Raw genomic sequence first — 259,304 nt, 5'->3', positions numbered from 1 at the left:
TCCCTGCCCCATGGGACACGGCCGCTGTTCGGCCCCATTGAGGTCGTGAGAAAAACTGAAGTGATTTACTCAGGTGAATTGATCAGCTGTTAGCAAGCTGGGAAATGGAAATGTGGGGCAGGATGGAGGAGAAGAGCATCCTTTAAAAACACCGTGGGGAGTCGGAGTTGGTTTAACCCGGGAGGTTGAGCGAAGTTTTTCTGCCCGTGCTTCTCTCCGATGGCTGCCGTGGTCCCACCGTGCCGGGGCGGCACATTTGAAATCCCCTTTGCACAATGAAACGCTTGGCCCCGAGGCCAAACGTACCGTCACCGAGGAGAAATGGAAACGCTTGCCTTCACCATTTTGTTTTCCTACTAAACGCTACAATGGAAATGGTGAATTTATTCCTCCCCATCCTTTTTTTTTTTTTTTTTTTTTTTTATTCCTTAAATCCTGGTTACAAGCTGTTGACTCGTTGTGGGAGGGTGATTCACAGAAGCTGACATTATAAATATTACAATAATTTAATGCATAAAATGTCCCCAATAAGCCTTAAATGTTGTTTAAAAGCCCATGTTACCTACAAGTCAGGCGAATTTCCATGTTTGCACTTAATTGCACCATTACTTCGGTTTTGGCTTCAAAGGTCACAGTTAAGTCGTGCTACGTGTTTTATTGGAGTGACCCCAGTGTGAGCTCAGGGAACAAAAAAAAAAGGAATTCACTGAAACTTTTGTTGTTGTTGTTTTTTAAAAATAAAAAATGTTTTAAAAAAAAAAACTAAAAAAAAAAAAACCAAACCTGGGACACTTCTGCAACCGGTTAAACCCATCACTAAACAAAAAAACCTTGCAATTGTCAAACCAATCAGTCAAATAATTTTGTGGATGCCAAAGAATATTTTGACAGTCAAGCAGCACAGCCAGAAACCGGAAACTTGTCATTATGAAAAAATTGGAAGTTATTTAGCAACAAAGGACTAAAGACACACTCATAACACACTGCTGCGGCGTTAGGTTCCAAGCTTGCTCCGAGGGATGCTGCTGCTCCGAGACCGCATCCTGCCGTTTTGATTTCCGATGCTTTTTGCTCATTTCACTGTGAGCTTTCTTTTGAAACTCTGAGACTCCTTCAATTGATGTTTTAGAGTAGATCATCTTTATCAGCCTTTCAAAGTCCTTATTAGTGATAAAATTGCAGCAAAGATAAGCGATGACAGCCTAGCTCATCCCAGGCATGGCGAGCGGCGGGGGCTTCGGGTCGGATGCTGAGCGCCTGCACCCAGCCCTGGCTAAGCCCAACACTAACCCGGCTGAGACTGACCGTGCCTGGGGAGGAATCTTCCTCAGATGGGAAAAATGTTACACAAGTTATTAGCAGGAAAAAAAAAGAAAAAACAAAACCAGAAAATCAACAAAAGGGGAACCACCTTTGTTATAAATTAGCATAATCCACTGAGGTTGGAAATGAAAATCTGCTCATTAATTAAGGCTCAGTATGTTCAGATAATGTTAAATACAGTAAATAGGACTTAGTTTATCTTATCAGGCTTGCTAGCTTTAGCTACAGTATCCTAGTATAAGAGTCATAACAATAATCAATATGCTGCCTTTTAATGAATCTTGCTTCCGTGTGCTTCACTCAATTATGGTTAAAAAAAAAAAAGCAATCCACAAATTTCACTGTACACAGCTCCATTCATCAGCTTCTGCACTACTTGTCTTCTCAGTACAGGAAAGCAAAAAGGGGGAGACTTTAAAGAACAACCAACCCGGCGCCGCCAGCACCAGGCAATAAAACAGTTTGAAACACTCCCAGAACATCAGGCATCGTCTTTTGCCTTCGGGAGCCGGCGTTTAGGTGGGGAAAGCTAAAGGGGGCTGGTGGGGCACGTCAAACCCGGGGAGAACGGGGTGGGGGGAATAGAGAGGAGAAAAGGGGCTCTCGTGAGCCGCGGGGCTGAGCGAGGGCTGGCAGGGCTGGACCGCAGCAGGACGGCTGCGGCCACCCCGGTGCATCCCCTGCCCGGTGCATCCTCGCTGCTGCCTCGGAGCAGGGGAGCCTGGCATTCAGGAGAGAAAATGCACAAGGAAAATATTTTTGATGTTACTGTAAATGTATTTTGAAATGAATAGAAAGAAAAAAATAAAAGGGTTTATTTTAGTAGAGAAATGTTGTCTTTTAAGATGTATAAACTGCAGGAATCGACATTTGCACTGTAAGAGCACCCGTTTCCTTGGAGAAGCAGCAGCCGTTGAGATGAGGATGCAAACAGCATCATGCCCTGGTCATGGAGCACAGCCCCAACATCAACCCCAGCCCCGATAGCTGCGGGAGTTTCCCAAGGACAGCTCCGATTCCCCACACCCATTTTCCCCACACCCATTTTTTCCACACCCATTTTTTAAATTTTTTTTTTCTTTTTTTTTTTCGCTTGCACCTATTTTATGGGGTTTGGATGCCTGCTGTCCCACGGAGCTCGCCCCAGGGTGGGGTGCAGAACGGAGCCGGGAGGTGAGAGCGGGATGCGGGAGCAGCCGGCAGCGGGAAGCTGCTGCTGCAGGGCGAGGTGTGAGGTTTGGTTGTTCTTTAAGGAAATCCCCCCGCAGTTTGCGCCATTCCATATACAAAACAGACCCACTTCACATCAGTTACAGGAAACGATATGAATGTCGCAGGAGGAGAAACCCTTCTGTTTTCTTTGTTTCAAAGAACGTGATGTGCCATTTGTTAATATAAAAGAGAAATATTGAAAATATATTGAAAAGAGCAATTTTAAATTATTTTTGGCTTATGTTGCAATATTTATTTTCTTGTATTAGAAATTCCTTTGTAGAGAAAAAATGTATTTTTCATTAATGCAAAAACCTAATTCTCCTTTTTGTACATTTTCCATGTTAGTTAATCCTTAAAGCAATATAATGTTATCAAACTCGTTCTGTGTGAGACTGTATTATGCATGCTATTTGTGTTGCCTTGGAATAGCTCTGTCTGCCATTATTTTCATCCTGTTTAGATACAGTGTATGCTTTAATACACATTGGGACCATGGCCCATTGCTTATGGAAAAAAACCCTTTGCATTCCTCAGTGTGTTGGCAAATGCAGTCAATAAAGCAGTGTTTTCTGTGTACCTCTGTGTCGGTGTAGTGAGCAAGGGCACACAGAGCAAATTTACCCGGGGACCAGAGGGCCCGTCGGAGCATCCCAGGGGACGCAGCTCTCTGCGTGGCGATGTGGAGCTGGTCCGGCCCTGCTGATGCAGCCGCTGTCTGCCCGTGAATAGCGAATTTCTGAATTTCCATTGCATTTCCACTTCCATTTCCATTGCCAGACCTCAGCGAGCCCTTGGGGAGCGTGGCTGGAGACATTTGTCACAGCCGGAGGGGAGAGCCCAAGCAAGAGGGTAGTGCCCGAAAGTTTCTGTAATTCAAGGTAACCACCTTTCTCGGGGAGATTTAAATCTTGTTTTGCAGACTCGGAGCAAAACACGCAGGGGAAGCCCTGCTGCGAGACGGGAGGTTCAGAGGAGCAGCCTCTTGGACCAGGAGCCGGCGTAACAGGCGGGGAAACACGCTGTTCTATTTGCTATTCACGGGAGCGAAAGCAAGCTGTGAAATCCAAAATACTACGGCAACGTGTTGCTGTTTGTAATACGCTGCTTGTTATCCTGCTGACATGGGTTGCAGGCAGGCGGGCGCCGGGGCTGACCCTCCATCGCACCTCTACCTGCCGAGCGTGGTGGGAGAGGCAGGGCGCATCCAGACTGCTTTAAAAACTGTCGCTTGAATGGGATCCACATCTCCCTGTGCGTTCACGGCTGGCTTGGAGGCCATGGGCAAGGGTGTTACCTTGCTTCAGCACATACTCGAGCTGGGCGGTGAGGCTGGGTGCCAGGAACCCCCCCGCGCGTGGGGGACCCGTTAGCGTGTGGCCGCTTCGTCTGGGCAGGCAGTTAATCGTCAAGGAATGGCTGGCCGGCGGCTCTTTTCTTTTAACTTTTTGGCATTTCCTGGCACTTTTTTTTTTTTCCCTGTAAAATTGACCAAGTGCCCAAGCTGCTGAAGGAAAATGAGTTATTTAATAGACATGCTTTGTTCAATTTATTACCAAAGTGATTAATCAGGGAAATCACGGTGCACAGTGAAGACGGTGCTAAACCCATCAATCTGAGATGGGTCTTCTGGGGGTGGGGGGGAAGAAGAGAAGGAAATCCACCTTTAAACTACCGTGGCCTTACATTTCGCTCCTAAATGAAAAGGCAAAGGATCAGTTTATTGCAAACTAAGGATTTTATTACTGGGCTGTGTTATTGCTCGCAGCTCTCGAGGCACCCCAGTGATGAACTCGAACTCCTGGCTGAACTCGAGCCCCATGGTGCAGGCGCGGTGCCTGCAGCATCATGCATGAACCTGTCTGTCCAAAGCCGATTCAAGAGTCATCTTCCATAATAAGTTTTTCACCTGTTGTAGGCAGGGAGATGTTAAAGAGTTCGATTTCATAAAGCAGGGAGCGAGGCCAGCCTGCCGTGCTCCTGGTTTGAGAAAACCCCTTGGGTTTGACTCCCCTAATTTACCCCTCAAGCCCTGGTGATGTCCCTGGCCCTGCGATACTCCCAAAATGTCCGAGGTGGGATGATGCACAGCCCAGCCAGGCATCGGACATCTGATGCTGAGGAACATGGGGCAATGGCCTTACAAACTGGCAAGGATTTTGCCTCCAAAATATCTGAGCCTCATGGAAGATCTTATCTTAAGCCAAGGACTTTCCAGTTTCCCATGCTCTGCCAGCAAGCAGGTGGGCAAGAAGCTGGGAGGGAGCAGAGCCGGGGCAGCTGACCTGAACTAGCCAAAGGGATATTCCATACCATGGAACGTCATGCCCAGTATATAAACTGGGGGGAGTTGGCCGGGAGGGGCGGATCACGGTTCGGGAACTAACTGGGCATCGGTCAGCGGGTGGTGAGCAATTGCATTGTGCATCACTGTTTTTTTTTCCTTCCCCCCCTTCCTTTTTTTTTGTTGCATTCCTTTTCATTACTATTATTATTATATTTCATTATTACTATTGTTAGTATTATATTTTACTTTAGTTATTAAACTGTTCTTATCTCAACCCACGAGTTTTACTTTTTTTTCCTTTGCTTTCCTCCTCCTCACCCCACTGGGAGGGGGAGGGGGAAACGGCTGCGTGGTGCTGAGTTGCTGACTGGGGTTAAACCACGACAGAGAGCTAGCCAAATTCTTGGGAAGAAGCATCCCTGCCTCTGACACCTGTATTAGACCAGAGATGGCTGGGATGGTCTGGCTAGATGTATCGTGGGAATGGGCAAGGGAAATGGAATCAAAATGCCTGAAAGTAAAGGAAGAGAGAAGAAAATTTTGAGCAGGTGAAAGAACTACATCTCCTCTGTACGTGCCCTCCTTTCCCAGAGAGCCCATTTTGCAGGAGAGACAATAACCGAGGTGACAACGAAACCAACCCACCAAGAATAGCTCGGCTCCTTATTTCTGGCATCCTTCTGTTTAGGCAAACACCTTCTAAACCACCAGCTGGCTCTCGCGGGGGCAAGGTGCAGCAGGGGAGCTCCACGAGGCCAGGACCCAAACCCTGGGTACCCAAACCCGGGCAGCACCCTCGCTGCCCATCACCAGGCGAGAGTCACCAGGACTGGTCCCTGAGCCACCAGCCACGAGGGTCGCTGCTGTTTTTCCAGGCACCCAACGGAGCAGGGACAGCCAGCTCTGGGGCACCGGGGTTCCACCAGCAGCACCACATCATTCTTCTCCTACAGCCCAGCCTGAGAAATACTTCCCCAATAAAGTTACAGAAAGCCATTCTTATTAAAAAATATATATTTATAGGCACTTATGGGGTTTCCCTGTGTTGTTTGCTTGGGGTTTGCCTATAGTACCCTTGTCACAGATAGTGCTGAATGCCTCGATCTGGAGTGAGCAGGCGAAGAATCATTTCAGTTTAATTGCAAAAGAAATGTTAGGCTGTCCCCTATATATTTTGCATAAGGATAGCAAGTGCCACCATAAATACTAATGGTGCAAATATGCCTCAGTGTCAGTAAGTCATCAGCAATGGATGTGAAAATGAATTAGTTTCCCTTCAACTGATCCTGAAAGAATTGCAGTAAGATCTTGTTTTATTGTGTTTGATTAAGTGCTAGTGGTATAACATAATTTCCCCTAACCATTAAAAACGCTGGTGCTGTACTTCTGGATAAACGCCTCCGATGCGATGAGAGTGTATTTAATATTTACTCTTCCAAAGTTAATACATTTAGGGGAGACATTTTGTGTGCTAAAAATAGTTCCTTGGTCTTGGATTTCCATGTAGGGCTGTGAAATGATGTGTCTGCTGTGATTGCAACAGATGAATAAGAAAAAAAAACCTCTAAAAAAATAAACAAACTTATGACTAACCCACAAAACAAGGGAAAAATCCCGCTCCAGCCAAGGCCGAACCCTGGCTGAACCAGCTGGGTTTCACAAGCGCTGCCTCTGCCTTGACGTCTTGCCCATCCCAAACTCCACTTGACAAACTCATTCCCGGTTCATTTAATGCACGAGTTAAAAATAGACTCGTGGGTGTGACGTGGAGGGTTTAACCAGGCACTTTTTTTCGTGGAGGATTAGCGTGGGGAAGTAGGAGTGATGAGATGGGGCTGGTTTTGCTTGCGGGCAGCTCTTTCTGCTCCTGTGATGGCCCCATACGCCGGAGACCATACACGGAGTCGTGGTGGGGAGGTGCTCAGCCCCCAGCCTTGAGGGTTTTGCGGCACAGGGTGAGCCCACGGCTTTGCCCGTATCCGTCCCTCATCCATGAGAGGGTGCTGCGGGCGCTGATCCTGGACCTTGTCTGCCCAGGGGTATAAATCATGCAGATGGCAACCAATTGATAAGGGAATTAGAAGGAGGTGGGAGGAATATAGCACCCTTCCAAAGTCAGGAGCCGGGTGCTGGGGGTGTTGTTCATGCTGTGGCTGCCCTGAGGGGTGTCCGTGAGCTCTGCTGATGTGTGCAGCGGTGGGATGGAGTTCCCAAAGTGGTGGGACGGCATTTCCCAAAGTGGTGGGACGGCATTTCCCAGCCAAACCCACTCTGCTGAGTATCAGACGCAGTGTTTTTGCTCGGGGGTAGCTGCTATACATTCAGATGTAATAAAGATTAAAATAATTGACTGCCTGTGCTTATATTTTAAGTGGTACTTTATAATGCTGACACTGAACACTAGGAGAAAACGCAGAGGTTAAAATGTTGCTGTTATGGCTTGGTCATCAGCAGCCCTGCAATGAGCTTGAAATGGTCTGATCAATGAAATGGAGTTTTTCTTGGGAGGCAGGCAGGTCAAAGAGCAAAATAACACATCTGCAGCCGTAACTCCCAGGAAAATGATTCTCAGGAGGGAGGTGCTGTGTTTGTTTAGGACGCTGCTGCCATCAGAGCGGGACACCGGCCATCCACACGGGTCTGGACCTGCCATGTGCTCTGCCTCCATCCAGGCATATCCTGTGCAGGCTGGAGTGCTACGAGCAGCTCCAGGCACCCTGCAAGTGAGAGAATTCCCTGTGGAAAACAAGGTACTGAAACTCCTTCCAAGAATGCTCAGCTAAAAATAGGTGTTTATTGTATGGGATACCACAAATAACACTCACGCTGCGCAGAGGGACCGGCAGGCGGGGGATAAATTCCTGCCCTTAATAAGCAAGCAGAATCAATAAAGCATTTCTAAAAGAGGGAAATCACCAATTTTTGCAGCTCCAGCTTTAAAATTTCTAAGTTTGGCGGATAAAGCATAGCAGCAAGGATGCCAGTCCTTCTGCCACACATTCCCAAAGACAGCTTGAGCCAGGCGCCATCCTGGGGGACGCAGGAGTCCCTGACACCCAGAGAGACCAGCACACAGACCTGGGGTGGGCTGGGCCCCCCTGAAGGGCTGCTTCTGGAGACCCGTGGGGAATGAGCTGGTTCCAATCAGCTTTTTAAATCCACCATACAGAGGGCACCCTCCGGAGCAGCGCAGAGCCAAGCAGCATGGCTGCATGGCCAGAGGCAGGTCGGGGACATGCATCCCCTGTGCGCCGAGCATCGCCTCCTCGGCACCAGCTCTTCTCTAGCAGCAAAAGGCACCCATGGCTGATTTTTTAGGCTTTCTGAGGCGCGGGGATGCCGAGGCACGGTCAGCCACAGGGCAGCAGTGCTGCCATTTATCGGCATGGCAAGAGCCAGATGCGTGCCGAGCCGTGAGGACTTTGGTCACTTCTCCAGTCTGAAGCCTGCAAGCGTCTCCCCAGTCCTCTGCTTGTGCTAGACAACAGCTATAAAACTGGCTCGCATAAATACACCAGGAGGAAGAAGCACTATAAATAGCCGAGCTCCGGGAGCGAGGGCTGGGAGCGGCGTGGGCATGGCACAGCATCGGCACAGCCGGAGCCAAGAGTGTGCCGAGAGCGGCCGTGCCTCCCCCGCGCCAACAGCAACCACAGCCACCTCTCGACATCCCACCAGCCCACCTGCCAGGCGTGTGCAGTATTTTCCACCCCAAGTATTAGAAAATAGTCGGTGATGATGAAGTGACTGCCCCACCTGACACCAAGGGAGATGTCACTGCCGCCTCCAGCCCACAGCTGTCTTCTACGGCTGGAAAACATGACCTAAACTTTGAAACTCAGCAAATCTGGTCCTCCCAGTCCTACAAGGGGGAGGAGCTCTGGTGGGAAATACCCTGCAAAGGTATTTCCATCCAGCTCCCTTCCATCCAGCAAAGGCGAAGCTGGATGGAAGGGAGCAGGGACGTGGCTGGTTTGGGAGCAACCAGCCACCAGCACGTGTTACAGGGGTAACTAAATATAATTATCACTTGAAGACACCCTCAAGCTGGGAAAAGACTTAACTGCAGTGCTGATATAGATTATTCTCAGCATCGGTGAGTGGTTGCAGGTAAACCGAAAATCTCTTTGGAGCATGAAGTGTTCCCGCGGTGCCTAGCAAGAGCCGAGGAGGAGGTGGCTGCTCGGGCCATCACCTTCTCCGAGGAAGAGGAGGGAGATCCTTCAGGAGGGTGTTGGGGAAAAGCCCCCGAGCAGCGTGGGCAGCAGCAACCAGAGCTGCCCGGGTGCTTGGCATGGCACCGACAGCTCGGCGTGGCAGGCGGCATCCCCCTGGAAAGCCCAGCTACGGTGCGGACCTGACCCATCGCATGGTCCCTCAACGGGGATTGCAAACGTCTGACGAGTAACTTTCCTATAAAGTCATTTATTGAGCCTGTCCCTTGCAAACCTCCTTTGCTGAACAGCTCACCAAACTCTGCTGGGAGCAAAGCAAGGAGCAGAGATCAGCTCTAAACCTCAGAGGGATGATCTTCTCTCCAAGCCTGGTTGGGCTGAGCCCTACGTCCTTTCCAGCACAGTTCAAAAGACAATTAAATTAGTTTATCTATCTCAGGCCATTCAAAGTTTCCCAGGTTGAGTGGGGATGCGAACCCCGCAGGTACTGTACACTGTGTTGTTCTTGTTCTTGCAGATTTTGTTGTCTTTTACCTAATATTTAGATGTTGAGTGATTCCTTATTTAACCACACCATCTTATCTGTGCGATACAAATCTGCAGCTGTGACATTTCAGGGTTATTGCCTTTGCAGCATCTGTAATAACAGAAGGATGAAAAATGTCAACATGCGTATGGGACAAGGCAAATATGCACTGAGTATTCGGGGTTGTTCTACATGGAGAGAAAAGATAACGGATTGTTTCCCATGTGACGAGTATAGCAGCTGCAAGGGAAAAAAAAGGTTGGCTCTGCGTGTTTTTATTGCTCTAGCCCTCCCTGCCTACCTCCCCTCTGGGTCTCGGCAGCATCTCAGCAGGAAAGCTGGGAAGAAGCCCGTTAAATGCAGGGCACAATATGCCAAACCACCAGGAAACCCAGCAAAGTCTGTGTCAAAATGTCCCTTTTGCAGTTCTGCTTGCAAGGTTGCATTTGGGTTTGGTGGTAAATAACGGGAGAGTAAAGGTAAACTGCTCAGCTTTCATGGTGGTTTTCTCTGAACTTCTTCAAAGAGAAGGCAAATTTTGGCCAAGGTGCCTTAAGAGCAAAATTAAATGTACTTTTGAAGGCTGTAAACTTCACCAAGAGGATTGTTTCGGACTGGAACAGGGTGTGCAGCGGCACGGAAGCTCAGGGATAGGATGGGTGCATTTGCAGCTCCTGGGGGAAACGCCTAATGCCCCGATAGTCAGCAAAACTAAAACAGAGTCTGTACAAGACGCTGAAAAATGTTTGTTCCTTCATTTTGGGGGAAATGGCCTGGATAAATCAATAGATTATTTTTTTCCCCCTGTCTTTCCTCTCTGGTTGTTTTTGTTCACCACCGACGATGCCAATTTCTGCCAGCGCCTCTGCTTTCCCTTCTGGGTGCAGAAGGAAGAGGCCAACGCACCCAACGGGAGAACATGTCACCTTCAGGATAGTTCATCACCGACGAACAACCCCATCGGCACCGTAAGCCAAGCCCGGCTCCTCCGGGACCATGCACAAACGAAGATGGAGGGGTGCAGCGCTGGTGCCTGTTGTATTAATTGCAGTTGGGACTCTGATTTTTTCCAAACTCCTGGCGCCTGGGGACTGCTCGTCTGCGGGGAGTACCTTGGGCCTGGCTGCTTTTATGGACTGCATAGAGTAAGAGTAGATTTATTGCCCGAATGAAATATCAACCTCAGTGTAACTCTCTGCTTTCTAATGGAGGGACACAGGATGCCATTTACCGGCTTATGAGACTGCTCACTGCCTTTTTTTTATACTTTCATAAAATCTTTGGCATAGCTAAGGATTCCCATCTCCTCACAATTAAGTGGACAACACCGTCTGCTTGAGCAAACAGAATTACCTTGCACTAATGAACGTGTGGCCGAGCGAGCCCAAGGGCAGCGCTGCCTGCTAGCCAGAAGGAAACGTGCCTGGACCCTCGCAAAAATCACATTTCGGCTGATTTCCCAGTCTGAAGGTAGTGTTTGCTGGCTGCTGAAGAAGAGATGGGATGCCGGGGGCTGGCAGCAGTGAACTCATCATGCATTTACAAACTAATTTTGCATTTTTGGCTTCCGTATGTATCAATGAAAGGGATTTGTTGGAAATGAGGGAATCGGGGCGCAGAGAAAGGTTTGCTGACTGGGGCTGGCATGGATCTGAAAGGCTGTGCCGCTGGGGTAAATAAGCAAGGAATTAGCTCATTACTGAATGCAGGAAAGAACCAGGAGTCAGTTCCCAGCAGCGACTGAAACATCTCCCAGACTCAGCCGTCGACTAAACCCAGCTCGAACGAGCTTTTGCAGCTCTCTGAAGGTAAGCGGCGGGAGCAGAGGTCTCACTGACAAAACATCTCCATCCCCTTTGCTTCGCTTTGTGCCTCTTTGCCTTTCCCGGGAGGGCGCGTGGGGCCGGGGCTGTGTCCCCTCCATGGGACATGGCACTCGGTGCAGGGCTGTCCCCCCCCGAGGATGCTCCCTTGAGCTGGTACAAGCGGAAACCCTGCCGCAGGCAGCAGTTTCGTCTACATTTTGCTCTGAGATTTTGACTCATCCCAACCTGAAAGTCAGAACGAAACTCACAGCAGGGGGGGGACGACAGACCTGAAATACTGAAACCTGAGGGAGGCTTGCACCCACAGCCGGGAGCAGAAGGCAGCGGGGAGGCTGCAGAGGGCTGACACTGGCTCACTGCCTGCGACCTCCGACTGTCAGTCCCCTCTGTTCCCAAGCTTTGCCTCTTGCGGATGCTGCAGCCCCTTTTAGGATGCTCTTGGACCCGATCCGAGCAAGAGGACTGGCGGGCTCCGCTCCTCCACGGAGGAATTTGGTTTTCAGCCTGTGACACCGTCAAATGTAAACCTAAAGGAAAATCCCGGACTGAAACACTGCTGTGGCCGACCCAGCGCCAGCTCTGCTCCTCTAATGACTGGCCCAAATTCCCCAGCCCGCATGCTGGCTTTGCCCCACAAAGCTGAGCCTTGCCACAGCTTGGTGCAGCAGCACGGGGGGATGCCCGGCTCCCACTCCGGCATGTGCAATTATGACCCCAAATTATCAAGGCAGGGAACATGACATCTCCTTCATAACCGAGACGAGGAGCCCGCGGCGCTGCCTGTCCCCGTCAGGGCTCAGCCCCTGCCTTTCCCTTCCCCAGGGCCATCGTCTCCCCTCAGTGCAGTTTTGGCACCTTCACCTGAGGAAGGGGAGGGAGGGGAAAGCATCGCTCGGTGACACCGAGAGCATCATCTTCCCCGCGAAATGCATGAGTCATCTCCGCAACACGCAGCCGGTGTCAGCCCGAGACACAGGATCCCAGCGCTCTGCCCACACGCTGCTGAAGAGAGCCAGCCAAAATGAGCGCGTTTGGCTTCCCGGCAGTGCCCGGCCCCCTCCTTCCTTCCTTCCCCCGCCGCCACTTTCAACAACCACCAGCTCTGCTCGAAAAGATGCTGCTTTTCAGAAGGCTTTTTTTTTTTTTTTTTTGCGGTCGGTCTGGGCCAGCTGGCTTCAGAAAGAAAAACCGAGGCTTATCTCCCCCCCTTCCCGAGTTACACGCAGCTCTCCAAGCAGTTTGTGTTGGGTCTGATGCGGTGGAGAGGGGGCTTTGCTCCAAGAGAGCTTCCCCTCGCCGCTGCACACACACTCTGCGCTGGCAGCACAGCCCTGCCGAGCACCTTCCAACCCCAGCAGTGGGGACAGGGACAAGGACGGGGATGGGGACAGGGACAGGGATGGGGACAGGGACCCCCGAGGCACACCAGGATGCTCAGCATCGCCGCAGCCTGAGGACCGTCAGCTTCCCCATGCTCTGTGCGTGCAGCGCTCTTTGCTTAATGATGAAAACAGTGTGAAGATGTTACCGCAATAATTTTACGGCTTCTCAAGTCTAATTTGATGGCAAAGTGGCACTCCAGCCCTGCAGGCAGGCAATCGCGCTGCAGAGCGTGCCGGAGCCATCGCTGCTCCTCCAAATGACACTGGATTGTCCCCATGCGTCCGTCCTGGTGGCTCACCACCCGGCAAGCCAGTGGGTGGGAGCTAGGCTGGACCTGGCAAATTAAATCCATAAATAAATAAAACCCTCAGAAAAAGCAACACTCAGCCTGCTGCAGGTAGCCTTTGCCCCAGCCCACTCCAGCTCGCCCAGCCCACTCCAGCTCGTCCAGCCACCCCCAGGACGGATGCGAGCAGGAGTGACCCAGAGGGATGCGGGGCTGTGCCCGGAGGAGTGCAGAGAGGAGCGCCTTCCATGGTAGCAGCACGTGGGAATTGCTCTTTTCTGCAGGAATATGAGGCCCCAGCACGGTCACTGGCAAAGATCCTGATGAACACCCCACTGGTGCATGCTCCAGCCTCGGCACTGCCGCCTCCAAACAGATGTCCCAGCACCGGGGAAAGAATTTTTGGGAAGCGCAGTGCCACTGGGCTGGTTTGAAGCTGCCATAGGGATCACACCGAGTGCCTGCAGAGTGGCTTCATTCCCCTGGGATAGCCTAGGAGCCACTGAAGAAACCATCCCACCACCCACTGTGGTGCCTGCTGCGCACGTGGAGGAGCAGCTCCCCGGCAGCTCCCAGCTCCGGCACTTTTATTGAGTGCCACATTAACAATTATTTCAGCAAACGATGCAGCAAACCACAGGGGAAGGGTGGGGAGACACTGAAATTTGTGGGCTCTTGTTAGGTACAAATGCTGCTTAGCTGCATGGCAGTTACTTACCCATGTGGTTTATGCAGAGAAATTGTGCAAATAAATATAAAGCAGCACTTGCTGTAGAGACTGAGCATAACCCGCCTGATGGAAGAAAGAGCATCCCATTTCGGCTGCCCGGCAGCCGCCGCATCCCCCGGCTCAGAGTCATGCAGCTCGAAAAGCACTTTGAGATCTTTTTTGGATGAAAGCCGTGGACAGCTCGAGCCAGAGGGAAATGGGTGCCTTCAAACAGAGGCTGAACTTCTTCTGGAAGTAATTGCAGGCACTCAGCGCGTTGGAGCGGCAGGCACAGATGGAGGCTGGGAATAACACGGTAATAGCCCAAGCCTGAGCAGAAGGGGTTTCTATTAAGCGCGATGCTTAAACTGTAAATTTCCCACAATAACCTGCAATACCTCTCTTTGGCTTTCCTTACGCAGATGTGAACCGCAATGTGAAATGCCTTTAAAACACAAACACGGCGTAACACCTGTTCTAACGTTTCCTACGCCGCTCTTGCTGAGAGAAAAACAATCAAACCAGGCCGGATGGCATCAACAACCACCAAAAAGCAAAACTATGGCGAAGTTGCCGGATTAAAGAGCATCTCCTTACGCAGCTCCCACTGGCGGGTGCAGAAGCTTCTCAGGCATTACGGCTGAGCATCCCACCAGTGCCAGCATCCACATTTACCTGAAATGAAAAGGTTTTTTAGCCTTATAAGAGTATCTTACAGGCACAACTGTATTGAATATCTTATAGGAAAAACTATATTCATAGGATTTAAGGTTGAAAAATCCAATTCCACGTGGGAAGAGAGGCAGGCCTTGGTTCATGTTCTTTACAGTCACAACGTGTGGCATCAGCCATCGCCAAGGCTCAGCCTTGGGGCGCTCACAGCACGGTGGGGTCCCTGCACCCCTGTGGCACGTGCTCATCCTGGACAGGGACCATCCTCTGAACTCTACTTCCAAGGAAATATGATTTTGGAGGGCTACCAAGAAGCTGGGGTATACATCGGTGGTTTGAATAGCGGCTTTTTGCAAGCATTTTTGCTTTTTGCTGGTATTCCTGGGTACTGGGAGCCCTCCTGCTGGGTGCTCGGGACCAGCGAGGGTGATGGAGGCTGAGGGTTTCCCCACCTTCCCACCTCAGGCCAGGCAGGACCGCAGCGAGCCCGGCTCCGAGGACAGCCACCGCCTGCACAGCGACACCCCTGCGTCCTGCACAAATCTGCATTTTATGCTACCGCGGATGAAGAACCACTGTTCTCGCAGCCATCCGACACGAAAATTATTCCTTGGGAATTTCCTAGAGCAGGGAAGAGAAAAAGCCACCCAAACCCAGGCAGAACACCACAGAAGCCCAGTCGCCCACGCAGCCCCCACCACCCAGGCAGGACCCCTCTCCCCGATCCCCATTTCTCCCCGGGATGCCAGCACTCACTCGCATCCCGCATGCTAGTGGTTTCTAACCAAAGGCCACTGCAAACTAGACCGAGATCACCAGCTCATTTTATGTTCGACAGTAAACAGACATAAGATGATCACTTCAACTTAATTATATCATAATTAAGCCCTCATATTCCTGTCAACTGCAACTGTCAATGGCAGTCTAAGCGGAGCTGCTGCTCCTCTGGAAGAGCCGTCACTCATCTCCGCTAGCTTCTGAGAGGTGTCAAAATAGGGGTAATTTTGCCTGCAATGCCAGCTAACGGCTGTAAACAAGAGATCGTGCTTCACTTTAGAGCTCTGCCATGGAGCAGGGGCCGTGGGGATGGAGAGGTCCCGCTCGCCAGCAGCATGGGATAACGCCCCAGGGCAGAGCAGGGAGCGCGGCAGCCTCGGTTCCCGGCACAGGGTCCCCACGTCCCAGCGGTGGCACCGGCATTGCACCCTCATCAAGTGAAATCACCTCCTTGCCTTGTGCGAGCAAGCTGTGTAAAACATATGTATTTAAGCATGGTACTAGGAAAAGTTAAATACAAATCGCACATACTTTTCCCTACAGGATCAGAAAATGAAGGCTGAGGATGGAAATATGGCTTCGTTTACGGTTCACCCAGAAGAAGATATGATTCCCCGAGGTGCAGCTGAGCACGGAATCCACTCCGGCACGTGCGGAGAGCTGGACAGGCTCCCTCTCTGCCAGAGGAGACAGCGAGGAGACCACGTCCTCTCGCAGCTCCTCTGCTCACCAGGCCTGATCCTGCTCCCTCGCTGCATCTTCCGTGGCTGAACAAAACATGCTGTATTGTCCCCCCTCTCCTGGGAGGGCCGACAGCCCCAGGAGGTCCCTACATAAACCCAGGCTTTCTCCTTCCCCTTTGGCTGCCTCCCCTCCTGGCCAAGTCGCAGAGCTCCCCGTGCATACACGCACTATTGTAACCACCGTTTTATTATTATTATTTAATTTTCACAAGCACCGTGCACAGCTTGCAAGGTTTCATTTAGGATTGCTCTGCCGCCTGTCAAAAATCATGCCACCTTTGTGGTGTCCGAGCGAGTCATCACCATTGCTCCAGCGACACCCCGTCAGCTAACAGGCAGGTGGAAAAGAATATCTTATTCAATTAAAGCAATGATTAATTTTTGCAGGAGAAGTATAATGACTTATACGGAGGGTTTCCCTCACTCTTGGCCGGTGCTGCTCGTGCGCAGCAGCATGCCCTCGCCACCTGAGCTTTTCTTTCTCACCCATGGCCCAGCCATGCTTTAACAAATTCCTGATTAATCAGCCTGGGAGGTGGCCGGGACTCATTGCCTCCTCCAAACAAGTGCCTTCCTCACCCTGCCTCGCAAGGAGCCCGCTGACCTCTCAGCCCTGCCTGCAGCTGACGCACCTTTTGGCTGGTCCTTGTCAACACAGTCTGACTTGTTTGGGTGAGCCTGGCACGGCACGCAGGAAAATAAAAGGCAAACTGGAGAGAAAGAGTCACCGTAGCACGCTCAGCATGTGGCACCATGCTCCCCGGGACGTGCCGAGCGGTGCTGGCAGGGACCTGCAACCTAAAACTACTGTAAGTAGAGATACCTTGATGCTGACCTTCATCCTTTATCTGCTCCATCCTCAGAAGGGGATTTGGGATGGAGAGGCTGGAGGAGGGCTGGCTAATGGCACTGCCAGGCCTGGGGCAGCCACGGTGTGATGCTGCTGGAGGTGGAGGCACCGTGACGGAGATCCCCAGTACCAGAGATCCTGAGCACCCCTTGCAGCTGGGGTTATCACCACCATGGAGCAGATCGTAGTCCGTGTGCTGCTGGAGCATGGCCATGTTGGAACCAACCACGTTGGCTGCTCAGCCAACCCTGCTCCGAGTTGTCCCCGTGTCCCCGCCGTGCTGAGCCTGCTCACTTGGTGATGCCACCCGAGGCTGACTCAGACAGCAGCGGGGCATCACCACGGGGGAGGCAAGAGAGATCCCCAAATGCAGGCAGAGACATACAGAAAACACAAAAGCAAATTTGAGGAAAGCGGCTTAAATCTGCATCACAAACGCGACTTTTTGCATCCACGCGCTTTTGCAAGGGAAATCTGTTAACCACGTTATTTTTCCTGGGTAACTTACCAGACAAAATCGCTGCTCCTTGCAAGGGTGTGTTGGCCCGAAATAGGTGCTCATCCGCCCTTTCTTACCCCCGAGTTTGACCTTCTGCTATTTGTCTTCATAGAGCAATTCAGCGAACAGCTGCAAAGGATGTTTTGTTCCTTGGAAATAATTCATTCCCCTTTTACACCAGCTCCATTCACCAAAGTTCTGGACATCATTGCACAACTCCCTGAGCTCCTAAAAAAACATCAACGTTGAGAGGTTAAAGATTTTAAAGCCTGCTGCCACCTATGGATGGAAAGCAGTGAGAGCAGGAAAGCAGGGAGGGGGCACGGCCCGCTGAAATGAAGACTTGAACCCTGAATAAAAGCCATTGGTAGTGGGGAGATGCCAGCAGCCCTGGGCAGGACCCGAGTTTTCTCCTTCTTCAGACAAACTCAACAAGGTGCAGGACACAGAGGGCTGAGGGAGGTTATCGGGAAATTCACTACCCACCATGTGAATACATGTAGTACAAGAAAGGAAATAAGCCTTTTTTTGGCTTGCTGGATTAATCTGATTATGGTGTTTTTATTGACAGACCGTAGCTTGCCCTCCCCTTTACCTAATTGTTCTGATTTAATTAAATCCTTAAAAAGAATTGTACGTATTTGCATTCAGATTGCTAAGGTGAGAATTTCTGCAATAAAACTCTACAGAATACCTAAAATGGACATTTGTGGGGCCACAGAAACTACAGGGTGGCATATTCCACCCTCACTGGAGGAAACAGGGTTATCTGTAACAAAGAGGACACGTTATTTGTATAGCATCTTACCTAGCAGAGCTTCTAGTTCATGGAAGAGGCTATTTGGTTCATGGCAGAGTAAGGGGAGAGGTCAGGCAGTATTTTCTGCAGACGTGGGACAGGAACTCCAGGCACATACGAGCACGCACGGACCGAGACAGCTCCCACTCGGAGAGCATCCCGCCTGCGAGCCGGACCGCGTGGGGAGCCGTGCTGCCCTCCGCTCAGTGGGACCAGCCGTTTACCTTAAATCGGACAGAGAAAAGAGGATAGGGAGGATGATGCAGACAAATGACTGCAATCCAATGTTATATGAGATGCTGTTATATACATCATATTGAATGCTCATACGCACGGTATTCATCTTTTTTTTGCTCTGGTTATCTGCATGCGCACTCCGAAAGCGGAAAGCTAACTGAAAGCAGGCACGATCTAATCCGCTGGTCTCAGGCATCCACCACAACCACTGCCTTACACTTTAGAAAAAGATGTAGTACTTTCAACACAGGGTTAAAGATATCCTATTATTTTATTCCTTTTTGTAATTTCATCAGCTTCAGCTTCTTGAAAAACCTGTTTTTCTTTTATCCTGAGTCATTTCGCATGAAGAAACTATTGTTCTAAACTGTGACTCATCAGTTTGCATCACCACTTTCCAAATCCCTCGGGGGCACGCGGGCTTCGGAGCAGGCCATGGCAGCCAGCCTTTATTTACCAATAAATAGGCACTTCATCGCATCATTGACTCATCGCTATTTAAGCCTCATTTTGTTCCTACTTCCCAACCGTGAACCCGGAGTGATCATTCTGTTTGCTTGTGTGATCGTCTTTTATGAAGAGCGTTCACACGAACCACGTCTTACTGACAGTCTGTCTGCTGTTTAAATACAAATATAAAAATTTGTAAGGAGAGACAAGTATCTAAATGCTAGCGCTGAAATACCTGGAAATATCAAGTTTCCAGAAACCAGCCTGCCATGAGGCAGAAAACACAACTGCTCGTTACTGAGACATACCTCATATACTAGAATTTATGAGGGAAAGGAGGCCACCATCCAAATTATCCACTTCGTTGAAGCTCTTTTACACAGATCATAACTATCTTTTTGAAATCCAAGTCAAAAGGAGCTCTTTTGGAGCCAGGCTCCCCTCCACCACCCAGAAATACATCACCCCTGCCCAGCAAATGCAGCGCCAGCAGTAGCATGCGAGGGATGAGCACATTTTGCATGAGCAAAACTGAGCCTTTAGAGTTTAAAGGTGCAAAATGAAAGGCTCGGTCCTGCTTTTCTTATGCACCTAGACCTCAGTAATTCTCCTTGTGTACTTCTGCTGCTGAATAAGTATCAATAAAGCAAAAGAAACTAAGGAGTTTGGATGCGTTATTTCTTCTAAATCCCACAGTTGTCAAGACCGAATGATACTCAGCACCTTACCCTAAATATATGATGCTGCACTTTCTTGTGGGACGTAAATCACGGCTCAAACCTCCTGCAGCCGTAGTGCCGACTGGAGTCAGAGGGAGCTGTGTTTGCGGAGAGCCCGCTGCAAGCTCAGGCAGCGCGCTGCTCCAGCAAACTCTTGCCATGGTTCGGTTGGGTTGAGATTCATCTCAATGGCAGGAGGATTGCACAAGGCACACAGCAGCCTTAACGCTAACAGTCGTGTCTGAGGCAGAGAAAAGTGCAAGAACATCACTTGAGAACCAGTGGGAAGAATAAAAGAACATCCAGACCTACGACTACGATGATTTCTGTTAAGTACCCCAAAAGCAGGTTGCACACCATGATAAGCTTAAACTGGGGCATAAATTCCTGGTTTTCTTTAACAGCAAGTAGCCTATTGATGTGAAATTTTAACACAGTTTAATTTTTCTTGCCTTCCTACTCTTCTATGCTGTCCTTTGTACACCTTTACAAGGCTAATAGGAAAACTATTTGAAAGTCATCTCCAGTCAAAATTTCCACAGCCATCACCAACACCTCACTGCTGGCAGAGCTGCCCAGCCACGCAGCATGGGGCACAAACACATTTTCATGGGGGAGCGAGCTGAATTTGGGGCTTGGGGTTTTCTTTGGCTCAGTGACATGCCAGCCTGGGCTCCTGACTGAAACCTCCTCATCTGGCATAGCTTTCCACCAACAGCCTCTCCTGTACCGCAGAGGGCTTTGCAGGGGGATGCTGCTCCTTCCACTTCACCTCATTTTTTAGTCAGCACAAAAACCCACAAACTTCCCGGAGACTGGCACTGAGAGCAGATTCATCCCTAGGGAGATATAGAAATATAGGCTAAACGGAGCAGGCGCAGGGTTGCAACGCGTGCCCTATAGGCTACATTACGCAGGAGACAGATGAAGGCACATGCCGCTCCAGGAGGTTTGGGGATGTTGTGTGTGAATGGAGGGCCACCATCTGTTTTTGAAAGGACTGTCTGCTCAGGCACTTGCTGCAACGAGGCGGGAGTTCGATTGCCTCTTCTGTGAAATGAGAAAACCAGGAACGAAGTAAATCCAGGAGCCCACTGGTCTTTTTTTTTCTCCTCCATGTTTTTTTGCTCTCCCTCTTTGCACGACTTTTTCACCCAGTCCCCAGGATAAGCTCTGGTTTTCCTCCTACCTGCCAACACGCACCTGCCTGCACAGGCAGGCAGGCAGGCAGGCAGCTGCTTGTCCCAACGAGCTCCTGCCCGGTGCAACCCAGCGCACAGCCCACTCCCTGCCTGCTCACCCTGCCCGCTCTGGCGACGGGCTCTGAATCCCAAGGAGGCTGCCTGAGCCTCCCTGCAGCAGCAAGCTACACAGAATACGGGTGCCGGACGAGGAGACGCTACGCTAGGGCAGACCTGCGGTAGCTCTTGAGTATCGAGGGAGGAATTAAGCATCTGGGGTGGGGAACATCACTGACCTTTGCACCTGGGATGCAGGCTCAGTGCTGGAGCTGATGCAGAGCAGAGGTGCCAGGGATGGTCCCAGCGAGGGCCGGTGGGACACGTCTCCTGGAGAGGAGCAGCAGCAGCAGGGGAGGGCACGGCCGAGGCAGGCTCCAGCAGAGGACTCGGGACAGGACCAGCTCCCTCCCCACCGCAGCCTTGTACCGTGCAGGTCACCGTCAGTACCACCTAAGGACTGCCAAAGCAAAGCATGAATGGCCCATTTCGCCCACATACTTTTTCCCTTCTTTTGCAGTCTTGAGACACACTTTTTCTTTTGATTTTATTTGCAGAAGGATCCAAGTCTCAGCCACACATCTGTTTTAAGAAGAATTTATTTCAAATCTGGACTGTACAAAAGAAAACACGGCTTTTTTGGTGATTTTTTTTCTTAGATGCTGTCTTTGTGAAGCGCTCTTATGTCCACAAGGTGTGTAAGATATTATTACAGAAACTCACAGCACCTTCTCTCTTACCTGGTAACATACCGGGTGGTTTCTTTGCTTTATTGCTTGACCTACTTCCCTTTCAATAAACATCTTCCAACAGCACGATGTTCTGCAATAAGTTCAAATTCACTTTGTACTCCCAGAGAGGTACAAGTCCAATGATAGTTGACCAGGTCAGACAAGGACTTCACCAGCACCATCTCCATGGTGTGCATTTCATAATTTCATGTTTACAGAGACATAAATAGACTCCATCCCACAGTCACATGCGTGAGGATCTGTTACACATTCTTTGCTGCAGCCAGACTTGCAGCAGTTCTGTGAGCTTCAACTAGCCCTGGTGACCGTAACTTTTTTGGTTTTCCTCGTTTCTCCCAAAATAATAATGGCAAACAACACGCATAAATCTTTTACTGATTCTCTCCTGCATTCCGCCTGACAACAGCTCTGAAAACACAAGCAGAATTTCTTCTTTGATAGAGGGCCCCCTTACAAATTTCTTCCCCAGGATTTTAAACATCAAACTGTTGAAGAAAGGCTCTCCTCAAAACAGCCTGGGAAAAAAAAAAGTCATATTGTTTTTTAAACTTAGGAGGCAATTCAAATTACAGACTAGGAAACAAAAGGATATTACAAAAGTGGTAACAGCAGATCGGAGGACTAGAGGAGAACTAAAAAAAAAAAAAAAGACTATAAATCAAAGAAAAGTTCTCTTCATAGACAAATTTTCAGGTACAAATGTCAAATCAACATAACCTTTTGGAGATGCTCATCGGAGCTCTTCAGAGCCAGCTGTCACAGAGAGCAGTGAGTAGGAGCAAGCGGATGCGACATGTTTTCTCAAAAATGCTCGAGTCAACATCTTATTTTGTAGGAACACCCATACTTCTTTACACCAATGCTAAAGTGTCCCTGATGCCAGTAACAAAGCATAAGCTCTAAAAAAAGGCAACCTATATTATTAGCTCTGCCTCCTTCTGTTCTGCCTAAACACTGCTTCTCCAGGCAGCACCCAGAACTCCAGCTGCTCTCCCTACTGTAGCTGCACATCTGAATTTCTCCCACAGTATCTCCTGTAATTATTTATTCACCAGTAAAGCAAAAGCTTTTAATTTTCTCTACTGCAAACTCCTCCTGATTTTTTTAGCCTTTAAAACCTACGAGTGCAGACTTCCACTAAATGTCCTCTGCAATTTCATCCTAATGCATCTCAGTAACAATATTTTGAACAGATTTATTTCAAACCTCTTGTTTATACATATGCATACATATATATTTACATATTTTATATATATTACTTACATATATACACACACACACGGGGCAAGGAATAGAAAAGTTAAGTTGCACATGCAGGAGTCTTCCTTTTACAATTCCAATTTATTTGAACCTAAACCAAAATCCTGCTCTAAGAAAGCAGGGAGAAAATGCCATTCGGGCACTGGGGCTGGAACCAATAGCCTGAGCTGAACTCAAAATCCAGCTCCGAGTGCCAACAGGCATGAGAGAGCTTAAAATATGGTTTTAAGTTTTGCAGCTCATGCTTATCTCTGGTCAGAAGTCAAGTGCATTAAACAAGCGACCTCAGCTTTGTCCTTGGGGAACAGTCGACCAAGGACCAGCAGCTTTCAGTGACTTAGCAAAAACCAGCTTAATTGTAGGATACTGGACAGGTTTCAAAATAACCTGACAAACGCTGGCACTACCATAGCATGCACAGACTGATTGAAATACAGCTCCTATCACTAGCTAATTTCTCTCTCTCCCCTTTGCTTTCACAAGCACCAGCATCTCCAAATACCAGCCCCGGGGTCAGCCCACAAACAAGCTGCGGCAGAGCAGCGTTAGGAGCCCTGTTCGTAATTGTTCTCCCTCTTACCTCGCCGGCAAAAGGACATTTTTCAACCCAATTAATTTTTCCCCTTCCTCCATTGCACAGCCGGGAACTTGGTCAAGTATTTCCCAGAGATGCTCGCACAACCCACAGGGCAGCCCCCGCGCCCCGGTCCCCAGCGCTGACCCCCTCCTCCAGCCTGCTCATTGCCCGGTTTCCTGCCGCTAGCAAAGCTTTTAGGTTTCAACAAACCTTTAACAAAGGTTTTAACAAACTCTAACTTAAAACAAATTCCAACCTTCCTCTCAAGAGCCACATTCTCACTGACAAACAGCTTCCTTTTTGCTCAGAAGCCCCGTGCGCTACAAAACCTGAACCACTTCAGATCCTCTCGACAGGGTAAGATCAGGTTCCCCTCATTAGCTCAGCTTCCCCATCTGCACACGCTATTGCAAGCGCCAGTCCCATCCCTTCCCAGAGCAGCAGCTTGTCACAGTACACCCCTTGTCAACAAACCAGCTATACCCACTCCCGGGTTTGGGTACTCAAATATCATTAAATTGCTAAGATCAGGTCTCCAACAGCCCATCTCTGCCCCATGCTACTGCCAAGGGTTTGCTTCAGCTAGTGCTGCTCCTGGGAGTTAATCAAACCACTCTGACAGTAAAGCACCACCTTTGTGGGAGCAAAATCTAACCAAACAATATAAATTCTTATTTGCCTGTGACCAAAAACCAGGCATGTGGACCCAGTACTGAAAGTATGCCTTTAAATTCTCCTTTTACAAGGATAGCGTTTATTTACATCGCACATTTAGGAAAGAGAATTAAAAATTACAAGTAGATCCAAGCTTCACACCCACTCTACACATAACAAGTTAAAAGAACAGCACAAAAACTTGCAATCTACTAAATATTGTCATAGTCGGGTGCAACACAGTTGACAGTGAACGGTACACGCTTAAAGCAGCTTTTTTGCTATGAACGCAGAGGAGGTGACCCAAAATGCCATTGATTCACACATGGTTTGTACAGTATCTTCAGTAGCTTGCATGTGATGAAGGCTTCTGTTATCACTCTAGGACATGAGCAAATGGTGCCCAGGTTAAGGGCGGCATTACTTCATGCGATGTTGCTGGTGGTTGCTGTGAGAGCTCTTCTTACTCAGGCAGTGACCAAGTACAGCCTAATCCCTCCGGACCTCACCTTTCTCACACGTTAAACAAGGACAAGAAGAGCCCTCTGCCGCACAAGGATGTTGAGGCAGCATTAGCAGGTAGAAAGCTTCGAGATCCTGGAATGAAAGGCATCAAAGGCTCCAAAATACTATCATAAATTTCTTACTGTGATGGGACACGTGCCATAAGAAATGGGGTCATAAGAAAAACAAGGCATACATTTTTTTTTAATGATTACTTTAACGTAACTGCTCACCACCAAACAAATTCCTACTTCTAGTTCAAAAGCAGTCAAGAAGAAATAATTTGAAAAATGTAAACTAAGGAGAACATATACTTTGGATTAGAAAATAGTTCTCTATCACAGTAGGTGAGCAGGCTTTCCCATGCGCTGTGTCAAACAGGGTTGAGTGGACTCAGTGTGATAAGCACCGAAACTCAGTGGCAATCCCCACTCAGTACAGTCCCACCAACAGTGCAAATCCTCGAGGGCAGCTGGATTCTAAGGCAGTATCATTTGCCTGTAAGATCGGATCCTTCCATCTCATTTTAAAATTGCATGGGGAAAAAAAACCAAAATGTTTCCTTTGTTGCTCAAAGAGTTTTCCCCGAGTAGAGGATTTGCTTCCATGCACACATGAACAGAAACCCTAGCAAAGGGACTAAATTATTATTATACCCAGCTGAAAAAACCCAAACTCAGTATTAGACCATGTACTAAGTCAGCACACTTTTTCCCTGGTTTTGATAACTTGACAAGAACTACCTGTTTAAAACTCCTTTTCTTCAAATTCCAAGTCAGAATATTATTTTCTATTCCCGATACTTAAATTTCAAGCATGGGATGGGATGACATAGTAACAAACACCACATTAAGAACATGTTTAAGAACACTTTCATCTTTAGCTTTTCTTCTGCAGTTTATTATATAAATTATGCTTTTAAACATTTAGAGCACTCACATTTCAAAACAGAAAATGTTTAGTTCCACACTGAGATACTAGTGCAAAGAGTGGTTTATCTAAGTGCAAATAAGTCGCATGTCCCCACTGACAGCCAGTGGATTAGGCTGTTTTTAATATAACTCCTAAGTCCATAACTAACAATTATGTTACCTACACTACATCTGAGCATGTTGTAGTCAACAGAAATATTGGACTTCGGTTGGTAACAACCAAACATTCTGACAGTACAAACAAGAAAAGAACAATTCGACTTCAAGCAGACCTGTGAACTCACTGGGATCGGAGACCACCACCACCATTTTCCTGACCTAATTTTAGTTATAAATAAGTGGATGCCAAATGTTCTATTTGATGTTCAATTCCAATTATTAAAATACAATAAAGCTCACATGCACGCAGGTATCGTATTCCAGTGACTGCCATAGGTCATCTTTGGCACATCAGACAGTACCTGAACACTCAATACAGAAATATTAATGAAATAATCTTGATCTGGCAAGAGGATAAGTGAGAAAGCTCAAAGATCCTTCCCATCTCCAATGCAAATAATTGTTGCTGAAAAATTTATTAAACCAAGACTGAAATACAGCAATGCCTCTCAGTTACACAATACATACTAAACCCCAAGTTTTATTAAATCCAAGCAAAATAAATCTTATTCAATCCATAGATGCTAGCGTATGGGGTCACTGCAATGAAATACAGGCCACTTTGTCAGAAGTAGTTATTAGTATCTTAGAAATCTGCATTCATTTCTCTTCAAGAACTGTTACAATGTAAAAACAAAATGAGACACTTCGTAAATAACATCTTTATTAATGAGTTTTCTTTTTCACATTCTTTAAAGTGATGTTTAATTGAAACCTGCATAGTCAAGAGTGCAAAAAAAAAAGTTCATGGAAGTCGGACCCAAATGTGAATGTTGCTTTTTTTTAAGTTAAGTACGACTGGTCACAATCATAGGAATAAACAACCTCCAGAAATAAATGACCGGGGAGATGTGGAGGGGGTGGGGATGAAAACCACCAGAAAACCTCTCATCAGTATATTTGTCTATTAATGAAGTCTTCCCACAAGACACACAACAGCCATTCAATTCATGTGCACAACAGAACGTGAACTACAGAAGAAAGATACTTCCTCTACTGAATGAAATGAAACAGCAAGATCATTTGTATATTTAACTGAGTGTTGATCAGCTATTCCCACAACAGGAACCATTACAATACCCAGGTGGATAAACACAAGGTCCAGACTTCTTCATGCCCTTATTACAACCACATTTAAACTAGCATCCTATAGTAGGAAACATGAAGTCTGAGTATTTCCATAATACTAAGAATTACTCTTAACACACACTTTTAAAGCAGTATCACCTCCCTTCTTTTTTAACTCTTAATACTATCATCCCTTTCCTGACTGCTCATGTTATTCACAGTTGGTTGGAAGAGCAGGTGAAGAGGACCTCTCAGTGCCCACATAATGGCTCAGCCTGTGGAAGTGGTCTGCAGCAGAACACCTCCAGCTTCATTTCCATAAGCACAGGCAACACAGTCCCAAGTCTCCCACATCAACACAATGTGACTCTGCAAGTAGTATTTTTAATATTTACACCATCCACTGATTTAGCTGTTGTTCTCTGCGTTATAACCATCATCAGAAAAATCTAAAGGAAAAAAAAACCAGGCACGTCCCCTACATAACGGCTGTAGGTAGTAAAGACTCACATATTGTCCACACGCTGGTGAGAAGCCATTTCTTACCTCCAGTTTTGATTTATGCAACAGAGACACTACTCTACAGCTGAGCACTAGCTTAAATGCAGAATGCTCTTATGTTGGTCATTTGGAAAAGCTATCTGATACCGTCATTCTGAACTTCACCACGCACAAACTAGGCTTAACACTTTGCATACGATTGTGCAGTAAATAAACTTCAGTTACAATTTACATTAGTTAGGTTCTGAATTATTCATCTTATTCAGATGCACAGTCTAGGACTGTGGGAAACTGATCATCAATATTCAATTATACAAGTTCAGATCTGGGCAAGGAATAAGTCTCATTTATTTGCTATGAGCCTATAGGCTTTAAATCTGAGATTAAAGCCCAGCAGGTCAAGAAAGTTATTTATGAAATCAAACCAGTCAGAAATACATTTGCTGCCATGGATATTGGAAACATAAGGCCTAAAGTATTTTGGAGAAGACCTACAACAGTGAGTAACAGGGATTCAGTAAAAACACTTGCAGCAGTTTGTTTTCCCCTTGTACAAGTACAAACTACACAGCAAAACTCAAACCCATCACAGTGAAATGGTGACTCCAGGGCTGAAACCCTACCTTCATTTGACAGATTAGAGTAAACATCCCCAGCACATGGAAGCACCAACCACAGCTCCACGGCAGTGTCAGCCAGCATCAATAAGATGTTGACAGACGTGTGCTTCAACACCCTTTCTTCAAAAATAAACTGCTTTCTCCTCAGGCAACTAATGCACTCGAAGATGGGGAAAAACAGTCAGAAGTTTGGAAACAAGGACTGCAGATAACCAAATTCTACCCCAGAAATAAGCCACCTGGGCAGCCAGCAGCTGCCACAGTGGCTAGGGTTCAGGGCAAAACCACAGAAAACATCTTGTCCCAGTTCGAAACACCAACAATAAAACTGGCGCATTGGGTGTGGGCTGATAAATTTTCACAAGCAGCAATACCAACATTTTTTTTTTTCCCCTGGCAATTTCACAGGCAGATCTTCTGGCAGACCCCAAATCTAATTAAATTAGGAACAGAATATTTAGTGCAATGGTATTCTTAATGTCTTCAGAAAAAACCTGTATTTCTTGTGCCGCTTCAGGGGTTTAATTCAAGAGACCAGTAGAGTAAGACCACTTTTGACATGAATTCAATATTTACATTGGCACAGCTGATTTACATTATTTGTATTTTTTAAAGGTGGTGGTTATAAGGGCATCGGATTAGATTTTTCTTTTACTAATGCAAAATCCTAAAATAAACGCAATTTGGTAGTCTGAAAAAACCACCTTACTCTAACATACAATGAAACTACTTTGTGGCCTTCTGTGTTTCAGGAAAATATCCCACATACTCAGATCATCAGGCAGCCTCACTAGTTAAGACACATTAAAATGAAACATTTTCCATTAAAGTTGCCAAAAACTGGATTTAAATTTATTGCATGACGTTGCATAAGAAAGTATATTATTGAAAACCGTAAGGCATCATGCAATTATCCATCAGCTAATTATTTATTATTCCTTGAAAGATGGTTATATACTCTAAAGTTATAAAACCAGTTTCAAAAAAGTACATAAAAAAATTTAACATAAGCATTAAATATTTTTCACATGTTCGTAGTTTTTAGCTGTTAAAAAGTGCATTCAAACATACTGTACTGGAAAGTTGCTCTGACCAAAAATGGTGCCGGAGACTTGTTAAATTAAAAGCTGCAAAAGAATGTTGCATGGGATTAGAAAGCTCACAGGTTGTGGTACTTAAACTTACAAACTTGCTTGAAATAATTTTTCAATCCTCACACTTACAGTTTAGCATACATGATATAATTAGCTAAAAATGGGTATTTTTATAACTAAACAGTCAAATGAATTCAAGTTACGTACACTGAGTGATCAAACAAGGAGCAGACTTAATATTCAGACATGAAACAGAAGGTACTGATGCAATTTTGGCATTAATCAATGTACTGTGCCATCCAGCGGAAGCCTTCTCCATAGCCTTGTTTCTTTAGCACGCTGCACATAAACACTTCTAGCGGCCTTGCGTTCAATTCTTTCAATGGTATACTGCCCTGCAGAGAGACATAAGTACTCCAAGTTACAGTATCATTATAAAAAGACAGCTACTTTACATGGACATTTGTTTCTATGGAATGCCATTATTTAACTTGTGTTGGATACTGCAATTTTAGAAAATTAATCAATCTAAAACATGTACATGTTACTAAGATTAGGGTCCCTTGAGAAATACACGAAGCATACTTTCATGCGCATCCCCATTTGGAGAGGGTGAAGTACACGAAACCAGAACGCAACAGCAAGCACGTGCACAGGGAATTTGAGAGCTTATACTTGGTTGTCAGTCGCAGTTCCCCGCTCTGTTTCTAATAGCTTTCCAACCAGATAAAAAGAGCATTTGCTACCAATTGTAGGACTGACCCTGGCAAGCAAGCAATTTGCACTCTTGCTAAGATCCGCACAGTGCAATAAAGCTGTTGCTCAACTGGAGATCCACAATGGTATTTATACTTCATAGACTGCGTGCAGTGTTGTAAAAAACAGGGCAAGATAAAAAAAATAGTAAGAGTCAGTAGTAACTGTTTGTAGCCCATTACACCTAATCTGCGCAATTCTCCTTCACACCGAAAACAAGAAGGTAAAGGTTTGTTCCTGCTCAGCCTAAACTCTGACTGGCACTGAACTTTAAGGGAAGCATCTAAGAGTGAATAAGCAAAGTGGAATTACAAGACCAGGTGCCCTCCTCAGCAGAACCACACTTCTGGTCACCTAACAGGAGCTGGGACAGAAGCCACACTGGAACGGCTTTGTCAGCTGCAGAGAGGTGTCTTTCCAAGGGCAAAGGACAGAGCAACTTGTTTCTAGTGCCCTGTATCCAAATGTCTCCTACAAGTAGTACACTGTATTTACTTTAAATTAAGAAGGGTTGAAGTATCACAAAGATCCACAATAGAAATCTGTGTTGTTGCTACAGATGCCAGTAGGAACTTTTTTTCTCTCACAACCTACAAACTCAGACTTCTGCAATGCTGTAAATCTATTTCTAAGCTTCAGGTAACCACGTTAAGTAACAAGTTGTACTAAGTCTGCACTTTAAATGAGAAAAGTCACTTAGTGAAAGACTTCATCCAGTTTTCTCTTATAGTTCTCACTAGAACTATAGCCTCTGAAGACTTGCTCATCATTTAAAAATACTGCATAGGAAAGCTGAGGTATTAAAAATTATCCTAAGTACAATTAAGTTTTCTCTGAAAAAATGTGGCATTGAATATGATGTAAAAAAGTGGTAGCAGAGATGCATCTGATGTCCACACACAAAAAGAGACTTCAGAATTCATTCCATATACGGTTATTATGTACTAAGTACTTTATAAATTAAAAGCCATTTATTTTGTGTAGCTGGAGTGAACTGGAGTCAACACACAAATAAGGCAAACAAACTCCCTAACAAAAAAAAAACCCGAACAAAAACAACACAAAACCATTAAGAAAAAAAAAGAAAAAAGAGCATTACCTTTCCTGTTGTCTGGCCATACAGACCAAACATCTCTCGTAACCTCTCTTCGCTGACTGCTTCAGGTCTGTCAATCTTGTTACCAAGAATTAGGATAGGCACATTAGCAATAGTTTCATCTGTCATTAGTGACTACAAAGGAAAGGAGGAAAGAAGAGAGATTAATTTTGAATATAGAAGGTCAAATCGCTACTACTCATGTCCAGGTGGCAGCAGAGCTCTGTTGGATACTGGGAATTTGAGCTTATTTCTTAGAAGTTAAAGTTAAAACTTTCAAAAACTTATTTAAACTTACATCAAGTTCTTCTTTTGATTCAAGCAATCTTTCGTGATCTGCACAGTCCACCAAGAACACAATGCCATTAATCGCAGGCAGATAGTTTTTCCACACTCTGCGAGCTACAGGGAAGATGTGAATTAAAAACAAAAGGAAATTATCCCAAAATTCAGAGCTAGGCACATCAGTAATTAAGAAGCAACAGGGTTTTTCTGAAGTCTTAGCTTATGTTGCCAGCCTTCAGGACACAATTTCATGTTTTACAAAGCTTGGAATAATGGAGCAGAAGTATCATTCCCTTTACTGTTATCACCACTCTATCCCACATACACACTGATGTACTGGAAACATTTAATGTTTCCGTAAGAATTATGTTAACAAAGGTAAGTTTGAAGCATAAAGCTTAAAGGTAAATGTAAACAATTCGAAGTATAGAATCATCTTCAAATACAGATATCAGTCAAAAATTTCTGCTCTGCTGCAGCTCTTGCCACATTGTATTTGGGATTTGTGATAAGTGGTGGAGACGGACAAAAGAGCAGCGTATGTTTTTTATGCTGTCAAAGAGAGCGTGGGAAGTCAATCTATGAAGCATGGTCGTATTTCTGATCCGAAACAAATGGGCTGTAGACAACTCTAACTCAATTCAGTGAAGTGAGGCAATGTATTCTTTTACCTTGAGCATGTCCACCCAGATCGAAGGTAGTGAAAGTCATGCCAGCAATTGTCAGCTCTTCTGAAGCTAGAAACACACAGAATTACGTTCTCTGTGAAGATTATGCAGCGCATTGGAACAGTCTAACCTTCTAGCATATAGATTTTACTTTCTCTCTTGTTCTTTTCAGTATTTTGTTATTCAAGAAGCAAATTGGAGTAATACATTTCTCTCTCAAAATCAGTGACACATTTGTTTAACAACAAAATGTTATTAACCATTAAAACACGTGTGAAATATCTACAATGCTAAGAATAGCAGAGGATATTCGTACATCATTTATCCCTACACATTACACAAACAACAGTTGGCTCTGGCACCTGGTTTGCTACCAAGATGGCATTTCATGTACAATACTGTTCAAGGTTTCTCCTCTTCACATCCTTTCCCAATTTCTCACCTCCTTACTGGACTTCACCAATCCACATTTTTAACTTGTGTTCAACTTTTTCTCCTGTGAGACTACCAGGATAACAATTACACAGCAACCTCTGAGCCAAAAAAAATAAAAACAGCATACATAAATGCTAATTTTCCAGCTACACAGAGAAGCTGCTCCCAAACACTGCAAGTCCCAATTTCCCACAGCTTCTGTAATCTAGACTCTCAGGTCCATCATTCTGCTTGTTACTCACCTCTTAATTTTAAATATACCACATTGAACTATCCTACACACATTTTTTTGAATATTACTTGAACTATCTACAGATTGCAATCGCAGAAATTCCTTTGTTTCTCCCCAATTACACTGTTGGTCTTACGATGTATAATCAGATCCTGCTTTTCTTGCAACACTTTAAATACTTTCTAGCTATGGAACCAGCAGTATTAACTTACTGGGGTGTAATGTGGGGACGTGTTGTCCCAGTCTGTCATCTTTGAGCATGTGCAGCAGTGTAGTTTTTCCAGCATTGTCCAGTCCAAGAAACACTAGTTTGCCTGATTTCTTGTACAGTCCTAGAACAAAGAAAGACCTAGTGAATAATCAGTTAAATCAGTGGGAGTTCATTTCTAGCACTAGAGATGATTTTGCTCCCAGGAACAAAGTGTTACAGTCATGGTACAAAATACAGACCAGCCAAGCTCCACCGCGCACTTTATCAATGCCCTTTATCCATGCTCTCCTACTCGTACAAACTACATTCACACTTGCCCACGTGCCTGCTGCACTATGCGTACCACGTGCAGCTTACCGGATGCTTAGTGGGAGGGGGAGAGGCACACAATTGATGTAAACGTGTCACTCATGTAAATGCATTTACATTATCTTAGGAAAACCACAGCAGAACAGGACTAAATTTTGCCAGTGTAGCTCACTCTGCCCCAGCAAAAGGACAGTTTTGCTCACAGGCAGCGGAGAGGGGGGCGTGCGGGTACAGCGCTAACAGCGGGCTCTAAAATACGGACCATCCTGGACCTGAACAGAGGGTGTTTTGTTCAGCTGCCTCCAATTATGCCAAACACTTGTTTGAGGCAAAAAAAGTTCAGACCTCAATCAGTATATTACAGAGACATTGGTTTCAACATCAATAGTTGTAATTAGTATATGTATGAATTCTTTTCTGTTGGTTCATATATTATTTTGACAAAAAGTAACATTCACCCATACCCCCAGCTAAATTGTATGGATATATCCTGAATGGCATCGTCAGGGCAATTCTGACACACGTGCTGTCATGTGATAATGCTTTCAATAACAGGAACAAGAAACTTTATTTTCACTGATTGTCATCTTTATAAAAATGCCTTTTCCCCTTTTTTTCCTCCTCTACTTGTAACTCCAGTAAACGCAACAGTTGCTGTGAAGGAGAGGAAGGATGTTTAAAACACAAACACCATATTTTCTTAAGTTTGAGATTTATCAAAGGGCAATTCTCTTATAACTTGCCAACACTATATCTCATGCCAGGATTATTTTTCACTGCTTCAAACTGATCGACATTCTAAGTAAAACATTTTTAAGACAAATTAAATTAAAAAAAAAAAAAATCATGTTCTGTACTGAACAAAATACCGAAGTAAGAGCCTCTTAACTTTGCCTTTTTTAAGCAGAAAATCTTCCCTTATTCCCTCTTCAAAGACCTGTGGCTGGATACTACACACTGCACATCTCCTTAGGAACCACTACTGACCCCACAGCCTTCACGAGTGCTGAAGAGGGCAGAACACTTAAAACAGAGGGTGAGGAAGTATATATACGTCTATGCTGAAATTACATTTCTTCAAAAGCAAAACTGAGCTATGTTCCTAACAGAATTCTCTCTTCTGTGTAAAAAGAATTGCAAAATACAGCCAAATATTGCAATGTGGGAGGTTTTTACATCACCAGGATCTTTTACTATACGATGTCATAGTATTACGGTACTTTGCACTATGCTGAAGAAAAGTTTATTTTACCACCACTGCGACGATACAGAAACATTTTGTGAAGTACACAGTCAGATTTTACTGTTAAAGCTCAACCGTCTCATCGCTGCAGTCCCTACACTTCTTCTCCTGCAAGCGCAACCAAGACTGCAAACTACGCACCAGCATCCTGCGCCGTGCCTCAGGGCCGCAGGAAGAGGCCGGTAGCCGTCCAAAGGACACGTTAACGGCTGGCCTGGCTCTCCCTACACGAGGAGGGTAGTGGGCAGAGTGAGCCAGTAACACCAGTTTCTGGAGCCCTCATTTTTTTTTCTTCTTATCTAATGTGTTATCCTCATACGTGGTTTTATTTGGTGGGATTTTAAGCGATGCTGTTGCACAGGCGGCTGCTCGGGACAGCCCCGTTGATGTCGCAGCATTACAGGGGCATACGTGCCTGTGCCTGGCCGACCTTTACACCGCTGCTGTTTGCTCACCTCTCCCTCTGTCTTTAAGCTAATCTCTGGGATCGCATTCCAGCAGGACATGTTTCGTAACTTGCAGGAATGAATAATATTTCATATTCCTCAGCTTATTTCATTAATGATTTTTATTACTACAGGCGCTGCAGAGTGTCTTCACACTTCTTTCAAATACAACTCCTACTTCTGAAACTCACCTTGTCACATGCCCAAACATATATTAAACTACAGAGTAGAGGAGAAAGTATTAATATTTACAGAGAAAGAAGGAGGGGACAAACATTTTAATACATTAACTTATGTCACAGGAGAAACTCCAGTTCAAACCTACCTTATGAGTTAAACAAAATTCTACTAAGCCATAGTAAAACAACAATATTTTTGCCATTTTCAGCCTGGACATCCAGCAGCCTTTGCTCCCGAATTAGGTGCCACTGCTTTCTCTGAAAGATTTCACGCTTCCCAAGTGTCTTTCATCGAAACGCAAGACAAACAAGCAGCAATATTTCAGCTATTAGTTACACCAAGACCAGAGTTTATGTATCTAAAAAAAGAGATTCTTCGTGCATTCTAAAAGTATGTGTGTGCAAAGATGTACTTCATAAAGTGATCTTATCAGCCTGCTGACAGGACAGCACAGGGAACTGCGGGGAGTTTCCTAAACGTTATAATCAGCCTTCTTCAACTGCAAATGTAAATGAGAATGAAAAGAGAAAGTGTTTCTTCTGGAATAAGAAGGACATATTGAAAGTAATTCTCCTTCCTACTTCAAGCGCCAGTATCTTTCACCAGAATTAGACTTTGCATGCACAGGAATGGGAAAGCGGGCTAGCGTGCAGTAATCACTGCTTGGCTAAGTGAGAGGAGATAAGAAAGATTAGTCAACTTAGTTAAAATTTCACTGGCTAATATTTTGATAGTAGGCCAAGGGTCTAACATTCAGCAAAAAAGTTTAACTTTCAACTGATAAAAGGCAGGTGGCACAGCTTGCCATGATTCCTTAATCTCAAATGCTTCTATCCACTTCAATAAAATCCTTCGAACTTGTAAATTGTGCCTTTTACCTATGTGATCTGCAAATTCTGTTCCTTTTTTTAGTATCTTAACATTCCTTTTCCTCCTGGTTTTTTTTTTTCCCCCTTGTGTTGCCCCCCCCCCCCCCCCCGTTTTACACAAGCTAGTATTTCACCTTGGATTGACATGGATTGCAGACTCTTGTCCAGGGAATACTCTCCTGAGGTTCTTCAGCAGATACCAGTGAAGTTTCACACTGATTTCAGTGACACTAGTCACAGAATAACGCACTGCTGAACATGAGCAAGGGCTTCAATATCTGGCACTAATTTTTTGTAGACAGTTCCTCATATTTGCATTCTCAAGTGATATCCTCATGTGCAAAAGAACTGAACTAAAATAACTGAGTTCAGTTCTTTACAGCAGAGAAAAATCAGGAGAAACTCCTGATTTTTTCAACTGAATTACACCAGCTTAAATGTAGTACGATTAGAAAAGTCAAAGCTATTATGTTCATGAAAGAAAATGTAATTTTTTCAGGAGGTTAAAGGAGTAACATAAGATTGAGTGGAGAGCACGCTCTGGCAATACTCAGCATTGATAAGTGAAACTTTTGTTTGAGTGTGACTGAATATACACCAAAACAAACATTATTATTTAACCCACGGCTATGTTTGAAGATAACAGAGGTGAACAGACATTTCATACAAGAACAGCAGAAAGAAAAAACCCCAAACAATAAAAACTTACCTAAAAACTGTAATACGCTACTGAAACCACTGTAAATCCAATCAAATATGAAGGACATATCTGAATCTTATAGTCTGAAATAAACAGAAAATATGATGCATTTAAGATCTGTCAGAACAGCACATTAAATATTGTATGGTATTTGTAGATAACAAAAGTAATTCAAAGACCTGGGTTAAAAATAAAAAACAATTTAGTTTTGGTAAACTGTATCATGGACCAACTAAGTGACCCCACAATGCGTTAAAAAATTAGTGTAGAAATGGAAAACAGAATCCAGACCTTGTGATTCAACAGCAAAGACTTTTTCCTCCCCTTGGAAAACGCTACGTGGACAGAAGTCTTTGCAAGAAAAATAATTTTCTTAAGTACGGTTTGGTGGAGGTGTGCGACGTTCCACCGAAGACTTCAAATGGGATCTTCATATACATTTTTCAACTGGGAAAAAGCGGCACTTTTGAGAGGGCAGAGGGGGATGTCAGTGCAGTCAGTACTCCAGCTGCCCTTGGGAGCTGCTGGGGTTTGAAGCAGAGGCGGTAAGAGGTGAAGAAGTTTTGTGAAGTTGAATCCAGAGGAGTTTGATACGAAATAAATCCCTACTGTCTGCACAGAACCTGTCTGTTTGGCTTGTAATGGGAAACCACTACTTAGCACAAAGCACTGGAATTGCCATTCAAAGACCGTGACCTCCTGTACTGTCCTGCACAGGCTGCCACAATTTAAACCTTAAAAGCAAAACTTACGGTTAAAAAAGGACTCTAGAACACCATGTTTCCCACCAAATTCCTTCAGCTTAGATTCAAGAAGAAAGGTCAAGCTGAGAGCAGCCAGGATGACTATAACCAACGCTCTAGTTGTGCCATACAACTGTCAGCCAACTTCAGCTGACCATCACAGGCAGGACACCCCTTGCTACCAGGATGAAGATCTGCTACTCCACAAACACCCCTTCTTTGTGGTATGGTTAAAAAATATAAGGCTGCTATGCTCGTCCCTGGGAAAGACACAAGTGGCCAGGATGGATTGCACAGACTGACGAATTCAGCTGTTCCTGCCCCAGAAAAAACCCTCTGCCACCGAAGGCAGGGCTGCTTCCGAACAAGCGGCCACAGAGGAGGTGCTGGGGGAGCTTTGGCACACCTTGAGTGCCCAGGAAGACAGGGAACACAGAGAAACCACCACCGCTACTGCCAAAGCGATGCTTTGGGGCGCAAGAATAAAGCCATCACTAGGTTCACTGCACAGCCATGAGCAATTAATTTCTAAGCTTTCATCTTAATTTCCTCATTATCTAAAGTGAGGATAATCACACTGAAAGCACTAGTTTGACACAGTGAATCAGTATCTAGCGTGAAAATGTCTTGAAAGACTAAAGGGCAACATCCTTAGAAGCATGTAGCCAGCTAATTCCTACTGGACCACGTAACCCCTGCTAACGTCAGGGGATGTTGGAGTCTGACTGTCCTCGAGAAACGGGACTGCACTGCTAAGTGCAGCTGGCAGAGACATCCATGCGCTGCAGGCTGTCCTGCCGCACTCATTTTGACGCTGCAGCGGTGCCTTGGGGCATCACAAGATGACTTTGGTGCAGCTGTGACCGTGGAGCACAGCACACCATAGTCAAAACACAGGTCAGAATCAGATCAGAATCCAGGCATCTGTCATAGCAATTACACTCGTGACAATGAACAGAACTTCTCCACTATGTAACAACAGGTATATCATAGAAAGATAATATTAAAAAAAATATTTTCTCTTTAATATGTTTGCTTGCACTGGAACAAAATTGTTCAGATGAAGAAGCACTAGGAGTCTTGGTTTCTCCACGACTAACCCTGCAACCCTTACCCCATCCTACGTTACTGTGAACAACTGATCAGTTGCAACAGGCACAGATTTTAAGAACACAAATCAAATACACTTGTCAATGCATAAACACCCAGTTACACAATGTCATGACTGAAACTGTCCCTTGCATGGCTAAAAAGCAAAGGTCAAGAATAAGCAAACACAGCAGAACGTACACGTCAGCAGATTTATTTATTGCTTGAGCAAAATACCGATTGAGAAAAGCCTCTATGGGGCTTAGAAAAACGATCGACTCAAATAACCTGCAAATCAGGGCAAACAGCGTGATGTAAGAGAAGTGCTCAGATTACTGAGGTGAGAATAACTTCACAGTGTTTAGTTGTATTAGCCTTTTCCATCTAGTAAACTCATGGAAAAACAACAACAACAAAAATCTTTATGCATTACAGAAAAGACTTTAAGGGCAACATTCAAATTATTAAAGTGAGAACAGAATTACTCTGCAAACACAGCTGAAGTGGCATTAATATAGGTTAAATTTCCATCACCACAAGAAAAGTGGTGGTTACAAACCGAGCTATCCAAATACAACAACCTCCGTATCAGCTGGCAGCGCTTAAAGGAAAATACTTTAAATGGGGAAAAAATGGACAGCTAATTGTAAAGCACACTGGTAATATTTGAATAGAGATATTAAATCTACTCTTATCACACAGGAAAAGTAACTACATAATCCACAGCAGTGTCAAATCAAAGCATTAAAAAGCCATAGTGGCTGTGTATCAATATCAAGAGTTGTTACACTGCTAACACGTCCAAGTCACAGAGCTGCACTGAACTAAGGGGAGAGCCGAGGCTGCTCAATATACACAGACTCAAACTCTCAGGCTCGTGTTAAAGATACCATCAAAGCAGAACAATGAAAACTCTGGCAATCACTGTTCACAAGCCACGATGAAGACAAAAAATACTATTTTAAGGTTATTTCAAGGGTTCCCTTGAAAATAATCAGTTGCAAGCAGCCATAAGCTTTTAATGAAAAATTGCACTGGACACAAGACAATCTTTTGATACCAACTATTTTTACAGACATCACCAACTTACTCATGCCTCCTTAACAAAAATATGAAAGTTAACTTTCTAGCATCACATCAACAACAGATGGCTATCACTTCAAAATGCCTCCAACAAACCTGGCTAACGTTATTTCATCAGCAAAGTATCATTCGGTTACTCCCATGGAGCCCTGTAAGCCACTCTATAGACCAAGGAGATGGGTTTGCTTCCTGGAGACCACTTCTGACCGTGGGGATGCGGAATTCCCACCCAGTGGCTTTGGTAACATCTTGAGCCAGCCTCCTGAAGGGAACATCGCTGACAGCAAGGACTAGCAAGCAAACTTACTCACACTTATTGCTTTTATGTTCTGAAAGACAGGAAATTTTTTCCCCTACTCTCGACCTGCGTTTTTCTAGCTAAAAATTCATCGTTTCACTTCTGAACCAATTAGACTAGTGCTTACTTCCAAAGCCTGTGAAACTTTAGATAAGAGAGGATATCAGGCTTTTAAAGACATTTTTAAATCCCTTTATGGAATAATTAGGAAACAGAAACCAGCGGCACCCAAGCTGAACAGCTCTGGCAGTAACTGGAAACACACTGTGCTGCGCCTGGGTGGGTACTGTCAGCAAGAACTAGGAAAGAAACCTCTGTCCACCCTAACTGCACCAACCCTGCACCCCAGCCACAGTGAAGTCTGAAAACACAACTCGCAAGCGAGAGCTTAAAGTCTACTCTTAAGGGTGTATTTGCAGTTTTTCAAGCAGGATCTAAACATGATCACTTAACATTACAATTTCACATATGATCATTTTAACATTGTAAATGTTACCACGGACAACAAAAATAAAAATCCCCAAGAAAGTGAATAAACTGACATCTGCCTTCTACAGTATAGTTCACTCTATGGTATGAAACTGCACTTTGATGTAGTATTTTAAGAGTTGAGGAAAGGGACAGTCTGAAAATGAGGTAACAGCATAGATTTTCTTTGGGTATTTTAATCAGTTTTTTGACAGCAAGTCATCTTTGAGATTTAAGAAAGAATAATCATCATACTGGTCCATTACTAATTGGGTTGAAAACCAGAAAGATTAGCTATTGTATAGCAGAAGACTTCAATGTAGTTATATCGCATCTTTTACTCTAAGACAGCCTATCTGCATTTAGCAAAGATCTTAAGCACCTCTGAAACAGCAAACAGTTTATCTGTGAAGACGGCACTGCAATACGCACGCTAGTTCCTAAGGGCACCTAATGCAGGGGTTCAGCTGCAGCCTGGCTCACAAAAAAACAGTTGTCAGAGCACATTCTCAACGTAAGGCCTGCCGCAGCAGTTTACTTACTTGTAAAAAAAAAAAAGAAGAAAAAAATTAATCTTACAAATCGTAATTTGTGAAGAAATAATAATACTCAGAGTAAACCTTGACAGGTCGGTACAACGTGACAGCCAGCCGCACAAGAAGGTTATGGGGTAATACTTACGACGCACTCCTCAACATCACAGACCCCCAGGTGAGGGGCAGCCACGGCTACAAGGAACTGCCCAATACCCACGGACGGTTCACCTACCGGGCGGCAGCACACGGGCCCCCAGCCCCGGCGGCCCGACGAGCCCCGAGGGCTCTCCCCGGGGCGAGCGAGAAGAGGGAACGGAAAGGAGCGCCCGCCGCCACCTCCCGCCCCCCCCTCACAGCGCGCTGCCCACGGACCCACGCAGGCCGCGGCCTCCCCGGGCGCGCAGGGACCCCAGGCCAGGCCCAGCCGCGGCGCCGCAGGCCGGAGGTCGCTCCCGGCAGGACACGGGGCGGCCCGGCGCCCTGCGGCCCCTCCGCCGGCCACCGAGGGCGAGGCCGGGGCGGTCAGCGCCCCTCACCGCCCCCCCGCACCCCGCGCTCACCCGCCGCCGCCGCCGAGCCTCAGGTGCGGGCGCTCCGCTCCGCCGGCACCGACACCCGCTCCGCCCCTGCGCGGCTCCTTCCCTTCCGGGCCCGGCCGGCCGCGCCGCACGCACCACGGCTGAGGTTCCGCGCAGCGCTCCGCCCGGCCCACGGCCGCGGGGCCCTCCCGGCGCCGCCTTCTACCCTACGCCGCCGCGGGCCCACCCGCAGCCCGGCCTGCCCCTGCCCCCTTAAGGCGCCAGGCTCCGCCCACTGCCGCAGCGCGCCGCTCCCGGAAGTGCCACGTGTACGCAGTGCGCCTGCGTACGCCGCCCGGTAGTTCCGGTGTGGGGCCGTCTCTCCCCTCCTCCCCTGAGCTGGGCCGGGCGCCGCCAGACGGGCGGCACCGCCGAGCCGAGCCGAGCCCGCCGCCATGGCCCAGCCCGCCAGGCCCCCCGCCGGCTACCCCAGCCAGAACGGTGCTGGCCAGCAGCCCTACAGCAACGGTGAGTGCGGTGCCGGGCCGCCTCGGTGGCGGTAGAGGGCCGCAGGGCCCCGGCCGCGGGGAGGGGGCCTGGTGGGGGGCGACTCCCGCCCCGCGGCGCTTCCCCCGGTCCCGGGCTGCCCTGCGGCCGTTCTCCCCGGTGCTGCGGGGGCAGCGGGGCAGGCCTCGGCCCGCGGCGCGGGAGAGGGGGCCGGTGCCCGCGGGCAGAGCGGCGGGGAAGAGGCGTTCCGGGTGACGGGAGCGGGGGAGCCGGCGGCCGCGGGGGCTCCCGGTGCGTTAGCTGCTCGGTTCGCTGAGTTACAGCCCGTAGGAGCGGGTGGGGTCCCCGGCGGCCCCGGGGACAGGTCTGTGTCCGGCTCTGGCGGCGCCCTCGCCGCATCCCGGACACCCGGTGTCCCGAGGGGAAGCGCAGCGCGGGGGGGGGGTGAGAAAAAAGTGGGTAGCGGTGACTGAGTCCTTCTGTCACCCCCCGGGGAGCGTCACCCGGTGTGTGCGAGGACACGGGTGCCGCCCCGGGCGGGGGGTCTGGGGGCGGCTGGCTCCCTGGCTGGGAAATAAAAGGCACTGGGGATTGCCGGACGGGGGAGCCGTGGGGAGCCGCTGGTGGGAGCGTGTCCTGCCGAAAGCGTTACTGAGAAAAACGCAGAGCTGCTTATCAGGCAAACTAAATCGTCATTCTAATCTCTTTTTCGTGACAAAAGTATCCCCGAGTATATTTTTGCGCGCGTCTCGGCTTATAAATTGACAAAAGTGCCTTTCAGAAAACCTGCGTTGACGCCGCAAAGGGAAAATGTACGGCCTGAGCCGCGCTGGATGTGACTTCAGCCCGTCTCCCTGATGGTGAGACGGCCGAGGCGGCGGGCTGAGCCTCTGACCCTTTGGAACGGAGCTGTACATGTGGCAGTGTGGTTATCGCTGGCGGGGGGGGCACCTGGCTGAGCGCGGGCTGCAGCGCAATGGGATTTTTTTTTTATCTTGTCGTTCACGTAAAACCGATACTGTCTTGCTCACTGTGCTATGACTGGGGAACGTCTTGATGACTTTCTTCCCCTCAAAATACATCTTTTTTTAAAACAAGGTATTAAAGATGAAACTGAATAACTTACTGGCCAGCCTTTTAAGCTAGGGAGAAAGAAATACAAGGCAACTCTTGTCTCTGTATCTGTTTTCTTTGCATGTGTGGAAATCTGTGCTGTTGGAAGTATTTCCTGATTTTGCATATACAGGCAGCATCCTCTGTACTTGGTTCCTTAATTATACACTTCTGTGTTTCAGTAGTTGTGCTGCATCATAAGCAATTCAGTTATAATGAGATCTTTTGATTTTTCTGCTTTATGTATGAGTAATTAAATGGTTTGACTTGTCTTCCCCCTCCTCCTTCACAGCACGCTTATTGCTTTTTCTCAAAGTCATCTGCCTTTTACAAACAACTGTATAGTTGCTTATAGGGTCAAGAAAGTGGGAAGCATATGAGTACAGTCTGAAGAGCGAGCCTCTATTCGGGAGAGCTTACGGTCTAAGCAGAGAATGTACAAAGAGAACGTTAGCTAATGGAGTAATTGAGTGGGATGATTTACAGACCGGCGTCGCTTTATGTTTGCTGATTTCCCTGTTGTCAGATTAAGCACATAATGGAAGTTCTGGAGAGGCAGTCGCGGGAGGAGGAATTTCAGGCTACCCGGCTGTCAGGTGTATAAAAAATAAAGAACTGAAATTTAGAATTACGCAAATACAAGGTAATAAAATTGAACAGTTGTTATGGTATGTTAGAGATAAGGTTTGGGTTGCTGGCCTTTTGAATAAATTAAATTATTCAAGTGTGGACTGTTCTTAGCGTTGTTTAAAATATATGTTGAGAAGGTGCTTGCGATCCTTGACCTTTACAGGAAAAACAAAGCTTTTCAAAACAGTCTAGAGGGTACTGAGAGTACTATTGTGGTACTTATAGTGGTCTATGAGGAAAGCAAGCTGTCAACAGAATGATAAATTGTTATGTAGCTGTCAGCTCTTCCTCTCAACTTGTTGCTTGCTTTACTGTTTGCAGGTAACTCCCCAAGCTCGCGTGTGCATGAAGGCAGTAAATTGTCACAGCAGCACCATGTGCTGACCGGGAAGTTGTTTAGCACGGAGCATCAAGTTGCTTAGCATCAACCTTCCTCTACTTCATTTGTGTTTGCCTTTTAATAGGACCAGCATTCTGTATTCATTTAACTGCAGGTTACTAATTTGCTTTCCAGTTAATAGATCTGAAGTGCAAACAAGGAGAAACAATTCTTTTAGAACTGTTTTGTTCTCCTCATGTGATCTCCTAGCGTGGCACTTTGAGGTCATGAGGTGCTTCAGAAGCTGTTGGGTTTGGGAACCAGTGGCTCAAAGTCAGCTGAAGTGGGCACTGGTGGTGACCGATCCCATGGCAGTTCGGTTGGGATGCAGCTTTTCAGTGTGTTTATCCCTGCATCTCCCTGGAGGTTGGAGAGGTGGCAGCTGGGGACAGTGATGTACTAAATAACTGGCTTGGAGTAGGTGACAGTGAAATTTTGTATGGCAGAAAATATGAGTTGAATCCTAGCCTCCCGTGCTAGTATTTTGACCCCTCATTTTATAAAACCATCGGGCAACCTTCATATATGTTCTGGTGCCATTCCTGATCTCTTAGAAATGTTAAATGACCTGTGTTCCTGTAGAGGTGTCTTTTGCTGTTAAGTAGGTGGCCTTGCTTGTATCACTAACTCATCTCTGGGGTTTCTGAGAGTCGGTTGTTTTGCTGCCGTGCAGGTGATCTAGCTCTTCGGTCTGCGCTGAATTCCTTGTTGGTTCTTGGCTTCACAGAACAGTGCAGAAAACCAGCAGCAGCGTTTGGGGAAAGCTGGAGAGCCTATATGCTGACAGGCCTCAGTAAAGAGGTCAGGTCAAGACGGGTACCTGGCAGCAGCAATACAGCAAGTCCTGAGAAGTTTTTGTGCACTGTGAAGCCCTTTGGAAAGGGTTTGCACCCCTCAGTGCTGTTGTTTTAGTTTTGTTCGCAGCTTTATGCAGGCTTGTTTTGGAAACATGAACTATGTGTAGGCTATCAAGACTTTTCGTTGTGCTTCTGACTTCAAAAATAAAAATTGAAATTTGGAACATTGTGCTGTGGTGAATTCGATTTTTTTTTTTTTTTTTTTTTTTTTTTTAAAGAAGCAAAGTGCCATACAAAAGATCAGGTCAGTCGGTTTTGGGTTTCACCTCACTTCCATTGCTTTATCCTAAAACTTATCCCTCAAGCAGGGAAAACAGTGCGTAAGAGAGCAATCCAAGCACTCTTGATTCCTGCCTAGGCTACAGAGTCATGCTCTAAGGTGAATAATCAAGTTATGAAATTAATTTGTATTTGTTCTGTTATTTTTCATACAGTTTATAGTAATGTTGTTATATCAGTGTACACGCTGATGCAGTCAGGAGGCCTGGCATCACATAAGAATTCTTCATCATTCTTAGAGTTAGCAAGTTTAATTTACAATGGATTTTGTAAGTCAATTGTTGAAAACCTGTCTGATACACTGCAGGGTAATTTTTGAAGGTGAGTCATAATTGTTAGAATTTTCATCTTTGCAAACTTTCTGTTTAGATACCATTGATTTTAGAGAATTATTAATTACTGAGATTTATGAGCAGCATTGTAAGGACAGTAGGGTATAACTGGATTTCCTAACTGAACAATAAGTAGCATATTGAGATTAATGGGTGGAGAATAATATGGTATGTACTTTTTATGCACAAATAACAGAGGCAGTGAGGATGAGATCACTGGCACTGTAGTACTGCCTTGGCTATGTAGTTAGCGTGGATATGTATGATATTCAGTGAAGTAACAGCTGTCTGTGAACCGTAGCCTAAGGCTTTCTAGGGAATGAGGAGCTGAATGATCGGTGCAGTATTTGTCCTAACTAAGTATTTCAATGTATTCTGCATTTAGCTTAATTTATTGTGAGAAAGGCCCGAGTTCAAAGCTATTTTAACTTGGAAATGTGAACTTCCTCACCTTTTGAAATTTAACTAGAATGTTTCGATAGGAAACCAGCTGTCTTTGTTTTAATGTGAAATGAAATTCTGTGACTTCATTCTGGTGGCAGCTGTTTCCAGTACTTGTATGGTAAATATATATCCACTCTCCAAGCTAATCTCTCTGGCATGTTTTTGAAAATTTAAGTGTTGAATCCTGCAGGCATTTCTGATCTGGAAAACTAAGTGCTTTTGTTTATCTAGGTTCAAAAAAGATTTTTCAAATCTTAACTAATTCTGGAAATCTGGAAAATAGTACAGGGTTGCAAAGAAAAGAATCTTAACTCTAAACCATGAAGCGGATCTTTTCTGCTTTCAGATGTTTAACTGTGTATGTGGAATGTCTCCAGTATTCAAACTGTGTGTTTAGGGGGGTGGGGGGAGCCACAATGTTCTTATCGCACTGGAAATCTCACGGTGTTCTGTCTATTTGTGTTCCTGTGTAAAGCAGAAATCTGATGATGCTCTTGCCAGCTTGTTTACTGTTTGGAGAGTTATTAACTTTTTTAAATTTTTTTTTCTTCAAATGAGTAAAACTTAGTTCAGCTATACCAACCAACAAATACATAAAAAGCACCATTAACCTATCAAGTTTTATTTTCCTGATTGGTGAATTATTTTATGATAAAATTACCCTTCATTCTGTGTTCGTGACCAGTTGGCCGCTCACATGAGCGGTATGTATATGAATAGTTCTCTTACTAAAATTAACTGCAGAAACTTTCATCGATTACCTCTGTCACTTAAGAAATAGCATGGTGACCTATGCTGAAGCTGGCTGTTCCTGTCTTTGCCGTAAGCTAAAGTTTAAGTTGGTGTCAGTCGTCAAGTGAAACTGAGTTATTACGTAATGGATGCTTCCACTTTCGGTCTGCTCGCTTGTACTACTGCCAGCTGTGTGGGAGAGCACTCCTCTTTGGTCGGCTTGCTTTTGCGTGTTTCTGAAGATGGAAATAGTATTGTGTGTGAATTTCAGTCCGGGAGGATAGATTGCGCTCAGGCACTGGAATGCTTAGTGGTTGCGAGGCTACTGTAAAACAAAACAAAGATCTAAGTGTTGATAGCAAAATACCACCAAATTCATGTCCCCTGCAGCAGTACTTCTGTCACATACACCTGATTGTTCTAAAAAAAAAAAAAAAGATTACTTTTATGACTTGGAGACTAATAAAATCCTAAGGAAAGAGATTCCCAGGAACATCTTTTATTTTCAGAAGTGATATGCAACACTGACTTTCTAAAGGGTTTGTTGTTTTTTTTTCTTCCAGGTCCTGTTCAAAATCAGCTGATGCATCCATCAGATGGCCAGGGATATAGCCCTTCAGTTCCAGGATCGTATTCGCATCAGACGCCAGCGAAGGTTCCTCCCCATCAGTCTTCTAGACAGTACAACTATAGTGGCTCTCAGAATGTTTCTCAATTAAACAATTATCAAGGACCTGGGCAGACTCTCAATAGACCACCAGCAGCACCTTTCTCTGGGTCACCAGTACAACAGACAGGTCCTGTTCCACAAGTACTGCTGCCTGCATTGCAAAACTCAGCTGCTATATCATCTGCTGGTAGCTTTCCTCCTGGAGCTAGCCCACCAGTGCTTTCAAACTGGCAGTACAGCCAGACTCCTGTGAGTCAGCCAGTTGGGTCTCAAACAAGCCATTTGGCTCACGTGACGGGGACAGGGTCAGCTCAGCCACCGTCATCATTATCAGGAAATACAAATCCTCCAGGAAATTATCAATATGCTGCTTCTCCGGGAGGTCCTCCGCTTCAGAACAGCTATATGAAGCCAGGTAACCGTAACTTTTTGGTATTTTACCGATGTCTGTTTCTCAGTGTCCTTTTTAAGAAAAGAATATAGAATTGACTCTGCAGCGGCATTTTGCTTGTGGAACGAGGTTGTCAAAGGAGATATTTTGAGAAAATGCACATCAGAAATACTGGGGTGGTTTCTTTGGATTAGAAATGGAAGTTCTGTGTGCGGGTCGGGCATTTCAGTTGGCTGAAGCAGGTAGCTCCTGAATGGTGTCTCATTGTTTTGGGAAGCTGTATGAGTGTGACCTTCACCGTTCCTTGGGGTGGCTGTTGGAGCATTGGCATGCTTCAGTCAGGTGGGGACTTCGGGACTTCATGGTTGAAAACTGTAGTCCTGTTTAGTGAGTGTGGTCTTTTGCAGTTGAAAACTTGTTAGCCTTTCTGTTAGTCACTCGATTCAGGTAGTTCTCTGAACAGCCTCAGGTTGATGCAAACAACTTGAGCACAGCCTGGAAAGAAAACTGAAAAGCATTCTGTGCCATTGAAATAGAGGCCAGTTGAATGGAAAGCTTCCTTCCTCCAAACTTATAATTTTCACTATCTAATAATAATTGTCAGTCTTTAGAAAGTACTCTGAAAGCATGAGACTTCTGTTCCTGCTGCTTGTGTGCTGGTATATGCAGTGGTGAAAAGCTTTTCTAAGACTAAATAGCTCTCTTATATAACTTGTGATTATTATGGAAACAAAGTTAATACTCAAGTTTCTCTTTGCCAAACTGCCGTTCGTTGTTAGAGAGGTTTTTCTAACTGAGCGTGCTAATGGGAGTTACATACAGAAATATTTTAAATGTTAAAGCAATTATTTTTTTTCTTGTGAAATGCTTTTAGACTCATTAGATATTTTTCTTGTTGCTAGTTTTTTGTTATATGCCTGACTGATTTTGTTAGGATATTCAAACTGTCTTAAGCTCACAGAATTTATGAAACTATTTCTGGCAGTTTCTTGGAATAAACAATTATTACTTTGCAGTTCGGGAGGAAAATGCTGAGAAATTTTGGAAGTGGCATATAAAATGAGCGAGTGTCTGGAATAAGAGAATTCTTATATCCATTCAATGGTGAATCCTCCTGAGCAATTTCCCTGGTAGTTTTTTGTAGAACAATGATCACTTTTAAAATTAATTTAGCTCATTTTGCTGATCATACTCATTCTTAGAACAAAGCTCTGCCAGCTGCCTGCCTGCATGACCAACTTTGGACAGCCTCTCAGACACAGAATCTCTTCCAAGTTCTGTGATAGTGTTGCTTGCATATAGCAATTATTAATTAGCTTTGCAGTACCAAACATTAAGTGAACAAACAGATAACTTCACTGGATGTGATTATTTTTCTTTTTTCTTCCTTTTTTTCTTTCCCACCTTCCTTAAATGTGACCATACTGTGCATGCTCATGAAGTTGCATATTTTGTGTGGTGGGGAATTCGTCAGTATACTTTCGTGTATGGCTTACAGGCTTCTGCACTGTGTTGAGACCTTATGATGCTGGACAATTTGGCCTTATCTTTTTAAAGGCTTTTATATTAAAACACATTGGTGTCTCCTAGAGTTAAAGGGCAGTTATACTGGCCTCTGGAATAATAGGGAACAAAGGGGTGGAAGTGCTCTTAGGATTTGGCATTATTTGAAGGGAAGAAAAGCAATTGGGTTTCTAAATGTCTTGGCTTGAGAAAGTCCTAGAATTTTAAAACAGAAGCAATTAAAAACTTTCCTGTGACTTTTAACAAGGAGGGTTAAACATTTCAGAGCAAAACACCTCACACTCGCACAGCAAGTTTATTCAAACTGCACATTGCTAATGCCTTCCCAAGTGAAATCTTTTTCCCAAGTAATTTTAGTAGCTATAGAAACTGTACGTTGCTGTTTTGCATCAGATTATTGAAGTGGAAGATGAGCATCCTGTCAAAAGGAATTTGTTTAGACTCTTACTAGTTCATTCATATGGGGTTGTACTATAACTTTATAAAGTCCAGACTTAGTAACTGAAGTTGGGATGCTTTCTGTACCTCTTGAAATTCTTACCAACAATAGCAACAAAAAGCTGAAAGAGATCGTGGATAATAGCTACAGGAACCCAGTATGAGAAAAGCATGACAGAAACAATCTGAAGTTGTGAAACCTTCTACACGCATGTTAGGATTTATGTATCTCATGCTGTTTATGATTTGAGTAAGAGGAGTATTTAGAGTTCCATCTGTGTGTTTTCATAACAAAACTTTTGTGACTTTTTCAGCTGGGTTAAACTCCTAAAAATTATTCTCTTTACAGGATCTGCACCTCCACCAGTGACTCAGCCTTTAACTCCACTCCACCCCCCTCCAAGGCCACCTTTAGGACCTCCGCCAGTTGGTGGTCCACCTTTAATTAGGCCATCAACACTGACAGCAGGACCACCTAATGCACAGTCTCTGCTAAATTCAGCTGCAAATCGAGAAGGTAAGAAATAATTTGCTCTTTTTGTTGAATTTGAACATTACAACTTGCTCTAATATGCAACCTTTAAAGTCAAGTATGCTGTTCTATTAGACACTCAAATAGTAAAATTGATACTAATGCAGCATAATTTTATGTGAAAGGAGCAGGTAAGGACCTAGATGGAAGTAAAATATTTCCTGTTGACAGTTGTTACTAAAATAAAAACAATTAACACTTTGAAATAGATTTCTAAGTGCTGTTTGACATGTCCATGTCTCCGATAGTTGCCATCTCTTTTTTTTATTTTTAGTGTTCTAAAATAATACTGAAATTCTGATTTCTCTGCATCCTTGACTGCTGTGGGGGACATAATCTGTGTATAACTTCCTGTATTGTTTTATTCTGCAGGGAAAGCTAAAATGTGGACCCTGCAATTCCTTGCCTGTTTACGTAGCTGTACCTTATTCTTCCTTTCTGTGTAAAATCACTGAAACGCATATCTTGGATTTGTTAATTTTCTGAAGGTTGTAACTAGAGGCTGTTAAGCATCAGCTGTTGAAGACAGATATCTGACTTCCTCTGTCTCCTGTGGGCCCGGCACAAATATGCCATTGTTTAAAAACTCATCAGGGCTCTGTATCAAACAGACCTGCAGTTGTATTGCATTTAGTGCCCATGCTGGATGGGGCCATGTGGTAGTTGGCAGTTTTATTTTTACGTATATAGTTTGTTCTGTCAAAGCTGTTGGTTCCTTGCACGTTCAGATTGACAGTTTCTTGTATGTGGTAGGTGTGTGAGTACAAGAATAGTATATTCAGATTTAGCTTAGTTTTGAACATACAAAATGCATTAGAAACTGCTTTTGCTTAGAAAGTCTTTTCTTCATAATGAAGAGAAACATTTCCAGGGCCCTGGAGGGATAGAAATGTTTAGTCTGTGAAGTAGGTTGACTGCTGCGTACTAGCAAGATTCAGCGTATAATGCAAGTTCCTTTTATTGGGTCATCTTTGAAGATTTTAATGATAATAAAAAGTAAATTGAGTACCTACTTCTCCTTAGCAATAGATAATTGGTTTTGTATATTTAGACATAGTTAGCTTACAAAAAACTGTCCTTTGGGAGCACTCTCTCAATTTCAAGGTTTTTCTTATCTCAGCTGGAATTCATATCTTGACTGGTATGTGACCATATCAGAACTGTTGGTGTTTGGTGAGCCGTACTGGACTAAGTGTGTAAGTGAAGGGAATTTGGTGTTTCCGTGAATTATCAGTGGAAAAAGTTCTTCAGGGAACTCAGTACCTAAAGTCCAAGGTGCTTTGAAAACTGCAGCTAGCCTACAGACACTTCTTCTGATGAGGAGGAAGTGTCCCCTAGCACTTTACTGCATATCAGCTTGGAAGTTATGGCAAATAAAGTACTCTTAAAAGATCATTCAACCAGAAGTGTAGGGACTTTTGTTTTCCTTGAAAAAAGACTGTGGGGTTTTATGAATGTCCTTTGTTGAGGTCACGTCAGCAGGGGAGGTGTGTTTGAGAAAGAGGCCAAGATGCGTATTTAATTCAGTTTTGTCCTGGGACAGAAACAAAGTAGATCCAAACTATGCTCATCTTAATACTCATCCAGCAAGTAGGATTTCTTTGCAGTTACCTCATTACAACTTCTTAGTAACTTGTGAAAATTTTTACTGGGACTGTCTTTCTTAATAGGCGATGCTACGTCTGCTGCCAGTGATGGGTCTGTGGTGCAAAACAGCTATGATGCAATCGAAGGTGGTGGCCTCATGGGTAAGGCTTTGAAATTAAAAATGTTTACTATTACATAACTTTTTTTAAGAGTCTGAGGAAGACATAAGTTTAGGCATTTATGTACAAACATATATACTTGGTTTGATGTCTGTCTTGAAACTAAATATGAAATCTGAAGCATTGACAATAGGCATGTCTTTGCCTGTAAGTGTGGTAAAGCAGTTAAGAGCATTTTGCAAAATTGACTGCAGTTGTCAGTTGTTTACACGTAGAAACTAAGCAACAACAAAAAGCCCTCCTGCTGTATTAATGCATCGAGCAAGCTGCTGTTCTTCAGCAATTAAGTATTTGTCTTCTCTGCTTTTAGCAACTCCACATCCTTCTCCAGCACCCCCAAATCTTAAGATGAATAGAAGTGTTGGGTATTCTTACCCTACCTTACCTCCAGGCTACCAAAATACTTCTCCACCTGGAGCACCAGGAATGCAAGCATCTGCTTTGCAATATCCAGATGGATCAAAACATTTCCACCAGGTAAAGACTGTCTGGTTTTTATCTCAGTACTACTCGTGGTGTGTGTGGGTAAAGAAGAGCAAGGATTGGTGTGTGGTGTGCATCTATAGCGTGCTGCTTCTATGGTTCACTGGTGTGCCATTTGTTCAATATGGTAGACATAGTTTGAAACTAATGCTTTTCCTGATGCCTTGGTACCAGTTTGGAAAAGCTGTGCACCAAGCTCTTTCTGAAGTGTTCTGTCCTTGAATCTGTTCAGAATATTTCTCTTAAAACTTTCAGCTGCTTTTGGCATGTTTTTCTTCCCTCGGATTGCTATTTTTAGCTGAAGTATTTGGTTTTTTCCCCTGAAACTTCAAAGCAAACTGACCAACATTTTTGCCAGCTGAGCCTCTGTATTTCAAGAGCTTTGTAGCAAATGTATGCTAATTTTTACCTCTACTATGTTACATGCCTAAGTCCAAGTTTATGTAACAAGTTGTATTTCTAAATATATCATTGTAATACAGTGGCAGTTAATACACAAACAAAACAAAAAAAATTGAAAGGGAAATATGTTTGCTTTTTAAATGAACTGTGGGTTTCATCCAAATAATTGGTGTTAATTTCTGAAATTTTATTGGACTCTAGCCTGCCCTGGGCACTAATCACTTAACTGCATCTATGGGTGGCCTGAGTCTACAGCAAGAAGGATTAAGACCTGTGAATCTTCTTCAAGAAAGAAATATTCTTCCTACGACCCTCTTGAAGGCTCCTGTCCCAAACTTGCATGAAGACATCCAGAAGCTCAATTGTAACCCTGAGTAAGATTATCCATTTGCTATACTTTATCAAAATAAATAGAAGTATAAATTCCTACTTGTAAACATAACTCTTCACAAAATATTTCCTTAATTTTGTGACTAGAAAACATTGAAAACAGGCTTCACTGTGTTACGATAAAGGCGGTAAGTGGTTTAAACTTTGAAGTGAGGAAAATTATCTGTGTAGAAAGTATGAGGAAAAATATGTTGCTTGCAAGGCAGCTGTAGATAGGTACAATGCAAAAACTTTACAATGTAGCTGGCAATGGGTATGATTGAGAAAAGATATAAAATAGGAGTTAACTCACTTGAGTGAAGTCCACCAAAAAGATTGTGAATGCAGAAACGTGAGTGACCTCTGTACTGAAGTAACCCTTTAAAACGACTGAGTAAACGGAATGTCAAACAAGAGGCTGGGACTTGGTTATTCATCTCATCTCTCTGAGGAGACCAACCAAACTGTGTATAACCAGGTACTCCTGCTTTGCAAGTCGTTTGTGATAGATAAAGGAAATAACAGCATCTTTGTGAAGCTGGTCATACAAACAAGCTGGACTGGATTTGCAAAAGTACTGTGCACATCTGCACTTTGTGGAAACCACTGAGTTCTGAAGTCCCTGAAATGACTGTGGAGTTGTTTATAGTTATTTTTGTGTAGTTTTAAGACAACTCTTTAAACTTTGCTGGTTCAGATTTGTATGTAAGTCCACCTCAAAATGGTATTCCAAAATAACACTAAGTGTATAAAGATTTGGTGCAACTTTGAACACTGTTAGGCTTAACTTTGACTTGAGTGACTACAGTGACACAGTTCTGTTTAAAGAGCATGTGTATAAAATAACGTAAGAACTCAAAGTATGTACTGTGGGTCAAGTTCAGACTAAAACAGAATGATTTGACAGAGTTGGAGAAGATCCTTTATCTGGAAACGGAAATTCACCATCACCAGCTCTAGAAAAATATAAAGGATGGTCTGTACTACTGAAATCATCATTTTATTATCTGAAAGCCTCTGAAAATAACCCTTTGTCCTCCATGTAGGTTGTTCCGCTGTACCCTGACTAACATTCCTCAAACTCAGGCCTTACTGAATAAAGCCAAACTTCCTTTGGGGCTCCTGCTTCATCCTTTCAAAGACTTATCGGTATGACAAATATTCAAAACTTTAAATGCTGAAATATCAACTATGCCTGTATTAAAGTCCAGAGCTGGACAATGAATTATAAAAGAAGGGCAAGTACGTTGGCTAATCTTGGCCCAGAAAAATTACCTGGTAACTGACATTTCCCTGTTCCATACAGATCATTGTAATTTTTCTGAAATTTTTCTCCCTGCCATTTTTAAACTTTCAAGCCTCACTTCTTAATTAAAAAAACCACCTCCCAAACCTTAAAAACCCAGAAGCTTAGAGGCAGCATAGCACTTGGACTGTGACAGAAGGCAACACATCTAAATTCCAGTATTGCTTAGATAGCTTTATCTTGTCACATATCAGTTGTAGTTATTGATTTCCTATACCAAACCTAGTACTAATTCTTAACTTAATTAAGAATTAACAAAGTTAAAGGGGTTTGGATATCCTCAGATAGCCAGGAGACTTTGTGAATTTAGCAGTGCAGCTTTTAAGCATTGTTATTTTTCACAATTTAAGTAATTTTTCAAAGATGTGGGGTTTTTCCTGATTTTTGATCTGTATTGGGTGTAGGACTTGATCTTAAACCATCAGTGTAAAATTCAAGACTTTAGAGGCTTGAAAAGGGAACCTACACAGTCAAATAGATTAGAGCTCAGTTCTGACCAGTCGCCTTATTAAGGAATTGTAGGGGTGCTGCAAGGATGCAGAAATACTTCTTCCTTCCACAAGTATGCTTTGACTAGCTAACCAGGAAGCACGGTGTAATGTTGTTATCGTAGATGAATAGCTGTAGTGTGGTGATGCTTTAAAACAGGAAGCTTTTCTTTTCCAGCAATTGCCAGTGGTCACTTCAAGTACTATTGTGAGATGCCGTTCCTGCCGGACATACATTAACCCTTTTGTCAGCTTTCTAGACCAAAGGAGATGGAAATGCAATTTGTGCTATAGAGTGAATGATGGTAAGTTTTAAATGTGCCTATTGCTTTAAACTGTTCAGGTTAACCTTTCCCACCTTGGCCTTTTGAGACTGTAGTATTGTTGGCCATATCAGTACTAGGGATTGTCATCGGTCATGCTGGGGCTGTGAGACATGAGAAATGTTTCCCATGGGCGAAGACAGTGGTGTCACTAATGAAGCACAGGAAGTCTGATGTTGTCTCCCAAGGTACCCTAGCAGGTGACAAAGTAGCTGCCCTACCTAGTGTAGTTCTCCAAAAAGCGTTGCCCAGCAGGCACAAAAGAGTTGAAGTATTTGTTTTTAAAATGCAGCACAGCTAATACTAGTGTGAAGTAATAATATATAAACTTCTCTGCATAGTTCCTGAAGAATTCATGTATAATCCTGTGACAAGAGTTTATGGAGAGCCTCATAAAAGACCTGAAGTCCAGAATGCTACTATTGAGTTTATGGCTCCATCTGAATACATGGTAAGGTTTTATTTCCTTTTAGTTATTCTCTCCCTTTGTTTTATTTCCAGAGGGAAGTCAGAAAATCCTTGTTATAGAGGATGCTTTCCAGCTCAGTAGAACAGTTGCTGCCTCAAGGAGTGTATCTGAGAACTCTTAGGAAGAACTTCAGATAGTTACTTATTTCTAAACATTTATGGTATCAAAGTTCTGTATTTAGAATACGTAGGTGTTTGTAGGTCTTCTCGAAGAAAACTATAGTTCTAGAATTACCCAATAAGAGACAATGCATTCAGAAGTTTTAGCTATCATCTGTGTGCTGTTTATTAGAGTTTAAACTTGCAGTGGAATGTATAAACCTAATCTAATAAATGTCATTTTGAAAATTAAAGGTAATCTTTTCTTTGCTCAGCTACGTCCACCTCAACCACCTGTGTACCTCTTTGTGTTTGATGTCTCTCATAATGCAATAGAGACAGGATACTTGAATACAGTCTGCCAGACCTTGTTAGACAATCTTGACTTGTAAGTACCTTTTTCTTAGAATCTCCTATTTTTGTTCCTCTTATGAAACTTGTGATAGACATCAACATGCCAGTACTTCCTGTCTAGAAGAGAAATTTCCTAGCGTTGGCTAGCAATGGCCAATGCTGCATTAAAATGCAGCGTAAAGCTTTTTCCCATCACAGCTGCACCAGTATCAGAGGTAATTTTGAGGCTTATTTCTCAGTCTGGCTCTTTCCTATCTGCTTCATTAATTCCCAAAGGGAATAAACATTATGTTTATGATGTCTTTTGAACTGTATTTTTTAAAAGCTGAAATTTAGATAAGTATTTGCTGAAAGGAATGCATACATCTAATAGACTTTTCATAAAATACATGCTGCTTGAACTTACATAAATGCTGCTTGGTATTTTGCAGCTTGTTTCTTCCATTTCTTCCATTTCTTATTACCCTCTTAAAAAATTTCTTGAGTGTCTGCTAGGTGACTTTACTATAAGCACCTTTTTTGTTTTTTGTTTTTTTTCTCCAAAATGACTTAGTCAAGCTATTGCGGTGTAGCTGTTAAGCTAACTACTTGGTAACAACCTTAGACAGGTGCAGTGGATGTTTAAAAAAAAAAAAAAAGCCAAAAAAAAAAAAAAGCCAGCAGAAATGAAATTTCATCTTGCTGAACACCATATGTCTCATTTTTAGGCTTCCTGGGAACACTAGAACAAAAATAGGCTTCATAACATTTGACAGCACAATCCATTTCTACAGTCTTCAGGAAGGTCTCTCTCAGCCTCAGATGCTTATAGTTTCAGATATTGAAGGTATGTAGAAATAAATTCTGTGATTAGTATCTACTAATGACTGCTGCTTTTGACAGCCTTTTTAAAAAATGTATCTGGTGGGAGTTTCTAGATCAGATCATTAGTCTCTCTAGCAATGGCTTTAGAAGTAGCATGTGTCTGTGTTCATTTATGAAGCCCCTGATGTCTGAGCAATGCTGTGGCTGTTCATGACTTAAAACACGAAGACAGCCTTCCTAACTTCTAGTTTAATTTGTACAATTATCTAGATTCCTCTTATGATCCCAAATACTGATGCTTGGTAAATTGCTGTGGATTCTGTGGTGACTGATGCTTAGTGCTTGTTCTTCTGCCTTTAGTTTCAAGTCACCTTTCACTGTGTGTTATAGGGCAGGGCAGAATGAATGCTAGAAAATCTTCGCTATGCGTTTTTACTTAATAGTCTTGATTATCCTTCAACCCTGTCAATTGCTACTCTAAACATGGCATTCTAGCCACAGGTATGCTTATGAGAAAAAAAATCCACATAATTATGTTTAAATGGGTTTACACACTGATACTGTATTCTTTTTTTCAATAGGTATAATGGTTGGCAAATACAATTGGGGGAAGCTTGATGTGTTTTTAAGCAATAACTTAAATACTTTTTTTTCCTTCCAGATGTATTTATACCAATGCCAGAAAACTTACTAGTAAATTTAAATGAAAATAAAGAGGTAAGAACTACCTTAAATAACTAGGGATGTTCACATCGTTTGGGATATGCTTGATAATTTCTGGATTACTTAATGCTCTTTAACATCTACAGTTTAAATGCCAAGTTTGAGGTGGAAAAAAGAGGTCTTTTAATTTATCTATGTGACTGTAAACTTTTGCCAACCTGAAACAAGACAGTACTTGACTTTTGCTAGGGCTTTTTCTTTACTACCTTAATATTAGAAGTGTTAATACATGTTTATGTATGTTCAGCTATCAGCTCTATAAAGAAGAAAACTCCGAAGACTCCTAGTCTTAATACATTTGTTTTCTCAACTGTAGCTAATTCAAGATCTGTTGAGGACCTTGCCACAGATGTTTACCAAATCCCTGGAAACTCAGAGTGCTCTGGGGCCTGCGTTACAGGCTGCCTTTAAACTGATGTCCCCCACTGGAGGAAGAATCTCTGTCTTCCAGACACAGCTTCCGTCGGTGGGAATGGGAGCACTAAAGTCACGAGAAGAGCCAAACCAAAGAGCAGCCGCAAAGGTTAGAAAAGCAAAAAGGTTGAGAGAACTGACTGCCCTGTTCTGTACATGTAGGTGGTTCTGGAATTGCCTGTTCTGGGTTAATTTTGTGGTTCTCTTGTTGAGCTAACCTTCCTTTGTTGAAGTAGTAGAAAGAACAAAAAAAAAAACCCCAAGCACTATAAACAGATTAATGATCTGATTTTTTTTTTTAAGATATCACTTTAATCAGTGATGGAGAACCAATTATTAGTGTCCCTGAAAACAGGCAATAAATGTGTTAATCTGTTTGAATTTCCTTTGTATTTTGTAATACTCCATTGTATTAATAGGACATACATCTGACACCATCGACTGATTTTTACAAGAAGTTAGCCTTGGACTGCTCAGGGCAACAGGTTGCAGTGGATTTATTTCTTCTTAGTGGACAATATGCTGACTTGGCTTCTCTAGGTAAGTCATATTAAGCTGTTTTGGGGTGTATAACTCTTGTACTTTTGGCAAATACATAGAATCTACATGAACATTTAGTATATGAACCTGATAGAATGAATCTGGTATGTCAAGATGCAAATTCATCCTTGATGAGCAGTGACAGTGAATAGAATGTAATCTTTCAGTCTTTCCTGATTTAACCTAGTTATTTTCATGTTCTCCCTTAGTGAGTCAGGATTCTTGTGATCCTGGTATAAGTGGCTGAAATACTTTCCTTCTTTTATGCCTTTTAACCATCAGTGTAAAAATATTTAGAGTAAGCTTTATTAGCATTTTAATTATTTTTTTTCTCCGTTTAACCAAACTTCAAGTGACAAAGTACCTGTAATTTCAGGCCAACAGAAAATTATTTCACATCTGAAACTACATACATACTTGAACATCTAGTTGTGTTACATCTGTGTGTGTATGCAGGTCTATAACTGTGTAACAGAGCTATGTGCAGGTGTGAACAGTTTAATACTTAAAGGGAATATTGCATTCAACTGGTGTATTTAAAGACCGCAGCAGCAACTGTCTGCACTCTGCCAATGTATGTTGGTTTTGTTTCAGGTTGTATATCAAGGTATTCTGCAGGTAGTGTCTATTACTACCAGTCTTACCATCATAAACACAACCCTGTCCAGGTGGAGAAATTGCAAAAGGAACTGAAACGATACTTAACTAGAAAGATTGGGTTTGAGGCTGTCATGAGGATAAGATGCACCAAAGGTGTGAACACTTTTTTTTTTTTTTTTTTTTTTTAAAATTGAGGGAGGGGAGTGGAGGGGAAGCGGGTGTTTGCTGTTATTTGGGAATGTTTTGATTGGTGTCTTGGCTGTTATGTAAGCTTAAATGGTTAAAAGACAAAGATTAGAAGAGTGAAATTCAGTACCAGAAATTGGACCATTTATTAAAGACTGTATTTGCAGTATCTTTACTGGCATCCAAGTTCCATTTTACAATGGTTAAAACCGGAAATTTTGTTGGACTGCTATTTCAACAAGGGACTGTTTTTATAGTCTAGAGACTTACTACTATTCTGCATTGATTTGACTTCCAGATTCCTGCTTTCTGCTAGGCTTTGTGGATTCTGTGGATTAGTTGTCTGTCTGGGATATTTACCTTTCCTGAAGATACTTTATTTCATTGAGAAGGATCTTAACGTTCTGATACAGAGCCATCTAACAGTGATGGCAGATGTGTAAACGGTGTCTGTGCTTCACGACTACAAAAATAAAATTGATTTGATGCAATGCTTATCTTGTAGGTCTTTCCATTCATACTTTCCATGGGAACTTCTTCGTACGATCTACAGACTTGTTGTCGTTACCCAACGTAAACCCAGATGCAGGATACGCTGTGCAAATGTCAGTAGAAGAGAGTCTTACTGATATGCAAGTTGTTTCTTTTCAGTCAGCTCTCCTGTACACATCCAGCAAAGGTAAGACACACAGGTAGTGTTAGCTGCATTAACAGTACAGTATTCAGATGAGTCTTTTTGTGTCCATTTATCAGCTGCAATTCAGTTGCAGTAACTTACACTATTTTATCTAATATCAAGATCACAGCTGTGAGGTGTTACTGCATGTTGTTGATGTTGTTGCTTCTTCCAGACTAAGAAGTTTCTTGCAAAACTTAGTTCTGGTCTGAAAATAGGTAGACTTAACCCAGAAACTGAGAACTAACCGTTTTTAAAAGCTACTGGAAATGGCCTGATTCACCACTTGTATGATAAATTAGATTAAATCTTAATTTTTTTTGCTGTTGAGTAAACAGTGGCATTTCTTGTATTGTTTCATAAAACAAAAGTTATGTTTGGAGACTACAGTTTTCTTTTCTTACAGGTGAAAGACGAATTCGTGTCCACACTATGTGCTTGCCTGTTGTAACGACACTGAGCGATGTCTACCTAGGGGCAGATGTACAAGCCATCACTGGGCTGTTAGCCAATATGGGTAAGCATGATAAGAGCTTGTTTGGGTATGTATGGATGATAGCCCTAAAGCTCTGAGCAGTAGTCCCCTGGGAAGTAACATTAGAAGAAAAGATTCTCTCTTTCTAAGAGTGCTTTCTAAGTTGCAAACCTAAGAGTTTGGGGTTTTTTTTAATGCTTGGCTTAGGTAAAGTATCAGCATAGTTGTATGTAAGTCACCTGGACTTAGTTCGGTGCATCATCATGGGCCCCTGGCTTTTTTTTTCTCAATCACTTGTCTTGACTTCCTCTATAGTGTAGTAAAAGCTTATTAAGATGCATGGAAGTATATGTGAAAATGAGAAAAGTTAACATATGTGACTGTATTCCTACCAAGGGAAGAAAAGCCTCTTATTTGAGCTTTGTACTCTATTTTTAGCGGTGGATCGATCAGTTTCTGCTACCTTGAGTGATGCTCGGGATGCCTTGGTCAATGCAGTGATAGATTCTTTATCTGCTTACCGTTCATCAGTCCTAAGCATTCAACAACCTGGTCTCATGGCCCCCCACTCACTACGGCTCTTTCCACTTTATGTACTGGCACTCTTAAAACAGGTGAGAGTTAAAAGGAAGCCGTGCAAGAGGATGATTGTCTGTTTGGCATGTTAACCTCAAGTAAAAGGACATTTCTTTGATGTACAAAATTGCATCTATCGTCTCTTTCAGTATTTTGCTAGGACTCAAAATTGAGAGTTGCTTGATTTAGATCGTTTAATAAAACCAGCCTTCCTGCAATTTGCCATTAGAGTACTGAGATATTTTACAGATTTGAGAACAGTCCTTCTTGTACACATAAAGTTCTCTCAAGATAACGGTTCCATTTCTCTGCACCCCAGAATTGGATGACTTGAAAGGTCAATGTAGAACAAAGCCTTATGTAATTGTTTCTCAGGCCTGGGTAGATAACATATGATTTTACAGGTGGTGAATATGTGTTTTTGGAGTCTGTTATGTTATGAAAAATGGAGGGATTTGGAGAATTTTATGGAGCAAATGTATCAGGGTAACGGACAGGCCTTCTGCTCTTGCCTGCAGAGGAGAGCAATAGGGGATAGAGAAGATGTTTAAAGAATATCACTATGGAGGACGATCTAGTTGAGAAGCGGGAGTTCAGAAGTGTGTATAAAAACAAAAGTATAAATGTTTTAAGCAAGGGAACAGGAAAATATTCAAGACACTGACTAGTCTAGAGAATGTGGCAGGGTACTGGTAGAGTGTTTTTGCAGGAATCTTATTTTTGTGCATTTCTGGAAATGTAGATCTACACAGCAGTTCAGTGTGGATTAAAAGAGAGCTAGCTGGCTGGCAAAGAGGTAGCTGGCTGGCTGTTCATGGAAAAGGTTTAAAGCATTTCACAATATTTTTTAATTGGATTTCCCTGAACTGATACTAGAAGTCATTTTAAGTGTTGGACAAGCTGCCTTTCTGTTCTAGAGAGAATTTTCTGATTCATACCTCTTGATAAGGAATTAACCAGCATGTTGCTACTAGCATGTTCATACTGACATTTGAGCTTTTCATGTAGAAGACTTTATAAGCATTTGACCCAGTCAAGTGGGAGGAGCAAGCCCTGGTTTCGGTTATAGTTGGGTTTTTTTGTCCCAACAAGCCAAGACTATATCTTTATTGTAAATCCATAATTACCTAAGATTCTGTACATTGAAGCCAATCGTAAACTGCTCCAATATTTATTCTTTTAAATTCCATCAAGTAGCTTTTTTGAGGTGTATGTTAGAAGAGACATATTTCAAGATGCTTTCATCTCTGCTGTAGTGCTCACTAGAAAGGATTGACGGTGCAAGGTCACGGTTAATTCTAGAACCCAGAAATGGGAATAAGGAGACTTGTATGATTTATATGTGAAACACTGAAGAGAACTATGGAGAAGTAAAGTAGCAGTGGTAAAATACCCTACCATGAGAAAACACTTATGGCTCATCTCTAAGACTTAAGTTAGAAATAAACGATAGATGGTGTGCTAAATTCAGCTTATCTCACTTTGCTTTAACGGTCAAATTAAATGCCTGATCATTTGCAGAAAGCATTTCAAACTGGGACGAACGCACGTTTAGATGAACGCATTTTTACCATGTGTCAAGTGAAAAACCAGCCCCTTGTTTACCTCATGCTTATGACACATCCCAGTCTGTACAGAGTCGATAATCTCACAGATGAGGTGAGTATTTGCATTGCTACATGGTCTGTTTGTCTGATCCCAAAGATTTGTATGATGTGAAAATAAATTTGTGTTAAAAAATCTCACAAGTTTTCCACATTAAAGCTGCGTAGCTAAAATTTATTGTTTTGTATTTTCCCATTCGTTGCATTTATGCATTTGTTATTTGGGACTGGATTGATGAATTCTGGAGAGAAGCTGTGCTCCGGCTATGGACGGATAGGGAAGGTTTTTTCTAACTTATTTCACTTTTTGCCTTGTGTCATTATTTTGCACTATAAATCACATGTACATAAAGACAGTATAACATATGCTTTAACTTTTTGTCCCTCTGTAACTTCCTTTATTTTAAAATGTCAAAGTAGTTCTGTGAACAGTCAGAGAATGTTTATGTAAGAGCCTGAATAATTTTAGGAATCGCATCTTTTGTACATAACAAATCTGATATTCCAGTTCTAGAACTAATTAACTAAGATTAAGTTGATGAAGTACACTCTCTCTAAGTAAAACACTGAGATTTATTAGTGAATTATGCACTTGAAGTATGACTGGAACTAAACTGATAAAAAGGGTCCAACTTCAGTATTCAGTGTAATACATCCCATTCTTATTAAACCTTCTGTTCTTGGGCCTGTTGCAGTGCATCAAGATGTGAATCACTGTTTTTCTTTTTGCTTTTTCCTTTAGGGGGCTCTTAACATAAATGATAGAACTATACCTCAGCCACCCGTTCTCCAGCTGTCAGTGGAGAAGTTGAGTAGGGATGGTGCTTACCTTATGGATGCTGGCTCTGTAAGTTGTGTAGCGGTGGTAATTTTTAGAAGAATCCAAATTTACTTGATGCGTTCTTTCTGAGAACTCAAAATGTGTAGGAGACTGCTGAGGTGTGGTTTTGCGTTGGATTAACGTTGTTATTGCTGGGTATCTTTCAGGTAATGTTTCTGTGGATTGGGAAGAACTGTGGGCAGAGCTTTATCAGCCAAGTCCTTGGAGTTCCAAATTATGGCTCAATACCGCAGAATATGGTACGTGCTTGCTTTGCTGTACACCAGTTGTACAGTGTCGCCAGAATATTATTTTCATGAGAACTAAAACACTACTATTCAAATATTAGGCCTCTAGTTATTATTCACTATAAATCCAGATTCAGGGAAAGAAATAATTTCAGTTACCTCTCGTGGAGTTTCTCCAGGCTAAAACTTCATAGATCTTCCCATGAAAGCACAGTAAGAAGAGGCTGGCAATGGTTAAGTTTCTCAGAACTGTGGGAGCAGACTGAGAATACTTGCGAATAGCAAGCACAGTGGGTTAGTGGGAAATCCTTCGGTTTCTGCAATAAAACAGGTATTGATGACAGCTGCATCATCACTGTTGTGATAAGCAATTGCTGATACCAGTTTAGTGCACTTGACTGTTTCAAGCCCTTTCAAAGGAGACTAGACTAAAACTATACATCACAACTTATCTGTCTGAGTTTCCTTTATACCTGATTCGGACAGAGTTAGGCTATTTTAAGTGTTCCTTTTACTGTTTTTCTGAAAAATATCATGTATGTATTAATGATACCCTTTGCCTCTTAGACACATCTCCCAGAACTTGAAACTGCAGAATCCATCAGAACAATAGCTTTCATTTCTTGGCTGAGAGAACAGAGACCTTTCTTTCCTATACTATATATAATAAAGTAAGTGATTTTTAACAGTCTTTGTGCTTCTTTAGGGACCTCTTAACAATACATATTTGGATATCATATACTGAACTTTCTTAATGGAAGTTTTAACAATGGCGCATGCTGTGCCTAACAGATTTGACAGCGGATATAACTTGTTATGAGTTGTCTCCAATTAGAATGTCCACAGACTAAAAAAGACTAAATGTCACTGAACAATCTATAGTTAATATCAAATAAATGAAATAAATGCTGGTAAGTGCACTTGTTAGGATTAATCACACGGGCTATTTGAGATCCTCTTTTCATATGTCCTTAAGCTCTTGAAATATCTTGCCACTTGACCTGCAACTTTATTAATGCATTGCACTGTAGATCTTGGCGAATGTTTATTTCACTCAAACACTTATATTTTCATTTTTAAGGGACGACAGTCCATTGAAATCAAGTTTTCTGCAAAATATGATTGAAGACAGAACAGAATCAGCCTTATCATACTATGAATTCCTCCTTCATATACAGCAGCAAGTGAATAAATGAAACACTAGCCTTTGGCTCACTTTAAGGAAAGATTTTGCAGTAAAGAACGATTGTGCTTGTAATATCTTCATTAAATCTGTGGCCTGAGGCAGTTGATGAGAAGTTCTCACTGTGATTTCAACGAACTAGAGCAAATAAAGGACCACATCTGAGAATCAAATGTGCAACTACATAATATTGTACCTTAAAAAAAAAAAAAAAATCAAACTGTTGGAACTGGTTGAGCACCTTTAATTTGCTGCAAATCATGTTTTTACTGTAAGTAGTTGCAGCATGAAGTACATTTACAAAGGCAATACTGAAAAGGTGAAATACATTTTGTAAAATAAAGAGTTCTTTGTTGTTCAAAATGTATATTTCTGTAACTCTTTGCATTTTTTTTTTTTTTTTGCTGCTAGATATAAAACCTCACAATACTGATCATGATTTGCAGGGAAATTCTTTCTAAGTGCATCCAGTGATTACAGACAGAGCATCTCAATGTTCAACTTAATGCTTAAAGTAGCAATGAAACAACTGTTCATTGAGAAATGAACAAATACTTACAAAGTGTAGAATCCAGTGCTTGGATTGGATTATGTCTTAACCAAGCTTAAGGTAAGCTTAACCTGGACAAGATGGCTGAATTTGTTAAAGCTTTTAATAAGTCAGTATTCTAATTAAAAAATAGTGGGGACGAGCGGGCCTTATATGAGACACATTTTAAAATGTGAGTGGCTGAGTCAGCAGCAGAAGTAGACTTAGGTAGATGGCAGGCTTTTTTTTTCTTCAGTAAAAGGAATAGTTTTAATTTCAGTTTATAAATGGTGTGGGAGGGGAAGGGCAAGGAAAGTTATCTCAGATTTTTTGGTTTACGTTCAGTAGACTTTTGGCTGTTGTTTACATTAACTGAACGTTAGGCCCCTAAAATCTAGTGTGTTTCTGAAGCGAGTTTGTGTGACAGCACTTCAAACCTAATGTTTCGAGACAACATTGAATATTCTGACGTTAAAATTGGAGAGATTATTTTTCCAAAGACAAAAATATTATATTGCATTTGAAGATTTGTTTATGGTTTGAGACTTGCTTGAAGTTTTCAAAAAAAAATTTTTTACTGCAGCTGTGTAATGAGCCTAGGTCCAAAGCCAGTGTGCACCAAATAAAAGCTTTAACTATACTCTCAGATCCCTGCCAGAGCTACAGATGGAAGTTGACATTGGACTTGAAGTGAAAATTGATATACAAAAATATTTAAATAATTTTATAAAAGTATTGATAAGTGTTCTGTTTTGGAGATTAAGTTATCATTGATAGCTACCAATGTAAAGAGTATTTAAGTTACTGTATCCCTATGCCCGTGGAAGTGTTTCATATGGAAAAATCTTGGTTTGCTTTTTTTTAATAGTGGTAAACTTAAAGGTCTTGCAAAAACTACTTCCTGGGGCAAGTAACTTGAACAGGTAAAACACTTATAAATGGTCAAACATGTACTGTGATTAGGCTAGTTAACTTACATTTTGTGATACAAGTGTCAAAGGACATCATAGGGTAATCATCTGCTACCATTTCAGGCTGTAGCTGCACGTGATTGTCAGGAGTTGCCTTACTTCAGGGGAGGAGTTTCTTTGGGGAAATTGTTCTTGTCGCTTCAGCACAAGAAGCTAAAGTTCAGAACAATGTCTAAAATAGCATGAAAAGACTATTATAGAACCAATTTAAGCTTCCCTGTCTGCTGTCTCCATAGCAAACAGGAGTATATTTACTTGAACAGCTTTTCAGAGAATTGCACGATTTCCAGTCATAGTGAAGAGGTTTTTTAAGTTTTGACAGTCTGATTTTTTTTCCGGGGGGAAGGGGTCTCTTCATTTAAATCATAAGTGGAAGCTATGCACTTGCATAGGTTATGACTTAAAACTTGTGGTTTGGGTATATTATCACTCAGATGTTGAAAATCATCCTTGTATCTAATAGCCCACCCAAAGTCTGTTTCTTACTATGACTGTATTTTGCTACTATATCCCTTATTTTTTTAAAAACATAAATGTTGGAGGTGGCTTCATTGCTTCATGTGCACCAGACTAATGGCTAAAGATGTCAGTCTTTGTGGCAATTAACAACTTTGAATTGGAGTCCTTAAGTTTTACAGAGCAAAACATTATGAACAAGAATCAGATGAACCCTCTTGGAGTTCTCTTCACTTTGGAAGAAATTCTATATTCAACTTTGTTAGTTTATTCCCTCGCAGTGGGAAAGGCCTGCTGGTTCACCTTGTATTGCTGTAAGGGCAGTACAGGACAGATGAACACACAAACTACCTATGATGTGTCATTTTTACCTACAACTGAAAAATGAGGACACTGAAGACGAACTGCAAAAACAGGCAAGAGTGGCTCTGGTACTTAGATCTCAGCACGACAACTCTACCACTGCAAATGTACTCTATTTTTCTAGTTGAAGACTTTTTTTTTTTTAAACTATTTCTGTATTTGACACATTAGTGTTCAGCCAACATTGTTACCATCCATTTTACTTTGCTTTCATTATCGTTTTTAATTTAATATACTTGAGTCTAAGTCCACATAGACTGTGTTGCAATAACTAGAATGATTCACTTTTATTTAGAATTAATTTCTTAACAGAGTTTAATCAAAGATGCAGAATGGCTGTTAAGTAAGGGACCATTAAATGTGATTTTAAGGTTCTGTTTACTATTATGGATGTAATCCTTATAGTAAATCTAATTTTGTAAAGTAGTGTATAATATTGTAATATTAAGTCTTTGTTTTCTGAACTCAAACATTTGATCTTCAGTATGAAGTTATAAATCTTCCCCCTTCTGAATTTGAGACAGGATTTACTTGTCCTCCTTTTTACAGTTTGTAATTTTCACTGTTTTATTCCTGTAAAAAGTCATTTGTAACACATGCAAATGCTTATTTTATCTGTGCTAATTTATCAGATTTGGCTACTCAATAAAATTAATTGAAAGAACTCATGCAAGTCCATCAGTCCTTTCTTAGAAATAAAAATAGAATAATGTATTTGATCAATCAAGATAAATACCACGTACCAACAAGTGATAAATTCTTTTAGCTAAAACGTAGTATTTAGGCGATACAAACTGAGAGGGAATTTGAGAAAATTAGTTCCAGCTGACTCAAACTTTTCTTCTGTCACTGGCATTTTTTGTCCCTCCAGAGCATCTCTGTCAGTCAGCATTGTTATCCAGTCCTACCTTGGGGTTTGTTCTTCCAGTAAGCCCGCAGCGGTGCTGTACCTCACCGTGTGGTACCCTGCCAGTCTGGCTGGAAGCTGGTCTCAAGAGCCAGCTGACATTGATGGTTGGAATTTAGCCTTCAGCAGAGTTCCCAAGATGGTGATCAATTTTATTGTAGGTAATCCTATATCTTCATTTAACATCCTATTCTTTCAACACCTTTTTGTAAAAGTCATTCCATCTTATGCTTGCCAGTTTTTTTATGAGCTGTCATCACTGCTGCTTCTGGTTCATCACACATAATTTAATGTATGAGCTTGGTACTTTGACCTCTGTGTTTAACAGTTTTTGAATTCTATCATTCTCTAAATCACTTAGTATCGTAGAAATATTAATTGGACTTGTCAGCACAAAGTTTTTGCCCAATACATGTAACAATCTGTCCTGCTGCTGCTGAATTTCACCACTCTGGCTGTGGCTTGCCATTCAACAGGCAGCCATCCTAGCACTGGTCTTTGGAATTCCAAGTACAGGATCTTGAAGTCAAGTCCTGCTTCTAATTGAAGTGCCTGTGGCGCAGTCTGTGAGTTAAGGAGTGCAAGTCGTTCAGTGTCAAGGATGTTGAAGGTAATTAGTTTGAAGTATTGATGGAAAGCATCCACGTCACTGTCTTCATTTGGTTTGGCTTTCAGGTACTTTTGCTATGCGTGTTAGCTATGTGAATGTTCAGCTAAGGGAAGAATACTGTGGCCCAGTTTTATCACTTTTTGTCACGCAAGCAGAGGTGTGATGGACATTTTATTGTACATAAAAATGAATGTTATGCCAACTGTATCTTGCTAGAAAGAACGGAAGATGTTCCCTGTTTTATAATGTTAAGTAATTCTGGAATCCTTGAGAGGTCCTTGTTCCCTTGTTTTTTTTCCTCAGTATGCATAGTCAATCCCTTCAGCTGCTTACTCTATTGACACTACACTGGGAATATGATTTGGGAAGCTGACCTGTGCTGCCTAACAGTCCCCCAGAAGGCATTTCCGTATGTTGTGTATCCCTTTCACGTACATGTAAAAACGTCTGTTTGCTGGCACTCCAATAAACAGCATATTCTCTTCCCTCGTTTGGAGTGTGCCCAGAGATGAGATGACAAATTACCTTCCTAAATTCAGCTGCACAGCAGCACTCAAAGCTTTTCCAACAGAAAATCTCAAAACCCAGCACCGCGCTCCCCCTCAGCGCGCTCATCTGTTCTGCCTGAGGAGCACAACGGGGGCTTGCACTTTGTAGTTTAAACATCGTGTGCTGCAAATTAAACAGCTCTGTGAACTTAGCCTTGTGAATACCTCTGATGTTCTGCTGCTTTTGTATGGTCACAATTTTAACTGTTGTTTTTCTAGTTACAGAGTGTTAGGTAAATACTACTTTGGTTAGACACATGAATGTTCACTTATACTTTAAGTTCCTATACAGAACACTGCTTTCATCTCTCCGTACGGTAAGGAAAATGTTACCATCCTGTACTAGTTTATATTGTATTGTTAAGCAGATTTTCCTCACCGAACGCAAGGTGGATTTGCCAGGTTTACTGAAACCAGAATTTTCAGCAAGCTAAGGAAGGAGCTGGCCCCCGCTAGCGCTCAGAGCATGAAGTCACGTCACTGCTGGTTTGCTTTTCCTATAGGCATGCAAAAACCCTTACCCTGAAGCTGTCAGTCAGGTTTCCCTCAGCGCGGCGTCTCCCCGGCTGCCGCCTCAGCCCCGCTGGGCCGGCGCCGCCCCGCGGCCATCGCCCCCTCTCTCCCTTCCCGCCCCCTCACTGCACTGACATCATCGCATCTCGCGCCGTGATGTCACTTCCGAGGCCGGAGCGGCCATCTTCAGTGCGGGCGCCGTACCGTCAGAGAGCGCGGCGCGCGAACGGCTCTCCGTGCGTCCCCCTGTTCTCCTGCCCTTACGCGAGATGGCGGCGCTTGCTTCAGCGGCTGGAGGCGGGCGGTGCTGGCGCCTGCGCGCTGAGGCGGGGCGGCCCCATTGTGCGGCGCTGAGGTAGCGCCGCGGCCTTTTCTGCCGGGGATGGAGGACGGCGGCGGGGCGGGAGCGGCGCCCGCGACCCCGGGGGTCCCCGCCGGCCTCTCGGCCTCCCAGCGCCGAGCCGAGCTGCGGCGGAGAAAGCTGCTGATGAACTCGGAGGAGCGGATCAACCGCATCATGGGCTTCCACCGGCCCGCGGCGGGCAAGGGTGAGCTCTGTGGCGGGTGGCGGCGGGGCTGCGGCGGCGGTGTGAGGGCTGCCGGCCCGGTGTAAGGTCCGGCTGCGGCCTCCTCCTGCCGTAACCGTTCCCTGCAGTCTCCTCATGGGACAGGAGTGGCTGGCTCCCAGCGGCTGTCGTTTGGCCCCTCAGTGCGATCTTTCGTTTCAGTGATGCTTTAAGTGAAGCACGAACCTTCTCTGGTCCTCGGGAGACCCGCGGATGAAATATGTGTGACCTCAGAAATGTGCCGAGATGGGGTTTTGGGCCTGTTACTGTTCTTACATCGCGAGCAGACAAGCTGTCATTTCACTTCAAATAGTTTTTCTTAGTTGAAGAAACGATGAGCCTCCCCCACGTTTTCATTCAGTAACTGCTTGCTTTCATAGCTGTGTTTTTATATCAAAGTTTTCTCGCATCTGGATAATAACCAGTCACTGGATGTTTGTGGTTGGCATGCAGAATTTTCTTGCAGATTCATAGGTAGGTCATTTATATTTCTGTACATACTTCGAGGAGGCTGGCTGTCTTGTCGGGAAAGAGCTCTCAGATTTCAGTTCACAAGGGTGCCCATAAGCCATGAATCAGTCTGCTTTAATACTGAAAAATACTCTAAGCATTGGTTCTTCTCTCTGGTAGGACCAGACCTGTTCTGCATGCCTCTCGGTTTGGTTTTTGTTCTCTGGCATCACCTCTTTTGCTGTAAGATGGGGTCTTCAGGTTTGATACAGAGCAGATTAACACTGCTTTGCCTCTGACAATAGAGAAGAACAAGTCAAAGTACAGTTCTTCTATTGCCTGCTCATTTGTCAGTCTTTAATGCTCCTTCTGTGCGATTCACTTTCTCTAAGTGTTTGTCTTTTTTTACGTTGCTCCATGTATTTTCCTCTTGTGTGTGCAGTGTTGTTGCTTAAGGAAGTCCAATGTTTTAATTTCTCCATTGCTGACTGACAGCTTCAACTTCCAACCTGCATTGCACAGCTTTCTGTCTCGTGTCTGCGCCATTTCCGAAGAGTGCCCTGCAATGCAAAGTATGTGGCACATGTAGGGTTCTTTGTAGGCTGGTGGAGGGGAGCCAGGAGTGTGCCGAGTCCAGTTGTGTAAAAATATAATTTTGGTGAAGCTGCTGAGCGTTTTCAGTCTGGTCCATGCTGTGCTCTTCCCTTTTCGTTATCATCGTCTGTGGTGTAACCCAAATCTGAGTGTAAACCTTTCCTTTGATACACAAGCAGGTCGTGTATCAGCTGAGCCCATTTCTTTTTAAAATGGGATTGCTTGTATTCAGGTATGTCAAATGGCTTTGTGATTAATAATTAGCACATTTATTAATCATAAATCTGTCTTTTCACTTTGGAAGCGGAGACATCAACCCAGGACCCCAGTCCAGTATGGCTAAAGTGTTGTTCCATGTACCCGGTGTGCATAACTCTGTATTTTTGTTTCTCTTCTTTAGATGATGAAAGTCACACAGAATCAAGGCTTCAGCACGAACAAGATAAATCAAACTCCCTTCCCATTCCTTCAGTTTCCAAGCGAATTGTGCTTGGTGATTCTGTCTGTAATATGGCAGGCACAGCTGACCATGCAGGCAGCATGGTAGACCTCAAAGGGGATAAAGACTTGTTTGGTAAAGCTCCAGAGCTTGTCAATGAGGGTACAAGTGAGCTCCGTCACCGTAATAGAGGGGAACTGCCATCTGAAGCTGCACCACGGCCACCTAGACATGGATTAGACCAGTACTTATCCAGATTTGATGAAGCTCTGAAGCTGAGGAACCAGCTGATGAATGAGAAGCCAAGCCAAGAGAATGGGAATGCAGTGGAGGAGTTTGACTCTTTCCGCATTTTTAGATTGGTGGGATGTGCTCTGCTTGCCATCGCAGTCAGGGCTTTTGTGTGCAAGTACTTGGTGAGTTCAGGGAAACAAATAATCCTATTCTGTGTTGCTAGTTTACTGCAAACTTACTGTGAAATACCCTTTATCTAGGGCTGAAGTCTATCAGTAGTGACTGAGTTGGGAACTTCAGGCACTCTTTACATTTCCAACAACTGTATAAAACCTAAAAAAATGTCTAAATTCTTTGAGATGAATCTGTGTTAGGCAGGTAACACAGCCACTGTATAACAGCTGAGAGTAGCACATGTTTGGTCCGTTGGGTTTGAGGAGCAGAAGCACTGGAATAGTTGTTGCAGCTTAAGTCCCCTGCAAGTTTATTCCCACCTTGGTGAGCATGAGTCAACTGCTCTTCTAGTTTGGAGTCTACCAAAGAATAATAGAGTAAGAACAACAATAGTTGTCCCAAGATAAGCAGATCCTACTCATTTATCAGTCTTCTGAGAAAAGCAGTTCCTCAGTATTCCAGGTGTCTGCCAGTACATCGTACAGAGGTGTGTGGCCGGTACGGCCTGCCACCTCCTGGATCATGGCTCATTTTTACACGCTGCTGTACGCTTCTGCGATTTCAGGGTTTTAGGCTCAAAGAAAATAAGGCAGAACCTCATTTTTGACATGTAACTTGTCTACTCAGGTTTGTAGTATTCAAGAATACTGTTGTTATTGTCCACAAATTTTTTTTTTACTTATCTAATTTTCTTTTATGACTTGGGAGGCATTAAATTTCTGTGTTTTCTTACTATTACTTCTGACCAAGTTAATTTTTGTATATTCTTTTCTGTTCCTTCAGTCAATATTTGCACCGTTTCTTACTCTACAACTTGCTTACATGGGACTGTCCAAGTACTTTCCAAAGGTAAAATATTTTTTTCAGAATTAGATTAATTTGAAATGTTTTAAATTTAAACTTGTGCTTAGATTGTATTGTTTTAGGACCAATGCATGTGAAGTATTCTTCCCTTGTTTTAAACTGTAGAATTGAGAGTTACCAAATGCCGATAGTTTATACTAGTTTTTAATCTTCCCAGATTTAGTCCAAATCTTTTTTAAAGTTGCTGTGAAAATGTGGACTAGCAACCTGTTTAGGTGTAGCCTAATTAAAAGCATCTGACCAGGAAAGTCAGGTAGTTCTTTCACGTTTTTAGGAAACTTTTGCTTTTCTCCTAGACCATGCTCTTCTGTGGTTACTGTTTGCTCTGTCAGCAGCTGTTTTGCATGTGATACCTGGACGAAATTTGGGAGGGTGTTCGTTAAAAAATGAGACAGTCCTTGGGTTTTAAGGGCTCTGCATTCCATTGCTAGTATCCGTTTGAATGGCAACTTGAAATGAGACATTTATTTGTGTGTGAAACTTGCTGCTTATTGGCACGATTTGCTCTATCACTTGCTTTATGTATTTACACCAGTTAATTGTGCTGAAGTATTTGTTTGGTTGATGATTTCATCAGGTCTACACTGCAAAGCGGGACTGAATGATGCTCAATCCATAGTTGAAAGGGAAAATTTGCATTTTAAAAAGAATAATAGATTACCTGTCGAAAATCAGAATGAATCAGCAGTTCTTTTGTAGTTAAGTATATCATTGAAAACTAAACTTCATAGTAGTCATACTAAACTGACGTTTCACAACACAAAACAGTAGAATTAGCCTTAGATTTGCACTAGCTCATCTGCTAGATCTTTTTGATCTTGTTTCTGCCGTCTTTAAAATCAGCTCTTCAGTTTCAGAATTTAAAGAGGTGGTTCCTTTCCACAACTTGCTTTTACTGCACTTATACCCAGATGAGGTCAATCAGCTTGTTATCCTTCATTTTTCTCTCATGAAACCTAGAAAGATTCTTGAAAGCTTAATTTAGATTGGATTAAATTAAGATACCCAGCAAGTATCATCAAATTACCAACATTTTCAGCCACTATCACCTTTTCCTGCCTGTCAGACTTTGCATCCCTGCGATTCCTCATCTTAAGGACAGAAGAATGCCTTTCAAAAGGGCTTTTGGGCATTTCAGAGTTCAGAGGATAAAGTTGCCAAATGGAGTCAGACTAAAATAGAAAGAAACAGTTGGTTTTCAATTCTAAATCATTTTTCTGTGTTAGCAAAGTAAGCATTTTTTTGCCAAGTAGTGTGAAGAGATTGATCCTGTTCCAGCAGTGGAGATGCCTGGCTTGGCTTCTTACACCCAGGCTGCCCTTGTCTGGGACTCTTCCCACTCATGCAGAAGCTGCTGCACAGCCCCACTTTACAGCCTGCTTGGAATGCCAGCGTGAAGTAGGCATAGTATCTGTGATGAATTTTATCTGCTGTTAACCAGCTTCTCACACAGCTCCATTGCATCCATCACAGCACGAATCTGTAGCTAGGATAAGTGTTGTGAATCCTGGAGTGTGACTGGAAAGAATCAATCCAAACCTGCTACTCTTACGGATGAATTTGGAATGTGCCTGGCTGCGCGTGAAATTGGCACAACATTCGTGACATGTAAAGCAGAATTGGATTATAACAGAAGAATTAACATAATACTGGTTGTTTTGTTTTTTTTTTTTCTTTTAGTGTGAGAAGAAGGTGAAAACGACAGTATTAACTGCTGCTCTTTTACTGTCTGGAATCCCTGCAGAAGTGATTAGTCGCTCCATGGACACCTACAGCAAAATGGGAGATGTTTTCACAGACCTTTGTGTCTACTTCTTTACTTTTATCTTTTGCCATGAACTTATTCTGCTTTTTGGTTCTGAAGTACCATGATGGCTGTAGAATTCAATGCAGTAGTTACACTAAAGCTTTCTGGACTGTATTCCTTTAACGTCTGACTGTGCAGACAGGTTTAAACCTTCATTAAAATTCTTACCTGTTCGAATGCTTGAAGGGAGCCTTAAATCCAGTCATTTTGGGAAAGGAAGAGCAGGGTTGCAGAGTGCCAGTTGTATTGGTTCAGTTTATTTAAATACTGTGTCTGCCTATTACAAATGTGAAGAATAGGATGCAAGTGTCAGTGGATGATTTATTTGGTTTAGATGATGCCCTTCTCAGCCTCCTTCATAAACATTTACAAAGCTGCCTTTGTTCTTTTCAGTGAGAACAAAGAGAAGAGAATTCCTTCAGCAGAACCATCTCTCTCTCTCTCTCCAGTATGACTATAGCTAACAAGAACTGCTCATTTTGTGGTGTTCCCATTTTTTTAAGACAGCTCTAAATAAAAGAAATCCCTGTATTCTGTTGTTCAAATTCAGAATGTTGAACCAAGTAGCTGCTTCTGGAGAATGTTGGTGAAACATGCCACTTTGTTGTCCTAATCCTTGCCTTGCTATACATTATTTGTTGTGATTGTGATTAATTTCTTTTTATGATTATAGTGCAAAACAGCTAAGCAAAACCAACAACAAAAAAGTCCTGTTGCTTACAAATGTCATTAATCAAAAAGTAGGAAGAAACGAAATTGTTCATCTCACCTGTTTGTGAGCTTCCAGCAGCCTAATCCTAGTGTAGCTCAGACATGTGCTTTCATTCTGATGCCTTTTTGTTATTTTAACGGTTCATCTCATGAGGGGAAAGTTGTATATATTGGCAACCAACCTGCAGTATCCAATGTTTGCTCTAGTATATGTAAAACTTACAAAGGAACTATTTGTTTTTCTAGCTCCTTGCAGGATTGCGTAAGACAACTTTTAATATGACATTAATTTCTGCAGCTTGTCTCTGTTTATTACCAGACATTTGCATGTAAACGGGATCTTAATTGCGGAGGAGTTCTGCTCCTGCTGCGTAATACTACAACCCAACAGTATACAGTCTTTGATTCAGCAGAGCTATTTATGTTAACTTTTTTGGTGTGTTTCTGAAATTGCCCCAGTGAAATCACAGTAACCATTCCTGTTTAAATCCTATATACTACAAGTGACAGTGAAATAAAAAATAGTGCTTTGAGCTGACTCCCACATGAAGATCTATGTATGAAGGGACAATAGCATTTTGTGTTTTTTTCTGTGGATGTCCAGCCACATAGGTGAAAGGAAGACAAATACAAATGAATCCTGTCACTGGATAAAGTAGCAAGCCAACAAACGCTCTTGTTTTCAATCCCATATGAATTTTGCACAGTGAAAGGAAAGAAGTGTCATTCCAAATAGTCAACTTAAATGCTGATGATCTGTAAAAATTTGTATTGAAGCTAAATTTGGTAATATTTTCAACCTGTAGTTTTCTGTTTAGAATCTGGACTTTCAGGTAATCTAGGCCAATGCCTTTTTTTAGCATAGGGGAACACCTATTTGTCTTGGTATTTGTCTGCAGAAATTTTTTTAGGGAGCAGCAGTGTTTGATTATGCCTCCTTAAAGTAAATGGCCCTGCTTTCTGCTTATTCTTTTCTGTTAAAGCTTCCTGCTATAATTTTAGCGCTGCATTTCTGACTCCTAAATTAGATATATGTATGTTTGTGACATGAAAAGAAGCTTGTGTTTTGATTTGACAATTTTTGGGTTTTTTTACTGATTATTTTACAGTGAGTATTATGTTACGGGTATCCAGGGCTGGGCTGCAAAAGATTCTGACTTAGGTCTATTAGCACAAATATTTATTCAGAAGCTTTAAATTTGTTTATATTAGACAGGATTTTCAGCAAATTGAAATAGCTGTCATTTAAATTAAGGTTGAGATATGTAAATAATGAGTTTGCTCACAAGTTAACTTGTTCTGACTCTCTTTATGTGCCCAAACATAATACAAATAAATTGCAAAAATACCGTGTACTAACATCTGCAAAAAGCAATGAATTTTTAATCCTCAGCATAAGAATTTTAATCCTCATCAGCTAAAGACTAAGAAAAGAGCTGACCCACCTGCCGTGTATGTTCACTCAACCCCTTGCACCGTCCTTACATGCAAGGAGAGATGAAGCGGGTTTTCTTCTCAAGCAGTGAAGGAAATCTTGCTGCGAGACCTAACCTGGAACTTTTCAGCCCGCGAACACTTGTTCTTGTCCGATAGCTTCAGGGTGGGCTGGAGGGCTGGAGGAAGCCTCCCTGCCCTTGGGTGAACGGGCATGGCGCCAGGAGGGGCTTGCGCTAAATGACGCCGCTTCACCTTTGGTCGAGACATGAATCCCTCTTATTCCTTTTTTAACTTATCTCTGTTCATGTACATAATTCTATTTAATGTTTATTGCCAAACCGATTGTTTTCTATTAAAAGTATATTTGTTACCCCCTTCCTTGGCGGTTTGTCCTGGCTCGGGAAGAGGGGTTGTGGTGCACGGCGGACACCTTGCACCGGGAATCCCGCCTGGTCTGGGCAGCGAGGACAAGGCTGAGGCCTGTGCCCGGGCGGTTGCGATGAGCGGGACGGCGGGCAGCTGCCTGTTGCTGCCCGTTTCGGGGCGCTGCCCGTTTTGCTGCCCCCGTCCTCCCCGGCGCTGCGCCCTCCGGCCGCCAGAGGGCGCCGCAGCGAGGCGGCGGGCAGGAAGAGGGGGGGGCGGCAGCTTCCCGCCGCGCCTCTCGTCGTCCCGGGCGCTGGGGCGCGGAATGGCCGCCGCCGTCTAGCGCAGGGACCGCGCCGCCGCCGCCGCCGCCATGGGCCGGGAGTCCAGGTGAGGGCAGCGGGAGCGCCGCGGCCGGCCTGGCCTGCGCCGGGGCTCGCGGCTCCCTCGGGCGGCGACGCGGTGCGGGTGGCTGCGTAGGGGGGAACAAAGGGCGGCAGCGGGCCGCCACGGTAGGCCCCGGGGCCGGGCCCGGCGCGGGAGCGAGGAGCTCGATGTGAGGGCAGGGCTGGGTGGCTCGGGGCTCTGGGCCGGGCTTCAGGGCCCCGTCGGGCGGCGCGGCCGAGGCGCTGCGCGGAGGCTCCGCGCTCCCCTGGGAGCTGCCCGGCTCCCCTCCGCCGCTCTGAGGAGCCGGCGCGGGTCGTGGCCGCGTGTGCGGGCCCGGAGGCGCGTTAGGGCTCTGCGCGGGGGGCCGCGGGGTACCCGCGCCTGGTTGCGGTGCGTGGCGTTGGGTCCGAGGTGCCGGGGCTAACGGGCACGAACCCCCGAGCCTCTCTGAGCCCACCTGGCCTTTGCTAGCTTGTTTGACAATAATAGCAACGGCGTAATTAGCCAAGGAGGCTTTTTTAGCTGGATTAGACGTTTTTGCTTGTTTTTTTTTAAGTTTATGCAAGATCACACGTCTTTTGTCCTCTCGCAGCTGGTATAAACACCTTATTAGGTGTTGTAACCAACTCAGCAGTAATGTGATCGTGTACTTTGTGTGTTTCGAGTCAAGCCCGTGCTGCTAGATGATTTGGAGCTGCTCACACCTATCAGGCTTTAAACCAACTCCATAATTTGCAACTGCTGTTGTGGCATATATCTCTGTCTCCTAGTTTAATCTAACCATCAGATTTTAACACTAAAACGGTGACACAATAGTCCCGCATGCAGTTGTCCCTAGACTATAACAGCTTCCTAGATCCATAACTGAGATTTATATTGAGAGAGGCAGATGAGTTGAAATTTTAACAACCGGCTTGGATTCAAATTAGTGATTCAGTGAAGAGCTGGGTACTCCCATGTCTAAATTAGTTTCAGACTAGCTAGGGCAGCACTTGTTGCCAACAGGACACCGTTAGAGACTCAGGCTGCAAAATCTCCTGGGAACTGAATGCCAAACTGCTGACACTCAAGCTAGCAGGACTCCCTTGATTATCACAGTACAGCTTCTCTTCTGATAATGACGAGTTTTTTCTGTTTGGGCTAAAAAGAATGTAAAAAATGGGTTTAAACTTGTACTAGTTTTCTATTTTAATACCTACAAAAAGTTTTAAAAGTGAAGAAATGGTAAGAGGGTGAGAGTGAATGGTGGGTGGAGATGGGTGGGGTGGGCTGCATGTGCTGGAGTTGATGTAAAGAAACGTTCATCAGACTAGGGCTTTTGAAACCTGAAATCATATACTCAGCTTTATTGCACACTGTAGAGGAAAACTAAAAAAAAATCTTTAGTTTTCTAAAACTAAAAGATTAGAAAGGGGGAAGTATGGAGCAGATCCCGTGGCGTTTTGTGGCAGAGAAGGGAAAGAAATTAGAGATATCTAACGCTGACAGATGTTCTTTGCATTCAGTTATACTGCTGATAGGCAGTATATGGATATCATACTGCTACTGTACTGATTCCAAATGTACATGGTACCTAAATATACCGAAGTGCTGAAATAAACTATATTATTTTTAGTGCAGATACTGCTGTAATACAACCCTGCGTGGCAGTGACGGAAGGGAAAGAAGGAGGTGGGGGGCTTGAGGTCTTGCCTTCTCTGCTTCTTCCTGCTTCCCAAGCCTGGCTACTAGGCTTGTCGGGATGGTCACAATCGAGGTCCCTCTGTGACTTGTACACTCAGCTGAAGAGTTTCCTAGAGAATTCCTAGCCCTACTCTCTCCCACAGTGTGGTTGGGATAAGAGAGCATTAATGAGGGGAGAAAAAGAGACTCCCATCTCCGTCACATACCCTTCAAACCTTGCTAACTTCTTAAAGCTTCTGTTGTGATGTTTGATGATGTTGCAGAATTTCTTTTGATGTCAGCATTGTAAAGGCATTGACTATTGCTGTGTCGCATATGCTCAGGGTTTTATGTTTCTTTAATTGCAGTTTGACAGCTTTTCCAGTGAGCAGAGGTATAATTTACCTAGCTTACCTGGATAAAAAGCATATATCGTATAAAAAGCAACAACGAACAGTTTTATTTGTTCGACAAATTTTGAGATAGCTTCAAGGAGTCTTCATCTTTTCCTATGTATAATGGAAATCAGTGTTCTTGATGTTCTAGATAAAGGAAATTGTCCCTGATGTTCTAGTGTTCTCATGATGTGCTTATAGTAGTACTCTAAAACCAGAACAAAAATATGACCAAGTAATCCCTCTAATTTCAGCATCATTAGGAGTATACGTATATTAATCAGTTTCGCAAGGTGATTACAAATTAAGATAAATAATTCTTTTTGGCCTGTCTGCAAATATCCTTTAAATTGTTCTAATGCTCATGTTCATCTTTTTTTGTGAATTTGCAATGCAGGCATTATCGGAAGCGCTCTGCGTCACGTGGACGCTCCGGTAGCCGTTCTAGAAGTCGTTCTCCATCTGACAAAAGAGGAAAACGTGGAGAAGACAGACGCTCTAGAAGTAGAGATCGAGAACGTAGACGTGAGAGGTCACGCAGTAGGGACAAGAGAAGGTCTCGATCGCGTGACAGAAAGCGTCAAAGGTATGACTTATCAGTTCCAATCAAAGTAGATAAAAATGCCTGTCATCTGAATATTGATGTTCTTCCACTATAATTAGTTACTTTGCTGTTGTTCATGATAGATTTTAGTATGCTTAACGTTTTTGCTTATTAAATGGTTCCTGGCTGCTGGTGCTGGAGTTTGTAAGCTCTTAGTAGTCTTGATGATTGTTGGATTCCTTTTACAACCTGTTCCTCAATAGCAGGCTAAAATTATACAATGATCACGTGCTAAATAAATACAGTTTTGTTCTGTGGCAGACGTTCCAGAAGTAGAGAAAGGGAACGGAGCCGAGAGAGAAGAAGATCCCGGAGCCGAGAGAGGAGGCGCTCTAGAAGCAGAAGCAGAGGTAGACGGTCTCGATCCTCCAGTCCAAGCAAGAACAGGAAAACAGAAAACAGGTATTTGTGTTCTCTAATTACAATCAATGTCACAGTGACAAAATTTCATAAAACTACTGGTAGCATGGAGGGAATCATCAGGCAAAGCTATGCAAAGCTTTGGTTTGTAGAACAAGGAGAATATTATGTGAGTGTACTGTTGTGATCTTTGCCCATTGCTTAACGTGTCTAACGCAGTTTGTTGTAAGAATGTTTCTGTAAAAGAAAAAGATCCAAGTTGTGGCAGCTAAAAAAAGCAGTTAACTTTAAAGTTAAGACTGAATTTCATTCTGAAAGTTTGTAGTGCTTCATTGTTATCTCAGGTTCCAGTATCAACAAGTAATGTTTTGTGTCCCAGCATGTATGCCCCAATTAATAAAGTACAGGTGCTCTCTAGCACAGGCATTACATGGAAGTATAACATTCTTTAAACTTGTAAATTACTGGAGAATAGTAAGTTTTAGTTACCAGATTTGCTCCAGCGCAGTGTTCTCAGTGATGCGCTGTATCATTTTCTTTCTCAGATAAAGCACTTTATTTCTTTGGAAACATACAGGGCTTTTAAAAAATGCAGGTAGGGTAGCAGCAGGGGATCTATAAACAGCATTGTGGTGACATCTATAACAGGAATTTCTAAACTATTAATAAGTGCCACTGATTGTACCTGAGCTCAATGTTTCATCCATTCTTTACACAAGAGGTGTTCTAAAGAATGTAAGCCAATAAAGTTTGGAATCTGCTTTTTTTAATTATATTTGTGCAAAAGAATAAAGTATATAGTGTAACACTTCAGAGAAGCTCGAGAAGTCTGCTTTGGTAAAGCCACCACCTGTTTATCTGCTGTTTGTTGAATTCTGTGGGTGTGCTTAGTTCTGCAATCAATATGGATTTGACAAGTACCAGTCTTAGGGGTTTACAATTGAATAAACTATCTAGTAAATAGACTTAGTAAAGAGGTGAGGGTTGAACTCTTTTTAGACGTTGACTTCAGAAATGTGTAAAAATTTACTACAGGTCATGTTCTTTTAAATATATTTTAATGGAGTTTTCAGATATAATTACAAACAGCATATAATCATGCTATACTGTAAAATGAGCAGGAAGTCCCTAAGTTGTAACAGCAGTCTGTATACAGAATAAGCAGATTGATGACAATCTAGAAATTGTGAGAAGCTGGAATCACAAAGTCTCTTGGAATAAGCGTATGGTTTGTATTAGAATAGCCCAATGAAAAAGGCTTAATGAGATTTAATTGGCTAAAGTTAATTTTACATTTAGTATCATGAGTTAGCACATGTTTGGTTTGGATGCTTTTTTTTTGCCCTTTTTTTTTTTTAATTGGAAGCAAATAAGGATAATAAAATCTGTGATAAATGGGTTTGGTATTAAATGCAAGTCTGCACGTTACATTTGAGTTACGCAAGTAGCTTTTCGCAGGGAGAGGTGTTTTCATGTCTTTCAGCCAGTACTGTATGCTCAGGGGGACATTCAAACTTCTGTGGCAAGATGCTAGATCACTTTACCTTTCTCTAGAAATTCAACAAACAGGAAACTTTTAGTATCTCTTTTCTAAGTGCTGTCTTCAAGGAGGTGTAAAATAAACTGCAGAGCCACTAGCGTATCAATTGTAAGTGTTCTGGAAATGAAGTCTGCAACTTCCCCCTGTAAAGAAATGAGAAGAACAGAACCAAAGCATGTGAATCAGTGGATTGCAATAGATTCTACATTTCTGGTAGTTAAACGGAGTATTTCCATGACATGGAAAGATTCTCTGGGAGGCAGTGTGCTTTGTAAGGTATTTGAAAACATAAACCTGTACAGGGTGTTCATAGTTCTGTTTTTATCCAGCACATGTGTATCCCCACCCTGAGAAAAGCTGTAACGTTCTAAGAAATCTTTGATCTAACCTTTCAGATCAAGATCTAAAGAAAAGACAGAAGGTGTGGAAGTTTCCAAAGAAAAGAAAAAAGACAAAGAAGACAAAGAAGAAGAGAAGGATAAAGATGCTACCACAAATACTGTGGCCACTGAGGTAGAAGCTTTTAACACTTATAAATTTAAAAGATAAGAATAAGAATTTAAACCAGGAATTAAGTTAGCCATAGATTACTGCATTAACAAAAGAAAACCTGTTCTTAGAGCTGGGCAAAATCCCCACTGAATGAGAGAGTATTCTCTTCAGTAACACAGGCTCCTGTCACGGGCTATGCTTCCAGTTCTTGGCATAAGAAACATTCTTCTCAATTCAAGATTTCAAATTGCTTAGACTGAGAACCACAGACAAGCGTGAAGGAGCTCTCATTTTTCACGTATTAGATGTCAACAGAGGAGGTGAAAATTTTTTTGGCCTCTGGACCCAGGCAGGAATCAAAGAACAAAGGGAGAGGGAAGCTCACTTTGCCTTGTTCCACATCATGAAAAGGTGCACCTCAATGAAGAATTCCCAAACTAGCAGTTTTAGCTAACTCTTCTAAACCAGCACGTTGTTACTAACTCTCCTTTGTTAACAGCGGCTGCGCTGTCAGGGCTCCCCAGGCGTAAACCATTCACAGGTTTTTGTACTAGAAGGACTTTTGGAAGTAGAGGGTGACATGATAATTCTTTAGTCTTTTATGGATCAATGGCTAAAATGAGTTGAAACTCACTGGTGTGAGTTACAATATTTTTTCCTAGTAAACAAAGGAAAGTTTAATTCGCTATTATCTTAAAAATTATATACCAGCTACTATAATGAAAAATAAAATAGTAACTGCATTTTTTACTTGAAAATATTATAGTTGATGTTAGTATTTTTCATTTACTTCTGTTGTGATAAGTTTGTGGATGTCCAGTCTTCTACAGCGTGCTCACACAACGGTTATATTTGTTTGAAGAAGCATAGGCTAAAGCCAGTGGCCATTTATTTTCACTATTTGGTTGGTTTTTTATCATAGAATTTTGATCAGAACAAACTAGAAGAAGAAATGAGAAAACGAAAAGAAAGAGTGGAGAAATGGAGGGAAGAACAACGCAAGAAGGCTATGGAAAACATAGGAGAACTGAAAAAAGAAATCGAGGAGATGAAACAGGGGAAAAAATGGAGTTTAGAAGATGATGATGGTACTTAACTTTTTATATATAACAGTTAAAACACTTCTGTTCCTAATAACATTTTTATTACATTAAAACTTTTAATTACTTTTCAGAATGTGAACTATAAAGTAACAAAGCCTAAATCTGGTCATGGCTTCAAATGGTTTAAGATACCATTGAGATTAACAAACTGGAGAGATTTGTATGAGGAATAATTATATAGTAATAAAAGTGGACTGTAATTATTTGGGTAGACTAATAATTTAACACTGTGAGCACTTCTCTCTTTCCCTGTCTGTTTTATTCCCCATCTTTCTTGCTCATATTAGATGATGAAGAGGAAACTGCAGAAGGAGAAAAAGAAGGCAATGAGGTTGAAGATGAAGAGTTAGATCCTTTGGATGCTTATATGGAAGAAGTAAAAGAAGAGGTCAAGAAGTTCAATATGAGAAGTGTGAAAGGTGGAGGTGGGAGTGAAAAGGTAAAATCACTTACTAAGATCTCTTATCTTTGTCTTTTAAAAATAGCTTTGTGTTTTAATGTCAGAATGGCTTTCAAAAAAAAAAAGGGGGGAAAGTGCAAAAAAGCAAGAAGTAAGTTAGATGCACTTAATGCCTGTTTGCCTTAACTTTAATTTCCTGGTGTTTTTATCAAGCTGTTTTATCAAGCATTATTCTCATAAAACTTCACTGAAGGAAGTGGAAAAAAAACCCCAGCATAATGCATTCAGAAGTACAAATATTCTATATATTTTATACAGTATGGTTTTTGTTTTATATGATAGCACAATAATTTTTCTTAACTGTTTTTGTAGAAAACTGGACCAACTGTTACCAAAGTGGTAACCGTGGTGACAACCAAAAAGGCAGCTGCAGAGTCAGAAAAGAAGAAAGGGGAGCTCATGGAGAATGACCAAGATGCAATGGAGGTAATGGAAGTGTCTTATATTTCTACTATGAAAATGCAATATGCCTCTTACAAGAGGCATGAGAACGAGGGTAGTCCTGGGATTTTTCCATCTCCTAGGAGATAAACATTTAGTTATTTAATTTGCAGAACCATGGTCACAAGATTTTTGATCTTACGCAGTTTCTTGTTACTTGTACTGTTTTTTTCAGAAATCGCCATTGCAGCTTTATTGTTCAGAGGCAGTGTTATACAGATGAGAACTGAATGAGTGCATCAGGTTGTCTGGCTTTGTACTTGTTCTTAACATGACTGGGCTGGTGTACGTCACATGTAGTGTGTGTTCAGTTCATGCGTTCATGTAACTGAAATTGGGCAGGCAGTCGTGGTGGTCCCGTGTGTGAATGACCCACGAGCTGGTACAGAGTGTTTACGTATGCAGCTGCTCGGTCTGCTCATTCAGTCGCATGTATCTAATCTGAAAAAAATGGGGTTTGTGTGTTACATTTCTGCTGAATTTCTTTGTAAGTATAAATATATTAATTTCCAAAACACCTGTAAGTTATGGATCTCAGAACACTTCATAAATCATAATGAGACATCTCTTTTAGCACAAATGAGAAGTAGATGTTCTCATTTTACAGTTTAGGAAACAGTAGAAAGGAGTTTGATTCTGCCTAGGGCTACAAAATGCTGTGCCAAGTCATGTGTTCTAGTAGACAGCACCCTACCCCAAATATATAAGCATTTTCTGTTACACTGGCTGCAAATGTGTTTTAGTAGGAATAGGTGATACAAGTAGATAAATGTAAGCTGCCCTCTCTGGATGTGGGTTCGATGAACTGGTAGATCTCCCCCTAGTCTTTACAGTGTGCATTTTTTTGCGTGTTGAGCAGTGGCAGATCAGCACGAATATTGAATTTTAACAGAACAGTGCTCTGGATTCTCATAGAGCCATCTTGCTCAGGGATTGGGCCTGAACTTCTCAGAATTACTCATCTGTGTCCAAGCTGCCTTCATAAAATGCTTTCAGGAGAATAGGAATATTGAGTACTTAATGTGGTTGTGCGTGGTGCTGTAGGCCTGAATAGTTGTTAAGGGTATGGGTACGTTGCTGTCTGGGGTGGGGGGGTGCTTAGAGAGACAGCCTCGCCCAAGTCGTAGACTAGATACCCTGCTAGCACTGTAGCTCAACTAGGTCATGCTAAGCTCTGTGTTGCTGCAGTTCCAGTGTTAGTAGTACTCGACTAGTTTAAAGCTGAGTTGGGTGCATGTCAGAACTGTGACTGCAGTGGGACACAAATCAGTGGTATGCTGGCTGGATTTTTTTCCTCAGTATTTTCCTCTTGCTATTTCTGTTGTATGGCAGTGATTATTTCTGAATGAAAAGGCTGGTAGTTAGTATTCATAAAGTCATGAAAGTGATATGGAACGCGGTAAAAGTTAAGGTTTGGGAGAAACGTGAAAGAAATAGATGAAAGAACAATTGGGACTCTTCTTAAACTGAGAGCGGGTTTTCAGTATCTGGCCTAATAGGGTAAGGAGTAACTGTTGTTTCTAAGTAAAGTTCCTCTATAAATGAAAAACCAGAGCCTCTCAGAATACCATTCGTACTGATTTACACATGAATTATAATCTATACAGTATTCCTCAGAAGAGGAGGAAGTTGATCTTCAGACTGCCCTGACTGGCTATCAGACCAAGCAGAGAAAGCTGCTAGAACCAGTGGATCATGGAAAGATAGAATATGAACCTTTCAGGAAAAACTTCTATGTTGAAGTACCAGAACTAGCTAAAATGACTCAAGAAGGTAAGGACAAATACAACCAGAATACCTTGGGTACTCTTAAAGAAAAGAGGGATGGATTTTGATGTGCAAAGAAACAGCAAATTCTTTTGGAATATAAAAAGCATTTGGAGCAACTTGGTATAGAAAAACACTGAATCAGTTAGGTCACTGTTATTGATAACTTCATATAATTATCTGTGAGGCTTTGATTGAAAAATTTACCTGAATCCTTTCCACCTACCTCCTGTATTTATGTGTAACAAGCTAAAAGCTGTTTTTCTGGTGGTGATAAAAGTAGTATTTCATGTTCAGGGACAGATCAAGAATATTTTGATCAAGGTAGTAGAGAAATGTCAAGTTTGACTCTGTTGTAATGCAAACTCTATTTCAGAGGTGAATGTGTACAGGCTGGAGTTGGAGGGAATTACAGTCAAGGGAAAAGGCTGCCCGAAACCAATAAAAACCTGGGTACAGTGTGGTATTTCCATGAAGATTCTCACTGCCCTCAAAAAGTAAGCAAACACTTTATGAACTAGATCATGCTTGATTTTGCTCACTGTGTTCTATCGTACGTTTATGAGAAAAACCTTTTTTCTTCATTGCATAATGCAACATGCCCATGTTTGTAGATGTTAACATATACAGTCATCAGAGTGTTTATCTCTCAGTACTGAACTATTGTTATGAACTATTCCTTCTGCCATTTCCATCGTGCTTTTGCTGCTCATTTTTAAGCTGTATTTTTTGAATGGCACTGATATGTATATGTAAATATGAACACACAAATTTTTTTAGCATGACTTTGTGATTCACATCTGTCAAATCCTATTTTGTTCTTAAAATACCTTTTTTTCCTTTCTTTAAGACATGGCTATGAAAAGCCCACTCCCATTCAAACCCAGGCTATCCCAGCAATTATGAATGGACGTGATTTGATTGGCATTGCTAAAACAGGAAGCGGAAAAACTATTGCATTTCTGTTGCCCATGTTCAGACACATTATGGATCAGAGAGCGTTAGAAGAAGGAGAAGGTCCCATAGGTACAAAGCTTTTATTTTCAAAATCGCTATTTAAATAAATAAAAACTCAAGCATACGCTTTAGAAAGGTCTTCAGTTCTTCTCTTGGTTATAGGGAGGAATGCTTACTTACTAATGTTCATTAGTGAGTGGCTTTTTTTTTATTTACTTAATGATCACTGTGCTGTCTAATGTTGTTTCAAGAGTGCTTGCCATGTCCGTATATCTGGAGGGAGACCTTACTCCTTTGATTTTGAAACTTTGACCAGATTTCCACCCAATCCTCATTTTTCTTGAAATTACATTTTTAAAAATACATATAAGTAAATTGCTGTAAACATCATTACAAAAGATTAATTTTTATTGTGTAAGTAACAACATCTCTTATATTACAATGTATGATGAAAATACTTCGCTTTTCAGCTGTCATCATGACACCTACTCGTGAGTTGGCTTTGCAGATTACCAAGGAGTGTAAGAAATTCTCAAAGACACTTGGGCTTCGAGTTGTCTGTGTTTATGGAGGAACGGGAATCAGTGAACAGGTATGCAAAAGACATACCTTAGTTGTCAAATAACTCCTGAACTTTATTAGTTAATATTACTTTTGCACTTTCTCTTTCCTATAAATCCAGTACATTTGCAGCCTTCATTATGGATTTTCTCTGTATGAATGGTAGTAATGCAAAAGCTTAAGCGTTTGCACATAACTTAGCCTTAAACATACTGATCTTGAAAATTCTCAAGTATGGTCCTTAAAAGTTTCAGACTGTTTCTTTATGTACTGAGCATGGCAGTAATTAAACTATTAGTGGGATGTGATAGTTTGAAAGTTATTGAGAAGCTGTATTTTTATGAGAGTTCCCCTCAAGATAACAAAAGCCAGAAAATGTTAGCTTTGGTTTATTGCATTATCAAATATTGCATGTTAGAGTAATTTAGAGATTAATTTTAAGGGGTGTCGTGTCCCCCCCCGGTTTATGGAAACAACAGGAGTGGCCGTCTGTGATGGAACATGGTTTATTTAGTAGCAGTTGTCCCTGATATAACATGTGACATTTCTTATAGGCCCTTAACTGTATGGAGGTCATATCGCCATTATAACTACTTCAAGTGGTAGTAACTTAGGTTGTCAGAGGTTATTCCTTTGGAAAGCAAAGTTTTCCAAAGACTTAAAGAAATTGCTAAGTAAAATCTTTACGTAAACAATTCACGTTAGTAGAACGGCTGTATTACCGTGTATGTTGTTTTCTTTTTTGCGAGGTGACACATGTTTTTTTTTTTAAAAAAAAGGCAAAAAACTACTCTAATAGTTTGGTTACTATGTTTTAAAATCAGATAGCTGAACTCAAAAGAGGTGCTGAAATTATTGTTTGCACACCTGGACGTATGATTGACATGTTAGCAGCTAACAATGGTGAGTAGAAAACCTTTTCCTACGGAGAATTTTTTATATTTGTTGTGTAATTCTAACAAATTCAAAAGATCATGTATTTTGATAAATGGTCTTATGGAATTTTCTTATATCTCTTCAGGCTGCACTATCTAGCTATTGAGAATATATAGCACTAATAATAGGTTTAATCATATATTGGTTTGACTTTTTTGGGGAGGACAGGAAATACTACATTCTTGAAGAGTTTCTGAGAATGTTTATCATTGTTAAACTTAAAATGTGCTGGTCCAAATTTTTTAACTTCAAGTCATTTAGATAAAGGTTATATAACAGTTGCTTATTTTGTCTGCCCGTTGATCCTTTATTATTGTTAGTGTAGCTCAGCAATTACCCACTTTTACATAAGAGTGTCTGACTCTGCCTTTATCTGTTGGTTTAAAAAAACAGACAAAGAAGCCCTCCCTAAGTAACTGTTCAAAAGTAAAAGAACTGACCTTACATCAAATACTCAGATTGATTAAACTGAGCCACTGCAGCTTTAAGAGGTTTTGTCCTAGTGTAACCATTGCATGCTTATTAGATAAAGTTTTATTATTAAATTATTCCACATCAAAACCTCTACTAAACTGTTGACATTATTTAACTTCTGTGGAAAAAGTACCTTCAAGACATATAGAACTGGGCTTCCAAGACTTAAATCGTCAAAGGTAGGTACATTAATGCTGTTCCCAAGTAATTTTACAAAGTTATTATTTGGGGATGAAAGTGTTAAGATGTTAAATAGATATGTAGATTTTAAGAAGTATTTATTTTGTTCCTTAAGTATGAATTCTGTATCTTAAAAAAATGCAGCGCTAAATCTCTGAAAAATAATTTGAGGATTCAGCTACAATTTGCTGAAGCTGAAAGGACCAAATTCTAATGTAGTTTGATAGGCACAAGTCTGAGCGATAGTTGTAGGAAATGTGAAAAATCTGTTCCATTCTGAGAGCATTTGACAGTGTCACTCCACAGTTGTTTGGAACTGAATGTGTTCACGTGTTTAGATTGTTTGAGAATATGATTCTTAAATCCTTGAGTTAAATCCTTCTCATGAAAGGGAATCTCTTAGCTATTTGTTTGGGAAGGGTGCTAATTATCCTGGTCGTCATAATTTCAAAATGTTCACAGATATACAATTTGCTTATTTTGTTTCCAGCTGTCCCAGAGTTTGGGGTGGTTCTTAATTTTAAATTTAGTAGAGTTACTGGGTAGGTTTTAATCTTTATATATTCATTTTGAAAAGACTGCTTACTCTGTTTTATGCGTATTATTAGGAGTTAATTAGAATTAGCATGATTATCCTCAAATAGTTATTTCTAGCTCCAAGGAAGCATTACAGATTATATGTATAAAAGCAATTTTTCTGAGGCTGCAACAGTTAGCACTGGACTTTGCCTTCCACACATGCGCTGTAATCTCTAATATGTTTTTTTCTAGGTGGCGCTGTCAGATAATGGCTGATGTGGCTCCTTGCTTCATCTCAGTCTTAGTTTTATGATGTGTTTTGGCGAGGGCAGTTTTCTGAATTTTACAGGTTCTTCTGGCCCTATGATGGTATGCAAGAGAAGAATTTGACAAAATAAAGGGCCTTGTGCATACTTACACATTTCCCAGAATGTATATGTGATTAAAATGAGAACATTAAAATTCACATTTAGTGAATTTTTTTAAAAATTAATTAATGTCTTTGTTAGAAGATAGTGAGACTATATAACATTTTTTAAAAATTATTCCTGAGGGAAACTAGATTTCCATTTGATTTTGTTTCCCATGTGTTTTTTCCTCTCCTTTCACAGGTCGGGTGACAAATCTCCGTAGAGTCACATATGTTGTACTTGATGAAGCAGACAGAATGTTTGACATGGGTTTTGAGCCTCAGGTAATTAATGACATGAGTGATATTGCCACAAGATGTTACTTTCCACTTAAAGGATTTTGCAACACGATGTTGTTGTTACACTGCCAATGAGTGTTCAAAAAGATGTGCTACATATGGACAACAGTTTAAACTGACTCTAATTTTTCAATTATCCTCACATGCTTTGTTTTCAATAAATTCCTATATAGCTTAGATTTTTCTCTAATATACTATTTTATTTTTTTTTACACACGTGTTTTGGATACTTGTGGCCATGTTGTAGCCCTATGTAATCCCTTGATGCAGGTGTCATTAGTAGTTGTAGCCTGCTTATAAAGTCTTTGACGTCTCCTGGCAATGTCGTGCAGGAGACAGGAACAAGATGTTGGAAATGTTGGTGACAAATTACTTGCTGACAGCTTTGGACATCCAGGACTCTTTCAGTTGTCATCAGGCTATATTGTCCTCCAAAACTAGGAAAGTTCCTTTATTTCATCTCTTCAGCTGTAGGGTTTCTGTTGCATGTTTTAAGATTTCTGCTGGGCTGTTGTCGGGTTGCATATTGCCACTCAACTTCCTTTCGAATCCAGCAAGTTTTGCCTGTCTTCCAATGCCAGCACCTAGGTCCGAAGAGGAAATCTGTAAAGAAATGTTCTGTACTCTGTGTAGTGCAGATACCACCTAACTTTAAAGATGACAGCTCTGTATGTGTATGAAGTTCAATTACAGCACTTGGGTATTAACAGGGAATGTTCTCTTAAACCAGGTTATGCGCATTGTAGACAACGTCAGGCCTGATCGTCAGACTGTCATGTTCTCTGCTACTTTTCCCAGAGCTATGGAGGCATTAGCTCGGAGAATCCTAAGTAAACCTATAGAAGTGCAGGTCGGAGGCAGAAGTGTTGTCTGTTCTGATGTGGAGCAACATGTTGTGAGTATCACACATCTGCCTCGCTTATCTTCTCATTTGCTTGCAAAAGATTATTTCCAGCAATCTTGAATGTAAACCAATATACCCACAGAACTTTTATTTTTAGAAGTTTAGTGACCTTACTAAACATGAACTCAGAATAAACTAACACCCTAATCTGCAAATACAATGTGATCACTTTTTTTTTTTAAATTTGGTTTTATACCGCTAAGCTGAACAGCAGTTTTGTCACTAGCTGTGGAAACAGCCTGAAAAAGTCATCTCCTGTTCCTGATTTTTATTTTTATGCACACTGAATGTGTTTAATGACTTAAGATACAATTTATACTCCTTCTACTTTGCTTTTATATGTCTTTTTCCAGATTGTCATAGAAGAGGAGAACAAGTTTTTGAAGTTACTGGAGCTACTGGGACACTATCAGGAGAAAGGATCGGTTATCATATTTGTAGATAAACAAGAACACGCTGACGGGTTGTTGAAAGATTTAATGAGAGCCTCTTATCCTTGCTTGTCTCTTCATGGAGGTAATCTGCAATCTTAAGGATCTATATTAACAACACCAAACTAGAATATTGGTATTGAATAGTTATAAAGAGAAGTTACTTAGTTCCTGTATAGTACCAATTATTATTTCTTCCTAAGCAGGTTTTGCGTTATAATTGGGAAAGATACTTGTCTCTTAATTTGAAATAGGCATGACAGTTTTCCGTAATTACTCTTTATTGTTCCCTGTGAGATGTCATCAGATGCCAAATCTTGTCTCCGTGCAACAGCATTGTTACTGAGAGTTAACACCTCTCAGGGAATATTACTAACTACTTGCTATGGTAGAGTAGTGAATGCCATTAGGGGAGTATTATATGATATTTTTATTTGAGATTCCACAATAATAGCAGCTGTTGTTTCACTTTTCTGCCATCAAGTAGTAATATAACGGAAGTAGTTTAGTAGCAAGAGGAGGAAATCTCTTTAGAATATTGTCCATCCCACAGTATTTTAAAACTTTCTATATATAATGCTCTTAAAAATACAGTAACCAGTAAGTACAAAACCACTGTTCATTTAGTGCAACAATGGAAGAGGGAAAAATGTTCTCATTCTTCTGAGATTTCTGTTGCCTTTAGAGAACAGACAAAGCCTCCCGATGAGGTCTCAATTGAATATAAGAAGTCAAATAGAAAATCACATTAAAGAAACTCTAAAGGATCTTGGTATGGGAAAACTTAGTGGAAAAACTAAAAGTTTTGTTATTCTGGATAATAGAGGAAGAGATTTATTATTCTGGCTAATGTATTTTGCCTGTAAAAGTGTGAATGTATCGGAATTTTATTTGCTTACGCTTTCGGTTGTCTGAAGTTGGAGGCTGTTTTGACCTGTGTACAAATTCTTGTGGCTCAAAGCAGAGCTTTGTAATTAACTGTTTTGTCTGGTTTCTTGCAGGTATTGATCAGTATGACAGGGACAGCATAATTAATGATTTCAAGAATGGAATTTGCAAACTTCTGGTGGCCACATCTGTCGCAGCAAGGGGCTTGGATGTAAAACAATTGATGCTGGTGGTCAATTATAGCTGTCCCAACCATTATGAAGATTATGTGCACCGAGCAGGCCGAACTGGGCGAGCCGGCAATAAAGTATGTATAATCAGTTGCCTGTTCTAGTTATTACTGAAGTTTTTTCCTTATTTATTGCTTGATCAAGGTGTTCCCAGGGGATAGCTACAGAGGGAGTAGTTTACGTTATTGGTGGGAAGAGGTTTTTCCTTTAGAGAGCTTCTAAGGTTTTTGAGTGATCATGTGTAAAATATATTCTGAATTTTAGCACTATGAAAGTTGGTATGTACATGTTCTTCTGATGTATGAAAGTTCTTTTAAATCCCATTTGTGGCTGAAAGTTTGGGTGTTTTTCACTGTTGGAAATGTGCCCTACTAAATTTATAAGATTTTATTTTCCAAACTTTTAACCATGATAAGATTGAAAGGAAAGACTTCAGTTTCTACCATCTGTGGTTGATTACCTCTGTATCAGCTTTCTGGGAAATCACATTATTCATTCTACATTCCCACTAAAAAAAGTTTATGCATGAATATCGTGGTTACTTTTATTGACCAGAACAGCAGCATCTATGCAAGGGTGCTTCAATAAATTTAGAGATAAAGTGTCTTCAGAGATTTTTCTTTATTATCTTTTAAATTAATTTTGACCAGGGGTATGCATATACATTCATTACTGAGGATCAGGCACGGTATGCTGGTGATATCATTAAGGCTTTGGAATTGTCCGGGAATCCAATTCCTACTGATTTGGAGAAGCTCTGGGCTGACTTCAAAGACCAACAGAAGGCTGTAAGTAATTCTTTCTTCTGTAGTGGGCTTTGGTCTGGGGTTAATGCGTATGCACGTGGGTCCAGTTGTACAGTATACATACATGAGTCATCTCACTGACTTCTTTGAGAACACATATGTATGCTTAGGTAAGTGTATAAGTGTTTTCAAGATTGGGATCTTGAATGTCATTTACAGGACTGTTCTCGAGAATTTAAATATTGTCATCTGGTATGTGATAGCGAAACGCCTACTGTACAAGGGGCGCTTTGGCTTTTAACAAAATTCACATAAAAGATAATGAAGTTCTTTCACAGAATTTGTATTATTATTTCTAGAGCTCTCGCCATCAGAGGATCTTGCTCATGCTGAGAAGAGCGACTTCGGGGGTTTTGTGATATAAAAACTGGAGGGATTGTTTTTACTTCATTTGAAAAGCATTTAAAATGTATACTTACAGAAAATCGCAATAGTGTATTATTTCTATCTGCTGAATTAACATAGCTTTTTTATTACACTTCATTGTAAAATACAGTTTTTAAATTTGAAGAGCTTTCTAAATGTGCTAGGATTTGCTTTTTAAAATAAGTAACTTCAAAATTATTTGTATAATTTTATAGTTATTTTATGACTATCGGAATTGGGATTTTAAACTTCTAAGTGTGAAAATACATGTTTTTGTTTTCAGGAGGGAAAGCTGATTAAAAAAAGCAGTGGATTCTCTGGCAAAGGTTTTAAATTCGATGAAACAGAACAGGCTTTGGCTAATGAAAGAAAGAAGCTACAAAAAGCAGCTCTTGGCTTGCAAGATTCAGATGATGAAGATACAGCTGTTGATGTAAGTACTTGAAAATAAGATTTACGTTGCTTAAGGATTTCCAATATATTTGTGTTTTTCCCCAATACGTTACATAACGTGTTGCAGAATGCATGGATTTTTGTTACTCCATGTCCTACACTACTTAGTTATATTCCATGAGTAGATCTGTATGTATTCTTCAGTATAAAAGATATATAGCTATGAAGATCAAGATCTATGAAGATCTTGAAAGTATCTTTCTGACTTACTGGTATTTTATACTTAATATATGTAGTTATGTAAATGTCACAGAAATTCTTTTCTTTGTAATATTAATCTTGCGTAAATGAAATAGAACAATTGCCCTCAATTACAAACATTTTTTTACTTTCAGTGTTTTAAAGAAACTCATAGCAGCCTTTTCTATTTCTAAATCCTTATTAGATTCCTTTCTTAATGTTTGTTAGACTCCTTTTCGTGACCTTGAAAGTAAACACTATGTTCAAACTTTTTCCTGATTATTAGATTATCTGTTCCTTTTGTTGAGTTGTAGTTCTGGGCAGGCTTCTACCGTTTATACGAGATATATTTCTTTAAAAGCATGTAAACTCAATGCCCTTTAGTGTTTTCTTTCTTTAGGATGATAAGATTATCTAATGGTAAATGCAGTGATCTAATAATTGTTATTTTCTTTAGATCGATGAACAAATTGAAAGCATGTTCAATTCAAAGAAAAGAGTAAAAGACATGGCAGCACCAGGAACATCAAACGCTCCTACACCATCAGCTGGGAATGCAGAAAAATTGGAAATTGCTAAAAGATTGGCTTTGAGAATCAATGCCCAGAAGAATCTTGGAGCGGAGGCACAAGTATTGGTCCCCTTCCACTTTAAGGTCAGGCTCTTTCCAGAGCAATTTTTTTTCTTTTTTTTTTTTTTTTTTTAATAATAAAGGTTGTTCAATTCTTTGTTCTGTAGCTACCATTTTATTTAGTGTTTCTGCACACTAATAACATACTGCATTATTTAGCTCATTTGTGCTGGTCTAACTCGTAGGATTTGTAATTGAGCTAATATGATAATCAGATTTAATACAGAACTGGAAATGCTTTGTCTGCCCTGGCAAAGAGTTAATTCATTACTGATAAAATGACACAATTAGGTTTTGTCAGCTTTAGCAGAGTTGCAGAACATCTTTCTCTGCTGAAGCATGTGATATACAATCCATTTAGATTTAGGTTAATGTGGTCTGAAATGTCCAAAGGTATTTTGCGCTGAAGATACAAAAGACCAGTAAGATCTTTTCTATGCAGGTGTGAGGGGAGTTATTGAGAGGAAGGAAAGAAGAGAAAGAGAAGTTTGGAGAATGTATTTGTTAGGTGGACAATTATATTACATAGAAGGCTTTAATGAAACCCTTGTTGGTTTATGTAGGGCTTCTTTTGGCTACCTTGTTTTCAATGTGGACCTATTTTTTTACAGGATGTGATGCAGCAGGCTACAAATGCTATCCTGAGAGGAGGCACAATTCAGGCTCCTACTGTATCTGCCAAAACCATTGCAGAGCAACTGGCTGAAAAAATCAATGCTAAGCTTAATTATGTACCCATAGAGAAGCAGGAGGAAGAGAAACAGGATGGAGGACAAAATGAATCCTTTAAGAGATATGAAGAAGAATTAGAGATCAATGACTTCCCCCAGGCAAGTAACCATTTTGCTATAATCAAGTGTAAATGACCGTTATTTAACAAAGGCTATCTTCATAGCTTAGACTATGATCATACCAATAAAATATTTTGTCTCTGTTTCTTATCATACCTAATTGAAATTACTACATTATCTGTGATTACTTCTCAGCTTATACATACACAATGCTTTGGACATATTCCAGAGAATATCAGAAAAACAAGCATTCCTTATCATACAAAAATATGTTCACCCTCTGCCACTGACTTCTCTGATATCCAAGTCTTTGACACTGTCTGGCATTCTATTTCAAAGGCCATACTACTATGACTGATACTGCTCTTTGCTTTTTTTATTACCTGAGTATTTTTGCCGTTCAGAATATTGCTGCTCTAGTCTACCTCATCTGTTATTTTGAGGATTTATAGTCCACAGTATCAAGCACAAATTCCTTGTATTTATCTTTGAAGTTCTGCCCAGGTTTGCCTTATTTTATCAAGTTGTTGTGTTATTAGTTTGTTACCCTTCCCTCTCAGAAATCCTCTTAATTCTTATCCTAAGCTGTTTCTCATTCATAGAAAATGTTCTAGATTTTATAATTTTGCTAAGGATCCTTCTAACCCTTTAAGGATACACTTGCTAGGTACAAAGCGTTGCCTGCTCATAATGGCTAGACAAGTAACGGTTCTGCTGTGGGTCTGCAAATAAATAAATTGTAGATCTTTAGATTTTTTTTTTTTTTTTGTAGAGCTGCACTAGAAAAAATAGCTCTTTCCTGATCTTCTTTTTGTTCTTCAGTATTTTGTAACATCTTCTCTGAAACACTGATGTATATATGGCAGTTCATCAGTGAGAATCATCACCGCTCGTTATGTCCCTGGAAAATCTGTATAAGGGAGAGAGACTCATCTTGTACTGTATACATGTATAATACTGAACACAGTGCAGATCTGAGATGACAGAGATAAAGTAAGATAAAATGATTGCCTAAAGCAAGAATGACAGCTGACTGTGTAAGCTGTTTTTTATAGAAGTACTATGCAACCATTCAGTACCATCACGTCAGATACGCGTAGGTTAGCCTTCCTGATGATGGGTGCAGTCATTTCTGAGAGTCAGATTCATGCTGATAAGGTACCTCTTGTAGAGAGAATATGTAACAGGCAAAGTTTTGATCCAGGGACATACAACTTGCCTTTAGAGGCTGTATTCCAAAGTTGGCTTCTGGAAAAGCAGTGGTTTAAGGTAGGATACGCGATATGTTTGCTCAGCCTGCCAGAACTGAGAAACCGAACAGGGCCTGGAGGGGATCGTTCTTCCTGTCAGAAATAGCTTTGCCTTCGCGCCAGGGCAGCGTGAGCTTCTCCAGTCTTGTCCTAAGTCCTCTCACTTTGCATGCCAGAGCTCACCACGACAAAAAAATTGTCTCAATCTACAAGTAACTTACAGCAATCTACTAGATACTTTCTAGTAATTTCATTGTCTAAATTAATGGGATGCATTTATCATAATGAAGTATTTTTGAGGATATTGTAGAGATTTGGGACAATTTTTACAGGGTTCTGAAAAACAACTGGCAGTGTTTATTCCTTAGGCTTTATTTATGGAGATTTTAAGGTTTACTTATTTTTGTCTTTAACCAAGGAACTGTGTAGAAATAAATAGCGTTTATTTTGTTAAAGGGAAGTACTTGCAGCCATTAACAGTATATGTTTGCCCTTGAAGTCTATTCCTGTACAGAAAGTGCTAAATAAAATACTTGAGTGCTGCTTCAGAAAATCACCAGAAAAAATTACAAGTTTTAAACTTTCAGTGTAGCAAAATGGAAGGTCTCTAGAGTTCTTGCTTCAATAGTACTATATGCATCCATTCTCTTTTCTCCTTCTTCCATAACTTTGTCTTGCTGACACAAGAGGCAGATTTTTTTAAATATACTTGCATAAAAATAAGTGGCTAAAATTTCAATCTACGTTTTTAAAGTAGAATGCCGTGACTGATTTTCACAGTGCAGTGTTCTTGTTGTTTGTCTAAAATGTCAGCTAACCTTTGGATTGCATTTTGTGTGATGCCTTTCTCCTTGTTGATCCTCCCATATCCTTTACCTTGCAGACTGCCAGATGGAAAGTTACCTCCAAAGAAGCGCTACAGAGAATCAGTGAATATTCTGAAGCTGCTATTACAATCAGAGGAACTTATTTCCCTCCAGGCAAAGAACCCAAGGAAGGAGAACGAAAGATTTATTTGGCTATAGAAAGTAAGTATTCTTTTTATAAACGTTTCAATTAAAGATATGAGTCTGGTTTTGTAATTAGACATGGAATCTCTGTAGTCACAGTGTTTGGATGCTCAGTTACAGACCCACTGTAGTTACTTTGCATTTACTAAAGAAATACTTATTTATCTTAATACACTTTGTCAGATGATCCATGGGGATAAGAGAGATAGATGCTTGTCCTCAGAAGACTGACCTGCCACAGAACAACAGCAAACATGTATGGCATCAGTTTGGAGGAGAGGGAAAGAAAAGAGAAAAAAAAAAAAAAGAATAAGCACAAAGATGTCTGTGCCAGTGTGACATAAGGAAGGAAATGGAATTGTGTGGGTTTTGGCTGTTAAAGGTGTAAGAAATTACATCAACTACTACAACAAAAACTTTGCAAATCTCATGATGGTTGAGTAGAGTTTTTCTTAAAGAAACCTCTAATCCTAGGTATTTCTGAATAGTGTAATTTATGGCTGGCTGTTTTAAGTATCTTGCTTAAAACAGAACACAGTCTAGCTGTGGCAGTCTATACAATACTAGAGTGTTCTTCAGCAAATAGTTGAGGATATTCAGCAAGTTTTACAATCTTTCTGAAAATAGCCAGCAGTGTTTATTCTGTAGGCTTCACATACGGGAAATGTTTTAAGGTGGTAAATTTTTTTTGTCTTCAGGTGCCAATGAACTGGCTGTACAGAAAGCAAAGGCAGAAATCACACGACTTATAAAAGAGGAGCTCATCAGATTGGTGAGTGAAATATCCACAATGCAGAGGGAAAGGGTCTTAATTTACGCTTTATGAGATTGATTTCTACAAACGTTGACACTCTGGCATACATTTTTATTAATATCAGGGACTGGGACCTATAGATCTCAAAAACACTGTTTCATTGAACAGCCTAGAAAATATATTACTGTGTTCAATCAGCCAGACATACGGCTATTATCCAGCCAGCAGATGGAGATAACACATTAACAGAGCTTTTTGAATGAAGACCCCTTAAAGAGTTAGGTGCCAATAGATTTCCTAATTTCAGCACCATCAGGCAGGGGAGAGGAGAATTATTCCCCTCATTTTAATACTTTATATGTGTTGAGAGATTTGTTTTGCCGTAGCTTTACAGCATACTCAGCTAATAATCAGCTGTGTTCAACATACCCTGTTTTCAAATAAGATACTGTCTTGAGAAATCGTATTTTGAGTTCTCTGGTTGAAAAAAACTCGGCTTTCTCTAGAATAACCTTCAGTGATACTACATTAGACTTGACAGTGTCTTTGGCTTTTTCTCTTAAGTAGCCTTTCAAATCAGCAGTCAATTCCAGTGGTCCTGCTGAGCCATTATTGATAGTTTTGTTTCTTTTTCAAAATTGTTGACCTCCCCATAAAAATGTTTTCCAAAGGAAGGAGATTGCTAAGGAACTGCTTATTCACGTGTAATGTGGATTTACTGTTAGTGGGGTTTTATTGCAATTCATTTATCCATGGTCACTTTTAACTGTGATTTTTCTCTCCTTTATTTGCAGCAAAATTCATACCAACCGACCAACAAAGGAAGATACAAAGTTCTATGAGTATTTGGAGTTATCTGTCTGCCAGTGGCTGGTGCGTGAAACTTTGTGGCTTCTGTTGTTTTTGCTGTTTACACTGCTTATTGTAAATTAAGATTTTTTTATTTTGTCTTGCGGACATTTTTTAACAGAAAATTGATACTTGCTGAAACATCTTAATTCTCTCCACTAAAGTTATCAGTCTTAAAGCAGACCAGTTTTGGCAGAGCATGATTTAATTTAAAAGTGCAGTTTATATACTTTTCATCCTAAAGAATATAAAATAAAACAGATTTTAATTTTTCTGACAGACTGTACTGTTAAGTAAATTAAACAATGTTGGGGTTTGTGTTGGAAATTGTTAGAATGTACCTGCTTCATATTGTGGGGATGGTTCACGCCATATCAGTTTATACTGGAAAAATGATAAAACACCAAAATAAAGGCAGGATTTTCTCCTGATCCATAGCATCTCTCTGGCTGGTTCCACACACATTCGTTCCCTGTACAAATGTCCCCCTAACGTCAGAGAGTCCTGCAGTGATCAGAGCAGAGAATTTTATCCAGAAATACTTGAGGTCTAGTTCTAAGATCTTCTTATCCTTTTCATGTCCCATTTTGTCTTTATCATCCAGGTAATAGAACAACTCTTTGGGGTTTTTGTAAAGTGAAATGTTTTGTAGTATGAAAATAGTTTTCCTGTTTTTTTCTAAACATCAGAATTTTAGGATTTGATTTTTTTTTCCCCCTCATTCTCTGACATAAGAATGAAAGCCTGTTTAGTTTAAAAATAAATTCTCAGAAGAAGAGAGAAACCTCTTTTGTAATGAAATACAACTTTGTCACTTTTTTATAGTGTTCTTATATATACATTTAATGTGATTTTTCCCCCAGGGTTGTCGTCTTTTATTACTGTTAGGACATGGCTTTAAGTAAAAATGAATAATGATATTTATGAGTGAATTCCACAAATATTGACTATCATTGCAGTCAATAAGCTACTGGGACAGGCAAGACCTTTCTTTTTGAGGTCTCATCCCCATAACCATTAGTATTCACGACAGACACTTACTACTCTTAAGCATTTAACTTTCCTGTCTACTGATCTGGAGCCTAAGCGGTAGCAATTTGAATCGTCTCATTCTAGCAGCTGCAAGACTTTCAAGATGATGACTTTTAAAAGGACTTTTGTAGAAAGCTTTTCTTACCTGACACACTGAGAAGAAATGTGTCATTTTAAAACACCTGTGTATATACTGCTTTAACCCTGGTGAAGACAAATCATACAACCTGCATCATGGCTGTATAAATTCACAACTTCTATTTCCCAACTTCAGGTAATTTAAATGACTATTTCTGTTTCCATACAACTGTCTGTTACTCTAATGTCAGTGTACCTCATTTGCAATACAGGAAAGGAAAGTAATTATTATACCAACTTACCAGTATACATTTAGGATAAGAACACCCAATACTTGCCAATATTAATACATTGAGTAGAACAAAGAGAAGTAGCACACGCAGTAACACTTCTCAAAATTTAAACCAGAAATCTCAAACTAAAGCCCTATGCTTCCCTTAAATACATCAGGTTTCCTTCCGTTAAGAACTGGGTTTTGATATGTTTCATACAACTTGTTTGTTGAATTGTCTAACTTTTTGACAGTGTCCCCCCAGAAGAGTGACAGATTTTGGTGTATTTAATGAAGAGCACTTTCAAGTTCGGACAGCCTGACACTTCTTTAAAAATCTTGTTTCAAAATGTTCATATATATATTGGTATCTCCTAAAAAGGGCATGATGGAGACATTTTTGTGATTTCCAGCTTTGCACTGTTGGATTTCAGAGATGCAACAATGTATAATCTTTAACTTCCTGGGGTTTTTAAATGCAATGTCAATATTCCTATGTTTTTTAAATTCCAGCAAAAATAAAAATAATTTCAATGTATATTTTTCAGAAACTCTCTTTCTGAATAGCTCATCTGTTTTGTGCACTTACATTGCTTCTGCGTTTTTTTCCTATGACAGTTAACCTCATACTTTTTGGAGTAGGATGTGTACAGTAACTAGTGCTTGTGTTTTTCTGCTTGAAATGCAAGGAGATGCAGCTCTGACTCAGTTAAGAAAGACACAGTGAAGGTATTTGGACACATGAAAACAGCAGCGAAATGCATATAAGCCAGAGGAGAAGAAACTCTCAAATTAACAAATACACAAGATAAAAATAATGGAAACAAGATGAGAATAAAAGTTTGGGTAAGACACAAGTAATGAAAAATGTTATATTTAGTTCTCTCCAAGTGTGTCCATGGATATAGCCAGGATCTTTATAAACATCCCAGTTTGGCTGCTTTCCAGGGAATCTGCCCTGGACAGATTCCTGTCACCAGTTGTTGGAAGAGCACAGGGATGCTGTGTTTCTTATTTTTTTTTAATACATGTAAGCAGAGCTTGTTCCGTTATCTGCCCAAGGTGATACGCTACCGGCTTTCTAGGTTGCCTTATGCTTTCAGTGCTTGAGTAAACAGTGGTATTTTGGGTGGATAAGTGATACAAGTATTTGATACTGGATCATGAATGAGTTTTTGCGTGCGTGTCACAGTAATGCAGTGTTGGCATCGTGCAGTGGTGGTGGTGAGGGGTGATACTCTGGGGGTGTTGCTGTTCTTGGGGAACAGGACACCGGCACTTTTAGGTGGCAGTGAAGTAGGAGAGAACTGCTGTGTCGGTGAAGGTTGGTGAATCTGGAAGAGATGGTGAACACTGGGAGCGGCTGGAGGCAGAGAAGGGGAGCCCTGTGCCGCCATTTTCCATGGCAACCTCCACCACAGCCTGAGGTCCGCATCAGTTAGAGGTTAGGGGAAGGAGAGAACAAGACTCTTGATGGCAGCCCTGCTGGCTCCCTTGTTGTCTGTGCAAGCGGCCCATCAAAGATTCAAACAGCAATATTCCTCACCGCATTGTGAAGGGTTAATAAGGACATGCTGTGTATCGCTGTGGTGGCCGTTTGTGTGCGAGGGTTGATGCAGCACGTCAAGCTACTCTCTGTACACACGTGAGTGGGCAGATGGGTGGAGGTTTTGCTCTGTGCCCTAGCTGGGAAAACAGGAGAGGAGAACTAAATCCAGTGTTCTGGGTGGGGGAAAAAAAAATCACAGCAAGATGAAAAATGTGTGCAATCACAGTTCAGAATTTTATACTACCCTAACTATATTGCACATCGTTGCCACCCTTTGTTTCATTAAATGGGCAGCTTAAAGCCTACTTTACATGTTAGTCTTTATGCTGTAAAAGTTGTAACCAAAATGTAATGAGTGTAGATCACAGCCCAGCATGTTCCGTAGCTGTTCCCTGTCCTGGCTGCTTGAGATTTTGCTTGTACAATTAAAGCAGTGCAGTCTATTTAACGTGCATTTGACTGCTAATTGAATAAAAGATTCTGAGGCTCAAAGTGCCATCTGTAGCAGCTTTTCTCACTCAAGTCTTCCAAGTGGAATACAAAAAAATAAAGATTTTTAAGCAAAGCTTTGCTAAAATTCTGCAATTGTAATAGCTGAATATAAAAGCAAACACCAAAGGCTGGATTTGGGATCTTCCTAAAATAAGAAAAAGAATGCCAGAGTCTTGGGGAGGGAGAGCGCACATTGGTATTTCAGTCCTTCAGACATGTTTACATTCGTAAGAAATGGCGGGTACTTCAGCGAAACTAGTGACAGGGTTAGAGAGACAGGTACGTGCATCTGTGAGAACGGAGCCTGTGCAGCTTGCCAGAATGACTTTTTAATTTTCTGCCGTGGACACGTACTGTCGATGGTGTGCTGCTGAACACCTCTCTTAAGAAAGCCTTTTCTAAATTTGCCTGAATGCCCTTAAATAGGCCGGTGAGGTGGTTCTGAGTGTGAACGTTGGTGTAAAACCAGCCCTTGCCACAAGCCTACTCGCAGCGAGTTACTCGTTCTGGCCTCCTCACGTGACGGTCAAGGAATGCACTTTCCTTTGATTATTTTTCTTGACCCAGATCTCTTCCAAATATGGTCTCAGCTTAAACAAGTTTGTGTTCTTAGAGCTCGGGCGTTTGCAAAAGAAATTCTGGCTTCCAGCTAACTGTGCCTGTATGGGGGGAGTGGAGGTGGAGAGCAACCTAAAAATGTAAAGATAAAAGGCGCACAGCTGGACTGAGATTCGTCCCAAAATGTACATTTTGTAAAGTGTTTATACAATGCTAGGCAGGAAGATTTGTTTTCATAATTTTAGTTACAGTGGAAACAATTGTTTTTAAATAAATGGCCATTAGTCTGAGTGATTGCCACCCAAACACTGCTTCTCTGAGACTTCTCATCTGAAACAGATTTAAATATTTTTCTTTAGTCAAACTGAGCGATACAAAAATGTCAAGCTGACCAGCATAAGCAGAGGTAAATTAATCTCTAGTACTAAGTAGTTCTAGTGAGCTAAGAAATTATTAATAACCTACTGTGGAGTGAGCATATGATTCTTAAGTTATTTTATACTTTGGCCATTCTAAGTACGAAGTTCATCATCACAAACATGTTTCTCAGAACAATAAATGCCACTGGGCAGCTGTTCTGAAACTAACTGCCGAGCAAGGAAAATGTTACGCTTAATGAAAATCCTTAATCTTAACTAAAACCTACATTTCCTCTGCCTGTGCATGTTAGCAAGCAAGTGAATTTGTAGAAATTATCAGCTCCAATAATTCATAGTTAAATAGACAGGAGGTCGTGGCAGTTACGGTACTGAATTCTCCCAGCTTGCTCAGCATGCTGCGTAGCTGAGGACCAGCAAGAAGCTCCTGCGTTGGCAGAAGGAGGAACTTGCGCTTTTAGGCCCTTCCTCTCCGTGAAAATTTGGATCCACCGGTGAGATCTCCAGTAAGGGAGGAGGAGAACGGGACTTTGCAGTCTGGATGTAGGAAGGGGCAGCATTTCATTGCATCTTTTACCTTACAGGTAATTAATGTAATCATTTGCTACTGCTAGCGAGAGCAGTCCTTTAGAGAAAGAAGAGGAGGAAGCAGATTTACAATCTGAGTAACGGCCGTGCTTCAGGCCCTGGGGAGCTTTCACAAAACAAGACAGTCGCAGACCAATTTATCTTTTGTTTGGTTCCTGTTTTTATTAGCACAGCGTGCAGATGAGGAAACCGGACCCTGTTGCTACCAGATGGATATTTGAGCGCTGGGGGCACCGGAGCTGGCTCATCTGGCGTGGGTTTGCACAATACAGAGCAGTCACACAGACCCAGCGCCCTCACGGAGGCACGTCCAGCTCCAAGGTCAAACATTTAGATCTCGCTCTCGCTCTGCCAGTCTGCCGGCGATAGCCTCAACAACAGCCCGATTCAGGTTTCACAGCTTCTTGGGATGGAACGTTTCACTGCTTCACGTTACAAGTTCACTCCTCTCTACTATCTGACCGCTTCTGCATGCTGTTGAGATCACGATTTCTGGATAAATCAGGAGCCTGAGCCCAGCATGACTTCCATCACCTTCCAGACTAAGATACGAAAAGGAAAATAACAGGATACCGAAGAGGTATCAAACTCTACCCCTTTTGATTGGTGGCAGCATTTCCAATAAGAGTTAAAAACAGCAGAAAGATGAGGTTCGTAAATAAAGTGAATCATTTGCTAAATTAAGCTAAATAAGTGCTGCTTTTCCCTGCTGCTTTCTTACATTGCAAGTGAGGATTCCTGCATGCATTAGGAAGCACTGGCAAAAAACCGAACCGTGGTCTTGGCAGGATGTTTCACAGCAATTTTCGGCCTGGAGAGCTCCAAGTATTGTAGAAATGGAATATCACAGGGTTGGAGTACAGCAGTCAGCTCCCCAAACAACAGCAGGAGAGGAAAATATTTAGAAAAAGAGAATTAGCCATTTGTAAAAGCTGCAGGTTCTTTTTTGCCTGGTTTTTCTTGCTTTTATTTTCGAAGACCTCATCTGAATAATGTACACCATCTTTCAGACTCTTTTGTATGTCAGTCATTTAAGGACTCACATGCTCATTTAGACCCTGTGATTTGACGGTGTATATGCTACTGTCTGTCAGTGGCCCAAGGGTGCTAACAGAGGGCAGGAAGGTTTGGATGAATATACAGTGGCATGGATGCTGTTACAGTCATTAACAAATGCGGATAAAAAAATCTATTGGTCATAGCCCTCCACAAAGTAGGCTGTCACATTGTTTTTCATTAAAACTGACCTTCACGACAAAAGGTTAGCTTGTGAAAAGTGCTGGGCACTTAAAATTCCTGTTTCTATGGGATCTCTTTGGAAATAGTTGAAGTTGCTGTTCCTGCTCAAAGGAATAAAGCCTTGTTTATAGTGAAGTGCCATTGCAATACTGAACTCTTTAGAACATAAATGGATGAAACAGGGCAAAATATTTAATAAGCAACAGTACTTCACTGCAGCTGGTGCTGTAAGATGCCAGTGGCTAATGGTACAGGGACTCAACCCCATATGAGTTACGTTGGAAATGGCTGCCCTCTTCATTGCAAAGTCAGCAGTGAAAGAGAACTAACCCAATACATTATTTTAATAGAGTCCTAAAGCTTGACTATTCTATAACAGATTGCAACGTGTGTGCTTTTGGGACAGAAAATACCACACTCCTTCGTCCAAACGAAAGTAATGGAAACACCAGGAATCTTGACTCAGCTTTCATGAATGTGCTTAACCATTTAAATATTTTAAATACACAGGACACGTTCTATGATCTACCATACAATAAATCAGTGACTTATCCTTAGGAGCCAGATGCAAAGACGCATGTGAATAATGCTATTCATGTGGTGGAGAAGAACAGGCACGAAGGCTCAGTGCAAGCGCTCCCCTCCCCTGCCACAGAGGCCCCAGGCGATGGGGATCGCTCGCCTGCGCTCAAGGCCGCTGCACGCCGTCCCAGCTGCCCTCCTTGCCTGCCCGGCGGCCCTGCCTCATCCTCTGTGGGAAAGCGAGGTGCCGGCAGAGAGCCCGGCCGCCCCTCGCATCTCCGTGCGCGCCTCGCACCTCAGCCGCCCGCCCGCCACCTTCCCGCCCGCAGGACAAAATGGCGGCGGGTCCCCGACACTGAGCGCCTCAGAGGCGGGAGGAGCTCCCCGCCGGCCCCGCCCCGCGCCCGCTCGCCGCGCGCCCCCGCGGCGCGGCCCCGCTCGGGAGCGCGCCCCGCCCTCCCGCCCGCGCCCGCCGCAGCGCCGCTCCCTGCAGCTGCCCGGCGGGGTGTGGGGGAGGCGGCCGCTCGCTCCCGCCCGCCCGCCCTCCCGCCCGTCCACCCGCCGCCCCGCAGGCCGCCCCGATCCCCTCAGGTAGGTGCGGGCCGGGCCTGCGTCCCCCGGCCCCTTCTCTGCGCGGTGGGAGGCGGCGGGCGGGCAAGATGGAGACGCGGCCGGCGGGGGAGGGGAGCGGAGCGGAGCTCTGCTCCTCTCCGCTCCCCTCCCCCGCCGGCCGCCTCCAGCCCCGCCGCTGAGGGGGGTCCCCCGGTCTCCTCACGGGGGGCCCCGCCTGCGCGCCGTTCTGGGGTGCGGGAGCCCGGCGCCGCAGGGCCGTGGGAGGGGAGCTGCGCCATCGCCGCCCCGTCCCGCTGTCCCCCCCGCCCGGGCGGGAGGGAGCCGGGCCGTGCCCTGGGCCGGGGGTAGGAGGCCGCACCGTGGGCTGAGGGGGGGCTTGGGCCGGGCCCTGTTTCTTGCTACCCACGCAGGACAGGTGACACGCGAGGCGAAGCCCCCCCCCCCCCCCCCCAGTGATCCCAAGCGCGGTGCCCGCCGGCTGCAGTGGCAGCTGAGGCGGCGGGCCGGGGCAGGAGGGAGCTGTGCCGCCCCTTTGTCCCCTCAGCTGGCCCTTGGCCTCTTCAGGTGGAGCTGGGGCCTCCTGCTGCGTCCCAGCCTGGCCTCTCCGCTGTGCTCAGGAATTATTAATTCCCTTCAGAACCCACAGCTCTCGTGCGTGGGGATCGTGCATATGCAGTGCTTTTTACTTAGAACATGTTTTCATTAGTGTGTGGGATCTTGATGCATGCATACAGTCCATGGATGTATTTCCTTGACATACCTAAGTAGTGCATGCCTTCGTTCACCTGCATGTCAGGGTATCTGGGTAGCTTCTGATATGTTCCTTCTGTGCCTCTTTGCGTTCTAGCATAACGCCTGTGACTGGTGTATATTCTTGTGGATAGTTACAGATAGTTTAGTGTATCCTTATTTGTGCATAGCCCTTCTGGGGTAATTAATCAGTGAATAGTTGCACCTTTAATTTGCATGCATTTCTCTCTGAATCTCTCTCTAAAGAAAGTAACAGTTATTTTGATCCACATGGTTTTTATTTTTGTAAAATGAAACAGTAGGAGGAACACTCGTTTAATGTATTTCTTAAATCATAGTTTATTTCTATTTCAGTCTTCAGATGCCACAGTTTCTCTTACAACTTTGTTTTTTGTCTGTATCCTTCAGGTTTTAGATGCAACCTGAAACAAAAAAAGTCCCACGTCTTTGTCCATTGACCATTGTTGAACAGATTCAACAAGTGGACTTTGTCTTTCTGCAGTCTAGCATAAGTGCGCTGCAGTGGCTGTGTTTGGGTGTGTTGACAGGTGTCCGGAGCCTTTCGCACTAGTCCTGTCGCAGAGAAACACGGTGGAAATGCACATCAGGAAGGAGATGTTTGATCCATCTCTTAAGCTTCAAAACCCTGTTGTGGGAGGAGGCTAGGGAAAGAGGAGAGGGTAGGTGAGAACACCCACTGAGATGAATGAGCACCTCTTACCTCTCTGAGCTATTGTTCTAGACTACAGCGAGGTCTCTTCCCTGGGGAGAAGAGCGGGTGGGCGAGAACACCCACGGAGATGAATAAGCATCTCCGGCTCCTCAAAGCCGTTGTTCTAGGCTATGGGGAGGTCTGCTCCTCTTTACCTGGGAATAGCTCCTTGAGGTGAATGGACAATTTCACAAACACTAATAATCCTTTCTTTATAAAGATCTACTTCTACCTGCTCTGTCATTCATATGCATATTTGGATTGCCTTGAAGTTTGGTAATTACAGAACCACAGAATAATCAGGGTGCAGTTTCACAACCTTACTCTTCTAAGCCAGTCTATCTGGCCTGATGGCTGCCTTGATTCTGCGCTGCCCCGTCCCCGGCTGTGGGGGTTTTTCCCCAACCTCCGTTCCCTGTGCTGTGTTTGGGAGTTGTCATACCCTTCGTTTGGGTCTTCTAAGTCCATTAAATTGTCAAAGTCATCTTTTTGAGGTCTGGTTAGTTTTTTAAGTAACTGGGACCACGGGGGAGTGGGTCAGTGGCACCCAGTGGGTACCGTGGCTTAGGCTGACCTGGGACCTCAGTCTGTCTCTGTGCTTCTAATGGAAATGTGTGTTTCTGTTCCTCTCTTGCCTCAATGCCAGCCAACTGTTGCTTTTGCTTGCTTGTTGGATTAGTTTTCACCTGGGTCAGATCGCTGGTGTTGGTTTGTCCTACTCTTGCACAATAGTTAGTGTTGGCACAAGGAGTGGGAATGTTGGAGAAGAGGAACTGGCAAGATTGTCCTGTTTAGAAAAAATGCGGATTCAGAGTGGTTTCTATTGATTATGAAATCAGACTGTCAATTTTGTCAGTGTAACTGGAGGTGCACAGTTAATTAAGTCATTGACATGATCTTCCTTCATTTTAGTGAAGCTGTCTTAACCCTCTTAAGTGTCCTGTTTCTCATCAGCACGTGGTTATATGATCTTAATTTTGGGGTGGGAAGAAGTCAGCTGACATTCTTGCTGATGTTAGCATCTAGTGAAACTCTGCCCTTAGATATGACTTATTTGTTTTTTAAGATTAGAAAGCCTAACAATTACTTGTTTGCCTGGTTTTGTAATCAAATAATGAATGATCCCTACAGGTTCACAGTTTACTTGACACTTAGCCTAGCTAGTGCCTGACAGTATCTAATCTTTGTGAGAGCAGCGCTGATCTCTGTCTTTAATACAAAGCTGGTGCTTAGGCTTTGGAGAGCACTGTTTCTCCAAGGGTGTCTGAGTCAAAAGACTTGAACTCCCGGAGGCACAGAGATGCATGCAGGTTGCAGCTCTCTAGTAAGGAGCAGGAGTCGCAGCCCCTTTGCAAGGGCAGGCTCCCCCTCCGCCTGGCACATCTGGGGAAGAGGAATTTGAAGGGGGTGGGTATGTCAGCTCCAAATAACTCTTCCCTTAACTTCCATTACGTAAAAAAATGACCCTGGGTCACCAGGGGAAGGACTGTACTTTTAAGTTCTTGTATTGCTTGGGGAACTCTTAATTTCTTAGTCTCTTTGCGCTAAGAATAATTGAGAAAGAAACTGTTTTCAAAATTATGTTGTCTCTTGAATTTGCAGTCTCATGTTGTCATGTAGTAGCTCTAGCGAGTCCCTGCTGTAAAGAAATTGGTTTTTATATTTTGGCTGTTTTTAATATATTTTACCTAGTGTCAAATGATGAGAAAAATTGTATTATAGAATCAACTGCAGAAAGTGCTTCGTAAGCACATTTTGGAGAAACTGGTTATCTGGCTTCAGCAGTAGATTAGATTTCAAATGTAGGTCCAGGTGTTACGGTGTATGTTGTGCTACTGATAGGATTTCATACTTAATATTTTTAAAATATTTACATTTATGGCAATACTCAAGGTGAGGTGCAACATTGTGAAAACAAGCAGTTACAGGTTTTTAAAAATTGGGTAAGGCCCTACTTTAGCAAGAGTTAATGTGTAGAAAAGGAACTGACAATAAAAGGGACACTTGAAAAACATTTAAATTGATATAATTCATTCTTTTAACTGAGTGATGAAAGTATTCCTCACACCCGCTATCCTGAGAGGGAAGAGCAGAACCAATACCATATCTCTGTTGCAATCCTGAAAGGGAAAATATTGCTGCTGCTGCTGCTGCTGCTGCTTAAACTCCCCCCCTGCAAAGAAAATGAGTCCTTTGGTATTCCCCAGGGCCTGCAGCCCCTGCGCTGTCGTACGTGGCATAGAGTGTTCTTTATGCAGAGATCTTGAACAGAGCTGGTCCTGTGCTCCACTTCAACGGTTTTAATTGGTAGAAGTGACGTTCAGAGTACTAGTGCAGAAATAATACTTGTAGCTGCTTGTGGTTTTAAGTAGTATGTCATATACTTTGTATATGTTGGATGATGATGAAAATGTACTGCTACAGCCTCCTACAGCTCCGTCAATACTGTTGAAACTATTGCAAGCTCAGCAGTGAAAAACTTCAGAAAACTGAGTGGGTTTTATATACTAACCCTCATTAAAAGCAGATTTGTCCCTGTTGGCGATAGGAGTTTACCTTTCCTGGTATTCGTCATTTGAAAAGCCGTAATATAGATGTGCTTCCAGTTTTCTTCAGTTTTGCTCTGATTCAAGCGTATTTTACCAGAAGTCAAAAGCACTTGCTGAGTCAGGTCTGTTCTGGTGCTAACCAGGCTGTAGTTACAGAAAGCAGGCTGGGGTGGGTGAGACCAGAGCAGTTGCGTGCTTCTTATGTTGGAACTGATTATTCTGCTTAATGCAGATAATGGGTCACAGGTCCAGTACTCAGTATAAAATATTTAATGAGCAAGTGCCTGTTCTGGGGGACTTGCGTACTTTCTCTGCTCAGCAAAGTTTTCATCTTGTTTACGCTGGCAGCTAAATTCTGCCCATGAAGAAGGCAAAGGGCGTGATGTGTGAAAGGTAAAGACAGCATCATGTCACAACCCAAGAAGGTGTTTTTAAGTAATGTGATTTGAGTAGCTTTGATCTTAAAATTTTATGTAGTGAACAAGACATGAATGGGGATTTTCTGCATAATTTCAAGCCTAGAGAGAGATGGGCCATACCAGTAACAGAAGCCTTAGCAGTTGTAAGCTAGAACTGTGCGGTATGTTAACCTGTATTTAGGGATACAAGGATGCACTCTCTCTGTCCAAAACCTGTAATATCACTGGAATTAGGTGAAATTTCTTAAGTTTCTTGCTGTGTCTGTGTTGCCTATAACATGGTTTCTGTTTCGTCTCCCAGCAGAAGAAAGCAAATAATATCAAGCTTGACTGTGAAATACAAAAAATTCTTAACGGCAGCCTCATACATTGTCTATTGACTGATCAGTAGCCTGGCTGTCATCTGAGCAAAACAAAACTTCAGACTCACCTTGCTGGTGTTAAAGCAGGTTAACTTTGCAGGATAGCAGCAGTGCAGCTGTACTTTAAAAGGAGGGGTCATTACCATGTTCAGAAATCCCCCCGCAGCAAAGCTTTGCAGGTCCCAGATGGATGGTCCTGTTTCTTTCTTTATTTCTAGCAGCAGTGGAGCTTCTGTGCTTTGTTGCACGGGAAGCTCTAATGCTGCCTCTCTTTTCCGAAAGCTAGTTTATCCAGTTGTCTCCTCTCTTCCCCAGCACTTGTCTAGAAATAAATTACCAGATAGAAAAGGATCCATACAGAAAATCCTCTACAGCCACTTTCCAGTAAAAATAGTTTTGAAATACGACTAAATTTCGTTACTACAATACCTCATCCTAACTATTTGTTTACACAGAGATATTCAACCAGTCAGCTGAATCAGTTTAAAAACAGGTTTAAGTAAATGTTGCAAATATCTTTTACGTGTCTATTTACAGGTTTAAAACAACTATTTCTCTGGAAACTTTTCTGGCCGGTTTTATTTAAGAATGCTTGCACACAAAGTTGTATGTGTTTGGCTATACAATTTAGCTAGAGTGTGATTTTTAAATTGGCATAGCTTTGCATTTTATACCAATTCTCATTTATACTGTATATCTCCCTGCCAAGAAACCTGCTTCCACTCTACAGATAGACTCACTACATTCTTTTATTCCCTGCTGTAATGTGAACAAAGTAAAATGAGGCTGGAGATGTCCATGTTAGGGTAATTAAGCTCAATTACAGATTTCCTTTTTAAAACTTTTCAAAAAAAGTCTTAAATCAAAAACCAGAGAATACGAACCTTGGCTACTACTTGAAATTTTCATGGTTTGATGAAAAATGGTGCGGGGGGGGGGGGGGAAGGCATTAAAAAAAAATCCCGTTGGCAGTCTTCCACCAAGATTGTGGGGTTTTTTTAAGCTTCCTCTTGTAAGAAATTTTAAATAGTTACTGATTTGTACATCTTTCTTCTTTCATCAATTACAGTGATACTGGCTGTTGCCAGATGGAAGGTAAACTAGCATCAGCCAGGTTTTGTATGTAAAGTTAGTGTTTGTCGAGAGCTCTCAGGGATATTACAGTAGACACAAAACACATACATATGGTGATGAAGCTCCAATGTTTGGCAGTTATAGCAGGATATATTCACTGTCTAGGAGTACCTGCAGTGGTTCTCCCCAGGAAAGATGGATGGTGTCTGTAGGAAAAATCCCCCTGACTGTAATGAGGAGAAAAAGCAGAGAATAAGAATGCAACATAGACAGGAACAAGTCTGAGTGGTGGTCGGTCTCCTGAGAAATACCAGGGGCCCCCACTTTATGCAGTGCTTTCTCCCTGCTACGGTCTGTTCCTCAGTTACTGGGCAGCTGAACTGATCCTTATTTGTGGCAGAGCTTGAGCGGCTTTTTGGGGCTGAAGCCAGTATTCCTGCATTTAAAGTTGAGTACCGAGACAAGAATGCTGCTAACCGCTCCAAGTGTCCTCTAGCGTATCAGCAAACAGATGAATAGCCTTTCAGAGCCGCTGGGCTTACTCTCTCGGCAGCAAAAGTACATTATCAGAACCCTTATGTTTGCAATTATGTATCACGAAAAATCTCAGGTATTTTTTGTGATATTGTGGGCCCTATTCTAGTGGGGTTAAAGGAAGGTAACTTTTTTTTCACTGCTAATTGTAGAAAACCTTAAGCTTCCTTTTTATTGCTGCACAGAAAAGTCTGTCTGGTCTCTTGACCTGTAGCTTACTTGTTCTTTGCTAAGCACAGGCTTGCTAATTATTCTTACTTGTTTTGTTTGCTAGTCACCACCTGCAATAACAGTGGTTTCACATTTGTTCCACTGCACCCCATTCAACACACCAGAATTGTAGCACTCAGATGACCTCTGCTAGAACCATCTAATATTTAAACTATATTACTATCATAATTTCACTATTTGACATAAACCCATATTCATATATTTGCACAAGAGTAATGCATACACTGTAATGCACATTTGGCAAGCCAAGGTAAACTGGGTGTTACAGCAGGGAATGTATCCATTGTAATCAGAAGAAAAGGGCGCGGGGATTTACTCCGGGTAAATAGACCGTCTCTGCTGTATGCTTTCTCTCTAGCTGGGAGGAGACATTCATAACTGCCAAATAAATTCAGTAATCAATGGTAGAGTTTAAATTGGGTTGCTGTAGGTGATATTCCAGAGCTACTGCCGGGAAAATACAATAGATCTTCCAGACCTTATCTACTAGAGAAATTTACCACAGGAAGAAATATTTGGTGTCCTAAGCATGACTGTAGGGCGCAGAAATACTCTGACGTGCCAGATACTGATTGGCTTAATCTTGTCTTCAGCATGGCTAAATATTGTTATCTTAAACTGAGTGTTTGCAGCTTATTTAAGTTGTAGAACCAATATAGTTGAATGGGTGAAAATATCATCATGTTGCTCCTTGAGTGGCTTGCTGGCTTCTTATGGTATTGCCACTATTAAGAAATCTGAGGCAGTATCTGTGCAGTTGGTATTTAGAAGCATTAATACTAAAAAAGTTTTAGAATACCAGTAATACTGTTAATTGTTGTGATTCTGCCCCAGTACATATGCTGCAGGGATTTGATCTGATGGATATAAGCATAACCAATTTACTTAGAAATAGTTGCTTGTAATTATGGCGGTGACCATACGTGGTTTCTAGCAGCTGGACATCAGTTTGTCCATTGGAACCGGGGTTAGCCTGCAGTAACACGCAGGTGAGAGTCACCCTTCTACCGTCCTGAGGATAGGGCTTTGATTCGTGTTTAAACAAGTAAACCTCTGTGTAAACAGACCACAGCTCAAGTTGGTTTTGTCTGACGAAAAGAGCAGGCTATATAAACCAGTTGTTGACCTCAATGGGCCACGTTTGTCTTCCAGAATATTTGGAGATGTATGACAACGTGCACGTCTGTAACAGGAGTTGTGGTGTTTTTCCCAAAGTTGTTATCTCGGAGTTGGCATTACCAGTGCTTTGTACCTGCTCTTCTAACTAGGACAGCAGCGGCATTTCTGCAATCTAGCATCCTGTACTTTGTAATAGATTCATTTCATACCTCTGCTTTCCCAACTATGGAACCATTGTCTTCACTGAATGCCTTACCAGTTTCTTTCTTCCACGTTGTGACAAGAAATTACAAAACTGATTAGTGTTTTATTAATTTGCTGCAGTTAGACAAAAAAAATCTTTAGGAGCCTATACGTACTAAAATCAAGAGAGTGATACCAGATTTTTCCTTGGCTTACAGGCGATAGGTTAATCTTACTACTAGAACGGCTAGAATTTAGATGAGATTCAGTTAAAAAGGTTTTGAAATCACGGTGGGTGAGCAGATGTTGTATATCTTGGTTGCTGAAGTGCTCTTGTTCGGTTCTTTACTGTACTTCTTCCCTAGTTATACCTATCTGAATAATACATGGTTTAAATTGTCATTTTTAACTATGTGTAAAGGTTACTGTGCAAAACCTCAAGTGAAAGCTTAATAAAACTCACTTTAAAAAGTAATTTACTGACATCAACACTGTTTACTAAACTACTACAAAAAAAGTAGTTTGGACTAATTTTAAGAAAGAGAGGTAGCTTTTGAAAGATTCTCACTTGTGGAACGCTGCAGTATTATTATATATTGATACATATTTGTCTCTCTTATTTTTGGTAGAAAATGATGCACCCTGTTGCCAGCAGTAATACAGCTTTCTGTGGGACCGGCAAGAGTTCTTGCCTTAACGAAGACAATGTGAGATCTGCCGATCAGTTTGACTTGTATGCCACGCAGCAAAGTAAATACAGCCATGCAGTCAGCCACAAACCAATTGCATGCCAGAGACAAGATGCATTGAACGAATCGCACTTGCAGACCACAAGTGGCAGGAATATAGAGACAAAAGACGAACTAAAGAAAAAGAAAAACCTCAACCGATCTGGTAAACGTGGAAGGCCATCAGGGACCACAAAATCAGCAGGGTACCGAACCAGCACAGGTCGACCCCTGGGGACCACCAAAGCAGCTGGATTTAAGACAAGTCCAGGCAGACCCTTGGGTACAACTAAAGCAGCAGGATACAAAGTCAGCCCAGGCAGACCTCCAGGTAGCATTAAAGCTCTATCACGGCTTGCAAATCTAAGTTATACTTGTGGCAGTGCAGCTTTTCCCTATCCTATGGTGCATAACAGAGGAGTACATGCTGCTGGTGAAACTAGTAGCAAAATCAAACAGCCTAATGAATGAAAGGAGGGAATTAGTAACGCCTTACTAATCCGCTTTACTCTGAATTTTGGCATGCTTCTTGCATTTTGTTGTAGTGTTTGCCTAAGTCTGAGTTTCTAGATTTTATTTTTATTCAAATAATGCCATAGCCTACAGGTGCAATTCAGTAACTTTTAAAGAAATGTTGAGAAGGCACTGGTTTAAAGGGTTTTTTGTTGGTTTAAAATCATAATTTTAAAAATTTTTAAATTTAAAATTTTTAATTATGATTTTTTTAAATCATAATTTAAAAATTATTAATTCATAATTTAAAAATAAGAAAGTCTGAAGTGGTGCATTATGCCTTGGTGTCAATACTTAACATGGTGTCCATGTTCCTAGTTTTACATTCAATTTCTGGTAAATCTAGTTGTGTGGTTATGCATTAAATAATTGAAATAAGGAGGACAGAATTAGCTGGCTGTTGCTTCATGATGTGGCCTATACCACAATAAGGAACTTAGCCAGATGAGTTCTTACTTGATAAGAAAAATTGATAAAGAAAGCAGCAAGCTACATTTTCCACTTCTGCAGGAGCTTCTACAGACCTCAAATAGATACTTAAAAACTTAAAAAACAAACAACCCAACCCAACCTTTTTTTAAAGTGCTGATTTCAGGTGGCTTTTGTTTCTGGAGTTGTAGCATGAAGTCAATTTCAATTAATGCTCCAAAAATATTTTTGAAAATATTAAAGAAAACTGCGCATTTGTACAGTGTGTTACAGCTTCACAGCGCCTTATTAATAGAAGCTAATTTGCCTTTAGGTGATAGCTGTTCTTTTAGTTATGCTGTTACAGGATTCTGCTGTGTAATTTTGAAATGCCTAATAGTACGTATACCAAACCACAAATAATTCTTGGAAATTTGAAATATTTTATAAGAAATTAAGTACTGTTCATTCTAGTTATGCACTTGGTTAATATTAAACAGTATGTTCTTAAATCTGTAAATAGCTGTTTACACTGTTTTTGCCTTTAAAATCTGTGCTTAGGTGGCGACAGTTTAATAGCTTTTAAAGTATTAATCTATAATGTTTACAAATTAAACTTTTTAAATAGACACTGTTGCCAAGTTTTCAGACTTAGTTTTGCCAGATATTCCTGGAAATACAGTTATTTCGTTGTTTGACACTTATACTATATTTAAGTTATGGAAGCTTATATATCTACCAAAGGACGCCATTTTCATGATTTATAAAAGCAAACTGTATAGCTGATGCAAACAGGATGCAGTTTACTGCACTGCTAGACCCCAGATATAAAGTAATTCATCTATGCATGCAAGCTGAAAAAAAATATTGTTGGTTAACTATAAATACCTTTCTTGACTCAAACTAAAACCTTCCCTCCTTCCAAAAGAAATGTTCCATTTTTCAACTGGGTGTGTTTAATTTTTTTTTAAGAGTGAGAGAGTGTGTGAGTGTGTGTGTGTGTAAAATACTTTAATCTAGACTTCAAAAAAATTAGTCCTCAATGTTGCATACTGTTTGTTCTAAATTTATTTTACTGGAATTCAAGCTTCCCCCCCCCCCCCCCCCCCCCATCTGGAAGAAAGTTGACGTTTAAGTTGTTTCACGTATAATATGACATTATGATAAATTTGTAGATTCAAATACCGGGGGAGGGGGAATATATATAGTTTGCAGATTTGGGGGAGCATAAAAATTTGGGTTAACTGAGCCTGTGCTGAATAAGTAATGATGCTGATAATTTTTGTTAACATAAATGCTATTCTGGCCTGCTGTCATTTTGATGAGAACTCTTGATTTCAGTGATGACAACTTAAGAAACAGATGTCATGTTTCATACCTTTTTTATCAGGAAAAAAGCAGCAAGCCTTCAGGTGTTCCAGTGATGCCTAACACATATTGAGCTGGACTTTATGCTGTACTTTACAATAGGTGTGTTGAATTGTTTTGGGGGAACTGTGTATGCACTGGCAACTAAGACAATGAACCTCAACTATACTGGATGGCTCCTTAGTCGATAGATGAACTAATGGCAGCTAAACTGCTACTAAAAAATAGTTTCTTCATGCTGAAGCTATGAAATCCAGTTATATGTTCTGTTCCTCAACAAACTCGCGAGTCTGAACTTTAGCAGTCTTTCTCAGAACGATGTAACTTCTGACACATGCAAAATGCTAACGTGAGTTAATTCACCCTCAGGATCTGTGTTGTATTGGCTGTTTTTAATCAGATGATTTTTCAACAAAAGACTGCTTTAAGTTCTTTGCTGAACTCAGCTGGGAAAGCAGTCCTCTTCAGCTGAATGTAGTAACTGCAGGAGTGTCACACCTCGCTGGCAAGGAACGTGTTGCATGTCACCACTGTACCTTGGAGAAACTCCACTTCTTACCTCCTCCTGTTTATCCTGTTTGCTCCTGTTCTGTTCCTCACTTGTGCATCTACTCAATGGTGCTGTGCTGTGTGTCAGGAGATAATGCAGATGTATTGCTGTTCTGCTAGTATAATGAATTTTGTATTCAAGTATGCTGATGAAATAATGAAATCATCTAAGCAATTTCTGTTCATTACAGTGGTTATTAATTATATCAGATGGAATATAATCCCAGTAAAAAACAATTAACGTTGTCAATTGTGAAATGAGGAGCATAAAGTAGAAAAGTGTTCAGAGAGTCTGTAATGGGCTGCTTGGCACTCTAGATTTAGCAAGGAGACCAGAAGTGCACTGCTGGGCATTTCCTAATTCTGGTTTATTTTATATCTGACTATAGTTTACTGGTGCCGAGCAGTGAGAGGAAGAAAAAGGAAGTTAAGAGATTCAAAGTGAACTAGAAATGGAATTTTCAAATACTTCTGCTTTTCCTATGTATAATCTGCAGAATACATTGTGCTTTTTTCAACACTTTTCTTTCCATGAGAAACACTGAAACAGCATGTTAATGCCTAAACTTTATTAGTACCAATGGGAAAACTGGCCTTTTCCCCCCATAGTATGAAAACATTACTTGTAAGGTAAATTGCTTATTTTATATTATATATCATAATTCAGCTATTCCTAAGCTAGGATCACTGTTGTGTGTTAACACTGTTGAGAAGATCTACATGTCAAGTTTGTTTTTTAATAATTTCTTTTAATTATCAAGTTTCTAACGTCTTATTTATACATAAATGAAATATATTAGCTTGCTATTATTCCTTAATGATGCTATACAAGTTCACCGTTTAATATACATATAGTAACTACTATTCAGTTTCTGATTAAATTTACTTAAACTTTAAAACCAAATAATTTTGCTACTATAAAGTCTTGCACTGGACATACTCAAGATGCTAGCACCATATTTTGGCAGAAGAAAATCAGATACCATCAGAAGTGGCTGACTGATATCAAAGGTAGTATTTTTAAAATCAGCAGTTAGCTTTGTCATTAAAGCAATGTTCTTTGTATCTTGGATTTAGTTTAAACTAATCAAAATAACTATATATCAAGAGCCATGAAAGATCTGTTTGAATGAATACATTTTCATTTTGTCTGAAAGATCTCAAGAGTTCAGTCAGGACAAAACCAAGCCTTGTCAGTGAAAAGTGATGTGTCTGTGAAAAGAATTACTTGGAACTACAATACACAGAGTAATTCAGATGAGAATTTAACTCCCTCCCCCATTTTTGAAGAGCTTTAAAAGGCAGAGCAATGTGAAGTCATTTGTCTGATGGTTTCATTAGCTGTGACTCTGCTATTCTTTGTTATATGTATAATAATGTTTCATGCTATCCTTAGAGTTGACAGTTAAAATAGTTGATAACAATCACAAATACTTTGAACTGCAGACTTCATTTCTGACCACAAAAGAAGTTTATTCTTCTCTATTTTAATGCATATATTTTAACACTGCTTAAATATATTTAAGACTTCAGTAGAGACTAGACCTTTTCTCCTTGTGATTTTTTTTTTTTTCCCAAATAGAAAAATCTGTATTCTGAAATTTGAACCACTTTCTGATACTTTAATCTTTCATCATTTGCTTTTCTACAGGTTTACTTTGGGGGAAACAGTAATCTGCTAAATAACTAGTATCAGCACCCCGTCCTCTGCTGTAAAAAGCCTGATTAGATACTGTGTATGTTTTTATGTCCATGAACTTGAGCTACTCGTGTGCAATTACGTGTATGGGAATGGAGTAGTGTTCATGATCTGTATTTACATCATCATATGGATGTATATTTATTAATAAAGTTAATACTTTACAACCTAACAATTTTTTCTCTGGGCTTTTTTTATTATCTTTTAAATTCTGGCTGAAGATGCCTATTGACAGCGTTACCAGACCAATAGCCTTAGCCCTTCTCTCTGGTAAATGGAAATGCTGTTTGTTCTCCTGACGTCTCAGTCATAGTTAAGTGACTCGAACTGGCACTGAAATGTTTTGGTACACCTTGTACAGATTTCACTTAAAATCCGGCGGCTTGTTGTGTTTGTCCCTTGCCTCCCTGAAGGTTAATTGAATCCGACTGCAGTAGACCGAGTGTGTTCATGCCTGTGTGGACTTCAGAATGCACCCAGGATTTGTGAGAGTTGGGAGGCCGCTGTATTGTGTGATTTTTAAATTGAATAAATAAGCCTACCCTTTCAGTATACTTTGCTTTCTGAATTTCAATGTGAGATGTGTATTGCTTGTTACAGGCGAGTCCCATATATTTGAATTAAGGCAAAAAGCCTGTATGAATTGCAAGGTGTTGGAAAATAGAGGAATGGTGCTTGTTTTTTAATGAATTGAAAATGCTGCTACAGTAATTTAATTGTTCTTATCCTTTCACTCAAATATAAGAAGAGGGGAGGAAAGGAGTTATAGCTATGTATGTATAAATAGTAAGCTGCTAACTTTTTTTTCCTCTGTTGCACATGGAAATCAATTTGAGAGTACTCGTAAACTAAACTTTTCATGGAATGGTGGTCATTATTCATTATTCTGTGATGAATAAGATGTATTTATCTCTCTATTCTAGCAATATTCCAATTTCTTTCTGTTGGTAAGGTGTGCTCTGCATACCACCCAACCCCTCTCTCTCTTTTTTTTTTTTTCCTTTCCTCCCCTTCCCCTCTACTGAAGTTTTTCCATAACTTTGGGGGAAGATGGGCAGTCCTACCTACCAGGAGCTGCAATCTAGACTGCTCGATCTGTGTTCTCCTCTTGCTCTCCAGCACCCTCTGTTTTCTCTTCCATGTACTTTCAAAGGCCCTGAATACATCTAGGGTTGAAACGTTTCAAATGTCAGTTGCAGTTATTTTGCAGACTTTTAAGTTGCTTTTACCTGAAAAAGACATCTGATGCTTTTTTGTTGTTGTTTTTTGGTTTTTTGTTTGCCATTCTGGTAATTCTAAATATTTGGCTTTCAGGGTGACTGGATATGTTCAGAACAGAGTTCGACTACAGTCTGCTATGTCCTGGTCTAAAAATCAGTTCCTGGATGTGATTCCTTGAGCAAAATGGATTATTTTCTTGGTTGTAATGAAACCTTAAGTATTAGATATTAAGTCAGTCATAAATTATATCGTACAAGAATACAGGCTTTTCAGCTGTGTTGGAAGTTGCTTGACAGCTTCCATGGCTGTTATGTTCTCTGCCATGTAACGAACTGAACGATAAAAGTTGCAACGCAGTCTGTTCCCTCGGTGCGCAGCTGGTGTGCGAGGCCAGGTGCCGTTTCTGATGACAAGACCAGTTTATAATTTATTCATGCTGACAGACTAGCAGTGTTGGGGTGTCGGCTGTGCAAGCCGGACATCTTGAAGGAGTCTTTAAGATGGTTCTATCTTTTAATAATGTCATTTATGTGTATGATGAGACATCAAGGCTTGCTTTGGGGCTGGACTGGCATTTTGATGCTTTGTACCTGCTCGGTGTGATCTCTTAAAATAGCACAAATAGTACAGTGTGAATTAGCGATATCGTACCTACTAAATATGCCGGCTCAACAGAGTGTGTTTTTGGACCAAGACAAATGAAGATTGTTCTTGACAGTTAATCATTTAAAGCTGTAATGCCTTAAAGGACTGACTCGCTGCCTTGCATTGCGTGCTATTTTTATCAGGGTTCTGCCTGTGGCTCTGTGTTTATTGTTTTAACATTTAAGAGAGAGGTGTGGCCTGACCATACAGAATTGGCAGCCCAAAAGCTACGGCGTTCTGGAGCTGGCTCTCGCCCAGGTTCCCTGCATGGCCTAGGGATGGCAATGTCTCCTTTTTCCCATCTGTAAAAACGCGGCAAAAATACCTGCTTATCTTGCAGGGTTGCTGGAAGGAATCATTAGTTAACAGCTTTTAACTACTTTGAAGAATGTTGTGGAATTCTTAAGTGTTGTTTAAATGATCTGAGGCAGATAAATCTTCCTGCCTTTCATGTCGTTTTCATACCACAAAAGCTTGTTCTAATTAGTGAAAAAATATCACAGTAACAATTAGCACAAGTCTGATTACTTAGAGTAGGCCTTTGAGATATACATACTACTAAAATGTGTATTTACTGCTTCAAGTGGTCATATTTTTAAATAATCAACTGCAGCCGCATTGAGAAAACAAAGATTACAAAGTCACACATCCCAAATTTTGGTGTAGGTTTAAGTTGCCCGTGCGACCTCAGCCAGTGCTCCTGACTTGAATGCTTGTCATGTTTTCTTCTACCTCATCTTTGCACTATTGAATACACCGAATGTCGTAGCTGTGAGGACGTCAGGATTATACGTGAGTGGAAACCCTGGTCTTGGTGAAGGTCCTGGTGTTGCCTCTTTGTCCCAGTCCGTGTCCTCTTTCGCTCCTTCTCTTGCCATGTTGCCCATGAAGGAGCTTGCCCAGTGTGACTGAAATCTGGGGGAGAGAAGTCCCGCTGCAGAAATCTAGGATGCACAAATGACCACCAAGTTGTGGTGTTTATTCATTTTATTATTATATTGATAATTGATTATTGTATCGTTATTATGGGTGCAACAAAAGACTCACATTTTACAAGTCTTCCTCTTTGCTAAATTTCAGATCATTCCCTAGCAAACAGAGCTTTCCTAATGTGTCCAAGATTTTTGAATAGATGCAAAACAATGTATTTTGTTACTAGATTTTTTCCCTGAAAACAGACATTTGGCATTAAAAATCATAAAAATGTAAGCCACTGAAAACAGTTTTGCAACAAAACTGGCAGGCATTGTAAGAAATGTGCCTCCTCTGTAATACGGAAGCACTGGGATAGTACATTTGTTGTGAGTTAGATATGATAAAGCCTGACTATTTCTAATTCTTGGGAGTTCATTGGTGTTCCATTAATAGATTACTTATTATAGTCACCATAAAAAAAGAATACAATTTTGCACAAACCTTTTGTGTTATGCTAGGAAGGATATTATGTTAGGATTAAATCCACAGAAGTGTCTCAGACGGAGGTATGCTGCCAGAAAGCTCTCTGTTATTTTAAAGGTTTGGAATATCATCGCCTGTGTTTGAGATCTGACACCATCCAGGGCTGCAGTAGGGGAGACGCTAGACCTTGGTGGCACAGAGCCGAGAGCTGGGAACCACATGCCGTCCTTGGCCAGAAGGAAAATTGTTTTCAAGTTGAAAATGCTGCTTTGTCCAAACTGAAAGATGAGGACAATTGGGAATGGGGCAGTTTTTTCCTGACTCGTCCGCACCAGCTTGGATTCCTGACTTGCTTTTGCTTTCAAGCTTGCTTGCTTGCTTGCTTGGTCTGTATCAGCTGGTGTAATTAAATATTCTCCTTCTATGTGCAAACCTCATGTTTTATATCTTTAGGCTATTATGTTCTCAATATTAATGCTTATGCAAATTGGACTTTGAAAGAAAACATTTCAAGCAAGAATATGTGTGCTGTAAGAAAGGAGAGAGTTGGAGAAGTGTGCCCTAGTTTAAAGACGGAAATCCCATTTATGTAATAAAGCCGACACCTATCTTCGTTTATATGCATGTACAGTGTTTTCCTTGCTTTTTTCCAGTGTGTGTGTGTGGCTCATACTCTCCTAGGTCGTAATTCTCACTCACTTTTTGACAGATGCAGAGTTTTGGCAAAATCTCATTGTGCAGTGCTGGCAGTTTTAAGAAACGCCGTAAAAAAGGGGGTATCAGGACTTGAAGTAGTATGTTCATTTTCAGAACACCCCAAATAGTCCTGAAGCTTCACTATTAAACTGAAAGCAAGTAAGAACTAATTCCGTGACAAGAGGAATATTGTCTTATTTCCTAAGAAGAAATACCGGAATATTTCTCTCGCCTTTCACCTTGGGAGCTTTGGTTGATGTGCTGATGGACAAGAGCTCATCTTTTCTTTTTAGCTTTAAAAAATATGCCTTTAGCTCACAGGCTTTTACTCTTACCCCAGCCTGGTTGTAGGTTAAAGTTTAGTTTTCATGTGAAAACACATCCCAAACTGAATCTGTGCTTCTCTGTAGTGGGTGGAAGCAGGCAAATCCTTCGGCAGGCAAATGTGGCAGCGAGGAAGTCCTGGTCACAGCAGGCCCTTAGGGCTGCGATACCGGGTTATAACAAAACATGCTTTTGGAATGAATTACAGGGTGCATTTGTGTGCCCTCTCAGTTACCCTTCAATCGTAACATCCTGTCAAGTCCTCAGGATAATGTTTCCCTCCTTGCAAGAATTTTCGACCTAAACTGATTTAAACCAACAGTGAAATGCCGGCTGACCTCCAGCAGCGTCACCAGACCGAAACTCAGCCTGTGCAGCGTGTCCCGTTACACCGTGTCGTACAGTCGCCGGTGGACTTGGCCCTGGGCTGCGAAGATGGCGTGAAGGAACGCGTGCCGCTGCCGTGCAGGGGGGTCAGCCAGGCTGATGAGAGAAAACTTGGTTAAAAACCAACCGATTTGTATTTAATGTTGGCAGGGACTGGGACCTGAGCTGAATTCTGCTTTGTTGTCTCGCACCGGTCTCTAGGCCCTAGCAGGCTGCTGTCCCCTCACGTGAAGATCTTTTGGAGCTCGCAGATGAACGCGGCTGTGGCGATCGTGTCCCCGCCGCTGCGGCCTGCGCTGTCCCTCTCCCCGCCGGGAGGCCTCTCTCCACAAACACGGCGAGCGGGTCGGAGCAGGAGGAGCGCACGCTGGGCGCACCTTGCCCTCCCGAGGGCAAACGCACACAGCCGGTCCCTGGCCGGAACCGCTGCCGCGGCCTCTACCGGCAGCGCGGCCCCCGCTGCCCGCCCCGAGCCACGACAAGATGGCGGCACGCCGCCCTCACGGCGCTACGCACGCACGCACAGCGGTGGCGCGCCGGAAGCGGAAGTGGGTCAGAGCTCCGGCGGAAGTGGCCGTTGTCCGGGGAGACGGAGCGCTGCGGAGGCGGCCGGGGCCGCGCTGAGGATGTGGCGGCTGCTGCTGGCGCTGGCCTGGCTCGGTAGGGTCCTTCCTGCAGGTGAGGCCGGTGGGCTTCGGCCCTGGCAGCCGCGGTGGGCTCTAGGGGCTGGGCGGCGTGTGCGGGGCCTCTCCGGGGGGGACGGTGCGCGGGGAGGCCGGGGCTCGGCCGCAGCGCGGAGCTGACATCTCCCTCCCGGCGCAGGGGCGGTGAGGGAGCAGAGCGCCGGCGGGCAGCCCCGCTCCCCCGGGGGCGGCTCCGCGCAGGGCGGCGGCGAGCCGGTGCGCTACCGGACTGCGGAGATGGCGGACGCGATGCTGGGCAGCGGGCTCCCCGCGCAGCAGGCCGTGGTGCTCTCGGTGGTGCCGGGGGAGGCGAGGGACGGCCAGGCGTCCGCCGTCGACAAGGGGGCTTGCGATGCGACGGCCGGAGGCGATGCGTGCGGCGGGGGAAGCAGCCCTGCGGCTCCCCTCGGGCAGGCGGGCAGCCAGGGCCGGGAGCAGGCCGTGCTGGAGACGGTGCTGCCCGCGCCCGCCGAGGAGTCGAATAGCAGCGACAGCACCAAAGCTCCCAAAGTGAACTGTGAGGAGAGGAACACTACTGGCGTCGACCGCTTCACGCTGCAGATCCTGAACGTCTCTCAGGTAAGCGGATCGCCCGGTTCACTGCTTGATGTTATTTTGAACACATGAGGATGGTGGAAGGTGCCCCGTCTGCACCGCGTGCGTGTTTCTGTCAGTGTGCGACTTTCTGAATTTCCTCGTGTAACATCCTCTGTGCTGTCGAAAAGAGGAAATGTCTGGGCAAGGCGGCTTTTCGTGTCATTCTGAGCAGAAAAAAAATGGAGATACAGCTCAGTCCACATGCCTGTGTCTCTCACCTGTGTGCCTGCAGTGAACTGTCAGCTTTCGTGCTGCATGGATTAGTGTCTCTCTCTAAAATTGTTAACGGCACTTATTGCCAGTGCCTATTTCTAGCTTCTTTCTTGTAATGGTTATATATATTTTTTTTTTTTTAAGTAATAAACTTTTAAAACAACCCTTAAAAAAGGTCAAATACAATTCTCCATCTGTTTTAAAAAGGTTAAACAAATGTGCAGCTACTTGAGACATATTGTCAAATATCTAATCAGTTGCTGAATGATGCATTCCGACATGGAATTTAACTCTGTTAAATATATAATTGTCCATGTTTGGTTTTCTTCTGCTTTCTCTAAGGACCTGATGGAGTTCCTAAACCCAAACAGCAGTGACTGTACGTTAGTCTTGTTCTACACGCCATGGTGCCGCTTTTCTGCCAGTCTGGCACCTCATTTTAATTCTTTACCTCGAGCATTTCCAACTCTTCGCTTCCTGGCACTGGATGCATCTCAGCACAGCAGGTAACTTACGCTTCCTGTGCTCTAGCATCAGTTTATTTCCATTAGCAAGTTTTGTGTTTTAAAAACAGGAGTGTTTTGGGTTTTTTTCTTATAAAGTGACAATTTAATTAGTAAAACTGATACTTCCCATCTCGTGACTATCTTTGTTTCTTCCTCCAGTGGATTTCTTTTCCTTCATACTTTGTATTTGCTTTATGTCCACCAGCTTATCAACTAGATTTGGAACTGTGGCTGTACCCAATATCCTCCTCTTCCAAGGTGCTAAACCTATGGCTAGATTTAATCATACAGACAGAACGCTGGAAACACTGAAAGACTTCATTTTTAATCAAACAGGTATGTAAATCAGCCCTGATGTGTCAGTAGGAAGAACAGGCTGGCTTTTAGCTCCAAACTGGGCTTTCCTCTCCCTGCTGTTTCTTCTTTAAAATGAATTTCATGAAGACCCTGAGAGGACCGGGCAGAGGTTTATATAACCAGTTGCTGTAGTGAGCTGGATTTCAGGGCGTGCTGAAAGCAGAAACTCAACTCCTTGGGCTGCTGTCACAGAGTAGGGGCAAACAGTGGGGTTTAACTAGAGAGGGTGCTAGAAGGATTGAGCGTATCTTCCTGCCCAAATATTTAATTTGGGAATAAAGGCAGATGAACCTTGGGATCATTGCCAGTGCCATGTAAGGCTGACAGCAGCTGGGGGATAAGATGGTTTCAGTTCTTGTGCTGGAGGAGACAAAAGGATTCCACTTTCCATGATCTGGTTGTCCACGTTGTGAGCTCAGCGCCAGCCAGCTCTCTGGTCCTTCTGTCCTTCTGTAAAGAAAAACAAAACCAAAACCATATATAGGCCTACGTGGGCCTTCATTAGAGGCCAGAAATTGTTAATTTGCTAATACAGCAGAAAGACTCAAATCCTCCACAAACAAAAGCCCCACAAACTTACAGGAGGCTGTGCTGTGAAAGGACAGAACGAGCCTTCTCCTATTATGAAAATACACATACACATCGATAGCCTTTTGTTTTTACATAAGTGAACTATATGCTAGACATACATTAAAAAATAAGGACTGTCTCACCAAAATTTAAGTCTAACGGTACGTACACCTTAGTCTGAGAAGAGGAACAAAGCTCCAAATAGAACCAACTTCTCTGTATTTAATGATTAGTACTGGTCTTGATCACGTGCTTGCTTTTTCAGGTATAGAAGCCAGAAGCGATGTGGCCGTGACCGAGGAGGACTGGGAAGGCCCCCTGCCTAGCGTTCTGACAAAAGGCATAGACTGGCTGCTTCTGTTTTCTTTGCTCTTCCTGGCTAGCTTTGTCATGTACGCTACCGTTCGCACGGAGAGCATTCGGTGGCTGATCCCGGGACAAGAGCACGAACATCAGGAATAATCCGAGATGCTGAAATAGGGACAGAATTTCCTGCTTATTGGTAAAGCGGAAATTTGTATGGACTAGTACGTACGAATGAACTGTTGAATTTGTTGATTGTAATTTATAATCTTGACTAAAAATCTGCTTTATTTATCAACCACTGAATCTGTAAAAAGCAAATTCGTGGCGATTAATGTGGTAAGTAAACAAATATGAAAACACATGAACTAAAAAAATATTTATTAAGCTGCTCTGATTGGCTTATTTTTCACGGACTTTAATGTAAATAGGTGGTACAGTTCTACTTTGCTCTTCTGAAGAGATCCCTGAACTTTGTAGATCAAGTAAGACTTTTACAGCACATTGGCCTGTACGCGTGGCTCTGCTTGGCACAGCAGCAGAGTTGCTTCCGCTCTGGTGGAATCTGGGGATCTTCTTTTACAGATCCTACAGACGTATGAACTAAAGCTTCTATGTGGACGATGTGGTAAACGCTATAGAATTAGGATGTGTTAGCCCACACAGATCATACTCAGTTTTTGGCTCATGTATTCCTGAAATGTAATGTTTTAAAGGAAAATGCTGGTGAACGATGATGTTGCTGAATTAGTTTGACTGTCAGTAAAATGAACTATGAAGAAAAAGGTGTTTTAAAAAATAGTGTACTTGAGTTATTCCGTTGTATACCAGCAAGAACAATTCAAAAGCGTGTTATACAGCTCTTGACAGGGTGACTATTTCCCACCGTTGGTGCTGGGGTTAGAGGCTGGTTTTCTTGCTCACTCTCTTCTATGAGTTTTGACTTAGTGGCAGTTCTTTATAAGATTTAAAATAACTTGCAAAGCTCACCTCATTGTGTGTATGTGTATACACAACGTATTTACCACATTCCTATAGAATTAAATTGCATTCATTGTCCTTACTCTATTTTAAATAAATCAGGTTTTTAGTGTAACCTTTTTAAGCCACTTTCTTACAGGACTAAAAACATGCAACTTCTGAAGTATGGATCACCGGCCTAAATTAGCAAGACCAGTCTTATTTAAATTTCTACTAGCATGTTTGCTGGTTGCACAGTCTACAGCTGAGGCTACATAAAGAATTGATACGGTTTTTAGTTATAATTAGTATGGAAGACTTTGAATAAGGTATGGACTGGTATGTTGTGTGGGGTTTTGGATTATTTGATTGCATAGCATTTATACATGGTGGAGGCTTGCCATAGTACCCTGATGGGAAGCTTTAGAGTGCGAATTAAGCTAAGAAGAAACAAAGACAGTCATAAGATTTATTGTTTGACAAAGAGCTCATATCCCTGCAACATAATTCTTCAGGTATTTTTCTGGTGGCCGTATCTTTCCCCTTTGGAAACCCGAGGTCCTGTATTTCTGTGTATGAAAAGGAAACTGCACTGATAAAACTTTGCTATTACTGAAGATAAAGCTAGGAAGTATTTTATTAACAAAGATTCAAGATTTTGAGCAATAAATTGGCGCGTTCTTGCCTCTACCATCCGGTTAGTCTGAGAGGCCCAGGGCTGGGTTCTCCCCAGTAATTTTCTCCGTACCTCTAAAGAAATAGCGGTATCTTTGAAAACACTGCCGCCTCTGCTCTGAAAAGTGTCGATGTCAGTGCTGCCCCATGGAACTGGAAATGAAATTTCAACAGAAGCCACCCGCGGTCGCAGGAGCGCCAGGGCTTCGGTCCGAGCGGGTGGCGGTGGCCAGTGTTGCGCAGAAGGCGCTCCGGCTCTCCCGTTCTCCTCCGGGCTAGCGGTCGTCCCGTCCCGGTGCCTCCTTCACCGTTACTACCCACCGCACCGGCTGTGGGGGGCGGGCAGCTCCCTCCCGCCATTCCTTCCCCGCTCCAGGCGCCCTCGGCTTCTCCTTGCCGCCTCGGTCCCCGCCGGCGGAGCCGGGCGGCGGCTCCTCCCGCTGCCCCGGAGGCGGAGCCGGGGCCGGCCGCCGCGGAGCCATGCCAGGCGGCGGGGCCGGCCTGCGGCTGGCGCTGCTGGGAGCGCGGCGGGCGGCGGGCGCGGCGCCTCGGGGAGCCGCCGGCGGGAGCCGCGCTGCCATGGTGAGGGGCGCGGCGGGGCGGGCGGCAGGGCAGCGGGCCGGCGGGACCGGGGCCTGCGGGACCGGGGCCTGCGGGCTGAGGGGAGCGCGGGCCGGGCCGGGCGCTGGGCAGGGAGGGGGCCGCCCACGGACCCGGCCACGGACCCGCGGGCTCGGGGCGCAGCCACCCGTCCCTCCTCCCCCGCTCCCCACGGCCATCCCGCCCCAGGACTGGTTATTTTTTTTTTACATGAAGCTAATAACTAATTGCACGCGCAGGTTTAGGCCCGCACCCCTAATTTCTTTTACGTAATTAATGATTCTTTTCCCCTGAGCTTTTTCCAAATGAGCGTTACCGATTTCCTAGGTTAAACCCGCCGTATGACAGCGCGTCGTCTGTGTGTCGCGGGTCAGGTGCAGTTGCCTTGTGTGCTAAGTCGGTATTTGCACGTCGGTGCCCACGCTGCGCTGGGCTCGCTGCACGTTTCTGCCTTTCTGGGGGGGGTCTGCGCTGTGCCCCGTGGCATGGAGCTGTGGGCGCGTGATTGTGAAAACGCAGATGGCATCTCCCACCTTCTCTTTTTCCTTTTACAAGCACGTTCCTGCTGCTTTCTGCTGCGTTTCTGAATGTAGTTGCGATGTGTTGGAGGGGCTAACTTGGGACGTGGCCTTTGCAACCTGTTCCTAAGCAAAGTGCTGTGATCGGTGTGCTCCAGGACCTGCATCAAATTCACGTCTCCATATTTCTGTTAAAAGCTGTGTGATGTAATTTCAAGTCACAGCATTGCCTCGTCGATGCCTGTGTGTCCAGGCGAGGCCTCAGGAAGGTAACTGCAATGTCCCTACAACTAACAGAGAACATCTCTGCTGCCAGCCAGAGGAATGAACTTTGTGCTGCCTCCTGGTCACAGTCCTGGACTTTGCTATCTCAAAAAAACCCACCCCCGTGATTTTTTGTCAATTAGCCTACTCATTTCATCTCGTGCCAGATAAAATAATACATTTCAAGACAGCCGTTAGCTTTGGTGATTTTTGTATATGCTTGGAAAAAGAAGAACGTGAGAAATTCATGCCTGCAACTGCGGTTATAGCAACAACAAATCCAGTGTTTGTATTCTTGCAAGTCCAAAGTTGTATTTGAAGCGTAAAGAGCCAAAATTAGTTCAGTCTGGGACCTGTAAAACCCACCTTTTGGACTGGATGTATCCCACTGAACACACGCAGTGGCAGTGATGCTGTTAGATTGATTTATGCTGTTGGGGAGTTTTTTTGTCCCTTATTATTGGTGAAAATGTTGCTCCTTGGCCGTCCTGCATCTTCAAGCCTCGCTCGGGTCGCATTAATTGCGTTAATTCCGGCTGTGCTCGGGCTCACAGCCCCATCTGGTGGCACTGGGGCTCCTGCCGGTCTCTGCAGCAGAGCTGCCAGCGCAGGCTGGCAAAGGCAAAAACCACCCTGAGGTGCCGAGCTGGCGGTGGGTACTCACAGACCTCCGATGCCTTAGTGAAGCTCTGGAGTAAAATTGCTCAGCCCCTTTCTGGAAGTTCTCACAGAGCTGTGCTAGCTGCTAATATAAAGACTAAAGCAATCTGAATTTTGCTCTACTGGGGAGAAAGGTTCTTCCCATTAAAGCGTTGCGTTTATAATATGAGTTTGAGGCCCACCTGTTAGAATATATTGTCTGAGTAATCACTCATGCTCTTAGTCTCTGCTTTTAGGAAAAATATCGAACCTCTTCCAAACGCCCCATAGAACTTTCCTCTGGCTCTGGCCTCGTGTGCGGTTCAGGCACTGATTCAGATATTTAAGCAGATAGTGTAATCTGTTACGGCTGTGCTGCCAGTGGCTTCAGCAGGGCTCCTTTTGCTTCAAATAAGACATATTTAAACATCGGTGCTTTGCAGAATCTAATGCTTACACCGGTAACTTGTAACTTCTCGTAATTGTGTCTGCGTTGTCAATTTTTTTTCTTTTCATTGTTGGTTGAAAAGCTCTTTGTTCCTTCTAGAACTCCACAGTGTGTGCTATCTTTAAATCCATTTCTGCTTTCTTAGGAATACTAAAATACAAGCTAGGTAGAATACAATCTCACGTTTGGCTTCCGTCCTTTAAAATAGATATTCCCCGATATCTCTTTTAGCCTTATAATTGTACATTTAGCATATAGTGTAAATAATGCTGTATTTATATGACAGAGTGGAATATTTGAAAATTAATTTAAGTGTTACAGCATCTGGATAATTCCGATGAACAAGGGATGGGTACAGGTGTGCTGGTGTCCGTATTCATTCCTGTGAAAGAGCCTGTTGCTTTTCGCTAACAAAAGCATGTAGCTGAACTTAATTGACTAAACAGAAACGGTGTTTCTTGGCTGTTTTAAGTTAAGCTGGTCTGTGAAATTATAAACAGTGAGAAGCTGTACAGTGAATTTTCCACCTCCTTACCTTTCTGCAATACATAACCACAATTTCATCGTGTGGTTTTCTTATTGTTGTATAAAAGAGAACCTCAGCCTCACTCGTGTCATGTTTTCTTTTTTTTCCTCAATAGTCTTCGCAGTCTCACTGGTTGACGACAGAGGAGAGGAACCAAGTTTTACTCGATCTCAAAGCTTCAGGCTGGTCTGAGTTAGGCGAAAGAGATGCCATCTACAAAGAGTTCAATTTCAAAAATTTTAACCAGGTAATTATTTTTATATACCACTTTTAATATAAAGGAAATGTAATTGCTTTAATTTCCATACGATCCTGATGGGAAAATGTTTACATTCAGAAATTTGGGAGTATCCTTGTGGAGCCAAACCCTCTCGGGTTTGCCTTGACAGATTGCTCTCTGATTCTGATCTCATTAGGTGGAGTAAATTAATTCCGTTTTGTAGTTGTTAAGTAGATTTGTTCTAATATTACAATTTCTTGATTATAATATTAGGGTCAAGGTCAGGGTCGGTACTGTGGGATTAGACAAGTCATATTTGATCCTGGCTTTTTTTTTTTCATTACTAGCACTCGTAAGTGAATGCTGGAAATATGTAACTGATGGACAGTGGGGTTCATTTTTGTTAGGGAAAAACTTGAGAAAAATGGGTAAATATAAGAACAGAAACTTTTGGCAAATAAGGTGGGGAAAATATGATACGTTTCACCTTCTTAGCAGGAAGACAGAGTTCTAGTATGTTCTTGAATGAATCGTAGTAGCTGATCTCGCAGTGTCTTCGGCACAGCAGACTGCTGGTTAGACCTCGTTGGGTTTTTATTTGGAGTCAGGATCCTGAGCCACATCTCAAACTCACAAGAACACAACTTGGACATCAGTTACAAACTTGCTTTAGAAATACTGACTTTATCTTGAGATCTGCGGTCGGCTGCATCCCCCTAAAAAATTGCCTTCTGAGGAATCATGACATTGCTTAGAAAAAAGTCACGTTCCAAGAGCGTGCATTTCCTTTCTGTTTTATTTCTGAAGGAGAGGTGAGCGCTGTCTCGGGGGGAGAGGAAACCCAGGGTTTTATTCGGGCGATGGCTCTCGCTGAGCTGGTCCTTTTCCTCGCTGCAGGAGGGACGCAGCGAGCTCCAGGCTTCGGGAAGCCACAGGTTTGTTGGTGTGTGTAGGGACCGGGAGCTGTGCTGTGAGCTGTTTATTTACATGGCTATGCCTAAACCCAGACCAAGATTTTTTAGGAAATCACAGTGAGCTAGATAAACAACAATTTGTAACGCCGGCTCTTTTTTTGCTGTTTCAGACAGTAGTTGTCATGGTAAGGAAAGCCCAGGCAGTAGCGAGAAGGTGGGTGAGGTGCTCCCGGCCTCTCAGAGCGGGCAAAAGCAAAAGAGAAAACAACTGCAGAAAAATCCAGCTCACGAGCAGGACAGTGCTGGTCCAGGGAGCACGTCTGGAGCCCCGAGTACATTTTTTTCCTGGATTGCACTTCAAACCTGAACGTTAATACAGAACAAATAGAACCGTATCAGATAATTCAGAGGGCAAAGAAGGAGGGAAGCCCGTGAGAGGGAGCTCACATGAAACCTTGGTGAGATATGCAGGCAGCTCAGAGCTGGAGCAACCAGGAGAGACCAGCACTTTTGATACCCATAAGATAGGAGTAACCCTTGGAAGAGTTGAGATTTTCAGCCTTTGTGCTTTGAATATTCATGAAACAGCATCTGCCGGGGCATGGTCAAAGTCTTTGTTGGTTCAGCACAACTAGAAATGCCTTTTTTTTTTTCCCCAAAGGTAACTAAAAAGTGGGTTTGCACACTGTAAATAAATAAGTCAATTTGATCAGATGGACTTAGGCAGTGTGCCAACAGACAGGTCGAGAGACAAATCAGTGTGCTGCACCAGCAGATATCTAGAAAACCCATTGCTTTGGCAAAAATTTACAAAGTTGTGCTTTTTTGACTGCATAGATTTATTTTACAACATAGGTACATATCCATATGTCTTCCTAAAGTGAAGATTGTTGAAACACATAGCAGTACAGGATGTTGAGTATTTTAAATATGCTCATTAGTAAATGATGAAGTACACATTTATACTTCTAGTACATGTGATCTTAGAAAGGGTACTCCAAAAAAATTGCCACTTGAATTGTTCGGGAGATACTGGTACAGTCTCTTTCATTCTTGGTTGCCCTTCATGGATGTCGAGTAAGGCAGAAATGGGAGCAGAGGCTGGGAATTGGCTTCAAAACCGAACTTTCCGCTCCCGGCCGGGAGAACAAGCTGGGCGGGTGGGTCCTCTGTGCAGCTCTGGTTGGATCAAGGTTATATGCGAATATCTGAAAGCAGAATTTCACCTGGTGATTTGTCGGAACTAGCTGCGGTGTCCCCATTTGCAGTTGCGGAGGGCAGAAGCCGTTCCTATTATCGTAGTCCAGGAAAGGGCTCAATGTGCAGATCCCGAGGGGATGTTCAGAGCTGGTGTTAGAGAGCAAGTATTTGCCTTTCGATCAGTTGAAGCTGAAAGTAAATTAAAATTATGCATGCATACTTATTGATGCTTATGTTTATAATAGCTATTAGTAAATACTGTATTTATTACGACCTAGGGAAGAAATGACAAAAGCGGAGCTATATACCTGCATTCTACTTTGGGAAAATTTAGTCCTGCAATGAAAAAAAATGAACTTGTAGGTACAACTTCTTTCATTTCACGTAATAAATATTCTGTTTACATTATTTAAAGTGCGAGTATTTAGTAAAAGTCAAAGGACTGAGAAATACCATTTCCTTGGTGATCGTCCTGCTGCCCTTTTACAGATGGCGTAAAATCAGGTGTGTAAAAAAAATAATAAAAAAAAAGAGTAGTTGAGCTGACATGAAAGGTATTTCAGATTTATGTTTTGCAGATGATATTGGTATGATTAATGTATTCGTTGCTTTTTTTATTGCTTCTCGCAGATAATGTTCATGATGCATGGAAAATTCTGTGGCTTTAAAATCTATGCCAGGTTTACAAAGTCTATGTATGTCAACAGATGTTAAGAATATAAACACAACTTTTATTATAAAGTCGTGCAAATGTGTAGACATGAGCTTGGTTTATGTATATTATTTTCAGCATGAGAATGAAATGAAACTTCTGTGAAACAAGAGTTATTTAGATTCCTGAAGCTTTCAGGCTGAGATTAGCTCGGTTAAAAGCGATCAGCAGCGGGCTGCCTTTGTAAGGCTGACAAGCTAACGACACTTCTGGCTTATGGAATTAGTTTGTAACCCCAAATTTGAAAGCGCTGGTGCTGTCTGTTATTCTGAAGATACATTTTCACGCAAACGGGCTTTGGAGGTTCAGTTCTCTGAAACAAGCTGGAAACCAGCCTGGGGTCCCGGCTGGAAGCCCTTTGTTAGTTACGTTGCTGTGGGTGCCCACCATGCACCAGTCGGGTGTACTGGACTGGGCTGCGTCGGTGCTGGGTGGTGGTTGCTGCGCCGTGTTCCCATTGCCTTTAGCGTGAGACAGGCTGCTGGTGGCTGGGTGTTCTGAATCTTGTATAAGATATAAAATACACCAATGGTGGGGGAAAAAAATGCAAACACAACTCAACTGTAGAGGCAAGCGCCTTGTCTAGACGAGCTGTGCTGATCGCACCGATGCATCCGTTCCTCCTTATGCCTTGCCATTGCCGCGTGCCGTTGCCACTGTTGAACAGCAGGTAGGCAGCGATGAGTTAAAATCGGAGTCTTTTACCTCCAGGACCCTTGCTCGGGTGGGCTCGCTCGGGGGCCCCCTGGTTGAGTCGCTTTTCCTGAGGAGCACGTGCTCGGCAGAAGCCTCTGGCTGGGAGCAAGGTCTTGGAGAGCGGGTGGGCTCGGACCACTGCATGGCAAGTCTCGAGCCCTGCCACGCGTCTGGGTGCTGGTGAGCCTCCATAAACCTCACAGCCACGTCAAGGAGCTTATTCAGGGCTTCTTTCCCTGTCTGGAGGGAAGAGAAAAGCAGCTAGCGAGGCTTTTGGGCCACTGTGTAGCATGGAGAAGGCACGCTATTGTCCGTTCATGTCTTTGTGCTACCGAAACAAAACATTTCTCTTCCAGCTGTGGAGCAAGCCCTCCGCTTCCAGTCTGCCCAAGCAAAATTTAGAATCGGGATAGAAAGTTAATTTATACCTCCAGACCATGCCGGTAACTTCTCCTAATTATCGTTCTGCAAACTCAGAAAAGAAGCTGCAGAAACGTTGGGACCACTGTGAAAGGCTGGTCATCGAGGGCGGGAAGGGGTGCTGAGGACCTTGACGTCCTGGCCTGTACCTCAGGAATTTCCTGGGATTTTCCTGGCATTTCAGGTCAGTACACCTCGGGAGGGGTGATCCTGCAAAGGGGCCAGACCTGGCTTAAAAATCTGAATTTCCCCCAGATTCGTCTGGAGCCCGGTCCCAGGCTGGGCAGGCGGCGGGCGGCTGCGAAGGGCTCCGGGTGGGGGGTGCTGAGCGCTCCGTTTGGGTGCCTTACCCAGCTGCTCATTTTCACCAAATTTGCAGGAACATCTTAACTCTGAGACTTCCATGTCTCTTGTCAAAGTTGGTTGGATTTGACCAGAGGGTTTAAGGGGCAACTGCCTGTGTGATTGCATTTCCTTAGGTAATCACGCAAAGGCAGAAAATGCAGTTAGGAAATTACAAAGGTGGGCATGTTTGCTGATGGTCAGGTTCAGCATTTACAGCTGCTTTCTTTTATAGGTTAAGTTTTTAATTAAGGTTGTTTTTGAAGAAAAAAGTTTCATATAGGAAGTCTCCATAAGACCTCTAACGTCATTTTATAAAATGACAGGAAATCAAATGCTCTAAGAGTTTTAAAAGCTATTTTAAATGCATTTTGTGTTTTGGGGCTACAGGACACAGGCGAAAGATGAGCCTGAGTGGAGGGGACAGTAAGGAAACGCTTTGGAGGACGGTGTGCAGCGAGAGTAGAAGCACATGTGTTTTCGTTGCAATTGTGGAGTCTTGGGTTTTGAGAACTTATTTAAAGATGTGCAAAAAATCTAGAACTATTAGATAAATTATTATTCTCACTTTGCATTTCCTTTCCAAACTTGCTAGCTCTCTTGCTTGAAATCCAGGGAAAAAAAAATCAGACAGAGCGTGGTACGGTAAATGCCTTTTTTTTCCCCCTCATTGAAATAGCAATTATTTTCCTTTAGCTGTAGGGAGACACGCTCAGATTTGCCCCTTTAAATTGATCATCCTTGTTGTAATATCACAGTTACACATCCGAAGGAATTTGGTAGGATATGCAATGAATACTCTTTATTTGTTTTGATGGCGGTACTTGGTGCCAGTCCCTGTAGTGTAATCTGTGTCGATACTTCCTTTTTCTACTCCCGGCACATTGCTTTGTCTTCTGCATTGATCAAAGATTGGAAAATTTGTTTTTATATATGTAGGCAGCGTATTTCATTGCCGCTTTATGTACTTAATCTTTTGCCTGTTTGGCTGAAATACGTCCACGCCTTTTACGTATTGAAAACATAATATCCTTTAAGCTACAATCTGCAGAGTTAAAATGAATTTTATGTTAAATATTCGGTTGTGGACCACATCTCCAGCTTTTTATATGCCACAGCGGTCTTGTGGTTTTTTTCTTCTCCATTGTCTGATAGTGAGGTCATTTTCAGTCCTCTGAGAAATTTTATTCCCAGCCAGATGCGGGCCATATATTAAAAGTAGCACCTGTGGCTAATATCACAGCAGCTTACCATAAATTTACATGGTAACTAGGATTATATCTGTCAAGACTGTTAAAAAATGTCTAGATTTAATTTGATTTCCAGTATTGAAGGAGCTCTCCAACATTTTGCTTCATAACTATATTTTAAAAGTTAAAAATCACTCCATTGTTAAGTTTTATAGCACTCCCAGTGCCCATTAAGTTGATTTGTTAAATGGGGGTCAGAAGAAAGCGAGTTGGCTACAGGAGGATCGGAAACCAACCCATTTGTGACAAATTTAGTCCTCGCGTGTGAATCTTCTCGGAGCCCGGGGACTGATTGAATTCAGGTGCAGGTTATGTCAGTTGTGTTTAACCTCAAAGCCTGAGCAGCCTCAGCCCCTGACTGTCACTTGTGCTCATCAAAAGACGAACCTGTTTTCATTCGGCTGGGGATGGGGGGGAATTGCTATTTTTAATGTCGTATCGGTCTGCTTGCTCCCTCTGCTAGAGCTTTGCGTTAGATTGCCTGTCGAATGAAAATAAATTATTTTTTTTTTATCTGCCTAGGTAGGTGCTGGTTTTCATATAGTCTTTCCTAAACTGCTTCGTTTTCCATTATCCTTTGAGTCCTCTCCCATATGCTATGATTTGTGCACCTGCAAAGTTATGAAAGTCTTTCTTTTGGTAGTTACGTTGTTCACTAACTTCCCTGCGTTTATGAATACAATAACTGATTTACAATAAATCAGAATTATTTATGAGTGGATTTACAGAGTTGAGAAAAATCTTTGTATCTGAAAATAATGAATTTCTGGCGTATCTGCCTGTTGACATTTTCCTTTATTAGAAACTGATAGTGAAGTTTTCAGGACTGGCAGAGGTTAACCTGCAGGCTGAAACGGAGTGAATGAACTGACTCAAGTGTCTCGGAGCGGAGCACAGTAAAAAATATATGATTCCTGGATGGTCACACCTTCCTTGAGTTTATTCTTGTGATTGACTGAGTAAATAACACTCTTGCCTCTGAGTCGGCGGGTCGGAGGGTCAGGGTGCAGCTGCGGGACCTGGACGTGGTCCACCTGCCTGCACCGCTGCCTGGCCCTGCCTGCGGAAGGCAGGGAGCTCCGGGTCTGGGTGATATGAAAGGAGATGTTCTGGGGAGACGGTTCGTTTGAAAGCTTACGAGTCGCCTTCCCTGGCCTTGGAGGAAGAGGAGATGACACTGGTGCCCTGGTCAGCATGGCCTGTGTCCAGTGATGCTTCCAGTTAACCGGCAGCCGGTGGTGGGAAATTCTGCAAAGCTAGGAAGTCCGTAGTGGTGGAAATATGTAATTGGGTTGTGGCTAGGCAGAAATGAAATCCTTAGTGCTGGGAGTTGGGAAATAAAGGATTTATTTTCTTCCCATGGCCAGCAGGGCTGGTGGGGTATGAAACCATATGTAAAGTCAGCCTGTGCTCCAGAATGTTTTCAGACCAGTGTTTTGCACTTCGCAACATTTTTCTGTTTAGAGTTGCCTTAGTGCATCAGCAACCTCTTATGTCTTTTAAAGTCCTTCACAATTAGCCTTTCCTTATATGTCTGGGAGCCATCATTTTGTCCTTCAGTCCCTTCATTACAACTTCACGGTTGTAATGCGTATGAGAAATTCATGCCTGATGAAAGTCAGGCAGGTGGTGAGCAGTGGCTGCTCCTCTTCGTCCTGTGGGATCTCTCGTCTCCTCTGTGGCCAGGGCCTGTGTGTACAGATCCCACTGCCCTCATGTCCCATCTGCTTGTGGCGAGTTACAGTACCGCTGTCACCGTTACAACATCATCATGGCAGTACCACCAGTATTGGGCTGCCAGGATTATTTAAAATGTCATGACATTAATCATATTTAAATAAAATTAATCATGTTTAAGTTGAGGACTCGGAGTGGGCATGTGTCCTTCATCTCCTTCATCACGCAAGATGTCCCATCCCAGGTGTCGTAGAAGTTGCATCAGTTTAATTTTTCTTGTGACTTAATTCTAATTAGGGGTGCTCATTTTCTTGATGAGTTAAGTCATATTTCTCCTTAGAATAAACCATTATTTTATTGTTTATAATTATTCGGGGCGGTGGCATTTCTGATTGCCCCGCCAAATAGACCTGTTGTATCTCCATTTAAGCAGGCCACTGCTTAAATCTGCCCAGCTGACCTTTGGGCTGCTCTCCAGTTGGCTCTAATACAAATGCTTTCCTTAAAAGATGGATTTATTATCACTCAAGTAAAAATTATTCTAGCATTTCTGTTATGCTTGTTTCATGCATTGATCTGAAAGTGCAAAAGAAATTATTTGTCAAAATGCCTTTTGGATTTCACAAGCTGTCTTGTAGATTTGGAGTAGAAGAAATGTTTCTCCTTTTTTTTCAGCTGCACAAATTGATTGTTCACTCCGTTTGAATTAGACAGAACAAACGTTATATCAGCCACGCGGGCAGGGCTGCCGTACATTTGTACCGAAAGAGAGCAAATGTGAGCAGGTCAGCTTGATTTTAACTACAGTTTGGGCTCTTCCCTTGTTAAAACACCTTCGGAAAATGAATGGAAAATTCAATGGTTTTGAATTCAGTTGGACACCGTCATTTGGGAGAATGCAAGTAAGACTGATGCTGCCTTTTCTGAAGAACATGGTCACTCAGAATAATTTTTTTACCTTTTCAGTTAAGGAAACCTGGCATCTTGCAACTCTTTATGCATTAAAATTTGTTTTTATGGGGGTGCTGGAAAGATGCTGATTAAATGCAAACAGCACATCTCTCTGTCTTGGTTGTTTAACCTTTTGCATCCCCTTGCTTTTGGAATAACGCCCAACTACGTTTTCGAACCATAAATTGCCTTTTACACCAGCAGCTCTCACTTTCTCATACTCCCATGAAGGAGGGACACGCTTTGGGATATTATGCTCTGCAGCTGTAATTAAAAATGGACTCTGGCTGGCAGAATAAACTAAAATAAAACTACAACGCCCCTATTTAAAAATTAACCATTACTCACCAAAAGCACATCAAACCCACTTAGCGCACATCCGTTAATCCCACGGTGAGCCGTTTCAGGCTTTAATGCACACTGTTTTACACGTTAAGGGTTTTGAAGTCGCGGGCCAGCGCTGACCTTTCGCATCTGCTCCTCTCGCAGTAGGAATCTCCGCTCGCTGCTCCCCGTCAGGGCGGATTAACGTGACGAAGTGCAGCGCTTCTGCTGGCTGCAATTTCGGGTTTTGATCAGAATTATTTCTTTCACAAACAATCACGTTTGGCTAAAACGTTACATCTGCTCTGAAAAGCCACTGGCAGGGCCGCAGTTTATCAGGGTGAGGCGAGTGTAATTTTTTTATGAAGCTGCAAACCCGCTTCACGTAGTTTTTTTGGGGGAGAGCTTCCCTTCTTCTTCCTCCCCTCGCCCTTTCCTTCCTTTAATTTTGTTGGGCTGAGATGAAAAGTTGCTTTGGACAAACATAAAGCTGGCTGTGATGTCTTGGAGGGGTTTGGTGGGGAATGCATTGATGAGCGGGGAGCCCCGTGCTGAGTCAGCACCGCACCATTGGGTTTTCCTATTGCTAAGGCTGCTTTGTAGGAAAATGTTTTTTATTCCGAGGATCAGAGGGGAGAGTCGTGATTTCATGATCTAGTGTGATTTTCCTCGTGCTGTGATGAGAATAACAGTAGGCAGTTAAATACATGTCTGTGTATGACCAAGGTGTCCCTGGTTGGGAGAAGCTTTATTCCGTGATACAGGGGGTGGGTGCTTGGAGCAGGCAAAAATACTGTTAGCTGTACAAGCCCAGGACGTTGTGTTTATGCTTGTGTCTTGTAATGCCCAATCTAATAAAAAACAGAGGTATACAAAGGGTTTCCCTTTGTGGTGTGCTCATATGAATTTCTAAGAGATATTTGATGTTCACTGGAGGACTCAGAATTAGTATTTGTCTCCCCTTGTGAGCCCATCTCTCTGTTTCCAGATGTACCGATGTACAAATGGTGTGGGTTGCCCAGAGGAACCCTTGTGTCTTAGTAAAGAACCAACCAACAAAAAAACCATGGAACCTCTCAAAATATTGCACATCGGATGTACTCTGCCACTCCAGGCATGTGCTTGGAGCACACAGAGGGGTCTGAAGGCAGTTGAAAATGTGAAGTGTAAGTTGTCTGTCTAAGTTGTTGGCAGTTAGGTGAGCCTTGTTCTTAATAATGTAACTTAATGTAGCTGCCTTTGTCCATTTCTCCATGACCTGCTCCAACCATTCTTCCAAATACCAGAGACAGGAGATGAAGCACAGGTCTAGGTGACCTACAGATCACATAGGGAACAGTGGGCATGGCAAACCAGGCAAGGTACCCATCTGCTCGGAGGCTGAAGGATGCCCCGAAGAGAAACATGTTGTCTGGGAAGATGCTTGCTCTCTCTTACTCTTTTTTTTTTCCAAAGGATCTGTCACTTCTAGACTTGAAATGTCTGTCTGCAAAATAATGTTTGAATTTTATAGTGCAATATAAATTAAAAGCCTGCCAGTGCTGGCCTAGGTAGGTCTCCTGCTGAGTTCACTGCCCCCATGTATCAGCTACTCTCTTCTACTATAAGAGGTGTCCAAACACGCCGACCCATTCTGACAATACCGTAGGACGCTTTCAGCAGCTCGGTTGAGTGAAATGATTCCCTGACTGGATCTGCAGTAAATGTTCCTTAGTTTGCTTTATTTCACAGCTTTAGGTCTTTTTAGATTCTGGCTTGGCCAAGAGGGTGATCGGAAGACCTCTCCAAATTCCTCACACCTCCATCATGATTTCTCTGTCACATGTTTGAATTGTTGACGTTGTCTTTAAAAAACCGAACCAAAACAAAAAAGCTGACAGTGTAGTGGGTAGGAGGATAGCGGAAGATGAAATGGTCATGAGACCAGCCACTTCTTCTCTTAATCCATCATAAAGCAATGCCTTTCTTATCACTCTTTGATGTTTTCTTAGGATCATAAATGGCAGAGATTTAGAGGATTATCAGAGGCAGGATATGATTGGCCTTGGATACTCAGCAGAGAAGATCTTGGATATTAAACTGGTAGTATGTGTAATCTTGGCCAAAAGACCAAGGAGAATTTTGTCTTAGCACTCCCTATGTTATCAACAGCGTGTATGGCATGTGAACTTCACTTTCATGTCTATGGAATGAAATCATTCCTTCACATACGGGTAAAAAGAAACATAGGGGAAAATAGTAGTATTTTGTTCTGCTATAGCCAGACCTGTTCCATCCGAAACGTGGTGCGATGGGATAATGAACTTCTCTGTTCTTCTACACCGTACCTGAGCTCTATAAAAGGCAGAGGATTTGAGCACCTTTTTGAAGCGGAGGATTCACTTAATTTAATTCTTATTTGGTCTGGTTTACAACAGCTTCATGTCGTGGGCTGGCACCGTGCGGTCGAGGACGGTTCATTGCCCGAGCGGCAGCGTCCTTGTGCAGCGCGAGGCGCGTCGGTGAGCAGAGTGCCTTAGCAGAGGGTTCAGGTGCCTGAGTTCAAAAGGTTGGAACTGGGGACTAACTGCACCTTGTTACTAGTTTATTTTTATAGTGGTTTGTGTGATGGCTTTATTACAGTACAGCCAGGGGTTTGATTTGCTGGGCCAAACATTTGCTTTAACAAGTGAAATTATCATTGTTCTTTCAGTTGCGCGGCCAAGAGAGTTTATTATTTTAAGTGACTGATTGCTTTAGCAGGTGCTCAGTTAATGGGGCCTTCGCTGTATTATTTAATGTTTTTAGGTAGGGTGCAAAAAGCTTATTTTAAAAAGTCATGTTTCTTGAAATAGCTATTTTATTTGGTGTAAACCTCCTAACTGCAACCTTTATATTCCATTTTTGAGCACAAAGCACACAAAAATGGCTTGGGAGGTGAAGAGCCACATTTAGCTGACTACATGGCTGGAGCATTTCTTCCATGTTCTAGTTCAGTCCTGAAACCTGGGATTGTTTTCCTTCTTTTTCTTGAAAATCTAATTTAGAGATCTACATTTTTTAATAAATAAAATAATATTTATGAGTCTATGTTTACTTAGAGTTCTAAGGAACTAGAATTGGGGGGGGGAGAAAAAAAAAGCATTTATTTTGAATATTTCTATATGAAGTGATATATCACAAATACCATGTGACCTTGTTCCGGGTTTGGTTGGGATTTAGGATGTCTGCTTATTTTTCAGTAGTCTTTATGGGCAACTATAAATATTTTTATCTACCTATAAGCAAATGAATGTATTTTGTAATACGGTTGTATTGGCCCAGTGGAGTCTAAGCTTGAAACTTTTATCACTCCCAGAAAGAAGTTTTTATGCTGCCTTAAGACATCTCCATGTTCTCTCACTGCTACTCCATCAAGTCTATAAATCTTTTTGGTGGAGTAGGTGATTAATTTTGGTGTGAAGTCTGGTCATTGAATCACCGAGAATATTATCTGCTTTCTGTTCATGAAATCCAGGTGCAATCACTTACTGTAATAAAAATGAGAATAGGAAAAATGATCCTCAGCACGGAGGCTGCTGGAAAAGTCAAGATGTGACGAGGAAGAAGGTAATAGATGTAACATTTTGTGTCATATTATCACCAGTAAGGGAAAAACAGGTCTAAATTCAGCAGTTAGGAAAATTCTGATATAAACAGGATTAGAAAAGATAAAATTGAGGTTTGCTGTGCAGATTGCACGCGAGGGTATTTCACACACTTAGCGAGCACGAGGGGAAGAGGGAAGCAAAGCAAGGAGAAGGCTTTAAGAGTAGGTCAGTCCTCTCTACCTTCCTCTTAGTCCCTTTTCTTGCATTGATCCGTGTCCCTTGGCCTTAGCAGAAAATTTGTATTTGTTTTTCAGACCGGTTGAATCTCAGATGGGGCAAATTACACTTGCACCTGCTTTATGACAAAGTGATGTCATAGCTTAGGTCACTGCTGAGCTTGGAGGAGGAAGCCTTTGACTCAGACCTCTTTTGGAGAGCTGCATCTCGAGCATCATCAGGACCGTGTCGCATCTAGTGCCGCACCTGGTCTAGATTGCGCCGAGCGAGTGTAAACTTCCCTCCGCCACGAGCGGCTTGGGCTTTTCCTGGGATAGCATTCCTAAAATTGCCTTCTGTCATCTCCTGCGGCTCTTGACATTGTACCGGTACCTGTGTGAGAAATGTTCCCATTGAGGAAAGGCCATGCCTCCGAGCTCCGCTTCTCTTTGCCTCCATTTATTCTTCATGTTCTTCAAATTGGTAAATCATATGACAATAAACAGAAATACCCTCAATGAAGAGAGAAGGGGAAACTGTTGTTTATCTGGTCAGGTGGTTTAGATTAGCCGTGATGCTGGTCTGTATTATGTTACTTTAAATCATAGTGTCCCAACAGGACATAAATTATGAAGATTGTTACAGTATGTTTCATCCAATGTAAGATCAACAAATTGGAATAATTTTTGTAATAGGAAAATCAGTGCTTTGGCAAGGTTATTGTTGAAGAATTTAATTTAACTTGAGCTTTGCTTGCATTATTTCTTAATATATAAAAACTATTTGCATAATGTATAAAGTATAAACATTTTAGAATCAAAGGCAAGAATGCCTTTTCCAAGATTACATAGAGTGGCAAACTACTTAGAATAGATCAGTGTTTGTGCTTTTGCTGTCAAAAATGTTTGATATAGAGCTGGCGAGCTAGTTTCTTCACCGACATAATTGTAAACAAGTGTTGGGAGGCAGTAACAGCGTTCTTTGTAGAACATGGTGTAAAGGTTTTCACATACGCCACTGCAGATCTAACATGGAGAGCAGTGTTTACAGCTATAATATGAATATAAATAGGTAACTTTTTTTAGAGTACAAAGCAGCATTTCACTTTTCTGTAAATGATGTGTGCAGATAAGTATGGGGGATGCGAGCAGTCAGCTCTGGATTTTAAAAGAATATTGTAAACGCAGAAAAGCATAGACAATTAAGTTGGAAATTGTAGCTGTGGGTTTTTTTACAGTTTCACATTTTGTTATGAAGACAGAAATGGCATCTCAGTACATGCCAGTGTGTCTGTAGTATTCCTCTTCCATCCTTTCCCTTTATTAGTGTCCTTTAGAGTTAGGAGTACTGCTTTCCCCCGGTCCCAAGCAATGCTTCGGGAATGGGAAGGTTGGCTGCATTCACAATATTTTGCTACTCAAGCTATTAAAGAGGAGAAAAACAAATCTCTGTGAGTAGTTTGTTAGGTGGTGTTCACCTTCAGACCCTGCTGGCTGCCCACGCCTGGATGGGCTGGGATGGAGGGAGTAGGGAGGCACAGGCACAACGCCTGAGCCGGCTTCTCCGTGACTTGCACTCTCACCGGAGAGACGGGGACGTGAATAACCTGAGTTTAGCTCTGTTGTGGGGCATGATTTAGTTGCGTTCTTAAGGACCCTCCCGCTGTTCTTGGAATGATATTAAAAAGGGGAGGAGCAATGGGAAGGTGTTCCCCTGATTTATGTCCTGGATGAATCCAGACAGGGCCAAAAAAAAAAAGAAGAAAAGAGGAAAATATCTAATGCCACGTGGATCCAGCGTCCCTGGGGATGGTTCAGGCAGGCTGGTGACGCCAACAGGGAAGAATCCCAAAATGGGCTCATGATTTTGAGAATGAATACCTGTCCTCCTGTGCTGCCGTCACCTTCCTAACTACTAGCTGGATTCCTCTTTTTTTGTGTTTTAACCGTGTTGTCACTTTCAGATGAAAAGTGTGGCCTTGTGAGATGATTTTTGCATATTTGTAAGGTAAAAGTTGTTCTTAATGGAGTAAGTCGAATTAAAATAAAACAAACCCTGCATTTTTCTTGAGAGCGCAACAGAAAGTGTCATGAGATTAAGTTAAACCCTCGTGACTAGCTAAACATAACTTACAATAGCTTGACATTAAAGAGCCTTTTCCTTTTATCTGCTGGCCCGTAGCTCACTGTTAGGTAGTAATGTCAGCTGGATATGTGAAAGCTTCTGCAGTTTGGAAGTGAACCTTAATGATGTGAGTTTATTGTTGTTATAAGTGTCAAACTGCTAAGGAGAACACGTGCTGTATACTGGGTATTTTTTACTCGGGTGAATGGAAAGCAAATGTGTGAGGCGTAGTCATCTCTTGCCTTGTATGACAATAGGACTATAACTTGTTTTATTTATTAATTTCCCACTGATAAATGATACAGATGCAGCCCGGGTGGGTGGGAAAGGGAAGACAGGTAGCCCTCGCACTGCAGGAGGTCAAGGTTAATGCTACCTCCAGCGTTATAATGACAGATGAGAGGCAGAAACCTTAATGTACTTGTGATTAGCATATGGTTTCCTTGGCTGAGTGTCCGAAGGATTTAAGAAGCCCGGGTACGCACTTCATAGTGCACGCATTTTAAAACAAATAAATAAAAAGTGTGTATGGTTATATTGTTGAGCCTTTCAGCTGTTTTTCTTGAGTATCTCCACTTTTGAGTCAAGTACTGTCAGCTGCTTTGTTCTGGAGATGCACTGGGGTAATCCATCACTGGGGACTCGCGGGTGGGTGCTGTATTAGCACGACATATCGACCTGTGTTCCTTTGATGTATAACTCATCAAGATAATGTTGGCAAGCATTGTACAAAAGCAGCATGTTTAAAAAGTATTAAGATGAATTGATTCCTTGCTTAAGAAGTGTGAAAGGAAGAATAATAGCAGATTAGCTCCGGGATCCCGCGGTTCTCCTGGAGCCGTGCAGTGTGGTGCGGTGCAGAGGGGCGGATGGAATTTCATCTTTCCTCCCACTTCTGACAGCAAAGTGTCTGGCCCTGGTTTTCCCATTCTCAGGCAACAAAAATCGCGTTAAGTCTTATTTTGTGATAGCGTATTTTGTCACTTTCAAAGCAGTTTGCCCAGTCCCGAAACGTTATGTGATAGCTGAATTTTTTAAAGGTGTTTTTTTTTTTTTTACTTTATTAGGTTAACTTGTTCTTCTAAGAGTAGCCCTGATTTTTATCTCATGGAGACACACTATGGCTGCTGGTATTTAAAAAACATTTTAGAAGCGATGTTACGACTGAAACGCTGTTAGTTTTTAGTTCCTTCTTTCATGATCTTAAAAGACATGAAGGGAAGAGACGTACTGGCACACCCAAGGCATCTCCTTGTCTGCGCAGGATTGCTTCACTCACTACTTCTGTTGCTCTTCGTGGTTCGTTACAGGGACTCTGCAGTCTGCCATCACTTGAGTGACGCGATGTACTTATTTAGAGTAACCTGTATGTCTGGATGTTATTTTAGCCCAAATATCCTAAAAGAATTAGGTTGAAAATGTCTGCCTAATATGCCTGTTACTGAAATATCAGAATACTTTATCATATTTAATACACCAAAACCTCTTTTAATACTTCTTTATGGCTTCTAGAAAATGCACAAATCCTTTCTTTCTCCTCTCTTTTTATTTTTGAAGGAAAAATCTGAAAAAGTTCTTGTTAGTGGCCAAGGGGCTGCAGATCTCTGTTATTAATATAGTGAAAGTCAAGACGGTGTTGGGTCTTACTGTCATGAGTAAAGTACTTGTCCCACTTTCATCAAGAAATGTGTGATGGTCTGATAAACTCTGCCCACCAATGCAGTCTTGACAATGATCTTGCACTGCAGACTGCATAATAATTTTCATTATTTTTAATTAAAGTTGAAGAATTGCAGACTCCTGCTCAAATTAAGGTTGGTTGTGTTGCCGGAATGTGGTAATTACTTTAATTGATCACAAGATAGTTTCCTTGATCACCAATTAGACCAAATTACCGATCAAGTTTCAAGACGTGAAGAAATGTCCAAACTGATTTTATGTAATAGTGTTTTCATATCTAATCAAACCTAAATATCTTTTCCTTCCAGAGCCAATTGTATTTTCCCAAAGAAAGGTTACGGCTCTACAAATATAAAGGTGATTCATAAACAATAGCGCTCCAATTCATTTAATTAGCAAAGGAAGTATTTAGGACCTTAATGGAGATTGCGTTGGTGAAATTGCTTGGTAGAACCGTAACTCATTTTCTTAGTGGGAGATACTTTTTCTGTATAATTAAAATAAACTAAAATGCAAGAAATAAGTTGCTTTGGGTAATGTGCAATGAGGGAGAACGTCTCTGAGCAGAGCAGGGCATGCATGAAGGCGGGCATGCTTCATGGGTGTGCGTGCTTCGTCCTTCGCTGTAAAACCAGGTTGCCCTGGCTGAGACAGTCGTGGCCAGCTGGAGCAACAAGCAGCAGGACCTGTCCTGGGGAGGGTCCTCTGTGCCAGGATTAATTCCTTTTCATGACTTGGACAGCCCCAAGTTGAGCACTCTTCGGGAAGATGGAGCAGTTTTAAGACCAATGACTGTTTTATCTAGCTGGAGACTTTTTACTGTCTGCGGGGGAAGAGGCAGTGGGTTGGTGTGGTGGTCCACTGATCGGGACGATTTGGTGGGCCACTGACCGGAGAGGATTTGGTGGTCCACTGATTGGGAGGATTTGGTGGTCCACTGATCAGAGAGGATTTGGTGGTCCACCAGTCGGGAGGATTTGTCGTCACAAAGCGTGAAGGAAGGTCTGCAGAGCAGATTAATTTAGTGGACTCGTTTGCTTGCGTAGTTCGCTCTGTCTGCCTTCCACTGGAGCGATGATTATTGTCACACAATCAATGAATTGTGTGTAAGTAGTGTAACCTGTGTATATACACAGAATCATAGAATTGTTTAGGTTGGAAAAGACCTTTAAGATCATCAAGTCCAACCGTTAACCTAGCACTGCCAAGTCCACCACTAAACTGTGTCCCTAAGCACCACATCTACACGTCTTTTAAATACCTCCAGGGATGGTGACTCCACCGCTTCCCTGGGCAGCCTGTTCCAGTGCTTGACAGCCCTTTTGGTGAAGAAATTTTTCCTAATATCCAATCCCCTGGCACACCTTGAGGCCGTTTCTTCTCATCCTGTCGCTTGTTACTTGGGAGAAGAGACCGACCCCCACCTCACTACAACCTCCTTTCAGGCAGTTGTAGAGAGCGATAAGGTCTCCCCTCAGCCTCCTTTTCTCCAGACTAAACAACCCCATAGGTGGGTGAGTTCCTGGGACGGACAGACAGACACTGGTAGAGCATACATGAACCTAGCAGGGGTTTTCATAAATTTAATCTCTTTTTTTTCCCTTGGTGTTTGTTTGTACAAAGGCAATCTAGTTGCAGATGTATTGCTGTTTTAAACTTTTGGGGACATTTCTGCGTATAGGTTGCTGTATTGGAAATAGCATTCCTATTAAGCCCATGGACACGCTAAAAACATTTAAATCAAATATCATTCAGCACTATTAATGCAGAAGTTTTCCAAATCATTGCTAACATCTAATGCACAACTTGCGGCTTTCTGCTTCAAAGCATGCTGCTGAAACGTTTGCAAATTTTTAAAAGTAATTGTTCACTCGAAGTAAAACTAAACCGAGTGAGAGCTTCAAGGGAAGTTAGATTTTCCCGAATTTTGGAATGCTCTTGGGTCAAAGAAAAAAGCTTTTTAATTGCTGACAGTTTGGTGATTTCCAAATGACAAACCTCATTGGAATGATTTTCTCTGATTATAACGTTTGCATTCATTTGACTGGCAAAGCGACTAACAAAGTCATACTTCATCCAGGCACCAATTTTTTTTTTACTTAAAGGTTTTTGTAATTTGTGAGAGGAAAAAAGACTTGAAACTATTATCAACCATTATATGTTATTCATTGACCACATGTTTGTTTGAAATGGCCATCGCTTGGTGGAATGCGGGCTATATACATTCTCTTCCATAAATTAGTACTAAAAAACTACCTAAATCAGGTAGGGTTTTGTTGAGCTTGTTGTATTATAATACAAACCAGACTATAACGTGGATGTTACTTTAGCTTTGCATGTTAATTCAGGTCCTGAACTCCGATGGATGGAGCTCGGTATGAACAAAGCCCGCTGACTTAGAGGCGTCCTGCTCACGCACCGAGGCCCTTCGGGCCCCGCTGTGTGATTGCATTCTTGATTTACATGGACATTCTAATTTTCTTTATAATGCAGTGATTTGCTCCTAAGTATTTGGGCAAGGGCCTGCTATTATTTTCTTCTTGAGCCTGTGATAAAACCTGCGTCCTGGGGGAGCGTGCCATGCAGAATATAGAGGCAGAGGATTGGGAAACCTATTTTAACTCATTTTAAGGGAAAATATTTTCTCATAAAGCAGAGGGGGAAACCAACCTGCCACCTTTCTCCCCCCCCAGTAAAATAAATAGCAAAATAGTTACATGAAAGGATGTGTTTCTGGAAGCGGTGTGGGGAATACTGTGGCATGATGCTTAATTAGAAATGGCACATTTCTAAGATGCAGTAAGGGATGAGGGGTTTGGGATGGATGTTTAAAATCACTGTTGGATGCCAAAGGTAAAATCATTGCTCTCATGCAACGGCTTTGAATCCTGGAGTAAGTAACATTGAGCAGAGTGATTTACCGGCGTCTGAAGGGGATGATTTTAGCAGTCTCAGGAAACACATCGGTGGCATGAGAAGGTGAAATGCTCCTTGAACACACACAAACCCGAGGTGCAGCAATCTGGAGCATCTCTAGGAGTTCTTGAGGTTTTTGGAGTGAATCTTGCAGATCCGCTGCCAGTCCTGGCAGGCGGAGGAGTATTTTCCTCTTTGCTCTTTCTCTCCTTAGGCTTTTGGATTTATGACGCGCGTTGCTCTACAAGCAGAGAAGATGAATCACCACCCGGAATGGTTTAATGTCTACAGCAAGGTAAGGTGTTCACCAGCCCTACTTACAGGCATGGCAAGTTAGGGAGAGCAAACCACTGGCCCATTCTCTCTGCCTTTTTTTGTAGCTTGTATACAAGGAGGAGGTAGGGGAATGGAAAGAGGTTGTCTCTTTATAGAGAGATTTGAGATTGTAGTGGTGATACGGCCCCAGGAATCAAGCTCTTTGCAATTGTTTGCTACCAGCTGCATGGTTTGGACCTGTCACTTTACCTCGCTGGCTGAGATCTAAAAGTAAAATAGGAGCCTTTAAACTCTTGTTTGGCTAACCTGAATAAATGACTGTTTTGAAACTACTGAACGCTCACCAACGTTCCTTCCTTTTGTGCAACAAGTCGGGAGCCCACTGGTGTAGGGTAGCAGACCGTCGATGCGTAGGTACCTAAATGGGAGCCTGGCAGTCTCAATTTGGGTTTGATTTTTAAAAAATTATAGGCTCCTATGTCTCAACATAGCAGCTTATAAAATTTGTTTATAATATTACCTAACTGATGGTGGTCTCGTATTTACAAGGGTTACAAGGTATACTGCAACCCTCGAATGAAAGGTGCTGTGTGAAGAGGGATATTATTGCTCTGCCTTTATTTTTATTTTCTAATGCTCCTCATTGCATTGTATCAAGTTGTTTGTTTTAGCATTTGGCGAATATATGGCAATCCCGCTAAAAATATACTAAAAGGACATGTGGACAAGCAGCCTGCGGCTGGGAACCACCACCCCCAGAGCAGGACATCCCCACCTCTCTCCCCTAACAGAAGCATCCCAGCACAGGCTCCTCCTCGTCAGCCCTTTAGGTCACCCTGTTTAAGGAGACATTAAATGATAACTGGACAAAGTCCTGATCACCTACGCTTCATTATTTTCTTGGCTTTCCAGAATATTCAGAATTTACCTTTTTTTTCCCTCTTCTCTCTTCCCAAAATCTCAGTCAAAGGCAAGACGAAGTAACGCCCAACTTGTCATCTGGCTTAGTCTAAACAAACCCGTGCAGGCAGCTGCGTCATAGTAAAATGCACCAGTCTGTTTGTTTTTCTTTTTGAAATTAATCTGCAACAAGCTTAACAATTTTTTCACCTTCAGGGTGCTGGTTTTTAACAAAATGCATGAGCCCCTGAGTCGGCTGTTGGCAGCTTGGTCACTGGCCCAGGTTCTTCATGAAACCGATCCGTGGAATGTAAATGTAAAGAATGAGTTATTTAATCGGACACCTCTTCTTGGATGAAACCCAAGAATGCAAAGCCTGTTTTATTCTGCGAAGGGGCTCACTTTGGTTAGACTTCAGGCTCTGTTAAGCCTCCTCACCTACAGCGTCTTCTGGTTTACGGGAGCAGTGAGCGTCCAGCTCGCTGCTTGCCGGGAGCATCGTGTAAAACCAGTTCACTACAGAGACATGCAGCGTTCCCGATGAATTGCTGCTCAGCTTATGCGGCGAGATCAAAATGGCTTTGTAACCCCTTTCTTTTCCTTTTTGACAGGTTCAGATAACTCTGATTTCCCACGACTGCGGTGGACTGACCAAGAGAGACGTGAAGCTGGCTCAGTTTATTGACAAAGCTGCTGCCTCAGTGTAACCAAGATGTAAAATGCTTTAATACAGTGTCCACCAATATTTTGTATTTAAGTGGTATCCCTCATTCCTTGTAACCCTGATTTCACAAACCCCCCAAGACGGGATAATTTTGTAAAAAGAGTGGCTTAGCTTTGTTGGCCTTTAAGACCTTCGTCTTGAGACCCCTCTGGATGCCTGTGCTGCTCCTTTGCCATCGCTGGCTCTACATGAGGATGTAGCAGATAAACCAGCAACAAATAAGTTTTGAACAGTCCTTTTCTAGAAACTAAAACAAGCTGGAATGAAAGCAGGAGCCCACCCCCCCGTGTCGGTGTTCCCCAAGCCCACGGGAGCCGAGGCTGGTGGCAGCTGCCACGTGAGCCTGCCCCGTGCCCGGCTGCTTCCCCCTCTATAGATTTGTACATCTCTGTACATCAAACAGCGTAAGAGCAGCCAGGCCAGGTCAGTCCCCTCTGGCTTTGTACCTCCATCTCTGCCAGTCACCGGTGGCAAGTGCAAGGGACTCTGGTGAGAGCAGTGCAAGCTGCTGCTGCTGTTTCCTTGGAGTTGCAGCTTAACTAGCAGTTACAGCTTTGCATTTCGGTGTTTCTTCTGTGCTTGTCCGACAGCTCTTTGAACTTGTCTGCCCTTTTGGCACCCACAACCTAGCAGCTATGTCCAGCAAAAGTCCTGCTGCATGCTTGAGAACCGTTCCCCATCTGAGATGCAGGACTGGATTCTGCAGTTGCTGAAAACTTTAGCTCTGGTCCAGCAAATACAAAAAAATCCCAGTGAGCTCACAGCACTCATATCATTAAACGAAGCATGCACTTAAGTGCTTGGCTGGGCTGGGCCAGTGCTCAGCACCTTGCAGGATTGAGCCATTATTTGTGTTGTAATGCTCCCGTACCTGCCGAATCGGGGGGGGGGTAGCTTGGCCGGGCACCCGGAGCACCGGCCAGAGCTGCCGACGCTGAAGGAAGCGGCATTAACAGGATTCTTGCTAAGCTGGGCTCGGCTGAAACTATGCTCACCCTTTTTTTTTGTAGCTACAATTACTCATTGCAAACATTGTTCCAAGAGCCGCAGATCCCACTGACGAGGTTTAAAATAATTTCTTCCGTGGTTTCAAAGTCTTTGGTTTTTATCCTGTGATCCTCACTGAGACAGATTTCCACTGCCGACAGGGAGATTTCGACCTGCTTAAGGCTTGCAGAAGGGCCTCTCGCTCTGCAATCCCGCTGCCAAGTGTCCCCAACGTGCACCGTCATGCCCTGCAAGCAGCTCTGGGTGTGGAGGTCCCGGGAGATTGACACCTCCGAAGTGCCTGAGTGCATTGCTCGAATGACACCGGCGGCACAGCTACCGGCTACCGAGAAGTGAGATACATACTGAGTGCCAAAATCTATATCGGATGTATATGTGAGGTGTGTGGTCTGTCAGATACTTGGGATGCAAAATGCCACTAGCTGCCATGCAAGTATTCGTGTCGATAAAATAAGAAAGGTATTTTTTGTTAATCCTTAGCAAGTGCACTGTCATGTGCTAATTGGTCTCAGGAAACAAGATAAGGTGTTGGGGTTTATTGTCAGTAACCATACTTGGGATATCAAGTTAATAGCTAAAAAGACCCAATTTCAGACTACGTGCTCGAATGTTCTTTGCTTACAAGTGCCTTTCCCCAGCACAGTGGAGGATTTCCCCGATATGGTTTGAAAATGGTCACTGTTGTGAGGAATGAATAAAACTAAAACAAACAACCGGGCTGTGATGTCTGCTGCTACTGGTGGGGAAATGAAATGAGCTTCACCCAAAGTTTTGACAATGTCTCTAATGAACTGTGAAAACTCTGTTGTTAGAAATTGATATATAATGCATGCCCTTTGAATAAAACCAATAAAATCAAATTCCTCCTTTGTAATTTGTTTCTTTATTATTGTACATATGTGACAAAGCTGTTTAGTTTTAAGATAAATGTAAGATAAATAATATTTAGTTACTGGGAGGTCTTTGGTTTAGAATATTGATATTTATTTACATACTACAAGGAGAAAAATCCCCGCTAACTAATTTAGCTCGGAGAGCTGCACTGTCCAGCTATGGCATAGAGCTGTGCAGCCACGGTGGTTTGAGGATCCGTGACCGGTGAAGAGGCAAAAATACTCAGAAAAGAAGAGGACAGCTTTGAAACACTCATAGTTTCTAGGTCAGCACTTGTTTAGCCACAATTTCTTGTTAACTTCTGGGGCATTCCACAGACCTGCGAGTGCCTTTCGTGAGCGTTGCTGTGCAACACTAATAATAATAAAACAACAAAAGTGAATAAATGGCTTCCGCTTTCTTTTCCAGTGAGTGCTGACTTCAGAGGCAGTCTCACAAGTGAAATCCTGGCTCTGCTGATGCCATGAAGAGGTTTGCCATCGCACCGCTCACGCCACGGGTTCCCTCGGGGCTCCCAGGCGGTGCCTTTGCCTCCAGCCCCGCTTGGTTTTGTCCGGCTGCTGCTCGCCGCTCCCTGCGTGGGATGGGAAGCAGTGGCACTGTCCTGGGCTTTGCTTCGCCTTGCAGGCACCAGGGATTTCTTTCATTATAAAAGCACCTTTTATTTTGGGGTTGTTTTCTTTTTGGACAGGATTCCCAGCATTTCTGAAATGCATCCCGAATCTGCGATAAACCCCCGTTGAACTCCACCTCCCATCCCATCTCAGCAGCATCCCCAACTCGCTGCTCTCCGCAGAGCTGGGCAGGGGAGCCCTGCGATGCTGAGGAGCCTTGACCCCCCCTTCATGTAGCTCCCTAAATCCACGGCACCCACCTCGCAGCCACTCCGTGCTCCTGCATCTCCCCAGCTCTTCTCCACCTGCACATGCGCTGCTGGTGTGTGGTGAGTGCAGGATGCTGAGGGCCACGGGGAGGGGATGCACAGTCTCCCTGACCGAGCTAGAACTTCACAGCAAATTTATACAGCCAGGATTTAATGACAGGCGCTGGATTTGGGCCAGGAAACTCAACCTAAGGCACCTTCTCTTGTGAAGAGCATCGTCAGCTCTACTCTGAACAAAAGTAGCCGGAGCGCAGGGTTTGGGTCTTTTCCAGGCGATGGCATCGCTGGAGCTGTGCTGCTCCGTGACGATACAGCTCGGGTAGCTGACCAAAATACAGCTTCCTCCGCTGTGCTGGCTTCTCCTCAGGATGAGCTTGGTGCCTGCTCCTCCTCAGGATGAGCTTGGTGCCTGCTCCCCGTGTGCCTGGGGTGCAAGGTCGCACCCCAATGCGGGACGGTGCTGCCCCTGCAAACTAAACACGTTTCCCTGTTCACTGCGAGGTTCGGCTCATGGCTAGCAGCCACCAGGTTAAATATTCCCCTGGAGTGTTTGGAGTTTTTTTGCTTTAAGGCTGATTGTGGCTTGAAGTATTTGGATAATCCGTCGTGAAACAGCCTTCTCCTTGCAGGTAACTTCCCTGTGTCGAGGTTGATTTAACCCAGTGTGTCTCCCTCACCAACCCAGTCCATGGCGTGTGGGAAATGCCGTCCCTGGGAGACCTTCCGATGGGGCTCCGTGGCCACAGGAAATTAAAAAGCAAAAACTCGAGGCTGGGAGAGCAGAGTAGGAAAGATGCCTGCAGCATGCTGCGTGGTTGGGATCGCTGCTCGGGTCCTGCGAGGCTGGAGATCACACCTTCACAGGACCATCTCTGAAACAGGGCCAGCGAATAATCCTTTCCTTTCCCCAAAGTGGGAGCTCAGGTCCAGTAAACTGCAAAAATCATATTGGAAGGGGCGGCGTTGGCATCAGATGTGCTCCGGGGCTCCGGGGATGGGGTCCCAGAGGCAGCTCTGCAGGAATGTGTTAGAAAACAGAAGTCTGTCTTGGTTTGTGAGTTATGGCTCAGTCCGACTGCGCCGGGATTCCTCTTGCCCTTCCTCCTCCTCCCGGCTGCCCAGACTGGCGGCCGAGGCATGGTGGTGGAGTGGCTGAAGAAGAGGTGGGTTTTCTGTTAATTAACCTCTCTCATCAGGGACAGTTTGGACATTAGAAGGCTAACGAGGACGTGTCCTCACCCAACTGCTTCTCGAGGCTGGAAGGACAGACTGACGTGGTTACTTTTCAGATGCTTCCCCGTTGTCTGTGACACGTCCCCAGCTCCAGGATGGGGCTGGAGGGATCACAGCATCCCTTGGGATGTGTCTGGGCGGCTGTGCCAGTGGCCGCTGGCTCTGCATCGGCCCCGCCTGGAGCCCTGGGGGGTTCAGCAGCGCGAAACCACAGGGAGGATCCCGTTGGACTGGAGTTTTCGGTTGGTTTATGTCCCCCAGATGGCTTGGCCCTGGGTCAGGGATGCTTGCAGCATCCCCAATTTTTGGTGACGAGCACAATTTCTGGGTTTGCCCCGATCCCTGCTCCAGCACTGCCTTCATGCTCAGCCTCGCAGCCTGCCAGGTCCTCGGCCCCCGCTCTGCCTTTCCCTCGTCCACGAGTGCTTTTCAATCATGCAAAACACAATTTTGAAAGCCTCGCACTTTCTGCAGCTTCTTATAGGTGTGTGCGTCTCCTCTGGCCTTTTCAGCCTCAGGTTAACGAAGAGATTGCCAATTAACTGAAGCTAATGAGTTCTGCATGAGCTAGTTTCAGTTTTTCACAATTGTTTGCTTCAAGAAACAAATATTTTTGGCTTACTCAAAGCTGCACCTCGGGGTTAGCTAAACATGTGTGTGTCCTGGAACAAGTGCTCGCAGAGCGTCCAGACTAGCAAGCGTAGAGATGCTGACTAATTGAAATAAATTGGCAACTGTTAATACTCTTTCTCCTAAAGAACCAAGGCAAGAAGCAAACATGGATGTGAGTTATCCCGCTGACATCAAAGGCCGTGTTTACGTAAGTGCTGCTCGCACTGAAGATCTGTTGCAGATTTGGACCCTTTGGTGAGGAACTGACAACTTGTTTGCAAACAAACTTTGAAAAAAATCCAGGCACGACTGCCAGCGGTCCTCTGGTTAGAGCCAGGCCAGCTCGTGCAGGCTGTGGGGATGCTGGAGCCCCAGGAAGGATCTCCAGAAAGAGCAGAGGTCTGTGCTTGGGCTCCTGCACCATTTCCAGACCAGAGGTGGGTGCACAAAGGAGAATTACCCCCCTAAAGCTCAAATGCACACCTCATCATAGGAGCGCTCGGCATTTTTTTGCTGTTAGACACTAGTGCCAGGGTGAGACGATGGCACAATGCTCCTCTGCAGGGCCGGCAGTGTTTCGTCGCCGGCTGCTCCCGCCTCGGCACGGAGATGGGCCGTTCCCCCGGGATGCTGGGAAGGACAGGGCCCGGTGCCCATGCAGCATCATCCCGGCTCATCTCCTCCCCCAGGTAGGAGCGGGTGTATGCCTAAACCACTCAGCAACGCAAACCCAGTAAATTAAGAATAATCAGCATCTGCTTGTTATACTGCTAATGCAGGAATTTTGTTTATCCAGGACTTGGCCCCAGCACTTGCCTGTGTGGTTTCTTCTTCTGGAAGTGACCTGATAAGGTGGTGAAGTCAAACAGCAAGTTCCACCCTCCCACCCTCACCGAGGGTCACTTGGGGAAGCTAAGGAGCACCCGGCTATTTCATAGAGCCTTCAGGGAAGCGGCACATGGAACATGCAGACCCTTCCCAGAATGGACCTCCAATTTTCTTACTAGATCCTTCCAGCATCTGTTGGAGGCTGTTGCAAGGCATGCTCTCTTCTGCCGGCTCAGGTACACACAGAGCGAAGCCCTTTTGATACGGAGCTACCCCCTAGGTGATGCCTATGCTGTGGGACCTGTTAGTTCAGGTCCAGTTCAGCCTGGGTGAAGGGAGGACTCGGACAGGAGCAGGATCTCCAGCTGGGTCTCGCTGCTGGGTTAGGTCACGGGAAAACCAACAAAAAAAGACAGCAAACTGAAAGAACTCCCTCTAGCTCTGCCGTTGTTTCCAACAGGAGAAAGGACACCAAGTTCTGTGCTTCCCTGCGCAGGCTGCTGGGCAGCCGCAAATTCACGACGCTCATGATCAGCATCATCTCCATCAACGCCATCTCCCTGGCTGTGGAGACCAGCTACCGCTGCCGGTTGCGCTGGGGTACCTTTTTCGAGGTGAGGCGCGGTGGCACGCTCCCACGTGCCATGGCCAGGAGGGGACGGATGGAGGGGATGGGGGTCTGGCCCCAGCGGCCACTCGGGGTGGCTGCCAGCCCGCTGTCCTTCCCCGTGCCATTGCCTGCACCAGCCCAGGGCCTGCATGAAATGCATTTCAGCTTCAGATCCCTTCACTTATTCGATAATTATCGTCCTTAAAATGCAATTGTGCAGTCCTTTCCATGGCAGCCCTTTCCCCCCTCGCGGTTTTAGCACAGGTAGTTTAAGCACCCTTTTAATACTCAATTTTCACATTGAAAAATCCCTCTTGGTCACACTTCTTGATTTCCTTGTCTTACACAAACCAGCTACTGTACGCAAACCTCTGAGCCTTAATTATATATCCCAGTAATATATAGCCAGGCCTGGCTAATGTCAAGAAACCCAGTCACGAGCGTCAGAGGTTTCCAAGAGCTCTGGCTGCAGGACCAGGCTCCGTGCAGGGAAGCGAGCGGTGCGTGCCCGGCTCCGAGGGGCCGATGGGGTGCGTGGTGTGTTGGGATGCAGCCAGGACCCTCCTGCGCTGGGCAGTGACCCATGATGATGACTGCGGCGGGGCGAGCTCAGCTCACATTTGAAATGGTCCCTGTGGGCAGAGGGACATCATCGGGGACATTTAATAAGAAAGTGCTGGCTTGGTGCACGGGGTCTGGCAGCCACAGGCAGCTGTCTGGGCTCACCTCCTCCTCTCTCCAGGTCACAGATGCTTTCTTCATCGCTGTTCACACCACCGAGCTTTTGCTGAAGCCGTACGTGGATCCCATCGCCTACCAGAAGAGCAGCTACAACACCTTGGATGCCACCATCCTCCTCATTGCCTTCCTCCCGCACGTCTTGCCTGTGGACACCGCCACGCGCACCCACCTGGAGGGGACGACCAGAGGTTTCCAGACCCTCCACATACTCAAGCTCATCACGTACAGCAGCGGGATGAGGGTAAAGCACTGCTCGCTTGTTAAGTGACAGCAGAGAGGGGGGATCCCGAGCCCGGGAGTGGGGGGAGGCTTTGCTGTACCCATGTGTCAGGGGCCGCCTGGCCCAAGAGGGGCTGATGCTTGTGGTAGCTCGTGAGCAAAGGCGAAAACTAATCATTCCTGATCTTTTAAGAAGCCCATGGCTTGGCCATTGGTTTTTTCCCCTGTTTCTCCTTCCCCCAAGGAGAGGAGAGATTTTCTTTTTTACTAGGCGCAAAAAAAACCCCCTATAAAACGTAGGCCACGTCCCATTCTTGGTCTGTGCGTATTTTTGTCTCCAGCATACCATCTCCTACCTGGTTTTCTCCTGACGACTCTGGAGGTTTGTTTTTCAGCAAGGAGCTTATGTGGGCAATGAATGCTCAGCCAGCATTTCTGCGTGTAATTAATTGGCTGGGTAGCCCACCAGAAGTGGGATGTTTATGGGCACAGGGCTCTTATAATGTTCACTTCTGAGCCTTCATTCCTCTAGTTTGGATCGTAAACTTCACTTATCACCAGACTTTTATATGTTAATTATTCTGTGTCGCTGGGAGAAGGGAGGACATGTAGAAGCTCATGAAATAACGAATGGTTTAGGCATGGGGGATCAGATGCTCCAGTTTGGTCTGGCTGATCGTGAGAGAGCAAACTGATGCATGGCAAAATGGGGAGACGTTTAAATCAGGGTGTGTGTTTGTTGATTTGAGCCTCCCGCTATGCACTTGTGGAACTCACTGCCAGGAGATGCCTCGTCTGGGGACCACAAGGAAGAAAACCCGCAGGATAAGATTTGGCACCGTTCCCCCCTGAGACGCTTAAAATATTGAGGTGCTTTGAAAAACATCCCACTCGGCACAAATCTGCAAGTTTAAGAGCCTAAATGCCTTTGAAAATCTGGGCCATGCAACACTAGGTTTTGATGGAAGTCGGTGGGACTTAACACCTAAGGGACTGGGGCCACTGGGAAATTGCATCCTGGCTTTGGGTGAGAATGCCTAGAATGGTATTACTGGGGGAAAAGAATACCAAAGAGGAAAATTCTTCAGGCTCTCACAGTCCCTTCCTGTTCCAGGGATGCTATAAATATCCTGCAAAGCCCTGCCGTGCCGCTGCTTTCCAGCTCCAGGGGCGTTTGGTACTTGCCTTTGCGTCCTGACCTGAAGGGACAAGTGCCCTGAGCCGCTTGGCACTGCAAGAGACAACACCGCTTTGCCGAAAATTTGTTTTAAAATGTGATAGGGCGGTCTAAATGCATTTTGCTGAAGGTGCAGGAGGCTGTTTATGCCTCTGTGTGTACTGTTATTTATTAATTGAAGCCTAAATTAGCCCTCAACAGGTTAGCAGTATTTAATGCAGAGAGCTCAAACATGCAACACATTCTTGGCACGTTTCCCTTTATTAATTAAAAACCTCTTTAAAACACTCTGCCTTCCACCTTGGAGCAATAAATTTCCACCTTGAGGAAATAATTTCCTTGTTGTATTCCATACAGAGACGTTCTGTTAGCTGCAATCCCTGTTTTAGTGTAGGCCCCATTCATCCTTATTTCAATTTCAAAATAAACTTTAAAAATGCCAGGTTGTTCTGTAAAAAAAAAAAAAAAGAAAAAAAAAGAAAAAAATCGACTTTTCTGCTTTTTTAAAAATATATTTGGGATTAATTCCAATGTAGTTTACTACCTGTGTAGACTGTGAACCACAAAGCTCCTTCTTAATAAAAGCTCATAGGACTCCGCAGCGGTTCCTGAAGCAGCCGCAGAAGCCTTGGCAATCGAAAATGAGGTGATGGTCCTGCACGGGAGGCACTCGCCAGCCTGCAGTTGCTGGGAGGGTTTTACGGCCCTCCTGTCACCCCCAGCTCTGGGTGGCTGGTTTTCTTTACGACCACGTGCCACAGCCCAAACCTGCCCAACGCCATGACATAACCTGGCAAAAATGTCACCTGATTTTTGGGGTTGAATGGCTTTTGTTCCCCTGCTAGTCCCAGGCTGCGCCTGCCGGAGAGACCTACGTGTGTAGGGAGGCAGGAAAACCCTCCGCCGGTTCCTCCAGGAATTTGTACCAAACTCGGTGGGTTTAGGGCTGGTCTAGTTTGCGCTTTCCGAGACGGTTCTGCAGACAACGCAGCTGCATGTGTTGTCTCTGCACTGGATGCTGCCCTTCCCTGCTGCCCCACGTGTAGCATGGTGGGACGATTATCTAGAGCAGGTAAGACTTGCAAAAGCAGGGAACTGCTGCAGGAGTCCTTAACCCATCTGAACAAGCTCGGGATGTTGGCAGCCGGAGGAGACTGGGAAGAGCCCCTTGCTCTAGCTCTGCACAAACATCCCCTCCAGGCGGTACCATCCGAGCAGCTCAGCCAGGTGCGATTCAGAGCTTTAACCTGAGATGCTGTTTGACAGTCAGAGATGATGGATGGACTGTCCTTGAATGGGTGCAGTGTGTAAGACCTGCCCTGGCACTAGCAGGCACAGTGTTACTGGGAGAGCAGCCAGCCTGTGCTGCTGCTGCTCTCCAGGGTAATGTAACATGGATGCAAAAGACTGCACGTAGTTCTCTGCGATTTGGAGTTAATGGGAAAGTTTGCATTTGCCTAAAAGTCATTAGCAACGACAAGCTCAGTTCACCAAACCACCACTCCCATCAACTCCCAGGAGTGTCTTTTGTATATGTTGGTGTCATATGTGGGTCTTTATAAGAAATAAGATGGTCTCAGAAGCAGTATCGTGTCCCTTCCCGGTCACCCCAGGCTTTGCACGAGGCTTTCCCAAGCTGAGCAGCCACGGAGGGATGAGAGATGACTGCGGACTCCTGTCTCCCATCCTGGCCGATCCTGTGTGGCAGGGGAGAAGCAGCTGGACAGTGAGGGCAGCAGAGATATCGTTCTTCCTCCAGTTTGTGCTCAGACCCCAAGGCACAAGGGTCAATAGCACTGCTCGTTTTTATTCAGCTCATTTATTAATGCAGAAGCTTGGGAATAGCTGTATCCTTTATCAACAGGAACCCGTTACTCCGTTAGTAACCTGTCCATATTTCAAAAGGCAGTGAGAAGCCCCTGTGTGCTAGGTGCGATGCTTCTGGGACCAAGCAGCCCTTGGTCTTGCCACTGTGTAGCACTTACCACTGAGCCCTACAAGGGCCATTTCCCAGTCCAAGGGCTGATGCGCAGCCACAGCCTCTGGATTTTGTCATGCTCCCATGCATCGTGGTGGTTGCCCCTTCCCTCTCCTTAATTCCCAGTACAGCCCTGTGGATGCACACAAGGGAGCTGGTTCAGAGGTGGTCCAGGGAGGCTGTCACCTCCCGCATCCCCAGGCCCGCTTCCCAGCCTTCATCCCCACTGAGCATCTCCCTCACCCACGGAGCATGCATTTGTTTTTCCTTTTGCAGATTTTCACAGAGACTTTTGGCCAGACAGTGCAGACAGTGATGTATGCCCTCATCCTGCTATTCCTGCTGATGTTTGTGTTTGCCGTTTTGGGACATGGATGGTACGGAGATCCCAAAACCGGAGACACTGAAGACTGGGGCAGCTTGAAGGCTGCCCTCTTCACGGTCTTCAGTTTAGTAACCGTAAGTACAGCAGCATTTTCCAGTCTGTCACAGCCAAATGACAAACTGCAGATTTTGGAGTGCTGCTGAAGAAGCCCTTTGATTAACCTGTGACTTCATTAGGGAGAGCATGAACTGCTCGGCAGTGAACTCATATTCCAGATCCCTGGGAAAATTTGCTTTGATAGGCAAACTTCCCTACCCAGTATTGCAAATTCAGAGGAGAAAATCTCTGAAGCTGACAGCAAAGAGATCTGTACTAGCTGATTTAAACCTGGACCTCAGAGGTACAGAGAAACCGTGCTGTGTTTTAAAAAAGAAAGAAAAAGAAGAGGAAGATTTCATATGGCTTGTGAGTTATGCTGTGGTTTGGAACTAACTCTCTGGTCTGCTTAAATGCATTTGCAGGTTGATGGTTGGACAGACTTACAGCACAAGATGGATCATTATGGGTTTACGAGCAGCCACGTGTTCATAGTTGTGTTCATCTTGCTAGGCAACTTCATCTTCTTCAATATGTTGATTGCACTTGTGATTACCAAAACCCAGGTCATGCGAGCTCTGTGCATTGAGTGTGCATGTGTGTGAGCGTGTGAGCGTGTGTGAGTGTGTGAATGTGGGTGGGTGGGTGTGAGTGTGTGTGCTACCAGCTAGCAGGCTCTGGTTGGAAAGCTGGTGCTTGGCTGCTTGCAGAAGTTGGCTTCTGGTGCAGCTAGAAACATTCTGGATACAGAACTCCCCAGTCCCTGAGCAGAATAAGTGTATCTGTCCCCACGGTCCCCTTTTTGGGTCATCTCTACACTCCTGCTTTGACTATTTTTCCATAGCTGCCGAAAGCTCCCGTTCCTCCAGCACAGCCAGCCCCCAGGTCCCCTGGGTGCACACTTTGCACCCAGGTCCTCTCAGTCACGACCCGTTTCTGCCTCCGTTTAACCCAGGGCTGCTCTCATGGTCTTGTAGCCACCTCCGGCCCTTCTGCAACGAATCCCTGCGTGGAGCCAGGGCCAGGATCAGCTGGGTGTGCTGGGGGAATATGGCAAATCCTATGCGAGAGGCATCTGCTCCCCAGCAGCTATCAGCTGCCAGCCCCGAGGTGATCCCACTTAATACCTCTCGCTGCTGCACGGGGCTGGGGCTGGACCAGGGGTTTTTTGAATCCCAAGTCTCCTCCTTGACCGATCTCTTGACCCGCCAGCTGTGAGCGGTGCTCGGGGACTCACTCGCATCCCTGCGGTTTGGCATTGGCAGGACTTGACTCAGAAGTGCGAACAGGACTGCAAAGCAGCGAAGGCGGCTGCTGTTTGGGCCAAGAAACAGAAGATCCTGAAAATGCAGGGGAAGAACGTGAGCAGTCAAGTCACGCTGGAGCAGGTGGGCTGTGGTCAGCCGTGGGTGGATAGCACTGTCTGCAAATGTCAGATGTTGTTTAACAGGGTAAGACGTGGATGAACTGCTTTCAGCGGAGGAAAAATTTCCTTTTCTTTCCTTGCCCATTTTTATAATAATCCAGGCTGTAGATCCTATATGCCTTTTTGGTAGGCTCATCACATGTGCAGCTAAAAGTATTATGATGGCACATAGCGGTTCAAGCATTATAAAGGTGGAGAAAAACTCTTAATCGGTTTTGTCTGAGTTTGTTTAACTTCAAAGAGAAGTTAAAAATCCTTTTTTAATCCTTTAAGGTCATGTCAAGCCAAGAGCCCTGTCCAGAAATGGCTTGGACTTGCTTTCTGCGAGCGCTCGAGGGAGGTCGTGCTCCTTCCCGCACTTTCGCAGCCCGTTGGTGCGACGTATCCAAAATGCTACTACGGGCTTGAAACACATGCTGTAGCATCTGTAGGAGAGCTGTGCACTGCTTGATAAAGGGCTTTTGCAAAGCTGACTTGAAATAAATGCAGTAAAGCTGTCACTGAAATGTAAATGATTAGAGCAACGTGACTCCCTGTTTCCCCCAACTCTTCTGCTCATTCTTGCTTTTAGCAAACATAATTTAAAAATAATCAGTTCAGGATGGCTTGGTTGAGAGTGTTCTTGCCTTTGGGCCAGAAAATCACTGGTTCAAGTACTAGATTGAGTGACCGATTTGGGTCAGTGGTTTGGGTCCCACCCCAAGGGCAGGGGTGGGGATCCCTGCAGAGCTGCAGGATCTGCCTGCCTGGGTGGGTGCTGGGGAGACCCTGGGCTGCCTCCCTCGGGACAGGCATCCCCATCCCGTCGGCACCCAGGAGCTCCTGCACTGCCTGGCACGTCTGCCTGCTTCAAAAGTACATTTGGGGTGGGGGTCCCAGACAACCCCGTTTCCAGCCCGCAGCCGGTGCGAAGCCCGTGGAGGGGTCTGCAGGATGACAGTCCCAAGTGTCACCTCCTTCTCACTAACAGCGTTTTCTTCCTGGGCTTGTTCCTTTGCACAGCACAAAATCACTCAAGGTGAAGATTTCAGTGAGCTGCTGGGTGACATTAAAAAGACTTTGCGCCACTCCGATATCATCATTATGGAGGGTTTTTGTTTCACCATCCCATTTATTGATCTGTATTTGCTGTTCCTGGACCTCCAGGATGACACACTGAACAGGTCAGTAGCAATGGAGCAGATGACTACAAGAGAGACTCCAAGTTACAAAAACAGATGCCCTTTTCATGTACTGAATTATTTTCTTGGAACGAACGGACATTTTGAGGCTGTTCTCCCTAGGGAAAATGCTACTGGTCTCAGCATAAGCAGTGCTGAGAGCCTAGGAAGGTACCAACATACGGCACGTCCTCGAAACGGGACTGGTTTCCTCCCCGTCAGGAGGGCTAGCGCCCATTTCACGCCACAGCACCACGCAGTGTCGGTATGGGATCGGTGTCCATCACAAAGGGGCTCAGTTTCCTGCTGGCAAATTCACCGTTCTTCTTTGCTTCTTCATTGCACCCCAGCCCCGGCACATCCTGGGGTTCACAGAGCCCGGGTGTCCCCTGGGTGCATGGCCCCGAGGGAGGCTCCATCCTCCTGGTCTGGCTCCCACGTTTCACCCCTCAGCATGCCTGGGAGAGAGGCAAGAGCGCATCCCAGATTTATGGGGGCAGTGGGGTTGGAGGAGGTGTTTGTACCCAAGTTTGGGAGGTGAGGCTACAGGAGGGGAGGACTTGCCTTCTTATTACAGCAGCAGTCCCGGCTGACCTGTGCGTCGCCTCAGCAATGGACTTCTCTGGATCTTGTTTAGGGAACGACTAACCCCAGGCAGTGAGTCTAAACCATGTAACCAGAAAAACCTCCCACAAATCCCCCAAATGGAGACTGCTGAGTTTTACATGTCTTAGGTTAACCTTAATGTGATGCAAGCCTATGATCACAGCTTGGTATCTATTGTTTAAAAAACCCGCGGTCTGGCCTGGAGTCCAGAAAAAATTCCCTGGATTTCAAAAATTCCCTTTTGCCCCGTTCCCCAGGTGACTGCGATTACTGTCAGAAGTCTCTGTATTATTTTCCCCCCATACTTTGAATGCACTGATGAGGACTAGTGCTTCTGAAAATGTTTTGTTGCGCACATGGCACATGTTGCGGAGCCAGTCCTGGGTTGCACTTCTGCCATTCTCCTCTGATCTTTTGGGAGAAAAAATATATACAAGGATGTTAAAGAAAATCTGCAGAGCCAGGGGGCTCAATATCATGCAAAATACTTGGGATCTTTCCACTGCTCCTTGCCCTGCCAGCTGAATGGAGGGGTGCTTGCAGAGGGTGCAGTTCTCCATATGCCTTAGACGTGGCGATTCCCCTTTTGCGTGGTATTTGGGGATCTTTTTACCATGCTCTTCTCTCACTGCAGGTTGCAGCATCACTGTTACGAACATACTGGCATATTGAGAGAGACTGTGGAAGTCATGAAAGAGAAATCTTTGCCAGATCATGAGAAGGTGAAAAGTTAAAAGCTCTTTAGGCGGAACGTGATCCTTGGTGGCTGTCAGAGCTCTGCCTACAACCTCATCTTCAAACCTTCATTAAAATAAGCCAGAAACATTTATGATCAAAAGTAATTCAGAAAATATCTGCTCTTTCGCTCGCTGACCGTGTGGAAGCGCAGCTGCCGGTGGTAGCCCCGCGCTGCAGGCAGCTGCTGATGGAGGGAGGCATGTCGCCCCTGAGAGCCGGAGAAACCGTGGGCTGAGAAAGGATCACAGCCTGGGTCCTTTTCCTGGAAACCTTGTGGCAAGGCTGGGACTAGAGCCCAGGCCTCCGGTGCTCTCCCTGCCAGCTCCCTCTTTCTAAGATCAAGCAGCCTTGGCGTAGCGAAGGGGCTGCTCTCAGTCAGAGCAAACCGATGCGCGCTAAGGAAAGGGATTGTGATATCTCTGAACGAAGCAGCTTGTTTCTGTGCTCTGATGCTGATTAGCATCTTGGAATAATCCGCTTGGGTTCTTCTCACAGTTTTAATTCAAACACACCCACACGGCTTTGGGTAATCGGAGAAGGAAAGAGGAGACCTGCGGAGCAGTAGCCGTTCCTCCGCACGGCACGGGGTGTACTGGTACAGAGCTACAGCCCCAAAGGCCGGGCACGATGGCCATGATGGCAGCAGTTGATCTGCCTGAGATGACGAGGAACAAGCCACCCTGACCCCCTCCCGGTCATGCAGGCAACAGGGATTAACAGAGCGGGGCTGGTTGCATGGCTCCGCTGTGCCCCCAACACGGCCCCCAGCTAGCACACTATGGCTGGAACCGAGAAATGAGTGGTGGGGATGACGAAAGGGAGGAAAGTGCCCGGGGGGTGCTGGGTTTGGAGGTTTGGCTCTCTCCAGGCTGGATGACGTGGGGAGAGGAGTGGGTGCCTCGTGGCGGGGATGCTGGGGGCTCATGGCTGCTCCTCGGCTCCTGTGGTGAGCAGGCAGGCTCAAGCCTTCGACAACCTGGACGTGAGGCTGCCACAAGTTTTGCCTTCTTTGATGGCACTGCTGGTATAACATCAGGTGTTGAGTTTTTCTCAGTCTTGACAGTTTTTATATGACCATTCCTTGTGATTCTGCACAATCAGTGGGAGTTCAGCATTACCAGAGGAACATCTAAAAAATACCCTCTTCACTACTATGCTATGGCTTCCAGCAGTAAAATAAACGAGAGCCAGACATGAGCAGTATCTAAGCAAAATTATTGACACATCCCTACAGAGAGGGGTGGGTTGATTTTGCAGAGCTCGCTCTGCCGCTGCCGTCGCCCTGCCTGCCTCTCGCCAACCCCAGAGAGCTCATCTCCATGGTTCTCCAAAACTTGCCTTTCCAATACCAGCCCTGGGTTGCCGTTTGCAGTGGGTTTGTGCCCCAAAACCTTCACCCGAGCCGGCCGGTGCGAGGGGGCTGAGAGCTGCTAACAGGAGCTCCTCGTAAAAGGGCTAGGGAGAAACCAAAGACACGAGCTCCTGCTCAATTTGTTTTCCATGTTCTTGTTTGTAATAATTTTGTGTTTTATGAGGGATACTTCCTAAAACTTCCCCAACATGATGGAAACACATGTGCTGCTCTAATACATGATGTGACCCTTTTGGTGGAGAGACGAGATGAAAACCTGCTTTTCTCTGACAGCTACACGGGGTACGGTCCAGTGAGCTGGACAATCGGTGGGGCATGGGGTATCCGACCTTCCCCCAGCCATGTCCACACTGTTCACCCCTCCAGAAATACCGCCTGCATATCTTTGCATGCACAATCTCCAGGTGGATTTTCTTGCTAATTCATTATTTAAACTTTTTCTCCTCCTTTTTTTTTGTTTTGCTAGGGATAACCCAGCTTTGTGCCCATGCATGGCCATGTGTCACTGCGGGTGACACGGAAAGCATCGCTTGGAATTTTATCCGAAGTGCAGGTTTGCTCCTGTGCTCACTTCAAGGACAGAGCCAAACTGGGGGAAGCAAACACCAACCCTAGAAATGGTTTTTGCGGGCTTCAAAGCTAATAATCCCAAGGTTAAAGGATCTTTGCTTATTTGAATTAGCAGATCCCTTTACAAGGGGTATGGCTGAGATAACAGCATCACTGGCTGTATTTGGGCCACGACGCAGTAGGTGTCACTGAACTGGGACAATTCCTGCAGTATTTGTGTTTGAGTGAGTGATGAGGGTCACCTTGCCCATCAGCCAGGACCGCTGGCATTCCCTTCCCCGCAGCGGTGGGCGCAGAGGGTCCCCGAAAATGCAGGGCTGGCTCTCACCAGCAGCACTGCACCTACAGCAGTACCCTGCTGGGCATCCCCAGTTCAGGATGCGGGCTGTCGGTAATCCTGGTTTTCATTATTTTAATGGTAAGATAAAACTTTTGTGTAGTGTGAAAAACAATCCTAAGCCTCCCTGTGTTTATAGGAAGGGCTCAGACAGGCTGAAAAAATGGTGTGCAAGGGCCAGACACTGCAGGACAGCAACCAGCGTGAAAGGACACCAGTCATAAATGGTCTGGAGATATTTTTAACTGAAAATAAAATTCTAATGGCAGGAAAGTGCAACAGTGACATTGGTGAGTAATTCAGGATGAATGCAGAGGCCAGCAATCACAGGCAGCAACCAAAAAGGTGGAGAGTGGTAAAATCCTCTAAACCTGCTGATGGATTTCTTATTTCCAGCTGGGAACAGCAAAGCACTCTCAAGTTTTTCAGATCCTTAAAATATTGTGGCCTTGCTTGATGGCCAGAGGCTTTGGAAGAAGCCTCTCTGCCTCTTGTTTTGGTGCCGAAGATTTCCATACGAGCCCAGGAGCTGCGGAGGGCTGCGGCGAGGTGTGTGCCGTGGGCGGCATTTTGGGTGCAAAAAGCCTCAGTGCTGGGACGGGGAGCAGACAGGCTGCGGTAATAGCACCCGGGGATGCACGGCACGTGGGCAGAGCAGCCTGTGAAATATGTAAAATAGCATGCAGGGAGGAGGGAGACTTGCTGGGAGGCAGGCAGCGGCTGGGGGTGCTGGAGAAGTTGTCTGGGGGGCAGCTTCCCACCTCTGCTTCCTTGCCATGGGGCAGGGCTCTGCCCTGGGATGGCTCCTGCCAGCGGGATTTGGGGTTTGTTTTTTCCAATGAAAGCCTTTGCTTTGGCTTGCCATGGGGCATCCGTCCTTGGGCACTTCTGTGCATTTCCCACCTGCAGCTTCACCTTACATCCCAATAAAGTTTTTTCTTGCTACTTAACTTTCCCTGAACCTCTGCGCACCTTTGAACGGGCTGACCAGGATCAAGAACTGCTGGAACACTCTGAGAAACACTCTGAATGTGTTGGGACATTGCTCGACGCCTTTGGCCGGGCTGGGCAGCATGAAGCAGCCCTCTGGCCAGTGTCTTTGGTTTTGGGAGGTGCCAGCAGCCTTTCTGGTGCCCAACACGCAGTGTGATGCTGCCCCTCGGCTCTGTCCTGGGGAGACTCGCTGAGCAGCCAAATACGAAATGGAGGTTCTCAGCAAAGAGACCCCCAAGTATTAATGAGGGAAATTAATGTACTTTGTGAGGCGGCTTCTCCTGTACTTCGGGCTGGTGTAAATTAGGACTAGGCCAAAAAAGTCAGGAGGGCTGCACCAGTGTAAACCGGACTTCATAAAACAAAAAGGAGAGGCCCCTTTTGTCAGGTGATGGCTTTTCCTCAGAAGCTAAATGATACATAATGTTTATATAGTGTTTTGCCTCTCCTAAATGCAGGCTAGACATTAATTGATTCCAGGTTTGCTCTGTGAAGTAAGTCAGCTCTTTCCATTTTGCAGATAAAGGAGCGGTGGGGATTGCCGAGGGGTGCACGGGGGGTCAGCGCCGGCGCTGGGGCACCTATACGGATCGCCGCCCTCGCTGTCCGACCACGCTGCCTCCCTAAATATACACCACTTCTGATGTATGTCGAAATCAGCTGTGACTCTGTAAACCCAGTTACATTAAGCCCGGTTCAAATGAAATCTGTTTACGTCTTCAACGCTCGCTGCCGGTCAAAGCAGGACTTAACTAACCTAACGCTGTTTGTCTTCAAAGCCTCTTAAACCTCTGCTCTCACCATCTTGAAGTGAAATATAAAGTACTCGCCGGGACCTGGCCGGAGTCCAGGGAACCGTTTCAGACCCCCCCCCCCCTTTTGCTCGTGAGGCCGTTTAGAAAAAGCATCGTACATTTTAAACAGTGATGGAAAAAAATAATTCTAATTCACTTCTGTTTACATAGCATTGGAAGCTTGAGAGGGTTTGTAGAGACAATTATTAATGGTTTAAACTGGCGTGGTAAAAATGTTGCCTTGGTCTGGGAACATGAGCTGGCTCTCGAGCCCCCAGCACTGGTTTAGCCAAGCACTGGCCTCGCGGGCTGCGCCAGGGGAGCTGGGGAGGGAGGACCTAATGGCTTGGTGGGTCCCAGCGCTGTGTTTCCTTTTGGCATCTTGGAAACGGCCTCCCGCCTATTCTGCTGATGTTGAACTACTAAAACCCAAAGCCTGGATCTGGGGAAGCACCTGGGTCTTGTTGGTTGCCTCCATTTCTGGATGCCCAGCTTGGAGGAGTTGGGTGGCCAGATCGTAGGGAAGTGGGGCATACCCAAGCTCGGAGCACCGCTCCTTCACTACGGTCTCAAAGCTAACTTGCAAAGCCTCTGCCTAGCTTTAATTTCATAAATGGTCCAGCTTTTTGGGAGCATGGCCCTTTATTTTTGGTTTGGATATGATGTGAATCAGACTGTGCTCCTCCAAAGCAGGTGGAGTCATACCTGAATGTGCACCGGGTGGACGTGAGAGGGGAATCGGGTCCCACGTAAAGTGCCCTGATCTCTCTCCGACCAGCGGAGGAGGTGGGGATGAGCAGGCACAGGCACACTTGTGGCACGAGCCTGGCCTGCGTGTTACACGCATCCTTGCACGCGTTCATCAGAAGACTCAGACACAGTTTTACTGGTCTATCGCACAGCGGGATCTTGCACCTATAAAACTGCTCTTAATTACTTCCTAAGTTACTAACCAGGGTGATGTTGATTTTGTCTTATAACCCAATAGGACTTTGTCTATTTAGTATAAACCCCTGCCCACCATAACATTCTTGTCTATGTGTATTGGTGTACGTTCATACACTGGGTGCACGTGTCTGTGGCTGGTTTTTGGACACCCATTGACCTGCTCTCCAAAGCTGCCCATGCCATTTTTGCTTTCCAGCCTGTGCCCACCACACTGCCGGCACTTCCACACGCAGAGCTGTCTGTGATGCTGCTGTGGGGCTCTAGCAGGTTGGCAGGTGCCTGCATGAGGGGTAACACAGCCCGGGAAGTGCCTGGGAGCCTGGTTTGGAGGGTGACAAGCTCCAGGTCCTCTCTCCCAGTGTGGCCAGCTCACATGGGCACAGGGAGGAAGGATCGTCCCCTGTAGCTGTGGCACTGACTGCCTCTGATCTGCTTTCACCCTGCTTTGCCAGCTGAGTTTGAAGCAATGGCTGTAGTAACAAAGAAAATAGTAGAGAAAAAGATAGTTGGAAACTAAGTCCATGCCAGCATCAGTTCCTGCAGCATCTAGACTCTGCTTTGAAGCTCTCCACTCAAAATACCACCTCTGTGATCCCTGGGGATTACTGTGCATCGTGGTACTCCTCCGAGTGCTAATATTACAAAATGCATAAGCACACAATTTATCTGCCTGCTTTGCAAGTCAACCTTGCACAACAGGTTACGGGGGTGCTCAAAGGCATGTTGGTGTTAGAGGCTGGATTGCTGTTATTACTGCCACTCCGGCTCTAGCAGAAACAAGTGTAGGACTAATCTGACCTCATTAACTGACTCTGATGTATTCTGAAAACAAATCTGCAATGTGTGAAACATTGTATTTAAAAGAGAAAAATTAATTTATGAGGATAAAGAAGTTTGAAGGCTTTTGCATGCAGACCAGAGACTGGTCTTTGCTAGAGGACTCCCTTGAGGTGTCATGACATATATTTCTCCAAGGCTGCAGACCCTGAACAACATAGTTATATGACAGTGAGACACACCGAGAAGGGGCTTCCCTGTGCAATCATTGGGTTGCAGTATGGTTTTTGCCTGTGTTGGGAGAAGGCGTTGGATGAAAGACCTGTGAGTAACACATGGGCTGAGGAATGCTTCGTGTGCTTGGTCATCACCTGTGTGAATCAGGCAGGGAGAACAGCCTTTATTCTGCGAGATGACCCCATCCCAGAGGGATTTTCCTTGAAAAAGGCTCAAAATTTTTTCCAAAAAGGTGCTACTGGGTGGAGTCCAGCCTCGTCCTGCACAAGAGGTAATCTTCAGATGGATGCTGTACTTGATATGAGGCTCATAGGTAGCGTCATGCTCTCTTACATAAAAGCCATGAGACCCAGAGCCATCCCCACCGCCTGTCCCAGTAGCAAGGAATATTGTAGGGGAGGGTTTGAACTCAGTGGGAACTTCCCTGAGTTCAAGGAGTGGAGAGTCCAGTTAGAAGGAGATTAAGAAAAGGCCTGAAAATGGGCTTTCTGTTGCAATAGGGATAATTACATGAATCCTTCAGTTCATCCTTCTCTTGCATGCTTGTGCACCAGGGCTAATTCCAATTGATGAAGTTATTCCGGACTGATGCTGGCGCTGGAAGAGGGATCGATCCCAGAGTTTTGAGACCTGACATTAATGCTCACAGGTGTGAGACAGCACGTGGGAAAAATGCAACTGGGGACAACAGTGATAGGAAGCAACACAAAATCTCAAACCAGCACAGAAGCTGGCTGTAGAAATGTTCAAGCGATTGCAATGAATGTTTCATTGCTTACCACCCTCAGCACGGGGTGCACCCCAGGGGCCTTATTTTCTATCCAGTTTTCCATTTTGCACTGAAATTGGGCACTTCTGAAGAGATGCCCGTGCAGTTCTGTTGGCCTGATTAGCTGCCGGTCCCCATGGCATGCTCTCCTCTGAGATACTCTCCTGGCAGGCTGTGCCCGTGCCTGGTGCCTGCCTCGCCACAAGGTTACTGCCTGCGGGTGCAGATGGGTGATCTGGATGGAGACCTTTGGGAATCAGGTCCTCAGCTTCTAGGCTTAGATGCTACAAAAAAGAAAACGGTAAAACAAAACATTTGGAAATCTGTTTCTTATTTACTGTACTGCCAAGCCGCTGTAAGATTTGCTGGAATCCCAATCCCAGAAAAACAGAGTGGAAAGGATTTTCCTGCCGATATTGTTGGCAGTGGGAGAGACCTCGCTGCCTGCTGTGGGCTGGGACAGGTGGGGACGGGGACAGGGATGGGCTTTCTGCTTGCTTGTGAGGGTGAAGAAAACATTTGCAAATGTTCCTTGTTTCTCCTCAACCCTTTCCAAGAGGGAAGTTCATTAAATATTGTGAAGAACTGAAGGCAAACTGGAATATTTGCGGAAGGGATACTTGGAGAGACAGTTCACAGGTTAGTTTTTGGTGGTGATGAAGGGTAAACATGATGTCAGATCGTGGTGGCAGGAGAAAAAACATCACATGCCCAAGCCAAAGCAGATTTTTCCTGGATGTTTCCATGCTCGTGGCATCACCTGAAAGGATCTCCCAGCACTACCTAAACGTGAGGCACCGAGGGAGATGCCAAGGCAGTCTCTGCTCTGCAGGCTGTGGAGCAGAAGATGTTTTATGGTACCAGGGAGCTCTTCCTAACACAGCAAGGTCTTGCATCTGCCGTTGCCACATACAAGTGCCTGCATCTCTCCTGGGAACACTGCACATCACCCCTGGCTGCTTGCGCGCACTGGGGTAAGCTGAGCAGGGAAAGTTTCCCAGAGACTTTTAGGCCGTGACGCCAGGAGTCATAATTGCCTTGGCAGAGGCGGCCACAGTTGTTCAAACCTGCCCTCTCACCCGTGAGTCAGGGTGGAAGTGCTGGAGTCATGGGATGGCTCAGAGCAAAGATGCAAAGCTGGGAATTGCTTTCAGAGCTTTTTATTTCCTTGAGGGCAAGTCTGATGATAAATATTAGTGAGGGAGCGAGAGAGACTCCAGCAGCCTCAGATCCTGCCTGCAGCCCGCAAAGGCAGCGCCAGCCTCTGCCGACTGGGACGGCAGGCAGGCAGCACCAGGAGCCCCTGCTGCCTGCAGGGGATGGGACCATCTCTGGGGCCCCCAGCGATGGCAATGCCATGGCGGGGAAAGCAGCCATGCAGTTTGTGGGTGTCCGTGGGTGACGTGGGTGAGCCCTGGCACCAGTTACGTGTCCCGTGAGCCATTCGGGGCATTTCTTGCAGAGATGGCGTTCGCCTGGCAGCCGCCATCCTGCTCAGAGCACAGGGGGACACAGCCAGTCCCGGCAGTGGGACAGAGCCCTGGCTCGTGCGGGAAGGTCTTGGGGAGCGCTGAGCCCCAGTGTATGGGGCTACATACGTGAGTGTGTCCTATTTAGGTCAGAAAGCATCAGGAGATGGCTCAGCAGGGTTTCTTGAGAACAACTGGCTTTGGGCATCTCGGAGGATCTTCTGTAGTGAAAGCACTTTTGCTCTCGGAGGTTTGCCAGTCCCCCCCTGGTCTATGCAACGGAGCAAAGAGCAGAGCCAAGGGGGGATAAAACCTCAGCATCGCCAGCCCGGGGAGAAGGGATGGGAGCTGCTCGCTCTCCCAGCATCATGTCCTTGCCCATGACACTCAGCTCCATCTGAGCATGGGGAGAGAGGCAGCGGGAAGGGCTGGCTGGGGGCCCAAGGGAGCGTGGGATGGGTGCTGATGGGACCGGCGCTTCGCAAAGCCTCTGTGGGGAGGACCTGGCACGTGAACCGCTTCCAGCACATGGAAACCGCGATGCGTTATGCTCAACCTGGCTCCACGGATGGCTGAAGTGGTCAGAACCTGGTGGCAGCAGGGATGTCCTGAGGTGGGTGTCGGACCAGTCTGGAGGCAGGTGGGAATGGAAACCCCAGTACCAAGCTCTCCCCAGCCTTGGGGAGGTCCTGTCGCCTCGAGACTCCAAGTTCATGGCTCGGAGCCATCTCTCGTTTAGTCCCAGCGAATTACTGAGCCCCAGGAAGCCTACCTTACTGAGGCTTTTGTAGAAGTCAAGGGCTCAAATTGAGCAGGAAGCTTGGGGAAACCGTTTCCCTTGTTAAAATAAATGTATTAGTTTAATACGTACCAGGAGAGGATAGGGAGTTTTCCTTGTTAAATATTTACCAGTCAAACCCTGCTGAGGACTTACTTGGAGCAATTCAGCTTTAGTGATTTCCTTCTATTGTGGTCTAAGTCTCCAGCATTGCTGGGAAACCGCCCGGCAGGGCCAGGAGGGCTGGCGGCAGACCCGAGCCCCGGGCAGCGAAACCACGGCCGGGATGGATGCCCGCTGCTCCCAGCACACCGTGATGCCTCGGTGGGTCCCCAAATCTGCCCTGGGACCTCCATGGGGATGGCGACACCTGCCCAGAGCGATGGAGCGAGTAGCCCCGTTTCCGAAGGGGAGCAAGGCGCAAGGCCCAACAACCAGGCAGAAATAAATTAAAGAAAAAAAGATGAGTAGAGGCACAAAATGTGGCTCTGTGCCTTACCTGTCCTGGTAGCCCCTGAGAGCATCCCGATAGCGCTTTCCCAGACACACCGCAGCGAATTTTAACAAGGAGCGTAATTTCTATGGGGGCTGATCCCCTTGGGAGTGTGCATCTTTGAAAAGAACCCCAGTTGTGAAGTATCTACATTTCCCTAAGATGTCCCTCTTGCTACCTGATGGTGGAGTTAAGCCATATTCCAATAATCTTCCATAGTTCAGGATTTCCTGACTATTCTATTTATAGGACTATTCTATTATAGCTATTCTATTTATAGGAACAATTTTATATTTATGTTATTTATATGTATATATACTAATTTGACACACATTTACACTAATAATTGTCATTTACAAGTTTATATTCCAGCAACCTCTGATGGTTCAAGATTTCTTAACACTGGTAACACATTTTTTTCTAATCAAGCTAAATTGAAGTTATTTGTATTTTTGGTGACTCCACGTTGTTTTGTAACCCTGTTGCTTCCCCTTAAACTCCTTAGAATAAAATGGAAGTACAGGAAAACATGGAGGATCTCTATGGAAATGCTCAGGACTTGTTGGTCACTCGCTCTCCTGAATGCAGCGATTGCAGATTTTCAAGGATCGTGTTGCCGTGTATTTTTTAAAGAATGACTCTATTAATAACGTTAAGAGAAAACAGATGCGTCAGGTTTGCAACCAGAAATGTGGATATTCTAGGAGACATCAATTGTTAGAAGTAAACAACAGCCCTGATTCAACAAAGCTCTTAAGCAGACACTTAACTTTAAGCATGCACTTAACACAGGCTTCAGTGAGGCGTTAACATATGTTCTGCTCTATAAGGAGGGACTTAAGTATGTACTTACAGTTAAGCTTGTGCTTAAGTGTTTGTTGAATTGGGGCCAATACTTCAGCTCTCCCTCTGTCTCCCTAACATTAACTGTGCCTGACATCCAGGAAATTCGAACAGGGGCTGCTGTATTCACCTACCGGCATTTCTTTTCCCTTCAGAAAGTGGCTGCATCTATTTTGCAGCACGGCCGAAGCGCTCTGGGTGGCAGGGTCAGGCCGTCTCACGCACCTTCGTGCCCCCATCACTCCTCATCCCTTGGGAGCCCCATGCCACAGTGCCCATGGGGTCACCTGCGGAGAGACCGAGAAACAGGCACTCTTGTAAGTCTCTATGAAGCGCCCGCCTAGAAGTCTTTTGTACCTTTATTTTTATTGGTTTTTAAATCAAGATCTTTTTCCACAATATTTTGCGTGTTCATAAAAGATGCTTGCTTTCTTTGTGTTTATTTTCAGGTGGTTGGTTTTTTTTAGGCCTGAGCACCAAGAATTGTGCTGTGCAATGATTTAACATCCCTGGTCAACCTTTATGCATGAAAACTTAATTTTGCAATTTTTTGCTTTTGTAGCTTTTTCTCCTGTTACATCTCCCATCCACCGAGTTGTGCATATCAGCAGGGGAATATGAACGGGAAAGGTCTTGGTGTCTTCACAGGTTACTGATGACCTCCTGAACCATCCTGGATGCTCTGAGATGCCCTTCCAATTAGCTTGAGACTCTTCTTCTTGGCTGTAGGTCACCTTCATTTCAGACCAAAGTTACTGAGGATGAAGGTCTTCTCATTCTGTTCACTGTAATGGCACTTTGAATCAGCATCACTGGAAACCCCAAAGCCCGGCTCTCAGTTGTTTACGTGGCTTGGGATCAATTCATCATCACTTGTTGGCTTTTATTTGTAGTGAACCAAATTTCTCCGAAAACCAAACAGATCTTGTTTCATGAGCCGAGGAGAGCTCAGTGAAAGCGGGAACCAAAGTCACTACTTCCAGACCCAAATCACATGAGGCAAATCCTGAACCAAGCATCTCCAAAGGTTTCCTGATCTGCAGGTGAAGTTCTGCCTTTCTTGCAATCAAAGGGAACTTTTGCACTTGCTTCAATGGAGCCAGAGCTGCTTTCTCCCCAGGATTTTATTTCTGGACAGTTTTTAAACTGCGGGTATGGCAGAAGCTCTCTGGAAAGGCGAAGGCTGTTGGACAGCAAACCTGCTGCCTTTCCCAGCCCCAGCTTTCTGTCTATGCCACCTCTCTACCCAAAAGATCATGGCTGGAGAGGCATGCTCACTGCAAAAGAGAGGATTTTGTTTTACTAGTCAAAGCCAAGTGTGATGAACCTGTGGCCTTCAGTTAGACATGACTCAGGGAGCATCGTCTAGATACTGCGCTAAGTTTTCTTGAATAAAAAAAAATTAATAAAGACCTCAAGGACCAGCTCTTCACTGCTTATTTTCTTTGCAGATGGCAGCATCCAAGTTCCAGTTATTTCTGTCTTGGAAAATAAAAAAACTCTACCAGAAGAAAAGGAATGTGAGTTTGCAGCACAGTTTGGTACCTGGAAGACTCCAGGCTGGAGTGCACACTCCTGATTTATGGTGTACTTGTTAAAACCACTTGTTCTTGTCATAACAAAACAGATCCAAGTGAAGCTGGGTAGAAGGTCTCCTTCTAGTTGGCACTTCATCATGGCTTCTTACTCTGTCTTAGGTTCTGGGGGTTTACAGTTATATAAAACTTAATGAATCAGTATACTTTAGATTTCCTTCCTAATGCATATGGGTTCAATTAACTGCACTGTTTGCTTATTTAAGCGTTTTCATTAAATTGCTTTACTATATTTTCCCGCAATTGAAGGGGAACATGGTGGGGCTGATGCCATTTGCCACCATCAGTTTAGCAGAACCTTTTTCTTTGTTCAGACCCGTTCTTTTTTATTAGAAGAGACCCTCCTACCCCCAGTTCCCTGTGTGCCACGCACTTATTGCATTCTCCTCTTCTGACTGCAGACTGATAAATAAAAAGCTTGTGCAAGGACCTTCATGTATGGTATTTTTTAAGGCTCTCTTTTACAAGATCAGGTTGTGTTTTGCTCCCCCTTCTCTCCCCCTGCTTGCAGATTCCTTTTTGCTCCAGCTTGTGAATAAATAATTGTTGCTATTACAATAGCTAGCAGCTCTTGCTGCCTGGCTCTGCAGGGTGGGGGATTGCTTTGGCTAAAACACCCGGCTGGGCTACAGGCTCAGCCCAGGACAGCAAGGACAAGGCAGGGAGGCTTTTTCCATGTTTTTAAGGAATAGCTAATCCTAGACATCTCAGCAAACCTTCCTAAAGGTCCTTCTCATGGCAGGGGGTGATCTCCCTGCCAGCGTTCCTGCTTCACCCATGGCTTCATTTTTGGATCTGGTACCATTAGGACTTCCAACACTGTCCTCCCCCCAGCACAGAGGCAGTGTTTTATTACATTCCTCCTTGTTGCTTTACTCCGTCCTTTCGAGCTGCATCTTGCCAGTGTAAGAGCTCACTGTAAGCGGCCCTGTGCTTCTCAAAGGGCTGGCGGTCCCAAGGGGGCTGCTGCCAGCATCCCTCCGAAACACCTCGCACCACCACGGGAATGCCCGTCAGGGACTGACAATGCCTTTCCCCCATTTTACAGACAAACTAAACTGAATAAACTCACCCACTTGATTTGGGATGCAGTTTGCACCCTGTTACACAAAGCAAGTGCTTTAGAGACATCACGAATGGGAAAAACACCTCCTGAAGAATATAATAGAAGAAGGAAAAACATTCATCCTCGAGGACGCTTGTCCAGAGGTTGGCTTTTTGATTTGGAAATGCAGTGTTTGATATTGCATCCGTTATCTGGCATCTCTCGGTTAGGGAACAGAGGAAAGCATTAGTGCTCCCGGAGCAAACTGATATTTTGCAATACAGTCTGGGAGGAAAACGCCCTGGCGTTTATAATTTTCTGTTCCCTGCTACAGGTATTTTATGTAAGGGAAGACACAAAGAGAATAAATAACTTGCCCTAAAGCTGCATAATGAATCTGTGGCAAGGCCAGCAAAAGAAGCGCTTTTAACTGTTGCTTGCAAGAGCCTTGCTCAAGCGGTACTTTCAGGGAGGGAATCACAGCCCCTTGTCCTCCCCAAAGTCTAAGGAAACTGCTGTGGCCGTGGAGGACCAGAGGATGATGCTGTGGAACCCTCACCCCGCCTGTGCCCCCTTTTGTAGAGGGGTTTCAGTTTGTGGAGCAATGTACCAGACCAAACAGCTCCAAGAATGAAAAGAAAAGAAAGAAAGAAAAAACATAACACCCTCCAAACCCTTCCGTTTTCCATAAGTGAAATAAAGAAAGAGCAAAATGTGAAAAAAATACATTTAAACTGGAAGGAAAAACATTTGTCCCCCCACAAGTGGTAAGACTTTTTTTTCTTCCTTTTCTTATTTTCAAAAAGGTTTTCTGTTTTCTGGTTTTTTCAATGAAAAATGCAGCGAAGGCACCCAAGATTTTGCAAAACATCACCGAGTTGCCAAATTAGCCGGGGTGGGGGGGGGAAGGATCAGCTGGAAGAACATCAGCTTGGATCCTCGGCTGCATCCCAGTGCCCCCCTGCCCTCCCTGCTGGGCACGGGGACCCTAACCTCTGCTACCAGCCCCGCAGGCTGCAGGGACCCGCATGCAACTGGCTGGATTTGCCAAAATCATAAGGAATCACCTGAAAAAAAACCAAACTGGTGCAGAGCCTGGGCTGTGGGAGGCTTTCTGAAAGAGTGGCTTGACAGCCCTGCCAGCTCCAACCTCTCTCTGGTGCCTTTTCTTCTTGAAGTGAGGCATAAAATAAATTGAAGCTGCTGGCTGTGGTAAACGTTCCCTCCAAACATGCCTGTTCTTGATACCCCAAATGCAGATATTCAATTGTGGAAGAAAATGGAGAAAGAAAAAAAAGAAAAGCAAAGAAAAGGAGAGAGAGAAAAAACCCGACGCTTCCAAGACACTAAAAATAGACTCTGATCACTTACCAAATGGTAAAATGAAAATTATTTGCTTTGAATAGTCTCCAGAAAGGCTCAGATACAATGTCTTGTGGAGCAAAATTGAATCAGTTGAAAGTGCAGACGCCAGCTCAGCCTAATCCCTCCCAGCTGCTTTGCTTTGCTTTTTTTCCAACAAGCAGCCCCTAAAAGTCATCTCCCTAATCCTGCAAACTGAAATTCAATCTTGTATTTTTTTTTTTTAAATCAAGTTTCAAGCCTGGGGCTTGCAGGGTGGGGGAAGAGGAGGAGGGAGGGCTTTGGGGTTGCCTCCTTCCCCTCGACCTGACTGCAGTAAACACAGCCTTGAATTCAAGGAAAAGCTTTAGACTACAATTCGCTTGGCTTGAGCCAAACACACAAATCTGATGCCTTTAAAGCCCCTCCAGCAGACGGTAGATAGCTTTGAGATGCTCACTAAATGGCTGTCTGGTTGCTGCCTTTTTTGTTGTTGATTGGGGGCCCAAGGAGAGCTTGTCTCTGGGTTGTTTTTTCTTTCTTTTTTTTTCTTTTTTTTTTTCGGTGTCTGCTTTTATCAGTGAATTTGGGTTGGGCATTTACCTAATGCAAAGACCAAGACAAACAGTTTCTCCCAGAGGCTGGTGATTGTGGCCAGCAGTGCATGTACGGGCTCTGCTATCTTGGGGAGTATCGAGAGGTATTTATGACACTTTCCCAAGAGTTTCCCGACTCCTGCCCTCCTCTGCCCCAGCTCCTGCCGCCTGTGTGACTTGTAAGGACTCGGCAAAGGCTCCCCGGGCATCCCGGTCCTCAGCTCCCTCTGTGGCACCTGGGAGCATAACTCCATGCACTTCCAGACTTGCCTTGTCAGTCTTTGCCACCTGATGGTCCACTGATCCGCAAATTTTTTTGGCATCAAGCGATACTGGTTTGGTTTGGGAGAGTAATTGAGAATAGATAAAATAACAGCAAAGCATTCAAAACCAAATCCCACGGCTCAGCATCCTGATAATCCAAATTCCTGGGTCTGAACGCTTCCAAACTCAGGGCTTCAAAGGTTTTCCCCTCTTCAGCCATGCAGGCTGGCCCTGAGAGGCTCTTGTTTGAACCCAGGTCAGGGTCTAGAATCTGAGCAGGAAGAAAAAAAAGATGGCTAAGAGCGAGAAGAGGGAGGGTACCTCTCTTACAGTATAGAAACTCCCCTAGGAACAGCTGCAGGCAGGTGTAGATTTGCCTGGTCAGGGAAAGATTCGGAGTAACAAAAAAAAAGTAAGAAATCAAACTTACAAAGAGAGAGTGGAAGGTCAGGTGGGAAGCTTTCATATCACTTCTCTTACTCTGATATATATGATGACAAAAGACATACCTACATAACAGCAGCAGCTGCCACACCCGTGTGGGTATTTGAAGTTGGAAATCGGTCCCATACCATGAAAATCACACATTTCACAGATGCAGAGATGATTATTTTGTCTGTTCCCAACGTCCACTTTTCTTCATCTTGTTGGCATAACGGTCTTGACCCCGCCGCCATGTCAGGAGCAAACTTCTACTTGTTTGCAACTGGCTGTTATTTCTGCTTTGAGACACGTGGGGTTACATGACGTTTACTCAGACAATATCCATTCTTGCTCTCTGTATCCCTGTACCCATCAGTCTGATACAAGGCTGGGCCACCGAGAGTGATATAAAAGCATTATTACTGAAGTTACTTTGAAGGGAATTACCTCTTGTGTAACGAGGGACAGCACGTTGGGCACGTGGATCGAATGGCCCCATGTGTTGGTTGCTGGATTTTATGGTGTAAACTGATGGACAGTTTAGATAACCATGCAGAAATAAATGGGTAGAGATACACAGGTACATGGGGGACAGATGGATTAGAATAATTGGCATAATTACATAGACATATCCAGGGTCTGTGCAGAGGATGGATAATTTGATATTAATATAGAAGAAGTGATTATGGAGAGAAAGCATGTGTATTTGACATGGACTAGATGGCCTAGCCAGGGGTTTGATATGTTAAGTGTGGTCTTGATGCACATCAGGATACGTAGAATAGATGTGGGATGTCCCATCTGGGTAGGCAGAAAGTTTATGTAGGAGCTGGCTGGATAGCTGGGTAGTGGAGCTAGGGATGAGGTGGCTGACAGGCTGCATAATGAACCCATGGGATAAATATGTAGACAGAAGAGGCTCTGGCTGGATTTGCCATAAAATAGAAATATTTTAAAATGTAGAGCTAGGTATGGCAGAACTATAGAGGGAGAAAGGAGAGAGAAAGAGAGAAAGAAAGAGGAAAGAAAGGAAGAAAGAAAGGAAGGAAAGAAAGGAAAGAAAGGAAGAAAGGAAAGAGGGAAAGAGAGAAAAGAGAGAAAGAGAGAAAGAGAGAAAAAGAAAGCAAGAAAAAGAAAGCTTAGAATAAGCCTGGAATTAGCTAGACAGATGAATATGCATGGGATGGATTGCAGCATATTCGAGCCTGATAGCCATGTTAAAATGAGCAAATAGGTGTCTGTGTATCACATATCGGTTTGTTGAATGGGTGTGGAACAGATAAATGTGGAAGAGAGAAAGCTGGATTGGGTAGGTAAAGTAACTGCTGGGTGGCTGGGAAGTTAAGCAAAGTAAATGTAATGTGGATAGATTAAAATATGGAAATGTGGACTATCACAAGTAGGTATTGGAATTATGTAACTACAATAGGCAGCAAGTAGATAAGTACAGATATAATAGAAAACTTAGCAGGACATGTGGAATAAATGGAGACATGAACTGATATCTGTATCAATTAACATGTTTAAGTAAAGAGATGTGTAGAGACATTCTGGGCTACATAAATGAAATAAAAGCGACATGAGCAGCAGCGGCACTGACAGATCTAAAATGGGAAAATAGACGTAAGGAGGAAGAGGTGATCCACTAGAAATACTGTGAATATTCTGGGGTTAGGTCAGCTGAGTAGAAATTGAATGGATGGGTGGACGAAGAAATAGGCATATATACCGACTGAAGAGATTATTAACTGAGCTTGTATTAGCTAGAAAGATTGACTAGATAAACCTGTAGAGAGCAGATTAATAAATTAAAGGCCGAAAGAGATTAGATTGAGATGGACAGGTTTACAGCAGACAGAACATGTGTTGTCTGGGTAAAGGGATGGAAAGATAGTTGGAAGGATGGAATAAATATATGACTAATACAGCCAGAAAATATGGGCTGGTAGGGTGAACAGGGCATTGATTATGGGGAATGTGGATAGAGAGAGGAACAGATAAAAGAAGAACAATAACAGAGTTAATAGGTGAGTAGTTAATAGAGTAATAGATGAGTAACACCCATAGAGAGGGTATCTAGTCATCGAGACTCCCTACAAATACAAAGACAGAGAGGTGTGAAAAAGGTGACATACAAGACATAGATGAGCGAAGGAAGTATTGGGTAGATGGATATAAAAAAAGATAAAGTGCACAGACAGGAGAGAAGAGTAGATATGGGGAAAAGCAAAAAAGCACTTAAGGAAGAGCCAGATAAAATAGGCATGGAGTAAATAGATTACATATAAAATTCACACAGAAAAAAGAAATTATGCTGAAAAAACAATCTTGGAACAATCAGCGAGCTAACAGGTTGGACTAGGTATTGGGTAGATAAAGAGACAGAGGAGTATTCATGAGCTGGGAGTGTTGAGAAATCAGCCTGATGACCAAGTACGAATTAGAGTGATATTAAGTGGAGGAGTAAATCCTGGACAGGATGACTGATGAAGAAGGACGTGGGTGCACGTACAGATGAGTGGGTACCAGGAGCTCATCAGAGTGGGTACGAGTGAGCAGAGATATTAATAGGGATGGAACAAAGCGGGAGATGAAAATATATAGTTTACCATGTGCTATGGAAATCCAGAGAGATTAATTAAAATTTGCATCAGATTGATCAGATAGGTAAGTAGTCACAGGCATTAGCTTAATGAGTATGTATAAAAGAGACTGAGAAAAAAGATCGTTAATCGTGACATTAGTTGCATTGATGTCTTAGGCATGACAGGCAAAAGCAGAAGTGGTGAATACATTAGTGCTGTAAGAAAGGATGAGAGCGATTAGTAGATGTGAGATAGACTAGATATGTGAGACATGAATGTACGCAAAATAGGCAAAGAGGTCAGGTAAATAAGAATACATGGGGAAAAAGGATTGCTAAGTGTTATGAAACACAACAATAAACACCTACAGGGATGTGTGGGAGAGAAAACTAGGTGATCTGCAGTCATAAAAGGGACAGAAAGAGAACAGATCTGCTTGCACAACGAATAAGCATAGAGAAATTACAAGATCAAGGCTGAGACGTGACTCCCAAATCAACCCTAAAACTAACCCTAATTCTAAATCCTGACACAAACCCAACCCTAAGCTTAAAGCTTATCCTAACACAACACTAAGCCAAACCTAATCCTAACCCAACAGTATTTGAACGTAGCACTAACCCATAACCCTAACCTCATCTAAAACTCTGCACTCAATACCTAACCCTAACGCAAGCTGAGACCTACCACTGACCCTGATACTAACCATAATCCTATCCTAAACCTAACCCATGCCTCCTCCTAACCCAGCCATAACCCAAACATAATCCTAAATGCTGAACCAACCCTATCCCTAACTCTAAAGCAATCTCAACCTCACCCTAACCAAACCCTGACCCTAACTCTAAGCAGTAAGCCTTAACCCTGTCTCTAACTTAATCTTAACCTTGCACCTTAGAGAAACAGGTAGAAATATATGACACATTTGTATTTAGCTGATAGTAAACTGTGTTAAAACAAAAGAAAGAAGATTAGGTAAATATGTCAGAGACGGAGTTGTCAGATTTATGTATTATAAAGTTATATGGTATTTGTCGGCTACGGGAGGTAGAAGCGTTGGCTAAATGAGTGGGTATAACGTAGAGATGGACAAATTAAATATGTGTGTGTAGAACAGTTATACCAGAGAGCTTGGAGTGTGCAAGTAAATAAGAAATTCAGTTATGATCTCAGATCAGAGATCAGATAGATTAAGATATATAGAACAGAGTGATACACGCAACCAGTGGTTAAATCACACATCCAGCTAGGCTTGAGGTAGACAGATATTTGTATGGGATAGCCAGGTAAGGAATGAGGGAGGAGGAAATGTAAGGCAGGTGAATACACACAGAGCAGGTGAGCCATGGAATGAATAGGTATGTATGTTGTCAGAGCTTGTTGAAATGTATGGAGAGGACAGGTAATGGGGTGGGTTCAGGTCAGGAAAGCAGACAGGATGGCAGATTGGCAGTTTCTGCCTTTTTCAAATTATGACCCCTGCAAATGTGACCAGTGGAGGTGCCAGCCCCTGCCCGGTGAGCTTTAGCCCATGGACCACAGGCGAACACTGCTTACCACTCTCCCTGAAGCCCTGGAAATGAGATGGGGGCCAGCGAGGGGAGCAGTCCCGCCTTCGTCACACGGGGCAGCATGGCTGGGGTAGGTGTATGGGGCAGACGGGCCCGTCTGGAGGGGGGGTACAGGCAGGTGGGAAGGGGCCGTAGGCTGATGTCCTCGGAGGTAAAACATGCAAAGCCACATAAGGTAAGAGGATGAGCTTTCAGAGGAGAGGATCCAGCCCTTTTTGCTACCATGCCGGGCAGAGGGCTTGCACAGGTCCTGTGCTGAACCCAGTTCAGTGCCACCGCATCGGTCCATGGGACGGCAGAGGTGGGTCGGCAGAAGGGCCGAGACCCATCTCAGCAGGCTCTGTGAGCGCAGGGCGAGAGGTGTAAGCGTGCTTCCCTGCCATAAACAATAACGGACTTCCTTCCAGCTCCAAATATCTGCACTGACTCACGGTATTTTATTCTCCTCGCTGCAGGGAACAAGCTGGCGACATGCGCAGAGACCCGTGCGGGACATTCCAGCCCCGGTCTCCGCTGCTGAACCCGCCTTGGAGGGGATGCTCCTGAAAGCTGCTGGCTTCTGCAGACCAGGGAGGGGAGGCTGCTGCCTGTGTTAGCCGGTTCCTGGGGAGGGGAGAGCGGGCTGGCCCCCAGCCTTCTCACCTGCCTTCCCAGGTTTGCTTTCAAAGGTTCAAAACCTGCCCCTGTAAATGTTTAAAGAGTGGGGTCTTGCTTTGTGAGGGCATAAGATTAAATTTAGGACCTGACTTCAAACACGGACTCCTGAGAGCTCCAAAATGCTTCCTTCACCACACTTTAAATTTATGCTTAACTTTAAGCGAGTTTAGTTCGCTGACTTCAGTAGAGTGCGAGCAGCAGGGTGCGAGCAGCGCTGCGGTTGTCCACGGGGCACAGCCCCACACCCCCACAGCCAGCGGCAGATCTCTAGCTGGCCTCCGTGGGACCAGGGCTTCACCTCGTGCCTAGAAGCATTTTGCTGGGTAGTTTCCTTGTGTGCTTAAGGACTTTCCTGAATTAGCTCTTAAATGAGTGAACCCTCCTTCTAGACTTTCTGGAAAAAGAAAAGAAGGGAGTGGAAGGAGAATGGGAATTTTTTGAAGGGGAGCCAGCCTTTGAAAGGGATTTGTGTTCTCACAGTTTCACCCAGGCAGTTAGACAAGGCTCAGAAGGAGCCAGAGCAGATACCTCTGATAGACACAGACACTGGGTGCTTTTAAAGATCCCACTGTGTACTTAGCTGTATCTTCAGACATCTAAATCCCTCTAAAAGTCTCACTCTTAGTGTCTAAATCCCAGGTGCCTAACTCACTTCTAGGAAAATCTCACACCAGGACTGATTCACTGAATCATTTTTTTAAATCTGGTCCTCACTCACATAGGGCTTTTGAAAATCCCACCGCTAATCTCCTATACCCAGGCATGTATCACTTTGAAGCCTGTAAAATAAATTGCTTTGCGCTCCTGGGGGACAGCAGCTACTTTGTCCCTGCTCATACTAAGTCAGATTTTTGTTTCTTGCATATTAACACATAGATGTTTTGGGAAGCTCTGAAGCTGCTATGCGAAACTTGAATTAGCAACCTGGATCGAGTGCTTTTACATGTTATTCTGGGGAGGCATCGCACACTGCCGTGGGTGGTAGGTCTGCATCAGCAGAGGTGTCGGGAGGAGCTGGTTCTTGGGTCGCTCATTTCTATCGGTGGGGTTCGCCCGTGGGCACAAGCCTTCGCTCAGCTCCACTGATCTCCCGGGAAGATTTGTGAGCAAATTTGCTCATCTGTAGCAGAGACTGAACATTGTTACCTGGGTTTTTGCAAGTAGTTACTTGGGTGAAGAAGGGAAAAAATCCAATACATATGTTCTTTCGTTCTTCTTTTTTTTCTTTCCTATGGGAATTTTTATTTGTTGGGAAGTTTTTTGGTAAATAAAAGTTTTGTGCATATGCTTTCTTCAGTAGAGAAATTGGAGTCGGGGATAAACAAATTATTTTTTCCTGTTAAAAAAAAAAAAATTCATGCCGCAAAAGAAAAGGCTGGCTGCCATTGAAACATTTTTGATAGAAAATCTGCCTGCAGCCCTGCTGCTTAATCAGTTTGGAGCAGAGCGTAGCCTGTAACTTGTTAATAAGAGCAGCTTGCCCAAGCGGTTCGCACAATGGTGAGCTGCAGAGGAGGCTTGTTGCATAGTTGTGGATTTTATTTTGCAGCTCTGTTAATTAAAACATATTTCACTTTGAAGGAGGTTTTTACTGTTTTCTATGAGGGTGAGCAGAAAACTGTTCTCCTGGATAGATTAAAGGAGGGATATGAAGTATTTTTTTTTAAAAGTAACAACTTAACTTTGTTTGATGGGCAAATTCTTAGCAAAAACAACGTGTAGTTTCTTATTTTTATTTGTTCTCAGTCCTTGTATACAGGCTGGTTTATGAGTCTGAATATCTTGGCTGTTTTGATAATCTCAAACTAAATTTTCACATACAAGCTGCCAGACTGGAACAGAAAAGTTGTCACAGATTCTTGTTTAATTGATAAAGTAATTTTTACTTATACAAGGGTAAACTAAAATAATAAGGCCTGAAACTGTGCCATTGAAGTTAATGACAAACCCTTCATAGGTTTCATATAAAGCCTGTGTTTTTATTATCCCGGTTCCAGCGACTTTTGTTGCAAGTTTGCAGCAAAATGTTAGGGTATTTCTAAGTGTTATTTTTATTATACAAAATCCCATTAAAATCAGTACTGAAGCATCCCATTAATTTAAATGGGACTTCGCATAGTTTGCCGAGTTCCAGGCCACAGATAAAGAAAAGTATGCAATTTGGAGTTAAACTGACCACAGCTTTTTATTAGAAGACATTTAATCTCGAACAAACAGCGCAGTCTGAGGCATAAAGTCTTTGTGAACTTCATCTGGGCTGGTGCAATAGGAGCCTCAACCGTGCAGCAACTTCTGGGTTGGTCGTCTGGGACCTCTCAGGACCATATAGCGTTCCCAAGCAGACCCCTAGCCCAGGTAGGTATGCAAAGTGCTCCCCAGGCAGCTTTGCCTTGGAAATGCTAATAGGTAAGCCAGCACGCCCAGAACAAATGGAAAACTTGATTCAGCTATTTCTCTGGCTCCAAGTATCTGCTCGCCTTGACAAAGACAAGGCTGCAATCAACGGGCAGGAGTCTGGGGGCTCTCTGCAGCACCCACTGGAAGGCAGAGTCCCACCGGGCTGGAGCCACGCTAGGTAGAAGCGATGCAGCTTCAGAAAGCCCTGCTTGAGCTTCACGCACTGGAAACCACTCGGAGGAATGTGCAGGGCAACGGATGGAAAACCATCGCCTCCAGTGTGCGGGAACACCCACCAGCCAGACGCTGGCAAGCGGAGTTCAAAAACCAAAGTGCGAAGAGCGGTGGGGAGAGTCATTTTATACATGGGACCCCCCTTTGGGGACTTTGGGGGCTAAGGGACCATTAAATGACAGCACCCCTCGGCTGCTGCCAGTGTGGGCACACACCTGGGCACCTCCACGGGCATATCCCGAAGGAAGCTGCCCTTGGACAAGGCGGCCCCAGGCCATGCTTCAAACACATCAAAATCCCAAATAATTCAAGCTCTAACCATTGTAGGGGAGACCTAAAGGCTGCTGGAAGCAGGGCATTCGTAAAAGTGCACAGGGAAGGTGTAGTAGCTGCTTTCTGCTCAGTGTCTCCTTGGAATTTTCCTTTCCCTGAGCCATAAATGTGTCAAGATGCCCAAATTTTACCCAGCGGCAGTGGATCAGCTTTCCCTGGTACATTCGCAGGGCAGGGGGACGCCGGTGACGGCCAGCGGCACAGAAGCCGAAGGAGGCTGTGTCCCTGGTACCCAGCTGAGTTTCAGGGGGGTTCAGGACTCCGACAACAACTGAAACTTGCGGCAGGGTTTGGCTAAACGTGAGCCCTGCAGTCGCTACTCTGATTTAGGACTAACAGTGCTACCTCCAGGAACAGGAGAAAATGAACACTGAAAATCCAGGCTAAAATAGCAGCTGAGGGCTTGCAGATACCCTCCCGGATGGAAACTGGAGGGGAAAACCAGTCATTTTCCTGGGCTGGTGCACGCTCCTGTAGCTATAATAAGTGATAAAGCAGCCGAGGAGACTCAGCTCCTCTCTGCTGAGCCTCCGGGTTAGGTGCAAAGCCCCCCAGCCCTGGGACGGGGGCTCCGCGGGCACGGGTGTCCCCTGTCCCCCCCCCCCCCCCCCCGCTGCCAGGGAACGGCTCCCGGGGCTCCGCGGGGCCGGGCTGTCGTGCGCGGCCGCGGAATCCTCCCGGGGCTCAAGTAGCTCCGCGCAGAGAGCTGGAAATCCCCCGGGGGGGGGGGGGGGTTGGGACACATCCGCGACCGCGCAAACAGCGCGTTTGGGCGGTGGGGAGGCAGCCCCGGCAGTGGCTTTTGTCGCCGTGGAGGAAGGCGGCTGCTGCCGGATCCGGCCTCGCCGCAGATAATTAATTGATTCGTTGGCTGAATTAAGGCTTTTTTTTTTTTTTCACAAGATATTAATAATGATCACAAGAGTAATGAAATAGTAATGAAATCAGAGTCTTTTGTGCTCGCAGAAGCTTGGGGGAAAAAAATAAATAAATCGAACAACCTTTAAAATTCAGGATCTCGGAGAATTTGGAGGAGCAAGAAAAAACCGCACCTTAGCGAAACGAGCAAAACGGCTGAGGGGGAAGGAGCGGTCCCAGGGCTGCGACACGCCGAGGGGGAGTCTTCAGGGTGCGAGGATTAACTTTTTTGGGGGAGGAAAAAAAAAGCCCAGCCCACGGCTGGAAGCGTTATTATTTCGTGGGAGCCGAAATCCAGGCGGCAAGGAGGGCTGCTTCCACAGACCCCGCCGCGCCGCCAGAACAGCAGCGGTAAAAGTCTGCCATAAAACTGGAGGTGGGGAGGATTTCCAGTGCCGGGGCTGCCCCTCGGGATGGCAGGGACCGGGCCCCCCTCCCCGAAGAAGGGTGCCTTCGCCCCCCTTAGCCAGCGGCTCCCGGCCGGGTCCCTGCCGGGGAGCGGGGGCGGCGGGGGACGGGATCCGGGGCGACGGCGCAATTACCGGGGGGGGGGGGGGGGAAGCGGAGGGGCCCTCCCCAAAATGCCAGCACGGGGCGGGGGGGGAGAAAGCTGCTTTTCTTCTTGTTTAGTCGATCTCTTAAACACAGCCAGAAAAGAACATTAAAGTCATTTCTACATTTCGTTTCAGTTTTGGTTTTTTGGTTTTTTTTTTTATTCCCATGCTCTTAATTTTGAAAAAAAAAAAAAATTCACAAAACATAACTTATAAAACAATATATATACTGCATCCTTATCCACAACAGCATAATTGAAACACCAGCGTAACGTTTACCACAGGTGTGAAATACACTGGGAAAGAAGTACCGTGTGCATTTTATATTATGTTTCTTTGTCATCTACAGGTAATAAGTATCGACAAAAATAAGCAACAAATATGCCTGCAATTAAACTTCATATGCGTTTTGTATGCGTATTAATAAAGATCATATTTATCATTTCCATGTTTGTTTTTATTTTTTTTTTTTTGCCAACAAGCACTTGTTGAAGTATCTACATTTACATAATAACACCTTGAGATAGAAACACCTTAAGATCGGGTGGGGTTTTTTTTGTTCCTTGTTTTTCCTTCACAGTTAGAAAAGCAAGGAACGCTTTCAGCTTTGCTAAGCAACCTTTCCGGACGCCGAGGCTCGCTGTTTCTTTACCAGAGATGCAGTATCTAGATTCACCTCATAACAGACCATTTTTAGTCTTTTTTTTTCTAGACTCTCTAAAAGGGGTTTGGTTTTTTGGGTTTTTTTAAAGAGAAAAAAAAACCCTGCATTTAAATAAAGATGAATGATAATTTCATTATCAGGATAAGACTTTGGATGGGGAAAACGCTGAACAGTTTTCGCATCGCTGGAGGGTTTCTGTGCTCTCCCACAACCGGGGATACTGCAGTCTTTTGGAAAGGATGAAGAGGTAGGAACCTTGAGCTGCTAGTATCAGGAATGACTGGATTATAGCTTCCAACTAAAGAAAAAACATCAAGAATCATGCATTTTAAAAACAGTTTATTCAACGGCCAAGGACAATGATCCGGCACAATGCAACGGTAGATATAAATATAACCTTATATAAGTGGTTGACCCTTGTCATTATTATTTTTAATAGTTTCATACCTAATATTTTAACCATTTTTCCCGCAGAATCTGCTCTGCGAATTATATTTTTTTCTCCCCCCCCCCTTTTTTTTTTTTTTCTCGAGTGTGATTCTGTTTCTCAGTGGTAAACATTAACCAAACTCTTCCCGTGCGACAAGCGGCCAAGAACCGTCCCACCAGCTCTTACCACCGAGGCGTCTCCCTCCCTCGCCGCCCTCCCCGCGGGGAAGCGGCCGCCTTACCAACTCCTGTGCAAGTTCAAGTAAACACATACAACCCGCATAATCCAGAGAAAAATTGCAACTCATCCATGTACCAGGTTTCGATGTCTCTTGCAAAAGTTTTCTGGTCCGTTTACGGCTTTTGATGGTTCGTTTTTAATTTTTTGTTTGTTTGTTTGTTTTAAAGCGCTGTTTTGTTGGTTGCGCCGTTGGTTTGCATTAATTTTTTTTTTTTTCCTAGACAGTCGAAGTCCGCGGAGCTTTTGGGTTTTTTTGGACGGTGTTTTGTTTTGTTTTGTTTTGTTTTCCTCTCTCACTTGCTCGGGTTTTGCTTTTAATCATCATCGGGTTTTAAAATTTTATTTTTTTTTTTCTTTTCGGTTAAACGTCGCTTTGCTTCTGCTTTGCTTTGTCGGCGGTGTTTTGTCGGAGGTGGTTTGTGTCAAGTCCGTCAACTGTTGTACTGACAGGCGTTTAGACTAGAGCCGGGGCTTTGCAAACTGCTGTAGCCGAAACTGGAGTGCTGCTTTGATTTCAGTCTGAGGCTGGCTAAGCTGGAGTTGCAAGTGTCCCGGTAGACGCTGTAGGGCGAGCCCGGTGGCCCGTAGGGACAGGCCGGCGAGGACATGGCCGAGTTCAGCGAGGAGCCGCTGATGTTGTTGATGTTGTTGAGGCCGGAGTTGGCCATGCCCGGCACGGCTGAGTGGCCCATACTGGAGGGCATGTTCATGGAGGAGATGCTGCTGGGCGCCGAGAACATGGACTGCGAGGAGAGGGGGCTCATGGAGTTGAAGAAGGTGAAGCTCTTGGTGGAAAGTGGTGCCGGGGTGAGGCTTTTGGTGGCCCAGTTATTGTAGGGGTACCCGGCGTACATGTCGTCGTAGGGCTGCATGAGCCCGCTGAACTGCGGCACGTAGCCGTTCTTGCACAGGTCCATCTGCTGGTTCCGCTCCCGCTTTCTCCACTTGGCTCGGCGGTTCTTGAACCAGACCTGCGGGAGGGGAAGGGGGGATTTGGGGGGGGGGGGGGGGAACCGACACGGCACGGTGAGTGCGGGACCACCGCCGCCCCCTTCCCCGCCGCCGGGATGCACGGAGCGCAGATGCGCGCAGGGGAGCGCCGGCACCCCCGCGCCCCCCCCCCCCCCTCCCTGGCCAGCAACACCGGGATGCGAGGGGAGGTGGGGGCCACCAAACGACCCCCACCTCCGCAGGCTGCGGGCACGGCTCCCCGGCCCCGCACCGCCTCTCCCTGCAGCCCCCTGCCCCCGCGGGACGCGAGTCCCACTCCGCGGGGGTGCTTGCGCGCACATCGGCCTCTGCGCGCATCCTTCTCTCTTCAGCGGGATGTGCGAGCCGGGATGCGCGCAGCCGCCTCTCCGCGAAGGGTGCCTGCGCGGGTGTCCGCTCCGCGGCCCCGGCCGCGTCCCCCCGCTCCCCCCGCCGCCCCTCTCCCCGGAGCAAGGCATGGGGCGAAGGCACGGCCCGCTCTGATTAGGGCCGGCTCGCCCCGGCTCCGCCGCGTTTCCGAACGCTAATGCTGTGTAATAAAAGTCCCCTGTTACAGATCATAAAAAGGGGGATTGGATTAGTATGTTTAGTTTAAAAAAAAAAAAAAAATCAATCCCCGCATCGCCCTTGGATAGATGCAGCCTCTGCCTTTATATCTAATGAGAATTTACAGCCCTGACCAGGGAACAGAGAAGCAGGGGCCGCTTCTGGTGTTTGATGCAAAAACCTGATCCAGGCTCTCTCTTATTTATTTTTTTTTTTTTTTAGCCCTCGGAAAGCGTTTGAGCCCCCCCGTGATGGAAGCCGGGCAGCCCCGAAATTCTTTTTCCAGGTTAAAAACCTGCCTGCCGGCTGCGCCCGGCCTGCGAGCCTCTCCTGCTGCATCCCACCCCCCCACCCCCCCACCCCGGCTTTCTCCGACCGAGCCGTCGCCCCCGGGCTCCCTGCGGACACCGGGACCCCGGCCGGAGCCGTGCGGTTCCCTGCGCCCGGCCCCGCGGAGGCTGCGCTCCCTCCGCACGCCCACCGGAGCCGGGGGAGAGGAGGGGGGGGGCAGCTCTTCGGGCCTCCCCTCCCCGCGCAGAAATGGCGCAACTATTATTAAACACCGGTCTCAAGGATGGAAATTTCGGGGGGGGGGGGAGAATGGATGGCAGAGTCTAGTTTAAAAAATAACAATAATAAAAAGAATCCCGTATAAATAGGAAACGAAAGCCAACATGTTCAAAACCTGTAATATACTCCTCGGAAGGTGCTTCCAGACAGGAATTTCCTGAAAATGAGGGTAATAGTTTTAATTATGGCTCCTAGACATTTTAAAGGAAGGCCCTCATAGCAAATTAAGGTTAGATTTGCAATCTGCAATCTCAGAACATCAAACCAAAACATCTCCACACAGAGGGAGAACAAAATTATGTTAATGGCAACTCATATATTAGTTTTATTTGCTTCCTGAAATATTCCACCAATATTAATGCTCCGGCTTTGTTTTGTTTTAAGCTCAATTAAGACAATGCTTTCAGATGTATTTCCCCCATTGCAGATGGGTGTTTACTCTCGAAAGGTTTAAAGCAGAATCTCTGTAATCCGATTTGGTCACTCGCGGTTTAATTGCCAAGGAAAAAAAAAAAAAAAGTGGCTTTTCGGGACGGCGGGGCTGCCCTCCGCCGTTCTCGTTTTCTCCCGGGTTTCTCCCCTCCCCGGCAGCGTGCTCAGCCCACGGTCCCGGGGGGCGGCGGGCTCGGTTGAGGTTTGCGGCCACGGCCGAAACCGCGTGGGGAAATGTCCCGGGGGGGAAACGCAAAGCGGAGGTGGAGAAACCCTGACAGCCCAGGCACGGCAGATCAGTACAACCCGAGCCGCTTCGGTCCGGTCGTTCATTGCCAGGATATTTCACTGATAAATGCCTCTAAGGAACTGCCGAGGCTATATGTATATGTGTATATATATATATATGGTGGCATCGGCTCCGAGGCGTGTAAAGACCAGGCGCCTTCGCCGTACAGGTATGTGTCCACAGCGCTTATTGACTTTGGAGTGCAATCGCTCCCCAGCCCTTGTCCTTCCCTTCGCCCATCGGCGGCCTCTGCAAACAGCCGCTCCGCCCGCCCGCGGCCGCGGGAGATGCGCGGCCGGGAGGGGCCGGCACCCACAGCCCGCGCGGAGGGGGGGGGGGGGGGGGGGGGATCGCGGCGGGCTGAGCTCGCAATCCCGCCGCCACAACGGCATCAAGCAGCGGTTTGCTGGGAGACGATCACGCTTGCTGGGATTATTGGGGATAACCAGAGCAAGGGGAAGGGCCGCTGGAGCTGCCCAGTTGCTCTAGCCCCGCGCCGAGTTTAGGCCAACCCGGGGGGGTCTTCCCCCACAACTGGGCCCTTCCCAAGCCTCCCCGCTGCCCCCTGCGCTGCTCGCCCCCCACTTTTCGGGCCCGTCCCCAAGCACGGGGCCGGCGGTCGCAGCCCGCTCCAGGCGGCATCTCCCCGCGGCCGGGAGCTGAATTTCTCCTCTCCGGCCTGGATCCCAATTTTAGGAATTAAAATCAAGCCCGCAGCGGCCGGGCGCTGCTCGCAAACTCTCCCAGCAGCTCCCGAAAGGGGCAATTTCCCCGAGACAAACCCACCCCCCCCACACATCCCCCCGCCCCAGCGGGGCCCGGAGCAGCGCCCTGCATCCCCCGCGGGGCTGGGTGCCCCTCTTACCCGGACTCGGGGCTCGGTGAGGTTGGTCCACACGGCGATCTCCTCCCGCATGCTCATGTCGGGGTAGCGGTTCCGCTGGAAAGTGGCCTCCAGCTCCTGCAGCTGCTGGCTGGTGAAGTGGGTCCGCTGCCGCCGCTGCTTCTTCTTCTTCGCCGGGTCGTCGGCGGCCCCGTCCTCGTTTTTCTGCTCGCCGCTGCGCTCCTTTTCTGCGGTGGGGTTGGCGGGGTTTGTATTTTTTTGTTTGTTTGTTTGATTGTTTTTTTGTTTGGGGTTTTTTTGTTTTTTTTTTTTTTTTTTTTGCAAACAGAAATACAGGCACACAAAGGCAGGCACGCCGCCCCCGCACCCAGCCCTGCCCGCCCCGCTGGAGAGACGCGTGGGGGCACCCACGCGGGTCCTGCCGGGCCTTGCAGCCACCGAGCGCCCCGCAGCCAAATCCAGCCATTCCCGGGATGGCTGGGGAAGGATCACGGAGCCCTGCCCGGGCCCAGGGCACCCGGGGAGGCAGCGGGACCCCCAGGGCGGCCCAGCTCAAAGCAGGCCCGAGGGGTGAGAGCGATCGTGGGGGAGTGGGTTCCCCGCAGCATCGGCCGCTCTGCCTTTCCACGGCACCTTTTCACTCCCTTCAACCTAAGGCGCGATCTTTGCTCCATTGTCTTTGTTATGCTCGGCCGCGACAGGAAACTTTGGAAGGGCAAGGGTGTAAAACCAGCAGCAACTAATTGCAAAAGGCACCCTCTCTCTTTGCCTCTACACTCCCCAACTTATTTCTTTTTTTTGGTTTTTTTTTCCTTTTGCTGCTTTTAGGATTTTGGTGTTTATTTTAACCCGAGGCTGAGCGAAGCCCTCTGCAAAAATCATATCGAAAGAAGCAAAGGAAAAAAAAAAAACCACCAAACCAAACCAAACCAGGAGAGTTTTCGCTGTCGCGATTTGCACGGACTGGAAGCAGGAATCCAGCCCCGGTCCCGCCGCAACGGGAGGACAAAACTCTGCTCCCTTTTCGTAACGGGCTTTCTGGCTCTCCCAGCCCGGGTTTCGGCCGGGTTTGGCCCGGTTGAAGCGCTCGGAAAGGGACTCAAAGGCCTGAACGAAATGTGCTCCCGGCCCGGGCCCCGGCGGCAGCGGGGAAAGGTGCGGCCGGGGCGGCGGGCGCGGGAGGCTGCAGGGCCGGGGGCCGCGGCCATCCCCCCGGCCTCTGTCCTGCTGCTGCCTAAAGGAAACCCCGCGGGGGGCTTTCCCTTTTAGAAGGGTTCCCCCCCCCCCCGCCCCCCGGACCGTTTTTTGAGAGTTTTATCCCGCCGGCGGCAGGCCCGGGGGCATTTCTACAGTCCCGACCTCTGCGAGGTAAGCGGGAGTCTAAAAATAATCGCGGGCTGCATCCAAAGCCCGGGAGGACTCGTCCTTGCAAAGTCACCCCTGAATCGCTCCTCGCCTGGGCACCCTCCGTAGCAAAAAGGGGGGGGGGGGGGGCGAGCGAGCTCCAACGGCTCAATGGAAACCCCAAAAGGGGCCGATTGCAGCCCGGCTGGCCTCCCTCTGCTCTAAGTGCTTTGCAGAGCAAACAAGGCCTTTGCAGCACAGACTCCATCGCCACCGGCCCCCCCTCGGCCCCCCCGGGCCTCTGCGGCCACTGCACCGGCCGAGCTGCAGGGCCCGGCGGCGGCGGTGGGGAAACAGAAACCAAAATAACCGCCGCAAAGACAAATCCTCTCGCTTTCGGCTGGGAAGAGCCCGGAGAAACCGGGCCGAGAGGGAGCTGGGAAGCGGCTGCGGCCGCGGTGGGATCCATCCCGGCGGCCCCTCGCCCTGCTCCGGGTTTAACCCCGTCAGGATTTCATTAAAAATCCGGCCTCCGCGCAGGGCTGTGATACAATTTCAAATCATAAGGCACATCAGCTTTAATCGGCTTTTGTACCTTCTTTTTTTTTTTTTCCCCCATTAAAAAAAAAAAAACCAAACCCAAAACAAAAAAACGTGAAAGGTATTTTGCAGCTTCTCGGAGAAGAAAAGCAGGCAGGTCCTCAGCCCTCCTCCAGCACAGAGGGGTCACACACAGGGGTAGGGCAAAATGGAGCAAATCTCCCTCTCTAATCTCAAATAATCCCTTCTAATCTCGGAGTCCCTTCCAGACGCCGGTTCCTAACTTTGTTTGCAAATCAGGCTGGGAGGCACAACCCAAACCCTGTTTATCACCGGGTGCCACTTCGGGACCGACTCTTGCCACAGCCACTCTCTAGGTTATAGGACCTGCTAAAACTCCGAAGAGCAACAACAGCTATTAAAAAAATTAAAATCGAATAAGAGATAAGCTCCCCCTGAAAGGATCTCGGTGGAGAACGGGTATCCCGCTCCTTCCTGCAGCTTTTGTTTTCTTCTCCTAGCTTCCCTTGTCATTCTAGAAATGTTGCTACTTTAATTAAATACAAACTGGGAAACCACAGCTTTCCCTGCAGCCCTCGCACACGGTGGTCAGGGCGCGGTGACCCTTTCCAGCGCGGAAACCTCTCCGCGGCCGCGCACATCCCCTCCGCGGCGGCCCACGCTGCCCGTGCTCGGCCCCACGCCGCCTCTCCTACTCTGCGGGGCTTTTCTTTCTTTTTTTAAAAAAAAAATTCTTTTCCTCCCCCCGCCCTCCCCTCCTTTGACAGAGAGATCTTTTTCCATCTCTGCACCACCCGAGCTGGAAAATAAACCCGGGCAAAAGCTGACATTATTTCAGAAACATCCCGCAAAACCGCACTCCCCGAAGAGCCCCCCTTCCCTTCGACCCCATCAATTAATAACTGTGGTTTTTTTATAAAAAAAAGAGCAGCTCCTGGAACGGGGACGGGGAGCCGTGGGTGTCCTCCCGGTGGGCTGTCAGCGCCGGGCACGGCAGCTCCGGGTGGGCCCCTGCCCCCCGCTCCGGTTCCCGGGGCTCGCTCGGGATGGAGCCGTCGGGATCACCGGCAGCTCTTGCCCCCCCCCCCCCCCCCCCGTGTCCCTCCCCCATCGCCTCTGGTTGTGCGGGGGGTGCGGGCAAAGCACCACCGACCGCCCCGCGAAGAGAAGGCGCGGTGGGGAGGGGGAGACGGCGCGGGGGGGAGCGGACCGGGGCCGCGGGGTGGGTGGGTGGGTGGGGGGTTACCTGGCACCTCCGTGTCGGAGGATTCACTGGCTGAGTTCTCGATCGGGTCTCTGGGTTCCGAGGATCTTTGCAAATGGAAGCTGGAAGCCATGTCATGGGAGGGTTGGGGTCTCAAGCTCTCGGGCAGTCTCTCCAAATTCATTCCACCTTTAAAGGAATCCATGGCAGGGGCGCCGAGCTGCCTGGGGGAGTTTGCAGGTGTTTATTCCACACAGAAAGGAACAAGGAGCTTTTTTTTTTTTTTTAAAGGAAAAAAAAAAAACAACCACCCAACAACAAAACCAAAAGCAAATCCACTTATTACTAACAGTATTATTTTAAGGGTGTCGAAAGAAGAGATCTGGGCAGTGCCTCGAAGCCGGTTGTCTCTGCTCGGGGAGAGGCACGGCAGTCCGGCCGCATAGGCAGGGAAGTGGTAAAGATCCCTTATAGAGAAACGCGAGTTGCGAGTTGGACAGTTTAAAGCTAAAGAGATTAAAGTGACCTGCCCTAGAACAAATGCCTGTAGTTAAACGGGGCTCCTCCCCCTGAAGGTTAAAACCTCCCCGTCTCGCTAATGCATCACTCCATCTAGCGCTCGCCCAGCCCGGCCGCGCGGGCGGACCTGCCTCCGCGCTCCCCGCCGATGTGCGCGCCTTGCGCGGCCGCGGCCAGGCCCGCGGCCCCCCGGCGGGCCCCTGCCCGGCCCCCGCCGCCCGGCTGCGGCTCCTCCGAGGATGCTCCCCCCCCCCTTCCCCTCCCCCGCAGCCTCCCCCCAAACTCGGTGAGGTATTAAAAATATTTCAGAAACGAATGGGAAGGTGGAAAATCACTCCCAGCCGCGCAGGGGGCGGCTCGGGACCCCCTGATCGCCCCCAGCACCCCGCCAGCTCGCCCTCCTCCGCAGCGTCCTGCCAGCCGGCAGCGCGCAGGTTGCGCCCCCGCGCAGCACGGCATCTCCGCGGGTATCTCCGTACCCAGCCCGGCTGGGCCTCCTAGCCCGCGGAACCTCCGCCCCCATGCTCTGCAGTGGGCGCGCACCCTGCGCGCCCCTCAGCATCCCTGCGCGGGGCTGCGCGGCCCGTCCCGGCACGAAGCGACCCCACCGCGAGTTTCAGTCCCGTGGGGAACACGTTCCTCCGAGCTGGAGGGGATTTTTTTGGGGAGGGGGGGGCGACGGCCTCCTGGGGGTTGTGTCTGAACTGTTTTTATCCTTTTTTAACATTTTTTTCTGGCTGCGGGGTTTACAATAAAGCGGCTCGGACCCTGCCCGGCGGCCTGGGGACCGCAGCCTGGGGAACAGCGGCAGCGCGAACGCTCCCATCACATCATCTTTCACCACATGATTAATAACAAATAATTTTCCTCCCGCAGCCGAACTCGCGGTGACCCTCCGGAGGGGTTTCTGCGCCTCTGCCAGCCCGGGGGCTGGGGCAGCCGGTGGGGAGGAGGCGGGGGACCCCCCCCCCGCCCCCTGCAGCGGGCACCGGTGTGCCCTGTCCCGGTGCAGTGCCGGGGGCGGGTGGAGCGGAGCCGGTCCCCGGTGCTGCCCGCGCAGGCCGGGATAACGGCCTTGAGCCCTCCCGGATAACACCTCGGTGTCTTGGGAGGTGGAAAAAACCCACGGGAAGCCCTCAGCCTCGGGGAGCAGGTGGGAACCGGGGGTACCGGCGGGGCAGGCGGCGGGGTGCTCGCTGCACCGGGGAAGGGGGCGAGGGGAAGAGGGGAGAAGGACCCTGGCTGTAACTCTGCCTGGGGAAAGGACCTTCTCTCCTCTTTATTTCCTCGGCTCACTTTAACTGATCCATCCTGACACTCTATTTTGCTTTCAAATCAAGTAAAGATGTGGGAGAGAACTTTTGAACTGGTTTATGGAAAAGTGGAGGGAAGCAATGTTCCAGCCGCGCAGGCTTTTTCCTACACCGCCGGGGTGATGCAGCCGGGCCCGCCCCGCGCCCCCCGGCAGCACCCCGCAGGGCCCGGGCCCCCCCTGCCCGTGGGCCCGGGAACACCAGGCGGGGAGAGCCCAAAGCTCCCAGCCCCAAACCCTGCACCTCTCATCTCCAGCGCCTTTTGCAGTTTAGGGGATGTACAGGTGGGTGCTGTCAGGGTCAGGTCTCCCTAGCTCTCTCTTTCTCTTTCCCCCCCCCCCCCCCTCCTCCTTTTTTTGAGTGGTATATTGATGTCCGTCCGTCTGTCCGCCGCTCTCGGCTGAACTTCGCTCAGGAGTCTGCAAACGACGGGGAATTTCGGGCACCCGAGGTGAACCAGGCAATCTCGGGGCTGCTAAAGATGGACGTGGTTTAAAATGCAAATATTTACAGCCAGGGCCTCTGGGCTTCGAGGGGCTCAGCTGATGCAGGAGCCCACGGCACGGGAAGGATGGAGACCTCCTCCCGGGGGAGAAGCGAGAGGTGGGGACGGCCTTTCCCCCGAGGAGGAGGAAGGTGACCGAATTGGAAAAGTGCACCGTGCCTGAGACCCTTCACAGTCCCTTTTTTTCCTTTATTTCCGAAAGAGAGAGGCCGCAGCCCCGGGGCAGGTCTCCGGGGGCTCTCCCGCTCTCAGCGGGAGCGGGATGGAGCCCGGCGGGCCGGGCTGGAGGGGAGGAAGGCTGCCAACAGCCCGGCTGCTCCGCTCCGGCTATTTTAAACCTACTGCTCACAGCAGCCTCAAAACCGGAGGCGGGATTTTTCTTTCTTTTTTTTTTCTTTTCTTTTTTTTTTTTTTTTTAATGCGCCTAATTTACAGGTTTTGTTCTGCTCTATAAAATCTATTTTTTAAAAAAATTCGTTCTAGGCTCAATTCCTCCCGGCCAGGCGCGGGGAAAGGCTCAGCCCCGGGCACCGGAGTGATTTCGCCGAGGGGGCGGCTGCGATAACGCCGGGTCCGGCTGCCTCCCAGGGCGACGGCTCCCCCCCCCCCCCCCGGCTCCTTCTGGGGGGTCCCCGGGGCAGACACCCCCCGACACCGGCGTTAAATAGAGAGTAACGGGCCGGCCCTGCCGCTCCTTGCCGTCGGGAGGCGGAGCAGGGCCCGGCTGCCTCCTGACGTCCCCCACGCGTGTCCGCGCCCGGGCCGTGGCGCAGGTCAGGCATTTACCGCACACCTGCGCACAGGTCGGCAGTCTCAGGCGGGCGGCTATATATATGTCTTCTGTATGTCTCGTATATGTCTTACGTGGATTTAAGGGCATCCTCTCGCTTCTGCGCTTTGGGGAGTGGGCGCGCTCCTATCGCACAGACCCAAACCCGCCCGGTTCTTCCCGTTGCTAGTCGCGACAACACGTGTCGCGACAACAGAGCGCACCCGCGGGGCTGTCGCCCCCAGATTTGCGCTTTCTCCTCTCTCCTCCCCGCCAGGCCCGCTCCGTTTCGGGATGCCGGGGACACCTCTCCTCCGGCAACCCCCTCCGCCAAGCGCTACGTCACGCGTCCCTCCGCGTGACGTCATGCTTTGCTCCCCTGACGTCACGCCTCGCCTTTCAGCCAGGCCAGGACCCAAGGCAAACCTTGATGCCCCACCTCGGAACCGGCTGTTCTTCCCGCGACGTGAAGGTGGGCCGGCGGCCCCACGGGCCGGGCAGGACGGTGGCCCCGGGCTGGGGCTCTCCCTTTCCCCCGCCACCTCCCCGGGCTCTCTGGGGGCCGGAGGGAGCTGCGGGAAGGGAAGGGAGGAGAAGCCGCAGCAGACGACGGCAGCCCGGCCGCGGGGGCCCCGGCCAGCCGCCCGGCCCCGCCAGGATGCCCCTGGGGAGCCGCGACCCGCGTGGGCGTGGGAAGGGCCGGGGAGAGGCGGAGGAAGGGGTCGGGCCGGGGGCCCAGGGGGACCCACGGAGCTCCGGCCGGGACGCGGCCGGTGTGCGCGGGTCGCGGGAGGGCTTTGCGTGGGAAAGCTCCGCACAGCACCGCGTGGGGCTGGCCGGAGAGCACCGCCGCTCTGCGCCCGCACAGCCACCGCACCCCGAGGCTCCCCCCGGGCTGGGGGCTGCATCAGGGATCTGTAAAACGCTGGAAGCCCGCAAATAAACCGCTCCGCTTCCTCCTGCTATAAATAACCCAAAACCGAGGGATGGCGCTGATAAATAAATCAGCGCTGGCCACGCCGGTGACAATCCCGTGAAGAAGAGGACGAGACGCGTCTGAAGGAGAGCGGGACTCCCACTGCCCCCCCAGGGGCGGACGGATCCCACCGCGGCCGCCGAGGGTGCGGGGGACGGGGCCGTGTTGCCCCCCGGGTGCTGGGGAGGGGTCCCTGCTTTCGGAGAGGGGCTCCCATCCCCGACTGGCTGCGGTGGTTGTAGCCAAGGCAAAACCACCTGGGCCGTATATCAGGCGGTGAAGTTCAGTCTCTGCCAGCTTTTCCTCTTCAGATTTATTAGTGTTGTATAGACTCAGATTCAGTCTATAAATTATTGGGAATTGTTACAAAAATGAAGGCATCTCCTCCCAAGCACACCTCTGCCCGAGAGGAGGGGGAAGCTCTCTGAAAAATAGATCTACAGTGAGGCAAGAGAGGAGGGAGAGGCTCCCCAACCCAACTCAACCAAACCCAGCCCAACCAAATCCAAGCTCGGTCAACCCAACCCAACTCAACCAAGACAAACCAAACCCAACCAAGCCAAACGAAACCGCAACCAACACAAACAAAACAAGCCAAGCCAAACCCAAACAAAACAATCCTAGCCAAGCCAAGCTCAAGCCAAGCCAGCCAACCTCCGCTCCGTGCCCCCTTCGCGGAGCCCAGCACCCGGGAGCTGCTGCGGGAAAACAATTTTTAATAACAAAATCCTCCTAAAAGTGCCCAGCGGGCGGCGAAGGGGCATCGCCGGGGCGGTGAGAGCGGCTAAAGGGCGCAGGTCCCCTGTGCCCAGCGTTGGCAGCGCCGCGACAGCGCGCAGGGACATTTTTAAAGCCTCCCTCTATGAAAATGTCCCCCGCCTGGGTGAATGAATGGTTTTCTGCCTCCAGCCCCCACTCCCGGCCTTTGCTGGTGCGTGGATCTGACCCACGGGATGCCCACGCGGGTTGGGAACAGGCAGAGGCCGCGGATGCGCGCAGGCATGTGCGCAGAGCAGCGCGGCGCCCCGCGGAGCACGGACCGCGCTGGGGGGGCCGTGTTTGTTGTTGCAGTGTACCGGGGGGGGGGGTGGTGTCCGTCGGGGCAGTGTCCCGGGGGCGTCCTGCCCCAAAACACCATCACCCCAAACGCCGCCTTACGCGCAAGGTGGAGACCCGAGTGTACGCCCCCGCGCAAGGCAAAGCTCAGCACTCCCCGCTGCGACCCGGCCCGGATCTGGCCCTAAGGGAAAACGGAGCAAACCCCAAGACCACGAAACGAGCCCCGGCACCCCCCGACCTCCCGCCGGAGCCAGAGCCGCATCCCCCCCCCCCGCCCCGGGCCGGGCAGAGCGGGCAGCGGCAAGCAGAGAGGGGGAAGAAACCCAGCCCGGAGAGCATGTTAAATCGCTCAGGAGAGGAAGGTGGAAAATTACGCTGGCTCCCAGCCGGCCTGTCCTCCTCTGCGCAGCCAGGAGAGCAATTTTCCTAAGAAGCTGAGCAAAACGAAATCAGCCCCTTTTGGATCCGCAGCCTTCGTCCCTCAGCGTGTCGGCCAAGCCTCCGCCTTCCGCGGGCGCGCAGGGCCCCTCCGCGCAGCGCTGCGCCGCGGATGCTCGGCGGGCGGGTGTGCAGGCTGCCTCCCGCAGCTTCCCAAACCTCCCGGGCGCTCCCTGTCCCATCCCGCTTCCCTCGGCCCGGCGGACCCTGCCCCACCGCCTCGCCTCTCCCCGCCATTGAAACCCAATGGGGGAAACGGAATTTTCTGGGGGCGTTTGGTCCGTGACACCTCCCGGGGCACCTGGGGTACCCGGGGCTGCGGTTCATCCCGGCCCCCCCGCCATCCCCATCCCGCCCCGGGGCTGCGCCGGGAGCCGGCGGCCAGCGGCAGCGCTTGCGAAAACTCGGGATGAAAAAGTTGAAGGCTTAATATTTTCTGACAGATACAAATGATACCCCAAGGCTTTCTTGAAATGCAGCGAGTGACGGCTGGAGAAACGGTTTTCCTATTCGGGTTTCTGCAGCTGGAAGCAGACGGGGGAGGGAAAGCGGGGGGGGGGGGGGATTTCCCCTCGGCCCTCCTCCCCCTACCCGCACCCCGAAAATCAAACCATCTCCTGGGTGTCCGCCGCCGACTTGGGACAACTCTTTTTTTCCCCAAATGCCTGGCGGCACAGTCCCACCTTGGCCCAGAGCTGCTTCCCAGCCCTCTCCGCATCCTTCAGACCACAGGCACTGAACTCTGCTCTAAGAAAATATTAATTTGCTGTTAGCGGCGCCTTGGGTTTATCTCTGGCCGTTCGCAGCCTGATGTGAGCGGGAGAGTATCAGCGCCCTGCAATGACAACGCCGGAGGATGGACAGCTCAGGAATACGGGGGGTTGTTTCCCTAGGTGGGGGTGGGGGGGTGGGGAGGGAGAGAGGGGAAAATTACAATATCGTCCCACAATTCCCTCTCTGAGCAGAGGGAACATGCTTTTCTTATTAATTGATGGAGGAAGGGGCACCGGAGTTTGTTAGGCAGCCTGCTCATGTTACTCCGTGCATCTTTAGCTCCCGAAATGTGTCTCTTTTGTGGACTAAAAAAGATGCCTCTGAAGCAGGGTAATCAAAGGGTCGGGCACTCCGTTGGCATTTGCTGGAGACCCTTCTTCAGCAGAAAAAAAGAGGCTGCGTTTGGAACCACCGATATTATGTTTCCATGTGGGTTTCCCCCACCTTGTTTCGGGCGAGCAACCTCTTAATTGCTCCAGCATTTGGATGGGGGAAACACATTTCCCTTAAACAGGACATTTCCTGAAAGGCTGAAATATTCTAATAACGCGCTGGGCTCTTTAATGTTCTCAGAACAGCAGCGAATCTCTGCAGAGCCGCACATTTCCTGCTTTAAAATGCAAAATCAGAGAAACAATTAACCTTTGTGTGCATTCAGCTCCTTCTCTTCTATGTTATTTTTTCTTTTTTTTCTTATAAATTTTTCTCTTCTTTTCTCCCCCCCCCCCCCTTTTTTTCCTCTCTCTTTTTTCTTTTTTTTCCTTTTTTTTTTTTGTTTCCCCCCCGAAAGGCTGATTTCGCCCCGCTGCCCGGCGGCACCGCGCTGCTCCCGGCGCGGCTCTGCCGCAGCCCCCGCTCGTCTCCGCTGCTCGGGGAGCAAACACCGCCGAGATAAAGGCACGGGACACTTTTCTTTCCAGTTTCATTGTGGGAACGGCCGTATCTTAACGGGCACATCTCGGGGAGAGATAGGAACATACTGCCTTCCAGAGGGCTGTGCTAATCAGCACGCCCGGTTAGATATGGAAGTTCAGGGCAAATAAAACGAATTAGTTTTATTAGCACGTTTAGGAGGCGGTCTAACGAAGGAATTCGGCTTTACTAGAGAATGTTTTCTCCTCCCCTTTTGTTATTTAAAAGCAACATATGTCCGAGCTGCTCATCACGGGAGGGAAATAATGCGTCGTTCCGTCTGCGGTCATTTTCTCGGAGAAAGGCGCTCCCTTCTCAAAACCCGATAAGAAGGATATATACTCTTGGAAATACACGATTGCATAATAAAATCTGCGTGAACAATAAAACTGACTGTAAAGGACAGGCTGCGGAGCCCGCCAGGTTATTGTTCGGCGGTGGGTTTCGGTAGGAAGTATCTGCCTCGGTCACAGGCGCCTTTAACGCGGCTAAAACTTTCCCAGGGAAATGTTGCCACTGCTCCAGCGCGGGATTTCCAGGGATTTTGTCCGTATTTCAGGCAAATGAAGGATTTCGGGGAGGTTCTGTCAGTGAAGTAGCTTTCAGGAATTTTTTGGAAGTCAGTTTTTAGATCAGTGGCTGGAGTTGGCACAGGGAATAACCCAGAGAACATGGACCTTGGTTTGTTAAGTGGAAAATATATATATATTTTTAAATTGTTATAAAAAAGCAAACGGCGTCTCGATCCTCGATTCAGGCGCAACAGTATTGTTTTTTGTTCAATTCGTGCCTCGGACTTTGTGTTCGTCTGCAGCGCGGTCGGCAAAATTCGGGGAAAAGGGACGAAATAATAGAAAACTCGCCTAGTGACAGATTTTTTTAACGTGAGACCTAAAAAAATATCCGAAAGATAGCGTCGGTGGGGAGCCCTCACGTCCATTTCAGCGGGGTTAACACACGAAAAAAAAGCCTTTTTCCCCCCACCCCGAGAATTTCACTCCCGCTGCAGGAAGCGTTATCCCGGAGCGGCGCAGCGAAACACTCGCACTCTGCGTGGTTCCCAAAGATGGTGCTTATTTTTTAAATCAGAAAAAAAAAGGAGGGGAGGAAAAAAAAAAAGAAAAGAAAAGCAGAGGGGCTGTAGAATATTATTGTTCTGAAAAGGGGATTCATCGACGGCCCAGACTCTCCCCGCCCGCCGGTCCCGCTCATCCTCGGGAGCGGCCGCTTCTCCTCCGCAGCAGCGCAGCCCCGGCCGAGCACCGCGCAAGCACCGCGCACCCCCGACCCTCACCACCTGTGCCCCCCGCTCGTTCCGGGGAACCCCCGCCTCGCCGGGGGCCCCCCGAACCTCCGCGCATCGCCGCCGCACACAGCGCTGCTGCCAGCGGCCAGCCCCCGCCGAGGGCACCGGGGACCCGGGTGCGAGCCGCGGTTCGCTCCGAGCCGCGGAGCGCCCCGAGCAGAAGCGCTGGAGGCTGGAAACGGTACGGCGCGTTAGGAAAAAAAAAAAATTAAATATATGTATATATATAAAAAAATATATAAAATGAGGTAACCCCTCTGGAATTGCATTTCCCAGCGCATTTGTCAGGGCTGACGAAGCGCAGAGGCCCCGAAAGAATTTCTACACTGTATAAAGATGTCAAGGGGTTGCGCGGAGAGCGGACCGCGGAGCGGGCTGCCCCGTCGCGCCCCGGCCTCCGCGGGCGCGGAGCCGCCGCCGAGCTCCGGGCCGGGAGGCGAGGCGAGGCCGCGGTGAGGGGCGCTCGTCCCGTCTCGGCTTTGTTTTCCAGCCCCGAAACGCTCCGCACCTCCGGAGCTGCGTCCCCGCGGCCGCCGGGTGGGCCTGGAGGAGGCGAGAGGGGGGACGGGGGCGGGACGGCCCCGCGGGACACGCGTGGGGAGACACGGCGGGCGCGCGTGGGGCGGGACGGAGAGCCGGGCGCACGCGTGGGGGGGGGCGGGACGGGGCGCACGGGGCCGTCCGTGAGGGACAGGAGGCGACACGCGTGGGGAGGGACGGGCGCAGGGGGACACGCGTGGGGCCGTCACCGGCCAACTTACCGGGCGGTGCGCTCGGCGGCGGCGGGGTGCCGGGCCCGGCGGGCGCTGTGCGCGCCCCGGCCGCCGCTCCAGGGTTTTCTTGGGAGATTTCCCCGTCTCCTCCTGACGTCAGCCCCGTCCCAGGGTGCCGCAGACGGGGGAGGGCCGGGGGCAGGGCCGGCCGCACCGGGAGACCGGCGGCTCCGGCTGCCCCGCGCCCCGCACCTCCGTCCTGCCGCCAAAGGCATCCCCGGGCCCGGCCCCCCGCCCCGTCCGGCGGCTCCCGCCTGGCCGAGCCTCCCCGCCGCCGCCGCCGCCGGCCCTCGGTGCGCGGCCCCGGGCCGGCCCCCGGGGCGGTTTCGTGCTCCCGGTTACACGGCCCCTGCCCTCTTCATTTCCTCCCGGCTGATGCTCTTGTCCGAGGGGGCAGGGACAAGGAAGAGCCACTTTTTTTTTTTTAAAAATTTTATTTATTTTTTTTTTCCCCCCTGAAATACGCTCCTGGTTCAGGACTTCAGCGTGGAGGTGGGTGCGCAGCGCCGAGCACCCCGGGGGAGGCAGCAAACAGCGCCCAGGGCTGCTCGGGCTGCAGCCGGGGCTGGAGGACGCAGGGCTCCGAGGAGTTGCATACGCGGGTGATATGGGGCAGGCACACCGTGCTGCCCAGCCGGCCAAACACCCATTCCCAGGCCCTTTGTCCGGCTTAATTTTCCAGGGATGCTTCTGGAGTTTCAGACACTTCACTTCTCATACCTACCTCCCTGGAAGGTCTCCTCCCAAGAGAAAAACACGCAAGTCATGCGGCAACCGAGCGAACGTGGCGGCGGGGACGTGCCTTGTGCTTTCCGAAGTAGAACGGGTCACACACACATGCACGCACACACAGGCTATAGCTGTAGCTGAAAACCAAGGGCAACAAATATGGAATGGATCAGAAAGATAAATAGTATAAAATCAGGAACAGTCCAGTCCCACACTTGCCATTTGTTATAGAGAGAAGAAGTAAATGGGATTCACATGTCAAGCATTAGCTGGTTGTTAGTCTGTAAGATAATATTAACTTTAGTGCTTGCTGGTTTACTCCAGTTTTCCAAAAGCAATTCCAGGAGGCGCCCAGCCTGTAATTTAGGATGGCACATACTGTGTGAAAGAGGCTTTGGCACCGGGGCCTACCAGCACATCAAGGTGATATTAACATAATAAAACGTTTGGAGAGGGAGTAGGAGCTCATAAATTAATGCATTCTACTGTTTTAATGCTAGGAGCTAACAATGCGTTTCCTGTTCGGCTGATCGTCCCCGCTGCAGCCTAACAGCTGTTTTAAAGGTGCTGTGAAATTAAAGAGAGGGAAGATGATTGTCTTTAAATCAATGTTTAATGACGTGTTATTAGGAGAAAAGTCTTCCTCCAGCAGATGTTTACATGCTGAGGATGGAGGGGAGCTTCCCAGGCTGCCTGCCTGCCTGAGGAGCGGGGGAGACCCCCCCCGTGTCCCACCAGTTTTACAGGTGGCCCTGATGTCCCCAGCACTGGGGCACAGCTCGCTCGGCACTGGGAGAGGCTTTGCCCAGGTCTTCAGGTGGGTTGCTGAGGAAACTCCTCCAGGACGTTGAATTGCTGCAAGGTTTTCAAGTAATTTGAGTTGTGACTATGAGCAGGTGAATATGGCAAATGTTGAGAACATCCTGCCCATGTTCAGCATAGGTCATCGTTGCCGGCATCCTTCCCCCATAAAGATAAGATATGGATGCTGGAATATCCCCCGACCCAGGAGTCTCTTTCTGGAGGGACAAGCTCTGAGTGATGTCCCTTTTAGCGGGGCATCAGAAGAGCTCTGGAGAGGCAAACAACTGGTCAAAGACCACACAGCAAAGGAGTGGGGCTGGCCTGCGGGCCTTTGGGCTGCAAGGGCAGATTAGATACAGACTCCATCCCTCCTAGCCTAGGAGACGATCCTTGCTGAACGCGTATCATGGGCTGGAAGCCTGTCCGAGCTCGTCACTCACATAGGTCAGTTGGACCGAGACACCTCTGGCTAGGCACTAACAGCAAGCTCCAGAAAAATAAATGTAGCTTTGAGGCAAGATGTAGGAGTGAACTTCGAGATGTGGTGCCTAAAATAAGGTGGAAATGGAAGCTGAGAGTGTAAATCTTTCTATAGGTGTCTAAGTCTTGTTATTTCCTTTGCGCTTGATCCAAAGACGGATTAATTAGTCTCAGCGTCTGTGCTTCAGCTTCCAGTTTAAACGATGGCCGTCATAAAGTTTCTCCTCCAGAAAAGACATCAGAGGGATTCAGGTGCCAACAACACACCGGGGCTTGTGCCCAAAAGACACAGAGGAGTGCGCAGCGTTGCTGGGGGTCGGGAGGGAAGGGCACCTCATCAACCAAACCAGCATCAAATCAGCTCCAACCCAACCCAGTTTCCAGAAGTACTGTTTCCACAGCCAAGCTCGTATTCTGCGTGGTGGTGGCACAAATTGTTCCTACACAAACAGAAGAACCTTTTGCAATTGTTTTTTTTAATCATCACAAACATTCATTGAAAGAAAGTTTCTCGGTATTTCCAAATATAGTGAAGAAATAACTCTCCAAGCAAGCCCATTCCTTTCTTTGCAGCCTTCCCTGTTAGTGCATCCTTGGAATAGTGTCTAAGAGGCCACACTGCTTCTTTGGGAAAAACTGGGATGTTTGGAACATGACTGGATTGTAACGTTTCTAAACTTCCCAGAAGAGGCGAATTGTAAAGGAATAAGCTTCTTTCTGTGCACGCACATTTGTTTTGGAGCCAAATGGAAAGGAGAGCTCAGAAAAAAAAAAGACAAATTGTTTGGAAAATATTGTCCTTCCCAAGACAGACCTAACCATATGGGGGGAAGGGAGTCAATACTGAAATTTTCCCTTTATATTCGAGTCCAGCAGCCCTCCCATTCACTCCGCTGGGAGGTTTGTGTGAGTCAGACCTGCAAGATCATCCATTCAGGGTAATATTTCCAGCACTTCAGTCCCCTCCCTGCTTCACTCCTATTCCCCACTGAAAGAAGTCCCCCCCCTCAGATTTATGGTAAGAGCAGCGGGATGGGACCCAGAGCTGTCCCTGTCCCTCCTAACCTCATCCACAGCCCTGCATCACTGAAGATAAACTACAGCGAAGGAAAAGGCAGAGCAGCTCTGTCACTTAGAAAACATAGCTGTGAGTTTATGCAGAGCATTGCGAAAAGCAAAAAGCACGCTGGAGCAAGGAAAATTAAGTATGAGGACCGGGAGAAGTCCTCTTTCCAGCCCTGCCCAGCCTCCTGGTGTGACTCCAGCACGTCGTATGAGGTTTATGTGCCTGCAACCAACCACCCTGACCTCCCCCCAGGGTGTGGGCAGGTTAAGGCAGGAAAAGGTGTTAGGCAAATGGAAGAAGCTATAAAAGAGCAGAGTTTATTGGCATTTTGATCATGCTTGGGAAAGGCTGCTGTAGCCACACTGGATCGATAATGCTAGACCTGATTTCTTTGTGGATGAAATGAGGGGTGTTGCTGCCCTGGTGCTTAGATGGAAACACAGAAAATACTTGTTGTGGCAAGGAAATCCCTTCACTCCTTTTAAATCACTGAATTGATCATCATTGTCATCTTTAAGTAATGAACAATTATGCATCCCCAACTGCTAATGGTGACATTTATGCAACAACAAAAAAAGCTGCAGCCATTGTGTACATTGGCAATTAGCAGCACGCAGAGCACGCAGGGTGCTTTGAAAGGAGATGTTGGGAAAGAGGTTTCTTTCGTGTGTGTGGTTGTGTTTATTCCCTGGTGACATGCTGCTAACAAGCTGCAAACCAAGGATCACCCACAACAAACAAAAACAAACAAACACAGTTTTGTAGAGGGTGGTAATACTTAGTTTAGTTCTCTGAGGCCTTTAAAAGTAATTATAGCCCTGTTTGTGACAACTGGAAAGGCTGCATTTACTCCAATACAACTGCTTGTTATTCTTCAGGAATGATATTTGGAGATGTTTTCTTATACAATGTAGACATTAATGGGAGTAGATCTCAATCAATGAAATATTGATGTATTTCTCATCTTCGCACTAGCAGGATTTTTGATTCTGCAGCTTGTGGTCAGCTGTTTACTTGCCAGTTAAATCGCAACACATTTAATGACTTTCTACAGATCTGTCTGAGGACTTACTGCCAAAGAACAGGATCTTGGGGATTTGGGCATTAGTGAAAAGTTACTTAAGGTCTAGACATCAATCCAAGTATCTCTACTGCAGTTTATTCCGTCCATTATAGATTTTGGGGGAAAGTGATAAATGGCACATATACCTTCAAACTAACACACACGCCTCCTATGTTCTCACAAGGTAGTTGCTACATCTGACTCCAAATACTCTGCTGTGCTTAGTATTATTCGTCTGTGTTTTGACAGCACAGCAGTGTCTTAGCTCATGCACTGTCTGAAGGTCATACTGGATCTTAACGTGCCATCTCTTAGACCTTGGCATCCACTTAAACCAGCTTCTTAGGCCTTGGCGGAAAAAAACCCCATATAGGTATAATATAGATATAGGTACTCAAGTTACCTTCAGTTGAGAAGCATTTAGCTCTGGCCTTAACAGAGACCAAACATATATTTAAGCGTAAACTTGTGCTCATTCATGAAGAGATGGCTGAGGGCAGAGATGAGCAGTATTCTGGGGACCTGTCACTGGGTATGTACTTTATTCCTCCCTCTTCCCCAGGGATTGGCTTTGGGCTGTGGTGAGAGGCAGGAGAAGGGACTTTGGCCCGACCACTCTTCATTCCTGATGTTAAACAGTGCCGTGGAGCAAGACTTGCTTAGAGCCAGGACTGCCTCCTCTCCAGCCCTGTGGGACCTTCTCGGTCTTGTATTATTATTGCTGTATCTATTATGATTAATGACTTACAAAGTTGTTCTAAAACTATTTAAGTGCCTGATGGTCCATCTGAAACTCATCTCCATTCTGTGCACAGGTCCCAAGCGTTAATCTTTAGAGGTGACCATGCTGGCCTGCGAGTGGAAATGAGGTAAATACACATTATTTGGCAGGAGCTATATATCGGACAGCGCTTTCTGGCAGCATACACAGTGCCTCACACAAATGAAAACTGATGGCTTAATATTTTGTTACATTTTTCCCACCAGAGTTATTACCTCCTAATTGCAGGGATGGATTAAACCGAAGAGAGTGTGCTCATTCAGGGAGAGGCTGCCATGTGTTAGCCTAGCGCGGGCTGGGGGGCTCCTCTGCCTGCTCCCACTTTCTGCCCTGGCCGTGCTCGGCATCAGCACATCCCACCACCAGTGGGTGAAGCTGGGGTTAAACACAGGCTGGCGTTGCACTAGAGGTGGCATTTCCGAGGGAATTTGCACTTTCTGTGCGGTTCCAGGGACATGGGAGGATGCAACCAACTCTGCACTGATTTCTCAATACGCATCTCATTACTCATGGACCTACCGTACAAAGCTGTATTTAGATGATGTCTTTAATTGCCAAACCTATCCCTGAGGTCTGCTGAATTCAGTGAGGCAGAAAGGAAAGGCGGCTTCCAGAGGCAGCCTGAAAGCGGCTGGCGGAGCCGACATGACAAAACGTCGTTTTATACACCTTTGTGTGTTTTACAGCAGAGCTAGGCGCCGGGCTGAGGATGCTCAAGGTGGATTTGGTAGTTGCATGTGTAAAGACCTGCTGGATCTTGTTATTCCCAAAAGCTTTGCACCACATGATCTTCCTCGAAGAGCTCCCTGTGCACCCGTGGTGCTCCTGCTGCCATCCCGCCCTGGCTCTCCTCCTGGGCCAGAGGACATCATCCTGCCAAAGATGCCCAGACCACCACACTTCTGCTCTCCTGAGACCTCTTCGGTTTAGGACGCAGTTTCAAAGCCAGATTGCCAGCTTTCTGGCCCAGGGCAGATGTCTTGTTGGTGTCTCCATCTCTGATTTACCATGATCAGCAACAAATGTTCAGGGGAACTTACCTCTGAAGACAAAGCAGTACCGAATAAGGGTTTTCACCATCATCCCTCTGCCTGCTTTCAAAATCAGCAGGGCTTTTTGGTGAAAGGCAGAGACATTTTTTGTGCCTGTTTTAACAGTGCAGACAAAATGATGATAGACCCTTTATAGAGACCGGCTTGTCCATGCCACAGGGCACAGGCAAGTTTTTATTCTCTGTTTGCACAGGGCAAAGCCAGACGGTTCCTGGAGCAGGGCCGGGCCCCCGGGAGGTATCGTCCCAGGTTGGAAATCATCCCAGGGTCAGGAGAGGGAAGGCATTTCTGGCCACGGCAAATACAGAACATGATGTAAATACATTTTCTCCAAAGCCATGAAAGGGCTGAGGTCTCTCCTGCTGAAACATGACTACACTAAACCGAAGATGCTCATAGCAACGGAAGAGCAAGAAAATGAATGAGTTTGGGTGCAAATATTTGGCGTTTAAAAAGCAGATGAATTGTCCACGTGTGTATATTAAAAACACCTTTAGCATTTTTGCTCTCCCAAAGGGAACATCTACAGAAGAAGACTAACCTGGAGCTCTCCCAATGACTGGGCTGACCACAACGTAATTGCCAAAAGTGGGTATAAGGTTAAAATTAAACACCTGCGTGGGAAGTGTTTGCAGAAGAGAAGTCCTCATTTGCCTGTAAGCAAGAGAATTAAAGGCATTCATCCAGCTCGATGAAATACCGTGAGATCTATGGGTGGGAAGTGCTAAGTATTACAATTATTATTTACTATATATTAATATTTGTTATTCAGGAGGATTGGTGTGTGGAGGGAACTTGGAGGATCTGGTCTGGCTCTGTGTGTGCTGGGACTCTCGAGGGATTTTTTAGTGACTACCACAATTATAGATGAAGACTGAGTGAAACCTTGTGGTTTTACTCTACAAAACATTAAATTCAGCAACTGCCCATGTTTTCAGGGGAAAAAAAATAGAAATGAAAAAAAATCTTTCAGAATGTATTTGAACAGTATTTCAATGGTGTGGCTGGAGTGGAGTCTTTTTAAAAGGGGATCACACATGGCTATGAGGGAAAACTGTACGCTTAGGCTCCTGGCCATAAAATCGAGTGCTGTGCACAAGGATGTCAGGTATTTTAATCCTCCTCTGTCTCCCCCAGCCTGCAGAGCAAATCCACCTGCACGTCCTGCACACAGAGGTGTTTTCGTCTGTGTGTTGTTCACGGTGGTTGATGTTTTGTGTGAAGATGTACCTGGCTGGGGCTTTTCTTGCTTCACCTTTTGGTGCCTGCAAAGGAGAAGAGCAGAACACTTCCCCATTGACTTGGGGAAGCTGGGTTTTCATGTTTTGAAAGATGACACGTCTTTCTGGGTGAACTGCAAAAACTGCCAAAAAACATTTAAGGTGTGTTTGTATAATTGCTTACTGTACATCTCCGGATTAGCGAGTGCATTTAGATGTTTAGTTTTAAGGACCAGAGTTTATTCTGCTTCATGCTTAAGTAAACACTGGAAGTTTGGATCCTCCATACCGGATAAGACCTCTGGTTCATCAGGTCTGGTATCCTGCCTCTGGCAGTGACTCACATCTGATAGTGGGAGAAGCTGCCGCGCTGGAGCGCAGCGGTGCAGCCGGGATGGGTGCCCGCTGGGATGCGGGGACCGGCTGGGCACCGCGTGCTCCAGTCCTGCCTGTCCTGAGCAGCCGAACCCTTTGGTTTCACATCGTTACTTCTTCATTAGTTTGAAAACACCATGAAATGCTAGATATGCTTCTTCAAAAGAGCCTCATCGTCTTCATCGATAGCGCCTGCAGAACTGCTGCTGCTCGGTCTTCCCCACGTCATGGCCATACCGGCACTCTGCCATGAGAAACCTCCTGTGGTTTCTGCTCTTGCATACCAGCAAGTCCCTGCATAGCTCCTCCCTGGTGTGCTGGGGTCCTCGGTCACAGCTTACACATATAGAAATTGCTGGTATTAAAGCCTGCAGGTGGGAAAAGCATTCCCCAGGTTTACTTCAGCGTTTATAACCACTCCTCCCATTGCTACGGTGCATCTGAGCCGAGCTGTGGTTTGGTTTTTTTAAACTTCAACCCTTATGTGACATATAATAACTCTAAACTGCATTACAAGCCAAGATTACAAGGTATAACATGGGGTGAAACAGTATATGGGAAATAAGGATGCATGAAAGATTTTGTACAAAGGAAGTAACCCACTGTACATAAACCGGGTAGTTGCTTAGGGCAAACCTTTAGGATTTGATGGATTATTATCCCTGGGATCCAGTGTTAAAGAGTGTTTATTTATTATAGCTCACTCCTCCTCCTCCTCCCGCCATGTCCCAGCCTTGGGGCTCCGAAAGACTCAGAAAGGCCACTTCTCCCTGACTGCCTCATCACCGATCCTCATCACTTGGGGGTCTCCATTTAAGGCTGGAGCTCAGACCTGTACGGCTCTCCTGCTGTCTACTATAAATAAACAGGAGAAACACGGTACAACTGTGAAGGTTTAGCACTCCTGCCCTCAGGAAACGCGTGTGTGGTTGCTCTGTCCCCTCGTCCCCTGTGCCCACGTGTCCCAGCCCTGCCACCCCGCTGCCACCGCTGCCGCCGAAGGCTTGCACCTGATGCTTTTCGCAAGAGCTACGGAAGGTGACATTGTTCCAGTTCTGTTACCGCCTAATGCTGCTGCTGAACATTTCCAATCCCCTAATTACAAATGCAAATGCAGCGAGTCAGATCCCAACGGATGGCTCTTCCCAGATGCCTTCCTCTTTGTTAGGTGATTCTGACTCTTCCTCATCAAGGCTGGATGGAAACTCTCCCACAAAAATGACTGGAAATTCTGTTTTCTGGAGGGGTACAGCTTTTGTGGGCTACAAAAGCTTCCTAGATTTGACTGAAGGAGTACTTTGATGCTGAATTGAGGCCAGTCCAGGTCCCTCTCGTGACAAAAGAGGCAGCAAAAGACCAAGGATATTAGCTGTGAGCTTGCAATGCTCCCATTCCCTTTTTTCCCAGCACTTTGTTTGGATCAGTTTCTTTTACATTTCTCCATTTCATGCTATCTAACTGCAAATTTAAAAACTGTGCAAAATTATCCAGCTCCACTCTTTTTTTTTTTTTAAGTGCAGGTTCTATTTGATTTGATTGGAATTTGGGAGAAGCGACTGTGCCCTAAAGGCAAGAGGTGTGACCCGCAGAGCAGGGTACGTCCCTAATCCGCTGACTGCAGTGACACTCCTGGCAGGGCTGGGAACTGGGAGTCTCTTTTGTCTCTGACAAAAGGAGCATCATGTTAGAAGCATGTATTACTTGATAAGATATTCCTCCTGTAGAGACGGAAAGGAAATAACCTTGGAGGCCAGAGACAGAAATTACTTTATCCATTACGCCTGGCCGCACATAGCCCAGGGTTTAGTCATGGGTAGTCGTAACCATCTAAACTGCAGTGCTCCTGTGGCTCTCCTGGAAGGATTATTCAGCAGCCTACCACATTTCATTGTTGGGAAATATTTCCTGATATTCAGCCTAAACCCTTCCTTTCTTAATCTCATCCCATTGCTCTTAGTTATGCCCCATGTATAACTGTAAATAATTCCTCTCCCTCCTTGATGTTTACAGCCTCCAAATACTTGTAGGCTGTTATCATGTCCCCTTAGTCGTCTCTTAGCTGAGCTATACGTATTTGGCTCTTTTAACCTCTCCTTAGGACTCAGCCCACACTCCCTATCCCTGCTGCCTTACTGTGGTCCTCTGCTTTTCTCCAACCCCCTTCCCAGTCCCTTCCCTGCTGCTGTTCTGCCAAAAGGGGCTCTGACCGGGATGCAGCCTTCCCCGCACAGCCCCCACAGAGCTGGGTGGGAAGGGCTGTCCCTGTGGGGTGTCCTTTGGGACACACACCGGTCCCCATGCCCTGGCCAGGCTGTCACCCTCCCACACCTCATGGTGCTCCTTCCCTGTCTCTCGCAGCTTCTTAAGATGGAGCCAAGCTTGGACCCAATTGTGTTTTCAACCTGCTTTGTCTTTCTTCTTCCAGACCCTTTCTCAGCTCCTCTCCATCCCAGGGAAAAGGGAACCAGGAGCCACCTCTTTCCCTCTTCCCTGGGCAGCAGGACTTGCCAAGCTGCTGCAGAGATCCCATCTTGCCATGGCTTTCGTTTTCTCAAGTCTTCTTGTCACCCAGAGGAGAAGTTAAACCCCATAGGCTATTTGTAGGATTATTAGTTTCAAAGCTGGTGGCTGGAGAAGAGCCCTAGGATGTCTGCATTTAGAGAAGCACCTGCCCAGCAGTGCCCTCCCACAGATTGCCCGTGGGCTTGGCGGCCACGGGAAGATGCTGTGAGGTGCAGGGTCCCTCTTCCCCAGCACTCGGCTCCCATCACCCAGCAGCAGCCGTGAAACCTGAAACGCCTCCTTCCAGGCCAGGGCAGGCTGGCTGCTAATTCCTCCCAGTGTAAATTTACACCCAGAGCTGTTTTCTGACAGCGGGCGGAGGGCAGGCTGGGAGGGGGCTGCCTGGCCACTACAAATTAGAGCGCTGAGTGGCAGCTCTCGCAGGGATGCTGCTCCTTTCTCTTGACACGCTGGGCTGCCTCAGGCTGTAGGCTCTTGATGCTCATTGCAGTCATCATGGTATTTTCCCCTTGGTGTACTGCTGTTAATTATTTCTATGTTGGGTTGCAGCTATCATCTGCCCCTGATCCGCAGCACCTGCAGCAACGACAAGAGCAAGAGCAAGCAGGTGACTGGGAGCCCTGAGCGGTGGGAGCGGGGCAGCTGGCTCCGTGCAAGCCCTTTCCCTCCAGGATTGCTGTGCCAATGCTGGACTGTAAGACTCGGCAGTGGGATTTTTGCCTTCCTCCTTCTTCAGCACGTGAGGAGGATCCAGACACACCTTGTCGGTGACAGGAGGGATGTGCTAGGACAGGTAGAGGCCCAAGGGCAAGGTCACATCTTGTGTTGCCTATGGATGATACTCTGCCCTCCAGAAAGTGTCTCTGGAGGTGAGACTGTCATGTCTTGCATGAAGCCGGTGGGGAGCGGGTCTAGGAGGGGAGATTGAGCCCTGGCTCAGAGCAGCAGCGGCCAGCTCGCACTCAGCATCATGCTGGTGATGACTGCAGGGCACTGATCTTCCTCCTGGAGGCAGAAACCCAGCAGGATCAGGCCACGTTGGAGTCCTGTGGTCCAACAAAACCAACCTGTGCAAACCACCACCTGTACACTGCTAAGGGATGGCTAATGTCTGCGGTCAGTGTGCTGGAGAGCAGCCTCCCTCCAGGAGAATCCATCCCTCCCGCCAGCACCTCCTGTAGAGGGAGGTGACTACAAACTGGTAGCTCCCTTGCCAAGGGGCTGTGAAATGGACTGGCCGACCTTCCTTCCAGCAGAGCAGCCAGCTCTGGCTGGTGGTGGTGGTGACATAGGTGGGAGCTCGTTGCGTTACACGTCTGCGTGAACCCCAGACAAGGCGTGCCCTCAGAAAGCCCCATTTCACCCCTTGCCGTTGCTAACCCCTCAAGCAAGGGCAGGAGCTCCCTGCAAGCCTGTTCACACCGAAACAGCCCGCCAAGGGCTGTGCGCAGCAGCATGGGCTGTCACCGCCGCACAGGGAGAGGGCAGTGCCAGGGGCACGAGGTGGGCACAGCTTCACGGGCTCCGTCCTGCGGTGGTACGGGTGGTGGAAGAGGAGGCTTGCAGCTGGACGTGGAGCGTCGCTCCTTCCCGTAGTGCAGCCAGCCCGCGGCAGAAATGCTCGGCATCGTGGACACAGCTCCGCACAGCCCGGCCGGTGTTGCAGGCAGGTCGGCTGTCAGGCAAGAAAGCGTTTTACCCTTCAAAATATGCTTTGAATAGCACGAAACTGGCACATCCTTATAATTATCCAGTTGGGGAGTTATATTGACAATGTGACTCATGCTGCCCGGTGCTTTGTGAAGTTGGTTGCCCATGTTACGTACACACGCAGTCAAACACATGCCTGGTGTGAAGGGCGGCTGTCACGCTTTCCTTTTCCTGATTTTAGCAAATTAATATTATTAGAAATGCACACAAGTTAATTGTGAGTGATTCACTGGTTTGGGAAGTGTAACTTTGTACACTTCTGTCTAAATTTGCGTTAAGCCTGCGTATTTTAACAAACATCATGCCGTGACTTTTTTGTTTGCTTGTTTCAGGTATATAGTTTGCAGTCAAATAAATCAACAGCTATTGAAAGCTATTGATTCTCTCTGTTTTATGCATCTGGACCTGACTAAATTTGGGACTTAATTTGGATTTTTCTCTTTCGCAAGAAAGTATTTCAATTTATTGTGGGCAATTTTATTGACAGTTTTGTACAGAAAATGGTTTGATGTTGCATGTGTCCTATTTTTCCAAAGGTTTTGCTCAGCTGCGTGTTTGTACAGCAGAATACTTTCTGCTGTTCTTCCTCGTACCTATTCTTTCAATAAATACCGTTTCACTGTGATCTGACAAGCTCATACTGCTCCAGTGCAACAACTTGCCCATACATATTGTGGTCTTGTATTAAAGAGCTCCTTCATTATTTCAGTGCAGTGTGTATCTCCAGCATTTGTCAAGGCTTGTTCGATTCAAACGTGTTTGTCTTATCGGAGGGGAAAAAACCAACCAGTCCTTTAGAACTGTCACTGAAGACAATTAATAACGTTAAAAAAAAACAAAAAGAAGAATAGCGCACCATAAGGAATGCCTCGCTGCTATGGCACCAATGAGGAAATAAGGTATTGGAGCCAATTTGGAAATGAGCTCTGTGTCCCAGGCTGAATGCATGCCCAAAACGGGGAGCGTCACGTAAGGAGATGGGTGATGGCTGGAAGCATCAGGGATGCGAAAGCTCCCGGGCTCCCTCCCTCAGGGACTGACCCTGGTCCAGGCAGGGCTGAGGACAGCCCTGCCCCTCGTCCGGGCGAGTGGATGGCTGAGAAATATGCGCTTCTCCTCCTTAGTGCCATTTCAGTGTAATGGAAGTATTTCATGAACTTTTAAGTCATTTGCCAGGAAAACTTAAAATCCTAGTGAAAAATCTCCAGCGGTATTAAAAAAAATCCCCAAGTGCCACCAGCTCCATGACTATTTGGAAGACCCACATTAATCATTTAACAGATATAGTATTTCTTATTCAAAATTCACTCTTTTAGCCAAAAGTAGCTAAAAAACTGAATTTCATATGGTCATTTTTGACCATTTTGTTTTTCATGCTGGCAGGCAGAAGAGAGAGACAAGAATTTCAAGTCCTTTACCTACGAGGCTTAACTCTTATATCACTAACACTAGTTTTATACTGACATAATCTCATTCCCCTCACTGATGCCATAGAAATTACACAGGTATCAGCTCTGCTCCAGATAACTTCCATGGATCTCTGGTAAGGTGAGGAGGATGTGTCAATCTTCTGCAGTGGTTTTACACCTGCAAAGCCCCCGGATTCGGTTGCTCTCCAGGGTGAGTGTGGACTGTCACTTCTCGCCTTTTTTGCCTCGGGAGCCCATCGGTAAAATGGATGTCACCGTATCCCATTTCAAAATGCTCTGCGGTAGCCGCTGCTGGTGTTACAAGAGTATTCCCAGGCAGCTCTTATACTGGATTCATTTCATTTTCAGATGACAAAAGTATACAGTTTTTTATTTCTCAGGATATACTTTAATTTCTTATTGCTTTATTCAAAACCCTGCCGTGACTCAAATCTGAGCTGTCCCAGTGAACAATATCATCTCTAACCTCAGAGGATTCAAGTACGTGTGCAGTGCAATCTAAATAGCAGAAGGCAAGTGAGATGACTTTACCGTTGTTAGAAAAAAGCAGGTCACTGGCTTTTGTTTAGCACTCGCTTTGCTTTTGCCATCATGTGGTGCAAAACCAGGAGCTCCCCTTCCATGTGAATTTGAAGCCAGTCGGCATAACTTTCCATATTTTGGATCCGCTCTGAGGAACAGAAAGCCAAACTTTGCCTTTGCTTAAATCAGAAGATTTATGAAAATCATAAACCTTGGCTAGTATGACTTGTTGAGCGTTTGGAAGTGCAGAGAGTGGTTGAGCACCCTCGACTTGCAATCTCTGGTGCTTTTTACCTGCTGACTTCTGTGGAATTACTTACTTGCGCTGTTCTGTGCTGTGCGGGAGCTCGCGGGGTCCCTCTGAAGACAACGGGTCCCTTTGTTTTCAAGACAGAAAGTGAACAAGACCCCAAGGAGAGAAAGAAGATCGGCCTGTAAGTACTATCCTTTCTAATTCACGAAGGACGGATTAAAATGGCTTGAACCAGACATTGCCATAGCGTGGGGCGCAAGCGTGTGCATGGCTTCTTTTGAGCCTCTCTTTCTTTTCCTTCCTTAGCCTGCAGAGATTCCTGGCAGTGGGATGCAGGGCTGTTTGCACTACTGATGTGGAGCTCTTCTACTCTTACTAAATGGAGCAGAGCAATTCCCATTGCTCGCAACCTGGATTGTGTTGCCAGCGCTCTGTTCACTTGGAAAGCTTTGGTCTGATCGCACACATTCAGCATACGCTCTTTTAAGTGGTTTCCAGCACTCTCCATAGAAAGAAGGGGAAAGGATAATGATCCTGTGGAGATTTTGGAAAGAACTGAGCATAACCTTGGTGTCCAGGCTGACATTCAAGATCTTCAAGGCTATGTGCTTTGCTGCTCTTTTGTACTGCTCCAAGGCAATGGACCAAGGCAAAGATAATCTAAGGTAGTTAAAGTCCTCGTTTCCAAGTACATCTCCACATGCAGGCCCATCTTGTCATCGGTATTTTGCTTATTGCCCTCAGTGTGTGCAGAGATCTGCGTAAAAGCAGCACCTGCTTTTTCTCCTTTTCTACCATTTCATTCCATTAGATGCATTCTTTCCTGAAATGCTCCATGACCGCACGATTCCAAACCTTGACACACTTGGATTTTACTGGGTTCTTTGCACACGTCTCTGGCAATGGTCTGCAATCCTTAATTATGACCGTTAGCAGAGGTTCAGGACAACTGAACTGAAAACTTTAGCCCCAGAGCTGATCTTCCTGCCTGAAACCATGATTTCACGACTCTTTCAAGTAGGCATGGCTGCCAAGGAAGCGGGTCTGTGTTTCTCCAAGGTGAGGCTGCTCTCCACTTCCCCATGACCACCCCCTTGGTGCCCTGGTGAGCCACCAAGTCCACAAGACCCAGGCTAGGTTAAACCAAAGGAAGCACGAGAAAAAATGGGGAGTTCCCTGACATTTTTCCCCAGGGTTCTTGGACATGATCTGGAAAAAAGGTGCCCCGGGGAGGCTGAGCATCCCTCTTGCAGGGATGTGGCAGAGCCCGGGACACAGCGGCTGGCATCATTTCCCACCCTACAGTATTAGGGGCCAGTGCTGGATTACTCAACCCTCCCTTTTTTTACGAACCAGAAAATTTTCCACTGTGCCCCATATGCACTGCAGTCCTGGTAGGGAGCATGGTGACGGTGACTATTGTATGAGAGCTCACTAAATCTTTCAGGAGTTCTGGGTATTTGGGCTTATGCCCCGAGGAACATTTCCATCCCTGTTGCTGTTGCTGCTCTTTGGTCCTGCAGTGACTCTGCTGAATCCTTTTTCCAGTTCAGGTCCCCACTCCCCGGGGAAATAAGTTGCAATTGCTCCTTGCTTTCTTCTGAGAGTCTCCCTGTATGAGCTTTGAACTTTATAGGAAACATGAGCAACTGCCATAAAATCTCAATCTCCTTTGTCCCTGAATATGCAAATTGCACATCCTAGATTTTGCATCTTTGAAGCTGTAAGATGATTTGTGCCTTCTCTTCCTAGACATCAAGATCAGCTCTGCCTTCCTCGGGAGGTTTGAATAGCTGAGGCTGTCAGGCTCTCGTTATGGAGGACGGCCCTGGTTTTGAAGGTGCTGTTCTCAAGTTCAACAGAGCCTCAGGCCAGGCTCTGCTTTGGAGACTTAATTCCCTTTCCCACTAGACCATCTGATTACGAATAACCGTGACTGGATGTTGTATGTCGAAAACCATAATCCCCTGCAAATTGTTTAAAGTCTTGTCCATTGAACTGCAGACCATTATCAGACATAACAATTTATGGGATTCCACGTCTGGCAAATGCAAATATAATGTGTGCTGTGACATGTTTTGGTGTCAGATCCTCTGTATTATTGGATAATATTATATAGTTCCAGGCTCATGTGAATAATAACCGCAATTAAAATGTGATCTTTGCCAAAAAGTATAAATAAATCTATTTTAGACAGCTCAAGTATTTCCTTGTCAAGCTATTTTATTTTTAAGTCCCCATTTTTATTTTACAAGTTACTCTTCTCTACATTAATCTGGGAGCAGCACACTGCATCATGGGCTCTCCTTTCCTTTTGCTCTAAGTGGCAAATGAGGAGTAACACTTCCATGTCCAAAAACCCTTGCCTATGCTTGTGCTGGATGTCTTCGATCAAAAATTGTACAGTTGCACCATGTCGTGAAAGAGATATTCAAATCTTTTTTCCTTTTTACTGGGGTTAACTTTCCTGTATTGGGAAAGATGTCTAGTCTGTGCAAAGGGTTGTGGTGCAGATATCCTCAAGCAAGACCTACACAAGCTAACAGCGAGTCAAACACAGAAGAGATGGACAATATGTTGTTGCTCCAAATGAGTTATCCTGGGCTCAATGCTGCATTAACAGGGTCATTGAGCTTTTGATACCCGAGCGACAGGCTTTGGGCTGTGTGACATATTTTACAGAGGCATCAGCTTCCTTGGAGCAAACTCACAGATCTCAAAGTACCTCATTTTTCGGTGGAGACGTGCTAAGATGCTTAAATAATGTTTGCAGCCATTGGGCTGTACTCGAAAGCAGTGTAGATCTTGGGGGTTTACTTGGCAGGGGATTGTGCCAAGTATAAGGATTTATTGCCTGCTTTGCACTTGGATGCTATGTTTTATTCTACCAGTAAATAATGAGGGCAGCAGAATTGCAATTTAAATTCTTAGAGAAATTTGGTTCTTAACCTCTTACTGGATCGCTGGTCTTGGAAGAACAACTTATTCCCCTGCTTAGGCAGCTAAAAAGTGTGCAATAAATGAACATTTCTAGTCATTTCTGAAGAGGTAGCGTACATAAACATTTCCATGAACCTTATTCTTACCTGGAGAGAAACACAACTAGAAGGTGAAAACAAAAAAGAAAAATGGGGTCAAACATGCTGCAAGTGTAAACCCAAGTAGTGCTGTAACATGACTTAGAGCAGCTCTGGTTCAATGTGAGAGAAATTGGAGTGAGTTAAAACGTGTGGTGTGCCGGCGAGATTGTGCGTGGGGGAAAAACGTGAAGTCCTGTAGGATCACATCTCTGCAGGGAAATCCCACCACCGCAGCGATGGGATCACTTTGCTCTCCTTGATACCCAAACCCATTCTGGTCCTTCGGGGCCGGGCTATGACTTTTTTTGCTTGCTGTGGACTTGAGTAATGCTTAGCTCTCCATTTGGGTTCCTGCTGGCTGGGGAGGGTATTTTTTTAAACAGCGTTAGTGGAAATTTTGATTCAGGGCTTTCTGAAATCCCTGGAACAGAGAGCTTGAAGTTCAGGCTGTTGCATGGTTTCCCTGGACACGTCCTCTTTTTCTGCCTGGAAATTTTATACCAGTGGAATTAGAGGATTTTACATATTTATCCAGGATTTCCAGTATCTGGTGCCTGGCTGGAGCAGTAGCCCTGCCTGCCCGTCACTGACACGGACTCCCGGTGCTCCCGTGCGGCTGTGCAGCCCCGGGGCAGCCCGGTCCCTCCGGCATCGCTGGACAGGCTATGCGTGCCCGGCCACCGCGGCAGCCGGTGTGGCTGACCCAATGCTTGCCAGAAGCATGTGCTACAAAGCATGCAGTTGGCTTTGGGCAGCCCTGCAGAGGTACGGCAGACAAGTTGCCGTTGGATTGCAGCTTGAGCTCGGCTGTCCCGGTGAAAATCAGGAGCGATGCTGCTCCGAGGGATGTAGTTTACCCATGGGAAAGTAAGACGAGCATCAGCCACGGGACTGCCTCACGCAGCGGAGTGACTGAGAGTGTTAATGACATGGGAACGTCTGGGTCTTTTATTCTCGTAACTCATCATTTGTTGTAACAGAAGTGCTTTATCCTCAGGTAAATTCTCAAAGAGAAACGGTTTCCTCTTTTGCCTGTGGACAGTAGCTCAGTCTGAGGGAGCTAAACTGAATCAATCAATTAGGGATAAGAGGAAAACCGGTTTCAAGAGAACTGATGATAAATTTACACTGGGCTTGGCAGAAGCCTGCGATGCTAGATCCAACCAAAAATTGGCTCCGTGGGTGCCGAGACATGGAGCTTCCTCAGCCCTTTGGCTCTGTCCTCATGAACTGATTTCAGCTTCAGTCGGAGAAGACACGGAGGATTTCCAGTGCCTCCCCCGGATCCACTCCTTCCGGCGCCCGTCCCTTGGTCCTGCTGGCATTTCATGGCACGTGACAGAGGAGATGCTGTGAGCACTGGTGGGCTGGAAAAATCAAACCTTCTGTTTGTGCAAAGGACAATCTGAAGTCTTCTATTTCTGAAGCATTTAAAAAAAAATTTTTCCCCTGTTTGCCAGATTTCTTTCATGAATTTTGTTTGACACATTTCCAAGTTCTTGCAGAAGCATGAGAAAAGTGTTATTTAAATGGATCTAGACATTTTAGTTTATCAAAATTCTGTTCACTCCGTGAATTTGACAACCATTTCAATAAAGTTTTCATAATATTTTGAAAACTGGAATAGAGAAAAATGAAGCTTTTCATCCAATATAAATATGTCCAATACAATGAGCAAATTTGCCTTATAGGTTGTTCTGGATGAAGAGCTATTGCTCAATAAGGCGTATTCACTTATTTTTTCTTTCTCCTAGACCTGACTAATTGTCTCTTCTGTGGAGAATGGTGTTGGGTAAACCCGATGGCTTTACTAATTCATAACTGAGGAGTAAGCCAGAATCATTAAGCAATAGAAACCTGTCAACATCCAGTCACCAGCTTTATAAATGTGATGGCTTATTGTCTTCTGTTTTAATAGCAAACTAGATCATGCTTTCAGAACTGAGTGCCTGCAGTTCATTGCTATCACTTTCTATTTGGAGCCTTGTTGCACATTTTAGGCACTTCCTTGCTGAGGAGCTGCCTAAAGCAGGTGGTTAAAAGCCGAAATCTCTGTTGAGAGCCCTCCATTTCTGTTTATCTTTCCTCCAGGTCCAGCATGGGCACTCTCTGGTTTGTATCTTGCATTTTAAAATTTGAACAAACTGGAACAACTGAAGTTTACCCTTTTTTCTCCAAGTAGTGTTGAAAATGATTTGAAGGGGCAGTGAAAAACTGTGATTTAAGATGATTTATGCTTTGGGTTAAGGAAAAGTAAGAAACAAGGTAGTTTTTATGTAATTTCAACTTCCAGGAGAGCTTTCTGTGTAACAAATTTATCCCATTCCCATGGTTCCACGAAGGGCCATTCATTAACCTTTTGTGGGAGATGAACAAAATTCAGAGAGCTTTGCTAAATATAGGAACTGAAAACTAACACACTGTTTAAGAGAGACAATAGAAATCTGTTTAATGAGGTAAATCTGATCAGAGATTAACTTTGCTCAGGATATTTTCTAATAGGAAAGAAGCAGTGGGGTCATCCAGATCCCTTTGAAAATTTATTGCTGTGCTCAGGAATTCCTCGTACATACCAGGACTGGGAATCTGAGTAGCAGGCTGTTGTGGCAAGTAAAAAAATAAATGGTGTTATCTTGATAGCCAGATAACACAGTATCTGCTCACATAAAGTCATTTGGAGAATATTGTTTGTGAAAACCTCTTTGCTTTGGATCCATTCCTTCTCCTTTCCGTTTTCTGATAAAAAATCCTAAACACCAAGCAGTTAAAGGCTGCCATAAAACTGAGAAGAAACACTGACACTGGTGCTTTATCATGCTCCATCTGGGAGGCGAGCCAGCTCTTCCTACTTCAAGTTTATTTCTCCTACTCTGCTTTACCTCAGATAATGTCTCATAAACAGTTAAGAGGGTCATTTATAAACGTCTTGGAATGGTTATTGCTCTCATCATAGGCTTTGGATCTTCATGCTTTCAGCTAGCGAACATCAAGGTAAAAACCAAAACAAATTCCCAAGCCTAGGGCACTGACTATTTGGGAATGCCTCCTGCTTGCAGGACAGAAAAGTTGCTATTTTTCTCCACCTTGTTTTTTAAATTGTAAGCTTCATCTCTCAGATTAGGTGAGACTTGATAGTTTTCCAAGCTTGGTATACAATTGAACTTCTACTAAACCAAGGACTAGGATACCTAAACCAAGAGCTTAACCGGCGCATTTTAACAGAATATGGCCCAAAACAAGTGGGTTACTCGGCAGCAAAGTCTCTGGGGGGCAAACCACTAATTTCAACCAAGCTTACATGCATTCTACCCAAGGTTTTGTCCCAGCTTTGTTAAATGAATTAAAACCACTGGTAGCCAGTGACAGCAGCATGCGTTGGGAGGGCACGGAGGACTGCTTTCTCCTTCTCCTCGTTTGTGCCTTGCTCGTAGGTGCTCCTGTTTTTCGGAGAAAAAAGATCCCTGCCTGCAGGTATTACCTGGCTGCTTGCAAAACCCAGGTCCCTGTTCCCAGATCATTAGGCATATGATATATCTTAACATCCCCCCCAAATATTGCATATTTATCCCCTGACTCTGTCCGCCAGCAGGCGATACCCGCAGCTGGGAATGCCAGCGGTGCCCCGTAAGCCAGGCCACGGGGAGCAGGACAGCGGCACGCGGAAAGGAGCTGGGACAACACAACCACGCTCAAACTGACGATGAGCAAAAATAGCATCCCCGTGCCCTGTTTCAAGCGGAGGCAGCAACAAGGGCTCCTTCCCCACGCGCCTGTGCCAGTCAGGCCACTTTGTGAAAAATCAGCATTTGGCTAATTTCTTGTGACTGTGTTTGAAGAGGCGGGCTGCATAAAAAGACATTTACAATAATCTTCCATGTTCTCAAAGGAGAAGAATCCACCTGTGTAATCTTTTAAGTTAAGCTTCCCTCAGGTCTTGTTTAACATTATGAAAATGGCAGCTCATATAATTTTATTACCTGAGCTAAATATGATTCTTTCTCTGTCTTCCAGCTATTTCTCCTAATCCATATCAATAAAACTACTAGGGTATAATGATTTTATAGGCTGCTGCTGCTTCGTCTTCTTTCTTTTATTACTCCAAATGTATTCTCTTCAAATAAACTAATTAATCTCACAATTAGAAACCCAAAGTAACATTACGCAACGCATGCAGCTACATCAGTCAGGAATGTAGAAGCAGAGGTGACCAGATATTTACTCGTGACATCCCAGCTCCGAAAGGATTCCTTGGTAAACAGCAAAGAGAAGAAGAACCTGCTGAATTGGGAGAGGAAACTGGGGACTCCTGGTATGTTTGATCTGGATTGTTTGAGGATGGGCTAATTGGAGAGGTTCTGCTCTGAGTGTCTCTGCTCTTCTTTGGCCGTGGGAGAAGGGAAGATAAAATATTCCCCAGATTTATTGTGTATGGAGAGGGTGGTGGGTAGGTGGTCCAAAGCTCTGGAGAAGGTTGCATCCAATCAGAGAAATCAAACTGCAGGAGGCACAACAAATCAGAAATTTTTATTTACTGTGAATACCAAGGAAAACCTAACTGCTTTGAATAGTGAGATGTGAGGCTGGGGCTTGTAGATTCTAACGTCGTCTCTGACGCTGGCCTTGAGCAAATTGGGTATCTATCTATCTTCTGTGTCTTGACTCTCCATAACATAGGAGTGATGAAACATACCTGCTTCAAGCAACATTAGGGATTCCAGCTGATGTTTTTAATGCACCCTGCAGCAATCACTAAGTAATTATTATGCACTAATTTTTTTTCAGCCCAAGCCTGTAGTCCCTGCTCACTAAGGGGTAGTTTTTCACTGCTGCAGTCAGTGTGGTATCACTGCTATAGTTGGCATGAGTGGATGCATCATGGTCTGAGCTTTAGTGAGGCAAAATCCCTTCTCGTGCAACACAATATATGTCATTGTAGGCAGGGTGTATTAGTTATCCTTACATACATAGAAAATAAATGACCGTAAAGCTTGCTAAGTCACACTGTCTGTATTGATTGTCTGTGTCTGCAGAGATTCCAATACTGGATCTCAGTGATTCAAAAACAAAATCAAATGCTCCACCTAATTATAGTTCTGTGCACGTATAGTTGCCTTTGAGTATTTGCAGCTGTCAGGTTCAAATATTTCTAATAACTGTGGCTGTGACATTTGTTCAACAGATGAGGTAAGAATAAAAGATAAAGGGGCAACAGCCTGGTTTGAGGAATGGAAAGAAGATCGGATACATAACTGGATGCCATGGAGCATTGTAACATAAGTTTGAAGGTGGACTTGAATGCACCAGATTTTGCAACTAAAATAAAATAGCAGGTGGTATGGTAGCAACACTGGAAAACAACACGGAAAAAACACCTCGTGGAGGAAACGGCTGAGAAATACGTGTTACTCCAAGCCCAGACCTGAGAAGGCTGAATGTCAAGGTTTCTCTCAGGAAGGGTTTAAGGTCCTTGAGTAGCTTGTGTCATTTCTGTCATGTTTTCCTGTGGAAGGAGGGCAGTGGTGTGCAGATGTTTGTTTTGCTCTAAAATATGTAAGCACCAAACCCTCTGTGCAGATGCATTCACCTCCAGGCTTCCCTGCAGAACGACCTGGTGCTTGTGCCCACTTTACCCTGCACCACTCATGCGTTTCCCTTCCTTTTTCTGCACAGTTCACCCTTTCCAAGCTGTGCTGAGGTTTCAGGCGTGGATCACCCTGCCTGTGTCTTGCATAGCTGACTTTTCTCTTTTTTTCTCCTTGCAAATAATTTTTTACACATTTCCGTCCTCAACTGCTGTAATTCGCTGTGCGTAAGCCACGACGTAACGACAGAAATATAGTTTTGCAAAGACTTCCACTGAGAATTCCCATCATGACATTGCTGACAGGAGATACCTTAAAAAGAAAGCACCATAAGGAAAAACACATGTTTGGGTTTTTTTGGTGGGGGGGGGAGTGGAGGGAGGAAAGATTAGTAGACTATTCTCAATGTATACGTCTTAGATCTATGATCTTTGCTGCAGAATCCAACTGTGCAGATCTATCAAGTTCAGCCACGCTGGAGTATGCCACACAGGTGGATGGTTTAATTTTGACAGTTGAGCTTCCAACTGAAAGGAGACAGAAAGAATGAGATGAAAAAACATGCTAAAACCTGTTCGGCTCCCAGTCGGGCTTCGGAGCTGTGCTGCTGGATAACATTGCTGCTTGTAAAACAAAGGCGTAGCGATGGGTGGCTCTTTCAGTCGCAGATACTGTATTGGTTTTCCTAAAGCAATTGCAAAACAGCAAGGACCCTCCCACCTCACAAAATAAAGGAGACGGGGTGCAGCTCTGCTCTGACGAGGAAGAAACAGAAACGCGGATATGCCCTTGGAGAACTTAAGACTGAATGCAGCTGAGATCCTTGGGCAGGGTGTGTGTTTCACGCGGGAATGATATGATACCCAAAATCTGTACATTTAGGGCTGGATCGTCGCAGCTGCCCAGGTTGCGCGTCCACGGAGTTCCCGTTTCATTTAAATAGGACAAAACATCCAGTTGTCAGCAGAAATATTTCGGAGCTGCCTTGCTCACCCACAGGTTTCACACCCTGCTGCCTCCCAAATGCGGCAGGTTTGGATGCGCGTTGCATTTCTGCCGCAAACTTCTAGCTGCACGCGTAGAGTTAGCGTGGCTTGGGTTAACATTAAAAAAGGGAAATGTTAATGAAATGCTTAAGCACATACCTATGACACAATCTGAAACAGGTGGATGTGGAACGATTGAAGGCCTCACGCTTCACTCAAACCATATGTGAAACTCCTATTGCCATCCTAGGAGCAATGATCAAGGGCAGGAGATGGCTGTTAGTGAGCATGATTTAAAACTGACTTTGGAAAGACTAATTTATGCTTTGGAGCCTCCTCAGATGTGTACCCAGTAGGAAATTCTGTAGCTACACCTGTTTACACATCTTTTGGCTCACCGAGATGCTAATGAGAAACCCAGCCCTCATGGGCATGGTGAGAAACTGTAACAATTACTGAACTCCAGAAAGAAAATGGGTTTCAGTGACTGATTTATCAGCAGGCTTTCCTGTAGGACAGATAATTCACTCCAGGAGTTTCGAGGGGCCACCGGGCTGCACTCAGATTTTGAGGTGCAAGGCTAGAGACTGCATCCAGCAGCCCTGGTAAACACCCAGTGCTCCAGAGCCAGGGACTGTCTGAGCCAAAGCTCCCTTCCACCTCTCTTTCTTTTTGCTTGCACCCACATTTTTAAATCTCTGGCTGCCCTTCACATTTGTGAAGAGTTTTAGGCTTGATGGGGCTTTAGATCGCTTCATTCTTTCTGTTGAGATGTATTCTTCATTCATTTATTCTTGGCATGATGTGCAGTTGAGGGCCTCACACTGCACCTCAGTTCATTGGAGGCTCAACGTCCGTTTAACAACCCCCACCCTGACCTCTAGCCTTTAGTGCTGCTTGTTAATTTAAGTAGAGAGAAACCAGTGTCCTTAGACTTGGGATGCATGCCAGAGTGAGCTACCAGCTCATCACGCTCAGTCCCTGACTGTCCCCCTCCAGCTGCAGACTGATGGGGCAACCTGCAACCGTGTGTCGGCTCTCTGGAGAGGTCTCTGTCCACCATCTGCAGAGAGAGCCTTAAGAAGTGGCCTTCCTTTGGCAGAAGTGAGGCATGGTGCACCCTCTTGGAAACCACAGAGCGGTGGCAACTACTTCTCTGAAGGACAGAAATAAGGCTCAGTGTTAGAGGACCTGTGTCCTCTTCCTAAAATCCCCATGAACTTTCTCCTCCAAAACCTCACCAGCTCCCCAACAATCTTCCCCAGGCAAGTGCTGGGGCTAACAAGAGAGATCCACTTTGAAGAGCTCATGAAAACCTGCAGATGTGCAGAGATCCTTCCATTAGAGATGCTCAAAACTGGGGCCGGATCACGGGGCGGCGCCAGCACCCCTCTGCACAGCAATACGTACCTGCACCTCTTCATGCATCGGGAGTTTGGGCTGGGAGTGGTGGGAGTGAGGAAAACGCTCGGGGAGATTGCAGGATCAAATGGGTTGCTTAAGTACTAGTCATTACAATTTCATTTGTGAATCATCATTTTACTTTGTTAAAGATAAATACAAACATGGTAAAAGAAGAATAAGGCTTGGTGTAAATTGCCTTGCATATTTAAGAAACTGCTCCTGCAGTTTTGGATGTGATTATGTGATGCAAATATGCCCCCATCAAAGCCACTTTGAGAGTCCAACTCCAATCCCATCATTCCCTTTCCTAAAATCGGATTGCAAACGAGCAACAAGACTTCTGCTTAATTATAGCCTGAGGAGTGATGTTTGGGCTGTGAATCACGTTTGATTTCACACTGATAGAAGAGGAGTACATGTGCTGATACCATCTGCAGAGTGAGCACAGTTCACCGGCGGCGGCGGCAGCCTCGCAGAGGTGCACGCCGTGGTGAGGAGGCATCCCACTATGGCTCATCCCTGGCAGGTCCCCTGGTCTCAGTGGGAGCCACACTGGGACTAGCGAGCACATTTATTTTCTGCGTGAAGTGCAGCTTTCCTACCGTGCAGGCTCGCTGCTCACCCTTCCTCTCGTCTCTGAAAGCCTTGGGAATTGGAAGGCTCCTTTTTCTCTTTGTGTAAGCAGGACACACATTCAAAGGGTTCTGCTGCATATTTGTTAAGAAGATGCATATTTATGTGCAAAACCCTCCCTACCCCTCAGAAACCATTTAGTTAAAAGAGGATAAAGATGATTTACTTATGCCTTAGGGCTGTTGCTATTTAAACACTGCACATTTATGTCTATTTACTCTGGTATTTACTAAAAAAGCATAGTTAAATTAGCAGTCGTTGCCTCTCCTAAGCCATTTCTGAAGGCTCTTACAGCACTTCTTTAAGGGAACAAATTCAGGGATGAACAAACCATGTCATTCTGGCTGTAGGACAGTGAAAGCAAACACCCTTTTCCAGTGGCCACAGGGAAAGAAAATGATGTCCAGGGATTCCTCAGTTTGGCAAACTGCCTATTTTGGTGAAAAACCCAGCTTTGCAAATTGTGTTGTCGCCACGCGATGCATGCAGCATCACTGAGATGGTTTGCTCTGGCACCCAGGTTCGCACGCAGGTTCCTGACACCCCATGAGCTCCATAAATGGTACGTAAGGGGCAAAATCCCCCAGGACTCTCCCCTTTTGAGCTTGACAAGGTTTTTTTCTGCTCAGGGATATTAGCAGCAACAACACTGGTGCAGTCGATAACTGGCTGGCTGCGCTTAATGACCCGAGGCACGTCAGCTCCTCTCAGCTGGCTCCCAATCCCCAGGAAATGCACCCCGGCTTGATTACTGTCGCCTAAAGAGTCACACATGTACGCTGGGAACCTTCTTTTCATTAACTTAACCTGTGTGCAAAGAACTGCCGCAGAAACATATTTTTTCAATCAGATAATGCATTTTCAATTAAATGACTTGGTTTCTACCCATTTTCTCTTCCTTTCCTGCTGTACAGGAGCTATCTGCGTTTAATGCTGTAATGGGATCTTACCATAAAGTTGGCTGTGTTCTTCTGAAGTGATGGCATCAGTAATTAAGATATGTTATTGTTTTCCACTGGGTGTATTTGTACCATATGGACATGCAACGTGACTCCGAGCAAAAAGCGTTCCTGAAAATTCAAGACAAGATGTGACGGATGAGACTTCGTAGAGAAAAGTCACTGAAGAAACTCTACGCGAGCAGGAAGCTACATATTCCCGTACCTGCCTGCCTGGAGTTCCCCTGCAGATGACTTTGGCAGCGATGTAAGAAACGAGCACACACATTTGTTATAAGCATTATGAATGATATATGGCAAATGTTTGCAAAGCAACTGAGAAGAAAAGCTGCTGGGGCAGGGCTTTGGGTTTTCAGACTGCAACGGCGCACTAAGGAGTGTGACCTGAAGATAATATGGCTTTGGGGAGTGCCAGCAGAGTTGAATTAAGCATGAATCAGAAATCTTTGTTGAATAGCAAAGTAAGAAATGGGGGAGTATTTCCATTCCAGAAACCATCTTCTCCCTCTAAATGAGCATTTTCCAGAGCTGTTAAACCATGACTGTTCCACGTTCCAGGCTTGCCTTTGGTGCCGAGTGGGAAATTGCGTGTGCTCCTTGCCCCAAAATCAAGAACAAGAACCAACCTGCTCCTTTGCAGACAGAAAAAAGCTGTCAGCACCCAGAAACAGACTGGGGTGGCCCCAAGGACCAGCCTCCCTCCTGTACAGCTCTGCTGGGAAGCGAGGGAGGGTGGTGGTGTTGCCCCAATCCAAGTGCCATTCCCTGGGTCTCTTGGGTTGGTGGTGAGGACAGGAATGGCATTTTACAGGTGAGGTGACATTCCTCTGGCAAAAATTAATCCCTCAGTCTTGGTACCCAACTGCATTTGGTGAAACTGCCGTTGGTTTTCGCCTCCCCAGGCCCTGTCCCGAACTTTGCAGCTTGTCACACTTGGCGTTGCAACGTGGGAAGGACTCACCAAAACCAAAGACATCTGGAAGTGGCAGTTTCAGGTTGTGCTTAAAAAAATGCTTTTTTTATTTTTTATTTTTTTTTTCTGAGCAAGCATCAGCTCTCCAGGACTGCAGCGTGCTTTGGGTTGAAATCCTCTTTTTGTTTTGCTGTGGTTAGAGGATATAAAGGAGGCAAAATAAGTGAGATGCTCTTCCAGGAAGGGCAGCATGCAGGCTGGGCAGCCTGGATGCGGGGCGCTCCCATACGGCTTCTTTGCCCACACGTGGGGCGAGGGAAAGAATATGGGTCAATTTATTCTGTTTTCTTTTCAGTATCACCTAAGAGTTAGAGAAGATCCCTCATTCTGAAAGTGTTTTTTGCTTTGCTAATGTGATTTCAACAGTCTTCTGAAGAAAGTGGTACAAAAGAAATAACGTTTGAAGCAATTTCCTGTGCATAACAAGTTAAATAGCTCTGCAATGAAACATGAAGTAAATAACTTTGAAGCATAGTTATTCTTTGTTCTTGGTTTCAGTGGTGAATTTCTTAGAGCTCACATGGCATGGAGGAGATCTTTTTTCAGGAAAAAAACAGTAAAAACCCCCCTCTTGGCATGTTTAATGGAAATCAATCTGAATTGGAATTTCAACTGTTAGTAAATCAATGCCATCCCCATGCTCTCTGTGAATACTCGCCCGTTTCTTAAAGATGATGCTTATATTTATTTAAAAAAAAGGCTGGACAGTGTTTGGTACACAGTGAATTAGACACCAACAGTGCTTTAAAGCAATCACAAAGGAGCGTGAGCTCCTGCAACCCATCTTTGAGAAAACAACCGTTGCTTATGGCAGCCCGCTCATTGCCTCCCTCTTACAAGGTCACGCTGTGCGATGCACTCGTGTCCCTGCTGATGGCTGCTCTGAGCAAAGGTGTAGGTGGAGAAGCTCTCCATAGATCATGCGTTTCCCAGAAAATACTTTTCCTGTGGCCTGAGAGCGCTGAAATCACACTGCCTGTAAGTGGTCCATGCCGCGCACTGCGGCTCCACCTCTTTAGCAGCGGAGCTTGGCAAATTGGGCAGTTTGCCATTAGCTCTCTGTCCTGGGAGGTTGTCACTCATCCCTCGCAGCAGCTTCTGCCCAAAGCGATCCATCACCATGTCAGCAGCAAGCCCTCACTTGTTCCTTTCTGTGGATCAGAATCAAAAGAAAGACACATCCAGGGAAGGGAGGAACAGGATTGCGTGTCTTGGTGTCATACTCTCAAATGTGTTTTTTTCAGGGTGCATGACCCCCGGTGAGCACCCACCCCACCCACACTGTGCGGGGACAGGGGTGGCACAGCACCAGGCACACTGGGCACAGCGCACAGACAGGTCTCTCGAGCTGATTGTACCTTCCCTGGTGCCACTGGGTACCACTGGCATGCCAAGGCCCTTGCCAGGTAGAGGAAACATCGTACAATCAATCCATCATCTGAAAGTTACCTGCTGGTTTGCATGCTTAGGTTACCTGACTGTCTCTTGCTGCTATTTATTGCTTTTATTTTAATTAGTTTTCCACATGCCACAATGTCACAGCTCTTGTCTTAGACATGAGCGGGACAGATGCCCAGACTCTAGGAGATAGGCACCAACCCTGGGAATTAGGAATCTGAACGTCCTTAAGGATACCAGCTTTTGCCCAGTCTCACATAACTTGAAGGATTAACCAAAGACTCCTTAAAAGCACCATGGGAAGAGGGGTGCTGCAGGATCCAATGCCAGTGCTTTCCTTGAGTATTTTTCCTGCTAGGAACATGCAAGTAAAGGACATTTCTGAGCTGTTTGTGCAGCAGGTTGTGAGTGTGCAATGTGCATCCCTCCATGCTTGCACCGCAAGCCCTTACCTAATTAATTGCCGCGTGCAATTTTTTCCCTGTGGCAGCCTTCCCGTCCCTACAGACAGCATAAGCTGGGGGAGGCTGCAGGAAGAAATGGTCTTTCCCCAGTCTCCACTCTTGGAAGAGAGGCAGAAGGACTGCATGCACAGTTAACACTTGCATTATCTGCCCCATATGCAGCCATCTGGTTCTGCTGAAGTTTTTGATCTCTCAGCCGGGTTTGATTTATGTGGCAAGAGCAGCGGCATTCCCATCGTAGAAGTCGAGCGCGATGGTTAACGTTGCCACTGCTTAAGGGTAAAGCTGGATCCCACCAAGGCTGAGTTTTACGTTGCCCCTTATTGGACACATCTGGTGAGGGAAAGGCTCTCTCCTCGACGCTGGCCCACTCCGGCTGGGTTCGGGCCAGGCAATGTGAAACCCGTTTGCATTTTGCAATGCCTAATGTCTTGGTTTGCGGGAATGCCGCTTTCCTGATGATCAACGTTCGGGAAAATGATACTCAAGGGTATTTTTGCACTACAAAAAAACCCCAAAGCAGGGATTTTTAACTTGGTAGAAGGAGGTTTCTGCCCCCTGTTGTGAGGCTGGCAGCAGCAAGTTTGGTGTCTATATGATGAAGAGCCTCAATGAAATGGTTTGTGAGGGCGGTGCTCCTGGGAGCACGCTGGCATTGTCAGTTTGCATGTGGGGAACACAACAGTGCCACACATTGCTCATCTTATGTCCTGGGTCATCCTCATGGACACTGATGGTCTTTCTCCCTTTCCTTCACTTCACTGAGGGTGTAAAATACCATATTCAACAGTCGCATACTTGAAACTCCTCTTTGTGTTTGTTTTTTTTCAGATCTATGTCATTAACATCACATAATATGACATATAATGATGCATTATCATTGCTTTTTACACTATTCATTTCCTTTATTACACAACATTTTGCAAAATTCATGAATGAATAGTCATTAGTTCCAGCTAAAAGACCTGACTGTTCCTGCCTAGGAGGCTCCCCAAGAAAAACTGAAATATGAAATTAGTCTGATCCAGAGCTCTTTATCTTCACTTCCCAGTGAAATCCAGCTGGGTGAGACGCATCGATTTTCATTAAAAGAGCATTGTACTGGCACACGGTATTTCGGGACAGGAATTGAGGAGAGACAACTTCAATTGAAATGTCATAGGAAAGTCGGGAAGGCAAAATATACTGACCCAACCTGGAGTGAGTGCAGCCTTCCGCAGCAGGCAGGGCTGGTAAGCCCTGCAAAAAGTGATTTGTTAAGGTTTGGGTGAGTTTCTGTGATGTAGATACTGGAAGGAATTTTTATGGGATCTGGCCCTGGAATCGAAAGGATTAAATAGCAAAGGAAAATCCAATGTGCTATTCGTAACTGATAGCGCACAGAAATGATAGTTCTTGTAGCAACTGGAATTTGAGTCACAGTTGCCTGTAGCCAGCCATTTCCATCCATCTGTGCACCGAGGCAGCCTGCGAGTCAGGGCTGAAGAAATAAGCTGCAGCAGCTCTGGATTTCTTCATGGCTTCAGGAAGGATGTCCCACGGTGGGAAAAGGGGACGCAACCCCCAGAGTTTTTTTGAAGCCGTTAGTCCATGTGGCAAAATGTAGTCCATGCGGCGAAATTAATCCGCGTGTGCTGAGTTGGAGGTGCCGAAGGGAAGGTCCACAGCGCAGTGTCAAACCCAGCCGGAAAATGCACAAGACAGGAAACAAATCATAAAAAGCTCTCTGCAGCGATGCAGCCCACGCTCCTGCCCCGAGTGCAGCAACACGCTGTGTATCATGTGCTGCCATGTAACGCGGATCTGTGTTTCATCAGCAGGGTTTGAGACGCTTCTTGCACTTTTTGTTATTGGAATTAAACCAAAATACAGCAATGTTGTGGTCAGGCTTCCAGGAGGGAATAAAGGAGGTAATATGGTCTGGGGGGTTTGAGCACAGGACTTGAAATCAGTTCAGGGTCCAGTCCTGTATCCTGGTAATTCAAGGTGTTTTCTAGGCTCAATCCATAACCTGACTGTGCTCTCTTTCTGTCCTGTGTCATCATGATCTTGGAGCGTGGTGGTACTCAGCTAATTTAACAGGTATTTGGAGGAATGTCTGCAGTCTCAGATGGAAGGTGGTGCAGAATGATCACCTTTTGCATTTTGCACGTACGCTAAATCTGAGCTTGAATTTTGCTACCAAAATGGACCCTTGACCTGATGTATGGTGCTGTCTCCAGGTCCCACCTACATAAAGAAACCGGAGCGTCCGAGGGAGGGTGAGAATCAGGGACCCACTGCACCACATCCCCTACCTGCGCTGTGCTTGGGCACTGGGAGATTTCACTAAGCCAGAAACACTTCAATTTGTAAAGGCAATGTGCTGCTGCCGAGCCTCTGGGAATTATAAAGGTGCTTCCAAGATTTTCTGACTTGTCTAAGGATCTTAATTAAATGACTCAGCAAGTGACAGGCAACTTTCCAGAATGCCGAGAGCCCTGCAACCACCACCGCAGGGACCAGCAGTCCATGATCTCTGGAGATGCTTGGGATGGAGTGATGCTGCGGCTGATGCGGCCGAGGGGTGCCGAGATGGCAGCCTTGCTCCCCGTTGAGCCTGGGCTGTTCTTCTCTCCCAGACCCACGGCAGCACCGGGGCAGGGAGCAGCAAACCTGCGGGATGCCTTTCCTGTTAGATATCTTGCATTTTGAATCAGGCCATTGCCCCCGCTTGCAGAAGGCGGTGGGGAGGAGGGAAGGAACGCCAGGCCTGCAAATTAGCATCAAAGGGTTGGTGCGAGGTTTATGGGGACATTTACTAGTGTTGTTTTCATTATTTACACCAGCCTTGATTCTAGGAGTTCTCATTAAAAGTGTAATAAATGTAAAAATATTTTACAGGCCAATAAAAGTTCCAAAGCAAAAATAACTTTATATAGTGTGATTTTTTTTTTCTTTTACAAAATACTGTGTGGTATCATCTTGAACCTGCTGATTGCTGATGGGATGAGAGAAGCCCCTCCATTCTGGTGCAGTGTAAGGGGACAGGCTGGGGCTCAGAACTGCCTTCCAGCCAACTGATTTGTCAGGTAATGGGTAACTCTCGTGGTCACTGACTTTGATGAGAGCATATTAGGCCAAATACAACTTTTTTTTTTTTCCCTGGGGAAAAGAGAGAAAACCAGATCATTTATATTATGGTTTTTTAATTTTTTTTCTGGTTTACAAAACATGAAATGTATCCAGAAAGGCACTGGAAAACAAAGGACTGACAAAGGGAAAATGCATTAATGTTTTCAAGTTCCTCTATAAAATATGTTTGCATAAACACACTGTGTGTAGTCAGAACTAGCCTATAGTTTCTGGAAGTATGTTAAACAAGAAGAGTGATATTTGCCAAATCGTCTGTTATGGTTTTGGGATGTGCAGTCCTCTGCAGAAGGACAGAACTAAAACGAGGAAACACTTTGGAATGAACTCAGCTTGGAGGTAGTCCAAAAATCTTGTGGAATGGGTGGAGACGAAAAAAAAATTGAATTTAACCATTAAATCATCCAGCAACTTGGCATCTGCGGCATTTATCTTCTTGTCCCAAAGATAATAATGTTCCAAAGTCATAATGACATCTAAACATCTTTGATCACAGAGCAGACAAATTGGTCCAAAAATACTAAATTTGGCTGTCTCACTCGGGTTATCCTAATAAATACTGAGTCAGCTTTGCAAACGGAGTGCTTTTCAAAAGTGTGGAATGAACGTAGATGTGCTTGACCTAAAAGAAACTGGAGGTGTTAGTTGCAGCAGCCAGTGGACCTCCACTTGCTTGAAAGCGAATTTAAGATTCCTGGTTTTTAGGCTCTGGCATCTGTAAATGCTGTGAATATTTTTTTCAGACTGACTCTAAAAGCTGCCTTCATAATTTTGCATGAACAACGACTTTTGCTCGTGCAGGGTTTTAGTCCCAATTTTTTAGCGCTTTGCAAAGCTAAGCTAACGGGCAAGCCTGTGCTTGGGGAGACGAATGGGGATGAAACTGGTTTCTGCTAGAAGGAGCCTCTGCCTTTTTCTTTGCCTGCTTACTGAGCTGACCTGTTGCCAGGATTAGGAGAGCATTTGCTAACAAGCACCAGAGAGGTGCCATCGTCACAAGGACCATTAATGGCACAACCAGCCCAACGCCGTTTTTGAAATCCAGTTCAAAAACTGAGTAAAGCCAGGCAAAAAGACTGAAGCATTTGCATCCCATCTAGCAGGCACGAGCTGATAGCTCAGGAAGACGGTGCAATTGCACTACAGATTAATTTGGGCTTTCGACCTGGATCTTCCACTGCTGGATTTTTTGTGTATGTCTGTGACCAGAATAGAGAGTTTCTCTGCGAGGCTACTGAAAGGGGAGGCATGAGCCAGCGAAAAGTCATGCAACATTTTATTAGCAGGAAATAAATTTAGATCCTTGCATTTTTTTTTTTTTCTCCTAAAATGTTGGAAGGAAATGTAGGGCTTGGAATGGGATGATCGCTGCAAGAAAACATGGCTGGTTTTACTGCCCTTGCTGTTGCGCCCCAAGGCCACAATTAGGTCTGGAATCCCATTGTGCTGGGCATTGTCCAAACACAGAGGAAGGAACAATCCTTGACTCGGAGGTCTGCAGTATTGATTAATCTTTATTTGTTTCTGCAATTACTAGCTTATTATTAAACACTCTTATTTGCTTTAGAAGGGAAATGTTCCCAATTCGGAAATAATGAGTCCAGGTATCAGTCATAGCATAAGCCATACGCTGTATATATGTAACATGGAAATATTTTTCTTGTTTTCATAGATGCCTCATTGAAGTTTCAGGTTTTCAGGCAATCTTGGGGCGTTACACTCACGGCCCATGAAAGCCCGTGTGACCAGGATACAGAATTCCTGGCAGCCCCTTGGGAACCCGCATCCTAAAACGACATGCCCCTAAGCCCATGTGAGACAGCAGCAGAGCTGGGACTAATAGTATCCCATGTCCCAAGCTGGTTCTTTTGAAATAATATCTCTTCTTTCTGCAAAAAATGGATATTCTGTGAATATGCCTCTACAAACAATTTTACTGCAAAGTACACTTGATTTAACTTCCAGGACACTGGTAATCTCTTTGTCCCTACTTTGGCTGCTGGCTAAAATACCATTTTCTTGTCCACACATTGATTTTGGCTTTCCCATTGCAATGCTGTTATCTCTTTTGCTCTCTTATAATGTACAGGAAATTCAAAACTGGATGCAATCACAACTCATAATTTGAAATGCTAATCCTTGGCCTGTCACTCCAGCTGTAACACATGCAGCCTGCTGTATTAAACTTTAACGTCTACGCTAATAGCCATGTGAGGCTAGAAATCCAGGGATTAGCTTTGATTCCAGTTTAACTACTGATAGGCGCCTGTAGTATTATAAAGGACTCTCTCTCTTTTGAGGAGCGCTGAGCATCTTTGCTTTGGTTTGTTTATAAGCTACTGAAAGTTGGTCTAACATAGATTTTCTCCAAAAAGGACTACTATAAACTGGGTTTAATCTAGCTGAAGAATGGTGCACTCAGAGCAGCAATGACTTGATTTCTCGCTCTCTGTGTATCACAGGCTGCCTGCTGTAAATATGCTGTCTGCTAGGGAAAGAGGTGAATTTTCTTTAGCAGTGACATTCAGGACCATCTGGATTCTGCAAGTGGGTGGAAGATTGGGTATGAAGCAACTGGATTGTGTAAGATGGGTAAAAACCTGGCCCTGTTGAAACCAAGGGTAACATTTCTATTGACTTCAGGAGGGCCAAGATTACTCACAATATTTCAGATTGGGCTAATGGCGTTTGTATTCTCCAAGTAGATGCTGGCAAGGGAGGCGATTATTGGTTTTGGTTGTGTCTCTCAGTCACATGATCGCTCTCTCCATGTCGTGTTGGTAGGAAGGCTAAGGAAGGTGTAAGAGCAGAGATCTGGTGGTGTTCTCCTGTGTCAAAAGTAGGTAGAATTCATAGGCATATAGTCTCCTGCACAGTTAGTACTCCTGAGTTATACGCTGGAAATCACAGAATCATAGCATCATTGAGGTTGGAAAAGACCTTTAAGATCATCAAGTCCAACTGTAAACCTAACACTGCCAAATCCACCGCTAAACCGTGTCCCTAAGCACCACGTCTACAAATAGGATGCTTCTATAATTGTTAGCTTCTGCGGATACAAGAAGACCTATTTGGATTGTGGATTGGGAACTCTCTTGGCAAAAATGTCTTATTTCTTTTGCAGAGGAAGATCTGGTCACTGCCTCAAAGAATGAGGTTGCAACTTGTTCTTCAGCATGGAGATCTGGCCACCATAGTGCATGCCTGTGGTTACTCCAGGGCATATCATTGCAATGCAGCCATCCGTGCAGCTCCTCCCAAAGACCACCAAGGACAAGTGAGGCAGGAGAAACTGCTCCTGCAGATACATTCAAGCATGTTGGTGAGCAGAAGAGGACTGCAGAGGCTCAGCAGATCCCCAGTGTGGCTGGAGGTTCATCTTTGGAAGCAGCTTGCAGAGGTTGTGTTTCTGTATATGGTCTGTAAAACCTCTACAGCTGGTTGGGAATGGGTTTTTATGAGGATGTTTTAAAATTTGGAACACAGCAATGAGTTGAACCAGGAAGTTTTTGTTTGTTTGTGGTGTTTTTTTGAAGAAATGTATTATTTTTTATGCAGCTTGTACTGAGAAAGATCCCTTGGGACCGGAGTAACATCTCTTCCAAAGCATACAAAGCCGAGAAAGCTGAGCAGCCTGACAGGGGGGGCACTTCTTTGCCAAATCTGGTTCATAGACTTGCTCTGTGTGGCCTGAGTAGGAAGCACAAGTATTGCCTGGTATCATAGCTTTGGGCTGGAGATACTCTGTATGAGGCAGAGTTTCCCCCAGAGCATCATTCTTTCCTCACAGTTGTTCAGGGAAAGATTTTAGTTTTGCCTCGATTTGGAACAGAACCCATTACTGAAGCTTGAGATTTTTTTTTTTGCAAAACTGAATTCTTGTTGTTCAGCTAGTCCTCACTCTCTCAAGGCTACGGCAACCCCCGGTCAGCTCCATGTCTTCATTTTCATTCAGGATCTACCTTTTAGCATCTGGGTGCTCTTCTCTGAGGGAACACCTTGTCCTTTGTACTCCAAGGCAGACGATGAGTTCAGACGGGATTTTTGGGATGACTCACCAATTTGTTCCAATCCCTGATAGATTTTGAGGATGGCCTTTGGCTGTGAAAAATGCTCACCGCTCTGAACCCAGGCTTCCTGAGTATTTTATAAGGATTCAGTGGTACTTTTTCTTGAGATTATGTTGAATGGGTACCTGAGTTGCTGGTATGGATAGGTGGAAATTTTTAATGACTGCTGTGTGTGGTTTATAGCTATTTTTGTGTGTATTTTCAATAGCCACAATGGTTACGCCCATAAGCTGGAAAAAAAAAAAAATCTCTTTCCTGTCTGCTGGCTTTTCTTGCAGCTCGTGTATATTCTTGTTTATTCTGCCGGGCTTCCAAGATGGAAGTTTGTCCAAACATTTTAAAGTTTTGAGAAACAACAACCAGAGGCAGAAGGAAAAAAAGAAAAACAAGGAGCAGGGCGATCGGCTCTCAAGTGGGTCTGTGCATCCTTTGCTTTATCGTCTGGAGCTTCAAGCTGGCATCAATTTTTATAACTCTTGGGAGATGCGGAAGCTCCTATTTGCTGCTCTGTAAATGAATATGACATGTTGTTTCTTTCATGTATATTCTTTGGAATCCGTCCCCTGGCTGCATAGCTCCATGCTTCCTGCAGATTGTGTACATATGAAGAAAATAATCACAGCAGATGCCACCCAAATACCTGTGGGTGATCAGATAACCCAACCCGCTCTACGGCTTTCAAAAATCCTGAGTCAGGTGTTTGCTATCCAAAGATGTTTCCTGAAAAAAAATCATTTCTGGGGTTTACACACCCAAACTTGTTTCATCTCCTCTTGTAGCTTTTGCTGCAGAGATGAGCGATCTCCAGAGATACGAGGAGAAGAGGTTAAGAGGAGGGAGACAGGTAAGTGAAAAATGCTCTCCACCTAGCACCAATGGCTGGGATTCCTCTTATGAAGAGATGAATTTTATACTTAAAGGAAAAGCAAGTGGAGCTTGTTCATCTGGTTTGCCACTTGTGGCTGATCTAGCAGTATCTGCAACGTTCATCGTAAGTACAGTTAATGCTATTTTGTATAATTCATTAATTTCTATAAGATCTCCATTGGCCGTGCCACCTATGCAGGAAGCCAAGCGTGCCAACTACTTTTTGATATCAACTGTAAGTTGAAAAAACAGAGAGTGTCTGATTTTCACACTGAATCACCCCAGCTGCAAGTAGATGTTGGGATTAGCCAAGGATGCTGGCTTTGTTATGGTCCGCAGAAGCTCCCTCAGGTTTTAGGGGACACTGCACATCTTCCACGGGTTTCATGAAGAAGGAAGCATGACTCAGTCCGGCTGCAGCACTGTGGAGGCCAGGATCCGTCCCAGTCCGCCCCGCGGGGCACAGAGGAGCACCCACCACCCGTGTGCCGGCGACCGAGCCTGCAGCCGGTGTCGAGGGCACTGACAGACCCGAGCTGCCGAAACAGCGCAAACAAAATAGCTGCGCGGAGGAGAGCCACGTCCGATGGGTTGCAGCTGTCCCTCTGCCTCCCGGCCGCCCCCGCCCCGCTCCAAATGTAAATCATCACCCTTTTCCCTTTTAACATAACAGTTGTGTCATTTAAAAGCTCAAAGAGCTGAGAAAAAAGTCTGCTTGTTTAGAGAAACCATTAAAACAAATTATGAGCATTTAATAAATGGGGAAAACTGTCTGTTTGTCATAACACAGAATTTTTCCCTTAAACATCCAAACAACCGCCCAAAAGGTTACTCGTAGATGGGTGTGTTGGGGGGATATTTCCAGGGTCAGTCTGCACTGGGGTCCTTGCTGGGAGCCTTTGGCCCAAATCCCGGCTGTAGCAAGCACAGATGGGTGGAGGGCTCAGGGTGGGGTACGAGGCTGTGCTGAGCTCCCTCTGGGGCCGGCGATGGAGCACGGCAGCTTCCCCTGGCCTCGTGGTACCCGCCAGGCTGGCACACGTTGCCTCCACCCTGGCAGAGGAGGGATGGGAGCACAGCGCCTGTATACCACATCATGCTCGGCTCTATGGACCGCGCTTGGCTGCTCTGTGGGGAGGAGGGTCTGCCTTGCATGCAAATGGCATTTTTGTAAAGCGTCGATGCATCTCTTGAATAAACAGTAGCTTGGCGACTGCCTTTGGAGAGCAGTTCAGCATTCTTCTCACTTCTCATGTGATATTTTTTCAAAACATTTCCTGATCCTGAGCTCCTTCCTCAGGTTGTGGGAACATTCAGGTTCGGATCTGCAGTGTGTGGGCTGGCCTCTCTCCAGTTGTTTAACAGATGATTGCTTTGAATAGGATTATCTTGGACAGGCAGAGAATCATCTCCGCAATGCCAGGGCCGCCTTCACCCTGGGAGGGGGGAGTGATCAGACTGCGCTGCGAGATGCTCGGCTCGCCTCGCTGGCAAGTGTCTCCTCCTGACAGCTTATTCAGGCTCTGGAGTTGTGATCTGATCTTTAAGAGCTATTAAGTCCTTGGTTCTTAAGAATGATTGATTACCAGCTAAACCTCCTTGTAATGAGCCTCTTTACCTTTAGGACCTACCAAAGTTTGGGAGAAAACCTGCTGTGTGTCTTGTTGCTTGGTGAGTCAGGAGCCTGGAGGTAAATAAGTCCTTAGCTTTTAAGTGCACAACATTTTACTGTATCACAGGATTGCAGCTTCACTGGTCTGAAACCTGCCTGCTGGCTCCCATTTTGCTGCTGCAGGCATGGAGAGCCGCGGGATGCCTGCAGTCATGTTGTGGACCAGCTCCTGAGGGCAGCAGACACTGTCTGAGCCAACCCCTCTGCAAACTGGGAGCTACAGCGTTGCAGGCTGCTAAGGAAAGGCAAAACCAGATGGGCTCCAACAAACATAACGCTGCCAAGCTCCTTGCTGTTGCCGGGCTGGCTGTTGCATCCCTGCCGCTGTTCATCCACTTCTCATGGTGCCAAGGGCAACCTGCTGAGCACTTGGGGCACTTGTGTCATGCCCTACGTGGAGGCTGGCCAACTTGCTGGAGGTATCTCAGCTTGTGGCCAGCACCCCTACAGAGTGCTTCCACAGTTTTCCTAAACTGCTCGGCGCTGGCAGTTTTTACAAGGTAGTTGGCCAACGAGGGGACCACATTTTGTGATGCTGTCATGCTGCAACTGGGCAAGTCAGAGGGAAACGGAAGAGAAAGACCTTTCTGTGTCTGACTCCACTCTGGCTGTGGGTTCCAGCAACACGACAGGGTGGGAGCCTGGTGCGGCTTGTTGGAAGAGGGCGCGCAAAGTTTTGCTGAATCTGTGTAGAAATGTGAATTCGGAGATGGTGATTTTTAAGGGTCTGTTTTAAGACTTCTCTGTGGGGTTCATGGGGAACAAGTCCTGTGAAGACCAGGGTGAGAAACCAGCATTCACCCAAGAAGGCACTAGTGTAGTGGCAATGCCATCAGTTGGAGCCGGCACTGGTTAAGCTGATCAGTCAGGAAGAAGTGGGTATGAGAAAAGCCAAATAATCTGGATTTACGATGAGGGAGACGGCAAAAGATATGGCCTGAACAGGACTTTGGGTTATGCTAACAGAGGGAAGAAAGGAAAAAATTGGAGAAATGTCATAAGGACAAAACAAAAAGGTTTTGAAACAGCCTCAGTGTGTGGGCAAGAGTGAGATGTTAATGACAGTTAACTGCTCAATTACAGGCTTTGCAGATGGAGCAGAGGTGGCTCCGCTCTGCAGAGGTGACAGCCGAGGTGGGGACTCCTCTTCTTGGACACTGCCAACAGCCCAAAGGTCTGATCCCAAAATACAGAGTAAAGCATTTTTCTCCCTCGCATCACCCTCCCATGAGCTGGGCTGGTTCTAGCCTAGCCTTCCATGTCCAGCCAGCTTGAACCTGGCATTTGGGATAAAGCAAAGTGTGGAGACAGATAAACTCTGAAGGGCCTTGCCTAAAAATAAAAGCACAATTGAGAGATGGTGATTCAAGGGGACACTGCCCTTCAGGTGCACCCTGCCCATGGTGTGAATATTAACTCTCTTAATGAGAGAGGTGCTGTGTCAGACTCTCCATTTCAGGTCGATAATGAGTATTTTATTACCTCCCTATCATTAAAAAAAGAAGAAAATCCTTTTCTTTTAGCCTCCTCGGTTCTTTAATCTCTGAGTCCTCCTCGGTCAGATGTGTGGAGACTTTTCTTTGTGAATCAGGAGCAAATTCTCCAGCTTCTCTCCCACAGGTTTTAATCCCTTCTTTTGTTTCACCATGTGGTTGTGTAAGCAGTTCCCTTGAGAACAGGGCTCCAGGAATATATAATTAAATCAGAAGTTTGGCACTAATAAGTGATCTTATCACTTTGTTGGGCTTTTTTCAGGTCTTTGTGTGATATTCCTAGGCCGCTCATTTGAAGTTATTTAATTACAAGGTCCTCACAATAGAGTCAGGGCCTTGGATGGTTTTTTTTTTAATGGCATATTATATCATGTGCTATGATGCTTTGTGCACCAGGTGACCTAGGAGGGGCTGACAAACCTTCAGGACTGTCACTGACAAAGCTGACTCTGCAGAGATTGTTTTTGCTATGAGTAATTACTGAGGAGAAACTCCTCTTCAAGCCCTAACAAAACAAGTGGTTGAACCCCAGAATAGCTGTCACCGTCAAGCTGGGTGCTGGAGCCCACTGGGGACCGTGCCCTGCTGGGGGCAAGAATAAAAGAGAAAGCAAGCCAAATCCTGTGAAAACTCCCGTTCACAGTGAGTTTTCCTGTGTCCCGTGCTGATCAGAGCACTGTGCCTTCTTCTGACATCTGCGGGCAGTGGAGGCGTGCGGCTGCCGTGACCTCCATGGGGTGGGACGGTTGCCCAACGCAGGTTTCTCCGTGGGTTGAACCTCTCCATTGTTCTGCTCGGAGTGGTGATGAGGTATCAGGGTGCAGCCCTCGCCCTTGAGAAGCCTCAGGGCCTGAGTTGACTAGATGTGAAGTTGTTTAAGTACTTCAAGATGAAGATAAGATATGGAGATTCTAAAAACTCTATTAGAAACCTGACATCTATTGAAGTGCATTCTAGGTAATGGGATATGTATGCTTAGGATGGAGCTAAAATTGATAGGAAATCAGTGTTTGTAAAAGTCCCTCCTCCAGACTGTCTTCAAATCACCCAAGCACCTCTCCGCATCTTTCAGTGCCGAAATAATTTTGACAACTGACCTGCATCTCCTCCCCAAAGAATGCGCAATATGATTGAGAATGATGTGAAATGTGAGTGCAGGAACACAAAGGAAGGCATTGGCGTGGTGCTGTGGTATGATGACACGATGGCATGGCAGCATGGGCAACATGGCACTTTCAAAACCCCAAAGCATGTTTTGGTTTTGGTTTAAGGAAGAATATTCTTCCAACCCTCATCTCCATTCTAGCTGCTGGTCCGTTCACAGCTGCTGGTCTCCTGGAGAGGTGAGAGCTGGGCTGCCCTGAGCAGGGTGAGAGGTGGGGATGGTTAGCTTTCAACCTCAGGTAAGACGAGAAGGAGCCACCAGCCAGGTGGAGACAGAAGTACAGGCTTCAACCACGGTTCCCCTGCTAGATAATATTTTCCTAAAGGCAGCCAAGCTGTATTTTCCCCTTTTGTTACTCTTTTGCCCCATAAAATGTCAGAGAGCCCTCTGCATAACTGAAGTTTTAGGCTTTCAAACGTTATGCAATCCGCGATGGAAATGGGCTTTTAAACTGATCTGTTTGCTTGAAAAACCTTCAGTCTCTCTGCGAAAACTGCCCCCGGGAAACCCTTCCCCCTCTTTAAATAGCAAATCTGTTTCAAGAGCTTCAGCGATGCCAGCACTATCTCTGGGCATGACAGTCGGTGGAAACCGCTCTGCTTTCCGTTGGCCATGTGACTTGGGGTAAGACCTCTTTGTTGTTTTAATCCATCAACTGAGAACCTGCTGATTGATGTCCTGCAACTGCCCTGGCGCGGTTTGCTGCGCACCTGAGCCCGGAGCTGATTTTGGAGCTCCATCCCCTCGCTACGCTCAGGCAGAAAGCCCTCGATCTGAAAGTCAGGTGCTAATGAAATAATAACTGAACAGAGATTAGCGTACCCTTACAGTGCCATTTTCAGGTCTCATTTTGTTGCTTTTCAGCCTACTTGGAATGCTGCTCCATTTACTAACTTCTTATTTGCTTTACTTCCAGCTTGCTTACCTATCATCACTAATTACAGAACAAACAATTGCAGTAATACAGTAATGAATAGCAACCTTTTGGGTTTTTTTTTTTGTGTAGGTGCACCTGGTTCAAACATTTAAGATAAATGAGAGTGACTTTCCAACTCTCCTCTCCTTTGCCTAGCAGCAGAATTTCTGTCAATCCATTCTGGGATGGTATGAGCAGGCAGCAGAAGGTTTTGCCAGGTAGGTAGAAGGAAAGGGTGTTCTGAGATCTCCTGTAAACACAGAGTTCAAGGGTTGCTGCTGAGCACTATCCTGTTCCATTTTTAATTTTTATTTTCCCCTTGACTTTGTGCTGGTATTATTTGTGATCCCGGTGACACCAAGTGACACCAGCTTTGGCTGAGCTGAAACTCCTTACAGCAAGCCTTAGTGTGACTCCAAATTCCCAATTTCACCATTAATTGAGAAAAAGGAGAATTCAGAAGAGAGTAAGACCTTTGCTGTACCAGTGCCCTAATGCAACATAGCACTTGGGTTAAGCACAAGCACAGCTTCATTGATTCTGCTGCTGCTCTGTGTAAACTTATGCATCTGCATAAGAGTATCTCTTCGATCTGGACTTGGGATTACAATGGAACAAAAAGCAATGTAAATCCACTGTTAAGTACATCAATAAAAGCACCTCACAAATGAAGCTTAAGTAAGCCTTAAAATGTACCTGGAAATAGGAAATTACCTATTGTAAGTGAAATAGATGTTGATATAAAGCATTTAATTAAAATGGAATTAGTGTTTCAGTTAATCTTTCTGTATTTCCTTTTGTTGTGGTATGTGGTTGGGCAGAGACATGTCCCTGCCTGGTCTGGGAATGGCTCTGACTGGGGACTGGTTTCCACCTTGGACCTACACAGCCCTTCTGACAGATACTTTGACCAATATGACATGATTCAGGAGAACAGTTTGCTTTCAGTGAGTTACCATAAATTTTTATTTATTTTTTTAAAAATCCTCTTCTACTCTAATGATACCCAGGGCCTCCACCCTCTGGAGTTACTAGCATTTCTGAAAAGCAGGTGTACAATTCTGCTACAAATCTACTTACAGGGAGGTATGATCTGCTTAATGGAAACAACCCCTCAGTCACCTGCTGAACTGGTTTGGTGTAGTGATAACTAATTGTGCACTAGGATAAATCAAGAGTCACTTTTTGAGGATGCAAGCATCCACCATTTGCAAGACTGCAATGAATCACCCTCTCTGGCTATTCAAATGGACCATTAAAATTATTGCCAACTCTAGAAATAATAAAAACATCTGAATCAGGCCTCAGAAAATTGTGAATTTGGCTCAAAGGTCTTGAGCTCCTCCTCCAGTGATGGGAGGAAGGTGTTTATACCTTGTCTTTTCATTCCTGAGGCTTCAGCTTAGAAGTAGAGTAGCTTTTTCTGCAGCTGGCTTGGGTAGAAATATGCCTTTGGAGAAAGGAATGTCGAGCTGCTCACGTCTCCATGTGTCTCCAGCAGCTGAGGATTTAAGAAAAATGCCAAATATAGATGTCACTCCATAGATGCATGGCAGCAGCTTGGCGCAGCGCAGCAGACTGGGAACGAGTGAACGCAACGGTGCATCTTGCAGATTAACAGCTATCAGGCAAATGGGATCATCTATCCCAAAATGGTGGGGACCAGGTGGGGTGAGATGCAGCACTTGCACAGCATCCCCTTGGGCTCCTCCTCGCGGAGTCCATCCATCTGCGCACCTTGTGCATCTGTCACGTCTGTCCCAGGACTCCCCTCTTGCTCTCCCAGGGCTCGCAAAGCTAAGGCATGAGGAAACACCAGAGCAAAGTCAACAAGAGAGGTTTCTCCTGCTTTCAATGTCCCAGGAGAGGGTGAAACACTCTGTGAGAGCCAGCTGGCAGTGCTGGGCTGTGGGGATGCCTCCTCCCTGCACAGTGGGTGTCTGGCAGCTGGACACTAAATCGTGTCACAAACCCAAATGTGGGTGCTGGGAAAGTTCATGGGGAAAGGAGGGGGGGTGCGATGTTCAAAGTGCGATATCAACACTTTAGATGTTTCCCTGGTGCGGTCTCCCAGTGGGATGTGGGCTGATGCGGGGTGCTCATCCTTTTGTGTCAGACTCTCCCTTCGGTTTGCTGCATCCACGCTGATTCCCTGTGTCCGTGATGTATAGTTGAAGCAGCATATCTGATATAGACATAACAAGGTCTCTGTTACTGACTTTACCACTTTGTATGCTGTGGTTTTGTGTCTGTATTTTTACTGGTGTAAAGCACGATGAAACGCTAGTCCTGCTGCCGCTGGAGCCGTGGAGCAGTGCAGTAACTACCAGCGTCCCGTGCTTGCATGAGCCATGGTGAAATGCTGGACTGCAGCAAGGGAACGCCCGGGATGAGGCGGTATCCTGAGCCTGACGAGGGCATGCTGAGGCCAGGCAGGAGGAAAGCCTGGGCGAGCGGAGAAGGAAGGACGCGCTCTCCTTGGCGCCGTTCACTTGCACACCAGGAGCGGGAATCGTGCGTCGTCCTTGGGTCACGGCTCCGCCTCACAGGAACAGCTTTCATCACCTGGCCCCAGTGTTTCCCCAAGAGTTAAAAACATCGACCTGCTGGGACGTGCCCGCAGCCTCCAGAGGTGAAGGAAAGACCAGGGCTGGGGTGGAGCCACCCGCACCCCATGCCACCGCAGTATTTCACAGGGCATGGCACCGACGAGGGCTCCTTGGTCCCGCGCTGGTTGCTTGTGCTGCTAGAGGAGGGTGCACAGGCTGTGCGCTGCGTGGGTGCTCCCCTGCACCCATCCCAGGTCCTGCGAGAGCTGCCCCAGTGTCCAGCCTTCCCCGGTGCCGCCGACCTCCGGCATGAGATATCACGCCTGGTGATGGTGCACCCACATGGTGCACAAGAAGGAGGGGGTCCTCTGCATTCAGAGGAGGGGGTCTCTGTGTACACCTCCTGAACTTCAGCTGGGTTTGGGGCTGGAGCTCAGGGTGCTCCTCTCCCATGTGAGGGTGCTTGCCAGGCTGGGCGCTGCAGGGGCGATGGGTGGAGAAACCTCCTCTGCAGATGCCGACACAGTTTACATGTGAGATAAGCCCTGAGCTGCGCTGCACAGAGAGGAGCAGGGAACTTCTGGGAATCTTAGACATCTGGAGAACTTTAATGTAGAAAACACAGATGTTTATAGATGCTTGTTGCAAGGTCAGGGAGGTTCAAAGATCATAATTTCGTGCTTGGGCATCTAAGTCCTTTTGCAGATTTCTTGGCTCCACCTTTCGCTTCTGCAATGGCAGAGGAATGATTTGAATTAGAGCAGCATACAAGCTGCTCAGGATAAATGGGCTTGCTATATCCACATGGAACAAATCTCTCTGTGTCTCACTTTCCTCTTAATTTAAATTAACATATTAATAATTACAGACGTGTTGGGAGGATCGCTAATGTGTGGCCAAAGTCTCAGACTTATGTGTGAAGTTGCATAGGAGTTCAAAGTAGTTACTGTCAGTTTATCACTCGTTACATTAATCCAATTAATTCATGCCCTTTTAAAATATTGACTGGCAGGTATTCTATGTCTAATATTAAATAAAGCACATTATGCTTATAGCCACAGTGCTTCTCTTATTATTTTGCGTGAGAGCAGTTCTCACCATTTGGTCATCACTCAGACAAATAACATATAATGGGGATATTTCAACAAGAGGCAACAAGTGCGACTTCCTTGACCTGGATAAATTGCACTGGGCAAAAAAACCCCTCCGACAGCTCCAGCGAGTGCTGGGGACAGACATAAACCGGTTCCAAATGGGAGCTTGGAGCTAATGCTATCGCTTTGCCATTTAGCTACAATACCGCCTTTTGCTTTAAAATAAGACTTAGATAGGATATGTTCAAAATACTACCCATTAATTAGGTAAAAAAGCTAAGCCCTCCTTTCCTCCCCAGATCCAGGGGAGCTGAGGGCACCAGCCTCCCCGGCACACGGTGAGAGGTGATTTACTGTAGCCCCAGCACGACGGGTATTTTCTGGGGCCGCAGCACATAGACATGCCATTGATAATTCTGCCTTTGTTTTGATTGCTTCCAACTGCAGAATGAGTGAGACTTAATTGGCAGAAATGACCTCATTCCTGGCTTGATTAAGGTCTCCATATGCGTTTTATAAATAAAGTAGTCTTTTCAACTGTTTTATCACTTGAAGTTTTCAGCAGACTATATATGATTTATGGTGTTTTGCCTCTTTCCCCGAACAGGGACTCTTTCTGATCATCCACCTTTCCTGCAACTGAGGACACTGGCACATCGAGAGCTGACAGGAGCATTGCCTGTGCTCGCTGCTGCTGCTGCTGTGGTGGCTCTGGATGTGGCCAGGCATCATCCAACCCCTCTCTGGGGTGTTTGCCCAGCCCGGAACACAGCTGAGTGGAGGGTTTCCATGGGGTTTGCGTACGGCAGTTGGCAGCATCAGCCCCATCCGTGCGGCGTGACTGAACAGGGCTGCGCGCTGCTGTCTGCAATGGGCTCCTTCATGGCACGGCCAGGGCTTGCCCCGACAGCTCTCGCGGGCGATGGTTGCATTGGCTGCCGGCCGAATTCCCCCGCTCCCTTTCTTATTGTGTTATAATAAAGGAATAAAGCAAATATATGTGTTAAATCAGGCTTTCACTAATTATTTGGGCGGCAGTGTGCAGCATCCTGCAGCATTTGGGAAAGGTTCTTAAAGGGGAGCCCCAAGGGGCACCTCCATCCCAGTGAGCTGCTGGAACATCCCCCTCCATGCCCGAGGGCAGTGGCTGAAGATGAGCTTCAGCACAGGACCTGCCATCCGTTTAGTCCTCCCAAATCCACCCAACATGAAGTTAAGTGTTGGAGGTGGAAAGATGAAGAGTGGTCGGATGATGCTAGCCAGGTGCTAAGCTGTGAAACCTGGAATAGTGCTTCTAAAAGAGATTGTTAGACAAGCAGCAATGGAAAAAAAAAGAATGAACAGAAATAAAATCAAAGCCTTGTGTGTCAAATATGCTGCTTGCTCCACTCTACATCATTTCAAGTCTCTTTGTTTTCATGTAGCTGTATTGCTTAATCCAAGCTTTCAGAAATCATGAGCTTGGCTTAGAATTAGAGCTGAGAAATGTTTCGTATCA

General features: G+C 45.3%; 9 protein-coding genes across 15 annotated transcripts; 7 read left to right on the top strand and 2 right to left on the bottom strand.

Annotated features, from left to right (window-relative positions):
• Positions 1-25,336: 25,336 nt before the first annotated feature.
• SAR1B (secretion associated Ras related GTPase 1B) lies at positions 25,337-41,194 on the bottom strand. The gene is made up of 7 exons (XM_050905277.1): positions 41,040-41,194; positions 36,272-36,345; positions 32,517-32,636; positions 31,641-31,706; positions 30,983-31,086; positions 30,688-30,819; positions 25,337-29,227 (listed from the first exon to the last, which is right to left on the bottom strand). Exons 2-7 carry the CDS (start codon positions 36,327-36,329, stop codon positions 29,111-29,113), a joined length of 597 nt encoding a protein of 198 aa, XP_050761234.1. The 5' UTR covers positions 36,330-36,345; positions 41,040-41,194; the 3' UTR covers positions 25,337-29,110.
• A 255-nt stretch (positions 41,195-41,449) lies between these two features.
• Positions 41,450-65,559, top strand: SEC24A (SEC24 homolog A, COPII coat complex component). Its single transcript, XM_050905121.1, has 23 exons — positions 41,450-41,525; positions 46,834-47,355; positions 49,643-49,810; positions 51,496-51,573; positions 51,902-52,068; positions 52,678-52,850; positions 53,892-53,994; positions 54,818-54,944; positions 55,304-55,413; positions 55,805-55,917; positions 56,591-56,709; positions 57,349-57,404; positions 57,727-57,933; positions 58,244-58,364; positions 58,959-59,117; positions 59,656-59,829; positions 60,233-60,343; positions 60,740-60,915; positions 62,399-62,536; positions 63,224-63,328; positions 63,469-63,561; positions 64,117-64,220; positions 64,631-65,559. The coding sequence occupies exons 1-23, from the start codon at positions 41,453-41,455 to the stop codon at positions 64,743-64,745; spliced, it is 3,312 nt and encodes a 1,103-aa protein (XP_050761078.1). The 5' UTR covers positions 41,450-41,452; the 3' UTR covers positions 64,746-65,559.
• A 4,452-nt stretch (positions 65,560-70,011) lies between these two features.
• On the top strand, positions 70,012-77,273 carry CAMLG (calcium modulating ligand). Its single transcript, XM_050905221.1, has 4 exons — positions 70,012-70,177; positions 71,640-72,094; positions 72,870-72,935; positions 74,631-77,273. The coding sequence occupies exons 1-4, from the start codon at positions 70,012-70,014 to the stop codon at positions 74,820-74,822; spliced, it is 879 nt and encodes a 292-aa protein (XP_050761178.1). The 3' UTR covers positions 74,823-77,273.
• A 360-nt stretch (positions 77,274-77,633) lies between these two features.
• DDX46 (DEAD-box helicase 46) lies at positions 77,634-102,329 on the top strand. Of its 5 annotated transcripts, none has more exons than XM_050905124.1 (24): positions 77,634-77,658; positions 80,110-80,298; positions 80,578-80,718; positions 82,612-82,729; positions 83,631-83,796; positions 84,099-84,250; positions 84,584-84,697; positions 86,320-86,485; positions 86,856-86,976; positions 87,330-87,505; positions 87,907-88,028; positions 88,822-88,900; positions 90,718-90,800; positions 91,546-91,710; positions 92,073-92,235; positions 93,152-93,345; positions 93,919-94,056; positions 94,724-94,873; positions 95,531-95,728; positions 96,316-96,534; positions 98,629-98,773; positions 99,454-99,527; positions 100,304-100,382; positions 101,475-102,329. In XM_050905124.1, exons 1-23 carry the CDS (start codon positions 77,642-77,644, stop codon positions 100,349-100,351), a joined length of 3,138 nt encoding a protein of 1,045 aa, XP_050761081.1. In that variant the 5' UTR covers positions 77,634-77,641; the 3' UTR covers positions 100,352-100,382; positions 101,475-102,329. The 5 variants fall into 5 exon arrangements, with proteins under 5 accessions (XP_050761081.1, XP_050761082.1, XP_050761084.1 ...); XM_050905125.1 differs by having other exon boundaries at positions 101,994-102,326; XM_050905127.1 differs by lacking the exon at positions 101,475-102,329 and having other exon boundaries at positions 82,612-82,717; positions 95,531-95,704; positions 100,304-100,789.
• A 5,279-nt stretch (positions 102,330-107,608) lies between these two features.
• C14H5orf24 (chromosome 14 C5orf24 homolog) lies at positions 107,609-121,004 on the top strand. 2 transcript variants are annotated; one of them, XM_050905434.1, is made up of 3 exons: positions 107,609-107,655; positions 116,200-116,629; positions 118,610-121,004. In XM_050905434.1, the coding sequence occupies exons 2-3, from the start codon at positions 116,203-116,205 to the stop codon at positions 118,648-118,650; spliced, it is 468 nt and encodes a 155-aa protein (XP_050761391.1). In that variant the 5' UTR covers positions 107,609-107,655; positions 116,200-116,202; the 3' UTR covers positions 118,651-121,004. The 2 variants fall into 2 exon arrangements, with proteins under 2 accessions (XP_050761391.1, XP_050761389.1); XM_050905432.1 differs by lacking the exon at positions 118,610-121,004 and having other exon boundaries at positions 116,200-116,952.
• A 5,121-nt stretch (positions 121,005-126,125) lies between these two features.
• TXNDC15 (thioredoxin domain containing 15) lies at positions 126,126-129,824 on the top strand. Its single transcript, XM_050905318.1, has 5 exons — positions 126,126-126,184; positions 126,329-126,768; positions 127,342-127,505; positions 127,711-127,841; positions 128,698-129,824. Exons 1-5 carry the CDS (start codon positions 126,133-126,135, stop codon positions 128,892-128,894), a joined length of 984 nt encoding a protein of 327 aa, XP_050761275.1. The 5' UTR covers positions 126,126-126,132; the 3' UTR covers positions 128,895-129,824.
• Positions 129,825-130,898: 1,074 nt separating this feature from the next.
• On the top strand, positions 130,899-155,359 carry PCBD2 (pterin-4 alpha-carbinolamine dehydratase 2). Of its 2 annotated transcripts, XM_050905267.1 has the most exons (5): positions 130,899-130,952; positions 133,481-133,612; positions 135,768-135,863; positions 152,791-152,871; positions 154,364-155,359. In XM_050905267.1, the coding sequence occupies exons 1-5, from the start codon at positions 130,950-130,952 to the stop codon at positions 154,457-154,459; spliced, it is 408 nt and encodes a 135-aa protein (XP_050761224.1). In that variant the 5' UTR covers positions 130,899-130,949; the 3' UTR covers positions 154,460-155,359. The 2 variants fall into 2 exon arrangements, with proteins under 2 accessions (XP_050761224.1, XP_050761225.1); XM_050905268.1 differs by lacking the exon at positions 135,768-135,863.
• Positions 155,360-158,398: 3,039 nt separating this feature from the next.
• Positions 158,399-169,006, top strand: CATSPER3 (cation channel sperm associated 3). The gene is made up of 8 exons (XM_050905624.1): positions 158,399-158,424; positions 160,395-160,548; positions 161,287-161,526; positions 164,936-165,118; positions 165,506-165,646; positions 166,346-166,531; positions 167,509-167,669; positions 168,907-169,006. Exons 1-8 carry the CDS (start codon positions 158,399-158,401, stop codon positions 169,004-169,006), a joined length of 1,191 nt encoding a protein of 396 aa, XP_050761581.1.
• Positions 169,007-195,668: 26,662 nt separating this feature from the next.
• On the bottom strand, positions 195,669-202,222 carry PITX1 (paired like homeodomain 1). The gene is made up of 3 exons (XM_050905471.1): positions 202,060-202,222; positions 198,930-199,135; positions 195,669-196,208 (listed from the first exon to the last, which is right to left on the bottom strand). Exons 1-3 carry the CDS (start codon positions 202,220-202,222, stop codon positions 195,669-195,671), a joined length of 909 nt encoding a protein of 302 aa, XP_050761428.1.
• Positions 202,223-259,304: the final 57,082 nt, after the last annotated feature.

Source organism: Gymnogyps californianus, chromosome 14 (assembly GCF_018139145.2).
Source record: "Gymnogyps californianus isolate 813 chromosome 14, ASM1813914v2, whole genome shotgun sequence".
Classification (NCBI taxonomy): domain Eukaryota; kingdom Metazoa; phylum Chordata; class Aves; order Accipitriformes; family Cathartidae; genus Gymnogyps; species Gymnogyps californianus.
The sequence above is the reverse complement of the archived record's forward strand: the minus strand, read 5'-3'. Positions and strand labels throughout refer to the sequence as shown.

Bases quoted from the DNA above. Each gene is read 5' to 3' on its own strand.
- SAR1B (XM_050905277.1), bottom strand. From the start codon at position 36,329: ATGTCCTTCATATTTGATTGGATTTACAGTGGTTTCAGTAGCGTATTA. The intron at 31,087-31,640 runs GTAAAAGAATAC...TCTTCCCTGTAG, and splicing joins TCTGGGTGGACATGCTCAAG to CTCGCAGAGTGTGGAAAAAC. The intron at 29,228-30,687 runs GTAATGCTCTTT...GTCTCTCTGCAG, and splicing joins ATGGCCAGACAACAGGAAAG to GGCAGTATACCATTGAAAGA.
- SEC24A (XM_050905121.1), top strand. From the start codon at position 41,453: ATGGCCCAGCCCGCCAGGCCCCCCGCCGGCTACCCCAGCCAGAACGGT. The intron at 52,851-53,891 runs GTAAGATTATCC...TCCTCCATGTAG, and splicing joins AAGCTCAATTGTAACCCTGA to GTTGTTCCGCTGTACCCTGA. The intron at 63,562-64,116 runs GTACGTGCTTGC...TTTGCCTCTTAG, and splicing joins GCTCAATACCGCAGAATATG to ACACATCTCCCAGAACTTGA.
- CAMLG (XM_050905221.1), top strand. From the start codon at position 70,012: ATGGAGGACGGCGGCGGGGCGGGAGCGGCGCCCGCGACCCCGGGGGTC. The intron at 70,178-71,639 runs GTGAGCTCTGTG...TCTCTTCTTTAG, and splicing joins CCGGCCCGCGGCGGGCAAGG to ATGATGAAAGTCACACAGAA. The intron at 72,095-72,869 runs GTGAGTTCAGGG...CTGTTCCTTCAG, and splicing joins CTTTTGTGTGCAAGTACTTG to TCAATATTTGCACCGTTTCT.
- DDX46 (XM_050905124.1), top strand. The intron at 88,029-88,821 runs GTATGCAAAAGA...TTTTAAAATCAG, and splicing joins GAACGGGAATCAGTGAACAG to ATAGCTGAACTCAAAAGAGG. The intron at 94,057-94,723 runs GTAAGTAATTCT...TTTTGTTTTCAG, and splicing joins TCAAAGACCAACAGAAGGCT to GAGGGAAAGCTGATTAAAAA.
- C14H5orf24 (XM_050905432.1), top strand. From the start codon at position 116,203: ATGATGCACCCTGTTGCCAGCAGTAATACAGCTTTCTGTGGGACCGGC.
- TXNDC15 (XM_050905318.1), top strand. From the start codon at position 126,133: ATGTGGCGGCTGCTGCTGGCGCTGGCCTGGCTCGGTAGGGTCCTTCCT. The intron at 126,185-126,328 runs GTGAGGCCGGTG...CTCCCGGCGCAG, and splicing joins CGGTAGGGTCCTTCCTGCAG to GGGCGGTGAGGGAGCAGAGC. The intron at 126,769-127,341 runs GTAAGCGGATCG...GCTTTCTCTAAG, and splicing joins AGATCCTGAACGTCTCTCAG to GACCTGATGGAGTTCCTAAA.
- PCBD2 (XM_050905267.1), top strand. The intron at 133,613-135,767 runs GTAATTATTTTT...CCCCATTTGCAG, and splicing joins ATTTCAAAAATTTTAACCAG to TTGCGGAGGGCAGAAGCCGT. The intron at 152,872-154,363 runs GTAAGGTGTTCA...CCTTTTTGACAG, and splicing joins GGTTTAATGTCTACAGCAAG to GTTCAGATAACTCTGATTTC.
- CATSPER3 (XM_050905624.1), top strand. From the start codon at position 158,399: ATGGTGGTGGAGTGGCTGAAGAAGAG. The intron at 160,549-161,286 runs GTGAGGCGCGGT...TCCTCTCTCCAG, and splicing joins GCTGGGGTACCTTTTTCGAG to GTCACAGATGCTTTCTTCAT. The intron at 166,532-167,508 runs GTAAGACGTGGA...TCCTTTGCACAG, and splicing joins GTCAGATGTTGTTTAACAGG to CACAAAATCACTCAAGGTGA.
- PITX1 (XM_050905471.1), bottom strand. From the start codon at position 202,222: ATGGATTCCTTTAAAGGTGGAATGAATTTGGAGAGACTGCCCGAGAGC. The intron at 199,136-202,059 runs GTAACCCCCCAC...ACCCCACCGCAG, and splicing joins CTCCGACACGGAGGTGCCAG to AAAAGGAGCGCAGCGGCGAG. The intron at 196,209-198,929 runs GTAAGAGGGGCA...CCCCTCCCGCAG, and splicing joins TCACCGAGCCCCGAGTCCGG to GTCTGGTTCAAGAACCGCCG.